Genomic DNA, 240864 nt, shown 5'->3' with positions numbered 1-240864 from the left:
CTCAACCATTGAATTTTAGTGAATCACTATTCTCTTTTCATTCAACAATTTCAATATAATCCACAGCATCCATATTAACTAATTCAATCAATTCAACTATTCCTTGATATTGGCAACCCTTGAGCAAGCAATTATAAAATGTAAATATCATGCGCACCGGCAAGCATCGCAAAAAGTTGTCTACGTGTAATGCACGAAGAAAAGTAAGAAGAGACACTTACCATGTCTTCGAAATCATCATATCGAATGGCATTTTGCTATTACAAACTAAAAATGACAAGCATGTCTTCGCAGTACGTACAGCAATAACCACAAGGATGAAGCTGAAAAACGAAGTGCATAAATGAATTAAATAAAAGCCGAAGGCAAAAACATTAATAACATGCTGCAAGCAGCGTATGAAGTTTACTGCGACATCAAGAGACACTTTGTGGTAAGTGAATGCATATTATTGTTATTATTATAGACTATACTGGAGAGAAGCTCTAGGAGAGTGATATTTATTGTTGCACTAATGTATTGTATATGTATATGTATATGTATATTCTTATATGAAAGTGTGTTTCTTAATACATATGGTTTTTTGTTGCGATGTTCATTCATTATGCTCGAAACTTTAAGTCAAGTCGGAGCTGTAGAGTTGGAGATTTAGAATTTCGAAAGACTTCCCAAGAAAAAAAGGCCATGTAATCAGGGTCAGTCAGGGTTGTGATCGTGGGATTATGGGATCGAGGTAACATAAGCGTTTTGACCATCAATTTAGAGCTGATTCTAGTCTTTTCAAGGTGTTCTTAAATGATGAACCGACAAACAGATTTGAAGAAAAATATGTTTTTTTTTACTTTAGTTATTGGATATAGGTTTAATAAAATACATTGTTCTGGGGTCTGAGACCAGGAAAGGTGGCTGGAGGCCAAATCTGGAGAACAGGTTGGGAGAAAACGGTTGACATCATTTTTTTTCAAAAATTATAGGTTGAAAATCACAATTTCTCCTTTTTTAAATATGGTACTGTTTCGTTCCAAGAATGTTTTATAATAGCTGACTCTTCAACCCTTTCAATTTGGTCTATATTTCTAAGTAAAATTTATTCTATAGGTGAAGTCTAAAATCTATTTTATGTATTTGTATTAAAAGATCTCGATAGATATGAAATATATTTTGAAGGAAAGCTAAGATTCAAATATCTAAGCTTTTCCCTCTCTATTGCTATCCAGCTTTCCTAATTTCTGTACGATTTGTTATGAGTCGTCATTCAACACCACTATACCCCATTGCTTTAGAGGACATGTTCATATTTCTTAGTTGTTCTAATACCTTACATTAAAACCAGTAATATTTACACTAATTAAATGCTTTACCTTTAGGGTTTTGATGTTGCCACAACATAACTTGCGTTGCTGTTTATGTGTAGTTCGTCTTATAGCCTCATATTTTCTTATTTTCATTCGATACGTTTAAGTTTTTTCTCTGAACTACTTTAAAAAGCAGCTGTTGCCACCGATCGGCTACAAATCCACTTCAAATAACACAAATCGAAGGAGGGCAGCGCGCTGAAACAATTATCACAATAGCAACACTGGTAAACAAAGAAAAAGTAATTCTCATAAGGCTGAATTTTTTATCGTAAGCAAGCCGTAAGTTCACTTGATCAACAGTAGAGAGAGATCCTAACGATAAATATATAGTGAAATCTCAACCATCCAATACTTGAATGACGTTTCTTCAGAAATGTTGACGTAATGTGTTCCAAATAATTTCGAAAGTGAAGGATGTGGGCCAATTAGGAATTTAAAATTTATGTATAAACTTAGAGCTAAATGATCCAAATTCTGTATCGTACAGAAATCGAAAGTTTTCATCTCATAATTTTTTGAGAGACAGGTTGCTCAGAGACAGAGGTCAAGGTTGGCTTTAAGCGACTTTTCTCATAACGCTTTCCTTGCAACAATATAGTCTATAGAAAATCTCTTCTCGTATAAGGCATACGTAATCTCAGGATCGATAAAGCAGTGTCTTCATATTCAGAGCGTATGATTAGATAAGTCCATACTATTTGGAGCGTGTCTAGACAACTTGATTTCTTTGTAATTTTTATACAATTTACACTGGACAAGAGTCTATAATAAGCAGAGTATAGAGAGAGACATGGAAATATGGTTATCATTTGTAGGATCTATTGAAAGAACTCACTTGTAGTAAAGTAAATAAAAGCGTCAAATTTATCCAAAAGCAAAATCATAACTTCCAAAGCTTTACTCATTCGAAAAAATCCAAAAATTTGCAAACTAGTGTAGTCGCAGAATGATCGCAACAGCCTGTCGCTTCAGATCAAGCGCAAGAAGTAAAATCAACCTGCAAGAGTTACAAATCACGCATACCCACAAAAGGCATGTCTTAGGAGACCGCCAGTGATCTCAGGCAGAGCAACAACAACAATAACGAACGACCATCAAAAGACGTATTGGAGTAGTAAGAGCAAATGAAGAAACAAGAATTATACAAGCCAAGAGGTTAAGAGCCAGCAGCAGCAACGCAAAGCTACAAAGGTGTACCACAACAAGTTGCGAAATCAGCAGCGCCAGCATCACTACCAACAACAACAACAGGCAAGAACAGTGCCACCAACTGTGCTGTCAGGCAATGTTATGCGCCAAAACGACGAAAACAAAATCGGAAAAGTCGCAAACGAGTTTTGTACCCCAAATGCGACGTAGCGCTCGCTGTTGCATGTTGGCGATCACACAAGAATATACGGAGGAGTGTGTTGCACGGCGCAGCTGCATTTGGCGTCACCCCTCTTGGACGTGTTTTGGCTCTGCTCCTTGGCGATGATAAGTGATTTCATTGCCGCAAATCTGGTTCGCTACGGTTTAGGCGCTTGATGCTGAAGCGCGGCTTTGGCTGGTTGTTGTTGTTGCCTTTCCATAGCATCAACACAGCATAAAGCTGCTGTTGTGCTACACTTTTAGTTCTTACTGTTGCTAAAGCTGGTTTTCTCCCTCATTGTTGTCGCCGTCGCTGTTGCTATGATTGTTGTTGCTATTGTTGTTGTTGGTCGGTGATGTTGACGATGATTGTATTTAATGGGCTTTGGAGAGCAGCTGCTTTGCAGATTTAATTCCTTTACGCTTTGGTTACATTTATATAAAAGTTTCATTGTTGTTGTAATTGTATAGTGTTTATTGTAAGTTTAGCTGTTGCACATGATGCTGCACAAAAGGGGCAACAATGATCACACCTGTGCCACAACTGACATTTTGAAATATAGCCTGTTGTTTTGTTCGGTGCGCTGTTTTGCACACGCCGCCTGTTGCATGCTGCCTGCATCACCACCAGGCAAAGATACATACCCACGTGTGTTGTTATATATTGCAGCATTTTGCCACAGTACTTAGTACCTACTCATATCTGTGCAGCAAATGAGCATTTTTGTGTATCATTAAGATTCTCCCCTTTTTATCCATTCATTATTATTATTTTCGGTTGCTCACCTGTATTTTATGAACTTTTTAATGTTGCAAAGTTTTAGTTCGAAAAGTGCTCCCCCATTTTGGTTTAGTGTTTTTACAACAATGTGTGGCATTAAGAATTATGGCTTGTAAATTTCGAAAATTCCAATATTTAATGCAAGTCAGTAGTGGCAGGTGGAACGCGGGCGAAAAAGTAACCCTGAATATACTTATATACATATGTACACATATGAATGTGCTTTATGCATTAATATAAACATTTGGTTATTCTCATTTTGGCAAAATGCTTTCGAATTCTCTCCGATTTAATTACTTTGGCAAGCAACATCACGAAGACAGCGCGTGGCGGTTAGCTGAAATAAAACATAAACTATATTGTAAGAATATAAATTTTAAATGATTAGTTCAAAATTTTCATTGAGAAACCAAGTTTTGCCTTTCACACTGCCGGCTACTCGATAATCGATCAGCTGTTATAAATTAATGTAGATGTCGATCTTAATCTGCGTTTTAATCGAGCAGAGGCCTGTTAATTGATCAATTAGCTCCTGTGTGAAAAGGCTATTCGACTGTTGCATTATACATTTTGTATTACATGATTATCCTCCTCGAAAAATTATCTAGTTGATCCGGTTATTAATATGGATGACATTTTATGGGCGAGAACGAGAGTTGGAAACTGTTATACGAGTTGGTGTTCTCAAACTGAATTAATTAATCACTTCTTTGTGATTATTTTAAATATGACCATTTGTTTTGTGTCTTATCATTCAAGCATTTTGTATGTTATCTGCCATCCAATCTTCTTCTGTTGTTTATAGTAAATCCTTTGGTTTTCCCAACTCCATTTTTTTGCTAATAAAGGGGGTTTCAATAAGAGCACTACAAAAGTCAATGAAATTCTTTATTCCTGTGCAAGTATATTCAATGCCATTCTGTATGGAATTCGATTTCTTTTGCATGACCACCATGGGCGCGCTTGCAGAAGTTCAGACGTAGAACCCAATTTTCGACGGTTTTCAAGCATATCAATCGCCCGATACTGCTGCAATTTCATGTTCGATATTCGTACGTAGTTCATCAATCGTTGCTGTCTTGTTAGCATAGGCCAAAGATTTGACGTAACCCCACAGTAAATAGTCTAACGGCCATTAGATCTACATATTGTCCAAATCTCATCACCCAATTCGGGCCAAAAATATTCGGTTATCATTGAGCGGTAGCGATTCCCATTCACAGTAACGGGACGGTCTTGATCATCACGGAAGCAGTACGGTCCAATGACGCCGTCGACCCATAAACTGCATCAAACCGTCATTTTTTCGGACTGGAATGGTGACTCATGGAGTACGCGTGAATTTCTGATTGACCAATAACGCATATTTTGCTTATTGACGAAGCCATTCGGACAGAAATGAGCCTAATCGCTGAAGATGATTTTTCGATGAAAATCCGGATAATTTCCAAGTTTTTGCTCAGCCCAATTCGCGAACATAGTCAAGCGGCTTCAGTTCTTGCGTCAATTTGACCTTAATAGGATGTCGGCCAATATCAACGCTTGAGAACGACGTGTGAGAGACATATTTAGGGCTTCTTCTATTGATGCGCAATCAATTGTTGATCTGTCAGGACGATTTTGATGACCATAAATTGGAAGAAGAGAAATGTCAAATGAGCGGGAAAATAATGCCGTCGTTTGCTGTCCCTATCGGTCTACTTTTGTAGCGCCCCTACTGGAAAACCCTTTATTAATCTAGACTTCCATTTAACTTATTTTGAAGAAGCACTTATTTTTCGGAATTAAACCGAGTAGCAATATTGTTTGGTTTGAACCTAAGTCTAGTAGTTTGGAATTTTATCGCGACTGTTGGTCGATTTATTATGGGACCTCAATGCTATGCGGTAATTTTACTCCAGCGTCGTTCACGTTAAATATAATATTTACTGAATATTGTCATTTTCCATGGTTAGAAAGTAAACGGGTATTATCGTCCGAAGGGTCTCACACTATCAAAGTTACCTTCGATATACCACGGACTAAGAACACGAAAATATGTTGCACAATCACGAAATGTAAATTAATAAAGCTTCGTGTTATAGTCTTTAATTTAAATGTTTAAACACAACCTTGAGATAAAAGCTGCGTAAAATTGTTTAATGGTGCGGCTATAAGAAAAGCGAGACATAAAATCGGGGCAAGCGAGAAATACAAATTTAAACAAAATCATTAAAAAAAACCCCTCTAATAATTGCTGTAATCCCTTGACTCTGAGGACTATCTTGAATAATTCTCTAATAAATATTTCATATAGATCTTACTTCTGGATTCTGTTGATGTTTGAGGTTTTGTCTGCATTATAATGTGATTGAGAATTCAAAATATTTTCCAAGATGATGCTTGTTTCAACTGGATTAAAGTAGACTTTAGATAATCAGTTCTCTATATCATATAGGTTAAGAATAAATTGCTCTGGTACAGAACAGCAGTAGTAAATCTGTCCATAATCTAGTTTAGCCAAATCTTGAACATTAACAAGATTTCGAAATATTTTTTGAATAAAAAAATCCCAAGGTTAAATTACTAACTTTCACCATTCATTTTTATATCTACATAAATTTGTACGAACTTTCAAGCCAAGAGTCGAGTTTCAAGTTGAAGTTGACAAAATTCACCCACCGATACATACATATCTGCAGCCTTTTCCTACCTTCTCTCATATTGTGATCAAATTTTACGATCAATTTGCTTGCTCATGCTTTTAACCTCTCAACAGCGTAGTTTAAATTTGGGCACAGATCTAGATAATATAGAAACTTTAAAATAAAAAAAATTTAACTCATGCAAATGTTTCTATTTTTTAATTAAAAGTTTTTAAAGCAAAGATAACGCCGGCTATAAAAAGGCACTAAAAACAAAAAACCGTCAAATATGACTACTGTCAATTAAATTTTAACGCCAATAAACACAACCTTGAGATAAAAGCTGCGTAAAATTGTTTAATGGTGCGGCTATAAGAAAAGCGAGACATAAAATCGAGGCAAGCAAGAAATACAAATTTAAACAAAATCATTAAAGCGAATTAGATCAGATTACATAAGTAAAATTTAATGAGACACCCATTATTGAAATAACATATTCGTTGACATCGATTGAGCAATAGATAAGATCAAAATGAGATTCACTTTAGTCGAGGTTCGAGTAAATATGTAGGTGTTTTCAGATGTATCATAAAAATACCCAACCTTGATCTCCTAGAAGGCTTGGAGTGGATTCTTTCGTAACTTTGATGTGCCGATCGTGGCCACAACAGTATGAAAGTCATATCAAACAGACCTTCCCATAACTGATCTTTGAAGTTCTGATTTCGGTTAGAGGGGGCCCATTTGTGAACTCCTGGATTAAGTATGAAAAAATAAATGAATACTAAATCGTGATATAACCAAAGCTTAATTCTTTCAAATCCTGTAAAAACACTTTAATTACGTTCTTCATTAACTTTGCTATTGTAGGGCAGTCAATAAAAATATTTATGTTCTGAGAATAATGTTGTTTTGACTAGAAATTTGCTTAAATTAATTTCCATGACTTTAACAAATATTTTTAAATTTCACGTTTCCATACAAATTTGTCATGATTTTCCTTTCAACCCATAACTTGACCCCCCAACGGTAGCGCAACCTGTTATTACGTACGTATAACCTGCAAAGGAGTTGTCCAACTGTCTGCATGTCCGTCTGAGGCATGCTTTGTAGACTACTTGATTACCAAGTCCTGCCCAACTACCCACTTCATTGTATTGTTTGTGATTGCACTTAACACTAAGATACAAGTTTACATATAGTACAATACATATGTGCATAAGTTAGTCCCGATATGTGAGTGTATGTATGTAGTATTCCAAGCTGTTGACCATCCTTTGTCAGCAAAACAACGTTGATGGCTACACATAGTGTTTAGCATGCAGTTGTGATGTTTATGAATAAAATTTGCATATGATTTAAACATGAGCAGCATTTTATGATGACAACAACAACAACACCAACAAGAGTATTCATATCAAAGGCAATAACTATATGGAGTTGACCCTGTGAGGAAAGCTTTTGAAATGGAGGGTGGAGCAGATTAGATTATGTTGAGGATAGGCTAGTAAGGACTAGTTGCAATTGCTTATGTTAGGCTAGATTCAGTAGGTAACCTCGTTTTAGAAAACTAATGGGAAGCCGACAAGATATTTGTAACACTCTATAGCTTTAATATCCAGCATATCATCATGGAATTTTATGGATCCCATATCAGTTGAGAATATTAAAGACGACGCATAAAGGATAGTCTGAAACTTTTTGGAACAACGTAGTCTATAAGGTTACCAAAAATCTTCAAGGCACATTTGAGACAAATGTAAAGCCGTTCTTCGTCCCAAGGCTCCCAAAAATTTTGTACGGTCAATATCCCTGGTGAGTATCTCTCAAAGTCTCTCCAATTATATCATAAATAGAAAATTTGTTGCTATGAAATTTAAGTTTTAGAAAAACCTTGGTCTCATTGAGTTCTTTAAGTTGTTTCAGGAGCTTTAGAAACCTCGAGAATATTATAGATCAGTCATAAAGGGTCTTTGGTCTCATATGAAGTGAGGTCTTCTAGTTGTTTCAGGATCTTTAGAAACCTCGAGAGTATTATAGATCAGTCATAAAGGGTCTTTGGTCTCATATGAAGTGAGGTCTTCAAGTCGTTTATGCAAATTTTAGAAACACAAAAAGAATATTAGAGATTAGTCATGAAGGGTTAACTAAAACATTCTGTGCAGGGAAGTCTAAACGGTTCTTTACATTTGTTAGTTGGAGGCAAATGTAAAGATGTCCGATTTGTATTTTTATTAGATTTTATTATCGGTCCCAAAGACTCTGCAACATTTTCATAAAGTTGAAATCTTGACCCTATGATATTATGAATGAAAGAATCTTTTAAGACTTTAAGGACCTAAAATATTCGAAATGAAGTACAGAACCCTGAGAAATATTATACTCCGAGTCACGGCTAATTTTTTTGATATATAGTATGGGTTACAGTTGATATCTCTCGGAGATACCTACAGGGTCTCCACACTAAAGTCAACCACAAAAGGTTGCCAACGGATTTCTTACTCATGATGTACCTGCTGTGAGTACATGAAAATTTGCCAAATGAGAGCACGTAGAGTGCTCATACAAAGTAAGGGACGGTAGCCGCCGAGGCCGAAGGAGTCATTCAAGGCGGGTTTTGCGGTCGAGTCAAGTTGCGCCCAATACAACAACAGCAACAACAACAAACATTAACTCTTGCAATAGTTGTGATGTCTTGTAATTACTAGGCTGGTTGTTGTGGTGGCGACGGTGGCGGCGGCTACGGCAACTGGTTGCTTTAGCCCAAGCAGTCGCGCAACTTGTGACATATGCACTTGCGAAACTATGAAGTCTGAACTTGCATATGCCTAGGCGAGTGTGTGTTGTCTACTGTTGGTACGGGAAAGTAAGTTTAAATGTTGGTCTGAAGTTGTTATTTGAGTTTGTTTTAAGATTTGTGTCTCAAACTCAGTGTTGCATACACACTTGTGTGTGTGTGTGTGCTTGCTGCACTAATTATAAAAACGTAATGCCATAAATAAATAAACTATCCACACTGTCTCCAGACATGCCGTGCCCGCATTTACAAACACACACACTCATACATGTGATTTTGTTAACTGCTTTCTTTCGGTTTTTAGCCTCTTCAGCCTGTGAGTTGCTGCGAAAAGGGTGTGATTTTCCATGTTTACACATGCAACTCGTGCAACAAGAAAATGTGTTGCAAGTGATAAACGTTCTAGCGATGACAGCTGCATTGCAATTAGGTTGGTATTTCAGTTTCAAGTAGATTTTCGCCATTAGCTCTTTAATTCATGACATTTAATTGTTATTCTGTTAATATGACAATTCCAATGAGAGTTGTAGAAAACAGGTGTGAGCTTTGTAAAGTTGCGATAGGTTGGTTTGTCTTCAAAGGAGTTCCCAATTTTATTGTTTAAAATTATATTTTTGTTTTTTAAATATTGTATTCACCTCTAAAGCTCCAAGTCCGAAAGATACTAGACTATTGAGAGGAATGATTTTAAAGAATGCTGCCGAACTGACAATTCTTGGTCAGATAAAAATCTGGGTCCGTTACGGTTACCCCGAACTGACTGACGTGGGGACCTTTACTATGTTATCTGTCTCTCCTCGGAACTCGATTTCTTTTTCCTGGTCACCACGGGCACGCACGAAGTTCATCAACCGCCGCTGCTTTGTTGGCATAGACCATAGACTTGACGTAGCCCCACAGGAAATAGTTTACCGGCGTCAAACCGCACTTCCGAGGTGGCCAATTGACTGGGCCAATTTGTGATATAACACGTTCACCAAACTTGGTTTTCAATAAATCGATTGTGACATTCGCCGTGTGGCTTGTGGCGCCATCCTGTTGGAACCACATATTGTCCCAGTCCATATCATCCAGTTTGGTCCAAAAATATTCGGTTATCATTGAACGGTAGCGATTCAGAGTAACGTGCCGATCTTGATCATCATGAAAGAAGTACGGCCCAATGACGCCGCCGGCCCATAAACCGTATTTTTTTCGGGATTTAATGGTGACTCATGGAGTATTCCGTAAGGCCTCCAATATATTCTCTTCGAACGGTCTTTGGTAATGTTGGAAACAGATACATATTGAAACATATATTTGGTGAATCAAGTATATTCCACACATCTCCAGTCCAATCAATCTAATTCTCCGTCGCAGAGTCAGATTCACATCGTAAAAAAGTGAAAATTCGTAGACCGACGTGAAGGCCTAATTAAATAAATTTCCAACTCCAAAGATCTTTCAAATGAATTTTGACTATTTTACTGCTGTCTAGAACATAGAACATTTAATTAAATAACAATAGAAACTACGCCCCTTCTTTTTTTGGAACGACGTGTCTAGTCCAGTTATTTTGTATTTTTTAGGACGCTATGAGTAAAACAAACTTCGTGACGTCATGGACGAAAGAAGTGGGAACCTTGGATTACAGTTACCATGAATTTCTGATAATTTGTGTTCTTTATGGTGTAGCCTGATGAATTCTTCACTTTACTTATCATACCTTTGGAAAGAATCAACTCTGCGTTTTAAGTTTGTTTTTTATAATATTTATACATTTATTAAATTTTAATCGCAAAAACTAAGAGTTTAATTTCCAAAATACATTCGCTTCACAAACTCTCTTTACCCATACTAATACTCTTAATCAGTCTGCACTCTCTTAAATAACAGAAATTCACCACACTTATTAAATACTCAAATACCGTAACAAACAAGCCACTCTCACTTTTTCTCTTTTCTTTCTTTGCTTTCTGAGCCCGTCAAACCAGTCCGCTTACCACCAATACCTTTGATTCCACCGTCCGCTTGCTGCATGCAATAAATCCAGTTTACCCTGCAACATACTGCGTCTGCACGGGTCGACTCGCTGTTGCTGCTGCTGTTGCGCTGTTGTGCCGAGCTCTTGTGCTTGGCGTGTACCCCACTGTTAGGCGTAGCGATTTTCCGCGCTCCCAAATCGTTTGCAGACTGTTTTCCACACAACACTCATCGCACATTTCGTTTCGTCGTGTGATTTTCCACGCCAGGCAGGTCGTTGGCGTTTCGGCGTTGGCTGTAAGCAGAGCAAGCGCTGCTGCTGAAGGTTGTTTCGAGTGGGTTACAGTGAAGGTAGCAGTGAGTTTTCGTTTCTTGCTTTTGGTTGTGTGTGTGTAGGCATAATTTTTCTTAAACGTGTAGGCAAAAAATGTAGACTGTAGTTCTATTGTGCCGCTGGCGATTTCCTCTGCTATTGCGCCTACTCAGTGAACAGGTGGGGGCGGCTTGTATGTTGGTGCTTTATGTGTGCATAGTTCGTGGGCGGTGAGTTGGTCGGTGCTCGCGTGGATGTTTAACGCAAATTTTTTTGCTGAAAAAGTTCTTAATTAGGCTTTCCTCGTTTTTGTCTATAGTTAGTTAATAATGGCGTGACCTTGTAAAAGTTTACATTAAGTAGACTAGGATACATTCAATGCGCTTAAAGGACACACTACTTCTTGTATAATACGCTGGCGGTTATCTTGGAAAATGCTTAATATCTTAGACTTTGGTGATTTCTGCTATCTTGCTCGATACTTTATTATAGTTCTTTACGAAAAATTCAAATTCCAAATTCTTTTTATACACGTATGCATTTGAGGAGAGTAAATAATATAAAATATAATCTCCTAACCTGTTATGTTAGTCAACTATCACTACCACGTTTCTCAAAAGAATTTCTCATACATGGTGTTCGCTTATCAGAGACTGTATTTAAGGGGTTATATACAGTTAGAATTTTCAAAAAAATCGATTTTTTTAATTTCATTTTCTTAATGTACAAATATTTAAGAATACACACAGAAAATTTCATATCGTTCCAGTGAATATTTTCAAAGTTACAAGCAAATGAAAAATTTGAAAAGGCGTTTCAGAGTGCTTGGAAGTACAAGGTCCAAACTTTAAACGCGTTTTTCTCAAAATGATGTTTTCAAAGTCGGTGACCAACATTACTCGAAAACGGCTAGACCGATTAGTCTCAAATTTTAACACGACCTTCTTAAATATATTTTTTAGTAATTAATCGAAGATTTTTTCTCTCCGATAAATATTTTTTTTTATAAACAATTTAAGGCCGAAATTTCGGTGAAGAATCGATTTTTTTTTTTGAGAAACCGCTATTTTGTCAAAAAATTTTATTTTGCTTATTCCTTCGATTAATTACTAGATTTACCATTATTTTAACGAAATCTGTTTGGTTTTTTAATTTCGGATGATCCAGTTCCGAGATATAGTGGTCACCGCAAAACGTCTTCCTGGAGATCAGCTGTAGCTCTTTTTCAAATAAATATTTTTACTAGTACTAAGTCTTAAAATACAGTTAAAAGATACGTATAATATGTGTATACATTTTTGGATCAATAAATTAAAAAGTTTTCTCAGAAAAAATTCTGGAAAATTCACTTTTTTTCGGCCGTCTAACTGTATATAACCCCTTAAGTTCCAGTTGCTTATTGCCAAAGGAAGTTAAACACCTCAGACATCTGGTGTTCGCTTGTCAGACTGTATTTAAGTTCCAGCTACTTACTAATTGGCAAAGGAAGTTAAAGGCCTCAGAGATCTGGTATTCGTTTATCAGAGACCGTATTTTATATCCAGATACTTATTGCCAAAGGAAGTTAAAGACCTTAGACATCTGGTGTTCACTTATTAGAGACCGTATTTAAGTTCCAGCTTCTTATTGCCAAAGAAAATTAAAGACATCAGATATCTGGTGTTTCCTTGTCAGACATCTACTTATTGCCAAAGAAAGTTAAAGACCTCAGACATCTGGTGTTCACTTATTAGAGACCGTATCTAAGATCCATCTACTTATTGCCAAAGAAAATTAAAGACCTCAGACATCTGGTGTTCACTTATTAGAGACCGTATTTAAGATCCAGCTTCTTATTGCCAAAGAAAGTTAAAGACATCAGATATCTGGTGTTCCCTTGTCAGACATCTACTTATTGCCAAAGAAAATTAAAGACATCAGATATCTGGTGTTCCCTTGTCAGACATCTACTTATTGCCAATGAAAGTTAAAGACCTCAGACATCTGGTATTCACTTATTAGAGACCGTATTTAAGATCCAGCTTCTTATTGCAAAAGAAAGTTAAAGACATCAGATATCTGGTGTTCCCTTGTCAGACATCTACTTATTGCCAATGAAAGTTAAAGACCTCAGACATCTGGTATTCACTTATTAGAGACCGTATCTAAGATCCAGCTACTTATTGATAAAGGAAGTTAAAGACCTCAGACATCTGGTATTCACTTAATAGAGACCGTATCTAAGATCCAGCTACTTATTGAAAAAGGAAGTTAAAGACCTCAGACATCTATATATATATATATATATTTGGCGTAGGAACCGCTTTAAGCGATTATAGCCGAATCCACCAGAGCGCGCCACTCATTCCTCCTTTTTGCTTTTTGGCGCCAACTGGAAACACCAAGTGAAGCCAGGTCACTTTGCACTTGGTCTTTCCACCGGAGTGGAGGTCGTCCTCTTCCGCGGCTTCCTCCAGCGGGTACTGCATCGAATACTTTCAGAGCTGGAGTGTTTTCTTCCATCCGTACAACATGACCTAGCCAGCGTAGCCGCTGTCTTTTTATTCGCTGAACTATGTCAATGTCGTCGTATAAATCGTACAGCTCATCGTTCCATCGTCTGCGGTATTCGCCGTTGCCAATGTTTAGAGGACCATAAATCTTGCGCAAAACCTTTCTTTCGAAAACCCCAAGAGTCGTCTCATCGGATGTTGTCATCGTCCACGCTTCAGCGCCATACATCAGGACGGGAATAATGAGCGACTTATAGAGTTTGATTTTGGTTCGTCGAGAGAGGACTTTACTTTTCAATTGCCTACTCAGTCCAAAGTAGCACCTGTTGGCAAGAGTGATTCTGCGTTGGATTTCAAGGCTGACATTGTTGGTGTTGTTAATGCTGGTTCCCAGATAAACGAAATTATCTACAACTTCAAAGTTATGACTGTCAACAGTGACGTGGGAGCCAAGACGCGAGTGCGCTGACTGTTTGTTTGATGACAGGAGATATTTCGTCTTGTCCTCATTCACCACCAGACCCATACGCTTCGCTTCTTTATCTAGTCTGGAAAACGCAGAACAAACGGCGCGGTTGTTGCTTCCGATGATATCAATATCATCGGCATACGCCAGGAGCTGTACACTCTTGTAGAAGATTGTACCCTCTCTATTTAGTTCTGCAGCTCGTATTATTTTTTCCAGCAATAGATTGAAGAAGTCGCACGATAGTGAGTCACCCTGTCTGAAGCCTCGTTTGGTATCGAACGGCTCGGAGAGCCAGACATCTGGTGTTCACTTATTAGAGACCGTATCTAAGATCCATCTACTTATTGCCAAAGAAAATTAAAGACCTCAGACATCTGGTGTTCACTTATTAGAGACCGTATCTAAAATCCAGCTACTTATTGATAAAGGAAGTTAAAGACCTCAGACATCTGGTGTTCGCTTATCAGACCGTATTTAAGATTTTCATTAATCAGCATCATCACTAGCAAAGTTTTTTCTTTCGAAAGCTCCTAATTTTCTACATATTTATTGAAAAAGATGCAGATTTTTTTGGTATCTGGCCTTTGCAACATAGCATGATCTGTTGTTTATATAAAGCCTGATATATTTATTAGTTCCGGAAGTTTTTCAACTTTTTTTCTTCCCACCTATCGACCAGAGAATAATTCTTCCTGAATTGTCGAATGATCTCAGCGAGATCTGAATAGCTGAATGCTGTGCAGTACATACTACGCTTTGAAGACTCACTATGAAAGGCATGAGATAATAATTTAAGCTCTTAATGCTTACGTTGAAACTGTTCCCATTCCTGAATACGGATTTCCAAATACTTAACTTCTCATTTTATAGTTCTTTGAGAGATAATACCGAGGTAACAAAGAGGTGCCTCACATATTTTGGAAGCCTGGGACTCAAAAAATGCGTGTAATGATTTCCTTCTGCTTTATTGAAACCACTTTTCTACCTCAATGATAACTACTTTGAGACTCTAAGTCGGTATGATCGCTTTATAATGCAAACAATTTCGCTTTTATGCCTAAAGTGCCATCAAAAACGCTCACAAGTGGGTTTTGGCCACAAAATCTAGCTGATGGATTCTTGTAAAAAAATATGAATTTTACTTTCCAAACTATGAATTTAACACTAAGCCATAAATACATTTTACTTTATTATTAAGCTCATGATTTTTCATTGTGGCAACAATATTTAATTTCGGCTAAGCCAACATGAGCATGCAACGCTTGCGCTTGTCGTTTGTTTATGAAGTCATAAATTAATAAACAAAACTACTCTTTTATTTTTTTGGCTGGTTGTTTGGTTACACCAATGTTTAATGCGACTAACACAAAGCGCCGGACATGCTGTTGCTGTTGTTGTTGTGGCCATCACAGCTACTGTTTGGTGGTTTCGTGCGCTTCGTTGAGCGGCTAGCATGTTGTGGCATAAATGTGGTAATTAAAAATTCATAAACAATTTAATAGCAATTAAACAAATAGCACTCTAATACATACAATAAAACACACACGCACTCACACTGTAGCCTTCACTTCAACAGCAGCGGCAGCAGCAGCAACGAGCGTTTTATGCTTGTGCAACCGTAAAGTAAATAAATACACTAACATACTACATACAAATGAAATAAAATGTTAATTTTGAAATTAGAAAATTGAAATATTTGACAGCTAACAACCGCAAATGAAAGCGTGTTGCGGCAACAAAGGGTGGTTCATATGGTGGCCTCTCAATCGACTGTGTGTATTGTGTGTGTGTGGCATGTGAGTATATTTGCGGCATGTTGTACACGCGCACATTTCACATTTTAATTGACATTCATTTAAAGGCGTTAGGCAAAAAGGCAACTTAACAATTAAATTGTTTTTAATTCAAGTCTCACTGTAAACTATATAGTTTTTTAATTTTTTCTGCTATAAATATAGCGCGTTATAAATTATTTTGCGCACTTTTCCACTATTCATAAGCGTGCCACTCTAGTGTATGTTTGTATGTACATAATTGTCTTTTGAGCGGCGCGTGCTCATTGTTTTTTCATTAAAGCCAATTTGCGCACTCGCCAACATTTAATTGACGGTTTTAATAAAAACCAACGGAAATATTCGGCATTTCAATAAATACATATTAAACGGTTTAATTATTTTGTTTGTATTTTGTGAAGCATGTTTGTGGTATTTTAGCAGCAATGTGTTAAAAATAGTATATGACATTGAGAGGGTTTAAATTATTAATATGTATGTATATACATATGTAGTTTAAGTGATAAACGAAAATTGTACCAACTAGCTCTTCCGAATTCCCAGAAAAATAGTGGAAGAGTATCGCGGTAAAAGTATTCTGTAAGGATTGTCAATAGTTCAATTCCTCAAGGTCGTTCATACCTTTAAGGGGGGGAGGGGGTAAGGTATGTTTCGTCGAAAAAAAGACCTTTTTTCATGATTTTTTTTTTCGAAAAAATTATTGCTGTAGGTTTATTTTACTTATTATTATATGAAAGAACAACATTTGAAGGATACTTAAAAAAAGTTATATCTAAAAATAGCGAGGAATAACGGATTTATCGTCGATCTCTGCAGGCACCTCGAAAAAAAGTGTTTGTGCGGCGATGCTGGATCATCCGAAACTAAAAAATCAAAATGCTTTCTTTAGTTTATTAGTTTATCTTTCAATTGACGTCGAGTTTTTTTTAATTTTTCAATTTTTCAATTTTTCAATTAAAAAAAAAAAAATCGACTTTTTTGTTATTGTAAAATTGTTAGTAATTAAAATTTTTTGTAAAAACTCGACGTCATTCGAAAGCTATATGTGTGTAGAATATTTGTTCAAAATTTCAAAAACGATCGATGCAATAGTTTTTTCTGTAGGCTGGTTACCGTCTTTAAAAATTACATATTTGGGAAAATCGATTCAAAGTTTTGTACACTAAGCGCTGGTAGCTGGAGGTATCGTTATTCAACCTGCTGTAACTTCGTTAGTTTTTCTCCGAATGCCCTAAAACTTGTAACACAATATTCTTGAGATGTTGATGGTTCAGAAAAAAAAAATGACAAAAAAGTTGTTAAACCTTACCCCCCCTTAATGGGTTACATGGGAAGAGACGTACTATTTTCAATAATTTATTAATATAAAAAATTAAATATTTTTTGCAAACTTTATATTTTTCATTTAATGAGGATTACTAAATTTTTTTTTAATATCCTCGGGAAAAAAGTGCATCAGCGTTGGCAGCATAACATCTAGTAGGATCATCTGAAGTGGAAATAAAAAAATCATATACAGTAGTTTTCCGAAATAACGGACACATTAATTGTCAGGCCTGTTCGTTAAATCGAATTTTTCGTTAATTCGAGTATTCAAAATTAGTTAAATATCTGTAAATTGCAGTTTAATAAATTGTTTTATTAATTATTTGTTAAATAATTAGAAACCATAACAAAACAATTCAAATCAGCTAAATTCTTCCAAAATGGACCAATTCTGAATCTTATTCTACTATTTGGTACTGATCAATAATTTTAAGCTTTTTTAAAAAATTCAAATATTTTTTGAAATCACGCATTTATTTTGATTTTTTTCTAGTTATATTTTTAATTCTGGTTCGATATTATTTGATTTTTTCTCTTTCTTCATTTGTCTTCTTCATGTTGTTCGTTAAACGTAGCACTTACAAATCTCCGATGTTTGTTATTTAAGGTACTCAATGTAACAAATTTGCTTGTTCGTTATAAGCGGTTTTCGTTAAAACGAATATTCGTTATTTCGGAAAAATACTGTATATCTAGTTGTAAAAGAAAAAATCCTACGTTTAATTTCTTGTAAGTTGTATCTCGAAGACCGGGCCAAAATTTGCTCAAGACCGGTTAAATAGTTCTTGAGAAATCTTGACAACCGACTATGAAAGTTTTGAGTCACAATAAAGCTAGATTGGAGAGGGAGATTTTTTTAGATTGTATCTTGAAATCTATTATTAAGATTGACTTGAATATTTGTAAAATTTATGAAGACAATATTAGAATATTGATGTTTTGAAGTTGTAGAACCCCTTAAATGAACTATAATTGTTAAAAAAAAAAACTTAGGGATAAGAAGTAAGGAAGGGCTAAGCTCGGGTGTCACCGAACATTTTTTACTCTCGCAATTTATTTATTTAATTTTATTAAGAGAACACACAATTTGACCTACACATTCGGCCCTAATACCTAACATATATAAATATGTGGGAGCTAGGGGAAGTTATGACCTGATTTCACAAATTTTCGGAACGGAGACATACAACTAGAAGAAAAATATTCTCGCTGAATTTCTTTAAAATAGAGAGACTTACCCATATTTTCGATTTAGAGGGTCTTGAAAACTTATGGATCGATTTTAAGAAGGGCTATAAACGCAAAATTTTTGCAAACTTCTGTTCCGATATCTTCACTATTGCTTACTTTAGATATTGTAAAGTTAACGATTCATAATATATCATTGGGAAGCCAGATATTAATCGATGTTTCTAAGATATGATTTTTTACTTATAAGAGGGCGGAGCCACGCCCATTTCAATTTGTGCATACTAATTTGAGTGCGCTCTTTCTGTACCATCTTTATAATGAAATTTAAGGTTTCTGGTGTTTTCTCTCACTGAATTAAAGCATTTTTAGTAGTTTTCAACATAACCTTTGTAAGTTTATTTATGGGTTAGATTTCAACTCTAGGTACTTGTCATTCTTATAAAAATATACTTTTGCATTAAAACACTTTTTCTTTTGTTCTTCATAAATTTAATGGAAATCTGAGTCGATAACATCGTGGATTTAGTGCATTCGAGGAAAAGTATAAAATTATAGAACGATTTTGTATAAAGGACCCTTCATAATGAATCGTCTAAACTCAACTAAACTAGGTTCTGCTCGTCTGAGCATCCAGCGATGATGAAAACATCAATTACATAGCCTATCTGTTGATGATGATCCCGAGTGAGCTTTGCGGTTAAGTTTCCTAATATCGCTTCGACAGAATTTCTTCAGAGTTTCAAAGGCTAAAGTAGATCCGATAATTAATTTTCGAGTTATTCGACAAATAACAAAGAGTGTTCAGGCAATCCAACACGCTAGTGCATTTCTCAAAACTATGTTTTTTGAACTGGTGACAACTGTAACTTGAAAACCGCTCAGTAGATTTTGATGGAAATTCCACAGCTTTTAGAATACATAATTATGCCGTACAATTACTTTTGTAAAATAACATGAATTAATTAGCAAAAAAAAATTACTGAAAATTGTCAATGTTTAAAACAACGATCTCTATGCACTAACTTATGCTGTCCTTTTCTTCAGAGAGTACGTTGGTTTCAATTTTTTTGTTTTCCTAAAATAATTATAAATTCTAGTAGTTCGTACACATTAAACTAGGGGTTCTTATCTTTCGTTACTATACTATTCTTGGCTTCTCTCCTCTTAAAGAAAAATTCCGTTAATGAGGTTTATTCCAAAAATATAATATTCTAGAGAATGACCCCAGATTGAGGGGTCAAACTCAAACTGTGAATGAAGTATATGTAAGCTCCTTAACTCAATCCAACAACAACTGAGTAAGTGAATAGTCAAACACGCATTTATCCGCATATTCGTTTATTTTCATTATGTTGGTTTTGAAGAAATTTATAGCTACTATAAGTATGTATTCCACCGTGTTCGCCACTAACACTCGAGTAACTGGCAAAGCTTAACCCCAAGAACACTTTTCTACACTCCACTCACCTTAAGTGCACTTCATTCACTTTCTTTACACAGCTCATTCATTGCAAACTGTCATCAACAAATCCCAGTGGTCAAATAGTCGTGCATAAGCAAAAAAAAAAAAAAAAACAAAAAAAATTGCATACATTTCTAATATATTACCTCGCATGTGCGTGTATTACATACTTACTCTCTTTCTTATTTTTTGTTATCCTTGTTATTTTCTTAGTTGTTGCTTGTTTTTCACTTATGGTTGAAAAGTTAGGTAAATTTTCGGACAAGGAAGTATGTCCAAGAAGATGAAGTGAAAGTGGACAAACTGAATAGTTGCTGGCCCCTTAAGTGTATTAAAATATTTGCAAGCATATTTTTGGTAAACGAAGAGAGGAGTGCGTTAATAGTGATGCTTGAGGTTGAAGATGTGGGTAAATATACAACAGACGAGGAAATATGTATGTGTTTGGGAGGAGGAAATAGTATTGCAATTCCTTACTGTAAAGTGCTTAAACAAATATTAGGTCAAATGACTTGGATGACGTGACGATGTGCGAATTTACAATGATATTTGAGTTTAACTCACAGGTAGAACTCACTTTATTCCACACTTGTTTGGAGCATCAGTGTTCTGAAAACATATTACTTCTTATAATACAGCTGGTTTTATGCTCTATTAAAGGGCTCAATGTTGTCGAAAGAAAAGATCATGTCCCGAAAATACGATGAATATGGATCAATCCGAAGGCCGATTCCAGTCCATGAACTTGATTTTTTAATGATTTTGTCCATAGCACCTCTTTTAAACCACCTGTGCTCATTACCTTCAGTATTCTAAACAGGGTACAGGGAAATCGTATTTGAGAGCCTAAGTCACCTATTAAATAGTTATATCGAGACTGGCATCTGATGGTTAAATTATGTCTAGATGGAGTATTCGATCAAATTTTATTTCAAGAGGTCAAAATAGGCACCTTCTCAAGAAAAGTATGACCCTTTCTTTCTTTTTTTATATAATCTTCTTTTAATTTGATTAAGTGAATTCCTCTTTCAAATCTATTAAGACTTCATTATGCAAATATTTTGAAATTTAATACAAACCAAATAATCCCTCAGTCTCGTTCGACTGTACTAAGTTGAATAAATCTCTCTTCAGCATTAAAGTATTAAATCTCCAAAAAATACTCAAACCAAAACATAGAAAGACCCAGTTAGTTCTACGCTTATTTAATTTATCCTGTAGGTCCGTCATGGCTAACGGCATAAATGACAGCGACTAATCCTAAAACTCATTTACTGGAACCCTCCGATAAAAGCTCACAACAACAATCTTCGCATTAGCTACACATGTAATGAAAACTTATTTAGCTGCGGCATATATTATGCAACTTTTAAATGCCACCCCCAAAGCAAACCATAATGTATTTTATTTAGTGTCTGTGTACTGCACACTGAATTCAATCCCAAGTTGACACTTAATATCATCCACCCCTCAGACGAACACAAGACAATGGATTTCTTTCTTTTTTCGCATTTGTATTTATGTATGTTTGTGTGGTTGTTGGTTGGTGTCTCATATTTATTTGAGACGTATGTGTAAGGCGCACAAATTGCCAGACATTTTAATTAACTTCTTCGAAGAAAGCGAATAGGATATTTTTAAAGCTATACAGAGGAATTGAAGTTAGCTCAAAATAATTACTGAATAAATAGAATTGGATTCTGAAAAGCTCTTCAAATAATATGTAGCTGATATGATGGTGAGCTGTAGCTTTCTACATCCTTTGGGACAATATTGTTTACTAGACGGCTTCAAAGTCTCTATAATTTGTATTTCGAACAATTTTTATATCTTTTACCTTCTTTAGATATTTGTTTCTTTTCACATCCATAATTTTGCAAAACAGCTTAATCCGGAACTAAGAGGTCGGAATATAGAAATATTATACTACCCAATCTTCTTTATTCAATGAATTAAGGTTTCATTAATTATAAAATAAAATTCAGGGTTCGAAAATTGTTCCAAGATTAATTTTAAGGTCACGACTTTACTCTGAAATGAGTTTCAAAGAAGGATCCGTTGAAACACTTTGGAAATAGTTTTTTCCATGAAACGGCATTTATTAAAATATTATAAGTCAAGTTGAACATTTTTTCACCTAACTAATTCAACAATTTAAAGACTTCGTTTTGAGAAAATAAAAACTTCTTTTAGGTTTTGTTTATATACAGTGGAACTTCCATAACTCAAACTCCTTAACTCAAAGTTCTCCATAACTCGATCTCTTGAAATGCCAAAAGAAACCAATTTTCATACAAATTTCTTTCCATAAATCAAACTTTTCGACTAGGGCATAATACAAAATTTAAAATTTTACTATCGCGATAGAATTTTAAAAGAGTCCCTCTATATCGGATGGAGGCGAACAAAAATATGATAACAGTTTTTTGAAAATTTGTATGTTTTAATGAAAATTCTATAACTCGAAATCTCTCTAACTCGAAGTTATTTTGTGGATTATGGTGATTCAAGTTAGAGAAGTTCCACTGTAACTCTATACGTTTGTACTTTACATTATCAATAATATCATTTAATTTACATAAAGTGCTTAAGTGCCCTTCTACATGACATGAAAAGTGTTTTACTTGACCCGAAGATTCACATAAACAAAAAATTCTAATCATGTCTTAGAGGACTATGCCTAAGGCTAGTTAGACTACAGAAAAAGCTGTATGACATTTCGTTTAATTGTTTTCAAGTTATTGCTCTCCAACTAAATCAAAAGTGAATTTAATGTTTCCTATTGGAAAATACTTATGGGGTTATACCAGTGAAACCTATCAAAAATTATGCGATTTTCGTTTTTTTCTTTCTAAAGAAAGTACTCGATTTAATGCTTCGAAGTTTTTTGGATATAATAAGGTATATTTCCTGCTATATTTTAAGATATTTTTTATTACAAAAATATTGAAAAATAACGGAGTTATGTCCTATCTTCAGAGGTACAAAAAAAATTAACAAAATGGCGTAGTTCTGCATAAAGAAAAATTGTAGTTTTTTTAACGCCAAATTGAAAATTTTCAACCAATCAAAAAGATCGGGAGTCATTGTATAGTAAATATATTCAAGAATACTCGATTTCAATTTGCAGTCGATCGGTCAATTTCTCGTTGAGTTTTGGTGTCAGAAATTTTGAAAAATGTGGTTTCGAGAAAAACGCTTTTAAAGTTTCAACTATAGCGGTTTATACTTGAGCGGTCGCTCTTTAGAACGCTGTCTTTCAAAAATTATTCAAGGCAATTGGCTACGACAATTTCGCAGGATATTTTTGAAAGTACCACACTGCTATACTATAGCCCCTTTAAGCATAGGCCTGATAAGTGTTACAAAAACTGGTCTCGGTATATTCAATGATCTTTCCATAATCGACCAAAAACACAGAAGTCGACCGGCAAGTATTAGTCGGAATTTGGGAGTAATATGAAATAATTTTTTTTCGAATACCGTCTAGATCGATGTTAGGCCAAAGACTTTTCAATCCGAATCAGAGAAATATTTTTGTTTTTGAAAGCTATGGTTCTCTCACTCATAACCCAATTCTTCCTCTTGTTCCACAAGGTTCGGGTCAATGATTAAAAAAATGTGTTTTTCTCAGTGTGTCGATTTCATATTGAAACAACTCAAACTAAAACTAACCTGAACCAGAGTTCAAATTGTAATCTCTCAAATCATCTATTGCCCACCTAAATTATTTAGCTTTTCGATAACTAATCAACAACGCCATCAATAAAGTGTGACTTTACGTTTCTCTTGTCATTAGAAATGAATTGAATATATTAACGCGCCGCAGGTCAAACGAACAGACGGAGCACAAACAGTTAACTTTTTGATATGAAAGATATCTGTTATATACTATGGATGCATGTGTTTAGGTGCACGCTCGTATTTATTATTTAGTGGCTTAAGAAATTTCTCGCAGCGCTTTAGAATTCAATTTTCCTCTACATAAATTTCAACCGCTCAATGCTCGTTTACAAAGCAGTTTAATTATAATTCGCCATTTTACAACCTTACTGTGGTGGCTATGCGACGCCAGCAGCAGACAGACCGCAAAGCTTAAATGTAACTTGATGGTTTTTTTATTACGATCGCTTCACACAAAGACAACATTTTTATATGACAAGCTGAGTCCAGTCAGCGTCGCAACTTGCAAGCGCACAAAGGCTGATTTAATACCTATATATGTGTGTATGTATGTTTTAAGGGCATTTCTTAATCTTTCCATCGAATATTTTTTACTTCATCAGCCAGCTAACGCGCACGTATCAATAAATCTTGCGAGCGGCGATAAATTTTCCAGTCAAATAAGTAAGTAACTTGAAATCGTAAAAATTCTAAATGTTACCAAAAGATTAATAAATATATAGAAGATTATATACATATGTAAGCTGTAAGTATATCTGTATGTGTAGCACTTTCTTTATTATTTTCGCTTGCTCTGGCAGCAAGTCACTAACGTCAAATTTTAAGCGCTAAGAAAGTGTTTTCAAGCAAATAAAGTCAACACGCTGAATTCTATACAAAGTAATGGCGTTGACGTCGCGCTCCTTCCTCCGCTCGCCTTCTCACTCTCAGTGCGTACGACGCGTTGCTAGCTAACTTGCAACACCATAAAAATAAAGTCATAAAATGAAAACGTTTGGCAGTGAATGGTACTTAATGTATTGCTTTTGAAATTGATATTAGGGGCGCAGTAGGTTCTCAAAAAATATATATATTGACAATACATCTTTATGTAAAAAAAACTTTCAGAAAAAAATTAAGAAATTAGTTGTTGAGCGATCCGTTGCAGATACATATGTAATTTTATAGTGTCAACGAAGTGTTTTCGTAAATTGCTTTACCGTTACAAATACTAACACTTTCGTAGACATTTCAATCAACAACAGACTGTCTACACTCCCTCCTCTCACTGTCTCTTTCAACAAAATGTTGTATTCTGAACAGTGGCATCGATTTCGTGATACGCATCTTCGAACAATGCACTGAAATTGTTGATTGCTTTTATTTTATCACATTGAATCGATGGCGTCTAAAATTAGGGCGCGATTTTAAATGACTTAATTAAAATATTTATAAGGTATTATCTATTCAAGTGTTTTGGATTATCTTATTAAATGTGGATAGAAAATGTATATATAAAGAGTCGTTAAACGAGACGGAAGACTTAAAGTTGCTTGAATTTGTCACTGATTCAGACAAAATCTTTCTGAACCATAGAGAAATTCACGTATGAAAGAAAGAAAATATTATTTAGAGACCAACAATTGATTGTAAAAATCCCTTCGTCCACATTACGAACTTAAATAGGCAACTTTGTGGATGGATATTCCGTCCTGTGTAGCGTCCTGTGTTTATCCGACTCGATAACTTAAGGCAGTAGTCTGCTTTAGAAGCCGAAAAAATGTTTTTTTTAGCAATTTTTTTGAAAGGGAAGGAAATGATTGCGGTAAACGGAATTTTAAGACGATAGTGTACTATATATAAGGCCTAAAAAACAATATTTATTATTAAAAAATATTGAAATTTTTTCAAAGTTGTAAGTATTTTTCTGGAGCGCCTGGAGTCTGCACTTGTAAATCGGTGCCGGTGATGGAGGTCGTGTGATGCATCTGAAACAGTCGAATCAAATTTTTTTTTTAATTTTTTTAAGTTTCTTTTCTTTATGAACTAAAAAGATACCGAAAAAGTTATAAAATTCCAAACTTTTTCGAAGTTTGAAAAAAAATTCAATTTTTTAAGAAAAAAAATTGACTTCAAGTTGCAAAACATGTAATTTAAATAATACTTTTGTCCAGTTAGTTTTAGTCCAAATATAAGATATTTTAATACTGAAGCTAGATCACTTTGGTTTTTTTCGATCGGACATATATTATTTTTGCTATCGCCGACACCGTTTTCTAACACTCAAGAAAACACGCTTTAAAGGTCTGCTTGAGCATTCGCACCTGCTCGACGGTCGGCCACTAAAACTGCTCAAGCTTCGAAAATATGTCGAATTGGCCTCTGGAATTTTAAAGACATATTCCTGGATAGTTTTGGAAGAGATTTAAAACAAAGCAAAAACATCGATTTTTTGAAGCCTGTAAAGCAGACTACTGCCTTAAGGTTATACAGAAAACACAATTTTTTATAATCATCAAGACCAAGTGTAGTCTTAAAATATTTTTTAGTACAATATTAACTTTTTTTTTATTCTTTAAAAAATGACATAATACTCGTATTCCGTTGGTTTCTACCCATTTGCGTTATTCTCTTATGCTTATTTAAAAGCTTCGTGCTTATCTGGTCGAAAATCCTTAAAAGGAAAGTCTGGCCTGGCTACGCCTTCATGTGCATTCAACAAAGATATGTCCGAGGAAAGATTTAGATAACTCACACATTCACCGATATATTTGGTATTAAAGTCGACTAGATTGACAAAAAAAATGCGGCGGATATATTGCTTCGAAGCGCAGTAACCTTTAGGAAGGTGACGATCCACTCCGATAGTAGAGTGTCGATAGTTCAGAGACTATGCGCTCAAATTTGGTTAAGGAGTGCGTATGTTCGCTATCAGTGGCAACGTTACACTTTTCGATTAGATTGGTCTGGGTTCCTGGCCACGGCGGAATCGCGAGAAATTGTAAGGCTGATGAGTTTGTAAGTTCAGGAACGTCAGTCTCACTCTTAGTTGCATGGATACATGTATTGCGGTACTATCTACTGCACAGATGGGCCTCGGTTGAGCTGGGCAGGCACTGATCCGTCACTAGCACTTGCGCAGTCAACAGATCCTTTTGGCCTAAGGTGAATCGCAGGCGTTCTACCGAATTCTTCACTCTCAGTAAAGTTTCCCTCGCCTTAGTCGTAGGGTCTCTCTGATCATTGTACCATCGGGACCCACGCTGTAAGGTTAAAAATCTTACTGGATGCTAGCTGTAGAAGCTGCTGATTTCTCGGACCTCATTTTTTTGAACAAGCTCGCGAAATAGCGAGTATAGAAGTATTTTAGGGTCTATGTGTGTTTCCCTTTGGGGCACAGCCTTACTACCTAACCTAACCTAATCCATAAACCGATTTAATTTACTTTCGATTCCAAGTTGCAGTAAATCGAAGATAATTCTTCAACTAAATTTAATTTAGATATATTATATACCTAATAATGAAAATCGGTTCATTAGATACAGGGAAATAAGTGCAAGGCCTCACCTAGTTTATCCATTTTTAGCAAAAGGTCATACGGGTCCGGCATACTCATGCAGACCTCCAAATCACACTTCATCTGGTTAATGCTTGCCTTTCTTTACTCATTTAAATAATTTACGTCGATATACACCTGACTAGGTAATCAACATGATACAGTTATTCCCTTTTTCTCTCAAATTATAATGTTAACCGTTATTCAAGAGAGTTGATATAGTATAGTTTATAAATTTTATTGAAAAATGGCAACTTCATTTCAATTATGGAATTAAAAATGTTTCCAGAATATGTTCATTTTGTATTTACTTTCTTCTTCTGAAAATTGAAAATTTGAAAATTTCATTTTCTGCACACCTTCCAAGAATGGAAACCAGTAGTATAGTTTATAAATTTTATTGAAAAATGGCAACTTCATTTCAATTATGGAATTAAAAATGTTTCCAGAATATGTTCATTTTGTATTTACTTTCTTCTTCTGAAAATTGAAAATTTGAAAATTTCATTTTCTGCACACCTTCCAAGAATGGAAACCAGTTGTAAAATGAATTCATCACATAATTACCTACACATAGTATATATATGTATAAAGGATACTCTAAAAATTCTGAATTTTTTTTACTCTGAAAATTCATACTGACTACATACAAAACTTAATATTTGTCATTTGCTGCTATTTTAAATTATTTGTGCAGCAATTTTTCTTAAATGCCAAACAACTAATTAAATTCCAACATACGAGTACGGGCATTCCGGAATTTCACGAAGATATATGCGGCTGAAGCTTTACTTGCTCCACAGAAAATGTCACCTCCACCACAATACCCCCCACACCACATTAATTCAAACCCTGCACGACACAGTCTATATGTACTTGAGTAAGAGCTCCAAGCGCAAGTTGCCGCCGGGTGGACATAGACAGAAATACTGAGTTGCACGGATGTTGAGTATAAGAAATGTAATGAGCTGCACAGTGGGTGGCAAATTAAGCAGAAAACGGTGGCACGACTGGATGTCTGAGTGAGCGAAGCATACATTTATATACATATATGCCTGTATATATAGTATATAGTATATATACAATATGTCATTATGTACAAACATTTTTATAAATGCCGGTATCGCGCTGCCTGCTCGTATTATATTACTATTATAGGGCTTGCGTTGACTCGAGTGCCATGCGGTACGTGCATGAGTGCCATCGCACAGGTGAGTATGTCATGTCGCAAAAGTTGAGTACTAAATACTTATTATATATACTTTTTCCGGTTGCTTTTGTCTGCGCGCTGTCTTAATTTCGTGTTTTTCTTACTTTCTTCCATTTTTTGCGTGTTTTTTCTTTTGTTATTGTTGTTGTTGTTGCTTTGGCCACAGGCACTAATCCATGCTCTTTGCCTTCATTTTGCTGCAACTGACCGACTCTGTTTTTGTCGCACATTACTTGCTTGCTTGTTGAGCTGCTTTCGTGTTTAAGCATATACCGGCTGGTACCCAAGAGCATATACTCCGCGCTTAATATGTGTACTTCTTAAACATACATATATACATATATATACATGTACACAATGCTTCCGCTATATCTTGGTATGTCGGCTTGCTTGTTTGTGTTTCACTGTCTTAATTCTTTTTCCTGTATTTTTCATTCACATTTCCTTTATCTTGTTTTTCATAGGCTTTACAGTTCTTTCGCCAAATTACACTACACACTTGTCTTGCTTATATGGAGACATGTACCTTTGTATATAAATAACACTACTCCAGCCACCGCTCTTGTCGCTTGAATGTATGTAAGTACGTGTAATTGTAGTAGGTGGCTACTTTTATACCACCTCTGAGATTAATGTTACTTATACGACATGTAGCACCACTACTTTTCTTACTCTCTACCCAACTAAGCTAGTGTACTCATACAAATACGAGGCTTGTTTGCTCATATACATAATTAAAATGAAGTATCTTGTAATTTGAGCTCAACACGAAGTGTTTCAATCCCTCAACTATGCACAACCTTATCAAAATAATTTGTAAAATGTTAATACTCACCTCATTTTCGTCATATAAAATATTATTAAATTTTGTGTTTCTTTGAAATTATTTATTGATATGTGAGTTATTCACGGTATAGTTAAACATGAATATAGTATAGTGAAACATGAGTTATAGACGGTGTTGTAAAGTAGAAATAGCTCTTGCGAAGTGCAATGTTATGAACTAAATATTGGCCTTTGATTGACTAAGGCTTTTTCTGGATTATGATCCTTCACCTCAAAGTACGCAGAGCCTCGTTTGAGGAATTTTGGTAGATGGCATAATACCGTTATATGATTAAATGATGTGGTTATTTCTCGAATTTCTTGATTTTCGTAATATATTATTCATAGTCGTTATATGACTCTCATGAGTTTTGCTGTGGCAGCTCAATATTCGTCTTAGAATGGTGAAATATCTGTATTTGCATGTAAATTCTAGCAAGAATATTTTTAAAGTTTTCTACTCTAAGTTGTAGAAGAATATCGTTTAGGTTGAAGTGATTTTGACCATAATTAGATCATCCTGGATACTAGGGTTAACATGGGCTATATACATATAGTACTAACCATTTCGCCAATGAACCTAAACCTGAAATGGTTTAGGTTTCCTGGCTATACAAATTTGCCTTGTTACTTCTGATGCTTGATATTCATTATTCTAAGATTTAATTCTGATTTAAGTTAGGAATAATCTGAATAAAGCAATAAATTAAGTAGTGCTTCATAGTGATATCATAGTAGCTGTATAGCTATATTCTACAATCTTGTACTCTATAGCGTCATTGAAAATCATGGATGCCGATTGCAATCTATTTTTATACTCTCGCAACAAAGTTGCTACGAGAGTATTATAGTTTTGTCCACATAACGGTTGGTTGTAAGTTCTGAAACTAAACGAGTTAGATATAGGCTTATTTATATCAAAATGATCAGGGTGACGAGAAAAGTTCAAATCCGGATGTCTGTCTGTCCATCAGTCTGTCCATCCGTCTGTCCGTCCGTGCAAGCTGTAACTAGAGTAAAAATTTAAATATCTTGATGAAACTTGGAAGACGTATTTCTTGGCACCATAAGAAGGTTAAGTTCGAAAATGGGCGTTATCGGACCACTGCCACGTCCACAAAATGTCGAAAACCGAAAAAACTTTAAGTGCCATAACTAAGCTAAGCTTTATAAATAAAGCTGTGGAAGTAAAATTTGGTATGAAGGATCGCACTATGAAGGGGCATATGTGGATGTAATTTTTTGGGGAAGTGGGCAAGGCCCAGCCCCCTACTAAGCTTTTTGTACATATCTCGCAAACTAATAAAGTTATATCAAGGAAACTTTCTAGAGTCGTTTTTATGAGGTACTACATTATACAGTTCAAAAATGGAGGAAATCGGATTACAACCACGCACACCTCCCATACAAAGGTTATGTTGAAAACTACTAAAAGTGGGTTAACTCACTAACGAAGAATGCCAGAAACACTAAATTTCACATAAGAAATGGCAGATGGAAGCTGCACTCAAATTTTTTTTACAAAATGCACTTATGGGTCTCAGGAACTATTCGACCGATTTCAATGAAACTTGGTTTGTAATAGTTTCCTTACATCCCAATGATATGTTGTGAAAATAGGCCAAATCGCTTCACAACCACGCTTACTTCCTATATACCAAAACTTTGAAGACGATCTGAATCGTTAACTTTACAATATATAAAGTAAGCACTAGTGAAGATATCGATGCAGAACTTTGCACAAATAGTACCTTTATAGTGTGGCAGCCCCATTATAAAAATCGCCGAAATCGGACCATAAGTTTTCAAGGCCCCATATATTGAACATGAGGACCTCGGTGCTTCTAATCTAATATTATGGTTTCCAACTTTCAATGGACTTTATACAATATATATGACGAATATGTGGGTCAAATTGTGTATTATATAATATTAGTAAAGTTAAATAAATAAATTGCGAGAGTATAAAATGTTCGTTTACACTCGAACTTAGCCCTTCCTTACTTGTTTTGGGATGTAATTCTTTTTTAATTAAGGAAGGATCTGAATAAAACTATAAATTTAGTTGAGAGTCATAGTGATATAATAGCTGTCATCGATTGGCTAACTGCTATAGACAAGCCAATCGAACAAACTTTCAAAAATTTCATAAGAACTGGCAGCACTGAAATCGAATTGTCTATATTTGATCGCACTGATCTCTTCTACCACCATACATGTCTCACGTTTTCTGCAACCAATTTTATTTTCATTAAAGTTTTTTATTCAATAAATTCAATACAAAAATACTTACGATTTATCTTCGCCCGCCATTTCATTTGTGTATGACATTTTTTATTATTTTGACAGTAATTTGTTCTTTGAGCCGTTCACAATAGTAAAATGGTTCTAAAATATGTAAAACAAAACTTGGTATCACTCAGCAAGCGGCGATAGAATTTTTAATGAGGTATTCGCATACTCTCCTGCACGAATTCTACTAGATAACTTTGTTGTTGCTTTAAAATGTAAAATTTTTGACTGGCGAGCAGCGCCCAAAGAGCGCAGAGCAGAGAAGGTAACTATCTATGGCAGCTAATAGTAACCGTATAGACAGCTATAATCCCTTATAGATAGAGTCGTTGAGCTCACATCATGAGTTCCGATTGCAATCTACATTTCTTTTTCATATTCTTTTGCAAAGGTGTATTTATAAAAGGACGTCAATTTTAATTAATCTATTAAACCAAAACTTATCTTGAATTCCTAACTGCTTACAGCCCTCTTTTTAATGTCAACCACATAATTTTGTTCTATATTAGATTAAGTTATGTCGACTTGAGCATATAAATCATCGTTTTCTTGTGATGCCATGAACTCCTAAATATATGTAGAGCGTCAAGACTCAAGCCAAGTCATACATTTATTTAATATATCTTTCCATGCAATTCATCTAGTTTGCCGAAGTTAGTGCTACCAAAATGTTTCAGCATCAGTCTAACAAAAGCTGAACAGTGAAGTTGAAAATGTCTAGATATTTCAATCCCGGCTTCCTCCACCTGCTTGTAATTCTTTTCCATTGGACAAGATCCAGTAAGTACTCCTACCATTGCTACAAGTTGAATCGTGTTGAGTGCCAGAAGTAGGGTGAGCCTGGTCCAAAATCTCGGAGTCACGTAAGTACTGGTCGTCAACCAGAGTCTGCTAACTCATGCGAAGACCACTGATCCAACGCTAGAACGCAGGGGGACAATGGACAGCAACTCATCTCCGATCTGCTAGTTTGGGGCAATGATTCCCTTATGTGCAAGCTCAACATCTCTGCAGATACTTTGCTGTGTTTCACTTTTCCATTAATACTCGAGATTGCCTGGTTTGAGAAGTATCTCCTAGAATTCTCTATCTGTTCCTAGCTTCTCCGTTCTCAATCGCTTTGTCAAGAATTTAATATTCTTTGCTCGTTGACTCAATTCAAAGAAATGACTCTGCTTCTCCTACTCCTTACACGTCCTTACATAATTTCCACTTGCTTTCACGTTAATTTCATTTCAAATCTGCGGCTAACGGCTAAATGTGTAACCAACAAACATATTCTTTTCATTTCGTTAAATTTTTCGCTTTTGTTGTGTTGTCCATATTTTTCAATGCATATTAAAAATACGCCACAGGCATTGTCATTGCGGTGCCGTCGTGCAGAGATAGTGAGAAAGACAGCAGGAGAAGGAAGAAAGCAGTGCTTTTACTCTGACTTTAGTGGAGTCTGTATAGCCGGGGTTAACGGCCAGCTACAGACGTGCCACAGAACTGCTGTGCCGACACGGGAACATAAGGAGTAAGTATTTTTTTTGTTTAAAGTACTCAGTGCGCTCTTTGATGCACGCCGCTGTCCTTCACTTGACACTTGGCTAGTAAGTTCAACTACTTTGTCGGCCAGCTGCGACTTTTGTGTAAAAGTTTTCCTGCTTTTCTAGAATTTTATTCCTTTTGCACTCATATTTCGCACTTTATACGAACATAATAAAAGTACTAAAGCACTGCGAATGAGAGATGGTAATGTAAGGCGCAGAAGAGAAAGAGCGGATATGCAGTGGCAGACACCCCGACAAGGCGACAACATAAAAGTGTTATTGGTCGTCCTTAGACTTGGACTTTGAATTGCTTTGTCAAGGTAGCGACAGTCGTTTATAAATTTTTAAATTCCATTCAGTGCTCGCACCTCTGTCTCCGTAGTCTACTCGGCAATTTGGTGTTGTGATCACAGACATTTGGTGCTCAAACTCAAACACAAACACCTTGCAGGCTAAAACAACAGACCAGCAAACAAGTGCCACGTAAATTAAAGAAGGGAAAATTGTTCTTCTACATTATTCATTCTTTTATTTCACTTACATTTTTCGCCACAAACACACACACAAATACACTTACAGCACACAACTGACCCGACCCAATACAATTCAAGGTGGCAGCGAAGACAAACAATGGCCAAAAGGCATAAATAAGCGGCAGGATGACCGAGCTTCGAGTCCACGGCCCACAAACAATGCAGACAACGAAGAGGCAGACAGTGAAATCACCATTGCGGCGTTGTGCACTCCTCTCCCCAACGGCGTATGTGAGTTATTGGCGAAATTGGTCACTACGACCCACTGCTGGTATGTTACAAAAACAAATCAGCGTCGTTTCTACTTATAGTTCAAGCTTTATGGAATGCTTTAAGCGTAGACAAACATTCCTACATACCTACATGGCATACCTATCTTGTGTTTTTGCTGTAATATTGATGTCACGTCCACTTGTATTGACAAGATTTCGATTTTCTTCTCCGCATACTTTAAATAGTTTTCTTATTTGCCAAAGTAGGCAAACTTTTCCAGAATCTTTTTCACCCACTGCGTTCTTTTACCACTTTATTGATTCTTTCTTGTGTTCTTTTTGCATTTCTTTGCGGTGAATTTTTTCACTTCAAACTTTTTCAAACTGAAATTGATTCAGCTGTAGAATTATTAATTGATTAGTTTGGTTTATTTCTGTAATTCGTACGAGGAACTTTGTTTTCTTGTTTGTAGAAATACTCAACCAGTTGTACACATTTCTCGAGTAATACATTATTCAAAGCCATGGCAAAGCAGTTTTTGTTACACTTTTTCTATTATTTTTAACCTGTGTTTTGGTCCTCAGGTTTTTGGTTTGGGATCACTGAAGAGTCTGTTGAAGTCAAGGATATCGACTCTGAAATTTTATTGAGCTTGTGTTCCTTACTTTTGTTGATGATATTTTCTTCCGAGGTAGTTCCGTGCTTTAGACTAGTTCCTATACTCAGTACTGTCGCGCTTCTCTTCTTGAAATGTGGGTTCCAGAAACTAAAAATGTGTTCGTTGCGCGCTAGACTAGAGTTACAGCCTCCTCACACTTCTGGAATCTCATCTTATTATTGATGAAATGGCTACAACATCCTCTTTTAGATTACTTTAAGTCCATTTTGATGGACTCAAGTCAAGGTACGGGCTCTTTTGCTGATTTTCTTTTGGTCCTCTACAAAATTAAACGCCGGAAACATTCTATGTTAGTCCTTACAGTCTATTTTAAAGGCGATGTTAGTCAAGGTACGGGACTCTCTTGTTGGTTCTGTTACCGAATCGTTGCAATCATTATCGAGAGAATTCGCTTTCTTGCCTTCTCATTAGCAAGGAGTAATTGTCTACAAAAGTGGAGATTCTGTCACTCAAACTCCTCAAACGGAGTAGATCACTAAAAGCCATTTCCCTGAAAAAAAATGCTGAGGTTAGTTAAAAAATGGTGCGGTGCCGAATATACTTAGATGTTTTTTTGAGAGACCTGTGACCGAAATAAAATCGATATCTTTGCAAAGTTATGGTAGATTACAACGTGATTTTAACAAATCAGGCAGACATATGAAATCTCATCGGATATAGTTTTATCCTATAAAGGGCTGAAGTGAGAGAGAGTGAAGTAATTATAAAGATCCTGTGTGATCTCTATATTTCAAGACATCGAGAAGAAATAATGGATGTCTTAGTCCATTGAAATAGCTTTTCTTTAAAATTGAAGGCTGGTAACCCAATTCGGGGTATTGAAGTATTATCTGGCCATCTTCATTATTGCACCATCTTCACATTTTTCAATCGGTTTTTTTTAGTTTTCTCGTGTACTTGCTGTGCAGACCTGGCTCTTTGCAAAAATCGGGGGGATTACAAACATACATATGTATATGTTGAATACCATGTTTTTAAACTACAAACACCCGTATGCATTCTCTCAATTGTGTTTACACTTATGCCACTTTACGATTGCATGAAGCTGTAAGTAGTTTTCCATGTCACATTCTTCTCCGCACATAGTTCAACTTACAACGGGATACACTTTGATAAACTCATACATACTCGTGGCATGTAAGCGTTCGATGATGCGGAAAACTGGAAAACCATGTCATAGTCAATGACAAAAATAAAGCGGAAGTGAAAGCGTCGACAAGTGAGCAGAATCAATGCAAGCGGAAATGAAAAATCTAAGGTTTATGTATGTAAGTGTTAGAAGTCTTTTTCATGGCACCTGTGAGGTTCACGCTATGCATTTATTAATAGTGGTAAAGAAGGAAATTAGAATTCAGCGAAAAGATGCATTGATAGTGTGCTTAGAAAAACATTCACATGGTTCGAAAATGTGGATATTGAAATTTTAATAGCTTAGCGAAATAGTTGAGAAGATGCAACTTATCTGTATCCGTTGCAAAAGTCCTCCTTCCAAGTCCTTATAAATGGTATCTCGAAGAACTGTCTAAATTTTCATCAAGATCGGTTGAGTGGTTCTCGAGATTTCTATCTTAAAAACTGTTTTAAAAACACAGTTTCTGTAACAGTTGGATTTACAACAAACTTATTCGATTGTAGAATTTCGAAAGACTGTTTACACCACACAAAAATAGTACGTTGTCTTCTTTCAAACTTAGAATTTTTTTTTTAAGTATAACCCGCCCTATCTCAAGAAACATTTTTCAATTATTCCGAGGAAAAAAATACAAAATCGCTTACAAAAATATACATAAAGTTGAAAAATGAAACGGCAAATTGCATTTACTATTTATGTACATTGTTGCCGAACGCCATCGCCACAGCTGTCTGCTTGCTTCTACAGCAGATAATCTGCAGTTTCTCACTACCGTTGGGACCACGTGTGTGGCATTGGCCACCAAATACACACAATCATAGAGTCAAAATGGAAAAAGTAGGCGATCACCACTAGTTAGCAAGCCATTGTGCGGGCTGCTGCAGCTAATATTGGCATAAACATAAAGTTTTAGCACCGCCATATCTCGTCGCAAGGTGGAGTCGTCGCCTTAATCTCTTGCAGCGTCAGCACTTTTTAAACCACTGCTTGTGCGTATACACATGTATAGACAGTCAGCCATACATTTGTGTGCTCATAAAGTACGAGCAATTAATTCGTGAAGAAATAAAAGCAACTTTTATCAAAGAAGAGACAAAATACATATACAAAGGGTACTTTTTTCTCTCCAGTTCGAGTTCGAGTTCAATTAATTATTGTTTTGATGCGCTTAGCCACCCAGTGAGAAGAATTGTATGTTTGTAAGTTTGTTGGTGGAGGTAGGGCTTTGAGACTTGTACAATATAGGAATCCTTGATTGTCTGGATTTGTTGTTGAGGGAAAAAGAACTACTTGAGAACGGCTGAAGTGAGTTTTATGGGATTTCCTTGAAGTATCTGAACAGTAGAACAGGAGATATGAACAAAAGTATGTGTAATATCATAAATTGAGTTATACTCAACATCTTCGATTCGCCAATCGTTAGAGGGTAGCTAATCGAACACAATATACCAGCTATTCAAACTGATAATAGAGTAACACCAAATAAAGCGAGCAGAGTAATGGCGAATCGAAGACGCTACTAACTAGCAATATAGTTACAGTGTGTTTGTTGTTTTTTCTTTATTAAAATTACGTTTATTCATACAAATAAACATATATACATGGATTTAGTATTATAAAATCCCGTTATTTGAACAAGTTCACACAGCGGGTATCTGGTTCTCTTATGAGAAATTCTTATTTTTCTCCAAGATTTTTTAACTTAATATACCCTGTTCAGGGTATAATAATTGTCACGAAGTTTGTAACACCCAGAAGGAAGCGTCGGAGGCCCTATAAAGTATATATATAAATGATCAGTATGTTGAACTGAGTCGATTTAGCCATGTCCGTCTGTCTGTCTGTATATATACGAACTAGTCCTTCAGTTATTAAGATATCGTTTTGAAATTTTGCACATGTTATTTTCTCTTCAAGAAGCTGCTCATTTGTCGGAACTGCCGATAGCGGTATCATATAGCTGCCATACAAACTGAACGATCGGAATCAAGGGCTTGTATGGAAAACTTCCGCATTTTACTACATATCTCAACGAAATTTGGTGTGACTTATTGCTCATAGAAATAATTTAATCTCCGAAAAAATTGTTCAGATCGGTTCACTATAGCATATAGCTGCCACACAAACCGAACGATCGGAATCAATGGCTTATATGGAAAATTTTCGCATTTGACGTGGTATCTTCACGAAATTTGACATGGATTACTGCTTAAGCTAAAAATATAATCTCCGAAGAAATTGTTCAGATCGGTTAACTATATAACCTTAATGTTTCTAGCAAACAACCCGGTTAAGAAGAATTAGCAAAATGTTTTATTTTTTTTTTACTTACTTTTTCTTACGTCTTGAGATTTGCTTAAACACATAGTTACTAAAAGAAATGCACCTGTTAAGGGTATATTAGCTTCGGTACAGCCGAAGTTAAAGTTTTTACTTGTTTTTGTGGTTCTCTCCTAGTCAATTGTATTTTCCTTATTGTATGCACAATCAGACAGTAAATATGAAATGGACAGACAACATCAGCAGGCCTGCTAGACAAAGAAGCAAATGTTTATTTTTCAGACAGCAATGTTTACAAAAAAGAATTATGAGAAACTAAAAAAATTAAATTTTTAAAGTCACAGGTGTGCAAGCGACAGCTGCAGTAAACATACTGTCAATTTGCATGCGTCTATTACTTAATAAAAATAATACACAGACACCGATCTACACACAAACACAATAGAAATACATACATACATTTCCAAATGTCATGTTCATTGTCTAAAATTGCGAAAATTACTTGTTTGTCAAATTTACGGCAAAATAAAATTTATTAATAATTTTGTAGGTACATATTTTTGTTTGCCACCTGCTGGTGCATTTTACAACAAACAAATTTTTAATTGATATGTATATAAAGTATTTTTTAGCTGTCAGTTAATTCTTATGTATAATATGTACATTATGTGCATATTGAGCACGCAATATTTTTAGTCACAATCCCCAGTTGGTATGAACTGTTATGGCCAACATTGTAAAGCTCTTCATAAGCGCTTGATTTGTGGCCAGTAGTAGAGCAAAATTCAACTGGGACTACTGGCGCCATAGAGAAAATGTCAAAAATTGCAACAAAATTTGTGTGCAACAATAACAACTACAATACTAGTGTATCAAAAGCAAGTAGTTCATATACTTGTGTGTAGTTTATATACAAGTACAGTCATAAATGTTGGCATACCAAATGTGTTTATCATATATTCCACTGCATTAGCCATTAAATCGCTTGGCTAATACAATCATTTGAATAATTTATGTCAGTTAAATGTTGTTGCTCTATGAGGACACACATATACAATTCGTACATATACATATATGTACACATGTATATATATATATTGTAAATATAATTTATTGACATAAAACTGGTATCATCAAAAAGTCAGTATCAAAACACGCTTACAATTAGTATTTCCTGAATAAAATTTAACTAGTCTGAAAAATATGAAAAATATGTTTTATAAAGTAAGCATATTTTTTTATAAAAAACATTTTTTTTTTCTAAATATTAAAAATTAAATGATCATGAAAAATATTTTGAGCTTATTAATGTATACTAAATCATATATTATTTTTCCAAAATTTTTATTTGTGAAAACTTATAATACAAATTCCATTTTTAAAAAAATCTTTCGATAAAATATAGTTCACTAACTAGTTGGATTTGAGTTCCATACTAGTTTTAATTTCAGGGATATGTCGCATATTTCTAGGCACACATGTAATGAAGTACATATGTCCATACGTATGTATGTACAATTTAAATAATATGCCCTTTCAAATTTATGTAAATGTTCCACATTGACAAGTAAATATAAAATATATATAAATATATAAATTGGTCATTAAATTTACTGCTGAATTATTAGTGGTCATATTTAGAAGTACATTATTTTTACAACTGTATATTTAATATAATATATGTAAGTTATTATCAGGCAATATGAATTTGTGTTACAATTTGACCAAAAATGCGTGAATTAAATTGAATGAAAATGTAAAATAAATATAGAGAATTTAAAGGGTAGAAAATTAATAAAGAAATTCATTATGTTAGAAAAATTTAGTTTGGAGGGCGACACACTGTTTGCTTTACAGTGAAATTTTATCAAAATATAATGAAATTAGTTTTGCTGTAGTCAAGATTCGTGCTCAGGAATCATTAAGTAGTAGTTCAATTTTTCGACAGTTCAATGTTCTGACTACTGAGCTTAGAGATCTCGAAATTGATACTAATCCCTAAAAGTATGCGATATGTTCAACATATATTTTTTCTCTATGTTAACAAAAAGCCAGTTTAAATCACCTGTTTTCTTTTTTGAAACATGTCAACTTAATCAAAGCTTGATAAAACATAAACTAAATAGCTAAGAAATATGTTGAAATGATTCCACATTCCAAAAATTCTTCGAAAAGGTAATTGAAGAGTGGTGCTTAATGACTTTTTATATCCTCAAATCCACATGTGAGCTTTTAAAACTTATAATCCAACCCTGTATTAATTAAAATATTTAATAATAATAATGTACGAGTAAGTTTGCATACGCATTAATATTTAAGAAAGCTAATTATATTATATTATAAGTAAAAAATTACTAATATAATTATTTAACCATTTAAATATCCATAATTTTCACATTACAGTAGTGTCCACGCTTCTTTTTAATTATAATTCTCTTCTTTTCAATGCAAATGAAAGAAAAATCAAGTTCACCACCTAATTGCTGCTAATTAGCAGTGCTCTATAGGTGATAACATTGCCAAATGCTGCAATCACACACTACAAACGCACAACAGCGTAATATTTGCTTTTTCGTTTTCTTTCATTGCATACACGAATATTCCACCTCGCAGTCATTAAGCATTTGCACACACAACAAACAATGCAGTTGTTGTTCGCTTGCATTAGAAACAAAGGTGAATTGCATTTTCATGCATGCTCATTCATATTCTCCTGGGCTCGTGGTCGTCGTTTATCGCGCGTCGGCCCATTGTCACGATTCACACCACAGCAGAGCAGCAAGGTGGTGTGGAGTTGCAGTCATTGTATTTGCGTGGGTGTCGGTAATTACGCGTCGGTTTGTTCGTGGTCGTGATAGAATTTTTTAGAAAGTGAAATAAAATAATATTTATTGAAGTTTATTCATTATAATTATATGAAAAAAGTGACACATGTGTATAGCTGTTTAATAAATATGAATGCCGTATTAATTAATTAAGATAAAAGTGTGTAAAAGTGTTTTGTGTGCAGCAGCAAACAATGTGCCGGTTTGGCAAACATGTTTTTGCATGCTAGTGAAAAAATGTGCTCTGCATCGTGTCATTTCAAGGTGATGCGTGTAATAAAGTGAATTAACAGAAATACAATTATTAAAGTTGGATAGTTTTTTCATTAAATTACAACAATTGATATTATAAATATGTATGCAGTGTTAATTAATTAAGGTAAAAGTGTGTAAATGTGTTCTATGTGCAGCAGCAAACAAAGTGCCGGTTTGGCAAACATGTTTCTGCATGTTAGTGAACAAATGTGCTCTGCTTCGTGTCGTATCAAGGTGATGGAAGTAATAAACTCAATTGAGCAGAAATAATGTCTGGAAGTTTTTTTCGTTAACTTACAAAAATTGCTAACGCGCGATCGTTTCGTTAAAAAAAATATGCGCCGTTCGATTAAAATTTTAAAATATAAGAAAATGAACTTTATAAAAATTGGTAAGTGCATTAATAAATCCAAACAAATTGTAATTTTACACTGGTGGCCAGAGAAATTTGTACATTTTTTTGTTTTGCATGCTCCGATCATTTAGTATGATTTTTTTTTGATATTTTAATGTGAAATATAGAAATAATTATAAATATTTCAGTAATTCAAACATTGCACAGGATTTATATTGATTCAAAAAAGTTCAAAATATGGTCCCGAAACTTTATAAATTTTTTATTTTTAAAATTATTGATTTTTGAGAATTATTTTTGTTAATTCTTATTATATTATAATTGAATGGTCTATAAAACTGCTTTGAATTTTATGACTTTCAGTGTTGTCTGAACTATAATTTCTTATATGGAAACTTACAAAACAAAAACGTGTATAATTTTCTGGCTACCTGTACCTTATTTAGATTTGAATTATTTGAATTGTTCTCATTTTTGACTTTTTTATATAAATTATTTTTAACCTTAAGAAAGATGACGAATTTTATTATTTCATTTATTATTATTTTTTATAATTAAAAGTATTAAAAGTTTGAATCCTCTTGAGTGTAGAATATTTTTCATCAATTTGGGTAGGTAAATTTGAATCATACAATAGCTGGTTTGGAGAAACTTAACCGTGGGTGAAGTTCATGAACTTTTTTTAGAGGATTTCTGATTTTACAATGATAAAAAAAAACACTGGCATTGAATAATCTAGAAAACGTTAGATTATAATATGATTTTCTCAGAACGGATACTTAATACATCGTTTTTTTTAGTATAAACGTTTTAACTAAGCCATATTTTAATAGTAAATTTCAAACCATTATTAAGTCCTGACTGTTTTCAATATTATGTAATTTGTTTTTGATGGCTTGTGTTGAGCTTTGGGCTTCCATTCCACTTTAAAGTATATTGAGGGAAGTAAGAAGTATTATAAAGTATAATGTGTGTCCTTTTCCTATTGATATTTTTAAATTGATATAAAAATTGGTTGTCAAAATATAATTTTTAAATTCTTTCTATTTCGGATACCGTTAAGAAAAGTGTATGTGGGCACTACGCTCCCATGTTCATATAGTTTCTGCGAGTGTAAAATCATAACACTTGATTTTCAATTTTACATTTTGCCTCTAGCTGCCAATCTTTTCACGTAACAAACACCTGTTCGGATTTTATTCGGTATAAGAATCATATACAAATTAAAAATAAAAATCCCATTGTAAAGAAATCGAAATACATTCCCGGTATCACAGTTTAGCTCGCCGCCAGTCGACATGCATATTTAAATGGAATGGAAAGAAAGAAAGAAAGTACACAAAAATTCTATGAAATTTTCATTAAACCCTTTTATGGCAAACTCTTGCGAAAATTTTATCGCTTTCATGTATTTTTAAGCTTAAACTAACAGTAGCTGTATTTTTTATGCCGCACTTAATTGTGCTTAAAAATGCGTAAAAAAGTGCTCACATCTCCGCACTCGCTACCATCTCCCCCCTCTTTTTTTTTGGTTTTTTGTACACTGGGCCACTTCATTTATGTTCATAGCTGCGAGCACTTGAAAAAATGTTGGCGCGGTTGGAGAGCAACAAAAAATGTTCGCACCAAAAAAAGGCATTAAATGTTTGATTTTTTTTTTAAAAAAAAGGCTACTGAATAGAATAATAGAAACTCCGCTGAAAATTTATGAGTTTTCGTTGTGTATTTTAAAGCTTTCATAGTAAAGTTCTAAGCAAAAAGTAAACTTCTAATACGAATGTTTGTATGTGTGTGTGTATGTGAGTAAGTGCGGGTTGTTGTTGACAGCGGTTCCGTTGATTTATAAGTACACACGTCTCTGAAAAGCGCCAAAAAGTTGCATGTACTCGTACCGCCGCTTAACGGTAATTCAAAGGGATTGCTAAGCCGCTCGTGTAGGAAGTGGCATACTGGGTAGAGGCAAAAAAAGTCTGCAGAAATAATTAAACGAAATGAAATGAAATTAAATTAAATGTAAATACTGATGATGACTACCACAATCGGCTATGACTACGAGTGGCTATTTAATGGCGCGAATGGGTGAATTCGCGTAGAAGCGTAATAAAAAGCGGCTTAGAAGGTATGGCTTGGTGCAGAAGACATAAAGCAAATCTTGATTTCAAAGAAACAACTGTACGGTGATTTGGTAAAGCGGCAAGTGAGTGTAGCTTGCACCGGCAGCTGCCGTCTTTGCCAGAGATTTATTTGGGAAACTTTTTTTGGGCGAATTGTATTTGTGTGTTGTCTTGAAATTGCTTAAGCTGAAATATAAATAAATTACAGTCACATTGTTTTGTCCATGGACCACCAAGCAGCACACATACATAGTATAAACATTCGACTTTTGTCTGCCTCCCGCTTCTCACTAAACAAAAAGCGCGCTCCTACTCATTTAGCAGCAGACGGTCACACGATGATTTATTTTGCCACATGCAAATCGCAGCCTTTCGAATTATTTTTTCTTTTTTAATTTTTTTTTTATTTAAATATTTATTAATTTCAATTTTAACTGTAGACAATACAACAATGTTATATAACGCTGCATAAATCATCGCACCAAATAGGCTTAAAATATTAATATAACACTTGAGTACAGACATATGAACGTTTATACAGGTGTATAACTCACATAATACCCTATATTTTATTCACATGCACCTGTCGCCTTTCAATTCACTTTGTTATGAGCGAGCTGCTGAAATTTTTTGACATCATTTGTATTTCAAAATAATAGCATCACATTAAATTTAACGCTTTCATACTATTTAAATGAAATTATTTAGCTTTTTGCACACAATAAAATTTTATTCTCAGCGATCGAGCAATAATTTTAAAATATTTTCGATTTATTAACAACAGTTTATTTAGAATTGAGAGAATATGATACAATATATTAAATATATACAATTTATTTATACTTTTAGCTTAATTAAACGAATATATATACTACATACTTATCGACTTACTATAAATATTCATATACTATTTGCTTCAAAAAGCAACTTTTCCAATTGAATTTACATAAACTCTTTTGACTTCACTTGCTTTGTGTTACATTTGCTTAATTTGTCGATATATTTTATTAGTAAAGCCACATACATACGTACAACCTTACAAGCTTTAGTAATATCATGGCACGAGCCAGTTTCTGATTTGCTTTGGTTTATTTGCGTTAATTCTTTTTGTTTTGTTCATTTTCACATAATTAATCTAAAACACTTCGTTCGGAGTCAACTGCTTTGCATATTTAAGCGATTAACGTTTTCGATTTTGAGTAAGTCGGCTAGTTAGTTGGACACATTTTTCTGATTGCCTCTAGCTCATTATAGGTTTAATTGGATTTGGTACATTTTACGTTGGAATGTAAAATATGACAAATTAAGTTATTAAATTTAAGATGATTTTGTAGGCTTAGCACTCTCAAGCATTAATTGATTTCTAAATACATAATATGTATGTAGGTTCTGTATATGGGTCTTCACTTTTCTGAACTTTTTATTCAAATCTTAAATGAATGAATCAAGTGTTATTTGAGTTTTATAGAATTATTTCATGTATTAACACCCTTAAAAATTAAAGAGAAATACAGAAGACAGTGACAAAGTTATTTTAATAGTATAACCCATTCATTTGACATACCCACTAAACTAGTTTCACGTAATTGAATCACATGACTTGGTGTGCAAGAGACAGATCCACTTCTTGGTTAGATTGGATCACCAAAATTGTTTCCCAATGAGGTCATGGTTACACATGATGTATATTTTGTTGTGAACTATTTGCTTCTATATCATACTATTGGTGGCAACGTCAACAGAAATCATAAATTGAAAGCATTAACTTCTTTTAAATTTGAACGTGCTACTCTTATTTAAATAGGATCTTAAAAGTAAAAATCCTTATTTCAAAGCTACTGAATTCTGAAGAAATCTTTATTTTGAACATATTCATTTTGTTAGGATAAAGTATACCACGGAATGTTTGTTCGGTAGTAAAGTGGTCGAGGTCAGGAGCCGAAAACTTTATTTCCTTATTATATAATATATATATCAGGAGAATTATATCAAGACCTTTAATATCGAAAAAGGTGGTAATGGGTCAGTTCTTCTGATGTTCTCATTGATTTTTATATGCATATCTCATAAAAAATTATTCAATGAATTCTAGAGGGTCGAACGCTTCAATTTCTGATTATAAGGGTGTTCCCACTTTCGGAGGAGAGTCCGCATTGTTCAGAAGTATACGCTTTACCTCGATATTTTCGGGATGATTAGTATTTTTAGGTAGGATTGATCGCGGCCAATACTAAATTGACTTTGCAATTACTTATTTAGGAAAAATTATGTGTTCCCTTGTTGTAATGATGCTACAATATATACAGATATTTTTCGACTTTTCGAAAAGGTGGAATATTATACAGAAAATGAATTGTAAAAAATTAAATGTAAATAATTGATTTTAAATGTCGAATGTATTTTACAAACCATACTCAGTTAAAATATAGTTTAAACGATTTCGATTCCAGATATTTAAATTTAATTTAACTAACCTAAAAATAGCGTTTCATTACTCTACAACCATATATAACTCGGCTATGACTAAGGAAAGCTATATCACAATCACGGTAACTTTAAGCAAATCTGACCACCATAGTAGTTCTGTTATCGTAGTTTTTTCCTAATCTTTAATCGAATACCTGTTTTGGCTGATTTTAATGAAGCTAAGTATTAATAATTCCTTTGTTTTGGCGATGTCGATATACAAACAAATATACTAAATGTAAATTTTGAATAATTTGGTGTTTAATGGCGCTAGTTGGCATTTATTAAGCTTTGTAGTCTTTTTTGTAGCTCGTTTGTTAATTTCATTAAAATTAGCGCGCATGTTTTTTAAAACATCGACATTTAATTGATTTAGAGTGGAAATTATATTGGCTGTTTTAAATGCCGAAACAACAGCGAGCAGACAAGGCAAGCGAGCCAGAAGCAAGCCTAAAGATCTGAGGCAATAACTTAAATGAGCTTAAATTCACTTAAGTTGAGATAGAGGTTTTAACTTCTAGTAAATAGCTACGTCTATTTTTAGCCACTATTTTCCACGAATTCGAAGTTTTTGGTTCTAAGCTATTGCTTAAATTAAGAAGCAGTTTGATATATTAAAAAATTTGGTCGGATTAACTCAAAATCACAATATTAACGAAAATCAACTTAAACGCTTTTAACGGATCACTGTAGATTTATTCACACATATTCAAAGAAATAATGAAATTTACATGACAATAAGAGCTCATCTTCAGGCAAACACGTGTGGTTGGTCATTTTGTTGTTGCAAGTTACGGTTGGAAGATTGTATAATGTTTGGTTCAAAAAGGGAGACGCTTTAACTCACTTTAGCTGAAGGTGTTATTTTATGTTTCCTTTGTCTTCAATTGGTCCATATTTATTTAACTTTTTAATTAATTTACGATTTTATATAGGCATAAAATCGTAATACGCCTCATATTTATCTTTTTTGTTTTTGTTGACTTTAAATTTGGTCATATTTTCCAGCGTTTAACTGTATTCGCATTTATTGCTTCGATTTAATTGCTCGCTACTCAGCTTTAATGTCTCACAGCTTCTACATTTCAGTGGCATAATTGTAACCCAATAAGCATAATTGGCAGATATTAACACAGTATGAACGAGCTACTGTAACAGTAGTAGGCTTTTGGGCGATGAAGTTGTAGATATCGCTGTTAGGACCTTGATTATCTGCTGTAGTTTTTCTGACTAATTGTTGGTTTTCTTAAATTTTTCGAATTATTTTTTACAGTATTCATTTTATCTTTTGAATAGTTGTATGAAGCTTAATTAAAATTGAATAATTAGCATGCCTCAAATTGAATTCTGTATCATTGAAATTGATCTTTATGAAAAAAATGCTTATAGGGTTGAGTTTCCTTAAAGAGCTGGGGGAGAATTTAATATTCATTTTTATTATCTTTTTCAATATCTGACAGATGCGCTTGCTGTTTTTGCTTGTATTGAATTTACGATCTCCCATGAAGCGCACACAAATATTAATTGCATCTTAATTGACCTCATTAAAGCAGCAAATAGTCGTTGGCAACTACTTGAAAGTGAAATTAAAGAGTTGAAGACATGAATTTTCACAATTCAAATTCTGTAGAAAGTTTGTGCTGGAGGGAAAACTACTCGTAAAGTAGAGAGTACCAAAGTGAGGCATTAAAATTCACGGAATTTGGAAGATTTTAGAAGAGGAGAAAACCTAATGATTTGCGTATTTCGCATAATTAGTGTCCGATACTTTGTAATGAACTATGTGCAAATTCTATGCTATTTATATAGCGGCACACTAAAATTGGGTGAAATTATGGAAAACATGACTAAGTCAGACTCATTAACGAGGCAAATAAATGTTTTTTTTTTGTATGAATTTCACGGTAGTTTATCTACTAGCCATCCCCCATTCAACTTTATTTTCTAAGAAGTGATAATTTTTCAATTGCGGCACTCTCTTGCAATTCGGTTGAATTTTTTCCTCCATAAAAATTCCATTCGTAGTGATAATTTCTTTCTTGAGTGCCAATTTAATGTGACGTCAGTATAGCAATTATCTGCTAGGAAGAAATTTAAAGTGCCGTCTGGTACTATGGATACCTATAAGCATGTTTGTCGGACATTTTTAAGTTATTAATTCCATTGAACATTATTTTTTTTTGTAAAGTTACTGTTTATGCAGCTCCTAATGTATCGGACTCATAAATTCCAGGTTCACTGAAGAAATTTGAAAGTCATATGTATGTATATGGACCTAGTTTTGTCTTAAATGGGCACGCTGAGGTCCACGCACTTCTTCAAAAGATTTGTCATACTTATTTTGAGACCGAGTACACTATACACTCACATACTTCATAACTACGCAATGCATTAAGCTTATAGTCGTAAATCTTAATTAATTAAATAGCCAATGAGTACCGTATGAAAAACCATGTTCTTTCTTTTTTACATACAAAAATGTTAAATTTTGCTTTTTCTCTTATCTGTTTACCGGCGGATGGCGAGGCTAGTGAACTTTTCGCAAGTGTGACTTTAATTAATCGCTACTCATACATTGTTGTATGTGGTTTCTTAGTAAAAACGTAAGAACAGAGTTGTGGTTTCTTTATATTCATTTGTATTTAGGACCTTACTGTGAATCACTGGATTAGCTTAGGTAATCTCTAAAACCTTTTATTTTCTACTGTGAATAAGAACGATTTGAATGAGGGGATATATTACTCTCTCTTTGTATTACTGGTGTTCTTTTGGGCGGAAAAGATCTGACTCTTCTTCTAAAAATCTTTAAACTACTCGTTTTCTCTTTTTCAAATTTTAATGATGTCTGCATTAACGATCGCTCGTTACGAACTATCGATGTTCTTTACGTTTTTACAATTGATCAAGCTTTCAGTGTCTGCTTCTGCTTAGACCCCTTTTTTGTAGACTTGTTTCTCTTTTTATTCTATTCCATTCTCTGTCTATAGTTATAAGTCGGTATTAGATTCTTACAACCCTAGGTCCCATAAAAGAATCCCTAAGGTTGTTTTAAGATAAGATCTGATTATTCATCTGAAAAAATCTTTAAAATACTGGTGTTACTACTTCAACTTTATCTTTGTCTGATTTATGCATAGATCAAGCTTTATATGTTCCATTTCTAGTATGACTTTTTTGTGAACCTTTGTAGCATCCCAAGACTATAGTTATATGTCCATGTTAGATGTTTATATTCAATAAATGGGTAGCGTAATCTATTTTTCTCCTTATTAGAAAAGAATCTCGGTTTTTCGTAATATATGTAAATTTTTCGTAATATATGTAATATACATATTCAAAATTGATCGACTGTTTTCTTTTCTTCACTTTTAGATTTAAATTTTTTTCGGATTGAACTTATATAAATCTGCATCTCTCTAGTCATTCAAAAGTAATTATTAGGTCTACAACTTTGCTTCCGCCATATTCCAAAAATGTCTCTAGGATCAAGCACTGGTCGATTAAATCATTTTATATCGATATTGGACATTTGTGTCAACATTAACCCAACAAAATATTTGTAGAGATCTGTTTGCATCCCAAACTTATTCTCAAAACTGAAAATGTCACTTTTTGAGCCAGAAAGATGGTCGAAAGTAGTATCTAGCGACGGCCAATATTTCGAATAACATTTTTGTAACCGTTTTTATACAAAAAAGTCTTAAATTTACGGCGGAAGCAAAGTTGAAGACGTAATAGTTCGTAGTCTTTTTCTTCACCAAGAATTTTTTTTTGAGAACCTTTACAAACCATACAATTTACCGATACAATCGGGGTTAGATCGTCGGGAAACATACCTTAGTCGAATACAATCAGGAATAATTCCGGTTGCGTAGAACCGGCTGTTGTGGGAACTCTCCGAAACAGAGTTTGGATTGTTAATCATAAAATCGGATGTTTGTCATATGGTGGATCATGTAGCTTTGTAGCCCTATTTGCTAAAAAAAATAGATTTTTCTGATTCTCTTTAGTTTTTGTTTTATATTGTGGGAATGCTTAGTATCTCTCTTACTGGTATCTGTAAGGCTTTGTGAGAATTAAGAAAAACTGAAATTTTCATTTGTTCTAATCAGAATTATTGTCTTAATTCAGATTAATTAAAAGCTGTATTCAGCGCTTTGTAGACCTCCATAGAGTAGCGAACGCACGCACTCATAAAAATCTGCGTATGTGAACACACAGAAGAAACATAAAAACAAGCCTTGATGACTCAAGACTCCAATAGAGTCTTACGACCGCCAAATTGCCTACATTGAAACCGCTAGTCTTCCATGTACGCAGCCAATGGAGTACTATTTAAGTTCAATTTTAATGCCTATTCTCCGTAATGTGACTTTGCTGTGTCTTTTCTTTTTGTGTTGTCCACGTTATGCTGCTACTCTTTCGATGAATTCAAATGTCTGTTGTTGGAAGCTGCATGTGAATCTTCAATTGTAATTTTACAGTTTTAAAGGTTTAGTACACACATAGCTCTTTGCGTTTCTTTACTTCGCTTGCTGCTCCTGTGTCTCTCTACTTGCTCCAACCCTATTAGTTTGCTCGGCAATTAATTGCCCTTTGGGGTCATTGTGGCAATGCTACTAGATGTTGCAATTACTTATTACATACATATGTACATATGTATGTTTGTTTTTTGTGGATGTGTATTTATAGTCATGCTCAATGGTTTGCTGCTGTACTTCGCTTCCCTTAGGGCATCCGAGTTATTTTCATTTTTTTTTTTTGCCTGCCTTAGAACCGGAAAGTCTCAATATAAATTAACCTCTAGAAATTAGGTCGAACTGACTAATTAATGTGTTTGCAACATATCTGTAATGTCTAATTTGTTGTTACTGGCGATAAAGCAAAGAGCAATTGATGAGTTCAAACATAGACCATTTGCTACAATTAACGATTGTAGGCAATATTCTCAAGGCATTATTTGTCAAGCAAAGAGCATTATTTTTTTCATTCCATTCTATCAAAGACATGCATTGTTTGTATGCCTTTTTGTGTTGTTAAATTGTGATTCGCTCTATGTAGCCCGTCCGGTTAGTATTCAATGCCGGTTTGTACGCTTAACAAACACTTTCTCCGCTGTCGAGCTGCAGGTTCTTTTTTACATAAATTCAAATTTAGTTATTAACCTTAACAAATTTATTTTATGTGACGCCCTAAAATGCTAAAGTTATGTGTATATAAGTATGCTCACACTCACTAAAAAGGTTTCGAAAGAATTTGCATTTGACCCAAAGCCACTTCGCAGCCAGCCGTAACCGCACAGCAGGTGACTAGGCTGTGTGAACTGCTTGATGCTGCTGTTGCTGTTGTTGTTGCTTGGGGGAGTCCATTCATTATTCTCCCAAATACTTTTGTTCACACCATTTCTCTGACTCGCTACAACAACAATTGCCAACAACAATATCCACTTCGTTCGTAATAGTTTCAAATTCATCTATGAACCTTATTGCACTTTCTTATTTCCTTGTATAGCTGTCGGTTTGAGGCCAAGAGCGCCACTGCGCTAAGCACTCTATCACCCTAACCACGTGCAGGTCACAATTTTCATTGTCTGCTAACTAATTCCAATTGATTGTGCAACAAATCGTATGCCGTTCATTGTAGTTGAGCCTATTCTATTGTTTCGTGGTTCACGTCCCTTCTTTTCTTTTAATCCGTCGTTGGTTTAAACTTTATTGCAGCTAATTTCTTAAGTATCGCTTTTAATTGGATGCGCTTAGTTTAGTATTTTTGTCTATTCTGTGTATTGAACTCAGAATGAAGGTTTAGTTTACAAATTACAACTGGATTTGGATTTACAAATTGGAGGCTGGAATATTGGAGTTCATCCTTTGAGAGTTTTATATGTAGAGCAAATAAGGACTGTTTTATAAACTCGTCTAAGGCTCAAATAGCGATTAAAACTACAATTCTTCTTTTCATTTCTTCAGTCTAGTCATAGATCGATCAAATCTATTCCGTTGAGAAGTAGGGAAGAACGTTTTTTTTTTTACTCAAAACACTTCACGACTTCGACACTATTACATTAATATTCTGATAAGGTTTCCATTTTGACAATTCTTAAATAGTATAGGGTCATCGATTTCACTCCCAAAAGCTAAATTTTTATTATAATTCAAGCTTTATCTTTAAACATTTACATTTAGGAGACCACAAATGAAAGGATCTAAATACTTCTGGATTATCAATATATGAGGCAGGCAAGGCAAAATGGTTTTGGCACACGTTTAGCGCCCGTACGGTAACACCCTGCTAATCGAAATCGTATTAATATTGCGTGTATAAAAATCGGCTATTTTCTCTTCATCGAGTTTTGCCATAATAGCTTTGGAAGTTACGATCAAATAAATTAAATGAACTCCTCGGATAAAACAACTCTCAATTCTAATTTATGATGGAAGATGAGCCAGCAGCTTCGACTTGATATTGTAAACCATGTAAAGATACTTATCTACAGTCCATTTCTCCTTATCTTTATGTTATAAGGTGTTTTGGCATATTTTCCCCATCAAAGTCTTTCTATCGGTTTTCAAGTTTTAGTTGTTTTTTGTCGGCGAAGTGTCTTCATACTGTCGGAAGGATGGGAATATAAAAACTGTTGTTGATTAAATTTTGTTATTGTGAAGGCAAGTCGGTATGATTTTTGTGTTGCGTCTTCGTTAAAAATCACTTCGGAGATGAAATGTCTTAAAAATGACTAATTTCAAAAGATGCTGAAGGAGTTCATAGGAGGGTGTCCAACTTTGAAGAGCTATACAATGAGGAAGAGAGAACACATTCTCATGTAAAATACGATGTGACTAACATAACGGCTTACCATTTACTTTTATTTACCAAAACATTAATCACATAACTTGGTAGCATTCCTTCAGTTCAGCCATATACATATGCGTCTGCACGCCTTTAGTTATGCTACATTAGATGTCAAAGTTGAGGTGTTTGAGGTTGATTACGATATTTTTCATATGAACACAAGTGTAAGGAATATTTATGTGTTTTATTTATTTGGCATTTTCTCATTCTCATTTTCTGCAGCCGCACAAAGTTTTACCACACTCGATATTTATTATTGGCTTATTGTTACAGCCTTGCCATTGCCCGCACGATGGTATGTCTCAACAAAAACAATTTGGCAGACATGAGAGGGTGAGTGAAAAGAAACTCCGAAGTTCATACCCTCGTTCACTCATTCGTTTCGTCTATAGGTCACCAGGCTATCTGTGCTTGTACGACTGGCAATCAGTCAATGGTGCATGCAGTCAGCCAGTCAGGTATTGTGTGAAGGCAGTCTGTCAGTTGGTGAATGATTGCTTGTGTCAAATATTTAGCTGCCAGTTGTGATTGAGAGAACAGTAACTGCTGGCTGGCTGGCTGGCAATTTGCTTGTGTTTTGACCGCCTCCTGTCCTCAACATTTATGTGCTCAAACGAAGAAATACACAAATATTATGTTTTTATAACTGTAACAAGAGGCTTAACCCGCTCTCTCCCCCTTTCTACCTCACCGGCTCTTGTAACCGCTCAATTTGGCTGTCTACAAATGTTGTTGCCACCGCCTCATCTGTTTTTCTCGAAAATAAACCAACTAAAAATGATTGATTAATTCGTGTTTGAATAGTCAAATCCATTTTATTTACGAGCCATTACAGACGTTGGCAATAACAAAACCGGTAAACTTGTGCTAACAACAATATGGGCAATTGTAGCGTGGAGATGATTCGGCCATGCCTCAATTGCTGCTTCATGCTCATCCAGTTATATGTATATCGCTGTTCTCCGTTATATTTGTTTGTTTTTTTCAGTTGACTCTCTTTTCCTTTTCTGGCGATCTATCACAGTTGCCAGGCAGCGCTACTCGCTCTGTTTATTAAACTAAATTAGTGGTTTTGAAAACAATTCACTTTTTTGTCTGCTCAACTTTGGCTTCTGTGTTTTTAGTTTTAGTGTTTTTTGTGTATTTTTCAACTTTTCGGCATTTCGTAACTCAAATTGATTAGCAGTCAGTCACCTGAATTACCACATTGGCAACAACAATGTTGTGTAAACTATTTGTTGTTGCACTTTTCCAGCGATTCGAACCGTATAAAAACCATAAATGTTCCAACAATTTTATTTGAAGCATTTAGAAGTTGTGTTAATGATGCGCGAGTTAAATGTAAAATGTGGTAATAGCAGTTGGCTAGTCTTGTTTGTTCTGCTAAGCTTCTTTTTCCTTAATTTGTTTCTCGTAAGCTTTTACCTTTTAATTGGAGTTTGAGTTTTTGCTACTGTTTTCAAGCTTGGTCCAAAATGTGATAATTGCTTAATTATCTTTCATCTGAACGATGGAAATTATCTATGAAGAGTAAAACTAATGAGTCTTTCCCTTGAACTGATTCTTTAGTATGGAGTGATCGGGAAATGTTATGACAGCTCTACGAAGCATTTTCGCTTCTTTAGAATTAAGCTATAGCGATCTCGATACAGAATCTAGCATATCGCTCAGGATCGTACTTTTATTGGAAAAACTAAATAAATCTTTTTTCTCTTTCGAGATTGGTTCTAAGATTGAATTGGACCATACAAAGATTGTTGTTGATGTTTTTGTAGCGGTAAAAACATTCTTCAAAACAGAATCTAGCACATCGCTCAGGATCGTACTTTTATTTGAAAAACTTAAATAGATTGAATCCGTTTTAAGTGTGTTCAGCTGTGGTAGCTTTCTTTCAAGATTGGATTGGATTGAATTGGACCATGCAAAGATTGTTGTTGATGTTTTTGTAGCGGTAAAGCATTCTTCAAAATTTTATTTTCGAAATGTTACGTAGTTGAGAGTGCCTGGTCGGATAAAAACTGGTCCCTTTCCGATTACATAGACCTAAAACGAGTTTGCATTATGCATAATCGGTTTCACGAAGAAGCAACGGGTTTAAAATTATTAAACGGCTTCGAAAAACGGATGTATTATAATCAGGAATATTTCCCAAAACAGGGATCTGAATTTGAATGCCAAATAGAGTCCTAACCCTGTCTTTACAAAACAAAACTTTATTATTTTTTGTCTGCATCGAAATTTGAATCCTACGAAATCAAGGCTACTGAAACTATTGTTATGTCAGTGACGAACTTCTGTTTTTCGGTTAACTAAATGGAATGAAATGAATCTTTTTCTGTATACCGTTTGCATCAGAGCTATGTACTTACTTTCCTTTCATTGCATAGAGCTGTTGATGACTGTTTTTGATCATTTTATCTATTTTCCTACATATTTCTACATTTTGCAATATATTTTTATCTTTTTTTTCACTTTACAAACCCGATAAGCGCCATTAAACTGTAAGTAAAAAAGTGTAACAGTTAGATTGTGGCATGTAAATAAATTTTTTCGACTATTTGTTTTTCACTATTTAATTTGCATGCTGGTTTGATGTTGGCACTCTTGCAACTTGCAACGGAAACAGCGACAGCGTTCTTCCGCTGAACAACTTTCGCTCCGTCTGGTGCGACCGTGTTGCACTTTTACGCCCCTTTGCATGTTGCAAGCTGAGCGCTTTATTGGCGCTAAAACACTGCCTTTTTGCAGCTTAAGCAAAAAAAAAAAAGCCCAACGTAAATGTTTCACATTGCACTCACTCGCCGTGAATGCTTTGCAGTTGCAGCGATTACATCAATTACGGTTGCACTCAATAAATTTTCAAAGGTTTTCATAGCATACGGCCGAGACTAGTAGCCCTGTAGGAAATGAAAATGATATTTTTATACACAAGTAACAGTGAGTTCAGGGAACGTTTCGTGGTCTATGTTTCAATGGGTGGGCCGCTCTGTAGGTCCAGAATTCATGAGTTACGAATTTCACGAATAGATGATAAAGCTTTTTCGTACAGTTTTTAGACTTCTAGGAGTCATTCATCATTGTCATATCTGAAATTGTTCGAACTTTGCTCTCATTGGGTTACAAGAAGTTCAAATTCAAAGAATAAAGCAGATGGAGTTCTCTTCTGTTTAAAAAAGTAATATTTTTGGAATACATCCATTTTATATTAACCTCTGTTCTTGTCTTACTTGTTCTACGTGGTTCCATCGATTCCACTGAGTTTTTAGCTCTACACCAGAGACAAACTTAGACTTAATTCGATGGCGTTGACATCTTACTTCTTTTATTAAAGCTCTTAATTGAAAGTGCATGCTTCTTAAATTACCAATTGCTTCCGTGTTTTTCCTACAGGGTCTTCCACTTGATTTGATAAGGCATCGTAACCATAGGTGAGCGTGTATTTGCTTATTGGAAAATTCTCTTTTATTTGCTTCATTTGCTTTTAACTTGGTTTTTTTATTTCCTGCAATTTTTATCTTAAAGTCTTTGAGCGGGTTTCACAGTGATGGTGGTGGTGTATTATATGGAGTGACGATAACGAAATATATAATTTGCATTATAAAATGTGGTAACTCTTAATGCTCCTGATACTTATGAATACTTTTCATACGATAAGTATAAGTACTTACATATATAAATGAATATATGATATTTGCCTGCGACATGTAACCAATTTGCGACACATGCCACTTGATGTCGATTAAGCCACTCGAAAATTGCGGCTGACTTCCTTCAATGGCTAATGAATTGTATTATTCATGCCGACAGCAGAGTGCAACTTTCGCAAATGCAATTGTAACTCGGCATTTCCCCCTGTACACCCCACGATTATTGCGCTGTTGCAAGTGGTTAAGTGATTGCGTTGTATTTTTTTATTTTATTGCTTTGCAACCGGATTTGCATGCGATCCACTGTGATATAAAACAGCACTCTATTTGTAATGCCTGTTGCTTACGGCGCGTTGCAACATCCACCACCCAGCGAACCGGCTGTGGCAATCCACCCACATGCGAAGCCCAGTTAACCGATACAAATTGCATTTATCACTTTCAATTGGTAAACACAGCTGCAAAGTATTTTTTACTCCCATCTCATGTGAATGTCGATGTTGCTGTGATTTGGTTGCCACAACAGGTCGCTGTGATGTTTTATCACTTTATGCACTTGCTTCTATAGAATCGAAGGATATTTTAATATCATATTTCTTGATTAATGTAAAATCAGTTTTTGGATTGTCTGGTTGAGATGTATATTAATGAGCTGTAAAATTGAAAAATGGGTAGCAACAGATGATAAATTTACAGGATGCCTTCCTCACTCTTCGTTAATGGAGTCACGAAGCAATATAATCTTCCTCCTCCACCGAAATATTAATTGCTGGATATATTTTAAGTCAATTCAGTCTTTTTCTGGACTTAAAGGCTAGTGCTGTTACCGAATATCCAAAAGTTGGTGGATCGGTTTGGATCGCGAGCACTAAATTTCGACTGTTGCCTCTATCCTCTCTTCGCTAGGTCTTGGTTTTCCATTGGATACCTGAGCCGTTCTTGCTTCTATAGTCCACCCATGGGTCTCTAAATCTTTTTTTTCTGCTGGAGCGTTGTCTTCTATGTGTACGATATGGCCTAACCAGCGCTTAATTATATCAATTTCGCCGTAGGGCTCATTGAGTTTATGGTTCAATTTTCTTCAGTACTTATCGCTCAAACGGACGGCTCCAAAGACTTTGCGGAGAACAGTGCTCTCGAATGTACCAAGTGTTTTCTTATATCAGTTCGTCATCATCCATGTTTGCGTCTGAAGTTAAGTTATCACTATGAATACTCACCCCTGTGGCAGGAACCGAGAGAATTGTTGACTGGCGTAGACATCGTTTACGAGGTTATAACTGAGTCACAACAGCGCGCCACACATCTCTCTTTTTGGCAGTTTGGCGCCAATTTGTAATACCAAGTGAAGACAGGTACTTCTCCACCTGGTCTTTCCATCGGAGTGGAGGCCTCTTCCTCGGCTTCCACCAGCGGGTACTGCATCGAACATTTTCAGAGCTGTAGCACTTTCGTCCACTTGAACAACATGCGTTGCGCTGTCTTTTTATTCGCTGGACTATGTCTATGTCGTCGAATAACATATACAGCTCATCATTCCATCTTCAGCGGTATTCGCTCGGTTCGGTAAGGTACCATAAATCTTCCGCAGAACCTTTCTCTCGAAAACTTCTAATGCCGTCTCATCGGATGTTGACAGCGTCCACGCTTCTGCACCATAAAGTGGCAATGATGGACTTGTAGAGTTTAGTTTTTGTTCGTCGAGAGAGGACTTTACTTTTCAATTGCCTACTCAGTCCATAGTAGCACCTGTTGGCAAGAGTGATTCTGCGTTGGATTTCAAGGCTGACATTATTATCGGTGCTGGTGCTTAGGTATTCGAAATTATCTACAACTTCAAAGTTATGACTGTCAACAGTGACGTGAGAGCCATGCGAATCCTCATTCACCACCAGACCCATACGCTTCGCTTCCTTATCCAGTCTGGAAAAAGCAGAACAAACGGCGCGGTTGTTGCTTTTCCAAGATTTGGCGCCTGGTGAATATCTGATCCATGGTGGATTTTCCAGGTCTAAAGCCACACTGATAAGTCCCAATCAGTTCGTTGACGGTGGGCTTAGGTAATATGTTGAGGAGGCTTATCCCACGGTAATTGGCGCAGATTGTGGGGTCTCCCTTTTTATGGATTGGGCAGAGCACACTGAGATTCCAATCGTCGGGCATGCTTTCTTCCGACCATCGGCCCCCGCCGCATTGTTGTTCTTCAAGCGGGTAATTTTAGTCAAATATAATTGGTTATAGATATATTTCTATTAAATCTGCTCCAAGGGACATTTGATAAAATGTTTAGTTACTTTTACAATTTGAATTTGTTAAAGATAGACTGGACTGGTATCGTGTGTACAATACCATCACATTTATGGAATTTTGTAAATATTAGTTATTTTTTACGAAGACATAAATCAGGGATATTAACGATTTTAAAAGACCCTCACTCCAGTTGTCTCAGATTCTATATATGTAAATTATTCAAGGTCTTTAGATTTTCAAGAGAAGTAGCTTCGGGTAAACTCATTGTGTTTTAAATAGATAAATGTTAAAGTGTAGGTGGTCTCATTTATGTTATTTATTATTGTTTGTAATTTTATAATCGCGTATCTCAATATTTACATTTTGCTCTATGCCTACCCCCTCGACTTGGCTTTGGGCAATCAAATAGAAGCTATAACAGTTATCATCTCTTCGATTACTATTATTATTCTACCAATACAAGACGTCACAGAAACTAGTTTTCACCATGAGCATATGTGTCTGTGTGTATATTTCTGTAGACACCATAAACTTTGAATATACAACATTTTATTTGTCTTGCTCAAAAACGCATGAATAATTCAAAAATAAATAAATAAAAAACTATAAATGTGGTTTGACTTGTAGGAACGCCCACGCGACAGCGAGTTGCAAAAGAAATATGAATAATAAAAGCCTTATGAAAATGTTTTAAGTTTTAAAAAATGCATGGCTTAAGTAAAAAAAGGCAATGGAGGAGATGTAGTAGTAGCAGCCTAAGCCAGCCAAAAGTGGCGACGTTTTTCGTGCCAAGTGCTCGAGCGCAGACACACAAGTGTTTGGATTGGAAGCTAGGAAATACATTCATATATGTATGAGGTTTATGTGATTGTGATCATATGTAAATATGTAAATTTAACTGTTTTGTTTATGTCTAAGCCAATTTCGAGTGTTGAGCTGTCAAAAGACAAAAACAGCAACTGGCAAACCAGCAATTACGCGACGGTTAGTAAATTATGGATTTACACATACATACACACATATATATGCCTTAGTTTCGCTTTGTTGACGAAAAAATTTCAAGAAACTTTGCATGTCATTATGTCTGTCCGACTGACTGACTCGCTCCAACTTGATGGCTGTCCAAATAAACGATAGACAAATTTTAACTGGCGACACAACGCCATTATTTCGACACATTTATTCTTGCGGCGCCATTAACAATGGCATTAATCAAAGCATTTAAGTGCATTTTTTCGCAGCAGTTTAATAAAAGTGCAACAATTAAAACTAAAGCCAACAACAAAAACTTGTATTTGAAAACTCAAAAAAAAGTCAAAATCCTTGTACAAATCCAAAAAGTGTTAAATGCAGTTTGGAATAGCCAAATTTTATTGAAGATGAAATAAAAAAGCTGCAACTAAAATGCGCTTGCAACATGCCAACACAACACGCTGTCGAAAAAATGCAAAATCATCATTAAATATCTACAACTATAAAATGATATATTGAACAGAGGCATACAAACACTTTAAAGCGAGACACAATTATACGAACAACAACAACATTTTGAATGTGCAACATCATTGCATTTGCATGCTGCATTAGCTGGCAAACTGGACAGGCTGTCAGACAGACTTTCGAATTCATAAACGAGTTGGAGTTGTGTATTTTTCATCCAGTTGTTAAGCTGCTGTAGAATTTTCAATTTTAACACGATTTTCATGGAAAATCATTTTGCTTTTTATGGAGGTTGTTGTGAAATAGGTCTCACTTATTTCACTTTACTTTACTTTTATTATAGTCACTAAATTCAGAAGGACATCGTATAGCTAAATTTTCCATTAACTGATAAGATCTCAAGTGGCCTGGAGGTGTTTTACAAATGTTTTTTTTATCAATGTGCCGGAATGAAGGCATCTTGTGTGATTTTGAATTGGATATTTTCGATGTAGCCAAGTTCGGACATAGATTAGAATAGAAACATTTAATTAAATCCTATAAGATCAACCATCTGCTGACAGATTTATTATCAAATATATTTTCCATTGCCGCAGCAGTCAGTCATAACATTCAGGTTACTTGGATTTATATAATTCAAGGACTGTTAATTCCGCAGCATTTTCCAAAATTTTTGATATAAGAGATATTTTATGCCGATGCAAGAACAATAACTTCGTTTCCTTCTTTGAAGTGGTGAGTCATTTTTCGAGTATCCATGATATTAGACATGGACAATCGTCAAAGAACTAATGCCAACTGCTAGTTCCAAAATATCATATCCAACGATTTTCTTCCACGTCAATGTTATTAAACAATTCATCAAAGATGGGCGCTTCAGATACAGTTCTTGACCGGATATAAAACCGTGTCCGTTCCAGTTACGTGGAATCAACTACCGTGGAAATTGTGTTCCATTTGATCTACAAAAAAGCTTCGAGACCTTCGTTGGAGGTTCTCATGGATCCACCTTATTGTCCGGACATGGACCAAACGGTTACTTACTGCCTGTTTCTGTCTATGGTGATTGATTTTGGTAGTGAAAATTTACCCAAAAGAAGCTTGCGAAGATCGACTGCTCCAGTTTTTATGCCAATAGGAAAGAGGGTTTCTCGGAGAGTGCAATTATGAAATTATCTTCAAAATGGCAACAATTTATTGTACAAAACGCTACGCTCGGATCACTCTAATTATTCTAAATAAAACCTTAAATTTTATGCAAAAATAATTTATTTTTACTATATTTAATATGTGCCACCTCGTACGAATATATTACGCAATCAAAAGCTTACCGTCATACGAACAGCTGAAATTTTATTACATAAGTGAATCTAAACTTGTAATTAGAAGCGCTTAAAGCTCAAAACACGACCATCATTTATTCTTCATAATGATACAATAAACTTCTACTTAATTACAATATATACTACTACTTGTTAAACACGCTGTATCAATATGCTTATAAGCTGTCAAATTGTTGGTAAATAATTTTTAATCATACATATCTCGAGCTCAGCACGAAATATGTTTAACAACATTTTGAAGATGCCTCAAGCAGCTTAGCAAACACACACCGCTCTGCACTAACGTTTTGATACTGTAAAATAAACCGACGTATACAGCCTGTAGGTATGGTAGTATCGGTATATAGCCTGTGTGTATGTGTGTCTGTCTAAATATTGTGAATTTATAAGTGCGTGTTTTACAGCTTGCTGGCTATTATTATGCTATTAATTCTGATAATTTGTTGTTGTTGTTGCTGTTGTTTGCTGATAAATGGATTTGTTGAGCATGATTTTAATTGATTTCGTTACCAATGAAGCGTTGTTGCATAGTTTGTGCATGTGTTGGCGTTTTGAAAACAATTTTCAGAATGTTGTACTTTTTTTTTTGTTTTTGTTCTTGATTTGGTTAACAATTTTAAAGTGGTTTGGAATTTATGTAATAATTGTTGGTACTTGATTACACAACTTACATTTGCAAGTCTATATGCATATGTAGATATGTATTTACAAAAATATTTCTCTATTTTTTTTTTTTTTTTTTGATAAAAGCGATTTTAATTGAAGCAGAATAATACGTTTGTTAAAGAATTTTTGTAGAGAAATTATGATGGTCATAATGAACCCATCCCTCCCTTTCCTATCAGCAACAAAATTTAGTACTAAATTATTAGGTCTAGTAAAAATAATTTCACTATTTTTTTTCATTCAAGTGAAGGTTTTATTTGGCGTAGTTAGAATTATGCTATATAATTTCATAATGTGATTCTCATAAAAGACGGGAGTATCGATTTTCACAAAAAATTTTCACCAGCAAAATACTTCGCCATAGATAGAATTACCTGGTGCCATATTTGGAATAACCAACCAAGCTTGCGGAACTTGTGATGAGTCACTATCGATGTCTATGGCCTGGCAATGTCCTGATGAACTATAATTCCTCTCTTTTTGGCCAAAGCTGGTCGGTTCTGGACGATTGCTTTCTTCAGACGGTCCAATTATTGACAGTATATAGCCGAATTCTGAGTTTGGTAGTAGGAGAGTAGCTCAGACAGTGACGGATCTACGAGGGGGATTAAAACACCCCCTAAATTCAGAGAAAAATATATGTTTGTTGATATGGGTTTGGAATGAGGTTATTGATAAAAAAATCACATCAAATTATAAGCAATTATAATAAGTTACAAGATTTTTGTTGTTATTCATATAATTCGAACTTTCTCTACATTTGTACAAGCAGTATCGCTGAAGCTCAGTGATTAATTGAGGATTATACGGGGTCTCACATTCCATGTTATATTTTCCACTCAATATCCCAGATCAATATCCCTATGAATATTCATTGATGCTAGACCATTAAGCCTATTTTGACCTGTCGTATTTCGTAAATAGGTTTTAATTCTCTTTAAACTTGAAAAACTTCTTTCCGATGATGCTATTGAAACAGGCAATAACGCCAATATGCGTAAAATCTTGAAAACATTCCCAAAAGGCGTTTTGTTCACTGCTTCTAAAGCTTCGAGAGCATTCCGAAAATGGTTGCCTGAAGTTCGCTGTTTCCACATTTTCACCTCAGCAAGAAAGTTTTGTTCTGAACAGTTGATCACCCTTTCATAAAAAGAAAATATTTCTCGAGCTTTTTTAGCGTCAAACTCGTACTTTGGGAAAAATACACAAAAAAAAAAACAAAATGTGTCCTATAATAACTGAATTTTCGCTAGGGAACTGCTATATTAAAAATACGTTGAGTAATATAACTTTTCGTAAACCCCCTCAAAAAAATTTTTTGGATCCGCCACTGGGCACAGACTTGATGATTCCCGACCAATCCTACATAGCAAAACCTTCCTGACCATCAATCCTGGCTTAGCCACCGATCGTTTGACGTTGTTGTTACTGATCCACCTTTTTATCAGCAGCATTTTCGAATTCACAGATGGAAATTCGGTCTAATGAACCGATGTATACTTATAAGGAGAGGTTTAAACAATAATACATAACCGTTGTGAGAAAATGTCTTTAATATAACCATATGTAGTGGACTGTGTTATAATTTTACCCACTTTAAATATATTATGCATGCAACATTTAACAATTTACAATTACAGTTATGCCAATTTCGGCTGAATTCAATCATTTCGGTTTACATCACATCAAAATAAAATAGCAAATAATTTGCACACAATTGACGCAAGCACAATTCAGTTGTCTACACTTTTATACAGAAATATATATGTGTAATTTGAATCATTCGAATACACCTCAAGAATTACGTAAATGTGCTATATTTGTGTCTTGCAACACAATATGTGGCAAATACAAAGCTTGCTACTAGTCGCAGCTGATTGCTACTTGCAACAACTTGAATGGTCATGGGCACACCTTTTTCGCTGCTCCATAATTGGTAGCGCTGAGTTGCATGGTGGGACGTTTTTAAAGTACTGGGTCGGTAAAATATACTCCAATAGAATCACCAAATTTACAGCAAAGTACAATTCAGTTAGTGAAATAAGTTTTATTGTGGGGATCTTATAGTTCTAGAAAGAGAGCTACTTATAAATAATAAGGATCATATCGATAGATTTATTATATCAGGTAGATGAATGAGGTCTAACGTCTAAAATATCTATTTATCGAGAGTAAATATTGAAATTTCACTTGGATTGAAAAAGTAAACGACGGTTTTAATCTGTGAAAGGAAGTCCAATTTATGAGGTCGATCCCTACTGTACATGATTATAAAAAAATCGTTCGAAAAAAGTTCCCACTTCATCGTGTTTAATGCTTTGATGCCTTCCTATGGATTTCCACTGAGTTATATTAAGCTCATTTTTCGAATAAATGAGTTATTGATCTTAAAAAACTTCTGGAAACTGAGATCTTTTGGACTCATCACTAGTCGAGGTACGAAGGAAAATATTATGGGTCTAAATATTCACTGTGAAAATTATTTGGAAAGAGTTACAACACAGTCCAAAACCGGCATACCTCTCGAAATAGTCAAACTCAGTTTCAGGTTCTCAGCCATTTTATACACCTATGTCCACTGTACATTTGCAGTAAGTCGTTAAGTAGAGCAGCTTCGAGAAAATTTCTGGTTGCCACAGTAGCACAGTAGGTTGCGTTGAAAACCAGCGATTTGGTGTGCTACAGCTTCCATTTTCAAAATTTTCGAATTTTTTGTAAACTCCTCACCCACTCGCCAGCCGCGTTGCATCCAAAATGTTGTTGCATCTTTTATATTTATTTCATTTTTATTTGCCTGGCGGTTTGCATTAAATTTAGCTGCTAGCGATTGCTCTACGTAGTGGACGCAAAGGTGAGGACAATACCAACGTATCAATCGTCTGCCGAGTTGCAACACCGCGTTGCGCATTGAGTTGAAAAGCCCACATTAAATCGAAGTCGTAACCGAAAACAAAAGCAGCGCGGCAAATGAAATGAAGTTGAACTGCAATGGCTTTTATTTTCATTTTCAATTTCCTTTTCATTTTCGCTGTTGCAAGTTTTGGTTTCGGCGGTTGCAGGTACCGTTGCTGTGGCAAAACCGTTGCCAAGTAGCGGTGAGAAATGATATTTACACATGTATATTTAAAAATTTTAGCATGACCAGACCCCTTTGGGAAAATTGAAACTGTTTATTACTTAAAGAGGGACTCCAGAAGTCAAAGTGGGTTCGAACAAGATTTTACAGCATTTGCTTGTGGAACTTGCCTTTCAATGCTCAATCATAATTGAATTGTCAAAAAGAGATTAATGTTGGGTTAGATTGGCAGCTTTTTCCATGGTCTTTCACTAGATATACTTTCGGCAACCTGAGTCTTGCCAAATTAATCTGCACAACTTTAGAACGAAAGGTCCGGCGATATTTTTATTTCATAATAGTTATAGGGCGACTTCTATATCATTTGAAACTTCGTTGGTTTTGTCTTTGGAGAATTCCTTTCAAAAGATCTATTATTAGCTGTGGGATTCTGTAACCGTTCCAACAGCTTTCGGTTTTGTCTTTAAAATATTCTTTCTAGAACAACTTTTATTAGCTCTGAGTAGTTATATCGTGACTTCTTTAACCTTTCCACTTCTTATGGTTTTTTAAAGGATTCCATCCAGAACAACTTTTAATAGCTCCGAGTTCGGACTTTTCATTTCTTCACCAATCTGTGAAAGTATACTTTAGGGAGACTAGAACCTGAACCTGTAATCCCGAAGCATACCACCACAAGAGAATTGGTTATTAGTTAGTAAAGTTCGGTATTTTTACGGATTTGAGCTCCGGGAATCGCTTTAATAGAAACGAATGTTTCCTGGAGATTGTAGAACCGCTTTCACTGAAATAGTTGTATTGCGATTCCCAACAATTATCTCGACTGGGCAGCTTAACTTTCCGTCAGTCAGTTGCATAAATGTACTTGTGGCAAGTGGCTTTGCCATTGCATCAAAATATTCATCCTGCCACACAGTTATTGCAGTCCGCGCTCCTGGCATTTCTGCTGCTGCTGCTGTCTTCAACTGACTCACATTTAACCTTTTCAACGGTAAAAACACGCTGTGGCAAGAGCGTTGCGGACTTTGCCTTTTGGGCGAACTGGTGCACTATGCAACACGCTTGCTGTCATTATTGTTATTGTTGTGGTGCTGTTGTGTTTGTGGCAACTAGCAACCAGCGAGATCGTTCCTCACCTGTGTGTCGTATTGGGTTGCCGCTGCACAATGCATACAGCTGCTGCAACACAAACTGGTTTATTGGCCAAAAATTGGTAAATTTCAGGTTTGTTAGCCACACTCACCAGGGGCATGAATAAAACGCAGACACGGGCATACACTCTCATGCATATATGTATTTTGATAAAGCGTATCAGCGTCGAGCGTGCGACATGCGATGAAGGGGCGACCAGGCGTTGACTTCACAGCGTCTAGTTGTTGTTGACGTTGTTGTTAATTGTGGCAACGCCATTGCTGGTATTGTATTCTGTTGTGTGTGTATGTTGTTGCGGTTGCTGCTGCAGTTGCACGCTTGTTGTCAGTTTTGTAGTTGTCATTGTTGTTTTTGTTGTTGTTTGTGCCAGTAGTGGTGGACACTTTTGTTCTTGTTGTTGTACAAATTTGGTGATTTTGTTCACTTCTGCTGTTGTTTTTGTTGTTATTTAGCTTTTTACTATAATAGCGCTTGTTGTTGTTGTAGCCCAACCTTAATATTTTTTACCATCACCCGACCCTACAGCGTTTCGCCGCCAAAATCGCCACTAATTTCGCCTCACCTTGCAACAAAGTTGTACGCGCATTTGTTGCTGCCGCCGTCGCCGTTGTTTTTGTCATTACTTAATGTGTTTTTTCTGTAGTTTTTTGTCATTGTTTTTGTTTTTTCCTTTTACTTTGATTTTTTTCTCTCCTTGTTGATGTTGGCGCATTGTCACTTTTGTTGTTGCTGTGTGGTGTGGCCTGCCAAATGCGTGGCTCCCTCAATTTATTTTAGTCTTTCGGCGAACTTTTGATATTTTTTTTGTACGCTGACAGCAAAACAAAAACAAAACACAAAGGCAACAAAAATAACAACACAATTAAGTGTTGTATGCATATATAGTAGAATAAGTACATACATATCGATTAAAGGTGCAGTTAAAATAATTCATTTCTCAGCAACAAACAGTTACAGTTATACTCAACGCAACAACCAACATACGCTCCTTATTTCAACAGCAATCTCCTATATACTATATATTTTCAAAATTATTACACCTTGTTTTATCGCCTTCGATAACAAATAGGCAAGTTCCATGTATTCAAGTGTTCATATTGCATACATACATACATTTCGCCTGGCCTCGCCTTATCAAAATTTACTCGCCACATTTTGGTGGCACTTTTATTGCGCAATATTATGTACGATATGTATCTTGTGGCAACGTTAATTTTTTATCGCATTTATACTTGTTGTCTTCAGACATAACAGACATATCGCAAGTAATCGGTTTCATGTGTGACAATTGGTTTTTTGAGCAGAGTATTAGCAAAAAATTTGTTATTAACAATTTTGCCTTTTTGGGTAGAACCCAAGTGCTTCAGTAAATTAGCAACGTAAACACACCTTAGCTATTTTTAGGCTAGCGCTTAACCTATAGCTTAGGATTATTCGAAAGGGGTTAGCTGGAACTCTGTCTTAAATCTCTATAAGCTATAAAAAGAGGTGTAATAACACTGTCTTTTTGATGTTGTTGTGGGTTATGACCCTTCGGCTGTCATATTGAGTAGTAACTTATGCTGCTTTTGCCAACTCGTCTGCCCTTTCGTTACCGAAGATGTTCCTATGACCGGGAACCCAGACTAAGTCTAATTGTACTTTGCCTTTCAGATTGCTCAATGCCTTCTTGCAGTTATGTCTCCATAGTGTTTTTTACTTTGATATTGGGGTGTCTGTCAACCACTCAAGTAGTTCGTAGGCAACCTTTTCAACGCTGGAGTATATCTGTATTTGGTATTGAATATGCTGCATTTGTTCAGAAATGATTTTTTTTTTCAATATTTCCTTATTTATTGAATCTGCTTGTTGTTAAGCCTAACAATAAGTTATAAAATCTTAAATCTATTTAAAAACTAGACCAGCTCAAACGAGTGATTGAGCTGTATTGTTGAAACGTTGCTCTTTAGTACGCAGGCATATCCCTTCTTTTGAGGCGTGTTTGATCGCAGGAATGTACTAAAGCATTAGCCAATGGATTTGGGTGATCACGGAGTTTAGATATATATTTCAATCTGCTGTCCTCTACTGCTTTCTTTACCATAGGGATACCAAGATCTTTATGGATATTTTCATTGCGAATGTACCATGGTGAGCACGTGATTGTTCTAAGCATTTTCGATTGGAACCTTTGTATTATATCAATATTAGTTGCACAGGTCGTACCCCACAGTTGAATGCCATACATCCTAATCGGCTTTATGACCGCATTGTATAAAAGTACTTTGTTGTCTAGGCTAAGTTTAGAGTTTTTATTTAAAAGCCAATTTAAATTTGCAGCTCTTGCACGTTATTTTACTAGATATATGTTTTCTCCACGTAAGCCTTCTATCTAGGTGAATACCAAGATAGGTAACTTCATTCGCTTGAGGCACTAGAATATTGTTCAAATTTACTGCCGGCCACATTTTTGGTCTTAGGGAAAATGTAACATGCTTGCACTTTTGTTCATTTACATTTATACGCCAGTTTGCTAGCCATTCTTCGACAGAACTTAAGTGCTTCGCTAATATTCTTGATGCTATAATGGGGCATTTGTTACGACTCACTAAAGCTGTGTCATCCGCAAAAGTTGATGTCATGACATTATTAACAGTTGGAAGATCAGCTGTATATATAATGTATAGAGTTGGGCCTAAAACACTGCCCTGTGGTACTCCAGCCCTTATTTGTCGTTCATCAGATATGAAATCTCCTACTTTAACCATAAATTGTCTATTTTTTAGATAAGACTCCAATATTTTATACAATTCTAAAGGTAGAATCTTTTTAATCTTATATAAAAGGCCTTCATGCCACACTTTATCAAACGCCTGAGCCACGTCTAGAAATATAGCTGAACTGTACTCTCTGTGCTCGAATGCTTTTCTTATTTCGTTAGTTATTCTATTTACTTGTTCTATTGTACTATGTTTTTCACGAAACCCGAATTGGTGCGTTGGTATTACATTATTTTCGTGGAGGAAAGGAGACATCTTTGATAGGAGCACCTTTTCAAATATTTTAGAAAGGCAGGGTAGAAGACTGATTGGTTTGTATGAAGACGGCTGTGTCAAGTCTTTCCCAGGTTTATCTATCAGGATAATCTGCGACCACGAAATTGGAGAGTATCCAAAACTTAGAATTGCATTGAAGAGCAAAGAGAGCACCTCTACAGCAATATTTGGTAACTCAATTAGCAATTTTGGAGTGATATTATCATGTCCTGGCGACTTTTTTGGATTAAGTTCTTTTATGATGCTAATAATTTCAGAAGGTGAAGTCTTAAAGGACTCGGGCGACTCATTTGCTGTGTTAGGTAAGATTGACAACTTAAAGTTATTCTTTGGGCAATTTGGTTGAAATACCTTTTCTAGGTGATTTGCAAAACAAGTAGCCTTTTCCTCATCACTTCGAGCCCAATTTCCACTCAAGTCTCGTATAGGCATGTTGGAGTCGACTGGTCGCTTCATGGACTTTTGGGCTTTCCATAGTGAATTTTGCTTGCTTGAGTTTGGACACAGCTTCTTTATATATATTTCATTGTTGAATTCTTCCTCGCGTTTAAGCGCTTTTTTTAATTTGCGTACAGCAGATTTCAACTGCAGCTGAGTGGAAGGGGAGCGATTTTATCTGCCATTCTCGTCTAGCACGTCTTTTTTCTAAGACTGGCATAATATTTTTTTTAATCTTTTGAATAATCATAAAAGCCGTACTATCCTAAAACTCAAAGAAGGAGGAACTGGGTTCTCAACAATGTAGTGATAGAAGACTTCGTGATGATCTACATATAATTTTTTTTATTTTCCTGATTGGGCATCGTAAATTACAAAGTGTCAAAACTCTCCTCGGGACAAAGACAAGCATCTTCATATATGTGTCTTGATCGTTTAAGGAGCTAATCTCTAAAAGGATGACGTTAACTTCATTTCATTCTATATTTGTTTTAAGGAAAGTGTTTACATGCATTTTTTCCCTGAGACTGTCGTTGGGTCTCATGGTTGTTCAATGAGGAATATATTTTACCACCTTGTCTCTCTGCACCGATATGGGCGTAATTGAAGAAGTCGTTTTAGTCCTGGAGTTAGCACAATTGGTTGCCTAAGCGGTTCTTGCATAATTGATAAGGAGTTCTTGTAGACCAGATAGATTAGTTTTCCTTTTAAGGATGTGGTTGTCTACTGTTTGGAAACTACAAGCCTGGGTGACGGAGGTTCGTTTGTCTGTTAACTAAGTTTCGTTTTGTTTATTTGTATACTGACTAGCAAAACTTTGGTTGAAACAGGGGTTCAGCTATGAAGAGCGATCGTGGTTGTAATATTATATTATATGTTCATCTTTCATTTGATTTTTTCTTATCTTAATATATTTTCATAAACATTTTTAATTACGACCATATATGACTGTGTAAAGCCAGTTGCATATATTTAACACTATATATCTGTTCACAGATTGATAAAAGTAGTACTATTAGGTATAGTTAATTGACTCTGACATTCAAAAATCAAATAACTGAAATGGTTTTTAATTACAATTTATGCATCTTGCATAGCTAAGTGCAGGTGCAATGTGTCAAGTAACTGACAAAAAGTAAAAAAAAAACTGTAAAGTGTAACCGTAAATTTTCTCTCCTTAATTTTTTAATGCATTGGTTTGACAGCATTTGCTATGAATTCTGCAAATTTATTGTGTGCAATGCATTGACTTTACGCAAAAATGAAATGGCGGCAAGCAAATCTGACCATTACTAACCACTGGAGACGGCCTGTGGTATGGCAAAAATATATGAAAATCAAAAGCAAAAAAAAGTGGGTCATACACATATCAAGTGTCATATTATTAATGAATTCCTTGTCATACCATGAAGTTTTAACTAATTTCATATTTGCACATGTTTCACGCAAATCTGAGCGTAGATATTTTATAGGTATTAATTCGTATGAGCATATCGGTTGGTCATTAGTCAGTGCGGCGTGTGTAAAAAATTTATAGCAAAAACTATGCGAACTTGTGTGAATCGAAAATAATTTTTGGCATTTTATTATTTTAACTTTTCCAACCAATGACGTTGATTTTAATGTGGTTTGGGGTTTTAATGCAATGAATAATTTTATGGAGTATATGTTTCGGTATATATTTATTTGATTGGTATTCCCAAAGCATTGTGTTTCGGAAATCATTTTGTTCGCGGCCAAATGTCCACCAAATGTTTGTTATTCACACATTTAAATGCTCGTAAATATATAAAATGGGTAAGGTAGTGTCAAATTTGGTTACAACCGAATATTAGATACTCGCTTCAATTGCTTGAATTAGAGGTATGGGATTTTCGTTTATAAAAAGTAGAACAGAATACCTTTCATTGGGAAAGGTAACGACCAGTTTCACAAATATAGCAAATGAAAACAAATAAGGAAAGGCAGAGTTCGGGTGCAATCGAACATTTTATACCCTCGCAATTTATTGAATAACGAAAATCGTCATATAAAGATATGAGGGCTGAGAGACTATACGCTCACTTAATTATGCTAAAATATCTTAAGGCGGAATAAAGCCTACAGTATTTTTGAAAAACCAATAATTAGGTATATGGGAGCTAAGTGATGTTAGGACCCGATTTTAATAATTTTTGGAACAGAGACACACTATTAGAAGAAAAAAAATTCCTCTGAATTACGTTATATTATCTAAGAGATTTACCCATGTTTTCGGTTAAAATTTACCCTTAGGCGCTGAGTTCGACATGTTCGATATCAGGGCTTTGAAAAGTTATAGTCCGTTTTCGACAATTTTTTCACAAGTGAAGCTATTTGTGTAAAATTTATTCCGCTACTTCATTGGTTCCAATTCCAATCAGATGGAATTCAAAATTGAGTTATAAAGAAAGTAGTTGTAGTTGTGAACCGACTTTGCCCATTTTTTATCCGTGTTATCAGGGTGTCTAGAAAATATTGTATACCGAATTTCATGGAAATCTGTCGAGTAGTTCCTGAGATATGGTTTTTGACCCATAAGTGGGCGATGCCACGCCCATTTTTCATATTGTAAAAAAAGTCTAAATGCAGTTTCTTCCTGCTATTTCTTCTGTAAAATTTAGTGTTTCTGATGTTTTTCGTTAGTGAGTTAACCCACTTTCAGTAATTTTCAACCTAACCTTTGTAAGGGAGGTCCGATTTTTTTTCTTCGAAAGCAACCTTCTTAGGGTGCCAAGGAATACTTGTTCCAAGTTTCGTTAAGATATCTCAATTTTTACTCAAGCTATCCGTTGCACGGACAGACGGACGGACAGACACACATCCGGATTTCTACTCGTCTCGTCATCCTAATCATTTTGATATATCAACAAACGTTATGCGAGAGTGTAAAAAAGAAAGAAATGTTAATTCAATTTCGGTCTCTTCGACCCCACCTGCACCTACTAGAGTTAAATGGCACCTCATTATTTTTTGCTTGCCATTTTTAAATTTTATTGTGAAGTCAAGTGTGAATAAACAAGAACAAGCAGCAGCAGCAGAAAAAATATGTTTAAAGTTTAAACCAAGACTACAGCAACAACAACAAACAAAGCTGATCGATGACATTTTTTTAGCGACAGTTGGGCGCCATGCATTAATTAGTTCATAAAAGACGGTGAAAAAAAGTGAAACTGAGTCGAATGTTTTGTGGCGATGAGCCGCAGCTGAACGTTAGTGATCGCATTTAGCCAAGATTGTTGTCAGAAAACAGCATTTAAAATGACATTAGACGTAAGCGGCGTAGCTGCTGAATTTATTTAACCAACTTTGGTCGGGTATGGTTTTGAAAAAATGTGTTTTGTTTTGGTCTACTAATTATGCCTTTGTTTTTACTATTCGCCAAACTAGTTTCATTAATTGGTGTAGTTGAATAAATTGTTTAAAATCGTGGCGCCATTTATGGTTTATTACTCGTTAATTATAGAAGAAAAAAATATTAATAATATAAAAAAAAGTTGGATTGTCATAAATTCATGGTACAACAACAATACTATCGTTATAATTTTAGTAATTTAAATTTTATATTAAGAAAAATATTTGTTCCTTTATTTAATACAAAATATTTCCCTTTAACAAATCAATTTTGACTATATTATACTTAAGCGTATATGTCAATTACAGTCGCGCGCATACCGCAAGCCCCCACACGTCATTATATTGGCGCCACATTTGGCCAAACTTCACGTAGGTGTCTTTGAGAGCGTGTCAAACGCCATCAGGCCATTGTGACGCCAGGTCATTAATGTTTGCCTCAATTTATGTCTTAAATATTTCAATTTAACGATTTCATTCTTGGCATGTTGGCTTATTTGGTGCTAGGTATTCGTCGAAATTCGTGGGCTTTCCGTCAGCTCAGCTCAACTGCTGGTTAAGCATTATTTTTACATAAATTACATTCCGGAACTGTAGCAGCTCCACTAATTGACAAGCGATTAAAAAAGTTTTTATTTCATTATGTCAAAGTTGCAAATAAGACGGCTGATAGTTAAAAAACCCATAACAAATGTGTGTGTCAACAAGACCATAATTGAAATGCAATTTTAAGACTATAGACCTCAATACCTTGAATTTAGAATATCTAGCCGCACTTGGAATATAATATATTTAATAAAATTCTGCCTTGGTGACAGTCTTCAGCACAACATTATTCTGTATCTTGCTATAGAACCGTCATCTGAATTCAACTTGTGTTCCTTATATTAGTACCTATTGTACGAGGGCTGCTATATATATTTCTGGCCTAATAATGAAAATAGGAATATTTAACAACGAAAATGGTTCTATTGTTTTTCAAAATATTCTCCATCAAGATTTATACACTTTGGCATGCGCTCAAACCAATTTTCGAAGCACTTTTTTTGAGCCTTTTTTTTGAGCGATTGTCAAATTGTGCGGGATCCAACGAGAACAAACTTTTTTTACGGCCAGGAGTTCATGCAATATCGAATGTATGCTGGTGGGAGAAATGCATAGGCATGCCTCTATCTGCAGGTATGTTACATGACGGTCTTGCATTATCAGTTCACGTACGGCAGTTCACGTACGTTTGGACGACCTTCACAGAATTCGTCTTTGAGTGAGCGTCGGCCACGATTGAATTCGTTGTACCAGTTTTTCACAGTGCTATTGGATGGTGCTTCATAGCCATACAAAGATTTTAGTTCATCGATGCACTCTTGTCGCGATAATCCTCGTCGAAAGTTGTGAAAAATGATCGCACGAAAATGTTCACGAGTTAATTCCATTTTTTGGCCGAGATGAATTTTTTAATTCCCTGTAAATAAAACAATTCACGATTAAATGACAAAACGTTCTGAGTGATGTTATGCTAAAAAATGTCAAACTTTCCAATGGAAATGCCAGATTGCACCTGGCAATACTTAGTGTTGCCTAGGACAGAAATATATATAGCAGCCCTCGTATATAAAAAAGAGTCCAAATGAGTTTTGAGTGAAAACAGCTTCTACGATGTCTCTGCTTTTTCCTCTCTAATATATCCTCCTCTATTCTTCTATCTTCTCCACTATGTGTTCAGCCTCGGTAGTGATTATTATTCTAAGTTTTTCAAGCCAAGACTGTGCGTATTTATATGTGATTTAAGAAAATTTAGAAATTGAGAACTATGTGGATCCTAAAGATCGATCTATAGGAATTTAGTTTTGAGTATGTGTAAATACTTCCCTAACTCGAATCACCATAATCCACAAAAAACTTTGAGTTAGAGAGACTTCGAGTTATGGAAGGAAATTTGTGTAAAATTTTACTTCTATTGCCAATTCAAGAACTTGAGTTATGGAGAACTTTGAGTTATAGAAGTTCGAATTATGGAAGTTCAACTGTAGTTTGTAATATGTGGGGGTCATGAAGATAGTATTGGTTCATATATCCATGAATATCCGTATTCGTATAGGGTTTCATCACTGAAGTTTTTCATGTATAGATTTCAAGCGTTCCCTGAAGGAGGAAAGATATATAAAAAATCTATTTTGCGATACAAAAAAAAAAGACACCGACTAAAGATACATCAATCTCTACGTTAGCAAGGGCTAGTTGATGAACCTAATTGTACTGAAGTATTTTCTTCCAATTTAAGCCACATACTATCTAATATACTATTTTATTAGTTTAGGAGAAAGTGTCGCCACATATATTTTCTCAAATTAATTCTGTAACTTCCTGTAATATAATATGAATTGAGTTGAGAATATCTTCAAATTAAAATAGTCACCTATTTCCCATGCTTTTCATTAAACCACTTTCAAACGCTGGCTGCCTGCTCAATACTTAATGACACTTCTTATAAATGAAAGATGAAGTGACAATTCTCACAAAAGAAATATCGCAAACGTTAATAAAGAAAGCACGTACAATACATTTATGAATAAAATGCGCAATTTCGGTTGAAAATGTGTCAAAACAGATGATATAAAAGCTCTGAGAAAAAAATGTGTCTGTAAACATTTATGAAATTCGCCTAATATGAACACATTGAATTACAAATGTGTGACAAAAGCCAAATTACATAGCGTCATACATAAATTATAAGATCTGACCAGCACTGACACGACTCACGTCTCGAGTTATAAGCAAGCGCTTACCAAGAAGCAGTTATTATTAGCAGCAATTTGTGGCGCACAAATTAATGTCTTTTTGTTGTTCAAACAACACGTCTGCAGAGTTCTCAGAGTTGTAAGATCATTTGTACTGATCGACGCTCATATCCGCAGATTCGCTTGGCCAGCTCAACTTGTTGCTTTCATTACATTAACTTTCTGTATTTGTTAATCGCGCGATCAGATTTAGCAATCTGAAGTTGTGGAAAAGCTAACAATACAACAGCAGCATTGCTAGAAGCTTACGTGAATTCTGTACTCGGTGAAAAAAAGCTAACGGTGCGGCAAGCGATCACAGCGCCACTAAGTGGTCAATACTATTTCGCGCGCGATTAACCAAGTTGGGTAATCAGGCGGCGCCGGCGTATATGTGAAACTATGCATTTTGTTGCCAACGGTAATTTCATTGTTGTTGTTGTTGTTGTTAAGCCTGCTGTGCCGATCGTTATTAACTTTATTATGATTAGAGCAAAAATCGACTATGGCGTATAGTTGAGTGCGCGTTTATATCTCTGTGTCTGATAAATTAACAGTTCATACGATTTTATGGTCCAATTTTAAATACATATTGCAGCAGCTGATCGACATCATTGATCACTATACAACTGATCTTGCTTTGTCGCAGGCGCTTGCGGGGTTACAGTAGCTGCGCATGCGCTTTGCAAGTGAGTGAGTGAGCGAATGCGCGAGGCGCGCTTAGCGAGTGTGTTGCAAGCGTGTGGCTGCTCATAAACGCTTTCCGTTCTGATTTTTTATGCGCTGTCAGCAATAAAATTATTACAGCGCGTCCATTCGATTAACTTCGTTTTTACAACAACGGCGGCGGCGCGGAGTCCATAAAAGGTTGGCGGACTGGACTACTCGTTCGATTAGCTTGTTGTTGTTATTGTTTTATTTTTTTTTTATCTACACGAATTCTCTTTTACTTGCATCTCTTGCGCCAACAACATTCATTATCCAGCCGCCACGTTCAATTTCTTATTTGTTGTGCAAACAGGTTGATTGGAAGGTGCTGCACTTGGTTCCCACCGTTAACTGTAACTCTGTAACTGTCGCGTCGCCGCCATTTGGCAGTGGTGCGCAGTCAACGAGTCTCCTGTTTGTCAGCCCCATAATCGTGCCGCCGCCTGTCATCTTGCGCGCACCAATTGCAAGCATGACAAGTTAACGTTTATGAAAGATGTATGTGTTGTTGTTGTTGTTGCTGTTGAGGTCTGTGTGTGTGACTTTAATTTGTTGCTGCCAAACACAATTCGCCAAACCGCCAGCGGTTGTCCAACAGCAGCAGCAGCAACAACGATCGATCGATCAGTGCCGCCGCGTACGCTCGTCTAAGTAACGCCAGTCACGTCGTCTATTTACCACATTTTCTGATCGCTTGTCGGCTTCATTGCCTGCCAAGGTGTGCTCGCCTTGGTCGCTGCCGTTAGCCTAGAAACCATATTTGGTGTGGTGACATATGAGTATCTATCTCTGTGACACAGCGCGTTAAGCTTTGCCAACACCAAACAGGTGTTGGCTAAGAAAATGCAAAGAATCACAGCAGCCGCACAGTTGCATCCATTTGCTATTGCAGCAAATTGGTGTGGGAAAATCGCAAACAATGTACATAAAACATACTTATGCATTAGAGTTGTATTCCACTTTATCTTGTTAGAATATTTTAGTTTTAAAAGTGGTTAGCGGTTTTCATGTTTATTTCTTTTTTTATGATTCTTTTTCTTGTAAGCTTCGAATAATTTATGCGTCTCATTGCCGTTGTGTAGTCAATAATTTGTTAATTGTTAACTAATACGATGTGGTGTAATTTATAATAAATCTTTAGTCGAACGTTGTTGGAACATTTTTTATAGTTTCAGCTTTTCGAATATTGACCAGTAAGAATTGAGTTTAATATTATAGTTCAACCTGTTCCTCATCTTATCCACAAATAACATTTAAAATTTAACATTTGTTATATACATTTTTTTTTTTTCAAATATGATTTTACTATAGTGCCGAAGAGCACTCGGTTCCCTGAAGTTGTCCTGAGACACTTATTTAAGTTAGACGTAGGATATCACATATCTGGCAGGCTTATCGAGAGTTCGTATCGTTTCCATAAAAAGATGGAACTTGAAGAAATTAGGGTATGTGAAAGCTCTATGAAAAGTTTGTTTCTCATGAAGATGACAAAAAATGATAAGAAATTTATTTCAAATTTGCTCCGCTTCTAATGTTCGACCTTTTCTTTGTTGCAAAACTGAGTAGAAAGAAGAGATCCATCCCCTTTATATCAAATTGCGTTTTCTATAGGAAATCTGTCGAATTTTCTATGTTCTTCACAATTTCGATTGCTTTACATTTCTTATTATAAAACTAAACGAATTGACAAATATCCTTTCCGCTTTTTTGCTCTTTCTTCAATGATTTATTAAAAGTGTTACGGTAATCGAATTTAGTTCAAATATGTGCCATTTCGTTCGATAATCTGTTTCCATCTAGACGTGAACTTCATAATACCCCCCTCGAAGAAGCTCACCTCCTTATTGACCAAGGGCGGTCGCCATAGACGGGAACAGGTGGTAATCACTTGGCGCTATGTCCGGGCTATATGGTGGATGTGATAAAATCTCCCATCCGAGCTCCTGTAGCTTCTGACGAGTCATCAATGAAGTGTGTGGTCTGGCTATGTCCTGGTGGAACACTACACCCTTCCTGTTGACCAATTCTGGACACTTCTGGTCGATCGCCTGTTTCAAGCGGTCCAGTTGTTCGCAGTAGATGGTATAATTATGCGTCTGGTGGATGACTCCCTTCCAATCTCACCAAACACACAGCTAAACCTTCCTGTCAGTCAATCCCGGCTTGGCTACTCTTTGGGACGATTCACCGGCCTTCGACACCACCGTTTACGCTTGACATTGAAAATGGGTCGAGTTCGCAGCAGCATATCGCAGGCGTTGATTCGGTCCAGAAGGTTTTTTTGGGTCAAATCATGCGGCATTCAAACTTCAAGCTTTGTTGTATATCCAGCCTTCTGCAGATGGTTTCAAATGGTTTGATGGCTAACTTCCATCTCCTGGTCGATGTCACGTGATGTCATATGCCGGTCTAACTCGATGTTTTCCATGATTTGATCGGTATATGTCGTCACAGGTCTTCTGCCGGCTGGCTTATCCATGGTGTCGTTTTCACCCGCTCTGAATCGTCAAAAGCGATAGAGTACCATCCCCCAAAATACCATTAATCTCACGGAACGTTTCTCTAGCGGATTTGTCTTTAACGAAGGAGAACTTTAAAATACCGCGAATATTATACATAGCCCCGAAATTCAAAAGACAAAAAAGCGGAAGGGATATTTGGCAAGCTAATATCATCTGAAATTTATCTCATAAATTCCTGCGATAATTTCATAAGATTTTGTTAAAATTTTGTCTTTAACCATCAGATTTTCTTCGCTACTCAGTCAATCTGATGTTCTATAATAGGTTTGGTAAGGTTTGGCATATCTCTGCATTTGCAGGAAGAATTCACTAGGACAGTTTGGAGTTGTACTGACTGAGAATTTCAGAGTGCCCCTTGTTAGGACCCTTCACATACCCAGCGTCATTGAGTCTGATATCGACCTTTGCCGCAATATACCTGCCGCCAATATCCACAAGTGCGACGTGTAAGATGGCATTTTCGAAAATGTTAGTGATCCTCAACTTAGTTGGCAACCCTAGTATTTGAAAGGAGTAATAAAAATCGTAACACAACAAAGTGCTGTTAGTCAAAACGATAACGAAAACACGCCGGTAATCAATTCCGCGAATTTCCAAGCTACATTCAACCAGTTACTGAACCTGAAGCTTCTTCCTCAATTTCTTGTGCTTTTTACGCATTGTCATTGCTGCTGGCTAACATTTACGCTTCATTTATTAAATGGCATGTACATAAGTTTGTACATAAATGTTGGCGGCGAATGTAAAATGAAAGGGGAAATGTTTCGATAACCCTTAGCACTAATATGCTTCTCCGATGTTTTTGGTTGGTTCATTTTTCGACTTCTCTTCTCTGCTGATTTGCACGCAAATTAATTTTGCCACTGTTGCTGTTGCTCCGACTCTTCCTCCACGCTTCATGTGTCGCTACACGCTCGTACGCTTCACTCACCGCTGGTTATTGCTGGTTGAAATGCGTGAATTCGGCCGGTTTATTGATGCCTTATTAGCACGCCAGGAGGTGTTGAGCGTTGTGTCCCAGTTACGGTTGCCGGTAGTGCTGCGGTATCTGATGCCGTTATTTCATTTTCTTTATTGATTGTTTTTGTGTCTTTTTAATATGCGCTTGTTTTTGTTGTTTTTCGTTTTTGTTTTTTTGTTTTCTTTTTTTTCGCAAAGAGGAAAATGAAGAAATGAAAAATTTTTGATTGCCCATCATTTAGGTTAATATTTCCGATTATAGCGGTACGCCTGACCTGCTGTCATTGAACGTTGATAGCTCGTAAATGGGAGTTGCCGTAAGAAATTGTTTTATGTAATGAGACTGATTTTGCACATTATAAAAGCAATAAAAATAAACTAAATTGTTTTTCGTGCGTTAAAGATGACGAAGGCGGCATGAGTGGAACTTGTAAAAATAATGCGAAATATATTTTTTTTGTATTGACTGAAATTTCAATCAAATAAATTTCTTGTAAAAAGAACTTCGAAATTTGAGTTAAAAAGTCATCATTGCATATTAAATAATTGCAGTAAAGCAAACTTTTGCCTCCTTCTTCTTCACACACTCACACATACACTCTCCATGCCGATAATATCCTAGCAAACTTATTGAGGAGCATAGCTGCTCTCGGTAATACGCTACCCTGCTGCACAAAAATGTTCTTATTTCAATCTGCCAAACCACAAGACCACAAACTTTATGCTGAAGAATTTCTATCTGCTGCTGCTGCTTTAACCGCATTCGCCCGCTGCAGCAAGCCATGCAGTATCCATAACCCGACACGGACACCGACACCGTACAGCGGCGCAGTGGATTGACGTATGAGGCTCGTACTCTAACAGAGTGCAGCCAACGAACGAAGACTTGATAAGCTCGAATCGGAGACGAGCGACCTGAAGTACATATGTTGGTGTCACCGCATATGCATAGCAGCTTCTTTATTCATATCCGCATTAAATGGATAAACAGCACGAGCTCCTTAATATATTCTACAGTCTCGTATTTTGCCATCGCTTCGTTTTATTTCATTTTTGTCTGGACAACCATTAGGTGAAGTCTTTAGTTGGATATAGACTACAAGCTTTTAACGTACACTCGCTTGTGGTATATCCATGAGTGTACTGTTGGTGTGACTTCTTCTAATGAAAATATGCACAGCAAATAGTTATGAATATTTAGTTGCATTTTACACTGAAGAAACTGTGTTGTAACTTTCAGTATTTTTTTTTCAGTTTGTTTGAACTCAACTGTCCTCCTGTAAAACTTTATGTTACGTCATAAAATCGTTATGGTTCAATTATTTTCAAAAGCACCTTCGATCTAAGCTTTCTAGATTAATCGTTTTTAGTTTGGTTGAGTTCATTTGGTACTACTTTCCTTCTTCAAAATCCTTCGGTCTTACTATATTAAATTTATGAAATTTCTTCTTTAGCAAAGCATTATTGGATGGATCACTGTTCCCGAAACTATATTCCTCTGGATTTCTCGATCCCTCATAAGGTCCACCAGATCGTTTATCTCTATGAGATCGTCGATCCCTACATCTATCTAACCATCTTCTCTTTGCTCTGCCCTTAGTTCGATTCCCATATGACTGTTTCTTGAGGGTATTTCTCGGTACTTTTTGATATACCATACTTTCTACTGGCGTCTCTTTCGCTGGGGTTGTAATTCATTAATGAGGTGTTCAAGCTCGAAGTTGTATCAATATCTTGTCATCGATTTTTTAATGAAACTCAACATCTTAATTGATCTTTCATAAAATAAGCCGGAGGCTACTCAAAGAAAACAAGTACCGTTATTTTACCATAATTTTGTTAGACGTTCCAATTATAGTCCCGACAATTATTTTTGAAGAGATCTAGACCCTGTGGGTATATGGTTTTGAAGAATAGGTTGACACAACCCTTGTAGGTTATATAAAATCATGATATAGAATTGCTTGAAGTTGTAAGTTAAACCTAGAACAAAGCTATCCGTCGATAAATCGATTCGATTCGAGAATGGAGTTCAAGAAAGTTCACAGATGGAAAAGTTTGGATTAGGAAGTTACGAAATTCATATATTCGGTTGTCAAATATCTCCCTTCCGCCTTACGCTTAATGTTTGGGTGCCGCATGATTTGACGCAAAAAAACCTTCTGGGCCGAATGAACGCCTGCGATGTGCTGCCTAAACGGAACGAACTCGACCCATTTTTGAAGCGGATGGTGACTGGCGACGAAAAATGGATCACATACGACAATATCAAGCGAAACGGTCGTAGTCGAAGGCCGGTGAGTCGTGCCAAACAGTGGCCAAGCCGGGATTGACGGCCAGGTGGGATTGGAACCCCTATGAGCTGCTCCCATATGGCCAGACGCTTAATTCTACCATCTACTGCGAACAGCTGCACCGCTTGAAACAGGCGATCGACAAGAAGCGTCCAGAATTGGGCAACAGGAAAGGTGTAGGTGTGTCCACCAGGACAACGCCAGACAACACACTTCGTTGATGACTCGTCAGAAGATACGGGAGCTCGGATGGGAGGTTTTATCGCATCCACCCTATAGCCCGGACTTAGCGCCAAGTGATTACCACCACCAACAGGCTTGTTAAAAGTGGCTGTCCAAGTTCTTCGCTAACAAGGAGGGGTGCTTCTACGAGGGAGGTATTATGAAGTTGCCGTGTAGATGGAAACAGGCAAATTTTTTCACAGTGTATTAGAAAATACATGTTTTTATGAACGAGTTAGGAAGCCAAAGAAGTGGTGGCGCTACATCTGTATAGATGAGCTTAGACACTGACATCCATTCATGGACTCGTACATTTATGCATATCCAAGTAGACCACTAAAAGCAAAGGCTTTAGGGTGCCAAGTGATGTCAGAATGCCACCGCAATCGCCACTTGCAAGCATCACTAAGTAATCAAGCAGGGATCACTACTACAACTACTCTACACACCAAAACGCCACCGTTACCACGAACAACAGCAACCCACAAATAAATGAGAATAGAAAGCATTGCAACGCTACTGATATGTATGTACATACATACGGACCCCTACTGGCCACATATGACATACTGAAGAGATCCTTGAGTTAAGGCTGTGGCAGGCTCTTGAGCACGACAACTCGGTGGTAGAAATAATAAAGAAATAAGTGCAATAAACCCAAAAGTATGCGAAACTAATGAATGTATATAGACTGTACATACAAGCAGACATTTTCTTCTTATGCAACATAATTCCACTTGCTTGTCATAGCTTTATACTGCTTTGAACTACATATGTATGTATATGTGTGCTTGTGTGGCTCGGAAAAATTTCTGCTGATGTTAGCTTTATTCATGATATACTAAATGAAGTATTTAGTTGAATTGCGATCTATTGCACGTTCTGCGGTTACTGGTCGCTTAGACAGGCAGCGGCTATTGCTATCGCAACGTGATATGGCAGCAGCAGCAGCAGTTGTTGTTGGTGTTGTTGCATGCAATGTGATGTGATTGTGTGGCAAGCAAGGCGACCAATCGCCAAAGATGCAGCTAAGAAGCTGTGATGAAGCACAACGCTGTGTGGCAAGCAAATTTAAATGAATGACTTTTGTAGCGAGCACAAAGCTCGTGGCATGCGGCAACTGCAGTAGTGGCTGCATCTGTAGCTTCATTGCTGGCCGCAGCAATAGATCTTGCAGATATGTACGCCCGATGGCATCAAATTGAAGTAATTTGTGGTGAAAGATGAGTGACTGATGGTTGGATGCGTTGTGAATATGGTGCAAAAGCAGCCAACAGCCGCAGTGGTGTCAGACGACAATGACGCGTGGCATGTGGAGACAAAGTGTGGCAGACTCTGCGCTGAGCGCTGATGGCGTACAACTGTTGCCCCGGAACATGTGGTTGGTTAATTTTGTTGCTTTTGTTTTTTAAAATGAATACCATGCAAGCCATAAATGAACTTATATAGTACTTTGTTGGTTGAGAATTTTTATGGTAAGAATCCATTAGGAGTTGTCGTAGCAATTCCATGGCTTCCAAACTTACTTTCTAAAATAGAAAGAATTCAAGAGATGCCTATATGTGTGGAATGCTCTTTTTTAAAGCAATAAATGAAAGTTCGTGCAACAAAAAATTGTCTGAAAATTAAAAAGAAAATATTATATTAGTGCTAACTTTCATCGTCTTGTGAAACCCAATAAGTTTTTGCTTTAGCGACACACAGCGCTCCCAAATAACTAACCAACCGCATATGTGATGAAGTACTTATACCAAAACCAGCTTCATCGGCCCACTCTACCTCACTTTTCTCTTCACACCACACCTTTGGTGTGTTCAGGAAATTAAAATTTCTCATTTTTTGCCCCGAAGCAGCATAAGAATAGTGGCATTTTATGCAAAGTTGCTTTCTACATCATAATCATACCACATTATCCATCATCACTATCACTCTAGCTGAAATATTTGCAGCCTAGTAATTAATTAAATCTAGCACCATCAGGCATTCTATATGCGAAACTATGCATAACACATTGGATTACAGATCCCTATCGCCCTATGGGCTTACTGCGAAAAGAATGTCATCCATTAACCAAAAATGTTAAAAAAATCCATTTTTGCATGCCCTAAGAACTCAAAGAAACCCGTTTGTGACAGCTAGCAATACTATGAGTTGATAAATATCTGAAACCTGTCGCTCAACTTTTACAACCAAACATTGTCTGGAATGCCGATGGGTGATAAACCTACATATATAAATAAAGGGGTTTTCAATATGAGCGCTACAAAAACGGTTTGGGATATCAATGGAATTCTTTATTCTTGTGAAAATACATTCGATTCGATTATGTGTGGAACTAGATTTCTTTCGAACCCAATTTTCGACGGTTTTCAAGCATAAATCGGCCGATACTGCTACAATTTCAAGTTCAATATTCGTACGAAGTTCATCAAACGGCCCTGGCTTGTTGCCATAGACCGTAGTCTTGCCGTAGTCCACATGAAATAGTCTGACGGCGTCAAATCGCATGACCTAGGCGAGGAGGTGACCAATTGACTGGGCCATTTCGTGAGATAAAACGTTCACCAAACTTGGTTTGCAATAAATCGATTGTGACATTCGCTGTGTGGCTTGTGGCACCGTCCAGTTGGAACAACATATTGTCCAAGTAATATGTATCATCCAATTCGGTCCAAAAACTTTCGGTTATCATTGAGCGGTAGCGGTTCCCATTTACAGTAACGTGCCGGTTTTGATCATCACGGTATCATTCGATAAATATACGATATTCATGACTTTGTTAATCCTTATGAAAACTCATCGGTCTTTCGGCGTTTGTGCGAAGATCGTGGAACACACTATATCCGTATGGTTTGGTTTAAAACCAGAACATATCTCGAACCATATTTTATCTAACTATTGGTATATTTGTTGCTTTACAAAATGATTGAATATAGATTTTGATGTGGAAAAAACAATATTTTTAATTAATAAAGCATAGCATGTCTTCTAAGGATCACATCGCTTTAAATAAAAGGCATTTGAACCCATTTTCTAAAAATTTTATTTTATCCTGTATTCTCTAATACTTATTTTATGTTTGTGGAACAAACGATTTCTTTGGTAAAATTAATAAAAATTGATAGAAAACAGAATGTCGAGCTTCACAACATTATTATTATTAATATTTATTAAAGCTTTAGTAATGCGAAAACCCTAGTCAACTATTAAAGCTCATTATACCTCAGTGCGTTCGTGTACTTGAGTGTTGATGAGACGGCGACATAATAATTGCTGATACGCAACAGTTGGTCCGCATACTCGGTTTGTAAATGAGCGCTGCTAAAACGATCAATATAAAGGGGAGCACAAGCAAACTATAAATTGCAACAATAACAACAACCATCAATACAAATGCCAGCAAATCGAAGCAGTAAATTGTGAGCGACAAACTAGTTGCTTGGTTGAACAATTATGATGAGCTGACAACGCTTGTGGCCAGGCGCAAGGAGCTATCATATTTAGAGCGAGTACCATACATACATACATACATATATGCATATTGTTGTATAAACATATGTATGTGTGTATGTATGTGTGTTTATTATTGTGCTCAAGCTCTGCTGTTGATCAATTCTGGTTGTGGCTGCTGCCACTTTTATTGCAAGCATATCGAATTAAATTGTTGTCCTCGCCGCTACAAGCCCTTAAGGTGCCACAAAATTTTACCACACAGATGCCAACATAACTGCCGGTATTCTAATAAACAATTAAGCGTTATCTACACACACACACACATATTGATGCATGGCTGCATGTGTGGAGTTCAATCAAGCGCAAAATGCTGCAACATGACTATGAAGCTTTGTATGCTTGTGCATATGTGTTTGCGTTTATGTAAATAGCTATGCTGACATACGAGATGATTACAAAATTATGACAACAAATGCCGCTGACTGATGACATTAGAACGCTGGTCGCTGCAGCCGTTGTTGCTACTATCTTCTAATGAACACACCTAAGTGACTAGTCAGTCGATGGATGGTGACACCGCAATCTCAGATTCAGTAGCTGATGAAGTGAGTTGTTTTTGTGTGTAGTGAAGTGCTTGTATTTGAGTGCGAAAATTGCTGTAGGCGATGATGTTGCTGTTTGTGCACTCACTCACTCACTTTACCAATTCATGCAACAAATGACAGATGACAGTTTCGTTTATTGATAGAAGCAAGCAAAAGAACATGCAGTATATACGCGTATATATAAATTTACAATAACAACAACAAATAATCACTAAAGTGAAGTTTAAACTGACCAACAGTCAGCGTAGTTTTGAGAGGGGGGTCCACAGGTTGTCCAAGCCGCGCTGTGGCAGCAACACCGCCCCGTGTCGCTTCAGTCAGCGTGACGTTTGCTTAAATGAGACGTAACAGTGGCAGGTAATAAAATGACAATAAAAGGTAAACAGGGGAAAAAACATGTGTCATTAGTAAAGTGATAATAAAGCGACAGTTGTGTGCAAATATATAGACACACATACACACATCAATATTTATGTACAAGTATTTGTTGTTTTTATTTAGCAAATTAACAGCTGTAGAAAAAGTCTAGCTGCCGTTTTATGTCCATTTGCTTTAACATTTATTTGCCAACACCAACCGTATAGTTGTTTTTGCCTACGCGTTAGGTGTCTAGTAATTACACACCGCAGTGCTCAGCATCTACTAATGTTTGTTGTTTTAAAATTTAATTTGCAGTTTTTTTCACATTTTATCACTTTAGTGATTTGTTGTTTGTACGCCTATAAGCATGCTATGTGGCATAGCGATGTATGCAAAGCATTTACCATAGCACAATATAAAAACCTCAACAGCTACTCAGTAGAATCGGCTAATAATTTGCTAAAGAGAAGCTGCAAATCATGCGATTTATGTTTCGCACACCTTGCAGTTTTTCATTTCCTCAGCAGCCCTTTCTTCAGGCCTCTTTTTTAGTTGGGACAATGCGTCTGTTGTTGACGTCTTTCTATAGACTGCTTCTATAGCTAGATGCCGTACCTCACAGGCGGCGTATTGTAATGTAATTAGCCAGCATTACTTGCAGAAAATTATTATAAGCACTTGGTTGGTGGGTATTGAGGGAAATCTTTAGTAGATATCATACAGTTGAGTTCTCTCTTCCGCATCTTTGTGTGCTTATGTACAGTGGTGGTCATATAATTAGAAATGATAACAATATTCTTTTTGGCGGACTTTCAAATAAATTTTGACCTGTTTGCTTTAATATAATCCACTTTGTTGCACCAATTGATCAGTTCTAAATAGTTGTAGACTTGATGTGTGCTTCGAGTCAATATCGTCTGAAAACTAGACCACATGTGGACTTGTATATTCACATCTTTGTTTTTGAATTCAACTATTATTGCTTGTATTGAATACTATTAGACCCTCCTTTCTCCTAGTAAATGCACTCTAAACCATAACAGATTCGCCGTTTTCACTGTTTTCAAGGAAGCCATAAGTTGTTTCATAATCTGAGACAAATTATGTTTATACTCGTCACTACTGTAAATTCTATTCATGTAATGTTGACTTTTTCAAAACCCTAATCACTTCTTAATGCTGTTTTGTCTTATTATATCATCGGAGATCACCTGTCCAAGATTTCATATAATTTGAAAACTATAATGTATTTTTCCAGCCAGTTCTTGTAGTCCTCTTTCTTTTCTGGATCATCTGGATGCGGTTTTAAAATTAAAAACACTCATTTCGAATAAGCCAAAATTTGGTTACATTTTGATCCGCTTATAGTTAGTCCAATCAGTGTTGGAGACTTTCTTTGAAACAAAAATATTAGAACTTAGTCCAGCTTCTTTTAAAATATTTTTAAATGTCTTGCCACCACGTTTTTGTCTGGAAAATTGTTTTTAGTGAAGGCTGTAAAACAAGATGAGTACTGATTTTGATTTCTTGGTAAATCGTTTCTAATTTCTAGATCACCATTGTATATGTGTTCAGACAAAGAACGATTCGTAGATATACTCGACTTTTGTGGAGCCGTAACCTATGCCATACTAACTAATTGATTTTAACCAGAGATCTTATAAGTGCTTTATTTTAACCACTAAAAAATAAATTTACTTTGTTCAGGTTTTTTTACCTTTGTCTCAGATGATTTCAAAGTTGAGTCCAATTCGTTTTCAAAACTTAATTCACTTTCCAGATAATAATATATCTCTTTTTACTCTCGCTACAAAGTTGCTAAAGAGAGTATAATAGTTTTGTTCACCACACACCATGAAAATAGTTGAAATCGGATAATAACCATGCCCACCTCCCATAAAAAGGTTAGGTTAAAGATTACTAAAAGTGCGTTAACTCTTAAATTTTACAGAAGAAATGGCAGAAAGAAGTGGCACTCATATTTTTTTTCCAAAATGGAAAATGGGCGTGGCGTCGCCAACTTATGGGTCAAAAACCATATCTTCGGAACTACTCGACAGATTTCGGTATATAATATTTTCTTGACATCCTGATAATGCATATTAAAAGCGGGAAAATAATTGCCGAAATCGGACTATAACTTTTCAAGGCCCCGGATATTGAACATTAAGAACTCAGTGGCTAAGATAATTGTTCAGCGCAAATATCGGTAAATCCCTCAGATATCTTAATTTAATTCAGAGGGAATCTTTTTCTTCTTACGGTACGTCTTTGTTCCAAAAATTATTAAAATCGGGTTTATAAGTTCCCCTAGCTCCCATATACCTAGTTATAGGTTTTCCAAAAATACGGTGGACTTTACTCCGTATATATCGGATAATATGTGAAATATCTGCGCCAAATTATGTGAGCATATAATTTTGGATATAATGTACATATGTTGGTGCTGAAAATGAGTGAAATTACTTCAGGAATTACCTCAGCCCTCATAAACCTTGAATGATAGTTTTCGTTTTTCTGTTAGACTTTATGCCGAATATATGGGTCAAATTGTGTGATATCTTAATAAAACTATAGCAATAAATTGCGAGAATATAAAAACTTAGCCTTTCCTTACATGTTTCTTGATTTATTTACGGACAACATTAAAGATGTGTATAAAACAAAACAAAGATCGATGTTCCAGATAGATTGATAGTTCCAGATTAGGTTTGTACAGCGATTGTTATATGGACGCACTTAGGGTTGATTCGAATTTTGCAGTGGATCATGCATGATTAATGATTTTCAAAATACTCTGAAATTAAATGATCATTTAACCTTTGTGGCACCAGTCTCTACGAGACCAGAAAAAATTCCTTAATAACAAAGCTGAAGTTCTTGGCATCAAGATTTTGGCTTTAAAATATTTTAAAATTTTAAATATTTTACTTTAAATATTTTAATACAAAAAAAACGGATTTCTGTCGTTGAAAAAATATTCAAATTAGGGAACTTTTTTCGATTGCCTGTTAACCAACTGTGGTAATATTTGCAAATTTACCCCTTAATATGCATTTTATAGCGAAGTTCGTATGAATATTAATTAAAGCTGCTGATGCGTATGACTTACATGCAAATATTCACTCATATATATGTACATACATGCATACATATTATTTACGCAAATATTCCATACAAATATTCCATCAAAGTTATTGCACGTGCGCACTTGTCGTGACAAGGTTCCGTTTTTTTTGCCACACTCTTATTTATGTTGCCGCTTGCAAAAATAGTTTTCATAATAATTGCAAGAAGGATATTCGAGCATTCGAAAGAAAAAAAAACAACAACAACAAAAGCAGTCATATCACTTCAGAAGCTTTTTAGCCCAACCCTGCGATGCGATGCAAAGAAGCCTGTTAGCGATGCTTTTTCATGTCACTCACAAAAAAGCGGCGACGACCAGCCCCAGCCCCAGACCAAGCGCAAACTCAAGCCGTTGCGGCCAGCCTGGTGTCCTTCGTTGCGTTCCTTTTTATAATTCTTCTTTTTTTATTTTTTATTTTTTTTCCTGTTAACAGTCAACAATCCATGCAAACCCTTGCATTTACTATATGCAAAAATGGGGGGAATAAAGATACGATAATAACTGTTACAAAAAAGGATGATAGTGGACGGATTCCTTACACTGACCCTCGCATGCATGCGGCACAGATGAAGGATTTTCTGATATGAAGGCAACAAAAAAACAGCGAAAGAAAAGAAGCAATGTAATGATTTTTCCATAAAAGGGCAAAGGGCGAGGTGAAGTGGTAATTAAGGGTCTCACACACAAATGAGTATATTTATTGCGTGCGAGAGTGTATGACAGCAATTTCCTTGTACCATGCAACTCTGTGTATATAATATATATATAAGTATGACGTCGGTAAACCGCAAGGAATTCCAACAAGTAAACCTGATCAGGCGACAGCAGCAGCAGCAGCAATCAATACTTATACTTATGAGTATATCTTTAATATTACTCCTCACATGTTCCACAAGTTCATATTCGTACTATGTGTATGTGATGCTCAGTGTATGTTGCAAGTGCTCGGCAAACTCATTGCTTGGCTGGATAGCTGGCTGGCTGGTTGGCATTCGGACAGGTAGGCAAATAAGCCTTACAAATTTAAGCCGCAGATATACATCTGTAAGAATATATGTATGTATGTAAGTATGCCACTCTCTGACTGGGTTGCCCTGCAGGGCGAGCTGTCAACCTGGCCTGGCATTGTTTGAATACTCTTCACAGCCGACCACAATGGCAGACACCCAAAACTCTACTCAGCACACACACACACTGCCACACATGCGGTGTGTCAATGAGTAAAAAATTTCAGTTTTAAGCACACATACATACAACAACAATGTAGTAGCAGTGTTGCAAAAATCCAATGTTGCAACTTTATCCTTTTGTATTGTGTCGTCTCTCTAGCAATCACTTTTGCTTCACCTTCTTATATGTACCTCCATACCATTTTTTGTGGTTCCTTGAGTCGAGTTTTAAATTTCACAATTTTGATACTTTAATCCAGGCGAGGGCTTCTGGCGTGGTACGTACATCTCATGCACAGGTTACAAATTACTCGCATGAAGAAAGGAATTTTTGGGTTTTAGAGAATATAATGGTATTCTATAAAAAATAAAAATATGTAATTTCATAGTAATTATGTTATCAAATTTCCATCACACCAGAAATTAGGAGGAGCTTAGATGACTTGCAGTTGATCGACTCATGTGCTATCTAAAACTTTAGATGTTGTACTTTTATAGTTAGATATTGAGTTGACACTCTCAAAATCAATTGCACTTAATTGCAGAAAATTTTACATCATTTTAGAGCAAAGCACATTTATTGGTAAATTAGATTTCAGCACTCCAGTGACTCTACCTTTCCTCTTACCTTCCCTCAACCAGTTTTGTAGTCCGATAGGTCTTTTTCTACAACATTAGCCTAATTTTTTTCCAGAGATCATTCTCTTGGGAGGTGTGATTAGAGGAAACAGGACAGATCGCTGAGGACCTCTCACAGAAAGTATGGTGGATGCGTGAGGAATTCGAAGCGAATTATGAACTTCGGCATCGTTTTAATTAATTTCTCTTCGGAATCGTTTCTTTCGAATACTGAAATGTTCATGAATGATTCAATCGTTCATACGTTTCTTTGGTATCTTTACAGACTCAGCTACCCCGGTCAACTTCATCTTGAGAGGATATTTTATTATTATTTTTAGTGTCTTATATACTCATAAAGGTTAATTAAATTTAGTACATCTCTTACAAAAGTTTGCTTCGTCTGGAGCAGAACCCGTATAACCCTCATATAACTTGTTAGCATAACTTTTTTTTTTTTATTTCACACGATTAATTTTTATACCCTCGCAAAAATAGTTGCTAAGAGAGTATAATAGTTTTGTTCACATAACGGTTGATTGTAAGTCATAAAACTAAACGAGTTAGATATGGGGATATATATATATATATATATATATATATATATCAGGGTGACGAGACGAGCCAAATCCGAATGTATGTCTGTATATGATCTGTGGCTTCACTTGTGGAAAAATTGTTGAAGTCAGAGTATAACTTTCCAAGGCCTCGGATATCGAACATGAAGAACTCGGTGCCTTATGGTAATTTTGCACCGAAAATATCTGTAAATCTCTCAGATATCTCAATTTAATTCAGAGGAAATCTTTTTCTTCTAATAGTGTTTCTCTGTACCAGAAATGGTTAATATCGGGTCATAACTTCCCCTAGCTCTTATATACCAAATTATAGGATTTTCAAAAATAAGATAGGCTTAATAGCTTATAAATCGGTTAATATGTGAGTTATCTTAACAAAATTAAGAGAGCATATGTCGTGGGATATAGTGTATCTTGAATGAAAATGAGTTGAGTTGGTGAAAATGAGTGAAATCGGTTCAGGAATTACCTCACCCGTATATATCTATAAAAATATAGCAATAAATTGCGAGAGTATAAAATGCTCGGTTGCATCCGAACTTAGCCCTTCCTTACTTGCTATGAATATTTTTTTTAAATACCGAAATTCTTTACTCAAAATGATATAACTTATGGAACAATTGCCGACAGCTGCTTTTGAAGTTAAGGTTCATAGTTAGACCTTATATGGTTCTAGTCCCGCTTTGTTAAGGGGTTACATGGATTTCGTCCGGAAAAAAATTTTTAATTCGCGGTTCCTTCCACTTTGTAATAAAAATATCAACTTTATTTATCCTTGAATCTATCACTATCAGTGTGTTTAAAGAGTAGAGACCAAAGAGGAAGAGGAGATTCGATTTGGCTATGTTTATTTTTTCACCCATTCAGAAAGCGATTAAGTATTGATTATTATATAATTAAGTTTTTTGGACAACAGTCGGAATGTAAAATTGTATTATATGAAGCATGTGATGCGCAATACCGTCCTGTATAGTGCTAGTGGTGGTTCGGTTCTCGATGTATGTTCCAACGTACATCAAAACGTTTTTTTATTGGCCTTAGTAGTTTTGAATTGGTTTTAGGTTCCTCCATTTTGTGGATAACTAAAATATGCAACAAATCATAAGAGTAGTTTGGCTAGTAATACTTTTTTTTGAAATAGTAAATTTAATAACGCCATTTTTCGGTTCATTTAATCAGCAGTTGCATTATCAATTAAAAGGCATAACCGTATATACATTTAGCTAATGTACTTATAAATGTAAATATATTATTTTATATATTTATATTTTATGTGTGAATACGGGCTTGTGGCATTTTGGCAGAAATATTTAATGAACTAATGAATTCCACAGCATATCTAATACAAAAACAAGCACACCTGTATTTCATATTAATAGCTACATAAGTTATATTAGTAATTTGCAGTTAAGCACACGCTAATTGGTTATCTGTAATTGATATTTGCAAATTGTTATAAGCTCTACTATAAATGATTGCAATTCGGGCATTTTTCAATAGATTTAATATCATATTGGTACTTATTTGCTTTTTATTACTAATTTTCAAGCGGATTATTGTGTTATTAATCTGCGGCATGAAGCCATACAATGAGCGCAGCGCTAAATAAAATTTTAAATACTATATAACTGTAATTAATACTACTGCAGCTATGTGCATTGTGCGCTTTTATTTGATATTCGCATGATAATTATTTCTTTTTTATTACTAATAATGGCTAAATGAATTTTTCTGTTTATACTATTTAAGGCTTATCTCAATTGCATTCAATTACTGAGATATTTTGTTTTCTTCTAATAATTTAGTTAATTAATTAAGCGCGAAATTTAATATGGTATGTAAAAGCGTCGAAATGAGTTTAAAAATATTTTTTCTTTGTTTTTATTTTAAGCTTTATTAATTCATGTAGAGGTGGATACCTAAGTAGGTATGAATGAATCAATATGTACTTTTGAATCGGGTTCATAAAATGTCGCTGATTTCACTATTTTGGAAGAGGTCTTTGTTAAATAACAGGTCAATGAGCCACACATAGACCACTTTTGGTCCTTTGCGATACCATATGGAGTGCCATCACGTCGTCAATGAGAAGTAGTCATCCTTTAGGATGCCTGCACTTGACGCGAATTTCAAAAGGTGATGTGGTTTCAGTAACGATTTTTCTTACCGATTATCGTACTGTGAAGCCTCAAGTACCTGCAGGACAAGCACACAAGAGATTTTCCATTGTTTCTCATTGTTACCTTGCTCTTGACATTTTCTGCATTCTTCGCTTTCTGTCAGCCCCATTTTGTAGGCGTGCGCTGCCACCAGATTGTGACCAGTGAGTATGCCGACCATGTTCCTACTTTTCCTTCTATCGAGCGTCAGTAAGAACTTCGTTTATTTCTGATCTACCGCTTTACACATAACTTTTGCGGTTTTGACCCTTTAACTTTCTTACCAAGTTTCTGTCTAGATCATCATATAGGCAGTGGGTTTACCTCCGTCGATCACGCTTTCAGATCGGATCGGATCAATAGATCACATTGTTGTTATTCACCGAAAACGGCGGCGATTACCTTTCCAGCCTATAACACAGCCTTCCTTGAAACAGGTTCGTTGGGTGAGATCCACTGTTTCGGCTGTTTCTGGACCTCTGGTGTGTACAAATGGATCCTAGCCTTTACCTTGTTTGGAGTAGGTTTGTCGGATAAAGCCATTGTTTTCACTGCTCCATGATCCTTGGTGTGTATCAATATTTGGTCGCCTTTGCTGTTCGGAGTACTGAATGACTGCTCCTTTTTGCTCAATATTTCAGGTATTATAAGACTCATGCGGTTGTTATTGTGACAGCAAAAAACATTGTTACGTAACCCTACTGTCATGGGAACTGTCTTTTGATATGACTACTGCCTCAGCTATCTTTGGCATATTGAATCCGATCTGATATCTATGAGAACGTGACTGAAAACCGACATATAGCTGTATTTGAACTTGTAGAATCATTTCTTAATGGTCGCCTCCGAGAGAAAAGAGTAGCGATATTTAACATACTTTCAATTTTTCTGGTCAAAAATCTATCGCCTCAGCAATTGAAGGCCAACTATGTATATTTACATTGCACCTCACACATAAATATTTCAAATCTCCAATCAACACATTCTTCTACCAACGGATTGTGATCAATTTTATAATCTCTTCTTAGCTTACGTAATAGCAAACGCAAGTGTAGGCTATTGTATTAAAGTCCCCATTTTTGTTCGCCATACAATTTGTGGACTTTTAACTGATTTTGCAAATTTTGCGTTATGAATATCGCAAACAGCGATCGCCTATTTGTTTGGGCAAATACTATCAACGTCTAGCCGTCAACATCTAGTCAAGTACTTATATACGTACTTACATACCAACATACATACGTAGGAACGTAAGTAATTGCGTCATTTTCATTATGTTGCCTCTGTCGCGCCAAATTGTCGTTGGCATATTGTTGTTGTTGCATACATATTGTTGGAGCGACACAATGGAGAGAACAATGCATTGTTGCTTTGGCAGCTGGCTATTGGTGATTGCGATGGCAATTGTTGTTGTTGTTGTCATTGTTGCGCCAAAACGACATATTGTTCACCTTTTGTTCACAAATCAACAACATGCAGGTTTTTTGTTGTTGTTGTTGCTCTTGTAATTATGATGTGGACCAAGCATTGTTTACATTCACCATATTTGTGGTTGTTGTTTTTGCAATTTTTGTACGGCTGTCATTTGTCTGATTGCAGTAATTGACGCAATGTTGGCAATGACGTCCTTCAAAATTTCATTTTGGCATTTGTCTGGTAGGCCGGCTTGGACTGTTATAATAACTCGGATAGGCATACATACTCCCATATGCCGTTATGCTAGTGTTGTCTTGTATTTGTGTTGTATATAAGATATGAACTTCACTCATTATGTTTTTTTCCACAGCCTGTCTTGTTGCCAACTGTCAGTTTTTTACTGATTGTTGATTGATGTTGTTGCGGCTGTTTGTTCGCATTTTGGATTATATTTTGTTGACATTTTTGTTGTAAGTTAACCTATGTCCTAGTTTTGTATTTTATTTTACAGTTATTGTTATTCTATTTAATTATCCCCAAAATAATACTAAAAGCTCCAGTTTTGCCATAAAGGCATAACTAACAGTTCTTGATTTAATTCTATAAATTATCATTCTTATTGAGTTCTAGTTCCTAAGGAATTTCTCTATTACGTCGATTGCATGATCCCTTACCCACTTGAAAAAGTATTCTTCGTCAAAGTCCTTGTCTAAAATTTAAATTTTTCAAAGATCGACTTAGTAGTTCTCGAGTAATCATGACAACAGACTTTCAAAACACAGTTTGGAGAAAAACTCATTAATAGTAGCTTTGAGTGACAATAAAAGCAGTCCTGCAGCGCGAAAATTATTCCGACTGTATCTCCAGAACTTGGATAATACTACAGAGATATATAATATACTAGCTGACTCCGCAGTCGTTGCACTGCGCGAAATATTTTATTATTTCAAAGTTGAATTTGTATAGTGTTGGAAAACATTTATTTGCGATTTTTCTAAATTTTTTTTTTTCAATGTAACGCAGCTTAATAAACAAAATTTTTTGTTTTCTGTTCCGGTGCGTAAATGTACAGAGACGATGATTTTTCAACTCGTGAATGAAATTTATGCCACACACCTCCAGCGACTGTCTTTGAGACCTGTTGATTGTCATCCCAAATGCAAGTCTCATTGGAAACTGAATACCTTTGAACTAAAATGGCAAATCGTTGGAACTCAAAGAAATTCGTAGAATCAAGAATTCTGCCCCCTTGTAAGTCCCTTTAAAAAATCCTTGCAACTATTACATTTTTCGATAGCTGCTTGAAGATTGCGAAGCATAATAAATGACAAAGCATTATAATGACAAAGCATTTAGAAATTTCACTGGGTAATTCACAGCTTCGTCTTCCTTTTCAACATGGTCGATCGATGTGTATGAACACAAATATCCCGGAAGTTGACTTTAAGTCGTATAGATTAAGTCATCGACATCGGTATTTTTGACAGTTAAAAATCTGCGTGCACTCAACCAATCGTAGTTACGATAAATTTGGCTAATGTTCGGATTGATATCAAACCATGAGAAGTATTAACCGGAATGTGCCCAGTTCTTTGCAGATCTTCTGCGGTGCTATCCTGTTGCAGGAACACACGCATATTCATGGTCAATCATACGCTGACTTGAAACATGCGTTCAATTCCTCCGCCGCTGTTGATTTCGAAATAACAGAATGTGTTTGTCAATAACAGTATCATTACGCCACCAAAGCGATGATTATTATTCCACAGATCTTTCATTGTTCTGTCAAGTGCTTCTAGAAAATTGCGCTCATCCCATATATGTTTCATAGATTTGCATGTTTAACTGAAGCTACAGTGTCGCATGTGCCGTTCTTCCAACTTCAAGTAGCGTTGCTGCAATTCCAGTAGATGAGAGAGCAAACGTAATGCCATTTTGAGATCGAATTGTTGCCAAAATCACGTTTTTACACATTTACCACCGCTTCTTCGCTCCTATTGGTCGTGATACTATATAGCCTATAGCCTTCCTCGATAAATGAACTACCCAACACAAAAAGAATTATTCAATTCGAACCAGTAGTTTCGGAGATTAGCGCGTTCAAACAAACAAACAAACAAACTCTTCAGCTTTATAATATTAGTATAGATATAAGGTATATTTTCAGCAATATTTTAAAATTTTTTTTACAAAAATATTGAAAAAAACGGAGTTATATGCTGTCTTCAGAGGTGCCAAAAAAAAGTTCCCCAATTACTGACAGGATCCCAGCCAAATCCTGAATAGCTGAAAAAAAATCATAAAGGTTATTAAAGCTTTGACAAATATCAAAAATTGAAAAAATTGCGTAGTTCTGAAAAAAAATTCAAAAAGATCGTAGATCATTGTACAGTAAACTTAGTCAAGAATACTCAGTTTAAATTGGAAGTCGATCGGTCAATGTATCGTTGAGTTATGAAGTCAGCAGTTTAGAGACTATAGCTGCTTATACCTGCGGGCGGTTTCTCTTAACAACGATACCATTCAAAAACTATTCAAGATACGATCTTGCCGCTTTCACAGGATATTTTTGAAAGTATTAACTATCGAATAAGCAAAAAATAAAAAAACATCGATTTTTTGAAAATGTCACATTGGTATAGCCCCTTAAAACGACAATAAAAAATCAATAATTTGTCTTATCGAGTAAGATGTAGACTACCCTGAAATGACTATTTTTACTTCCTCAAATTAGCCAATTTATTGCTGAGTTTTTTTACTTGAAATAAACGCCAGTTCCACATGTTCAAAGTGTAACCTAGCCGTAGCCCTATCGAAACTCGTAAGTAAATATGAGGTGTGTTTATCTTAAGCATAAGCAATGTAAATAAGATGTCTTCGACGAAAACCCCAGTTCTGACATTGCCCTCAGTATCAAAATCGATATATTTCCTTTACTAAACACAATTTTTGTTAGTTCTTGAAGAAGAGAGTCTTAGTCAAGATCTCTAAATTTTTCTTGTTCAATTATTACACCATTTACTTTTTTAGCAGTCTTTACATATGTAGGCCGATCATATACATATAACTTGGTTATATAATAAATATTTAGACCTATAACTTTTCGGTGTTGACTTCGGAATTTAAGCCAACAATAACCCAAATTAAGGTGGTTGTTTTTGTTTTTTTTTCGAAATCAGTTCCGCTGATTTATTTTCTGATGGCAGTTAAATGCTTTTACGCAGTGGCTTGTGGTCCCCAACATGCTCCACTGATTCGCAAATATTTTTGGACACGGTTTTAGTGGTTCGGCCTGCTGTTGGAATTTTCACATTTTTGCCGTTACACCTGTGCGGCAAGTGTGGCGAGCGACTGACGGAGGGCACGAAAACACGAAAAGTTGGTGAAAAAAGTAATGAAAATAAGTGTAAACTTTGGGAAAAAAGTAACACACACACACACATACAAAAAGCCATTTTGGACGTTGCTGTCACTGCCTGCGGTGCATTGCCGTTTGCCAATTTCACGCTCTATTTGGTTTGTTTGCAATAACTTTGTTATTGTTGTTTGCTCTTTGGCATCAGCCAAAGGCCATTGGTAGATTGGTTCATACTGCTCTCTATATAATGCTATTGTTATTCCTGTCCTGTATATATATGTATGTATGTATTTATAATATTTGGCTTTAAGGACATGCATTCACTTGTGTCTGCGTGTGTTTTATAAAATTCTCTTTACACGCAAGTTGATTTTGTGACCAAATTTGTTTTGTTTTGTTTTCTCCATTTTCATCCACCTGTATGTGGTTGCTTTACAGAGTTTTCTTTTCTGTTTTCTGTTGTCAAATAAAAATAATAAAACCAAATAAACTATTTGTGAAAAAGCAAAAAAATAAAAAAAAAAATGTGGCTAAACTTTCTTGGAGCGTAGCGTTTGGCTAAAATACCTGACAATTATTCCTTGTTTGCGCAACCACAATGATTGGCAGCCTCGAATATGCAGCTAATTGAGTTTTTAATTGTTTTCTAAAGTAAGGCAAACACACAATAAACAAATAAAACCATAAATAAAAATAAAATTCCAAATAAAAGTTTGAGCATTCAAGGAATTTTGTATACATTTATACATACCTACATAGTTTAATTAAATTAAAACTTTTGATAAAAGCTCATTTTAATAACAGCTTTCATTCAAATGAATTTTAGCTGGAATATGACTTATTTTTTATTTGTCGACGAATTTTTAAAATTTCAGTATGAATTTTACTTTGGCAATTTCAATAAATTAATTCTGCAGAATTTTATTTATAAAATTATTTCATTTCTGAGCATTTTAAAGTACAAACTTTGCACTTGGAATACAATTTAATCTATGTGTCATGGACCACATCGATTGGCTCCCTGCATTAGCTTTCACAGAAAACTCCTCCACAGTTCAAAATCTATGCCAAACTATACTCTTTGGAGATGAATTGTCTCTGGCACGATCATGTGATTTCTGATCGCCTATGTTTACAGTCCGAATCAACCTGTTGTTTTGTGAAAAGAGCTTTCAAGATTCCACATGAGCCAATATTCTGTCTGTTGCCTTTGCTGTATGTATCAATTTTGTCTCGATTTATAAAAGGGTTTTTCAAAAGAGACGCTACAAAAGTATACTGATAGGCACAACACACGGCGCCATATTTTTTACCACTCTTTTAACATTTATCTTAAGTAAGGTTTGCTATTTGATCATGAAAAGAAATACAATCCAAAAACACGTCGAAATTATTAAAACTTACTATCGAAATTGGGAGTCAGTGGGCTCAACTTTAAGAGCGCTACGTTCAATTTATAGTCGTCATAATCGTTCTGTCAGATCAACAATTGAGCGTCTAGTGGAAAAATTTGAATCCACAGGCACGAGCCGGCCGCGTCATTGGTCCGTACTTCTTCCGTGATTATCAAGACCGACACGTTACAGTTAATGGGAATCGCTACCGCTCAATGATAACCGAATATTTTTGGCCCGAATTGAATGATATGGACTATATCGAATGTCACAATCGATTTATTGAAAACCAAGTTTGGTGAACGTTTTATCTCACGAAATGTCCAGTCAATTGGCGGCCTCCTCACCTCTTTTGTGCGATTGATGACGTTGGACTATTTCCTGTGGGGCTACATCAAGTCTATGGTCTATGTCAAGAAGACTGCGAAGATTGATTGACTTCGAATATCGAACTTGAAATTGAAGGAGTATCGACCGATTTATGCTTGAAAATCGTTCATTACTTTTGTTCACAAGAATTTTCGGGATATTTCTGAGTTTTGGGTGAACCTCGTTCGTTCTTCTGGTAACCAAAAAAGAACCTATAAAGGGCCAAAAACAATGTTTTTAAAAAATTAGCTTTATTATGAATTTGGGAGGTTTTTCAGAGGAACTTATAATTTAAATTTTGATGGACTATGTGGGATCCTGTTGGAACACTAGATCATACCCAAAATGTTAGAGAAATGTTTGGAAAACTATAAATCTCACAAATATTAGAAAGCCTATGCTTAATGAAAGAGTGGTGTAAGAAATCTAAAATTTAGTGAGATCGGTCCTCTCGACTTTTCTTCTAAGAGCAGAAAACTTAACTCTAATTAGTGAGTGCTTATTCATATAAGTAGAAATATGTGTTTAAGCAGGGTGTAATTCATGCAAATCTTTGACGGCGTCTTGACTGTTGTTGGCTTCCTGAATAGCTAAGCGCTGACAATGTGCGCCGAAATGAATTGCTATTATATGTATGTACGTCTCTATATCTGTATAGTTTCGCTCATACCACATGTGCACCTTTGCACATGTCTAGGTAAATATTTGCACAGTGGAATAGTACACTCAACCACTTCCCTTCTATAACTGTTTCCAGCGCTCACAAAAACCAGCAATTTTTTCTGCCTTGGCACTATTTACTGTTGCTGTTGCTTTGACAAAAGCTCTACTGCTTCTCTCGCTCACTTGCCTTCTTTGCTGTTGGTAGCAAAAACTGTATTGCCAACTTACCTTTGTGCATGCCGAGTTGACACAGCAGGTCATTCATATACTCATACTAGTTACCTTTCTAGGCGTATTCAAAGTGTGTTTCATTCAGCGATATTAGTTTCAAACAATTTGTTGTTGCTGGTAAGGTATGGTATATGAGTATATACAACTCTGGCAGCAATGGATTACCGTCTCGTCGCTTCGTCATAAAGGTATAAACTGTATAAGAAAAAAACATCAGAGGTTTATTGTCATTGTGGCATCTATCGCTATCGTTGACTCCACAACAAAACAGTTAAGTTGCGCGGAACAACAAAGCTTTCGAAAAACGATTCACAAGTGAATATTCTAAGCCAAGCCCCTGCTGCTGTTGCAAGCATTTTTCTCTCGCCATGTAGCACAAAAAAGGCAAATAATTAGACGGATACGGAAATGATGTGCCGTTGCAAGTTACGTTGCAAACTGCAAGTTGTAAAAGTTCATGAAGAAAAATAATTTTTAAGTAGCAAATTCATTGATGCCATCCGGTTATGATGTTCGTTCGGAACACATGCGAGTTGCTTGTGTTAGTAAGGCAGGGAGAAAGGTTGTTGGTTAAAAAAGTGAGGCGAAGTGCGAACTCTCTGACGGCCGATAGAAGGATTTGACTAATATTTCAACGAGTGGGATATTGTATAGTTTTCATAAGGTTTACTTTCGTTAAAATCGCACGATTTCCTAACCCTGGACTAGACTAGAATTTCTTAAGATATGGAGTCTTGTTTTGAGGACAGGTTTCTCCACCCTGACAATTGTCATAAAAGGGTAGCTCCAATAAATCCTTGATTCGATCAAACTTCATACCTCAAGAAAGATTCAGTTTTGTCAAGCTCAAGTTCTTGTTGGGTACCTTTTATTTCCAGGGTGTAACTTGTATGAACTTTCCTGATGTGGAGACAGGCATCCGTATTCTTCTTTTTATTGTCTCTAAATATCATAATAATCTGAATAGGTGATATTTTTTATTCGGTGAGATGAGTGCTTCGGAGTCTTTTGGAGACTTCGGAGTCTTGAGACAGGCATCCGTATTCTTCTTTTTATTGTCTCTAAATATCATAATAATCTGAATAGGTGATATTTTTTATTCGGTGAGATGTGTGCTTCGGAGTCTTTTGGAGAATTGTATACTATTCTATATATGTGTTGTTCCGAACCCAAATGAAAACATTTTCATAGGTTATATTATCAAATAATAGATCTGACTGTAATCAGAGCTGGTGTCATCCGAACCTTTGCAAACCTTTTAGAGGAGATTAATGGATTCAGCGTGAACTTACATAGATCATCGAAGATTATTTTATATCTTAAAGCAACCCTGACCTTCTTTGAATAACTACTCTCAAGTTTATTCCTTTTTTTTATTGTTTTCTACTAGAAATTGTTTATTGAATCTATTGCACCATATTACCTTCAACATTTAACTACATTTATGCTGCATTAACTTTAATAAATATAACTGACTACATTACCATATAATAAAATGCATTATCAATAAAATAAATGACAGCAACCATAGTAAAGGTAGATAATATAATCAACTGTAAATGGCAAGCGATTGCCCTTCAATGAAGCAGCTACGTTGTATTTCCATTTAAATGCGCCTCTCTTCTACGCCACTCTTACGTAATAGAATGTCGTACCGAACTATTACCTCTAATATATTTATTCTTATTTACTTTCGCTGACGGAAGAAACGTTTTCCGATACGCTGCTGTCACTGCTATTATTCCGCCGTTGACTTCTATTATTGTCAGACAACAATAGCAATGACACACGGCAAAAAGATAACAAAAATTCAAGTGGTATTTACAACAAAAACATATTTAGATGGGTATCTTTGTATGAAAGTAGAATAAATGAAATGAAATAAAACAGTTAGCGATGAGAGAGCATCATTTATTGATTTCTTCGCAAATAATTTATGCCGTTAAGTAGGAGGCATCATAATTGGTAACTGTTGAATATTGGAAGGTTTGAAATATTCTGTTACGCGCAGATATTGGAAGTGCTGATGTTCACGGAATAACGGAACATTCTTGAAAACTCTTTCAAGGATTAAAATAAATTCGGTTGCCCGGTTGTTTGACCCAGAACTAAAATGATCCTATGGTCTCGGAATCCAGACATTCTGCTACAGCAAATTTTAATTAATGCTATGTCTACAGAGACTTGATAAAATTAGGACTTTTCCCTTTATCAAGTACCGGTAGACATAGCATCAATTGTAAATTAAGTTCCATTGACTAATGGGACCTAGTCTTATTATACACTGTATTTTCAAGACCTCAGCCTTAAGCAAAATATGTTAGACTTATCATAGGAGCTTATTCAACTTTCTCTAGTCTAGTCTAGTCGAGGCTTCTTCAGCAATACTTCTCTAGTTTGAACTATTGATGCGCAATTCTTTATATTTGGATGGGAAGTGAATGGTAACGTTTGTTAGTTTCGCCTTCGTACCGACGAGAAGTTTTGTTGCCCTTAAACTCAAGAACCATTTTAACCTCTGATTCCTTTGGAACAAAAAACTTTGCCTTTGTTAGCTTTGCTCTCTTTATGTTTCAAAGCTTCTCAAATCCTTCAATACCATCAGCGGGGAATATACCGTCCGATTGTGGCAGAACATAAGAAAGAAATATGAGATGACCCCCATACAGAATCAACTTTTTGCTATTTATAACCTATCATTGCAATGAAAAATAGAGTTCCAGCCCCTTATAATATTAAAATTATGATAAAGAGTGCAGCAAACCAGTACTGTTAGCCAGAATGCCATATTTTAAATATCAAAATAATATCCGCATTTCTATCCAATTGTATTCCTTATTTAGAGTTTCTACCCTCGCTTTCGCTATTTTACTTTCTACAGTAGAATGCCTACACACAATTATGGTGTTTTACTCCCACAAAAGCTCTTCCTACACATAAACATAACGTCTGCCTACAGAGTAACATCTTTTCTCGATGCAGACAGGTATTTCATGAGAGTTAATTGTGCGAAAATTTAATGGCATGAAAGAGAATTGCTTATGAACCTTTGAATACGTCATAAGTGTGGGAGCTTGTGCAATTCTTTGAATAACCTGCAAAAGTGTTCCAGTTATTTTTATGTTGTTCCGCTATCTGCCACACATATTCTATCGACATTAACTTTGTTAGTGTGACACCTACATATGTAGGTAGCGTCGTTGACAGTTTGTTGACATTCAATGTCAATAATGTTTTCTCATTTGTGTGACAAAGAAAAGTCATGAAGTGAATGTTTACGAATAAAAAAAAAACAGTAACAGTGGATAGTGAGGGAAGAAAATGGAATAATATGTGGTAGTAGAAGACTAAAATATGTTATTTTACCTTAAATGTTATGAGTGACATTTAAAGATGCATTTTGCTCTGGTACCCCATTATATCGGTAATAATTCTTTGAATATTGGTTTACCGATTGGTTAGTCGTAGCTGGTTTAATGGTGAAATATATGACTTACGTTTACCGCGCTGAATGGCTGGTATCAATGTCTTTCTGGAACTATTGAGTACTTCCTCAGATGAAAGTATGAACCAACAATGTTTTTAGCACACAAACCGTCCATATTAATAGTCTGGATCTGGATGCGACTTTTAGAAAATTTGAATTTATCTCCTAGTAATTTTTCTATTAAAGGTGTGATATGTCTTACTGTTTCCAAATTAGCCATCGTTCATTGTTTAATGATCTAATGGTTATCATGTGCCAGTTTACCTTATAGCCAGTTTATTCTCCTTGGGTCTATCCAACCTCACTCTTCCGTACATTTGAGTCGCTCTACTCTCATCGGAGTTTTTTGGAGGGTTGCAAATACATATTTCTCGAAAACAGAGGAAAGTATCTGAAACCTTGAGAACTCAATTTGTATGCCGTGGTTTGAGAATGACGAAATAATGTGATTCTATCAAATAAATATAAATCTCGTTTTAGGAGTGCCCGAGTGTCTCCACTGACAGACTTAAAGAAAATTCGAATGATTACTATCTTTGCAGAGATGGTGAAGAACTTGAACATCTCTCTTTTGAACTTCGGAAACTATATTCGAGGTCTTAAAATTAGACTTAGAAAAATGTTCTTTCTTATTCATTTTTTTTAAGAAAAAAAAGAAAATTCTATTAATTCACTGTTGTTTTGAATTATTGCTACATTTTGCAACACTTGAAATGCAATTGTTCCGATTTTCCCTCAGCGCTCTGGGAATAAAACATCAATTGCAGCACTGCCGCTTTTCAATTTGACTCGCATACATCAATGTTGTTGCGACAATTGACGAACTGCAGCAGGAAAGCATTCATTCTAGTGCAATGACTTGATCTGCATGCCACAATAGAGCCAGAGGTACGTACATAGTGACACAAACGTCTGTTGCAAGAAACAAATCATTTCACTTGATGAAGTATGGTGAAGGGACCGGGGGTTCAATAGAGGAAAAATTCTTGATCATGTTGTTTTACTTGTTGTTGTTGTTGTTGTTGTTGTTGTTATGATTGTCATTCGTATTTTGTTTACAAGTTTGCCTCTTTAGTGTATCGCGTGCGTCTACTGTGTGCTGTGTGCAAGTGATTGAGTGTACTTGCAACATAAAATAGCGTAAATTGAAGTGCGTGGCAAGTGGGCATCTCGAGCTGTCGACCATACACGCTTACAAACATACATACCAGTGTATATATGAATAGTCAGCGCTGCATGTTACTCTGGAATGTTGCCGAATGGCTGCTGTTGAAGTGGCTGTGGCAAGTTTTGCTACTGTTGTTGTTGTTGTTGCTTTATTCACAGCTACTGTTGCTACTGTCAATATATTTGCAAATGATTGTCCGCCTCTTTATGTGACGAGTCTGGTCGGATGAATGTGTAGATGTGTGTAAAAATGGTTGATACTAGCGTCACTCCAGTACTTTTGTCTCTTGTAATTCTTGTCTCTGGAATTCCGAGTGTTGCCTGTCTAGTCTCAGTTTCGTCGGTGCTTTACCTCCGCCCGCCGTCAATGTTGCTGCTCATCACGCAGCATTCGGAGCTGTTTGCTTGCTCCCATAATTCTGTCTCTTCACGGTCTTGCTACTTAGCTAATTTAGTAGTTCCTTCAATTCACTTCATTGCGTCAGTTACAGCTTACATACATACATACATATACTTCAGTTAGGGTCTAGTCTCCGAACCTGCTTGTTGCGATGCGTAATTTTCGCGTTGACCAAGTCATTTCTGCTATTTTTCCACAGCCGTTTGGTTTGCCTGTCGCCTGCTTTGGCACTTGTTTGTCTCTCTACAAGATATATATCTACGCATAATATTTATAATAAATATACATATATATAATTTAAATGGCATTTACGTTTTTAAGCATCAAGTTTAGGGGACACTCACTGCCTGAGTGACTATAGATTCCTCCAGTTGCAGCTGCCACATACCGATGGGCGGGTAGGCAAAGTAATTGGCGAAGTCGTCACCCTCCTTGGATCGCTTAAGTAAGCAATGCTAGTCAGTTTCTGTACGCAATGTTTATGCCTTCATTATAATATACGAAAAATTTATTTGTCTTTTGTTTTGACAAACTGTAGTGCTATTGTTGTAATTTATCTCCGTCAGATTGTTGGTTTTACTTTGCTATTTTCTTACGCCTTTTCTTCGAGGAAGAAATAATCATGTAAAGAACACCCTGGCCAGATATCGGAACGCTTAACATTAGATTACTAAAAGTATAAGTGTCAGATCTTTCTAAAGTCTTGACGTACTCTTAAAAAAAAAATAATCTTAAGCATATTTCTAGAAGGAACTAAAAGTATTAGAGCAGCCCTGATACAGAAGAGATATTTACAAAGAGTTCTTTAAAATCAAATGTATTTTCCAATAAGATTAATAACTCCATAACGTGGGAACCGCTTTAAGGATACTGCATCGAACATTTTCAATGCTGGAGTGTTTTCATTCATTCGTATAACATGGCCGATCCAGTGTAGCACATCGTTCCATCGTCTGTGGTATTCGCTGTTGCCAATGTTCAGAGGACCATAAATCTTGCGCAAAAGCTTTCTCTCGAAACCCCAAAGAGTCGTCTCATCGAAGGTTGTCATCGTCCACGCATCTGCGCCATACATCCGGACGGAAATAATGAGCGACTAGTAGAGTTTGATTTTGGTTCGCCGAGACAGGATTTTGCTTTTCAATTACCTACTCAGTCCAAAGTAGCACCTGTTGGCAAGAGTGATTTTGCGTTGGATTTCGAGGCTGACATTATTGGTGTTTTTGATGCTGGTAACTTCAAAGTTATGACTGTCAACGGTGTGTGGGAGTCAAGATGCGAATGCGCTGACTGTTTGTTTTATGTCAGGAGATATAGCAATAGATTAAAGAAGTCGCACGATAGAGATTCACCCGGTCTGAAGCCTCGTTTGGTATCGAACTGTTCGGAGAGGTCCTTCCCGATCCTGACGGAGCTTTTGGTGTTGCTCAACATCAGTGTTTACATAGCCGTATTAGTTTTGCAGGGATACCAAATTCAGACATCGCGGCATAGAGGCAGCTCCTTTTCGTGCTATCGAAGGCAGCTTAAAATCGATGAAAAGGTGATGTGTGTCGATCCTCTTTCCACGGGTCATCTCCAAGATTTGGCGCATGGTGAATATCTGGTCAGTTGTGGATTTTCCAGGTCTAAAGCCATACTGATAAGGTCCAATCAGTTTGTTGACGGTGGGCTTTAGTCTTTCACACAGTACGCTCGATAGAACCTTATAGGCGATATTGAGGAGACTTATACCACGGTACTTGGCGCAGATTGTGGGGTCTCCCTTTTTGTGTATTGGGCAGAGATTACAATCGTCAGGCATGCTTTCTTCCGACCATACAAAAAAGCTGATGCATGCACTTTATTAGTTCTTCGCCGCCGTATTTGAATAGTTCGGCCGGTAATCCATCGGCCCCCGCCGTTTTGTTGTTCTTCACGCGGGTAATTGCTATTCGAATTTTTTTATGGTCGGGTAATGAAACATCAATTTCACTGTTATCGATTGGGGAATCGGGTTCGGCTTTTCCTGGTGTTGTACTTTTACTGCCATTTAGCAGGCCGGAGGAATGTTCCCTCCATAATCCCAGTATGTTCTGGACATCAGTTACCAGATTGCCTCCTCGGTCCTAACATGATATAGCTCCGGTCTTGAAACTCAAATCAATCAATCATCCTTAAAAGCTTTCGCAGAACCAAGTTGGTATTTCACAAACAAAAAATCTTTAGATATCTTATTATTTCCATATTTTGTGAAAGCAATTATGTTTAGATGTTTTGGTTGTTTTCTTTTACTAGAAGGTCGAGAGATTTATAGCCTTTTTCTTATTAGGAGCGATGGAGATGAAACATTGAATTTATAAGATCTTTATGAAGAGATTGGTATAATTATAGTTGTGTACATTAATATCTAGAGGTTCTTATTCTTCTCGTTTATGTTTCCAAGACAAAGCGAATAATAATCTCGATCCACTTGTGCTTAAGACATTTTCCTGAGAACCTTATTAAGGATAAAACATATTGTTGAATCATATTCCTCATTCAAACCAATCATTATCGATATCGTTACATTTGGTGTAATCGTTCTCTAGTCACAATTCCATCCACTGTGTTTCCTGATAGCTATTCTTAGACAACTGACAATTCTTCAAGAAACAGCATATGCTTATAAATATATTTAGTTGTTGGTTTGTAAATATGTTAATAACTTGTTGGAATCACCTATCTGAATGTCAAATCTTGTCAGTTGCTGAAAGCTTCAAACAAAACAAAGAAAGAGCCAAAGATATGATAATCCATAAAATATTGGATTATTTATCATCATCCAAGAATTGATTTTATTGATATTACACTGCTTGATAGTTAACTGTCTATAAACTTTAATGTCATTCTTTATTCAAACTTCAGTCATAACATATATGTATTATTTAATGTTTTCTCTTTGCCTTGGCCACACATATACATACAAACATACATACTAGTACATATATATTCTTTGTTCCACCTTCAGCATGTGCAGATTATTTATTAAAATACAGACAGACAGACACACACACACACACACACACATATGCATAATTCAATCGTCGGACAGTTCATTTAATATTCAACATTCGATTTGTTGTGACTTAATGGTAATCGTAATCGATATAAGACGAGACGTCTTTTTGTATATATACTATGTATGTATATATGTAAATGTGTCAGTGTATCAGTGTTGGATATGCATGTATAAAACAGGGGGATATCACCAACACATGCTGTATGGTAAATATTATTATGGTGGATGTAGAGAAATATGCATATTTAATAAAAAATTGATTTAGCATTAAATTGCTATCTGTCGAACGAGGCAACTGTAGTTATTCGGAACTGCTGGGGATTTCGCAGAGCTTTGGCTTAACTTACACTGTGGATCATTTGGTATGCGTATGGATTTGGCAAGCTTGCAGTAGATAGCTTTAGTTTCGAAATATTTACGTATTTATGTATTTAAATTGAATTGTTGTAAGTTTCGTATAAATATATATTTTGTCTAAGAATAAATCTTTAATTCTCCATTCGATTCAAAATCTACTTTTTCAACGTAAAGTTGTGTGCTTTTAGAAAGTTTTGTGTCATATTTGTCGTTGTTCTTTAAAGCAGAATTGTATTGTATTGTTATATATTACCTCATTTCAATATTTTGATAAATGTACTAAAAATATTCTAACAGTTCTGATTTATTTTGTATTATTCAAATGAGATATGATATATATGAGGTGATATCGTCATTATATAAATTTTTTTGTATGAGAATTTCTAGAGCGACTTTAGATTGTTAATAAACGTGAATAATGTTTTGAATCTTCCACCGACCTTCGCGACTTACAGAACTTTGCATAATTTTTGTTAGATTAGATTAAGGGGTAGATCTACGCAACTGCAGAGAATCTCACTTAGACAGCTTCGACTGTCCTTTGTAATACCCGGATACTCCTCACGGATCTCTAAACCCTTATGTTACGACAAAGCGCTATAAAGTTCTTAAGTAGGCTATTGTCAATTCTAGTTATTTCACTGGGTTCGCCGAAGATGTGCCGAACGAGGTCTGGCGAACGCTGGACATTGGAGGAGGAAGTGCTTGGAAGATTCCTATTCGCCTTCCTCCAAACAGCTTTGGCAACTAGAGTCTGATTTGATTCCAAACCTCACCGCGTGTGTATCTATTAGACAACGACCAGTAAGAACATCAATGAGAGAGCCTTACTTAGTAACAGCAACTGGAAGGACCGTTTTCGATCCACTGCGGGCTAGAAAGATCTCTCTACTGCACAGATGCTGGTTTGTTTCCAACATTTGGCGAGTTCAATGGAGTCAGTGTATCCAACGATCTAGCACAAGTGGACCGATGACTACCCATACGCTTCCACTCCCGAGTCAATGTTGCTAGAGCTCCCTTCCTTGCAAGCTGATCCGCTGTACAGTTTCCAGCGATTCCGCGGTGTCCGCGTACCCACACAAGTCGGTTTACAAAGTAGTTCGAATCTAACGATGTTACTAGCTTAGAGCGTCATCTAATCCAAATCTAGCTGTCATCGAATCCAAGGACAGTATTGCCGCTCTGCTATCGGAGTGAATACGGATGCTTCTCTAAATTTAAACAATTTATTTCAATCTAAAGGTTCGAACTAAAAATTTCGAAGGCATAAAAGGAAATATGTGATATGACCGATGCGAGAATTGAGAGAAACTTTGTAGATGGAATAATGTTATTCTCGATCCATTAAGAATTCAAATCATAAGAACAGCTCTTTGTAAGATGAGGAATTTTTAAAATATAACGAGATATTTTTATGAAAATAGTATCGGAGTAAAATAAAAAAAAACTGTGTAAACACCGTCCGATGATCAGATATGTATGTACATATGTAGTTATATTGAATCAAGACCTCTAACAGAACTTTCCTTTGAACTTCAGAAGATCACTGTTATGGAATTGAACTAGGTACTGCCAGTGGACTTTTATATGAAAATAGTCACAATGTATTAAAAAAACTCGAATTTGAATCCTACTGTGCAACAACTCATAAAATCGAATCGTTTAAACAAAAATACATCTACATTCATAATTTCTATGGAATTTTTATGGAGCACTAAACGGGAAAGCTATTGAATCTATTTATCACGTTATGTGGAGTTAATATATTTATTATGTGTTCTATTCTAATAGTTTATTTATGAATAGAAATCGGTTGATTTGTATGCATAACATATTCAGTATGCCAGTTTTATTCCCTTCTTTTACAATTGTCTTTCCTTTATTGTTAACGCTGTCAAAACGCTCTCACGCCTTTCGAAATATTTATATCAATAGAATCAGAAAGAACTGTTTTATTTTTCGTGCTTCTTCCGCCTAGTGCTCAATTCAATTACAATTTCTTCTTCTTTATTTAACGAAAATGAAAATAAAAAAAGAAAATTAGTCTAAAATTTACGATCTTCCCTACACATTTAGAATTCGTGCAAACACACAAATACAAACAAAAGAGAGATAAGAGAAATTCTACCAGTTTTATGTGATTTTATTTAACCGAGTTCGCTTTGATGGAGCTCATGTTTTGACTTGTTAATGTGTCTAACATGACAGTCGAACATGACGGCTGGAGTAGCCATCGCCGCCGCAGCCGCCTTTGTCGCCGTAGACGCAGTTGTTGCTGTCTGTCTCTTGAACCTTTGCTTGAGCTTCAGAGTACTTGTCTGTAGGTTCTCATACATGTGTACATTAATATTTGTAAAACAGTTCCATACGCCGAATTCTAAAGGTCCAGACGGGCACCTAGCACACGCATGGAATACTAAAACTGTAAACGCTTTGAAGTGAAAAGAGTAAGAACGAAAAACAAAAAAAAAAAAAAACATTAAAATATAATATAACTTAACAAATTTATACCGGCTTTTGAGCGTCATCGGTAGGCCGTTCTGTGTTGCCAGCATTTGCCCAGTTCACCACTTCTCTCTCTCTTTGACTTTGACAACCAAATTGTGCAGTATTTGGTGGTAGCAGGATCAGCAGTGTCTCGTATCGCTGCCACATATATTTGGGCACAGTAAGATTGTCTGTGTCTGTGTGTGTGTGTGTGATATCTAAATCTGAGCGACTACTGTTTGTTACCCAACGGTCGGCCGGCCGGCTGGCTGTGCATTGCACCTGACACATTCACTCGGAACAGCCGCTTGATTGGGGTGCTTTGTGCGTACCTCCTGTGTGCCACGGCCAGCAGCGCAGTTTTAAGTTGCCGCACACGTTGCTCAGCCGCATTTACATATCTGTATATACTCTTGTAGGGGTTATTACTTTAAAATCAAATTATATAAAAGCCATGAAAATAAACATTTAGTTGTCTCGCTTACAGTTATTATTCTCCATTTAAGTATTGTTTTTATTGCATTTTTCGTTTTTTTTTTCATGTGTATTTTTGGTTTCTTCCAGCTTGACGTGCCTCCTGTGTTGCTGTTTTACGCTTAATTGATGCCACTAATTTACATAATCATATCATTACGCTTCAATTGGATTATAAGATGTTATCGTCAAGTGGTAGCGATCCATAATAAGGTAATTTAGATTTTAGAAAATATTTTTGACCAACAAAAAAATGGAAATTTCAATTTGTTTGTATTTTTATATGTCGCTATTCTTTATATTATTCTTTTATTTATTTATATTATTCAGAATTATTCTTTGGTGTGCCCTTCACGTCATAAAATTTAACGTTTTCAAAAATGTATAATTATTGTGTGCTCAGTTGTAATATCTATAGGCATTTTCTTGAAGCGCGTGTCTATAAGACATGAAGAGGGTCTGGAGTTTTAGGTTGTTTCAACTTGGTGTCCCTACTTGTGTTTTGTTGAGCTCTATAATCAATTCCCTAAAACCATCCGATTGCTCTTCGTCATTATAGTTCATGTATTCTTCTATGGTTAGTCTCGGCTTCTCTCTTCTCTATACCGATTGCTCGAATTGCAATAGTGCCCATATTAGTCAGGTCTAAGTGAACGGCGTGAATCTGCAATTAAAATAGATGTCTCTAGGGCCAAGCACTGGTCGATTAAATCGATTTTACCATAGACCATATTATAATTTAATAATTATAAAGCACAGAGCTGTCTTTCCCAAATCGTTTTCCGAAATTGAATTTCTCACAAAAACAACAACACTGCGGTACATTTTCTATGGAAGTCTTTTCTATAACGCTCCACAATAGCTAATACGTCTATTCTTTTATAAAAGTGTGTATTTTTACCATTTTTCCAAGTTATATGCTCGAAGGGCTTACTTTATGTAGGGTCTTTTATCTAATTTCGTGAAATTCTGGTACTCGATACTCATTTAAAAACTAATAGAAACTGGAAATATCAGGTCTTAGAATTAAATAACTCAAATTGGTTAATTGATATTTTTATAACGACCATAATGAATAATTCGTGGTAAAACAAAGAGTTGGGTTTTAATCTGTTCTAGCTTCAGTAATTACGGTAGTTGATCACCTTTATTGAGGAGAAATATTTTCGTACCAAAGTGCTCTTGAGATTTCTCTCTCCTTCTCTGTAATATTTGATCAAAGATCACTTGAAAGGAGTCTAATGACCTTATGTTTTACAATGTTGACATGGTATTGCCCGCCTTTCGCAAATATCTTAACGATATTAGTAGAGAGTCTTCATAGATCATTTCGCTTCTTAACAGATTTGTCATCTTACCGAACCGATTGATGAGACGATATTAAGAAATATTAATTTTACGATTCCACAGATTCCCTTAAAATAGCAATAAAATATAATTATTTCCTATCTTAACTCATAATATAATCAATGGTTTGAACTTGCCTCAAGTAGATTTGCAGATTTTGCCTCAGAACGGAATTAATTGTAGATTATTAGCTTCGGCTATTATAAAATGGAAGGTGCTGGCATAATCTACCATTTAGACTACGGTGGTCGTCAGAACATGCTATCTATCTACAAATACATATGTACATATTTCTATAGATATATATATGTATATACTACCTTTACATAGAAATATGTATGCATACACGTATGTGGACTAAAAACTTCTACCCAACAAGTGTATTGGATTCATTACTGTTACTGAGCCAGGTCTTGCCGGCATTTAGGCGTAATAAAATTTTAGACACACAAGCATTTCGGAGGCTTATTTGTTATTCTCGTTTAATAGTCGCACTTTAATTGTATCTTTTACTTTGATGGTATCATTTAGAGCTTGAACATAAACTGGGTTTACATTATATACATATATGTATACATACATATCCACATATGTATGTGCATACTGTTCATCTAAGTGTGTATATAAAAGTAGTTGACTTTGCTTCGGCGGCTTTCTGTTCTAGACATTTTGAAACATTTACTGTCATTTAAAGCATCCTTGCTTCTTTGCGTGTGTGTGTGTGTATTTGGCCGACGACACAAATTTCGAATCAGAAATCCTTAAATCATGTCACTCGGCCAACTTTAGTACCACACTCCCTGACACTTATGTACCGTCATCAGTTGTCTTTATGTCTGTTCTGGTAGACATCATATGTTTCGTATTTACATACATACATATTAATTTTGTCTCGCACATGCGTTTGTATGAGCGTGGAAAATTGGGTATGCATTCAAAATCGTTGTTGGTATGGTTGGAAAATGTAAATTTTATTTAACCATTCCTGCTTTCAAATGAGCTTACTCTTGCACGTAAGAAAAAATAAAAATGTGAGAAGTGAAAAAAAAAACATAGAAAGCATATATATTGGATATATAACCCATGTCGTTTATGCATTGCAACTTGAACTTGAACCCTAGTATTAAGTACATTTTCATGGGTCTAAAGTTAGAAGGTAGCACAAATAAAGTAAACTGGCGCATTCTAAATAAAGTTTACATGTCTTTTCTGAAGCTGTTTCCACTTACTGGTTTAATTGTATGTCACTAATTAGACATTTCTGCCTTCAGAAGAGATTCGTGGTTACATAAAAGATCCTTTCGTCAAGATTTCTATTATGTGTTTGCTTGCTATTTTGTCACTGAAATAAATTAAAGTAACCATACATATTCGGTCTTTATTTTATATATTTAGGCTTAGCCCGTCCTACGGACTTTTAGCCATGTTCTCAACACAACCGACTACTTGTATGGTATCTGATAAGGCCAAACTTTCGTAATGATCTTAAAACAGCTCTTAGACCTTTTTCTGACGTTATCTCCCGAAGATTTACATTTAAAACTGTTTAAAAGAAAAAAATCATGAAATCTAGTTTTCTTTGAGGTTTTGTCTCGAAAAAATTAGTGCTGAGAACTCAGATAGTCCGCCTAGGGTTGGTAGATTTGTTCACTGACATTAACAGAGGAAGTGGAAGAATTTCTTTGGGTTAAAAAATGTCCACACTGATGAAAACTGGAGAGGATAGAGAAAATACTTGTATATAAAGAAGAATACAAGTCATCTTAACTAAATAATAGTTCTGGAATAATAGTGAACTGGATCTAAAAAAGTTCTATACCAAGTTAACTCTTCAGTTTTGATAAAATTTACGGTTTTTAGGTTATATCATTTTTGAAACAATTCATATTTTTACATCTGGACTGATCTGTCGACATATTTGACATTTTGTGAGTATATGTCAGTAGCATTTTCTCCCACCACTCTTCACTTTTCACATACATATGTATTTGTAAATATTACATATCAACTCCACATATCACCTACTACAACCCGAAAAGACCAAATGTGTGCGGGCTTGATTTGTTTGTTTGGCTTGTGGTCATGCTTGCTACCCACAAGTAGTACGTAACAACATACTCTACTTCATGGCAGCGTTTTCCAACTCTTTCACCACCAACTACTGCTGTTCCGCTGGCTGTGCGTGTGGCTTGCTACTCTGTCCATCCTATGCCTTTTTTGTCAACCAAAATTTATGCAGTTTGACATACATTCAAATGCATTTTGTTGTTGTTGTTGTTGTCATTATGCATATTACTTAACCATGTGTTTTTTTTTGGTTTGCGCTGCGTTTATCCAAATCATAATACATGATCCGTGTCGCATGCGTAACTTTGGTAGCCTTTGCCCAAGCTACGCATCAAGCCGTCAAGCTTTTGTTGTTTTCATGTTTTTCTTCTATGCATATTACTGTTAATTTATATTCACGATTTCACTATTAAATGTGTAATTTAGTAGTTTCGGTATCTGAAAAATTTGTCTTTATTGTCATTTAGCCAAACGCGAATGTAACTTTATGTCGCCTACAAGCTTATCTCGCATGCTTTGTCGCTCCATCTCGTTGCGGACTCACTTGTCGAGTTTTTCTTAATGTGTTCGCTCTTGTTTTTTATGCCGTGCTTGGTAATTTTGATTGACACTTCGTTTGTTTTGTCTTAACTAGGCTGGTTGTTGTTTGGATCTTGATGTGTTGTGTTGCCCTTTCTTTTAAAAGTTTTGGTTATAAATTAAGTTTTAAAACGTTTCTGATGTTTTCAGCGGCGGCGTGAGGTGTTCCATTAACAGTTAATTTATTAATTTGTTATGCAAATTAGCATAACTTACTTTTTTAATTACCTGTTGGGTTTAATTTTTTTTTTTTGCTTTGGAGCTAAGCTTCTCATTAGGAAATACAGTTATATAGGAGTTTCTATACATTGTGTCATAAGAACGTGGTGCTAATTAAGAGCATTTACGATTTTTTGGTTTAAATTAAATAGCTTTTCATTATTCTTCTTTGTTAGTTTAGGTCTCTAGTAGGATTAAAAAATGCAAATTTATACGAAATAGTCACAGTTATCGTCTCAATGTTTTTCTTAGACCTTTCAATACTAAAAGTCCTTTAGTGGGCTTAAGTTATACGAAATATACATGTATATGAATTACAGATAGAAAGTTCAGGATTCCATCTTTCTATAAAACATGTGGACCTTGTTTGATTTCCTAAGTTCAATATCACAGCCAGACAAAAAATTGTTTGTTATAACCTGGGGTCGTTGATTCCGACGAATTTTTCAAAAAAGCGTCCGCCATATTGGATCCGACATTTTGAATTTTGGAAAATTGTCACCAGATTCGAAATCAGCGACCTCGAATAATGAGTTTCAAGATAATCAGATGAATATTGATTTTCTAGGGTTATCTCAAAACACTGATCTGATGGGGTTAAATGGACCACGGATTCGGATTCAGCGACCCCAAATTCATCATCTACAAATAAGAGTATAATGGCATAACAAACATTTTTTTTTTGTTGTAGATGGCTATGTATTTAAGGGGTCATTAAATTGTACAAAAAATTTATTTTCATATGATTTTTCATACAGTTTGTAATCATTGCGTTAGGTTATAATGTTGCTTCTCCATTTAGCAAGTTGGTGCTAAGTTCAAACAATTAATAAAGCTATAACAGGTTTGATTTTATTTTTTAAACCGATTCAGACCTCTCTTTACTTCTGCTACTCTCTCTCTCAACACTTGTCGGAATCATTGTATTGATCTCACTAATTTAATCTCTTTGAATTCATTAATGCTTTTAGGCAGTGTCTCAAAATGTTAGATAGCTGGACCAATATTTCCCACCATAGACACGTCATTAAATTTGATTTATTACAAACCTAGGTTAATTCTTGACCAAAGTTAGGACCATCGATAATAGTGATGAAAAAATCACCATATTCTCTGATTGGTCCAAATAAGAGACTCGCAAAGCTGCAGCGATATTTTGTGTTGGTTTTAAAGAAATGATCCTATGTTTCTAGATGAGATCGTGGACATAACAAAAAGTCCCAAATTAAGTCAGGTTTTTAAGTTCATGGTTAAGCGGGAAATTAAGCGACCAGTTGTGTCAGCAAAAGGCCTCATTTCATAAGAAAATGTAAAAAGCCGAGAATAGACGTGAATAGAACTTCTGTATAGAACATAGTGAAAATTATTTGTGTCTCTGAGTCCTGAAACCTAAAACTCAAAGTGAATCGCGTGCCATATTCAGGTAGTATTAAGTACATTTGACGTATAAGATCAGAACTTTTTTTGAAATGGCGACAGCATCAAACATAAATATTAGTTGACACAAGGTGTTGAATTTAATTATTAGTTCAATAAAAAATTACGGAAATTCACGCATCATAAGATTAATTTCTGAGGTGTAAAAAAATACTAAATCGCAAAAGCAACAACAGCACCCAACACCACCGACAAACGAAATGAACCCTTGCGTCAATCAAGCCATGAAAATTAACAGAATGGCTCGAGATGCAATGATAAAGTCGGCATTATGAAAAACCATAAGCGCATAAAAAAGTTTATGTTCTGCAGCAAAAACGCTAACAAATTAGTATGAATATGCAAAATTGGAAAACAACAACGACAAAACATTACGTTACACACACGTGTAGTGTACGAAACCCTTTGCCATTGGAGACAAGTTTTTTTCCTTTGCCGCTTGATTACTGCATAAGCTACCTGAAGTGGTAAATGCTCGTAAAAAAACTGTTGTTGTCATAGTTACAGCCAAAGCATCAAGTACAACAACGACCATGACAAGCTTCAACATAAACACTTGAGCGCACATACAAAAAAAAAAACAACTAGCGAAAAGTCAGTTACAAAAATAACAAAAACAAAAAAACCAAACAACGATAATGTTGAACGCATCAAAAGCGAAGCGTCAGCCAGCAACCGGTAGCGGTGGCGGTGGCTGTGGCGATGGCTCCAACGGCGACAGCAGCGGCAACTTATATCACAACAGTCAACAGCAATCAACGTGTGTCAGCAACGTCATCATCGATCGGCGGTCGGGCTCAAATTACATGGCACACACATAGCATAGAGAGAGAGAGAGATATAATGCCAACAACAACTACAATCAAGCGAAACACTAATCGCAAAAAAATATTATAACGACAAAAACAACAATTGATAACTAAAATAAAATACGCGGCGGGGAATGATGCTATAAACCAACAACAACACTGAGGTTATGCTGCAACAGTTCTTGCCACCAACCAACTTTGTTGTTGTTGGTATTAGTATTGCTGTTGTCATTATTATTGCTGTTGTTGTTGTTGTCATCATCGTTTTTGCCCACATCATTCTTGTCGTCGTCATCGTCATCATCATAGTCGCTGGCCCCACTCAATGTAATCAAGCGTTAAGTGATTCTACGAAAGTTGCAACGCTAGTGGTTGCCTGGTAACTCGCTCTTATTGTTGTTGCTGCTGTTGTTCTTTTGTGGTTGCTTTCGTGTCATTGCTGTGCTGTTGCCTGCAGGCTGCAGCCAACTGTGTGCTGGTATATTTAGCTTTGCTGCGTTTACTCTCTGCTGCTGTTGCTCCTTTCATATTTTGCGCCAAAATGCAAAAGAACAACAACAACATGCAAAAACGAGCAGACGAAAATGTTTTTAATCACAACAATAACATAGTGTTGGCAACTAAGTGACTGCGCAAAGGTTAACTGCAGTCAAGCTTGACTTGTGACTTATTTGCGCACAGCTCGATGAAAGCAGAAATCGAGCGACTAGAGTGCTGATAGCATATAATGATCAAATGCTGTTGATAACAGGTGAAATTATAAATTTAAAATTAATGTGGACTGCGATTTTCATATATTATATGGCAGATTTGACGTTTGCTTTCTTCATAATACTGAGAGTAGTCGTGGTGCTCCCAACAATTGCTGGAGCTGATATAAAAATTAAAATTTCTGTAAAGGAGATTTAGACCCTTTCCGTCAAATATGTCTAATATATCGTACAATAAAGGAATTGTCTTTCTATTCAGTATATTGCTCTAAGACATCACTAACTATCTCACCTGAATCCACGCCTCTTTTCGATAATTTAGAAAAAAGTCAGTATAGTATTCTATGGTACGAAGAAGCCAATTCGGACACGTCTCTTAGCATCCTTAATTCGCGTTTTTGGAAGAAATAGATTTTGATAATCTGTAATACCTATTCATAAAACACGTTCCAAGTTTTATCTACAAATCACGGATAGATGAACGGATGAACCACCAGATGAATTAATACCTGGTCGGACAGGAACCCTCAATTTCGTTCGTGAATACCGTATCAGGTTAAACACGTTATTATCCAGACCAGATCCTGATATCACATGTTGTACATGCAATGAGTCCCCGCATGGCTCTTATATTCTATTTGTATGTCCAATCAAAACCACACATCTGACATCCCTCTTCATTTGGTCCGAACCCGGCGAAACAGCTCGTTTCTTCGAAGTATCGTTAGATGATCTCGTTGACAATTAAGTTGCACTTTCTCTGCAAGCAGAGTCTAGTTAACCTTTACAATAACAACAGACAGACGGACAGAGAGATAGAAATTTAGAAATCTCTTTGCCTTCTCAGCTTTTTCATTGGGTCACATACCTTTTATACTCTAAGCAGAGAAATCTGGAAAATACTACTAACGAACCACATTTGTCAAAATGCTCATTTTTAGATGGAATTATATCTTATTAGTTTATTCTTTGAGTCGATGAAAACAATAATTTTTTAATTTTTATATTAGCTAGATCTCGATATTAGGGTACATGTAAGGGGTTACATGAGTTCCGTGATTTCAAGAAATCGATGTTTTGTTTTTTGGCTTATTAATTTCTAATCTCAAGAATTTTAACCTAAATTTTTAAGTCGATCCGAAAAATAGTTTCTGAGACACAGTCTTTGGAAGGTGTGCGCTCCAAATCGCGTATTTTTGTTACTCAAAACTTTAAACGCGTTTTTCTCGAAACCGTGTTTTCAAAGTCGGTTGTCAAATATTCTCGAAAATTACGCAACCGACCTTGATGAAATTTTGCACAGGTGTTCGGGATATAATTTACTCGTGCTTGAACGAAGTATTTTTTTTTTCAATTACAACTATTAAAAATATACATCAAACCGAAATTGTTATTTTTTTGGAAAAATGTCAATTTTTACTTTTTGGGTCTTTACTTCGTTGAAGCACGTGTTTATGGTCTTACCTAAAACACTTATTTATGTTTTTTTCATTTTGGATAATCATGTCAGGAGTTATGCTGACAACGCGGACGCACTTTTTTTCTGAGGAGTCACCGGCAATGACGTCACAATGGAGTAGTTTTATTTCATTTTTTTTTTTTTTGAAAATTTTAGAATTTTTTTTAATATACATCTATAAGACAGAAAATAAAAGAAAAAATATGTAAAATATGCCTTTTTACCCCATCACCCCTTAAATATCAACCTCTCAATAATTTAAACATAATCCATATTATGGAAATCATTACCTTATCTTATTAATGTACTGGGGTGTGTATCTTTACTCTAATTAGATAACTGGAACTGCAACTAATTAGACGCGTCTTCGATTGGGTACTTTAAAAGATTATATTTAAAATGTGCTTTTCATTAAAAAAATTGCGAAATTTCTAACCAATAATAATGGTTTGCCTAATACGAAATCGCCATTAGAACATATACATATATATATTTATTAGAGAATATTATTGCCACACATTCCATACCATACCATTTGGCCCATAGCAGAAATCTTGAGTAGAAGTAACTTTAATATCGCAGCTGCCATTCAATCTTTTTGCAGTACTAAATTCTTCCACTAATGCTATTAAATATATGTATCTACTTGCAACGCTGCTTCCCGCTGAAGCCAACAACAACCGCACTACAAGAAGTCAACGACAACGTGAACTCGTAACAATCCTAGACGCTTACAGTCGCAACCATTTGCTGCTGCCACGCTGCGATAATGATGCCCCTCACATCATATACCTACATATGTGGATATATTAGTAGCTGCGTGTGTTTGTTGCTGCGTTTATGCTGTTTTCATAAATTTTATTCAATTTGACAATTACTGCGCTACACTCAAAAAAAAGTAGTGGCAACGGTGGCATCATCTGCGATACGATACAAAAAAGCTAAGCGATCGGACCAAGCGCCGACTACAATCGCGCTCATAAATATGGAATATTAATGTGGACTAACGCATAAAATTGACGCTCGCAAAAAATGCCACATTGCCACACATTCATACATACTGCACATGCAACTAGCAACTTGCAACATACGCACGCAAGCACCGATTGGCGGCCATAATCAATAGTCGCGCGGCAGCAATGGTGTGCCATCAAGTATTGTTGTTGTTGCAAAAAAGATTTGAGTTATAATTTGTTCTGCTTTGCTCTGATTGGCTATCGCCGGCCAGGTGGTCGGTTGTTTTGCTGCTTACCTTTGCCTCCGCTTAGCGTTCTTCTTGCATTACATGCATTTCTTTCGGCTGGTTCTTTTTTTGTTGCCAACATCGCTTTTATGACTTGTTTACGTTTGCGTTTGTCTGTGCACCGCCACTACCTGCGTAATCGTCGTGCCAATATTATTCCAGCGATTTCTTCCTTATTCCTTTCAACTCCGCTGATTTTCGATTGCGTTTTTTTGTTGTTGTTGTTGTTGTCTCTTGCTGTTGTTGGTTCAATTTATTTAGAAGTATTCTTTTTACACTGATTGCATACTAAAAATACGCTGCGCGCTTAGTGTCTGTTAATCACCACTTGCGTTTCGCGACCTCATCGCGTCCGCAACCTGTATTTCGACTTGACTTATTCCTTCTTAACTTCGCAACGCGTTGTCTGCTTCATTGCATAGCATCTTCTTTGTCTTTGTTTTGCTGAGAGCGTTTAACCCTTGTGTGGACAAGTGGAACACTTGATAAATAGTGCAAGTTAAAAACGTTTGATATCGGAAAGATATATCTTTTAGTATATAGGGCGAGAACGAGTTATTGGAGGCCCTAAATACCGGACACCCTAAAGTCAAAGAGAACGAATTCTCTCTGGAAGGACTTTCGTAGCAGCGACCATTTGACCGAATAGTTTAAAATCTCTGACAAGAAGCCTTCAATGAGCGCACAACTAGATTCTTCTCTATAGATCTATAAAACCATGAAAGACTGCTTTTGTAGTCTTTAGGGTACAGTTAGTCTCTTCAAAGGACAGGTTCGTAATCGGTTCGATCCGTCATAAAGATTAAATGTTCTTTTGAGACTCATCTCGGACTAGGCTCAGTTATTGCAGAGTGACTACTAGGACCTAACCGAGTGGTGATAGACGCTATCCAGTAACATTGTATGAAACAAGAACTAATTTTTGAATAAGAGTCCCTATTTATTTGTGGACGTTTCGGACGACTGGTGAAACCCTATACGCAATTGGCCCCCGCTTGAAGTAGCAATCTCTTTGTATACCCATAAAATTCATACATCTAAAACCCCTCTTCCTTTGGTCCGACCGCGTCGAAACATAAAGTTTGCTGGACCTGCCGGACTTTTGGACTTGGTTGATAATTAATTTACACTTTCTGCTGAAATAGCGTGAGACGATTTCTTCCATCTCTGGATATAAATCAGTCATCCATTAGTCTATTAATCACGGCTTACCTATCGTATTTGTGCAATTATACCTCCTCCTTAAGGGTTAATCATTCCACTCTGGTAGTCTGAAGTAATCTCAACTGACGCGCAAGCGCCTCGAGGCAACCAGCAACAACAGCATCAGTCACTTGGCTTTTCTGCTCCACTTGGCGGCTTTTCGCAATATTATTTTTATGCAGCTGGACAGCTCTGATATCCGCTTGTGTTCGTCGTACCTTCGGTCAGGACTGCAAATACTATTTTTATAGTAAAGCTAAGGCAAAAGCGACGAGCACGCAATGCCATCGAAACTTGTTCTTTAATTTTTGTGGTTCAATGCGACGGAGAGTCAGCACAACTGTTATAATGCATACTATTAAGATTTATTTGAAATATATATAGATATATTTAAGTGCTTTCAAACACATGTGTGTATGTGGAAATGTGGGTCCTGCGAGCGTTCACCGCGTACAGGTGGCTGACCAAAATCTAATGAGTTGCGCCAGCGGCGGGAGCATAGAAGTTTGCGCATTTTATAAAACCTCATATTTTATAAGTGTCTTACACACAGCTACATATATGTACATAGGTATATTGTCATATAAATGGGATTTTTATATAGTGAAGAGATTGACTCCATAGAGACTCAGTCGCAGCTGAACAGTTTAAAGGCTCTTTCTTTATATGAAGTCTTTTATATTTCTTCTTCTACCTCAGCCCTTTATGGTGGTAATCACGCCGTCTTTCCCATGTTGCAACATACAATTTCTATTTGAGAGACAAACAATACGCTGAGACTTTCAAATAGGTGGCAACTCCTTTTGCGCTACACTAAACAAAGGGTGCAACGTCGCCTTTATTTTGCAGACATATTTCCCTGCCAGGTGCTTTTCGCGCCATTTCGTCGGCGGTTGCATGGTTGCAATGTGCGGAATATGCGTTTAGCAGGCAATGTATCAGTTCAACAACAACAACAATGCATGTTGTAGATGCCTTTGCGTTGGCCACAGCTTCGCGTATAACCGCACTGCAACTAGTGCGCAGCCATTTGTTGCATATTCAGTATGTTGCAAGCAGCTGTTTTCTTCTGCTGTATTCTTACATGTATAATTCTCTCCTTGCAAGGCGTTGTTGTTGTTGTGCTGGTTGTGGCATCACTCCCATTTGTTCATTTACAGGCAGATTAATCAATTTGATTTCTTATATTGTTGTGTTGCAAGTCCGTTCCGTTTATGCCAGGAGGTCCATTATATAGTGTCTGCGACCGCTGCCGTGTAGCATGCCCTGGACCTTGGAAGCGTATGCAATATATTACTAGCTGCATCGGAATGCAACAAGTTGGTTGTTTTTGTAGTGAAGCAGCTACTGCGCGATAGCGTTGCATAAATAAATCTCTTGTTTTTATGTGTTGTTGTAATGTTTTTGTTGCTGTAATCGCTTCATAATTTTACGCTTATCAGCCGATAACCTTGATAAAATAAGCAATGATAGAATGTTGGAAAGTGTGCAGCATTTAAAAATGGCGCACATATGCGAGTACTTGCCACATGCCGTGCCGCATGCGCAATCTGACACGTTGTAAATGTGAAATACACGCGTTAATTGAAATGCCACTCAAGTGTATTTACCATAAAAATTGTGTTTTACTACTATTTTGGACCTAAACTGAATACCACGCGTCGGTGCAATATGTGATTTACCGACATGTGGCAAGTATGCCACCTTATAAAGAACTAGCAAATATGTAAGCTGTGGCGCGTAAATATTGCACTAAGCCAGTGTCAAAGCTTGCGGCAAGTAAAGTGTGAAATGTTGCAAGTGTATGTTGTTGTAGTAGCCATCATGGTGTATCCACTTGCAACCGATATGATTGCGTGTCAAATTAGTTGCGCAACCGCAGCGTGCAATGCAGCAGCAACACTGTAGCAGCTGTTGCAGGAATGCACCTGTTGCAACAAATGGTATGTGCAACAAGCGGTTAGACTGGTAAATTGTGGAATAAGAGTAACAAATTAGAAGGAGTAGAGATGCGGCTGAATGCCATGTTGCACATACTGAATACTTGTGTGTTGCACGTATGCGTGTGGACCACATTGCTGCCACTTAGCGGCCTTATGAGTATTGCTTGTGTGTGTATATATGAATAAGTAATGGGTTTCATAATCAATTGTGACAGTACATAATGTTGCAATACCACTGCCACACATCTGCTTATTGTTGCATAATTTTCACTAACATATTGTCCGTTAAACTAAGTACAACAAAATGTTGCAAGTTTGCTCAGTTTCTAATTAAACTGAGACATAACTTTTTTTTGCCATGTCTTCTTCTTCTTCTCCTTTCAATCTCGTATTTTCCGCATGCCACCGTGTCTTCTGCTGCATGCCACGCCAACATTAATCGTATACAAAAACGTTTGTGTCAACTGATTATTATGTGGCATATAAGTAAGCAATGGTGCTGGTGGTGGTGGTGGCACGCACTTGCTGAGTTGCAGCTCGAAGTCTCTGACATGCCTCATACATACATATTTATAAAATATTAAAACATTGCTTGTCTCGCTGTTGCAGCTGTATTTTGTCTGCTGCTGCAACATCTACTGTCCGTTGTGTTTAGCATGCATGCAACATTTGTTGCTCGGCGCAATTGTCATTCAGCCATTGACAGCTGGCTGGAAAGTGCCTGCCGTACGTGTGAAGAAAGGTGCAGTGATTTCCGCGAACCAGCTGCGGGAGTTTCTTTTTCCGCATTGTTCGAGCTATAAATGTTGGCGGGAATGAGTGATTGAATAAATGAATAAAATTGAAGTAAATATTGCCATTTATACCCATATTTGTTGAGGTGTTAAATGAATTATTAAAAACTAGTGGACCGCTCCGGCTTCGCACGGGTTTAAACAAACATTTCAAAAGTTATAAGTTTTTACAACCATACACTTCACACATTCCCGTTTCTTGCGTGGGTTCATTTTAAAAAAACATAGTTCATTGGCCACTTAGGACCATTTTCATCCATTGTTAAATATATTATCTCTTTATTAGTAAATTCCTACGTGAAAAACTATAAAAATGCCCAATATTTTGTCTATCACGTTAGGTAGTGTATGAGCTATACATTTCAAAGTAAACCGAACAGACAGAAACTGTGATATTTTTAAAGTGGAAACTATGGGAAGATGTGGGTGATTTCTAAAATTTGAAAAATATCGGAATGGGGTTGAAGAACTTGGTGGGATCACTCGTTTCCTTATTAGTTTTTATTCGCAATATTAGAGGGAAAATAGAGTGTAATACAATCCTTGGATTGCAGAGTATGAAAGTGGAAGCACGATATTTGGCCGTTGGTTAAGAGTTCATACGCTTTTTTTCTTTTCTTTCTCATTTCTGAGCCATAATCCTATACAAAGTTGCGCTATCTCACCTTAATCAGGGCTGTGGTCCTTACGCCTTCCTATAATCCATATATATAATCCATATTATTTGGGCTTGTCACGACTTAGTTACGGATTCCAGTCCAGCGACATGCTCGTAATGCTGTCTGAACTTGAGTACGAGTTCCTTCTTTATTAAACTCCAAAGCTCCTGGTCGCTTATAGTTTTGGACCAGAATATTCTGCAGCTAATTCATGGTCAATTGTTGCGGTGTAATGAAGTCTCTGAGTGAAAACCAGCCATATTTCGAAACCATATAACATCGACGACTTTCCACATGTGGGAAATATTCTGAGCTTTGTTCCTCTGGAGTTTTGTGAGATTATCATCTTTGAGTTGGCGAATTTTTAAAATGTGTCCACCATATTGGATCGCCATTTTGTATTTTTAAAAAATAATATCAATTCATCAGCAGCAACCCGGAGAACCCCTGAGTAACGTGATTCAAGCGATTCCGATGCATTTTTCAGAAAAGCGTCTGCCATGTTGGAAACCCGAAAACCTTTGAGTAACGAGTTTCAAACAATTCGGATGAATTTTAAAAATTGCGTTTCAAATTTTCATACTCTTGACTATAAAATTTTCTGAGCGCAAACATATTTTTTTTTTTATTTATTTTCTAACGAATGATGATTCAACTTATTTTATATTAGCAAAAATTCAACTTCACTTTGATATAAAAATTGCGATCTCCTTGAAATTAGTAACATAATGAAATAGTTACTCATACGACATGTGCCAACTTGAATCAAATATGAGATTTTCTCATACCAACCTATATGTATGTTATGCATATGTATCTACACTATACCCTTAAAAAACCTTAATTACATTTAAGTTATACATATTTTCGAGCGTTTCTCTTTTCACTTTTCGCTAACTGAAATCTGCGTGGAAAACTTTGGCTTATCTAACACACCCGCTACTTTTCAGTCTCACACACACTAATTCATGCTTAACAAAAACTACTGCCACAGTAAGACTCTGCGTTGCTTCGCATTCACCTGTTTGCATTAAATGCGTGGAATATACGCAGTACGTGCAACAACGGGCAAATACTTATTCAGCAGCAACTCGTAAGTCAGACAATATGAACGGGATTGCGTTGCCAATTAAAATGCCTCCGCAGGCAACGTAGCTCCTTCAAAGCTGCTGCTGCTGCATTTCCTGTTGCTTAGCAAAAGGGGCAATTTCTTGCGTATTTCAACAAGGTTGTTGTTGTTGCTGTACAACTCTGGCGTTGTCATTGAGTTAGACAAATATCTGTGTGTGAGTGCAGCGTTTTTCTGCATCATTCATAAAATCTTAGCTCCTTTACACACTTTTCCAACGCCATTTCCATTTCATTCGCTGTCATACGCACGTTCTGCAGCAGGTGAGGTAAGGTAAGGCAGGCAGGCGGGTGAGAGGGTAAGGTGAGGCAACTAACATACAATTGTCGCCAATTTAAAATGGCAATTGGCATTACTGGCATTGTTCGCATGTTTTCCCTTTTCACATTCCTGCTTTCTTTCTTTTGCTGCTGCCTTTTCTTTGCTATGGCTTCGCTTTGTCACCGTGACTGCCTAATGATGGTAAATCAAGCGCGTAAAGCTATGCAAGGTATTTAGTGGAGATGTTAAAGCGCGACTGAGCTACCCCATTCGCTTGTATTTTCTGCGCCCTAATGACATTTGTGTGGCAAAAATGAAAACAAAAAAACCTTCGCTTTAGTATAACTCCTTTTTTCCTTTTCGTCCGACATACTCTTTGAAGACGACTTCCTCTGCTTTGACTCACTCGCTTTGAATCCGCTTCTCGATTCAGCTCGCAACATGCGTCAGCGCCCTGTCTTAGTGTCAGTGCCCATACTCTTCCGGCTGATTTCACTGGGTGATTATGTTGAATTACTGCATGAAACGTGTCCTTTTCGCTTTGATTATACCAAGTCTGTCTCGTGTCTCTGGCGCGAGCTTAAACAAGTCAATATTGTATCTGCTTTTTGTAGAAAATGTCCCTGATGCTGTGCGTCTCTGAAAAGCGTCTCAGTACAGCACAGGACTACTTCGTGTTCATTGTGGGTGTTTTGTTGCTTCCGCAAAGCAGACGGAATGAAATGTGTATGAATTGAAGTTTAATGGTAATGGAACGGATAAAAATTGTTTAAGTCGTATTTATATATGTTGTATTTGCGGTCTCAGAAGGGAAGTGCAGCAGATTAGTTGATTTAGAAAAACAAAATGTGAATAAAACAGTCTAGGGCATTATTTTCGACGCATTCATAGATTTACATTGTTTTAGATTCTAATTATGCTACATATATTATGCTGCGTCTTCTGTATCGCAGAGTAACTGGGATAGGTTTCAGAACTTATTCTGACCTGGTATAATAAAACACAAGCTCATGACCTTTTGTGCTCTTTAACAATGCGTATTAGTAATTATTTAGTAATATATCAGAGAGAGATAAAAATTTATAGTCCTGAATTATGGAATTTTTAACCAAATTCTGCCGAGGATAAGACCAAATTCACATAACAAATTTCTTCGAAATATCTGAGAGACTTACCTATATTTTCGAAAAAAAAATATTAGAAGCACTGAGGGACCTCATGTTCGATATATGGGACTTTGAAAAACTGAGTTCCGATTTCGGCGATTTTTAGAAAGGGGCTGCCACGCTATAAATGCGGTATTTATGCAAAGTTCTGTTCCGATATCTTCACTAGTGCTTACTTTATAAATTTAACCTATTCAAAGTTCTGGTGTATAGGAAGTAAGCGTGGTTGTGAACCGATTTGGCCTATTTTCACAATATATTATTGGGATGCAAGGAAAATATTACAAACTCAATTTCGAGTAGTTTCGGAGTTATGGTTTTTGACCCATAAGTGGGCCGAGCCACACCCATTTACAATTTTGTATACCAATTTGAGTGCAGCTCTTCTGTACTTTCTTTATAAGGTATCTAGTGTTTTCCCCTTACTGAATTGAAGCATTTTTAGGGGTCCAGGCCTCGCCCACTTTTCCAAAAAAATTACATTCAAATATGACCCTTCATAGTGCGATCCTTTGTGTCAAATTTTACGTATGGCACTTTATGTGTTTTCGGTTTTCGCCATTTTGTGGGCGTGGCAGTGGTCCGATTTTGCCCTTCCTATGGTCTCAAGAAACATGTGTACCAAGTTTCATCAAGATATCTTAATTTTGACTCAAGTTACAGCTTACACAGACAGACGGATAGACAGGCATTCGGATTTTGACTCGTCTCTTCACCCTGATCACTTTGGTATATATAACACTATATCTAACTCGTTTAGTTTTGGATGCTAGAAACAACCGTTATGTGAGAAAAACTATAATACTCTCTTAGCAACATTGTTTGTTAGCAACTTTGTTGCGAGAGTATAAAAAGAGAAAATCTAAATGAATGTCTAAAGGTAGCCATATCTCGATAGGCCATGTTAATACTCCAAGAGTTTTCTTTTACTGAATGACGTGAATAAGAAGAAACTGGACCTCAGATCTACACAATTTAGAACTAAACAGAAGTAAAAGCTACATCATACCTTAGTATGGGTCGACCTTAACAGCTTTGCCATACTGTCATCCTTATCAAGTCATGAAAGTTCAAAAAGAAAATAACATATTCATGGGATTCTAGATTATAGATCTAAAGATTATTTTCAATAACTCCGAATAATTTAGTGAAGTAACCCTTTAATAATCGAAACTTTTTGGAATAATTCTCGGTATTATAATTTACAAATGCATGCACTTACTTCCGAAGCACCCATTACAACTGATTTCTCATTATTATCCATTCTTTACAATGACAATCGAGTTCTGGCGAAATAAAATGAGTCACGTTTTGAGGGCAATACATAGGCACGTAAAGTGTGCACATAAGTGTACGAAACATATGAAATAAAGCACACGTAAGGAAATTCAAATGGGCGCAATATGGGGGCTTAAGATTTGACAGTTATATAAGGATATATGCGAACATATTTATTTATTTTATTTGCTTCCTCTTTTGTAATATTTACACTCCCACTTTTTAACACAAATAAAGAAGGAAGTGTGCAGGAAACATTTGTATGTATATATATATTAATATAACTTTTCTGTATAGGAAGTGATTGCACAATACATATACAAATAATACTTTAGAGAAGTATGTGTGCAAATACTTACCGACTCATTGCCCCGTTCAATGTGGCTTTGTAAAGACAGCAATGACACATTATACGAAAAAATCCCCCAGGAACATAGACATGAAATACAATAATAAAAATAAAATGTATACAGCCGCAAAGTAGGGTTAAACGCTAACAAGTCAATGAAGTAAAGAGTTAGAGTAGTTAAAATGGGCTGACTAAGCCTCGATGGTGGTGGGGGTTTAAAAGGCACTCTGTTCCTTTTGTGCTTCGTAGTAACAAGTGGGTGGAAACTGAATCACCACTGATTACAGGGGAGTAAGCGCAGCAGTAATTTCTATGGAAATTTTTACAGATTATTATAATAAGAATCCATGTACTGCTCCAGTATTGGAGGTTGTCGGCAAATTCAGTGTAAAATATGTACGGGAAATATACCATTACAATTCATATGCTGGTTCTGTGGGTCATCTTATATAGTTCAACTTTATTTTTTTGATATTTCATATGTTTCTATTTTTACAGTTTTCCTCATTACAGTTATAACTTTATCCATGAAGATAATAATAGTATCAGTTCCAAATATTTAGTCTTCACTTCTCATCGTTCATATTTCAATAGTTTTATGGTATTGCTTGGATACTTCGAGCTCAATTGTTCGTCTGAGTAAAACCTAAGATGATTAGAACGATGTATATAATCTCAAACTTTCTCGTATATCTAGAGTTATTAAAATATTGTTTATTGTTTATCATGTCACAGTAATTTCATTTTTTCTCTGGTTCTTCTTCTTTTCGGTTTTTCGAAACATCATGGCCAAATCCAGAACCAGACCCCATAGAATATACCAAGCTGGTATTCGCTTAATTTAAAGCTGCTAACGGTATTTCAAATTTCTACTAGACCTTTTTTCATAAAAATTTAAAGTGAGGTGGGTTTCACTGATAGGGTTAGGTGGTGGTGAGGGTGACTTCACAGAGACCCGTGTTTCAACTTCGAAATCTAGCTTAGGCTAACTTATATGTGGATTCTCTCCTGACTATAGGCTATTGATGAGGAGTTAGTGAATACACGATGGGTTACCACAAGTAAGTCTTTGTTTTCGTTGGGTAGTTGTAGGTTAAGTTGGGTTAAGTTTTTTTTCTAATGGTTAGTTTGCTCAGAACGTTGTTTTTGCTTAAGTTTCTTACAATTACAAGATGTCACTTAATGTGTAAGTATCAAAGGGTAAAAACATTTAAAAAAATGGATTAAATTTCAATTTTTTCGACATATTGGCTATATGGACACAAAAAACATTGATTTTGGGGTTTACAGTCATCTAAGAACTTAAAGACGGACTTATTCTGAGAAGCTTTGCCAAAGAAAGTTTACCAAAAATGTCAACATTAAAAAAGTTAGAGACCGAAGAAAAATGTACCTTTCTCTTACAATGGACCACTTTGATGAAAAACTTGAAAAAAAAAAATTTTGTATGAAACCATGATTGTAACTCAAAAAAGTAATGATGCAGTTCGATTCGTAGGACCCGAAATAGGGGGCAACCGTCGAATTTGGTCTTGTCTTTTTTTTTTTTTCAAAAAAACTATCACAGTGTTATTATCGACTTCATGGTCTACATCAATTTCGATATTTCAAGTTGAGTTTATTTGTCTTTTGTGCTATATGATAATGATTCTTTCTGAGCTCAGTCTATTTTACTTGAGATCTAAGTAGACGCAATATGTGTAAATATGTGTCCCTAATTCATGTTTTCTCTATTAAGGTGGCTCATATATTCGAAGACTTATCCTGAGCTAATATTGACATAGCATATTTAATATATGTTTATGCAGATATATCATTTCTTTTCTTCCAATTGTTTACCACAGTATTAGCGCCGTTGACAGTGTCAGCGAATTCCTCATAAGTATACAAAGTGGGTTCAAAGTTGATGCATCACAGGCCATCTTTCTTTTACTTATTTCCACACATATTGTATAAACCGCAAGTCCCAAAGACAAGTCAGCCCCCCTCGAGTGCAGAGAAAAATTGTAAATTGCGGATGTAACAGACAGCAACATTAAAAACGCTAAGAAAACTGAAATGAGCGCAAATATTTGTCGGAGAAAAAGGTGTTTGATTTCACCGCGCTTTATTGACTGCGCCTGTCAAATTATGCATTGTACGATGTTAGCATATTGTACGGCTCGTCACAGCGCGTCATGCACAGTCAAACATAATCCTGAATATTATGACGGCTTGCTCTTTGTTGTTAGAATTTTATTAAATACGAGAAATGAAAATAAAAATAAAAATCAGAAACGCTAAGTACAATGCAAATGAATGCAGATGAAATCTCTTCCGCCCCCCTACAATTCTTTGCAGAACAATATACACATGTAGTACATGTACGTTGCGAACCCCCCCTTGAGAGTTGTTATGTTGCTAAATTGAAGTAGCGTAATCTGCAATAACTTTTGGGGTTATCTGCGTTTGCTAAAATATACAATACAACGCTGAGTGTGCGCGTGCACTAAATTAGCGATTTATTTGCATAAATTGTAGATAAGTCATGATTTCCTAGTCTATTATGTAAGCCGTTACATGACCACCCGGTAATGCCAAAGAATCACTTATGCAAAATAGTATCGTAGTACTCAAAAGAGGGGCAAATCTAAATTTACTGGAGAGATTTGATAACATTAGATGTTGGTTGTTGTTTAAAGATGTTGCTTAAAGAAATATGCAGAAGACGACTCTTAATGACCCCTTGTTAAATTCCAGAATATTATAACTGTTTTAAAAAAAACTTCTACCAAGCATTGACTCCTCTTGAGGCCTTTATGAAGCCCTGACTCATTAGATTGTCCTTAGAAGCTACAATTAAAGATTAAAATTAAACAAACTAAGAAGGATGTCTTATGTAGAGTATTTAGAATATATGTGAGAGGCTATATGCCTTGCCCAAGTGCTCATCTATTCTTATGAAACACGTAGCCGCTTCCTTGAAACCTTCGGGAGAGTAGAATAGACCATAAATTGAATAAAATTTGGTAGGCTACTGAGAAAAAGGTTCTCTAACAGAATTCTTGGACATCTTGCTCTGATTATTATGTCATAAAAAATATTTGTTATATAATAATGAAGTAATCTATTACTTGTTTGCAAGAATGTCAACTTGTACTACGGTTTTTAGAATACGATTCTATAAATTTGTGGATTTCATTCTCTATCCATTTTATGTAACAAACTTGGGAACACTGATTTAAGGAACTTCATAAACTAAATCCGGGCATGATTTTGAGCCATTTAAAAGATTGGTTTCAAATGGCTACTTGGATTCCTAATGAAGATCTGAAGGCGGGATTTTTAAGTAGTTATACAAGTAATGGGGTTTTGGAACTGTAAATCCTCTTGTTATTTAATCCAAGTCAAATTTTTGAAGTGAAATTAAGGGTATCTCGGAATTTTATCAGCAATATGAGAACTTTGGATCTAAAAATTCGCCGACAGCGAGTATTATTGTACTGACTAATGAAATTTCCCTTATTAGTTTCGACATCGTAGCTCCGAACTTCAATCGGTGTGATAGTTTGGGTGTAGAAATCCATTGACTCACACGGGTTTTCTATGACTTACGGTGACTAATGCTAATTGTATCCGTTGCTACGGTAGATCCTTCAACATAACCTCCTATTTCTCAAAGCTCATATCGTTGACCGATTAGAATGTGCATTAATGAATTATTCGACTCTCTGAATGGTATACCCAGATATACACAGATACACACATACAAGTTGTACGTCAACGGCATGCTCGACTGCATTCAGTTCCGTTTTGAGGGAATTTGTAAGCCCACAGTTTGTCGACCACAATTTCCGGCGACGCATTTAAAGAGCTGACAAGAAGGGAAACGTCAGCGAAAGCATAACAACTAGACGAGGTAGAAAAAACAGAAAATATGGCAAAATCCCCTCGTAACGTTTAGCATACACAATTTTATTTATGCAAAATACCAAAAAGGGGTTGTCGCGCTGTGTGTGGGTGTTGCACGTACTATACAAATTCATTTGTATATATGTAAGTAGAAGACGACGACAAGGGTGATGTTAAGGGCAGAGTATTTAAAGTCAAAAATATGCTTTTATGACTGAAAACAAACAGCACTGTAAAGACGGTAGAGATTTACACATTTTTGTTTTCTTTTACTTGCTTAAGTAAAGCGAAATAAAATGCAAAAAAAAATAGAAAACCAAACGAAGAGCGCGCGCTGAAGGCGTATAAGGGTACCACGTATGTCTCGCTGAATGGCGAATTCTTGGAATACACATTGTAGCGGGGGCCTAAGCAAGTGAACAAAGGAAAAGTGCAAAAAAATGGAATAGAAAAAACTTGCGACCAAGGCGACAGCAAGTGCATGCCGAAGGGTGACTGATGAATGGGTTAATATATAGCCAGTGCCTCCGGTAGTCGGCCAGATGGTAGAACTCCCCTCATTTTGCAAACATTTCGCACACACACACCAACACAAATCGCAATCCAATGTTGTTAAGTGTAAATGTAGTGCTTGTATGAAACCATGAGCGCCCGGCTGCAGATGGCCGCAGAGGAAATTGTTGCGTCGCCGCCTGTTTGTTTGCGTCGTGTCTGCGGCGGCGGTGGCGGCGTGCGTAAGTGTATGTTTTGGTCTTGTTGTTTTTTTTTTTTTAATTTTTGTGTGGGTGGCAGGCACATGCGGCAAGTGCGGTCGCTGAGCAGCGACGCTGTGGCGGATGAGGCAGTCGGCACTTGAGCGCGTAGCAGCACTTGTAAGCGCGTGCACCTACTCATAAATGGATATCGTACAGATATACTAACAAATGTACATATTTACTGCTGAGTATACAAAATAAAGTCTATACTATAGCTCAGTCTTTATGTGTCCATGTAGTTTCCAGTACATTTTTCCAAGGCCTATTAGTGTGAATGATGTCTGTCTGTATGCGTAAGCTTACGTCCTCATCTGTTCTCCGGTTTACATGAATGAATGAAATCAGCAGCTCGCTGTTAAAATACGCATCCGAGCTTTGGTTAGTCGCTTGGCGACAAAATATTTTATGAATGAATTCCGCATATCCGTGGAACAACATGAATGAGTGTATTATGAAATTTAAAGAATGGCTCCTATTAGCGTGCAACATAAATTGCTGCTAGTAGCGACTGTCACGGCAATCTGTCGTGCTGCGTCCTCTACACCTGCGCCAGTACAGCTGTCTGACAAATAAGTAAACAGTATAAGCTTGACATGAGAGAACAATACTCGTAACTCATTTTTATCTCTCATATGAAGTCTTTATTTGAAGAACTTGGAGTATTATATAGCTAAGTAGGGTATATTTATAATAAAATGGACCCATTTGGAATTTGCTGAGATCATACTTCATTTTCGGAACTTTCAATGGAAATGTATGAGACAGTGTTAGAACTATATTTTTTGTTTTAGGGGTATTTTCAGATAAAAAATCAGGGAGAAATGTTATTAGAATTACGCTACTCATGACAATCTTCATACGAACTGACGGAAACTCTAAAATGGTATCGTTTTGATATATGTACTATCTACATATGTGGGAAGTTAACTGGTGTATTGTTGAAAAGGAAAGTGTTATTGCCTTAAAGTTGTTCTACTTAGGACTTCGAAGGCAATATACCAATTATACCGATCTTTCAACATTTCTATATCCTTTTTACGATTGGTTTTTGCATTCAAAATAGGTCTCAGTAACTGCTCTTCATTCCTATGGTAATTTTTATGAGGTCTCGGGGACCAGATGCGTAGAATACGGTAGATGAAGAAGATAATATGAACAAGTAAGGAAAGGCTAAGTTGGGGTGCAACCGAACATTTTATACTATCTCAATTTATTGATGTAATTTTATAACAATTCGACCCATATATTCGGCATAAAGTCCAATGGAATAACGAAAATCATCATATATAGTATATGAGGTATTGTATTTTTGAGAAACCTATAATGAGGTATGTGAGAGTTAAGGGAAGTTATGACCCGATTTTAACCATTTTTGGTGCAGAGACAAGCTATTATAAGAAAAAGATATCCTCTGAATTACATTAAAATATCTGAGATATTTACCTATATTTTTGGTGAAAATTACCCGGAGCCTTGAAAAGTTATAGTCCGACAATTCCACAAGTTAAGCCACATATTATATACAGTATTTGTGTAATGTTTTTTCCCCTATCTTCATTGGTTCCTAATGCATATATTATAAAGTGAACGAATCAGATAAAAAAACAGAGATATGTGGGAAGTAGGTGATTGTAAACCGATTTCGCCCATTTTTCGTCCGTGTTGTCAGGGTGTCAAGAAAATATTATATACCGAATTTCATTGAAATTGGTCGAGTAGTTCCTGAGATATGATTTTCGACTGATAAGTGGACGACGCCACGCCCTGTAAAATTTAGTGTTTCTGACGTTTTTCGTTAGTGAGTGAACACGTGTACCAACTTGCATCAAGATATTTCAATTTTTACTCAAGTTACAGCTTGCACAGACAGACGGACATCCGGATTTCGAATCTACCCGTCATTTGATCACTTTGGTATACATATATGACACTATATCTAACTCTTATAGTTTTAGGTGTTACAAACAACCGATGAACAAAACTATTATACTCTCTTTGAAACTTTGTTACGAGAGTATAAAAAATATTCATTCCAATCACACTCGCTTATAGCGATCCAAACTGTATCGTTTCCTACAGGGTATGGCATTCTAAGTGCCATTATTCTCTCAGGCAAAAGCAACAACTTACTAATCCACTCGAAAGGATAATGACGTTGCTATATAATCTCAAATAGAGTGGTTGTCTCACCTGCAGCATAATCCTCAGAAAAACTAAAATTATAAATACACACAATATATGTATACATATGGTTTAGAAAAATCTGGATGAATATATAGCAGCATGGAATATTCTATAATATTATATAAATTGCATATCGCTACAATAATTATACACATATAGTATACATACATACATATGTGTTGCAAATTGTGTTAGTGTGCATTTCTTACTGCCACTGCACACACTTGACTTCTTCTGAGTGAGTGAATAAGTCACAAAAGATAAGTTGCTGTTTAATTTGCTTCTATGTGGAGTAACTTGTGTACTATATACTCATATATATACATATTAAATATCTCTTTCTTTTTTTTTGCTTTCCCACCTACCAATGCAGTGCTTGAAATTGTTAGTATGTTCACCTTATTATAGACAGACACACACACACTCACACCCGTCTTCATGTACAATATACTCAACACAAAAATGCCTATGCCTATATGTGGCTATGTATTTTCTATATTTGTATGTGTATTTTTATACCGTTAAAATGGGCATTAATTAGACGCTCGCCATTAAATTGCTTTTGTGTTGTCCAATTAGGCATTTTTCACCTCCGACTAATTGAAGTAAATATTTTATGGATAAATGAAACCGTAAACAAATGGCTACATGCGCATACATAATTATTCATGGCAAAATGTGGCAAATTACTCACCGGCTGCAGCAGAAATGAAAAGTAGTCATACAATTAAGAATTATGTACGAACAACTAACAGCCACCGATAGGAACTAGAAAATGGTGCAGAAAAGTGAAAAAATATTATTTAAAGTACCAGGGGAAATATTAAGAACTTTGTAATCACTCAGAATGAAGTTGAAGTCAATAATAAGTGGTGTAATGAGGAATAGGTGAAGGAAGGTCGGTGTATAGTTCGTTACGATTTTAAATCTATATCTATAGAGTAATATAAAATGAGTTATACATAACTCTTGTCAACAATTTCTTGTATTCTCGATAAGTGCTATAAAGGCGAGTTTGTTGATGAACTGATACTGATACAATTTTCGTATCTCAGATTATCATATAGTCTTCCTTTGCGAAACGAGCCTCCATATCAGTTATACGCATTCTCTACTTTCTGTGCTATGTTCTGTCTTTTTCTCTCGATTTTATAAAATTCTCTTGTTTGGGAATCTGGATGTGCTTAAGAAATCTCCTCGAAATTGCTAGTTTCACCAAAAATGACACTTTCATTTTATATATTTATATAGACCTGATATATTCTTATATGTAATATCTAAAACGTATTGGATCATTTTGTATGAAATATTCTGAATGTCTTTCAAACATTAAATTTAAAATTTTATTTAAAGAAATATTTCAAATATTCAATAAAATTTCCTAAAAAAACCCGAAGTTTTGTTTAATTAAAAGCCCTGGCATATTATTAGATTAACAAAAGGCGAAAGAACGTGTCATTTACAAGTAACTGCATTGACTCTTATAAACCTATGACCGCCTATTCTTTATCTTAATTTGAACTAATTTATTTATGAAGAGTAATGTATTTGCTTCCATTTCAATGACATTCGCTCTTAAGTAATTTTTTTATTTTTTTTTGCGAATTCAAGTAATTATTGACTGCGTATTCATGCCTTTATTGCTTATTCAATTGTCCACTTAAACACACATAGAGTAAATATATATATGAGTACTTATGCGTAAGTAATTTCATTCACAATTCCTTTGTTAATGCAATGAGCGCGAAGAGGGTGAGATGCATTGTTTAATGGCTTGCAAAAGTAGGCATGAACTCTTTTTTTTCTTGTGTTTTTGTGAGTAAATATGTGACTTTGGTTAATAGGTACATATGTATATATAATATGATTTGGACCATAGTAAAATTAAGTGGAATTAATTAATATTCAAAGTGATAGAATGAGAAAGGATAAGAGATATTATGAAAAGGAGATCTCGAAGTATAAGGAAGAATTCAAAGTCTGAGGTAGCCCATTTCTTTAATAAGCGACTTGTATGATATCCGCTAGGGTCGTAAAGTCGATAGCTGTAGTGATGAATTTTTCATGCTAAAATCCAGTTCCTTAAGCGTCCGAGATACATACCAGAGGATTTATATGTTATTAAGAAATTGTTATCCAACAAAAATATTTTACTAGTACGTTTAGCTATGACTCATAATGTAACTCTCTATAATATACTATATCTTATGTCTTTTTTTACTGATCCAAGATAATGTTTGAAAACCTAAAATACATATAACATGTTTCTAACGCCTACATCGAAGCGATTAAATGTCTTATTCGCGAAATTTACAAACAATTTTGCATATTTGTCCATTAATATTAACATTTGGTAATATTGTATATCAATGAAGGGCATTGTAACAGTAGGAGAGGGAGCCGGTAATCTTTCCCTACAATCTCAGCTTCGTAATAAATCTAACTTTTAACGAACTAAGCACTGTAGATTTCGCAAACTGATGTGTGTCACTAGAGTTGTTTCCATATTTGTAGTTACAATTATTGTAAAATATATTCAAGTATAGATCACATTTTTGGTACATATGTATTTGAATATTTGGATAAAAAATTTGCAAAAAAAAAATTATTTCACAGATATTCCCCTGAATCGGTACTTTGTTTTTACGTATAGTACTATACACACACACATACATACAAACATACTGATATGCTAGTGGGCTATAGTATTTAAAATTTATAGCAAAAGCAATATGCACAATTTGTTGAAATAAATAATGAAATCGGGTAGATTGTATGCATGGTAATTTGGAACACAAATGTTTGTATTTGGGTGTAAAAGCTCTGCAAAAGTGGCGAGTACACTATGTATGGGTGTAAAACAAAAGAATTAAATGGTAAACTACGATGAATCAGTATTCCCAATTGCAAGGTTTTGAAAGCCAATCTCACTCATGCCGGTTTTGCAAATTTCTTACATACGCATATATTGTGGTGTTTTCTTTTATTTTTGTAGTTCGTGTTTTAGAGGTTATTTTTATGAATTAAATTTCAAGTACAGGGTGCACCAAATATTATGTGGGTATATCAAAATCGAAGAACTTAGACTGAAGAAATTAGATGATTAGACATGTTTTTGGAACATCACAATTCTGACCCATGGGCTGCTTTATGTCGAAATTCCACTCGAAACTCGAGATATTTTATACGGAAAATGGAAATTCAACTCTATTTCACAGTGCCTGGGAACATTAATGGGAAAATTGTTTTATTTAGGGAACATGAAATTTATTCGAGATCATTGAAATTGTAACAGGCATATTTTCTCAACTAAAATAAGGCAATCGATAAGAATATATATCGATGAATATTGACTCATTATGTCTGCTCGCTAATGTATAAAAACGGTCTTGTTGATTATTTATTTCAAAACGACAGCTCTATTAGACTACGGGAAGAAAATATTTATTTCGGATGTCTAAAACAAAATACACATGTTTCGAAATCTTTGGACGAGTATACTCTTCTTAAGAAAGGTATAATATTCAAAGATTCAAGAGTTAATTAGATATTCGTCAAGAAAAAATTCATTTGACTTATCATTCAAATATTGTGGGCCAAAGTTGTATATAATTGTAACCATGGCTTTCAACAAACACCCGGATAAAATAATTTGTATTATAATGCATGCACATATACTTCTATATCCGGTACCTATGTGTCGATTTCCGCTAAGTTCTCACAGTTGTATAGTGCTGCTTTCACTTGCTATGCTAGTATGAATACATATTTGTGATTAGAAGCAGAGAATGTACAATAAATTAAATAAAATTTATTAAAATGACATTTATAATGTTGTAACTAACATACATACATACCGTACATACCATACCGTACATATGCCATACAAGCGATAGAAACGACATGGCGGCAAAACGACAAATTCAAAATCTTGTTTATGAATAAAATTACAATAAAATAAATTGTAACGCCTTGCATAAGCGCAAGCTAGTATATGCATAGCTTTGTATTTATACACAGTGGATGTATATATTTATTTAGATATGTATGTTTGTATGTATGTAACGAATATGTGGTAGAGCTTTTTGCCGCCCATGTAGAACCAGTAGTGCAAAATGCAATATATTTATATAATATATTGAGGCTAGCAGCCTTTCATCCTTTGTAAAAGCATATTTGTAGGCATATACACTGGTATCCTGTAGGAAAACTGCGAAGAAATATACTTTTTTTTAATGCCTAGAAGTTGAATGACCAGTGACTTGCAACATATTTTAGAATATTTGCGAATGAAAATTCGATAGAAAAATCATTTTTGGTTAAAGAAAATGTTTAGAGCTGGCTTTCTTATTAAGAAGTCACTGATAAATGATCACTCTCATAGCAGAGCAACAGAGAAATTATTTGAGAGAGTAGGTATTGCTCAAGACATTTCTTTACTGATTTTCTAGTATGTTAATCTATTAAAAGAGGAACCTCGTTCGCAACTATAGTGTTACCCTGCAGGGTAAGCATCCATATACAGTATGTAACACTTGTATGCGGCAGTAGCTCATGCAAATTTGCCATTTTTCTAGCGAAATACAAATTATACAAACATATCTATTTCTGTACGTTACATGAATTTGCTTTAGCTTTCAAACGAAAAAAAAAAATCAACATAGAATATTGCATAACAAATAAATATGAATAACAAACACATTTCGGCCATAACCAATAAATTGTCAATACTATCGTCTGCAATCTCTGCATTGCCATGCGTCTTTTGTGATAACACACAACAAATTGCAAACATTTGTATGTATGTATGCAGTTAAGAAATTTTATTTATTGCAAAATTCTAATACCTACATTAAGTTTAAGCTTAGAATTCGTGCACAACTTACTCGTAATTCATTGCCGATTTGCTATTTGTTATGCATTGATTAGTTACGTACAAGTATTTGAATTTATGTACAGGTATCTAAATGCAATGCTATATTTTATAGGCAATTTGGTCATACAGAATGAAACTGTAAAAATGAGATATGCATATCTGTCAGAAGAAACATATTTTTTCTAAATTTATGGAAATTTCAATGGAGATAGATGAAATGTGTTCGGTTCTGGCAGGAGTTACATATGTGAAATGTTATCAAGGAAGTTGCACAGAGAAGGAAGTTTTTTTACCGTTTTACGACTATTAGAATCCACAAAGCTGACTGACTAGTTAAGTGGACTGTCTTTTTCCAAACTCAAGTAAGTGACGTGTTTAGGAGTTGATATCTATTACGATTACGATCAGAAGGTTAACAGTCTAAAAAAAAAATCAATAATCCACGGAGCAAATTAACTAGTCAAATAAAATATGTCAAAAGAATATCGTTCGCTATTTGGTTTTGTTGGTGATTGGCGTGGAAATCGTTTAGCCACACCTCTCTTTCCTTCGCATTTCGGCGACAGTTGGAGATTCCAAGTGTAACCAGGTCGCTCTCCACCTGGTCTCTCCAACGGAGTTCAGGCTTTCCCCTTCCTCGGCTTCCTCCGGCGGGTACTGCATCGAACATTTTAAGAGCCGGAGTGTTTTCGTCCATTCGGACAACATGACCTAGCCAGCGTAGTCGCTGTCTTTTTATTCGCTGGACTATGTCTATGTCGTCGTACAACGCATACAGCTCATCGTTCCATCGTCTGCGGTATTCACCGTGTTCTGAGGACCATAAATCTTGCGCAAAATTTTCTTCTCGAAAACTGCTAGTATCGTTTCATCTGATGTTGACATCGTCATCACCTTCTGCACCATAAAGCAGGACGGGAATGATATGCGCGTTATATAGTTTGATTTTGGTTCGTCGATGAGAACTTTACTTTTCAATTACTACTCAGCCCATAGTAGCACCTGTTGTCAAGAGTGATTCTGCGCTAGATTTCGAGGCTGACATTGTTAGTGTTGTTGATGCTGGTTCCCAGGTATACGAAATTATCTACGATTGCGAAGTTATGACTGTCAACAGTGACGTGTGAGCCAAGACACGAGTGCGCTGACTGGAGATATTTCGTCTTGTCCTCATTCACCTCCAGACCCATTCGCTACGCTTCCTTATCCAGGCGGAAAGAAGCAGAACAAACTTTATTTGGTATAAGTCTGATAACTTTCTTCAGATTGTCGTAATTCCTAACTAGTTTAATGCTTCACTACAGGGATTGTGTGAGATTTGAATATGGAATTATTCTCTGAGATCTCAGCCATGAATGAAGAAAATTATTTTAAATTCTAGTAAGCATAATTTTAAATCATGGAGTCATTCCAGACATATGATGAATCGGATGCCGTTCGTATTTGAAACAGCGATGATAATGCATGACTGTCGATCATGAAGTTTTGCAAATATTTGAATACGTAAATGTTAAGAATCTTTGTTCTTCCCATTATGTTTGAAAACTTTCTCTTACAGATGACATTTCTTATGTGTTAGGTTTAAGTTTAAAGTTAAAAGTTTAGTGATTTTAAATTTAGAGAAAGAGGGTTTGTTAATTACGAATTGAATTACTGTTTCAATGTTGGAGGACTAGTTGCAAGTAAGTTTTTCGAAATCAATTTTATGAAGTGATCCATACATCTCTCTAAGGTAGACAACATAGTGGAAGTTTTATGCGTGAGAATTGTCGTTTTGCCCATGGAAGAATAACATAATCTATTATAGATGGACACATAAAATTATGATTAATGATTTAAGAAATACATATGTATATGTATCTAATAGCATCGATCGTCCTTACATAACGGATTATATACTGTCCATGGTAATCGTTCCATCATATGTTTGAAATGAGCTTGTAGGACCAACCACATCTAACGACGGTTTGTGCTCTCTTTTTCTAATGGATTCTGATAAATTTTTTTTTGTTTATTGAATCTGCTTTGTTTGAATCCTAACAATAAGAATTGAAATCTTAAATGTATTTACAACAAAAGAAGCTCAAGAACGTGGTTGAGCGGTTTTGGTAGAACGTTGCTCTTTAATAGACTGGTAGATCAATTCTTTTTAAACGTGTTTGATTACAGGAGTGTACCAAGACATTTGCCAATGGGTGTGGATGTTCACGAAGTTTAGAAATATATTTCTTTCTGCTGTTTTCTATCTCCTTCTTTACCATAGGAATATCAAGACCCGTGATTGTTCTAAGCAGTTCAGATTGGAATCTCTGAATTATATCAATGTTGGTTGCACAGGTCGTACCCCACAGTTGAATACCATACATCCAAATTGGTTTTATGATTGCATTGTATAACAGGACATTGTTGTCCTGATTAGATTTTTAACCTTCCAAAGCTGTCATTACAAACTTTTTTATTTTCTTTCCTGATTTAACATATTTTAAAGCTATTTCTTTGTAACTTATGTAATAACTTAAACTAAAAAATATTGACATTTCAAGTCTATTAAATATTTTGTAAAATCCCATAATTGTGTTAAATCATTGAACTGAAAACCATTGCATTATTATTAATACTATTTCTTTACTTTTATGTACGAGGATATCCTGCGGATTGTAAAAAAATTACCGGTTAAAATCAAATATATTTACACAACAAAGTCAAAAGTAATGGAACGAAAAAAATGCGAATTTGGAGAGCAAATAAATGGCGGAAGCAAAGTGAGTAGCAAAATTATATATTTTAAATATACTATTTTTTATAAACTACACATACATATAGAAATATATAAAAATACCAATGCTCATTTGGACTCAGGTTCATGAAATCAGCAGACTTGCAACAAACAGAATTTCCATAAAAAATCAAGTGCACAATTTCACTAGTGCCATTATGCTATTTATATTATATATTAATGCCGAAAATGGCAAGGGCGCTGAAATCCAGACTGGATTTGTTAAATAATATTTCGAGAAAAAATATTTAACAATATTGAAAACAATAATTTTTTACCTTAAAACAAATGATAATATTTACAAATGCATACGAGTATCGCATTTAGCTCTAGGGACAGCCAGCCATAACAGTAGTAATAAAAATTTAAAATACAGCAAAATAATAACAAAAATCAAAAAAAAAAGTGAAAAAAAACTAAACTCACAGTCGGTATCAATTTGTTTGCGGATTTTAAAACAATCATAAACTAACGAGCACGTGTTGCTGCAAAAACGAAAAAGGATGCGCAATTTTTAAATACATGCGACACATTCGGAATTATTACGCAAGCTTTTAAAATGGATTTTTTCAGCCAATGTCATATATAGTACCGTGCTATAAATAGTTTTGTTTGTTGTTGCCTTGCCAGTCGGCGCAGGCTTTAAGCCAAACAAAGGCATTTTTAATTGAAATGTAATCACCGTGTGAATAAATATTGTTATGGCATTCACTCATATAACACCGCCTGCTGCGCGATATTAACACACCCCCGATATGATATCCCATTTACATATAGCTGCAATATACCTACATACATATACCATATATAATATACCGTTGTGCATTTGCAAGTATTTCCGACGCATTAATTTTTAAATTAAATATTGTAAAAGTTCGTTGTTGATTCGTTTTTTTTTTTCAATATTTGCCAGAACTTTTGATCGCAAATGTCAACATGGTATTTTTTGTTGTTGTTGCTCGTGCCACCGAACATGTTGCAGCAGCTGTTTATGTCAATAATTACAATTGTGCCATGAATGCGAACAGCATTCGTTTTGTATGTCGTCAAATTGTGTACTGATGTTTACCTATTTTGCATATAAATGTATATGTATATCGTATATGCCTTTTACATATGTAGGTGCTTATAAAAATTTTGAAGAATTAAATTATAATTGTAATGTGTTGCAGAAATTTTGCTTGAAATGAGCATTCCAAATCGTATGTACTCATATCTTCCGTCCAGTACATGGAACAGAACTCAGTTGCAATACTTTCGTCCGCTCGTTTATATTCCACTTCTTAATAATCATAATCAGTATTCTAATATTGTTTAAAACGTATATTAAGAATATATTCACCTGAACTTGATTGATCATACTAGTGATATAGTCGGATCGGATCTATTATTAGATCAGTATTGAAACTATAGGTTGTCTTTTCTTAACTCTAACCAAAGGTAAGATTTTGTGAAAGCATAGAACAGTTTGATCTTATACGTTATGTTGTTTTAATAGAACAAATCTAGTTTCAATCGGTAATCCAGTATCGATTCTACTTTCTGTACAACTCTTTTTATCACATTAGCTTCTTTCACATTACTTATGCATCATTGAAAATGAAAATGGTCGAAATCTGTCGAGGATTTTTCCAAACCCACACTAACAACCAAATACTATTTTAGCCCTACTATTATAATGTATTATTTGTGGGGTTGTTCTTGACAATCGGTCAAGATCTATGCTGATTATAGTGATTTCAATACCTATCGCTGATATTATATCGTACATATGTTTTTAAAGGTTGATGTGCTAGATTTCTAAACCAAATTAGGTAGGAGAGTTTCCTGGAACATATTGAGGTAGGCTACCTTGGTTCCCTATATGAATATATATTAGTATTTGTTAGCCAGGTTTACTTTAGATAAGTTATTTCAAATATTAAGCAAGTAACCAGATTAGCAAAATCTGTTCTCAATTTCACTGAGACTGTGCCCGGAATTAAACTCATTTCCATAGGTAAATTTCTTGCAAGCTTTCATTTTCATTCTGTATGATTCAAGGAGTATGATTCCAGTCTACAACTAAATGCATTATATCTCGAGAAAGCTAGTTCTCATATTTATATAATTTTATCGTTCACTTTTTTCGTCCTATGGACTAGTTCCTTTGAATATTTTTTTCTGTGTACTCTGATGTGTTCCAACAGGTTTAATATCGCGTTAGATACATAGTTACGTGTGTATTTTATGTAAAAATTTCTGAAAATACTTCCATGAAACAATTGGAACATTACTCTCTCTTTCTGTTATTTTTTTTAACTAAAAATAAAAATAGTTTGAGGAATATGCGCATTTATAAGTGGTCTATGAACTTTCTTGAAACACTATCAGCGAGAAGCGAAATTTTTTTGTAAGATTTTCATGTTGTTTAACATGAAAAGTAATTTGAAAACCTTGGCACCGTTCCAACACTTTGTAGGTCTTCCACTTCACCGTTTTATTTTCATTATCGTTACTACTGTGCTTTTTCAATAAGAGCCATACATCACAGACTTAACGTAGCCCCACAGAAAATAGTCTAACAGCGTCTAATCGGACGACTGAGGCGGCCAATTGACTCGACCATTTCGTGAGATAACACGTTCTCCAAACTTGGTTAACAATAAATCGATTGTGACATTCGCTGAGTCCATGTCATCCAATTCGGGCCAAAATATTTGGTTATCATTGAGCGGCAATGGTAGCGATTCCCTTTCACAGTAACGAGTCGGTCTTGATCATCACAGAATAAGTACTACCCAATGACATCGTCGACCCATAAACCGCACCAAACTGTAATTTTTTCGGGATTCAATGGTGACTCATGGAATACGTGTGGATTGCTGATTAACCAATAAAGCATATTTTGCTTATTGACGAAGTCTTTCTATCAGAATTGAGCCGACTATAAATTGGACGTAGAACCCTTAAAGTTTAGGCCACTGACTCCGAATTTCGGTAGTAAATTTTAATAATTTCGACTTGCTGTTGGATCGTATATCTTCCCATGATGAAATAGCAAACCTTACTGAAGAGAAATGTCAAATGGTGTTGTTTGCTGTCCCTATCGGCCTACTTTCGTAGGGTCCCTTTTGAAACCCCTTTATATTGACAACGTGCAACGAGCATAGTTGCTCTTGTTTTTTTACTGCTGTGATACATGTTTTCTACGCGTCTTCTGTGCTGGAAATTTAGTTGACATTTTTAAAATCCAAGAACTTTGAATTTAAATTTAAATCAATTCAAATTCCCTCAAGTTCTCAATTAGTGCTTTTGTATTGTATTTTTAAATGCAGCAAAACTCGAAAGCCTCTGGGTCGCATGCAACGCAGCACTGTCAGCTGTCTGGTATGCGACGGCGCAAAAATGCAGTCGACATCCTGTCCGAGTTCAAACGCTGACACACACAAGGTCACACCAGCCCCAGCATGGATGTATGTGTTTTTGCACACATTTGCACTTGCGCGACTAGACGCTGAAATGTAGACTATTTTTAGTTTGCCTTTTGGTAGAAACCGAAAAAAACGCGGTACTTTGTACTGTTACGTCTTTTTTAAATACTTGCGGGAATACATCTTTTTTTTTATTTTTCACTTTTCATTGAAACATACTCGTATGTACATATGTATGTAGTGTGCAACGGTAAACTATGCATCTGCTGCAACTTCACGGTCACACATGTGCGCCACATATGGACCGTATTGGTGGCAATATTCTCTCTGGTGAATGTGTGTTTGTGTGCATTGAGCGGCAGACAAAGACTAAAATAAAATAAAAATTCATGAAAAGTGCAAGAAAATCAATAACAACGACAGTGAGGCTACGTAATGGCAAAGGAATGTCGCGAGTTTACACACAAAAAACCGTTTTATACTAAAAATGAATGAAACCAACTGCAGCGCTGTTGCTTTTAAATAAATAAAACTAAAGTATTTCTTTCATTGCGCTCGAATTTCAGTTTCAAGCGAAAACTCTTCTTTCTTTAATTTAATTTGCTGCGGCTGGGAAAATACTCTGTTACTACCATGCATGCAGGGCAACGGTGGAGTGTAGAAAGAATGATAGTGTTTGGAAGAAAAACCTGCATGTGGCATGCTTGTCAACTCGCAAACGAGACGCGACAATTTGTTAAGCGATTATGTTTCTTTGGTTTGGACTCACATATGTAGTTATCTCTCCAAGCAAGTGATTATTGATGGTACTTAGTTCTTAATGTTGCTTTGAATTTCTGATATTTGCTAGCGTTGTTGTTGCTGTTGCAGTTCATCTTAAACTGCTTGTAAATTATCCACTTGACGAAGTTTTTCCCAACTTGATGTCTTTCCAATTTTTTCTCACTCAAAACTCATCTTTCGCCATTGGCATTTAAATGTTTGCACTTGCTGCATTGTCAGTGTTGCATGCCACATGCAATTACAGTGCTTAGAATTGCATCAGAAGCAGCAGCTTCAAGAAGGTAACAGAGCAATAAGAAAGAAAAAAATTACCGAGAAAATGTCAATCATGTCAAAAGTGAGTGAGTGCTACAAAGTATAATAGCCTGGTGATTACCACGGTGTTTAGGTATGCATCTTTAATACTCATACCGAGGAGTCAACATCAGAAACAAATGAGTGATTAGAGTCATTGGTTATTGTGTCTTTGGTGTGATTTTAGAATAATGAAGGTAGCTGACAATATCTACAGACCCGATCTAGACATCAGTTGATTTCAGTTTTAAGGTGCGGATACCTTTTCAGCATATCAGGCACCAGTATATTAGTCTCTGTACAGTTTTCAGTTATGTAGTGAGCAACTGGGTTATTAAGCTTTGAATCATCGCTAGTCGGTGTTAAAGGCAAGCGACAGTTCTATTCGATACGACATCACCGAAATCGACCCGGTGAACCATACCAAAAAGTAGTTCCCAACAAAGTGTGTATAATCATGTTATTCTCTCTACATTTTTCGGTTATATAGAGGGCAACTGAGTCGAGGTCTTTAAACTTTGAATCAGCGGAGGCTGGCGATAAAGGCAAGGAACAGTACTATTCGAGACTAAATCATGGAAATCAATATTTGATCCTCCTGCTAACCATACCAAAAAGTAGTTCCCAACAAAGTCTATATAATCAAAGCGAATCCTTATTTATATCTGCTCAAGGATTACGAACTCCTCAGAATTTCTTAAAACTATTTTGGGATCATTTTATGCCAATAAAAACAAAACAAACAATTTTACAAAAAATTTCTTCCATAGTCTTTAAGACAACCCCCAATTTCGAGTAAAATAATTAAATTCTCTTATATGCTAACAGTGTCTTGACTTTATGCTTGTCATCTTACCATAATGCAAACTTCAAAATATGGTACTAAGAAAGTCTTTAAGTATAGTAAGTTTTAATTTATTTTTTTTGACCTTTCGAACGATACATGCTTAGACCCTAATATTGATAGTCTAAAATCAAAACAAAGTCTGTTCCTCTACTTCGTTTTTTTCCGTAGCCTTTCCAAAACACCCTTGTGTTAATTTTCATGCGAAGTTTTAGAACCCTTTTCTATTTTGTTTACGTCCTTTCCGAAAAAAAATGTCTATTGCATGCAACCGCCACAGCAGCCTCAACTACTTGCAGCCGGAATCTGCTCGTCGACACAGTTTTTCTCAGCTCCTTATAAACAATTTTACTGTCTTACAAATTGAATGATATGAATGTAATCACAATCGAATTGCCGCTTAATTATAGTTTAGACTTTAAAAAATATTTTTACACACGCACACATACAAACATACACAGATATATACTTCAATGCACACATGCATGATTAGACGGATTTTATTTATTTATTTCTCATATAATTACTACTTTAACTGCTGCACTGCGCTGCTCTATTTTTTTCCTCTTTTCTGCTTGTTTTTCTATATTTGTTTTTCTGTCACAAGTTAATGACGAGAATGCCGACATTTAGTATGCCATGCATTTCCGGTAGCTGACACACGGTTTCTGTTATTGTTTCTAGCAGCATTTATGGCCTTTTCCTCTTCTTAAGAAATAGCAGCGGCAGCGGCAGCAACAACTTGCGCTTGCGTGCAGCATCCAGACATATACATATATGTATGTACATATCTATGTATGTATGTGTTCTATATGCACCTTTTATTGCCGCGTCGATTCTTAGGCCTGCACCGCTTGAACCCTTGTTTACTTTAGAGATGCGCAGGCGTTGCTGATGCACTTGGGATACGAATACATGTGAAGACTGATATTCTTTGAGATGTACATATATAGGTATATAGACATAGATATATGATTATATAGAGAGGCTATAGAGCTTAACTATCTCAGCTCAAGTACAAGCTAAGTACATAACACCTGCAACACTTGCTCAAATTGTTGTTTTTGTTGTTTTTCGCTTATATAAAAGCCATTTAAATACCTTTCTCATACTCTCAAATATGTATGTACATATATAAAACTCTGCAATGCGGCAGCAACTTGCCAATTTGTGATTATCCTGTGAGAAACTGTGAAAATTATAAAAATTTCTAGCCGTGATTAAAGATCATCTAGACGATTTAAGTATGTACATGTGTACCGGTGCCTAGACTTGAGCGTAATTATTAGGGGATGAGCACAGTGGTTAACTAATAGTTATTCGCCAACACTTGAGGTGCCTTGAACTGCCGCTTCGCATGTGTGCCTGTCTACCTCAGCGTTGATTAGAAAATTCCCACACGTCGAAACAGGAAAAATCATAATTTGTGCGGCTTGTTACATAAACAGTGTCTACTTTTCACTTTGAAACCTGTCCATCAATTTGGAACACATACAGAGGCAGCTAGAAGCACACATAGCTGGTGGTTTGTTCTAGACACATATGTGTATGTGTGTGTCTACATGCCACGACCTTGTTGCAATTATATTTCCTTACTTTGTGTTTTCTTTACTTTATTATTATTGTTATTAGTATTTTTTGTTGTAGTTGACTGCGGCAAATCAAAGGCAAGAATGCCGACAATTAGTGTTTCATTTTTGTCACACATACATACATACATGCATTAATAAATATACTTGTTATATACCATATGTGCAGTTAAAGCCTACCTCATTCTCGTAAAATATGAAAATTACTTAAAGTAGAAGTACTAAATTTTCGTGTTAATTATATACTACTTGTTAGTTAGATATATGGGTGCAGGAAGTGCTAGAAATCTTGTATCCAAAAATGCACCCTAAATCCAATAAATTTTTTATATAACATTAACAGGTTCAAACGAGCAACTACTTGTTAACTGGAATAAAAAATATAAATTTCTATATGAAAGTCTTGTTGGAAGACCACACAATTGGAAAGGGACTTCTGAAATATGCATATACTTTCCCCTTCGCAATTATTCTACCTAACTTTACCTTAACTACGTAATATATAACACCCTCATTCATCCTTTTTGATAAGATTCTGTTTGATTTTTCCGTCACAGACCTCTTATTACCGACGTTCGTGACAATTTAGTAAATAAAATAAAACTCGAATCTCTTTCTCAAGGGTGTATTTGAGTTCAGACCATTTTATCTCATTCTAAGTATCATTTCGAGTGTTCTAGTAGTTGTTCCTTGTTTGATTGCGTAGAATATTTCGTCTCTATTCCCAATAACTGCTACTGCTTTAAGAAATTTGGTCATAATTCATCATTATTATTTTATATTTTGAAAACAGAACTTCTCTTCGAAATCCTTGGATATATAATTTAATGTGTAGCCAATCCCAAACAATTTGATGTGCCAAGTATCGTCTTCTTCTGGAACACTGAATCGGAAACGATAAACTTCAATCACTTCTCAAAGCAAATTTTACTTAATGAACAAGAAAGGTTGAATGATTGAAGAATTGATCTTTTACTAAAGACTATGAGACTTTTAGATCATTTCAATCTAACAAAGGTTCTTTAGAAAGTATTTTTTTAATAGTATATTCAAAGGGCAACCGCATGGAGTATTCGATATTCTTGGGTACAGTATGTTGGATGTTCAAAGTATCGTATTCTTATGAAACGCTCAATCGGATATTTCAGAAATGCATCGGTTATTTCAAGTATTCACCATTTGGTGTAAAAACATTTAGATGTTCCAAGTTTAGTCTTGTTATGGAAGACAAAATTGGATAATTTTAACACTCCAAAAGGTTTCGCTTTTTGCTGTAAGAAAGTTCCTGCTTACTGACGGTACAGAAAGAAATCTTGGATCACTTCTGAAAGCAAATTTTATTGAAAAAAAAAAGCTTGAATGGATTGATCTTCTAATGAGAACTATTAGACTATTAGATTTATTAAAACTTAGCAAATGTTATTTAAAAAGTTCTGTTACAATCTAGAAACTTCTATCCAACAAAAAACCCAATCTCATGTCTCCTTAAGGATAATATGTACTCTCTTAACCATCTAAGCTACCTCTCGACAAAAAAATGTTTTTCAAAGTGATTTTCATAACTTTTAGTGAAAGTTGTTGTTTAAAAGTACTCACGCTGCTGCAAGTGCGCCAGTTCTCATGACATTCTAGCATAAATATAGAGTTCCGACCTTTGTTTAAATGAAACTGGTGAAAGCAGTATTTTATGGATTTAAAAATGTTCTCTTTTCTTCACTTATTTATCGGTTCGAAATAACTACCGTTTTATTCATAACTTTTAAGCGTGAAATAGACTATGTACTTTTTCCACTAAACAAAAGTAAACAATTCGTCTGAAACTAAAATAATAAACTTGCAAACATGACAATTATTTTGTAATTTACATGATTGCGGTGCGCGCTTGGGGCAACCCATAGACTCAGTGGCTCCCGACATGAACTAATTCACACACCTGAGTGTGAGTGTTGTTGCGTTGAAATTGATTTCCCGCAAAGAAAGTTGAGCGCGTTACCAGGCAGTGAGTGAGCTTAAATATGCGCTTACCAGCATTTGCACCACATATTCATAACTAAAAACAAGAGTTAAAGGCGCTCTAAGTTAACTATAAGTCATGTTGCAACAATAAGTGGCATAAATAAGTGGAACGAAGTGCTGGCAAGCGCAGAAACAGGTTGCTGTGTCAGGCGAATGAGAGGGCACTTACAGATTTACAAGGCACAAATAGCTAAGCAAATTTGTAAGTTTATTTGAAAGAAGAAAAACACAAAAAAGAAATAATAATAAAATGTATAATCACAGCATAATTGTTGGCAACTATTTTAATGAGTTGTGAAAATGTAATCTCTACCACCAACATTGACGCAAACAACAACAACAACAACAGCAACAACAAAGCATGAATGAAGCGTGTTTTGATTGTTGGTCTTCCAAGATGAAATTGCTTTGAAACGCAAAGAGGAAGCACTTTTCACGACGGAAGCTGAAATCGCTATGAAAATGCATGCAACACCAACAAAGCGAAATAACGCATAATAGCAATAACAATAACAACAACAACAATAACGGCAGCAGCAAATGATAATTTTGTAACAAAAGCAACCAGTAATTTGTTGAAAACTCAACGTAATGCGAGCGCAACAGAAAATAATAAACAAAATTTTGGTGTAAAAGACAACAGAAAAAAATAACAAAAATGTTATGAGAGATGGCAAGGAATGAAGTTGAAAGAAAAACACGGCTAAATAATAAGAAAAATACACCAATAAAAACACAATTTCCTGTGCAGGGGTGTCGCATTTCTAAAAGTCACACCATCCCAGGTATTCGTTGTAAAAATTATATTTATGTGTAATTTTTCGACACTTTTGGTGATATTCATAAATATTTCCTGTGCGCGCGCTCTTCTTGAGTTATTGTGTCGCGCTCTCCTAGATAATGGTCTATGAGAGACGGTGGTACTATAAGTGTAATGTAGTAGAGGAGATCATTTGACGTGTGTAGTTCATTCTTCTGTGTGATGTTTCCGCTGTGGCTTCGGAACTTACCTCAATTACAAAGAATAAAGAACGGAAATGTATTTAGTAATGGGACTAAGAACTAGTAAATCCTAAGAATATTATAGTAATTTTGAAAATACTAGATAGGAAAAATAACGCTAAATTTATTTATCTTTTGTAAAAAGAAATGAGAGAATTGTTTCTGTTTTCGTCTTTAAACGACATATGAAGAGATCTTCTAAAATTTCTCGAAAAAGTTTGGTTAGTTGAAGTAAGGTGTACGTGCGGTTTTTGAGATACTGATAGATTGAGTTTTAGACTGCCAAAAATACTTATAAATCCGTCAACAAACTACTTGTGTTTTTCAATAATCCCAACTAGACGCTTATATCCATTCCCAAATATTGATATAATAAATAAAAATGATCTTCTTCAGATCAAGCACGATATACATATCTATTAATATAATTATTCAGTATTTTATTCCTCATGTGCGGAAACGTAAAAAGAACAAGAGCTAGATTCTATTAGATTGGTATCTCTCTCCTTTTTGTCTTTTGAATTTCGGGGCTATGTATAAAGCGCTAGAGAGCTCGTTTCTGGCAAACTGCGGAGCGGGTGAAAACGACACCATGGATAAGCCAGCCGGCGAAAGACCTGTGACGACGAGTTAGACCGGCATGTGGCATCTCATGACATCGCCCAGGAAATGGAAGTTAGTCACCCAACCATTTTAAACCATTTGTAGAAGGCTGGATACAAAAAAAAGCTTGAGTCGTGGTCGAAGGATTGACGTCCAGGAATGTTCTGCGGTGTGTTTGGTGGAATTGGAAGGGAATCATCCAGTATGAGCTGCTCCCATATGGCCAGACGATAATTCTACCATCTACTGCGAACAACTGGACCGCTTGAAGCAGGCGATCGACCAGAAGTGTCTAGAATTGGTCAACAGGAAGGGTGTAGTGTTCCACCAGAACAACGCCAGACCACACACTTCGTTGATGACTCGTCAGAAGCTACGGGAGCTCGGATAGGGGGTTTTATCGCATCCACCATATGGCCCGGACATAGCGCCATATGATTACCATCGGTTCCTGTCCATGGCAAACGCACTTGGTGGTGTAAAGTTGAACTTAAAAGAGGCTTGTGAAATGTGGCTGTCCGAGTTCTTCGCAAATAAGCAGGGGAGCTTCCATGAGGTGTATTATGAAGTTGCCGTCTAGATAGATACATATTATCGAACGAAACGGCGGAAGGTCTATGATACACAAATTATGCTAGTGCCTTTTTGTGAGAGATCTTGTTTTATTGAGGTATGTTGATTGATCTCTTCTTGTTCTAGTTACATATTCCATCAAAAATTTTGGTAAGAAATGGAACTGTGACATTTTTCTGTTTAGTTGGACTCACATAAAACATAATACCAAAAACAGAGACTATTCTAGAATTCTTCCTACCTTTTATCTCATAGGTGTCTTTCACCTGATCAAGAGATATTCTTTTCTGATACGTTTTCAGCTGCGCTCAAGTAATAAATGTTGGCATCAAAGAATGCCATATTTTCATTGTACATATATCAATATACAGATTTCACAAGAGAGCATATACATATGTATGAGATAAAACATTGACGAAGAAATAAAAAAAGACGCGGCTCATTTAAACTCATAGTTTATCTAATACTAGTAAAATGTATCAATATTATTTCATTTACTACTTCCCCCTACCCCTTACACAACTAGCTGAACAGGCTAACTCCATTGCACTTGAAAAAGTAATATCTCAAGGGAGCACTTGATGGGGAAAAAATGAACAATAAAACAACTGCAAAGTGGCTAAAAACATAATAAAGATAGTGCACGCATTTATCTTACAACAATAACTTGCAAAACTGTGCAAAAATGTATAAAAAATGTAGAGATAGAGAAGAAAAAAAGAAAGAAAGAAAGAGAGAAAGAAAAAAAGTAATAGAAAAACGCGTGAAAGAAAAAAAAGCGGACTTCATAAAAAACTACGTTATCTCGGCCAATGTCAAAATGCTGTAAGAAAATCGCATGATGTGTCAAAGGAAAGTGAGTAAAGTACAATAAAAATGAATAAACGCGCTCTTTAACTCGCCGATAAGCAGTAAATGGGCGAGAAATGAGTTTGGAAGCATAAAACGGAAGATGAGAGAAAAGCTGAAAGAATAAAGGGCAAAAAAACTGTGAGTCGGTGTTATCTGCGAAATAAAAACCGAAGCAAAAAACTGTTAACTACCACTGTCTCAAAGGAAAACTACCAGTTAGCGGCCGACAACGAGGCAGTCAACGGAAAGCCTTTCGATGAGCGAAGAGACGTCGAGTCAACAGATGAATTACCAAATGACCCACAGGCAGCCACAGCAGACGACTTAAGTACCTAAACACATTATTTAAGGCGTCAAAAGGAGTATGAACATACACATCTGAGATTTTGGCCAAAAGGAAATCGACAAATGAGACAGTAGTCAGTGTTACTTTCGATAAGATGTGTGTAGTACGCTGTGAAAGTATGTCTGAGCCACACTTCACGCTCCAATTTCCCTAATGATACTTATTAGTGCCCTCATTAGCGGCGAAACAACCTCGTTAGGCGTCGCTCATTCGATATCCGCCGATTTTGTTGCGCTTTCGTAACGCCCACTGCAATTGAGAACATTGGCGGACGAGCGTTGACGAACACTTGCTTAATATCTTGAGGGTTTAAATTCGGAGATTGTTGAAGGAATTGTGTTACATAAGAAGAATAAAGCTTAAAATATGTGATTTCGAAAGCATCATGGCGGAATATTTGATACGTATTATTGTCTTTTATTTGGTTTTATTGCTTCCTTTGGGATGATTTATTTTATTTGCTACGTTTAATCCTCGATTCGTCTACGGTTTTTATTGATAGCGCCCATTTTATACACTATTTCTTTACTTCAAAAGCTTCGGATGTGTATTTTTCAATCTTCTTCATCTCGGTGAATACTGTCTCTGAAAGTTGTACCGCAAAGGTCTCTGCTGCTTCCATGACCTTCTTAAATTTGTCCAGCTTTGGTAAGACGCCCTCAATGTGTCCTTTTATGTGTCCCGGTTTGACTTCTTTCGCCCATCCGCGTAGACCAAGAACATTTACTTGGGTTTCCAGAAATTTGTTAATGGCCTCTTTTGGAAATTGACCTTTAAGATCGAAATCGAATGCAAATAATTCTTCTTTAGACATAACTGTAAATTTTGTGCTTTATTTTTTTGCCAAAACAATGAAAATACTGAAATTGTTTTGACTGAATCGAATTGAAGTGTGATGCCTCGAATTTTTTTGAATTTCATTGTTTAACTTTGTACTTTGAGGAGAAACCTGCGTTTTAATATCCTCGTCAACTTAAAAATATCCTCGTCGCTTCATAAAATAGTATATAGTATAGTGGTACTCATGTAATAAAAGAAACTCATATGAGTTCATGAGTTCATAAAATATTCAACACATTTTCGTCAGGAGACAAATTCGAAATAACTCCTTCGAGAGAAGCTTGACCGGCCATATCTTTTTTATATACAGTAAATACGCGAGATTTGGTTTTACATTTTTTTATTTCTATGGATAATTTGGTTATTGGCAAAAACAGTTCTACACTTCGTGCTCTATTTCGACATCAACAATGAATGATCGCGTTATATAGATTATTTGCGAATAGCGATCGAAAATGTTGGTATCGCAGCAGAGCGCGAAGCATTCAAGGTGACATATATGTACTATATACATTCAAAAACACATTCATGATTACTAATATTTCTTATTTCGATTTACATATGTGTTTTCAAACGATCAGCAGATGACCTCGAATTTTACAGCCGTGTATTTGTTGATCCTTCTCAATTCACCGAAAACCGTACCGATAATTTTTGCACCAAATTGCGGAGAACTTCTCAAAATAACTTTGAGTTGATCCAATTTGTTGATCTCTCCCTCAAGTCGACCTTTGATACATCCATCTTCGACCTCTTGAGCCCAACCTCGGATACCGAGCTGATTGATTTCCTTTTCCAGATATTGGTTGAAGAGCTCGCGTGGCACTCTGGCGCTAATTTCGAATTCGCATGCGTAGAGCTCGGTTTTCCTAACACGTAGTTTGGGTAATTCGATGGACATGACGATAAATTTCGAATATCAATGCCAACCGAATTGAGACTGTTACATTTAATTTGAATATTCATATACATTTTTTATGATTTTTGTTTTCCAAGTTTTTGACAAATTTACAAAATTCAAAGTTGTCAGTTTTCAGGTGTTGTAAAGTTTACCAAATTTTTGCTAACTTTACCTTTTGTTTCTGAATTTGTTTTTTTGTTGTAATTTTTAAGTAATTGTATAGAAATTTGTTTAGTTATTCTAATTTTGAGAAATGATTTTCAAATGACAAAGAAAACTTTTTTTAGTATAATTGGTTTTATAAATTAGTTGCAAGTCAAAAATCTGTTCTTTGTGTAGTAGAAGAGGATAATGTTAGACTTTTGGTGAACCGACTCTGTCCTAATGTCATCATGAGTTTCTATAGAGTTTCCCCGATATTTTTTGTAATCAACTTACTAGATTGTGTAAATTTTTGGGATTTATAAATCCAATAACGGACTCTGAGATTTGGTCTTAAGAAATTCGGACCATCATATTTTATATTTTTACATCGGAAAGTGGACCTACCATAGCAGTTATAAAATATATATATTTCTCTATAGTTTCTACTAAGGACCCTACTGCTTTCAAGAAGATGTTAAACCCGGTAAAACGAATCTATTGCTCTTTTCAAAAATCCATAAGAACGACTGGGTTCATACGGATTGATGTCACAACCAAAAAATTGTTCTGCAAAGACAAATTGTTTCTCCAGAATGAAACTAGCTTAGCTAAAAATATTCGAAAGAAAAATTTCGCTTTACCTATCCAAAAGATTAAATCTTTAGTTCCACATAGGTTCCAACAACCGTTCTGTCATGAATACACAAACTTCTCTTAAACGGTCTCTATATATTTTACTAATAATTTATTTTTCGGCTCTTCTTTTCCACGAATCAGTGAGCAAATTGATTGGTGGCGGCGGCATGACTTTTTGGTAATATTTTTTATTTATATTCCTCTTTCGATGACTTATCAGCGTTTCTAATGCCCAAAAGCAATATTTTGATTATAATTACCATGAGAGCATTTTAAGGCGACAATTACAAGTCCTCTATGGGGTGCTTAGAAGCGTTTTTAGATAAATATGCGAGTGCTTACCCAGAAATGGGCAACACAAATTACACACAAGTACGGGAACATCTGAAAGCGATTAATATGAGTAGTTTTCGGTTTCAAAGCGCACGCATTTATATTCATATTTATGTATGTAATACATGCGTATCACTCACATAAATACATATCTATTTGTATGTACTCTCAAGTATGCCTCATATACATATGTACATACACTTATTGGTTATCGTTAATGGTTGTTTTGGATTTTTTTTTGTTCTTGCTTCAATTTTGGTTGCATCCATAAAGATGTTGTTGTGTCGCTTTGAATTATCGTCATGTCGGTGATGCTTTAGAAGTGACTTCAATAAATATTCACAGTCGCAGCTTTGGTAACTTAGACATACATAAATTCGATATTTTTGGGAAATCTTATGGGCGCTACACGTGTGTGTCTCCAGCTTTTACACGCATAATTGGATTATGTGGCCCAGCAACATGTGACGTCGCATCATTACGGCTGCCAAAGTGTGCTCGTAAATTTGAAGTCTTCACAAACAAAAACAACAAAAATAGTAAGGCGCAGCAAGCAAGATTGGCGCTTGTTGGCGTGAAAGGGGTCTTCGAAACGCTTGGCAGCTTCGTGTCGTTGCTGTGTCCATGCTTGTCAAGCGCCCGTCCGTTGTGATTGCTTGGCATCTCGTGACTTCTTTTTTGGACTTTTTTTACTGTTTCTTCTCTATCGTTGTCATCTCGGCGCGCTGACTGACATTGTGCAGCGTGTTGATAATGAACTTGAAAATAAGCGCACTTCAAACGAGTCTTTAATTCAATTTAATTGTGGTTCGTGTGTAATCTCTTTCGAGTGATCGTTAATTTGATTTCATGTAATTTCGATATTTGCAGCGTCCAGCAGCTGCGCTTCAAATAGTTGTTTACTTTAAAATATTTGTTTTCGCTTTCTTTCGTTTTAAATTTCGCCTGATCAACTGCAGCGCCACAGGGTGTCCGTCAAGGTGCGATTTTCTGTGAAGTGGCAAAAAAGTGATTCATTCGTTTACTTTCTATTTTGGCATGCCATAGCAAATATTTGGATAAAATATGTGGCGTGTGGCGTCAAACCCGCTTGGTGCTTATTTTTTATGGCTTCCAAGTTTTCGTTTGTGTCAATGCCAATTCCATGGGCGTCTGCTATTTTATAGCGGCGCATTTTAATAACTGACGTAAAAAATTGCTATTAAAAGTATACTTTCACCGGAGTTGAAATTTTAAGTGCGGTGGCTTTAAAGTTTGATTTATATACATACTTGTGCTCTTAGTATTCGACTAATCGACTAAGCGAATTAACCGAATAGGGCATTATTCGAATAATAATATTCGGTTTGCAGTGTCCGGATAATCGTAAGTTGTCGACTATCCAGTTAACCGTTCGTTGTCGACTATTCGAATAGTGCGAGTTCATTAAGTGATTAGTAAAGAACGAAAAAGGTTCATTTCTTCAGTATATCTTAAGCTTTAGTTCAAGATGAGTTCAAAAAAGAGATGAAAACGTAATGTAGTTTTGGTGCAATTGATTCGATCATCCAAATCGATCGAAAAATATGTATATTTCGAGGAAACTTTGGGGTTATAAAAATGTTGGTCCTTTGAGAAAGGTAAATCGATCTCAAATAAGTTGTCTTTGACAATTATTTTACTCGAATCCATCGGTGATTTATGACTAGAGTAATAATTTGTGTAGTTTAATCTTGGACTAGAGTGATCTATGTTGCGTAATGAAATAATATCTCAAGTTTTATACTACATGTTTTTTTTTAATTTTAATAAAGGCAAAATGGATATGAACACTCAGATTGATGAAAAATTATAGAATACAAATAACTATGGTTAAAAAGTCAAGCTTAACTAAGATCACTCTGACCCAAAGTAGATCGCGAAAGGTCAAGGGAACTCGCTCTCAGCAAGGTCAATCGTTCCCTAGTCATAGGAGTTTTAACTGGCCGTTGTCCCGTCTGGATTCACTCGATAAAACTAAATTTATTACCGGATGGTTGGGGCAGAGGATGTGGTCGAATCTTCCCAACATTTCCTTTTGGAATGACCCACCTTTGCGAGATCTAGGCAAAAGTTTCTCGGATCTCACTTTTTTGGGCATCCTCGCGATATACATATATATATATATAAAGATATAAAAAACCTCTGCAGATTTGTGATAGGTTCTAGGCGCTTTGTCGATTCGTAAATTTAAGTGGGAGGGTTTAATTTTGTGGCATCACAAAGGACTGTACTTAATAGTCTAAGTATGTTTCCTTTCTAAAGGAACAGCCTTCGTACCTAAGCTAACGTAAGCTAAGTTATATCATATAATTAATTTGTGTAAGTATTGTTTCGACAGATCGCAATATGACATATAAAGGGTTTAAGGCAATGCATATAATATAAAGATTTGTTTCAATGTTAAAAAATGAGGTTAGATTTTATTGCTCATTGAGCAAAGAACTGGAACATGAAATAGGTTATAAAGCAGTCATCGAGATTGTTATTTTGAGTTTCTTAATCTCGTTTCCCGTATTTTGAAGTTGAACACTTTTGCACTTTTGCACTTTTGATGAACAAAATATATTTTTTTTAAATAAATAATTAATCTTTATTATAACCTTGGCTCAATTATTATATTATTATTCTGCAGCACATTTTGATGTCCTTATTGTCGCATTAATTAATTGGCATAACCACGGCATTGTTGACATTTCCAATTAAATAAATTTTAAATAAAATACATTTAAATGCATGGTAAATTTTTTTTTTACAATTGCCTTTCAGTACCGCTTGCAGCACAATGAAGGCGACAAAGCATAAGTTATTTATAAGCAAAACTACATTATTGGAAGAGATAATTCAAAGCGCTTTCTTTTTTATTGATTGAATATAAAAAAAAATATTCACACAATTAAACATGAAAATAATTATGTCGAGCATTTCAACCATGCCGTGGGTTAAACCTGTAAAAAGTGCGCGCCTAGAAACCTAACATATCCACAAAAATAATATTTAATTTAATCAAATAAGGATGAATACTAATGTCACCGGTAATAAGTAGCAGGAAGTAGTTGATTATACGTAAATATTATGCAAATGCTGTGATTTTTATTTTATTTTTTTTCGGTTGGTTTTTTTTTTTTTAATGTGAGAGTGATGGACAATTGCACATTCATGGATGTTACTGAAAATGGCAGCGCAAAAAATTTTAATTCAATGTGGTAATGTCAAATGAGGCGGAATAATTTGCTTTTATATTAAAATTAAGAATATGATTTATGAAAATCACTAACGCATGTTTTTTTTATGTCAACTCGTTCAACCATAAAATTTGTGGAATTTATAAATATTTCAATTTATATATATATGCAAATCTCTATTTGTTTTTTCAATTTTTTCGCATATTTTTTCCAAATTATATGCGCTCTTTCATTACACAGCGTTAAATTGATATATTATATATTGATATATATAGGTAAATTAAATAAAAATGTAAATATTGTTTGTCAACTTATGCATAATTTAATACGTTGAATTAGTGGCAAACCTTTGACAGCAGCATGTCAATATTAAATATGAAACAAGTAAAGAGGGGCTAAATTCGGCATTCAAATATTATAGACAGTTGAAACTTTAAAAATATTTTAATATATCTAAAGTTATAATTGGCCTCAAGTGACTTTTTAATGTATGAACCAATCTGCCCTCGCCTGAACCCTAACTATGTGAAAAAGCCGTATACCACATGACCCCTCATGATGTAAAATAACTTAACTTCCGTGACCTCAAAATATATAAACCAACTTAAACGAGGACACGGGTCATAAAACATATTATGACCCTTAAAAATGTAGAAAATTTTATCTTACGTGATCTTTCAATACATTAAATACCACACTTGTCCCTACAAAAGGTATATAAATCCCACAAGACCCCTCAATAAGTAAACAAACCCCGAATAAAGGTCATTGACCTCTTCCAAAATATAAACAAGCCTCGGTTCAAGGCTAATGACCTTCGGCTAGGGTCTTTTCAAATTTTGACAGGTCACCTGAGGTCCGGTTAGTTTACATTTTAAGATCAAGTCACATTTTGAGTGGTACGTTAGTAAGTTAGCGGTCCCATTAAGACAATTTGGGCTTAAGGGCACACCCCCCCCCCCCCCCCCTATTTCTCGATTTCAAATTTTGTCGATTTTCAATGGGCTGGTAAATGAACATAAATTATTTTTTATGGTTGTAACTTTGCATACATTTATGCATGTTTGGCTCTGGTATGAACTAGAATTATTTATTTCGCACAAAAATTAACAAAATGGCGGACCTTTAATTTTTTTTTTTTGAAAATCGACTTTTTTCAAACACAAATCAAGTTGAAAAGTAAAGAAGATTTTCACCGATTTGATTTATCCTAGTTCATATCATAGCTATATATGTATAGAATAACGTATTCAAATTTGGAACCGATTGGATTAATAGGTTTTGAGTAACCTCATGCGCCAGTCGTGAAACATTGTTTCCAGAAAAACGCGTTTAAAGTTTTGAGAAGCAAATTCTTGGGTATAAAACCTATCTACGTTCAATCTTCAATCGGCTATATCTTCAAGAGTTTTTGAAATTTGACAATCTTGAATAGTTATAGGTTCGAATTAAATTTACAAAAAATTGATTTTTTGAAACGGAGAATGGAGGTCCCCTTAAGGGAGACGGTATCATATTTACTTGTACTATTAGCCATAGGCTGATTTGGTTTTGATATCAAAATATATCTAACTAACACAAATTACTAAATAATGAATGTTAAAATAACATACCAATAGGCATAGTTTTTGTTCCCAGATGGCATAATGCGAAATATTCTCATTTAATTATACCGTGGATCTTCTCTAACTCGAATCACCATAATCCACAAAAAACCTTCGAGTTAGAGAGACTTCGAGTTATAGAATTTTCATTAAAACTTACAATTTTTCAAAAAACTGTAAAATATAAATTTTTACACAGTTTTATTTATTTATTGTACTTCGCATAAAGTTTTATGTACATAATCTTAAAACATAAAATATGTAATTTTGATTGTTGCAGTTTACTATTGTTTGTTTCTTGACATCTGTACACCATGCCTTTGTTATATGAATTAGAGTAATATCATGTTTTTTTTATTCGCATCCATACGATATTGAGAGACTATTTTAAGATTCTGTCTCTATAGTACAATTTTAAATTTTATGTCCTGGTCGAAAAGTTCGATTTATAGAAGGAAATTTCCCATTCAAAAGTTCGAGTTATGGAGAACTTCGAGTTAAAGAAGTTCGAGTTATGGAAGTTCCACTGTATCACGGAATTTTGGGAGCTATAATGTATTTACTTTCCATGTCGAATTTAAAAAAAAAAAAAAACTTATTTTGTAATAAACTCAACAGTGAACCATCTTGTAATATAAGACTTACAATCCAACATATGTTCTTAACAGGATAACATACCTAAATACACCCACGACACAAGAGATAATACTTGCTCGTGTATGTGTACCCACTATATAAGAAATGCTTAATACAACCAAATTGCAATTGATCCACTTGCCGATGTATTCGATTTCTGGAGCTTAACGTTAAAGCAGGAATTTGTAATTAAGCTCACAAACTAAATGGCAGCTGAACGCCTAAGCCAGTCAACCCCCAAATTACGCTGTTATACTCGTAACTATAACCTTGAAATCCCAATATAGAATATCCTGCAGTTGACTTCCTTATTGCCTTGTCGCCATGGCTTACAACCCGCTAGTATTGGCATTACATAAATGTCAATATTAAGTTCACAACCCCACCTAACGCATACTTCCTTTAGCAACTCACAGCTGATTAACCTTTTCATTGCCATTTGAATGCTCAACAAAAGCCTCTGGGGGGAGGTGGACAAGTGAGACCGAACTTAAGCGAATATTATTAGCCCGTTAATGTAGGAAATGTCTGCGCTAGTCAATGGCAAAAATGTTGAACTCAAGGAAGAAATTTCCTGGTTTGGCGCATGCACACTCGTTTGCCGGCGATAATTAGGTGTCTTGTAGTCTTATTAGGCTGACAAGCAGACAAAAAGGAGCAAACACATACATTTATGCCCAGACAGTTAAGCAGGCGAGAGGAAGCAGCGTGCTACCAACTACTTATTAAGTAAGTTGTCTCGAAGCGTCCGCACGCGTCCTCTCTTCCTCTCTTTCTCTCTCCCCAAATCAATTGGGGATTAAGAAGTGAAGTACAAAGTCCGAAAAAGTCGGCGCCCAGCATGCTTCACTGCACACAACTGCTGTGAGCGAAAAATAAAAAGTCCCTCTTGCTGCTGGAGGTGCCGGCAAACGCAGACACGTAGACACAGCTAGTAGTGTCTAATGTATAACGAAGTGCAGCACAGCATGAAAAGCGTAAAGATGTCTCCTTGATTTTTGTGTGGAAAGTAGTGGAAAACTCTTATCCCGTTGTAGCAACCGAGCAAACGTAGCTGATTGTGCAGATTTCCTGAAATTTGCGCTCGACTTGTTGTCATCTTTTTTGCTTCTTTCTACTGCTTGCTGTGAATGCAATTATTTAGCTTTGTTATGTGTGTTTTGTTATGCGCTTAAGAATTGAAAAGAACCTAGTTGGAAAGTGATGTGCTCAATGAAGAGCAAGAGTGCAAGCAGTCAGGGGTGAATACCCGGTTTTTAAAATGTACTATGGTTGTACTTTAATTAGAAACCCCGTTTCATTTTACTTGTTGGATGTAAACGAGTTAGAATTACATTTATAATAGTCCATTTAGTCCAATAGTCCAATTTAGTCCAATAGTACATTTATAATAGTCCATTAAGCATCTGAAAGATCGAGTCGAGATTGAGTAGCATAACCGTAGTCGAAAAACTAAAAATTTTTTTTGACTCTCCATCAGCTAGCTTTCGAAGATTCTAAACCCTATGCTTCGATTTCTTATCACTTCCATCTCAAATTCCACTTGATATTTATTTTGGAATACAGTAAGATCTTTTGGAACTGGTCTGCCGAAGACGGAGTTCGGTTGACCGACCCGAGAGGCCTCTAATTCCACCATGAGTCCCAACATACTTATCTAAATTTCCTCGATTTTAGATACTTAACACTGGTGGATCGTCCTTTCGATAGAATATTATTTTCTCCAATATCTCCACTCTCACTGAATAATTTGTGCAATTCAAGGACTTAAGTTCTCAATAGATTAGTTCTTGGAAGTTAACATTCGACATATGTAGGTTTCTTACTTTTGTATCGGCATAATAAGAATTTCTTCTGTAACGCGAGATCATTTTAAATCTCTTGTCACATTCATTCCCTTAAGGGAACTCGTTACATACGGTTTGGAAATTATTCTTGACTTTTTGGAACCTACTTGGTCGCCTATCTTGAGCACCTCGAACATATATTTAATTTTAAATATTTATTCGAAATCCCGTTACTAATACACTTTCCGAACCACTTTCCGCCAAGGCGATTTAAAAGTTACGATGTCAGCGCGCGCGTGTCAGCCAACAGCGTCGGGATCGCGTTAATTTAGTGAGTAAAGCGCGTCTAAAATTTGTACTTTTTTATAATTTCTTTTCCAATATAAATTTCGCTGAAATGCAGTGAACAGGCGTGCACAACGATTGCGGCGCATGAAAAAAGGCCAGCGCGGAGAAGCGAGTGAGAGACAGATTGCAACAACGAAAGTAGCACGCAATGTCGCGGCTAGAAATAAACGGTACTCTGCGAAGGGGACTGTGCCGCAGATAAAGGCGAAAGTCAGCTCAAATGCGACGTCGGCCCACCGGTCCGACACAGCGCCGCCTGCTGGATGCCTGGAAAATGCACTGAGCCGCAGCAAATTATTTGTTTTGGTTGTTTGTACTCTTTTCGCTCATTAAATCTTGTTGTTGTTGCTTTTTTGTTGTTGTTGCGGTGCCAGTTTTAAGTATTTCTTTCTTCTTTTTTTCGGGTGACTTTGAGCTGCGTATGCAAAAATGCAACATGCCACAGTACGTAGACGGCGACGGTGACTCCAAAGTGCAGCATCAGCCGCTGACAGTAGCACTTGGGAGAGTGTGTGCGTGTGTGTGGAGAGAGATGTGCAACAGCAACTGTGGCATTACAGTTTATTCTTTGCATTTTGCATTTTTTTATTTATTTCACATGTGGCATTTGCATTGCGCCGGCAAATGGTCGTGCAACACTAATGGGCGGAATGTCAGTGGATTACGCCTGTCAAAAGCGTGGCAAGCGGCTGAGCTGAAAGGCTTCGCTGTGCTGCTGTGCGCATTTGTTGCCAGGCCGCCGCGTGCCAAATACTCAGACTGTCGTAGTGGCGTTGCCAAGCTACGGGAATTACGTTTATTTTTGGGTGGCAACTGCAAATTACCACACACTGCCACATCAATGCTCCACTCTCTGCAACCGAAGCACATGCCACATCAGCAATGTGAGGGCTGAGTGATCTGATTACTGTTATTTTTTGACTTTTTTGTTGTGTTCGTTTTTTTATTTTTATACACATTTTCAAATGAGTTTTCGCATGTGTGCTCCCTGAGGATTGCGAAAGGGTTATGTGTGTGTGTGTGTGTGTGCGGTATACTAGAGAGTTGTACGTGGTTTATTAATAGTTTTCTTGACTTTTCACTTTCTTGTCTTGTGTTGCGGCAAAGAAAAAAAAACATACTTTGGCGCTTGTTGCTCATTTTGTCCTTGAAATTCTTCCCTCTTTAACAATTACGGTCTGCCGCTGCCGCATTCGCATTATTTATACTGAATTGTTTTTTGTATATCTCGCAGTTGTTTGTGTGTAATGAAGCTTATTTGCATTAGTTCGTAAGGAATCTTTAAAGTTTTATATGTTGTTGTTGTTGTTGTGGCGGCATATGGTAAATAGTTTTGCGAAATTCTTGTGTGATGGCAGCACTTAGATGAATCTGAAACACAGTTCATTGCGGATATGTTGATCTAACTGGTTTGAGAACACTCGAGACAGCGGTGGCGGACCGATTTAGCGGAATTTATTATGTCATATTATTCTAGAGTTGTGAATGGAGATCTCGGATTTTTTTTTTTAATCGTTGGAACAAATCTCTCCTTATAACGCTCGCGACTCATATAAAGTAAAACATGCGAGTGTAGACTCTTAGACACAGTTTTCATTAAAACTAAAGAACGTACCATTTTTCCAACTTTCAAATGTTGTTCGCGGCTAGGTCTCACATGGTCAATCCGTTCAGTCAACTTTTCGATGATTCATTCGACTGGTAACTGGCGAATGATACGCGGGACTTTTTATATAATATATATGGTATTTATATAAGTAATTGCGGACAAATAGGTGGTTCTTCTGCGATATCTAGCATAATTTAAAATCATATTTTAATTACAAAAATCTGCAAACCTAAATTGAAGGAAAGATCTTTCTACTTCAGACTGTTCGTATAAATGCCCTTATTGAAATGGTAATGCAGTTTTGTTTAAAGTTGTAACTTATTTTTCTAATATTTTGTTCTTCAAGCCGCTGCACACTCTCCATACTCGACTCTCAAACACATACTTGGGAGGTTTTTGTTCAGTAATCAGCGTCTAACTCTCGTTACTTAACTCTGTGGCATGCGATTGCGATGCGAAGAGTCTTTTTAATACCCTCACCTGGGAAATATTTCCAGAAATTTGATATTCTAGCAATAAATATAGCCTATGTTACTCGGGGTGAATGTTGCTTTCCAATGGTGAAAGAGTTCTTGAATTCGGAACAGTAGTTTTTGAGGTTATTCATTACAAATATACATACAAATCTTTCCTCTTTATAATAGTAGTCTTGATAACAAGACATCTAATGAAAAAATAATGGAATCAATTGCTATTCAAATTCAAGTTTTCGAAACTCTATTCAAGTTCAAGTGTTCGAAACTCGGAACATTTTGTAATAAATTTAGAAGCAACCTAATAGATATTAGTCACATGGAGCCAGATGAAGAATGTTCGGGAACATTTTTTAATCTTTCGTATATACGAGATCATACAGGATTTCAACCAAGAGAATTTTGTAAAGAAATGAAGTGATAAACAATTGGAACGACATCTTCGTCTGGACTGGATTAATCCATTTTTCAATTTAGGCAAAGATCATATCACACTGATCATAGCAGACCATGAACTATTCATCAAGCTTTAAACATTTCAAGCATTACATTTTCTAAAGATGAATGATGATCATTATAAGTTCATACCCTACTCGTGACGCTTTGGTTTACAAATTCACTTCTGTACTGGCTCGTCTTATGCGCAAGAAAATAAAAAAAAAAAAAACGAAAATAAGGATTTTTCCACAGCGCTCCATTAAAATCGTAATCCGAATCTCAAACAAAACTACGAAACACCGAAGACTATATGGATTCCAAGACTTGCATTAGGTTGGCATTATAATTAAAAGTCTGAAGTAAAAATAACAGCACACATTAACTTCGCTCTGTTGATGAGGAAAGTACACATAGACACAAATATAAAATCAACAGCCGCAAAGAAATGGAAAATCCAAAGAAAAAGGAGCAGCCAAGCAAGCCTGGTAACGTGAAGAAATGCCAGCAATCAAAGCAGCAGAAGCTGAAGCAACACATCCGGTGGAGCAGAAGCACACCCATACAAATAAATATTTATACCTTGTATAAGCGTATAGAGATTGTCTGCTATAGCAGGAGGGTGTGAGGCTAGCTGTGCAGTTGGGGTTAGCAGTCGACTGTCGTCTGAATGGAAAATTGATGCAGACAGTTGCTGAAAATCTGAGATATACCGAAGAAGGAAAAAGAAATTGAATTTTCTGTAAAGGTATTTGTAGATGCACACACACATATATATACTAAGGAAGGATGTTTGTATGTGTGTATGTGCTCATATACATGCCGACGGCCGCATGCAACGTGCAACGTGAGTGAAGTCAAGCCTGCAATAATGCAGACAATCGAGGCAATGTACTCGAGTGTGGCTGTGAAGTTCAAGGCTCAATGGGAGCAATGTCTCAGGGAAAATTGATTTTTATTTATTTTTGACTTTTTAATTTTTCACACACACACACACACATATTTTCTCATATTTGTGAGTGTGAGTGTATTCCTCCCTTGCTGCGAATAATTTATGAATTTGTTTTGACGTGGCTGCTAGATAAGCAATTGTGCGCCTGTATGTATGCATCTCTGCAGTATGTGTGTGCGCATTATTGGTGTTAGAACCGTACTCTCCCCAACTTGCAATGCAGCTCAGTGTCTTATTTATAGTTTTGAGTTTCGTCGGTGTTTATGCTACGGTGTCAATGCTTGTTTTTACGCCTCACTTACATTTACAATTTTTTTTGTTATTATTTTTGTAACACCAATAATTAGAATTCATGCTTGTACTTGAACCCAAAGCTATATGTATGTGTGTAAAGGTATTTTTGGTCACCCCATTTCGAAAGTGCACTTTTAGCAATTGGGTGGAATTGTATATAATTTGTTGCTACTTGAGTTGCACGCATACACCCACACACTCACACCTATATACTCTAATAGCACGTCACATTTTTCAATTTCTAATCTTGTGCTCGAGTTGCTGAATTTATGTTGAAAACCCGCCATGCGTGTATGCGTCTATGAAATGATCTCAGAATCTCAACCAACATACAACGCCCTCACAGCGCGCCGCAAACTACAGTTAGCTCGCTACTTTCTCGCCTTCTCCTCCTACTCTGCCTATGTATGTATCTCGCCTCGATGACTTTCTTTCTTCTTCCGCCAGCAATTTGTATACCATGCGTGTGCGGTGAGTAATCGCCGGCGTCGGAGATAGTGAAAGTGAAAGTTATTGCGTTAAGGCGTTGACAATTCTGGTTCGTTGTGATTTTAAGTCCCCGCCGCGTGTGTGGAGGCTGGAATCACCACCGAATGTAGCAATATACATATGTATATGAGAAATTTTTAGTTTGTTGCCCTTTTTGTTAGGCAGCGAAATAGCCACATTTGGTGGCAATAAATTACTAAAAAAGTAGCAGCCGCACAGCTTTACATATATCTCTATATATAAGTAAAAGCATCCCCCTTTTTCTGTTAATATAGAACTTTCGTTGAATTTTTCACAACAATTGCTATGGAGTATATGTCAAAGATAATTGAAAAAGTATTACTTTGCCTACTGTGTGGTAAAAAAAAGTTGCGTTGGGTAAAAAAATATTTCAAAGTTTTCCTTCGTTAAAGGCAAATCCGCTTGAGAAACGTTCCGCGAGATTGATGGTGATTTGGGGGATGGTACTCTATTACTTCGAACTGCGAAGGAATTTTTTCGAGGATTTAGAGCGGGTTAAAACGACACCATGGATAAGCCAGCCGGCGGAAGACCTGTGAAGACGAAAACCGATCAAGTCATGGAAAACATCGAGTTAGACAGGCATGGTGCATCTCGTTACATCGCTCAGGAGATGGGGATTAGTCACCAAACTATTTTAAGCCATCTGCAGAAGGCTGGATACACAAAAAAACGAGATATTTGGGTGCCGCATGATTTGACGCAAAAAAAAACCTTCTGGACCGAATCAACGCCTGCGATATGCTGGTGAAACGGATTGATCTCGACCTATTTTTGAAGCGGATGGTGACTGGCGACGAAAAATGGATCACATACGATAATATCAAGCGAAAACGGTCGTGGTCGAAGGCCGGTGAATCGTCCCAAAGAGTGGCCAAACCTGAATTGACCAGGAAGGTTTTGCTGTGTGTTTGGTGGGGATGGAAGGGAATCATCCACTTTGAGCTGCTCTCATATGGCCAGACGCTTAATTCTACCATCTACTGCGAACAACTGGACCGCTTGCCCAACAGGAAGGGTGTAGTGTTCCACCAGGACAACGCCAGACCACACAGTTCGTTGATGACTCGTTAGAAGCTACGAAGACTCGAATGGAAGGTTTTATCGCCCATATAGATCGGACAAGGGTTATCACCCGTTTCTGTTCATAGCGAACGCCCTTGGTGGTGTAAAGTTGAACTCAAAAGAGGCTTGTGAAAAGTGGCTGTCCGAGGTCTTCCCAAAGGAGGGGAGGGTTTTTATGAAGTTGCCGTCTAGATGGAAACATATGATAGATAATATATTATATTTTTGGTAAAATTCGCTAGTACATTCCGAATGATAAAACAACCCATCCATCCATTATTGGAATCTCCCAACTTTTCGATACAACTTTCGTCACAACTATTGGTATTTGAACCTGAAAGTAGACCTCAATCTTAGCGACTTCTTTAATGCGATAATTTTTTTGGTATTCAAGAACAAGTTAATATTACTGAGGGTAGAAGTAGAAGCTGGTTGCTTAAAAAACTCTAAGATCATTTCTTGCAACTTTGAAATCGTTGTCATTGATTTGTGACCCGATGGATCTGTTGATTGTGAGCAAGCGCGTTACGTCCCTCTCGTTATTTGACAACTTTAGCGAGTCTGTTATGTCGATCAATTTCACTTTAGGATCATCCAAAATTAATTTGTTGATTTTTAGATGTTATTGTTTCTTCTGGGCATCCAATGAGTTGAACGTTTTTGAGGTCGTATGGCTTATATGGAGTTTTCAAACTCTTTCATGTTTAGTTCCTTTACCTTTCGTAGATTTTTTCCACCAAAAATAGTGTTTCATTAGTGTTATCTTTCATATTTTGCTTTTAAAACACAAAATTTGTGTTGGTAAAAATCATTACTCAATAACCAATTCTTTGATAGTTGCAATTTTTTTTTACTTGGCTTTTGAAGATTAGATTGATCTATAAATAATATGCAATCAATTCTGGTATATTTTCGGAAGTGAAATTACTTAAATTGTTCTTCAAGAGCGTGCTGTAGAATGTAATGAAGATATTGTTAGCTGATATTAAAAGTAATGAATACAATTTATTATACTTCATACTCATTAAATAATGTAATGTTTAGCATATTATTAATTCGAAGAAAATTTGAGTTTATATTATATAATAGATTCATATTTAGTTACATTTGTATAACATTGTATTTGTATATTATTTTTATCAGCACTTTGTTGCTAACTAATGCCAGAGGAGGGAACTCGGGATTAGTTTTGCTCCTCCAATTCAGCATCTCAGCTTTTTACATTATTTATTGGAGAAAATCCACACGCCTGTCGGTTAAATTGATAAGATTTAAATTATTTATGGCTTTTATAGTCATAGGCCATAGCAATTCCTTTCACTTTTATTTATAGATTTTCGACTTAGTTCAAAAAGTTCAAATCCCAAATTTCTGCCGAATTTTTATTTTTTATATATTATTTTGTTAATATAATATCTTTGTAGGCAATTTTACGCGCATTTTAAATACACTGAGTACCCTATTAGCATTTGTATGCTACAATGTCCTTGAGAACTTAGCAGTAATACAACAACCATTCAAGAGAAATTAGAGGTTTCAGCCACTTCAATATACAAAATGTAAATATTTGCAAGGCAAACAGACTTTATATACTACTTATACTCATCATCTCACATTTATATGTATGAGTATGTATATGTGCATAACTGTGAAATGAGAAAAAATCTATAAAATCCGTTAAGCCGCCACAATTTTGTGCGCCTCTTTACCTCAACACCCCCGTCTTGCATTATGAACAAACGCCTACACAACAACAAGAATTTGCCTAGCGAGCAGCATACACACTTGACGCTCTAACCCCATCTTAAACGCTTACATGTATACTTGTGTTTGCGTGCAGCTATCTCGCTGTGGTATCATTAACGCCAGCGTGTTCATCCTTTCGCCTTGTTTATCCGTGTGGATTTAAATGTTGAAGTGTTGAAGTGCAGGCGCGCAATCGTATTGGAAATTAACATTCACAAACTGTTGCATTAGCACTTTGAGAACAGTTGATTTTACAGTCAACGCACCTTTTAAACACATTCACACACACACACACACACACACACTGATACAATTATGGTTGTGCAGTATATGGAAAGTGTGAATATTATGAAAATGCTTTGTGGTATGGGGAATTTCAATATCTGCTCTGGTGTTTACTGCCATGTTCTATGTTGCTAAATAAATATTTTCAATGAAAATGTGAGTACATGTGGCATGCCCCAATATTTATGGAGCAAATAGCAGCGAAAATGTTCTTCTGAATGCATGTACGCATGTTTAACAATGTATACACATGTGTGTGTGTGTGTGTGTGTTTGCGTATCTATTGAGTTGATTGCTGTGCGTCGAAATGTTGAAATTCCTGATAAACAAATGACACGCTTCGAGTCGTTGGCACTTTAAGTGCACACTCTCCAACTCATTGGGGGCATGAACTATTTATAGTATTTACATATGTATGTACATATACTTATATACATTTAAATATGTGTGCGGTAGATTCAAAAACACGAGTATTCTACAATTCTAATGTAAATATGTATTTCTCTTATATGCATAAACACATTAACGCTTCTTTGCATAGCACCATATACCCAAAATATTTATTTAAGCATTTCTTTGGGGCATTAAAAAATTTTGGATTTATCGGTAGGTTTCTATATTTGCTAGTAATAAATGACCTTGAAGAATTGACAATACAGTAGTACATCCGCCAAATTTAACATTAAACAAGTAAGGAAGGGCTAAGTTCGGGGGTAACCAAAAATATTTACTCTCGCAATTCATTTATTTAATTTTATTAAGAGAACACACAATTTGACCCATACATTCAGCAAAATTACCTGAGAGATTTCCGATATTTTCAATAAAGAATTTCGATATCTGGACCTTGAAAAGTTAGAGTCCGATTTCGGTGATTTTTATACGAGCTATGCCACACTAGAAAAAAAAATATGTGTATCAAATACTTGTGCTAAAGTTATATATTGTAAGGTGAACCAATCAGATGGGCTTCAAAATTGTGGTATATGGGAAGTAGGCGTGGTTGTCAACCGATTTTGCCCATTTTCAAATGATAACATTGGAATGCCCAAAAAATGGTTCGGACCGAATTTCGTTGCAATCGGTCGAGTAGTTTCTGAGATATGTTTTTTGACCATATGTGGGTGGAGCCACGCCCATTTCATTTTTGTATAGAAATTTGAGTACAGCACGTCTTCACCATTTTTAGTAGTTTTCAACATAATCTTTGTATGTGAAGTAGGCGTTGTTATACCAAAAAAACTTGTTAGGGGCGGGCAACGCCCACTATACCAAACAAAAGTTTCCTCCAAATATGTCACTTCCTAGTGTTATAATTTGTACCAAATTTTTCTTTTATAACTTTATTTATAGCTTAGTTATGGCCCTTTATATGCTTTCCGTTTTCACCATTTTATGGGCGTGGCTGGGGTCCAATTTCCCCCATTTACGAAAGCAAGGTTCTTATGGTTCCAAGCTTCATCAAGATATCTCAATTTCTACATATTTATTTAGTAAAAAAATTAGAGCTCCAGCCCAGATATATTCTGGCTATGTATTCGAAAATAGGAATAAGTTTATATACATTTTGTATTTTTAACGTACGATATTTTTAAATCTATCCTCAATAAAACTCATATTTTATAATTCATACTCATATTATCCACATTCCACTTCCGTGTCGTATACTTCTTCTTTCTCCTATCTCTATTTAGTATTGTTAGTATTTTCATTAAAATATGCCACTATGGTCCGTAAATTCAGACAAAAGTTCCAAAGAAGATTTTTTAAGAAATCGTCCATATATAAAAGGTAGGATTGATTGTAATTGAGTATGTTTTCAAATGTTCATAGAGGATATAATATACATATTCCAAGAGCTGGAGTAAATCGTGTTCACTATAAAAATCACCTATTTCATTAAACACCACAAAACAGTCGAACCCGAAGCTATCAAAATATGGTAATATATCTTTAAATTCACCACGCAGTATCAACCGCTACCGAAGTGAGGAACCGCAATTAAGTCACATTATATATAATTTCAATAGCGTAATTACTATTCGGTTGCCGCAATTTAAGCATATACCGTTTCCCGATAGTCTTCACACCAAGTCGCTTTTATGTCGTTCCCATGATAATAAGTATCAGCCACAATCAGCGGTGCGACACAAAGTCTTCAGTGTGCATACTCATTCATTTCTGATTCGTTTCAAGTAGTTGCTACGCCAAAGGCGTGATTTCACCTTAACTGCGCTCACGACAGGCTGTGTGATAAGTAATATTGATAGCTGGCACTGGGATGTAGGAATTCATATTTTATATAGAAATCAGAGTAGAACATGGAATCGTTTTTATTTACAATCGACATAAATGAGGTGATCTCTCTAGAGAACTTTTTTCGTTTTTTGATAAAAAAAAACTGGCATGAAATTAGTTTCCAGTTTTTTCCTTTGGATTAAAAACCCTAAAATTATTTAATATTCAAAAAACGCAGGCAGTTTTATAATTCTTTCGAATATCATGCAAATTATTGTTTTTTTATTATATGCCTCAGATTAATATTTATCATATCGAAAATCGATTCTGTAAACTATTCAAGTAATTTAAGTAATGCACCAGTAACATGCCACATGACGGATGCTTTGACAGCCCGCCGGCTGCGTGCCACTAAAATCTCACAAAAAGAAATAAAATCGCATGCTACAAAAGCTGCAATGGCGAGTGCCAACAAAGAAATCTGGTGAGAGAAGAAATGTGTCTGAAGAAAACTCTAAAAAAATTGCATTACACTCTTTCTACTTGAAAAAAAAAAATCCCTCGAACTTTGATTTCGTACCATTTGGGATGACATTTGGCGCAATGCGCTGGCCAATGCTTGGCTGACTGGGCACAGACCAACAGTGAAATGCAGCAGAAAAAAAACTTACAAGAGACGACAGCTGTTGTTGTTGTGGCACATGCAAATGTATCATGCAGCAAATTGGGTCTGTCAAAGCGACTGCTTACTTGCTGACTTGTAATGTTGCTTCGCCAACTTTGCGGTTGCTCCGGGCGCATGCTTTGTCTGTGTCGAAAATGACCTCAGCTTCAGCCTCAGCTCAATTTCATTGCACGGCATGCTGACAATGTTGTTGTTACCGTTTCGTTTCGTTTTGTTCGTTACTTTGGCTGAAGAAGACACATTTTCTTTGGGATGCTGCAAGCAACTGTTGCTGAAATTATATGCTCACAGCACAGCAGCTGTAGCATGCCAAAAAGCTCGGCTTGATGAGCATAATTACAAGTTGGTAGTAAACTGTGGCAAGACTTGAAAATGTGTTGATACATTACCGGGCAATTGGTGTACATATTAGCAACTTTGCGGCAACTTCAGTTCAAGGAAATTCAAAAAATTTCAAAACTATCGAGAATGAGTGTATGTAACGCATGGTCCTCAACTGTTCGTTGGTGGTCCTCCTCCGATATTAATATTAATCGTTGTAGCTGCTAATATGGCAAGTGTCTCAATCAAATGAAGTGAATGAAGTGTGAAGGCATTGGGGGAAGTTGCGTTAATAATTCGATTTGGAAATATAGAGAAGAGAAAAATTCTAACAAACACTTTTACATAAACAAATAAATACATATTTGTTTCTTGTCTCGCATATAAATTTTTAGACTTCGAACGAATGCATAGACGCCTAACGTCTTCATTTGTGGTGACAGCCGGCTGAACAAGTGCAGAGGCTTGATGCTGCACTGTGGTTCAATTTCAGAAAATATTGCATGAAAAATGGATTTTAGTATTTTAGAAAGAATCTTCCATTCTACTGCGAGATTGATGGAAGAATTAATGATATTCCTATTTGGCGTAGGAACCGCTTTAAGCGATTATAGCCATTATAAGATTAGGCTCTGTTTGGTCTTTCACTGGGAAGGTTTTTTTTTATGTGGTGGGTTTTTTTTACTTTAGCTCGCCTCCAAACGGATGTTTGTTGGCTACCCAGGGGATACTTGTTCTAAAACCGGAAATCGTGAGCTGCTTGAGTCATATGCTAAATAATCGTTTTTGGCCACTCCCAAGTGAATGGCTATCAAAAACATTCCTCACTTGCATGAACTTCTACATATGACCCTGTCACTCCAACCATGAAGAATTAATTATTGGGTTCAATTACTTGGTGTTCTTTCTTGTTAATGGATTTCTGATGATAATATCACCTGATTGGTTTTTGAATCATGGAAATCACTTGAAAAATATAACCGATGTTGTTGTTGTCGTAACGGTAAACGGAGAAAGTACAATTTATTTGTTATCTAGGTCATCTAGGACACGCAGAAATGGAAGGTCCCGGAAAATACCTGTTTCAACGGGGGTCAGACCGAAGGGTGAGGGTTTCAAGATGTATGTGGTTGTTTGAGACTGTAAAGTTGTAGTTAGGATTATCCCGGGACTCATTGCATGTTGATAAGCTTGATCGCTTTCCTCCTCGACATATGAAAAGATATGCATATATCACGTGATAACTCTTGATGTGATATAGGATCATATGATTGATATTTGTGACATTGCATAGTTTAGCAGATGAAGATAGTATTCAATAGAATTTCGGTAGTAGTCGAATAATTGGATGAAGCCATGCCGAACTAACTCTAGAATTTTTTTCTTCTAAGATTCGGCGATTTTTGTAGGTAAAATTTTTTTCCGAAGATCCCTCGGTAATTTAGGGACAGTTAAAAGATATTTGTAAGCTCATCTACTTCATGAAAATCATATAATATTAGTAACTATAATGAAAAGATAACTGATGAAATATTTATAGTAACTAACTTTTTAAGTCAAATCATTATAATTCTTTAGAAACAAATTTTCCTTATTTTGTTCTAAATTCCTTTGCAACTGAAACACTGTTCCTCTACCGCAGTGGTCACCGTGCCAGTTGCGGGAAATCTACCATAAAGTCGCCCAGCGAGTCACATTAATAGAATTCGTCGCGCTCATCAAGAAACCAAGCGCCTAAAAAACAACAACCAACAAAAGTGAAGGATAAAAGAAGTTAAGAATAGAGAAAATGCATAATTTAAGTGGAAGCTTAACTAAAAATTTAAATACACTAGCGTTGAAGCTCAACAAACCCGTAAAAAAAGAGTCGCCAAAAGAACACCAACGCGCAATATGACGCAGTGTTGCATGCCACCACCAACACAGGCGCAGCAAAAACCAACAAGTCCACGTAACGCACTGCAACAAGGCATATGGTGCGGCGTAAAGCAGTTAATTTGTTATTATTGTTGTTGTTCTTTTCTTTGTTTTTGCTTTGTTCCATTATAAACAGAGAATACATGAGAGCCACTGAAATGCATTTGGTGGTGAATAAGCCAGCAAACCAGTTTCATTCAAAGCCAAAAAATTAACAAACAACCGACCGCTGTTTGTGATTGTGACTTGTGGGCGCTTCTCTTTTCATACAATATGCGCGCTCTTAACACTAGCGCTTGGCGCTCTTTAAAAATTGTCTTTGTGCTCTTATGAAAAAATCTTGAAAAATGCATGTTCAAACATTATTAACTGCATGAGCACGAGTTTTTGTTTGTGAGCCTCTTTCAAAGCCGCTCCTAAGTCACTAACTCGCTTGCATTTCATTTTATTATTGTTGTTGTTTTTTCTTTTTCATTTGCATTGCACTCTTTGGCTTTGTTGTGGCATATTTTGTCATTGATGGTGAGCTGTCGCCGTCGAATTGACTCAGCTCAGCTCACGTGTGGTGTATTTTTCCATATATTTACCATATTTGGGTGAATTTCCGTTGGTAGTTGGAAGCCTGAGTGCTTGGCCTCTGGCGCCTCTCGGTGGGTTGCAGTACCAGCACACACACACACACATCCATTCGGCACGCACACCATCGTGCATGTGGGTTTACTTCGTGCGCGTGTGTGTTGTGTGTTGGCGGCGATGTCTTGTTTGCTCGTACGCTCGTTGTTGTTTTCGTTTGTTGGGTGGATGGATGGATGGATGGCTTATTGTTGCTCGTATGTGCTATGCCCAGCCGCTGTTGTTGTGGCTGCTTCGATTGCCTTCTGCCTGTTCGGCGCTGTTGCCGCTGCTGCTTTGGCTCCAGTTGTATCCATCGTTTGGGTTGTTGTGCTCACACGTCTGGAGTGAGCGCTCATTACGTGTTTGACTCTGGTGGTGTACGTTTCGTTTTTACATGTTCAGGCGCGCGTTAGCTGCGATACGACTCGATACGTTCACTCGTCGTCAATTGATTGAATCCAATGCATAACAAAGCATTTTGTGCGGTAATTTTTGTGTGGAGTTTGAATTAAAAAAGTGCAGAAAAATTTGATTCTGTGTACTTTATGTTAAAAATTTTGCAATTAAAAGGAGAAATGAAGATTGTTTTTTTTGAGAAAAACATATTAAATGTGAATTTTGAAGCGCTGGCTAAAAGTGTTGAAGTGCCAGTAGACAAATAGACTGCAGATTTTTAAGAAAAAAGTGGAAAACTGTGTATGTGTGACTAATACGAATATTTAAAATAATATTATTAAAATATTATAATTATTCCGTGTTTTAAGAAAAAATTGAAAAAAAGTATTCAAGTTTAAATAAATAACGTGTATATTTTTGACGCTGATTCATAAATAAATTGGCTGGGAACTGCAGTAAACAGTGAATAAAATAGCCAATATTACTCAGCCAGTTAAACCATTTGAAAACTAACGACACAGCTGTGGCATTGAGCAGTGATTACAAGCCACTCAAAGTGAAGATTAAACAAAAAAGTTATTTATTTTTATAAAACAAAAACAACAACACAACAATTTAAATAAATATTGTGCAAAATATAATCCGTAACTAAGAAATTAAAAAGTGAAGAAAACAACAACAAATACAAAATTTATTTAAAAATAATGAAAACAAATATGTTGCAAAAGCACAAACGAGAGTGAAGTTCAATCTATCAATACAACAATATAAAATTATTTAAATGAAATACAACAATATAAAATTATTTAAAACAAATTTAACTCAATTTGAGAGTCAACTTCAATACAAAAATTGATATTAACAAAAGTACATACATATAAAGTGAAGTGTTTACTAAGAGTGCCGTGTAAATAAAGTTGCTAACTGTGCTTTAATTTCTTTAAAAATATTATAAATAAATTTTAAAAATATTGTGGCAAGTGAGAAAATTTAAATACGGATATTTTACACAATGGAGTACTATGCAGAGCACACATAAGCAGCGTTGAATCGATATGCTTCCTTATAACGGATAGCCTAGCATTAAGTTTCAGTAAGTAAAAAAGTATTACAATTAATACAAAAGAAACATCTTACAACTAGTTAGAGAAAAAAAATAATAACTCAACCTTTCAAAAAACAAAAACAAAAATATTAAATTTTTCTAAAGAAAAAAATATAAAAAAATCCATACAAGCACTACAAACCTGAAACACTAAAAACTTTTAAGTGGGCGCCGGCCCTCGTCCAATAACAATGTATGTATGTAGATTTGCGTTTTTAGGGTGCCTAAAACAGCATTTTAGTGTAGAGTAGAGCAGATTTTTCGTGTGGCAAGCACTTATATATGTAGAGTCTTGCAACATGAGTACATGGTACTTCAGAAAACTACATAGTATCATAAGTATGCAACAAGAGCCGCTGAAAGTGGCGAGTGAAGCACAACAACAAAAACAACATATATCTGTACAACAACAACAAGCACTTGTAATTAAATACGCACACCACGCATATCCATATCCAGGTCCAAATTGTTGCTGCGCTGATAAATACGCCGGGTCAGCGTGCATAGCTGACCTGCATTAATACGCGAGTGCAAGCAATGTGGCAACATACATACATATAGACACACATGCAACATATGTACATATGTATATAAATACCGTATGCAGGAGGCAGAAAGGCATGTCTTGTCTGTCCGCATAACAGTTGTTGTATGCTATAGCAACAACAAAAATTCGAAAGTAATCGAATTTTATCATGCTGCGTTTAATAAGAAAGCGCAGCAATTAATTTTTTGTTTGCGTGTAAAATGTGTCCACCTGCAATACAAAGTAGGGAAAACTGGAAATTAATTTTTTAAGTAAAAAATTAAAAATCTATGCGTTCAATATAACTGTAAATACGCAGTCATTAAAGTGTCTGCAACACTTTATCCATCTGCCAGACAAAAACCGTGCCAACGCTTGTGGCAGTAAACAGCTTCTTTCTACATTTGTAAATAACTATTTGAAAAAAAGTGAATAAACAATTTTATGCCAAAAATTGCATGCCACAAATTGGCCCTTAACGCTGTCAATTCACAAAATACAAAATGCAGTAAACACGTTGGCCTGTATTTGCCGTTATTCTTTGCAAACTTGCTGATTTTTTTTGTTCTTATTTGACTGTTTGCTTGCGAATCTACTTGCAACATATGCTGTGAGCATATAAAAAACAAACTACCGATGTATGCAATTATATCGGTATGTTGTTGTTGTCGCCACTGTTGTCAATGACTATCGTTTAAGCCTTTACCGCCTATGCCATGCTACATTATTGCTTTTTTGTTTTTTTTTTTTGTTTTTATTTATTTTTTTTTAGTTTTCTTGTCAGTTTATTTGCGTCAACACTACTGCGTCCTTTCATTGATTTTTGCTGTCAGTCTTCGTTTTTTGTGCTTTGCATTTTTGCACGTCTCCAATTTTTCGTTCATCTTTTAACCACATTTTCTCACTTTTTCTTCGCAACATTTGCTTGTTGCTATTGTCAGCAATCAGCAGCAGTCAACATTTGTCGCATTGTTTGTTGTAATTTTTGCATTTTTGTTGTGCTCCTCTCTCACTATTGTTATCATTATTTCTTGTTATTTACATTTTGTTCAGGCTCGAGTTGTGCTTTAACTTGTGTCTCAAACTTTCGTTATTTGCGTGTCTTCAGCATTCATCACATAATTTTGATTCAGAGCAACGAGTTTATTAAATACTGGGTTCAATATTTTTTTCAAAATTTCCGGTTTCTTGCGTGGGTTCATTTTAAAAAAGTACAATGAGGAAAATTCGAGCATGAAACTATATTTTATTTATAATGAGATTAAACTTGATTACAACCTCTAGTCTTTGGTGTTCGTTGTGTTTCTCTCTGATTATGAAGGCGTTGGGAACACTCAGAGTTCGACTCCCTTGTATATTTCTAATATTCTGTTCTTCAAGCCGCTGTACACGCTTCATACTCGACTCTCAATCGCGTACATGGGAGATTTGAAATTTTATTCAGCCAGCAGCTGTGAGCGCTCGTTACTCGACTCTCTGGCATGCGATTGTGACGCGAAGAGAATGACTTGCAAGAAACACACAGTTTCAGATTAAGATTCTCCACCACGGAGTCTTTTTGATACCCTCACCTGGGAACTACTTGAAGAAAGTTGAGATTCTAGCAATAAATATAGCCTATGTTACTAGTGGTAAATGTAGCTTTCCAATGGTGACAGAATTTTTGAAATCGGCACAGTAGTTTTTGTGTTTATTCATTACAAACATTCATACAAATCTTTCCTCTTTAGAATAGTAGTACAGATTACTTCATTTCAAGAAACAAGAGAGTCTAAAATTGATATCTATCACAATTACATCAATTCATCAGATCGTTCCGTCGCCAAATCAGTTATGAGAATTTCCCATTAAAGTGTTCTTGATATTCATTATTCAAATATTGTCATATTTGTGATCGGAAATCATTTTAATCTATGCTCCAGCACTCTCAAGATACATGATTAATGATAATTATGTGTTTTGAAAACATTGCTAGACACATTCTTTTTTAGAGACAATAGATCATAGTTTAAGAAGGTTGAAGTCCTTTTCATGCTTAAGAGCTAGTTGGTTGGTCTCTAGTTTGTTTCCAATCTACACTAAAATTGTTTTAAACTTTTCTGAAGAGGGATATTATATGAATATTTATACATTTCTACATATATATGTAAATTTAGACTTTTCTTTTACTGCATATGCTATATATTTCGTATCTTGACAGATTTGATGGATTATTTGGTAATCGTGCCCTCTGTAATAGATAAATTAAAGGATTAAATTTAAAAACGTCTGACTATTATCAATATTTTTAACACAAGCATGCAATATTTAAAGTGAAAACTCTAAAATCAGTAAAACAAAATATCGAATAAAACTTAAACCATCAAGATATGTTAAAAAAAATTATTTTTAATATATTTTTAAGTTCAGAAAAATGGAAAAAATAAAAATTTTATTTGTCATCTCTACCCAACACTTTTGTGCAGCGAAAAAAGAAACATATTTGATTATTTAAGTTTCTTTAATGAAGCTTTAGCAAATATGGATGCTCTATATGTAAATCACATTCGTACATATTAAGAAATGCAGACTATAAAGTGTGAACCTCTCAGAAGTAGACATAGTACTTACTTTTAATGTTGAGTTATAAAATTTTATAACCAAAATATTCTACAGAAATCAATAAAAATGTGTATTTCATGCTGTTTGAGCTACTGTTGCAACATGCTTACTACATACATACATATATGTACCAATGGAGATCGTATGCTTTGCTTATAACTGTAATAATACTTTTATATACATACATACATGCATAAGTTAATAAGTGTGTATGAGCTCATTGGTTTAAGACTTAAATTGATGGTCACATGCCAACTATTGAACACTGGACAATTATTACCAAAGCCCAACAAATGTTAATCTACATTAAATTGGCACAAGTCACTGGCATAATTAATTTTTATCTTTTGCTGGCAAACAAACAAAAGAAACTGAAGCGCCTGGCTGGCTGCCTGTCAGACGATGCGCAAATAGCGTGTAAGTCAAACGAGATCGGCTAAACGCCAGCGACAATTAATTGATATGCGTAGCAATGGGCTGTGTGCGAGTGAAATGGGCCAACTGCCACAATAAATTCAAATGAATTGGAATGATGCTACACAAATACCAAATTGGAATTGTGTGAATTAACGGCAGTAGTTTTGAGAATATATTTTTCTTTTCTTTCTAATAATTTTTTTTTTGTTTTATTTCGTGTTGTTATTGCCCTTGGTGCTGTACTGCTGTGGCGTTGGAATGGGTATTTTGTATCTAAATATATGCATAAATTAAAATGAAAATGGATTGCAGCACTTAATAGAGAATGGAGCTATATATCACATATTTATATACAAGCTCATATATACTAACATATATACATACAAACACACATATACATATGTATGTATATATGTATGCTAATGCCTCTAACAACACAAACGCTGTACCATTTGTGTTCGATTGCCGTAATGTTGCTTTTGTTGTTATTGTTGCTTTTATTTTGTGCTGCCTTTTAATGAATTTGACTTTCAACGCCATCGACCGTTACATTAAAAAGTCAAATTTGATGTCTACGATATGGTATTTGTATGTAAATATTGACTGAATTAACTGTATTGTATTTGTTGCTTTAATTGGTTTTCTTGCTGTCACAACTGACAGTTGTTTAAACAAATTGCGTATCATCAATAGTAAATAATATATGTATTCACGATTATAAGCATATATTTTGTTGTTGTTGTTGTTTTGGTACAGTTTAAGGCAGTTATCATCAACATTGACAATTGCCGTTGAACTTTACTTGCTGCTTGTCTGTAAGTAAATTGAAATTTTCTACTTCTTCCTCATTATTGATTTTATTTTACGAACGTGTAATAAGCACTTAACCACTGAGCACTGTTATCCTTTCACACTCCTTTACTTCGCTCACTGCCGCCAACACTACAGTTACTTGCCGTCAACTGTCATAATCAGTTGTGATCTGCTCATTTCCACTTTTGATTGCTTTGTTTATGCTCACTAAAATTAATGCGGAAAATGTTTATGACTGCGCCAATACCAACCGACACAACATTTTACATACTCATGTCACCAAGCACATTACACATACATACATATATGCAACCATATGCGGCATGCCTCTTTTCATAGTCTGTCATTCGGCGCTGTTTTTGTGACATTTTATAATCCTCTAGCACAAGAACAGGCGTTATTGCTCCTCATATGTATAGCTGTATATACTTTTATATGCGATATACTTAACATAAACCATGTGTATGTATGTCTTTATGCATATAAGTACTATAAGTATATGCTTGGCATCCTGTGTCTGCGGTGTGGTTGCCCTGTTGACAGCGGTAGCATTTTGATGCTGGTTTTGCAAAATGTCATTTCATGGCATTACGGCAGTTCAACTTTCCAACAATAAAAACAGCAACAGTACCAACATTCCATGCTATTATAATTATTCATTAACTACTTCGCTGCTGGCCCTGGCCTTCGTATATCACTTGGCACTTTTAAGGGACACAACATTATCGTAGTGGTACTTTGGGAGAGCAATTCACCGTATCCTTTCTGAATCCATGTATAGCTGGTACTATTTCAAAATTTAAATCTCATTGATTTTGTGAGTTGGAAGGCAGGAGTTTAAAAAAATATTTTTTAATTTTTCGAAATTTTTCCAAAATTTTATTTTTTCGAATTGACTGAATTAACACGCTTACATTTTTGAAAATTTATTCTTTTTTTAACTTTTTTTTTTTAATTTTTATTTTTTTAAATTTTGTTTAATTATAATTTTTCAAATATTTTCATATACATATTTATTTATCAAAAAATTAACGGTACTCATTTCTATAAAGATATGCAATCCACAATGGTTATGCGAGCGAAAAGGTCCATTCCATAAAAATATATATTTCACTTGAAATCTTCTCTAATGAGTTATAAATCATTAATATTTTTTACAAAACCGAAATTCTACCACAGACTGAACTGAAGTGGTAAGCAACAAAGATAAATACACTCAGATATTATTACTAAAGTTTTTGTCAGTCATCATATAAACACCAACTCGTAAAATTCGGAAAACCGAAACAAATCGAAATTTCACTTCCGATAACATATCCGATACATGAGCTGCGGGCCACTTTAACAATGCAAGTGCATACTAATAAATGCACACACATATAAAAACACTCATATGTGTGAGTATGCAGACAAGTGAAGCGCAAAATTTGTTTGCTTTATTTGTACATATGTATAGCTCGCCTCAAGACCGGATATTATATGCTGCGCGACATTAGTGTTTATCTTGACTTTCTTAAGGCAGCTGCGCGGCGCTAGTCCTATTCCTATTGCTGGTGGTGGTTTTCTTTGTAGATTGCTGTTGACACTCCACTCCGCACACTTGTTGTAAACGTCCGTCGCCCATTGTCGTTTGCCTGCAGACATTTAGCCACAAAGCATCTTCCGCGGTGACTCACCCACACCACCATACACCATAAGCGGCCGTCGAAAAGCTGACAGCGTTCAGCAGACCTGAAGGGTTGGTCGCTCAAAGTCTCGCTTTGTGGCGTAACTGCTGTGTGAGTTTGCCTTCATCACTTGGCGTGTGCAATTGTGTCATCATGGCACCAACACTAACTAGAGTTATGTAAGCGCCTGCCTGGTTCATGCTGCAGTGTCTTTGTGTAAAAAGCTCAGTGTCGCCGCCTGGTCTCCTTGTCGCCCAGACATCTTTTGACAAAGCTGGCGACAAGCCCAAGACAGTCAGCAGCACCACCACAGTCATGTATCTACTTGGGTAATAACATAAAAAGGATATTGTAGAACATTTTCATAAGCAAGTGGCAAGTGTTGGGCTGTCATGTCAGCGGTTCGTCGCGTTAGAGGGTGCGAAATTGCTGGCAGATATTTTGTCCGGAAGATGCATGCATTTATTATTTATGTAGTGCAGATATATTACTACATATGAGTATTTATATACACCTACGTACAAAAATATGTACATACTAGTTAGTTGATTGCCAATTGCTTTTATTTCTTTAAGAAAATTTGAAATTGTTTAAATTTTTCATTAGGGTTGTTGCATTATGTGACGAAACTGCTATAATTTTGAACTTCTTTTGACAACAAATTTTTTTAGAGGTGCTGTCAAATGTTTTTTTTAAGTTGTAATTAAAATTTTTAAGCGTTTTGAAATTAAAAAAAAAATAAAAAAATTTTAGATTTAAAAAAAATTTGAAATTTTTTAAAATTTTCAAAAACTTTAAAACTCATTTTAAAAGGAACTAAACTAGAACTTTGTTTATTTTTTCACTTCAAATCCTTTATATTTGAAAATAATTAAAATGTTTGAACGTTCCAAAAAAATTTAAAAATTTACAACTGTGATTAAAAATTCTCTCTGAAGCTTTGAAAAAAATATCAATAGTATCTCTCAAACAAAACAATATTTTTTTAGAAAATAAAATTCTTCTGACTCCCTTTTCCTTTTTCTCCGTACTTTTTTTGACGCTTTCAGCTATTATAAATATATTGAAACGCGCATGTGCTGCATTGCAAGTTGCACAACCAACCAACCAACAACTTACTAATCCGCTCTAAATTTTGTTACATCACTTTGCTTATTTAATTTCCATTGCATTTGCTGTGAACACATATTTATCCTATCAACTTTATTTTTAATTTACCTAAAATCGTTTTAATATAACAAATTGAACGCAGCTGACAGCCGAATGCGGCACTTCCACACACACCCCCTCCCTGCCGCTACCAAAACATAATCTAATTCCTAAAACATTTGCCTACACGCAATGGCATTATATATTTATTGGGTTGTATGTACAGTTCCCAGGAACCACCACCACCCACTAACCTCCGTGGCTTTAAAGCAATATGCAACCCTCATCACAGCACTCGCTTAACTAAAATTTGTAACATTTTGAACACTGCCGTTAGAGACTCACACTCCTTTTATTTTCCATTTCACTTCTTCGGTATGCTGAATTATTTTCGTATTTTTCGTTTATCCATTTCCTCGGCGACCACTTGAGCAATGTCCTTGCAGCCCTTTTCGTGTGCGCAACACACTCCAACTACAACAACTGTGTACTCATACATTTTGTGCGTTTATCCCGGCAGCTTTGTGCGGTGCTGTGTTTTACTTTGCACCACCCTCTCCGACTCGGCTAAGTCCGTTTGTCCGTGCACTTGTATTTTATATCCACAAAATGAGTCATGCAAAGTATCGCAACAATGTTGCCGACGTTAAGCTTTACACTTGCACACACACACACGCACACATACATATAACTTATAGCCTCACACCCTGTCATGCGTGTTGCTGTTGTTGTCGGCATTTTTGTTTATTCCCTTTTAGTTTATTTGTTTTGTTATTTCGTGTCATTCGAAAGCTTAGCGTGTAAACACCCAACGCAAAGCGTTCTTCCTTACTCGTTCACCAGCTGCTAACTCCCTGAGCGTGCACCTTGTGTGGGTGTTGGGGGTGCGACGGTTGTGTACTTCTTAGCCGGTCTCGTGCATTTATGCTAACCATTTTTGTGGCAAGTGAGTTGGCGAGTTGGAAGTAGTTGCTTATCGTCTTTTACTACTTTTCCATGCAATTTCGTTTGCGTTTGCGTTTGCTCAGTGTTTCTTTATTCAATAAAATACGAAATCAATAAAGTAACGCGAGCACTCACTGTTGTTTATTTGAATTTGTTAATATGTATATTTTAGTTTATGTCATGCCAGTAAGGAGAGGTATAAGTCATTAGAAAGCGTTGCTTACTTTACTTTGTATTTAGTTGAATGTATTTAGCTGATGGTTTAGCGTGACGCTATTCATGATGTACATACAATAAATTGTAATTAAGTTGTAAAACTAGATAGCAAGTAGCCTGGAGTGTTAAGTAAATAGTCATTTTCTATACTCTACTAATTCGTTTTGCATAGTTCTTTAAGCCCAAATCGATTTGGAGTTGCTTAGTACTCAAGTTGAATGAAGGAATTAAACAAAACCGAAGTCTAAACTTGTATAAGCGGTCATCGATTCGCCATTTTTCGACTCGATATCGTTGCACGCTACTCTCTTATCAAGAAACTTGCATGTGAAAGCAACAATAAAATTAACGAGTTGAATACAATGCAATAGAGAGAGAGGAGAGAGAGAGTAAAGTAAACAAGGTGCCAGTGTTGCCAGTCTATACAGCCAGTAACAGCTGTTACAAAGTGTTCGATTCGCTACTCTTTAACGCTCGGCGAACAGAATACACATATAATATTTTTTTTTATGTAGCATACGCAACTCAGTCAATATTTTACAATTTCGATTCGTAGTTCGATGAAGTAGCTTCTAGTATATATTTTTCAGACACTTAGAGGTTGTTTACGAGTGCAGTAGCCTTCGGTTTGTCGGGTAGTGTTAATATATAGAGTAATAGTAAAGTTCGTTAAAAATTTGCGCGAGTAAATTTCGAAGTATTTTATTCCATATTTTCTTTAAATATATTTTTCTCATAATTATTTTTGAAACTTTTAGATCAATATTGAATATCTAATGAATTCCATTTCGTTTCTTTTTTCAGTACTTCATCCTTGTATACCATTATGTGGCAATTAATTTAAGTTGTTCTTAATAAGGTGAGTCTTGAAAGTGAATATTATGCTATATTTTCTCTTAAAAAATGAAAATAAATTATACATACAGTGGAGCTTCTCTAACTCGAATGATTGATTTATGAACTCCATAAGTGTAAGTCCATATTTTTTGTTCGCCTCCATACGATATAGAAAGACTCTTTTAAAATTCTACCTCGATAGTAAAATTTTAAATTTTGTATTATTCCCTGATCGAAAAGTTCGATTTATGGAAGGACATTTGTATGAAATTTGACTTCTATTGCCATTTCAAGAGTTCGAGTTATGGTGAACTTCGTGTTAAGGAAGTTCGAGTTATGGAAGTTCCACTATATTTAAATATAGAAAATATTTGTGGTAATGAAGAACGACATAAGTCGAGTTAGGATAGAAATTTTATAGCCGGTTTTTTATTACGCCAATATGCTCTATATTTCAAATAAAATTTTTTGCATGTTAATTCTAAAGTCTCTATTCTACAATTTTTATTGAACAAAATTTTAAAATTTTAGACAAAATTGTTTATTAGTTCAAATTAGACAAATCACTCTTCCATGTAAGATAAATTTGACTTAAGTTAAACTTTTCATAATAACTCTATTGATACTTACATAAACAGTTATGAAGCTGATAACCTTCTACTTACTCTTGCTATCCTTTTAGTTAAATATTTTGTGTTCTAGTCACAGTCACCTTGCATTTTAACCCATTCTCACAGTAATATGTCGCATATATACACACATGTATGTTTGTATATTTCAATTGCTTGTGAAGCCATAATAATTAGTTATAATCGGCTTTTGTATATTCCAATTCCCTTTCAGCCATTGAGATACTTATGTAATAGAATCACTTAACAAACTATAAATTACATTCGAGTAATGCACTCTAATGCAAATGAATGTATGTATATATGCATATATGTTGTACATATGTATGTGTTTAATACATTTATGAATATTTAAATACCACTCGGGAAGCTTACACACACACACACTAGGACTACTTAACTTCAATTGTTACAGTGGCAAGTTTAAATGCATTTTGTTGCACATAAGTGCACCATAAATACAAAATTTGAGTGCGAGACACAAATGCAAGTAGTACACATATACAGTTATAAACTTGATACTTGAATGGAAGGATGTGTAGAGTTGTTAGTGTTAGTGGGTGGCAGTTTTTTTTGTATATACACTCCTTCTAATATTGACTATACATATAGCGGTATTCTATATAGTGCCACAAAATGTTGCATACAACTGTCATAAGTGGTTTAAGTGAAACTGTCGACCCGTCAACGAGACACACACCTTCCCACTGGAGCTGTACTCCTGACCCCACATATAGACATAAATGCTGCATTGTCAATGGTGAAATTCCCGGTTGATCTCTAACCGAATATTTGTGTATTTGACTGTCACTTTGCCAGACAGACAGACAGACAAAAGTGCAGTACAAAACTGTCATACGTTACTATTTTTTTGTTGTTGTTGTTGTTGTTGCAACTGCCTGTTACTGTGTTGTGGCTGTTAGTGTTACAGCTGCTACGGGTACTGCTGCCACTGCCACTGTTGCTGTTGTCACAGCTGATGTTGACAGTTATAAGGCAATGGTAACAATATTGGTTTTGTGTCAACTCGCATACTAGTCTATTTGAGTGTTTTGCATTCCCTAGTCGGCTTGGCAGCCGCCTCGCCGCGCGCACCACTTCGACTACTGACTTGTTGTCTATGTCATTGTATGACTTGTGTTTCGCTCTGCAGCGTTCATAGTACCATATGTATCTCTCTAATCGGATCACGCTGGCTCACATTTTTTTTGTTGTACCAACCAGTGTACTGCCAGAAAGGGTTGAACAACCCACATTGAGGTTGGTAACATAGAACAACAACAATAACAAAATAGCAAAAAAAATAAAAGAAAAATCACAAAAGCAACAAAAACAACAAAAAAAAACAGTAAACAGTAAAACAGTAAAACAATAGAAAAAGACGCTAAAAATGACTTATATTGTCCTACACAACAGCAGTTGGTAAAGCAAATTGACATGTGTTTGCATAACTGAATGCTGCTTCTTCTCTATTTGAGTGTCGGAGTGTGTGTGTGTGATTGCAGTGGAAATGCTCGTAAATAAATTAGTAAAGTTGTCGAATATAACTTTTCTAAAATATGCATGCCACATGCCACACATGAATTTTGTTGTTGCTGATTCGTTGGATTATTTGCTTTGGAAACTAGTTTCCGAGTGTTTTGTCCAAATTTGCTGAAAACTTTTAATAAATATAAATGATAACAGTATTATTTGAAAAAAAAAAGGAATATACATATATATATATATATGACGTATTAAAGCTTATGAAAATTTGCTGCCAATAATATGATTTTTTCATAATTTAAATTTTTTTTTTTTGGATTCTTGGATATTATTCTTTTTTTTATATTAATCTGAAAAATATCAATTTTATTTAAATTATTTTCCTAAATAACAAAAAAAAATTAATGCAAACCTAATACCTTATTTAGATGTATGTTTGCTTGCCACAACTAAATCCCTTGACCCACTTCTGGATTATAGTTTATTAGAACATATTTTCACATTAGCTATTATTCACTTTTTTTTGGCCAAAAGTTCAGCCTTCCTATTTATTACTAATACCAGTCAACCAAATATGTCTGTGTATTTGTGCAGCAATAAATTCGTTACAATCAATTTGCCAACAGTTGCCAGAGCTTTTGTCCTCCATTGCTCGATTCCAACACAGACTACACTAACAAAAGTCAAATCAAATAATATTTGCCGAGTATCAGCTGCAAAACGCTGACGCCACATGCTGTGACGAATTGAATTGAACTACTTTATGACACACGAACAAAGAAACAAACAAATAAGTGCATAAATAAAAGTTCAACTCATAAAGTGACGTCAGCTTTGCAGCAGTCCGCCTGGCCGTGCTATCTAGCATGATTGCTTTGCTGCCCATGGCGTAGGCGTAGAGAAAGATTTGTTTTCAGCCAGTTAGGCGCCCCCACCGGGCAGTCAGCAGCAACAGCAGCAGCAGCGACAACAGCAGCTGAGGCCAGAGGCGGCCCTGACACTGCCACTTATGTACTTGCTTCTAATAACTGTTTCTGCTGTCTTGTTACAGTTGTTGTTGTTGTTATCCAATCGTCCGCCCTTAGCATCAGCTTATTGCTGATTAAATGTCAAAATGTGATAAGCGCCAGCGCGGCGCCGCTGATTTTACAGCCTCAATTGTCGTTAACTCAGTTGTTGGGAGGTGCTGAGCGGGCCACCCCCTATGGTGACAGTGCTGAATGAGCTTGGCCTCAACATCCTTTCGTGCCATGTCAGCGGTGTCATATTCTTGCGCTAGTAGCTTATTTTGCTGCTTCTTAGCCTGACATTTGCCTTTTAAATTTGTGCCCTCTTAAGTTTTATTGTGTCTTTATATTAAATTTTTATTTGTAATTCTATCAAGTTTTAAAGGGCAGTTATTTAATTCTGGATCCGTGAAAATATCAAAATTTCATTTACATAAATTTGTTTTGGGGGTTCTTTCAGTCGGCTAATTTTCTGTAAGAGTATTTTATTCTTAATTTTTTTTCTGGAATCCATGCTGTAAGGTTAAAAATCTTATCGAACGCTAGCTGTAGAAGCTGCATGGAGGAGGATGAGGTGGAATCGTCTCATCACTTTCTTCTAGAATATCCCGCCTTTGCTGTTCAGGGCGCTTTGTCGACTCCTAAGTGTTAATCTAGGGGGATCCAGGCTCTACATGTGTTTCTCTTTGGAAAACAGCCTTACAACCTAACCTAACCTTATGTCAATTCTAGCTAATTCGATTAGTTCACTCTGGGATGATTAACAGTCTTCAACCTTTATGAAACTAAACCTAGATAGGCGAAGAGAGTGCTGGGATGTTTCCATCTCTCCTTTGTCCATACGACTTTGACAATTTTCTCCATGCTTTGAGAAATATGTTAGCGAACTCTAAAATGTCAAAATACATTCAGTTGGTAAACTGAAGACGGCTAAATAAATTAAAAAAAAATATAAAAAATAATTTTGATCACAAATAAATTATAGAATTAGGTCAATATGGCGCCAATAACTGCTTAAATTCTAAACTGATTCTAGATATGCATTTGTGAGCATTACCAGAGGCCAATGAACTACTTCTTACCGCACAAGCTTCTTAATCCACCCATAATATTTCATTTCACTGTATTATATAAGTATACAGCCCGATTTACGTAACACTACTTTCTTAAAGCAGTCTAGAGTTCATTGTGCGATTAGAACACACACAGTGATCGCTTAATATTAATAATCAACACCTACTTCCTTTTTTACCGAAAAAAAAATAATAATTGCATATTTTCTCACAGCTCTCTATAAATGTTCTAGTATCTAGTATAAAGTGAGCTTGTTCAACGCCAAAAGATTACTTCAGCTAATAATAGGTATTAAAGCTGCTAAAGCGCATGAAACGTCAAAGCAGCTTAAAAATCACCCACACACGCTTACACATACAGATGTATATATAATTTCGAAGCGGCCGCACATAGTTGCCAGTTGCCAGTTGCCTCTGTAGAAAGAAGGCATAACTCAAAATAGATGGCTGAAAAGGCAGACAGTGATTTTTCAGGTTCGTTAGCATTTCCTGCTGCCACACAGGCGCGAGTAGGCAAATAGTGTCATACAAATAGCGACTTAAGCTGCCTACATACATATATGGACATATTTACATACATAAGTATGTGATTGATAATAATAAAGAGTTAGACATATATCAAAGTCTGTAATATATACTTTTTTTCTGACTTTAGTAGAGTCTACTACTAAAGCCTGCGAGAAAGCGGCAAAAGAAGCACGCCTCCTTAAGTGAGTGAGAAATGTTTGAGTTTGTATAGACTAAGCAGAGATTGAAGGAAATCGAAAGAAAATAAATGTGTGGAAAACACAGGAGGGCACTCACTCACTCACTTGTTGCAAGTGGACTTAGCGTAGGCTTGAGAGTATAAGTAATATATAGATTTGTATTTGTATGTGTGTGGCGCTGTGTCTCACTAAATTAAAATGTTGCCTATTATCATAATTCAACGATTTATTGCTGCTACCTTCCGGTTTTCTACGGGGTTTTGTTTTTTTTTCTTCCACTTTTTTGTCTTTTGGCTGCTCAAACTGATCACTTCCTTCTCTAGTGATTGTAGTCGTATTAGCATTTTGGTGTTGGAATGTCGTTGGTTGTTCATATACACATACATATCTTATATCTTGTATATATACATCTATATATATGTAAAAAGTTGGGGAATATCTGTAAGCATTTGCATGCATTGCTTTGTTGTTTCAACTTCGCGACTTGTTAACTCGTTATTGGTAATCAAGTAGGCCGTTTTCTTTACAGCGTCGTCTTTTTCTGCAGTCTTCTTCATAATTTCTTGTTCATCTCTTCGAACACAAATTTGTTTACTTTCCACTTTAACTGACAGCTTGTAGGGAACTTGCTGTTTTCAGGGGCGACAAAGGTAAAAAAAGTGAAGATAGTAGTTGAAACAAAAAAATTGGGAAAAAAATACTATTAAGTCTCGACTCGCTTCATCGGTTGCACAAATCGAACACCTGAGCATTAAAAATGCGCATTTTATAAATAGTATTTTCAATTTTGCGCATTTTTATTGCACTTCTCTGCTTTTTGCTGAGTTGCCTCTGTGGCGATCTCTCTGCCCAGTACGGGCGACATCGTAATATGATTACGATTTCTGCGAGGGGAGAAAATCAGCACAAAGCAAAATGGTTAAAACAGATTTGAGCGCATGATCTGCGCGATCGTCAGCTTGAAACGCCTCTTTTAGTCAGCAATCCTCGGCTTCCAATGCCTCAACTTATATGTGTATATCAAGCAACGAGCGCCAACCCTTTGATGACAGCTTTTGTTTTTCGAACAGGCGGGCGGGCGGCAACTTGCTGCTTCACTTGATTGCTTACAAATTACAGTCAAATGCCGTATAACTAAAATTCCGTGTAAGTAAGCGGCCGTTTGCTCCCTTTTGTCATTGTTGACTCGCCGTTCGAAACCTTAACTAAAGAGTCCTGTTAAAGCAAAGCTTTTACTCAGCCGCCTTTAATACATATACATACATACATATATGCAACGGTAAAGGCTGTGCTTAACTGCTGCTTTTCTCTGTGATTGTTAATACTGCTACGGCTTAGTTTGGTTTATCCTGCTTCAGTGGCCGGTGTTTCACAGTCACGCAAGTCAACTTATATAAGTCCAGTCTACACACACACACACACACACATGGTGCATGCCTGACTGCTTTATTATCCCTCGATATTTTCTCGCATTTCATTAAGTCCAAGCCAGCGAGCCTTTTGTATTTGTATGTATGCACTCACATGTGTATATGTGTGTGTGTTTGCTCTGGCTTTTGTTGTAGGGTTCACGGTTTTTAATAATAGTCCTTGCAGCTGTGCCTCATTTATGGAGATTTCTCTGGTTATTGGACAGCAAGCAATTTCTCTTTTTTGGCGCTGCCACTCGTTGTGATTAAGCGCCAGTTTTGCAGACGAAACGTTTATTATTTACTGTGCAGCAGCAGTGGTGGGTTGAATGTGATTCGTAGGATTATATATATACTATATGAAGTGGCATATATATTTTCTGGCAAGCGCCCAAGAGATTTTGATTTTTCCTTACATTAAATATATAAAATTGAGAGATTTTTCTTGAATACTTAATAACGTAAAATAATAATTGCGGATAGTTCAAGAAATTATATTTTATAAATTTCACTATAATATTGTAGAAACTTAAATATTATCGAAGTTTTACTGTAAGGAAGAGTTCTTCAATATATATGTACATATGTCGAGCCGAGATATTGAGTTTATCTATACATTTTCTTGAAGAGAACTTGAGCTTTAGATGGAAATAAGAGCTTTTGTTAATTTATGCCATATGCTATTAGGTCTACAACTTTGCTTCCGACGTTTTCCAATAGAGGTCTCTAGGGTCAAGAACAGGTCGATTAAATCGTTTTATATCGATCTTGGACATTTGCATCCCAAACTTATTCGCAACTGAAAATGTCACCTTTTGAGCCGAATTCTCGACATTTGCACGGAATACGCATGCTGCCAGAAATATGGCCAAAAGTAGTAGCTAGCGACGGCCCATATTTTGAATAACATTTTTGTAACCATTTTTTTAGAAATGCAGCTTTTGCGGATTTTGACGATTGCAAAAATTTCTAAAAACTATCGAACTGAATATTTTCTGTAAATTTATTTTAACTTCTCTTCTAAATTCATTACATTTCAACAGAATCCAGAGCTTTTCAATAAAAAATATTTAAAAATGTTAGCTATCTTCAAAAATATTTATTTTATAGACAATTTAAATATTGTCTCTTAATATGTCAATTAGGTAAATTATTCCATAAAAACTCAGCATTTAAACTTTTTCAGACTTTCCGCGTTCTTCTCTGTTAGTACTTCATTTATAAAAACTTATATTTTTATTGCAATTGTGTTTGGTAGAACTTGAGTGTTAATTTTTCGTTTTTATATTTAGACTTCTCTACTTTTGTATCATGGATTCACATTGATAAATATCAGTTTGGGTTTTTTGCTCAAATAATTCATACAATCGCTAAATATTTTTTGTCTATATACTAAAACAATACTTCACTTGTTTGCTTGTATTTTTTTCTGGTTATGTTAATATTCCGGGATGCTGCTTAGTCATTTTTCGGTTTTTTCCATATTCCATCATTTCCGCGCCAACTTTCATATTTTGTATTTGAAGCCAAAAGCTACAATGAGAGCTTCAACTATCGGCGCTTCGATTAAACGAATATTTTGACATGAGCAACACCTTATAATTTCGTTGGCTGCTCGGTAATTAATCAAAGAGATACAGAAAACTGTGTCGTCTCGGATATTAAAGCAAGTTTATATACATATAGTATGTATGTACAACTAAAAAGTTATATATATGTATGTCTGTATATATCAAAGCTTAAACCATATTGCTCTAACCAAAAATTTTTCATAACACCAAGAAACGAAGTTGACAGGTTTTGGCTCTGCATTTTTTTCAAGTCCAACATTTTATGCTTAGTTTTTATTTTTTATTTTTTTTTTTTTATAACTCTTTTTTGTTGTTAATCTCGATTTCTTTCTTCGCATGCTTTGTTCAAACATATTAACATACAAAATGCGTTCAATACAACAATACTACTCGGTATAAGAAATACACTATATAAAGCACATATTTATGCAGAGATTTAATAAAACATTAAATTACTAAAAAATTAAGGTGGATCCGACAACTAACTGGTTCGCTGGCACATCATCATCGATATGCTTGGCAGCAACATTAACAATTTGGCGCCCACACACGCCTCGCAAGACAACCTTTGGCTATTTGACAATACAATGAAATATTTACACAACCAAAAAACAAAAAAAAATGGAAACAAACAAAAAAGTAATAATATTTATAAAAAAACGAAAACAGAAAACAAAAGCAACAACAAGGCCTAAACGTTGACTTTAGGTCGCTACTTGAGGCAACGCAGTGATGAAGCTGCTGAGTTTGCTCATTCAGTTTACAAGCTGCAAGCACCAAAAAAGCAAATATAATTTACAAAAAACAACAACAACAAATATTAAAGAAAAAAATAAACTTAAAAAAATGTGTCATTTTGGGTTTCATATACATATACAGGGTGCTGATGTTGCTGCGTAACAATCAACTTTATGATTTTTCTGCAATACTAACAAATTATAAAAACGCTTGTCAAAAACTAAACGTCAAAGACACGCAGCCCACCTAAAAATGGTAGTGCCACAAAAGATAAGCCAAAACAAAAACTCATAAGAGCTGCTATGCCACTGAAAAGAGCCGCTCAAGTCATATGTAGTTTCGACCAAAATTTTACAAAATAAATTTAGATTAATTTTTGCCAAATTTGGTCGGACTAGCTGACGCCTAAAATGCAATAACACCAAAAAATATGAAAAAAAAATAAATAAATAACAATAACATAAAAGTCATAAACATTTATCAGCTGCCATTCGGTAAGCAGCATTTGTATTTGTATTTTATTCTATTTGGCAGTCGAGTTGATTTCTGTGAGCAGCTTTAGGCAGCCATGGACCAAGAAGCTGTCGTGTTGTTAACAACTTCATTATGTGCCGTTTGGTGATAAATCAGCCACGCACAAAAAAAAAATAAAAATAAATTTGAACAAACAACAACAAACTTTTTTTTTTACGCTGAAAAGCACATTCCAGCGCCACATTTTGGCCATTACACACGCCCTACTGGTGGAAAATGCCAAAAGCAGAAAATAATAAATAAAATTTAATGATTTTTAACCGAAAAGCCTAAAAAGTGAAAAACAAGACGCCAAGTGAAATATTGCTGTGTGTGGGCAGCAATTTGCATGAAATGTAAATTTATTTTATTAGCATGCTTGCTGGCGTAAGTTATTAACTTTTAATTAAACCAAAAAAAAAACAACACAAAAAGCGAATGAAGTGACTAATATTCCAGCTAATATATGCTTTTATAACACTTTTTTGTTTTTGGTTTTCTCTTTTGTTAATGCTAAGCTAACTATAGTCTATCATAAAGCTTAAATATTTGATTGAACAAAGCACTTTTCAATATAGACAATACTAAAACAGAATTGGCCTAAAAAAAAAACTAATTAAAACTGATATGATTATAATAAACACTCACAGTTTTGGTTCGAAACATAAACTGTTGAATCTATTAATGCATATTTGAATAAAAAATTGACAAATAATACATATGAAATACACAGTGTAGTGATATGGATTAATTGGAAGCAGTCTACAATATATTTTTGGAACAAAAAATATTTTTCGTCGAGATATTTTTTGTATAACATATATTTATTTCATATGAGTAATATATGTTGTTGTTGTAGGTCTCAAATTTATTATAAATGAGTATATAAATTTTTGTTGTAGCTCTGAAAATTATTAACAGTACCTCTCCTTTTTAGAACAAAAAACTCCCTTTAACTTTCTTAATAGTTTGACTTAGGCCTTACAGTTTTGGAAGGCCTCGAAATTCGACTGATTGTGTTGTAAAGAGCACAGTGTGATAGAGAAGAATATTCAAAATGCAACATTTTCATATCTTCAAAAGTAGATATGATTTCTTCTTCTTCTTGACTGGCGTAAAGACCGCTTATACGGTTATAACCGAGTCCACAACAGCGCGCCACGCATCTCTCCTTTAGGCAGTTTGGCGCCAATTGGTAACAGCAAGTGAAGCCAGGTCGCTCTCCGCCTGGTCCTTCCATTGGAGTGGAAGTCTCCCTCTTCCACGGCTTCCTCCGGCGGTTACTGCATCGAAAACTTTCAGAGCTGGCGCATTTTCGTCCATTCCAATTTGACCTAGTCAGCCACTGCCTTTTTATTCGCTGAACTCTGTCAATGTCGTCGAATTACACATACAGCTCATCGTTCCATCGTCTGCGGTATTCGCCATTGCCAATGTTCAGAGGACCATAAATCTTGCGCAAAACCTTTCTCTAGAAAACTCCTAGTGTCGCCTCATCGGATGTTGACATCGTCCACGCTTCTGCACCATAAAGTAGGACGGGAATGATAAGGGACTTGTAGAGTTTGGTTTTTGTTCGTCGAGAGAGGACTTTACTTTTCAATTGTCTACTCAGTCCAAAGTAGCACCTGTTGGCAAGAGTGATTCTTCGTTAGATTTCCATGTCAGCCTGGACATCCAAGGTCTCACTTAGATAGCTTATATTTGTTGACAAAAATTGTGTTGCTTTCTGTCTTAAAACTGCAAAACTTAATGACATCCTTAAAGACAGTGAGCTATTTTCATTAAATCTCACAAAAATTAGATCAAAGAAGAGAGAATTGCTTACTAGAGTATATTTGGATTTCCTTGAGGGGTTTTATACGACAATTGTTAGCAAAATTGCATCTGTTAGTGCTCAGGAAGCTCAGAAACCTCCCCTTCCACCAATTATGCAACATCTCGAAGTCGTGGTTTAAAAACAAACCAAATCTCTTAATCTTGCTTCTTAACTATAAAATCTAAAGTGCCACTTACTGCAAATCATAAAAAATTCTAACGAAAAGTGCCATTTCCAGCTGTCAACGTTAAAATAAACGAGTAAAACTGCGCTTATTCTAAATTACCTTTTTTTATATGAGCTCAATACACTTTACCGTTAGTACAGTTATCTGAAAACAAAAAACCAAATCCAAGCAATTGTATCCCCTAAAGTGCACTACTTTGCATGCACAGATTCAATAATTCAGTTCCCTGGTCGCGTTTTTACTTCTGTGGCAGCAACTTAAAAACAAATCTACTCCACAAGATGTATCATTTTCTACACGCAGGCCAGTTGTATGTGTATATGAATTGAGTATGCGTGCAGCACAGCCACCAACTGAGTATTAACTAGAATCTCAGCTTCTACAAGAAGTTGCACCTGTTCATGCATTTGCCAATCAGCGTCGTGCGCATGTTGCCACAGCGCCCCACAGTGCGTGCGCAGGACAATCACAGAGGTACATTATAGCGAAGGCGAAGTAGAGGAGAAGAGACAAGTGGCGCAGAAGAAAAGTAAAATCTTGCTTGCCTACGCGCTCAAATTATGCGAGATATTCCCGACTGACTGGTTGTTGCATGTTGCATGTGGCATGTACAAACATACATATTTACCAACACTATAAACAAGCTATTGCGTGTGTATGTTTGTGTATGTGTTGCAACAGCATTATCGCCTTCATCATCGCAATCAATGCAAAGGCGGCAGCGGCATCCTCATAATCTTCATCTTCATGAACCAACAACCACTATGTGCCCGCAAGGCTTGCTGTTGCAATGCGCAGCTTCTTAACTGATAAATGTGTGTGTGTGTGTTGTTGCTGCGGGTTTCTACCTTTCTTATAAACCTGGTTTATTGTTTTTTCCCCTCTTCTTAGTTTTGCTATCGACATTTCTACAGTTGCTACACTTGTTCGGTCCGCAGTATCGCTGTAGACTCGTATTTACAAAACAATGAATAATTCGTCCCCGAATGCATGACAACCACACAACATGCCGGTAAGTGGATGCAAAGGCATCTTCTGACACAGACACGCACTGCAAAGGGTTCTGTGCGCAGCCACTTGACTATTTATCTTGTTCGATGCGACTTTTCAATAAGTGTCGTCTAGGAAAAAATGAAGAAAAAGGAGAAAAAATTAAAATAAAAAAACTGGAAATAAATGAACTCATACATACTTGCGGAGTAGCGCAACGAAGCAGCCATTACGTCGCAGGTAATCGCGCATAATATGGCTGAAATGTGGTAAAGTAGTTGGGGATAAGTGCAATGCACGCATAAAAAGGAGCATCCGTTGCGTAGTTGTAGGGGATCCTGTTGCTACTAGAGGAGTGGAGATTTGTGTTTTTGTGTTGCGGCATTTCAATAAGAATGGACCGCAAGGCATATATTATATTATACACAACACGTTAGTGCTAACCGGCCTGGACGAGCTGACGGACGAGATGAATTTATTGTTTCTGTGATAAATAGTAGATGTACTAGATGATTGGTAGTGGTTACAAGGGTTGCGGAATTTTGTATTGCAGATTATCAAGATTTTTTTTACGTACTCAAAATGTAAAATGCTCAAGGTTTGAGGTCAGTTCATAGGTTAGCAAGATCGACGAGATCGTTTTATAGATCAACTTATTTAAAGTGATATTTTCAAATACACTGGACTTCTGCATGTAGGCTTTCTACTATATTTTATGAAAGCTCATTTTTTAGTAACTCATACACAAGCACTTCTAGAATCGTTGATAAAGATTTATTATTTTTTAATTATAATATTCAACGCCAACATTTTACACAACTCAGTTATGTCAACCGGCTTGCTTTCTTTTAACGCTTCTTCTCAACTCAATACATATTCTTACTTACGACTTGCTTACACCTAAAAACCAGTTTGTAACTAACTACATGCAAAAGACTCTCCACAGCTGAAATACCTGTTGTTGTCTGCTCCAACAATTTCAGCGCCTTCCGCAATCACAAGAGCACACACACGCCATACTGCAGCTTCGATAGATTTTAGTGATAAGGCACAGTCAAATAATTATTTTTCTTACTTACTCCTTTTGAACATGTATGAACGCTTGTGCGAAGACACCAATTTCGAAACACGCATTTCACTGGCGCTGCCGGTTGGAAATAACAAAAAAAAAAAAATCACTGTGTATGGGATGTGAATCGCCGGTGGCACCAAACTAACTAATGACTAACAGTCACATATGTTGACTAACATGACAACGCTTGAAGATTTATGCGAGTGTGAAGATGTATCGGTATTTGCTTGTTAGTTGCAACCATGGCGACGCAAATATATATTTTTTTATTCATTGCCCTTTGCATATCTAGCAATATCTGTACTTACGTAAGACCGTAGCGCCAGCAGCTGCCAATAGTGTGTTGATTATGGAAAAAAATGCTAATCAAATCGATAAGAGTTTGCATTGAATGAGAGATCACAGCAGTGGCACTAACAACACACACCTACTTTCTTCTTTCGGACAATTCTTTGAACACATATATTCATGCGTAAAGATTGCATACTTAGATAACTTTAGAAATACTTAAATAACTATTGGTGTCGGGTGTAGTGGGGAATTGTGAGTTGAAGAGTCAGAGCACTCACTTTTAAATATATTCATATTATGTAATAAAACATAGAAATAGTGGAAGGTTGAATGAAAAATATAATTATAATTCTCAGAAAGAGTAATGGTTTTAAAGGTTATATAAAAGACGGTAATATTTGTGTATACTCATATTAGATGTCTATGTATGAACTTTTAACATCTATTTGCCATAGAACCCATTGGCTTTTTTATAAATTATTTGACATTTCTGGTTCGCAACATCTTAAAATCCATCCACATAATTGATGACCCAACTTTTTCAAGCAACTTACGTTACATTTATGCAAAAGCTTGGTTATACCAATTGGTCCTTCTCCAACTGGTCCTTTCAACGGAGTGGAGGTCTCCCTCTTCCTCGGCTTTCACCAGCAGGTACTGCATCAAACACTTTAGAGCTGGAGCACTTTCGTTCATTCGAACAACATAGCCAGCGTAGCGAATCGCTGACTGTTTCTTTGATGTCAGGAGATATTTCATCTTGTCCTCGTTCACCACCAGACTCATACGCTTCACTTCATTATCCAACATCAGGTTAAAGAAGTCACACGATAGTGATGATTACCCTGTCTGAAATCTCGTTTGGTATCGAATGGCTCGGAGAGGTCCTTCCCTATCCTGCCGGACGTTTTGGTGTTGCTCAAGTTCTAAGGTTAATAATTTAATAAAACTTTAGAATAACCAGTCCATTGTGTGACCTATCTATGAAAATTGAACTACATATCTTCCTTGCAGTATCGAAAAATAGGTATTTATTTGTAGCAGCTTTAACATATTATCACACATACTTAACAATACTTTCAAACAAATTAAACTAAATTGGAAGTTTCAACGAAGGCCACTGATTGACACGGCAAACGCCTCTGCATAAGAATTTGACGCGGCAACAAGTAGTACAACCCGGTGCAAGATAAAAACCACACGCAACAACAACAACTGTGTGTGTGTGTGTGTGTGTGTAAAAGAACAGTAAACTGCAAGAAATCTGCAACACTATGCCAATCAAGCTGCCACAAGTCGCTGATGATGACAGAGTTGCTGACGGCCCGAACGGATGCCGCAACGGATGTGGTTTTCCTTTGCAGCTTGGAGCCTGTGCGTTGGCTGCGTCTGCAAGACATAGCCTGCTGCCAAAAGACAGCGTTTTAGCTTTAGCGCTTTGTTTTAAGATGCTCGCTGCCGCTGTCTTGTTGTTATTTTGCTTGCTCGTTTGTTTCTTTGTTTGTGTCTTCTTGTTTTCTCGTAGGCAATCAACAAAGTCTTTGACTGCGGTCTTATCCCTTTTTGCTTTGGTGGCAAATTGTTTGCTGCTTACCGCAGACAAGTTCATCTTTACTTAGCGTCTCAACATGTGCAACTACTACTTTACACAAGATGCACCACTAACGCTCCCTAGCAAATTTTCATTTGCTACCAGTGCATGTGTTATTTCATTCACTCACTCACTCTTGCATTTCTTCTGCCCTGTCTTCGGGCTGCGCGTGCAATAGCCAACGCTATAAATCAATAAAACCCACCTGGTGCGAATAATTTTGTGATTTTTTTCTGTTCGCTACTCTGCTTTGAACATTGCTTTGCTGCAAAAAACATATTGTTAAATGTGTGTTTTTGTTTTGTGCTGTTTTTTGTTGCCTTCATGACTCTAAAGCGTAACGTATCGGGGAGACTTATTATTGAACACCGCTTCGACAGCTTAAACTTGCAGAACAGATTGCCAACTAAGAGCGAGAGAGAGAGAGAGGAGAGACCGAAAAGCGTAGCTGTTCGTTTGCCAAGCGCCTTGGGGCGACATGCAATAAACTATCAGCATATTGCAGTAAATCCTGCAAGTGGCAGTAAGAAGTTGTGGCAACTTTACTCCAACGGAGTTAGTGTCATTTAACAACAAACTTCTGGCGAAGTCGGGGAGTTGGCAGTAGGCCGAGGGAAGCGGTGTGCATGTGCATGCTTGTTGGAAGAAAAAATCCTCTCAGCTCTATATGTCATGTGTGTAAATGTTTTGATATACTCGTACGTACTTATGTATGTGTGCGTGGCAGACAGCTTTGAAAGTTGTGAGCTCGAAAAATTGATTTATAATCGATGTAAGGATTTCTAGTGTCATTCGAAGCAACAACTCATGTGTGGCAGGAGTGTGTTGAAAAATATTGAAGAAGAAATTTTTTTCTCTGCATAGAGAATTTATTTAAACAAAAATTAAGCATTTGGAGTATTCGCCGAAAATTACATAATACCTATAAGGCATGCAAGATATTTAAGAGGAAAGTAAAATGTCTAGAGTCTTACACTTTGTAATATCAATAGTATAACCTTGATCTGTATACCAGAACATAAAGTTATACAATGTAATGAACTTGAGGACCAACTGGCAGAAAAGGCCGCGGCTATCAGGCCGGTTGGGTCAGAGCCCTTCATTGCAGTTGATCGACATGTTCCTAGAAGCCGTCTGCAAGAAGAGGAATGAGCAAGTAGGAACCGCTGCTGGCTACATTTGCAGGGACTTCGCCACTTCAAACTGTTTCTCGGATGGTATAACCTCTAAAGATTCAAACAATTAATTGCGCTGAGACAACTAGTGGCACTTTACACTGGCCACAGTAGACTAAGGTGCCAACTGCACAAATCTCTAGATCTTTAGATCTATTTGATCTAGTAGCGTAGACACCTGAGCACTTACTCCTTGACTGCCTGGCGATTGCGAAGAAAAGGAATTAGGTAATTGGGACTATGTATCACCAAAGAGCTAGCATCGCGTCTATCAGCCCTGGAACACTATTAAGGTTACTTAACGTGACGGGGTTAGATGGTATACTGTGATAATTGCAGAGGGCACAATAGATCTTAGGTCGCAGTGCAATCCTCAAATTCAATTATTATAGATGCGAGTCTCTGATAGCACAGATTTACTGCGGACACATACCTAACAAAATATCCATATTTATTCAAGTTTTATGATTATTACAAGGAATACAGCTTATTAGGTGTTATTTATTTAGACAGTTTCGCTTTTCACATTAAACATTTAAGATTTTTTTTTAATTTTCAGAAATTTTAGCTTTTTCATTTTATTAATTTGATATACAATTTTCTGCCTTTTCTTCTTTTTGTCGAAAAAAAAATTGAAATTCAACTCACTCTTCTGAGTTTGGAAAAAAAGCGCTCTGACTAATTTACGGTTTGTTCTAACAGTTATTCGAATATAATTACCGCAAAAAACATCAAATAATTTGGCGAAAACAAAGAATAAAATAAATAAATCATAATCCAATTAGCACAAATCAAGCCAAAACCACAATTTATGTCACAATAAATTTGCTGAAATTAAAAAAAATATATATACATATATATTAATAGTAAACCAGTAGTTGAAGTAAAGAAATTGTCGGAAAACATGAACAAGGCGCAACGCAAGGCAAGTGAAATGTCAACAGATTACGCATATCCGTTCAATTTACTTTATAACTGCAAATTCGTACGAATTAAGATTAACATAAAATTATAATTGCCTTTTATTGCTGTGAGCACGAAACTAAGGAAAAACTCGATTATATATATTTTTTTCTGTATGTTTGTATGTAAAAGCGTAAAAGTGTGTGAAGTCAGAGCTTCGGAAGCGCAGGCAGCAAAAACATCATGCCTTGGTCATCTTTAGTAGGCTGGCGAATTACAAGAGTTACGCAAGTTTCGAATAAAACCCAAAACAGAAGTGTAAAAAGTATAAAAAATGTATAATGAAATGTTAAAAAAATCTTCAAACACACACCAATACATATATTTGTATATGTGAGAAGTTAAAACAAAGTATTAGCCATTGTAAAATAAGTGCAATTAAATTTAATTGTACGCGCAATAAACTAAAAGAAGACAACAAAAATTATAAGAAATGACCAAATGAAGTGCCAACCGACGGCAAACACAAAAGCAAAGCAATTTTCTAATTTGCTGGCAAATAAAGGTGACCAAGGGAAATACGAACAATTTGTTAAAAAAAAAAATAGTGTGGCATCCATAGAAAAAAAATTCGAATAAAATGTATTTCGTAAAAAAACAAATAAAATTACGAAAAAATCGACAGCCTACTAAATAATAGTAGTAACAGTGAAGGTCAATGTCATTGCGTTGTAGTAGTGTGGGCACTATTTTTTTGTTATATGCCGCTTTGTAAATTACTCAATGTGTCTATTAAGACCATTACGATTGCATGTAAAGAATTGAACATAACATACATACATACATAAAAATGTGCGTGTACTTACAAATATAGCCACGAACATGGTTATTCTTTTAGAGTCGTTGAAGCAATATTTGTTTCCCTTTTTTATTATTTTGGTTTTGTATCTTCACTTGATTGTCGGAAGCAGCGTTGCTTTTTAGTATTTCAAAAACTTTGAGAGAGTTCTTACGCAGCAACCAACATTTTTGTCTTCCGAAAAAGCTTGCAGTGCTGTCATTCTCACAATCTATTGCACCGGATGCAGTTGGCTGCAGGTGCCTCGAACTTCATTAAGAAACACTTTGTGAGAAGACTTTCTACGAAGCAGAGCAGCATTGTGTGGAAATAGATTTCCATGTAAGCGCCAAACAAATATGTAATAAATCTGCGTGGCGAAGGTCATTAAAAGTAGATTTTTTTCTGTTATTAGTCCATTGCCGCACACTACACTGCTCACGCAAACATACAGACATACATGCATACATAGATGCGTATGTATTTGTGTACGTAAGAATGCCGGGCGACTTAGCGTGAGAACAATGCCAAAGGAAACACACCTGCACGTCTAAATTACTCTGTAAACCCTTTACTTGTCTAGTTGCATACATTGTTGGATACATAGGTACATATATACATATATACATATATATATATATATATGGAGTATGCGTTGCACTCTTAGTCACTTGTGGCCCATTTGCTGCACACAACAACCAGTAGAAGAGCTTTTTTTATTTGCATTACACCACTGTGGCATTTGGTTTGCGGTATGCTAGGCTTTTGAAGGCCCTGCAAACCGCAGTATGCGTACCTTGAACGTTGCAAGGTGTCGTCGAAATAATTACTTTGTATAAAACTAATTAATTTTGTTGCATTTAATATTTAAAAATTCTCAATTAAAAAAAAAATAATAAAAAAAAAATAAAAATTAAAAAATAAAATATTTTTTATATATCAAATATAAATAAGTAAACATATAAAATAATTAATATAAAATAATTTAATTGAAATTCACTGAGAAATAAAAAGTGCAAAAATCTTTGCGCAAAATAAAAGTTATCCTATTTGTGACGTAGGAAACATTTTATTGTAATAACTTGTAATAACATTTTACAAAAAAAAAATAAAATTTAAATAATTAAATTATAAGAAATTTAATTAATTAAAAATATTTACTTAAAAAATTAGTAATTTTTTGTCGCAAGTTTAACAAATTTTGCATATTTTCTCTCGTTTTCCGCCGTTCGAACTGTAATACTGTCTCCACCTGCCAGTAATTTCCGCTTAATTCCGACTAATGGCATACCAACTAATTAATAGCACGCTTTGACATACTACAATGACATAGTTTTCCGCATTTACACTTACTTTTTTCTCTTTATTTTATAACTTTTTCACTTTAATTATTATTTTAAACCGAAATGCATTTATTGTCGCATTTTTTTTAAGTGTTCACTTTTTATTGCACTTGGCCGCTTTTGTGCTTGATTTTCGCGTTGTTTTTGTTCTTTTTGTTGGTTTTCGTTATTATTGGTTTCATTAGTCGGCACTTAACATTATTAGATTGCTTGCGTGTGGTTAATATTGTTGAAAATAAATTATAAACACGTGAGGTGTTATTAATTAAGTTTTCTTGAATAGTTGATGTGGTGTGGTCTGGTTTTTTAGGCTTTATGTAGGATATATTGTTGGGTATTTGCTTCCTTATATTATATATTTGGGTACCAATTTTGAACATGGTTCCTGAAAGAGAAGCTAGTTTGTGGAACTTTTCGTTTCATACATATGATTTCGTTAGACGATTTCAAATGGTCCATATCTCATGGTCTCACATCTCATCTCATAAATATATCAAACAGCGTAGGTTGACGATCTAATAAAATAATTCTTAAATATCTTGGATAAATTTTCAATTTTTTTCGAAATGTAGGATCTCAACCTTTGTATAATCTAGATACAAATATCATTAGAAAATTTCATTTGGATATACTCTAAGCTTCAGGATCAGAACTAACCTAAAAAATCCGATACGTTAGTTCTATCGTTATACGGCATTTTTTCATGAAGCAATTGCAATTACTGAGGAAATCTACAAACAAGAGTAATAGAAAATAGCGAGAGAGAGAGAAAGAAAGGGAGAGAACTCATTGTATAAACTTCATATAGCTTAGTTTAAATCTGATTTCAATATTTGATCAACAACTGGAATCACTTCTCCATAAATACACACATAACAATGTATTATAGATATTATTGAACTCAAAAATCAAAATGAAAATCCACAAAATATCGATAAAAATGTAAATAACTGCAATCAATAATAATAATAATGACAAAGCACAGCAAAATCATATTTCGATTTCGAGTGAAACGTACTCAAATTATTGGCTAAATGTGTATGCCCCAACGAGGCAAAATTGCCAACAATGCTCAAACGCAGTTAACACCGCCGGCAGCTGAAAATTGCCAATACTCATCAGCGTAATGATTATGATTATAGCCAGATTATATGATGAAGGCGTTCCATTAACCTAACGACTATTGAATTTGGTGCGGGCAAAATGCGTTGTGACAATATGCAATATGATACGCAACTGGATATTAACGGCGGTAGTGTTGTTGTTAAACCCGTAGAACGTTGGGGTTTAATACACGTTGCAGAGGCTATTCCACACGATTAGGATGTGCTACTAAAAGCTGCTATTAAGCACGAATTTGCTGAAATTATATAAAAAATAATTTATATATATGTGTATACCTCTCGTAGGACACTCCGACCACCACGTCTTGGCGCTCTTTCTTACGTGCAAACCATCATATTTCCCGAGCAAGTAGGTCATGTTAGCTGTCAACAGCTATTAATTGTTATGCGGTTAACCACACACGAAGTTATCAATCGACACCGCCGACCCACTCGTTCGCATGAATACACACACACACACCCTTGCAACTACGTACATGTTGCAAGTATTTTCCAAGACGTTTGAGCATTTAATAATAACTTTTCCACCAAGAAATTAGGTCAATACTAGGGAAAATATTTTGAGTTTGCACAGCTGCATATTCCTAGCACGAATTACACATAAATACTTTTATGAGCGTTCAAATACACACTGCAACAACAACAACAACAGCATTTGGCATTGCTAAACGTCTGTCTGTTTGTTAGTCGGTTTTTGTTAGAATTTGCCGATGATTTATAATGTTTGCATTCGTTGAAGGCTTTTTGGGGTGTTGAGTAAGCCGCCACATTGGGTCGAAGGATGAGTTGGTTCATGGCTTAAATATGTATATTCATGTATTTATAAATGTGTAACAGAAAGAGTTAACTGTATTTCTATGTAATACTAGGTGGCACGTAACGCCAATAAATGGGTGTGTATAAAGTGGGCCGGCCGAGTTGTTTAAATTTATTAGTTATTCAAAATGTGCATGAAATTCATGAAAGGTAACGGCTCTTGGCTTTCGTGTTTAGCTTAGGATCGTAAATAATTTAATACTGTGTATTCAAATTGTTACTATTGATTTATATGCTAGAAATTTCACTTGAAATGTATTTTATACGCAGTCCTTACGTGTTCAAGGTCATTAAGGAAGTCGCTTTGAGGCTGTATTTTTAGGTTCATATACATATATATATATACATAAAAAAGTGGCTATTTTCAGGCATATGGCAACTCTTTGGTTTTTAAATAAAAATAATTGTTCACTTGTTTAGAAATAGCTATGATGGCATTTTGTTAACATATTTTAAGAGGTTAGGGGTAGTCAGGATTTTCAAAAAATCTAATTTTTTTTTGCATTTTTGTTAAGTGTTATCTTAAAAATATTCTCTAAAAATTTGAAGTTGATCCCAAAATTACTTTTCGAGTTGTTCAACAAATAACAAAGAGCGCTCGGGCACTCCAAAACGCTCGGGAGCATGTAGCTAGCTAATCTAGTGTGAAACTTTAAATGCGTTTTTATTTTCAAATCTATATTTTTTGAACTGGTGACAACTGTAACTCGAAAACCGCCCAGTAGATTTTAATGAAATTTATGCAGCTTTTCGAATACATAATAAACTCGGGCCAGATCGTACAATTTTTTTTTCGCAAAATTTCGATTTTTTAAGACTGTTAAACCATCTTGACTGTTGGCCGTTGAACGGTTAAAACTGTTGATTTTTCCCCGAAAATCTAGAAAAAAATTCTTAGACCGCCATTTTGTTAATAAAAAAAATTAAAAAAATAAAGGAAGGATTGTCTATTGATAAAACTATTTTTTTTCATCCGATTGAATTTAAAGTAATATTCAAGGACCTACGTTAATCACCGCAAGGACCTATTTTGTACTTGGAACAACACAATTGGAAATTATATTTTTCCCCCCAATTTTTGTGACTTCAAGCCAAAACATTGTCTAATAATGCCATATTATTACTTTTGTAAAATAGCATGATTTAAAAGCAAAAAAAAAATTGCTCAAAATTCTAATTTTTACGTGTCTTGACTACCCTAACCCTTTCAATAAAAATTTAAAAGTAAATTTTGATTTTTTTTTAATTACTGCTTTTGGGTTAAATAAAGTATTTTTTTATATATTTTTTACATTTTTCCAGTATAATTTTTTTAGTATTTTTTAACAAAATTGTAACTTTTATAAAACTCATATCAGTGTTTTCATCTTATACTGGACATTATCATGTATCAAACATCGAATTAATTAATATATAATAATGCATTGTCTGTTTATTTGTTGTTGTTATTATAGCAATTACCTAGACCCGTTTGTTATTCAAGACTTGACAAAAGTCAGTTTCTCAACATAATTTAATCTTCCTTTACCAACGTTAAATGTTTCTTCCATTTATATTGTGCATATATCCTTTACCTTAAGCACCACCTCACTGCATTAAAAATTATATTTTGATGAAAACATTTTTCCACAGCATAAATTATTGCTGAAATAATCAATATTTTGCAAAGAAAATCACTTTAAATATATAAATATGTACTGTATAATTCTTTTTCCAGTGCGCTCTTAATTTATACAATAATTTACAATTTCATAGCAACTTAAACAAAATTATTACACGCTTATTAAATTATTAAAATTATGTCAACAGCATTTACAGTTTACTGCAGCACGAACGCACGCAATGACACACGCATACATGCTTGCTTAAATATATATACTAACATATATGTGTGTGTGCATAAATTATGCAGAAAATACGAAAAAAGCTATAATTTTCTGTTGCAACCGACACACGGCGGCGATAACCGCAGCAAAGGTATCATTTTACTGGTGGTGTAACTACACCTTTACACACAAATACATACACATACATACAGTAGTAAGTTGTGTAAGTGCACAACGGACGCGTTGAAAGCCAACGCCGCAACCCCTCATTGCAATACAACACACCACAGACACACACATAGACAGCCACGTAGCCACGACAACAACTAGCTGGGTGGCCTGAAGCTCGGAAACGCGACAAATTTTAAATTTGCAACGTCAACAAAAGTAGCAACAGCGGCCCAGAGCCCCGACAACACCGAAGTGGCGGGGTGAAGCGTCAATTTTTGTGTGTTCTTTGATTTTCCACCGCTTTTTTGTTGTTTTTTTTTCGGGTTATTTTTTGGCAGCATCATGGCTTGGCTATAGTAATTGTTGGTGTTGCTGTTGTTGGTGGTGTTGTTGCTGCTGACTGCAACAGCCATGGGCTTTGCGTAATTCGAATTTAATGCCGACTTTTTTTGTTTTTGTTTGTTGCATATAAAAAGCCGCACGTCGCTGCACTTGCCAAAGCGGCTAGACGTCAGCCGCCGAAAGTGCTATAAATATGCATGCAAATGTCTTTGTGTGTGTGTGTGTGTATATATATGTATGTTTGAACTGTATGCAGTGGCTTGTAGTACTACGATTTTAAATATTCATATTTGTCGCAACAGCGCGAGAGCGTCGTCGCGGTGCTGCTGACCATTACAGCAGCACAATGACGCTCGATACACATCCCAAAAAAGTCTATGGTCTGTACACGAGTAGTTGCATAATCACCATGAAATACTGGAAGATTGAAAGTGTGTGCAGTGTGGGTTATATCCAGTAGACTGCCCTTAGCAGCTGCAGCAACAAACCATCCATTGGCTCTGCTCTCTGTTATCGCATGCGGCGGGTGTGTGAGAGGTGTGATTGCAGCGTGAGTCTTTAACATTTGATTTTAGTTCTGTTGAATGTTGTTTCTCCTCGGTGCGCTGTGATTAAAGCAAATTTGTATGCAAATTTTTTAAATTTTCAATGCATTCACTGGTTGCTGTAGTCTGCTTTTAGGCGCTTGTGCGCTGTTGAGGCTTTTAAGCTTGTGTGTGTAGTGCGGGCGTGTTTTGATTATGCTTAAATCGATAGATTTTCATGTTTTGCATTAATATGCATGCTTTTCTTTGTCTTTTAAAGCTGATAAGTAATCTTTTTCTTTGTTTTTTTCTTATAATAACGTAATATGGAAATTATAAGCAATTTTGTTAGAAGCCACTTTTGAGTGGAAATGTTGATGAGTTTTCGCTAGTTAGAATGCATGTATGTGAAATATTTGGATAGTAAATAATTTCACTATAATCAGTGACTAGATTAATGCTTGCAAAAGACAAAAAAAATATAATAAAAATAAAAATAAAAATCAAGGATCTTCTCTATAAGAATCCTGCAGCAAATTAAAAGCTAAAAAAGTTCAAATTAAAATGTTTAATCTCATAAAAATAATTTATTTGTTTAAATGTATTAAATTTATTTTAATTTAATTTTTTTATTATTTATTTTTTTATTATTTTTATTTATTTTTTTCTTCAAATTTTAATTTTTTAATTTTTTTTTATTAGTTTTTTAAATTAATTTTTTTATTATTCCTTGCTTACTAAGTATATAGTTCACTAATTTTTATAGTAAACAACTTTTTTTAAATCTCTTATAAAAAGCTGTGTTTTTTTTCAAAATCTAAAGTCAAAACGTGTCTAGCATTACATTGAGTTAATAATCAACTCACAAAAACAAGATTGTAGCACGTAATTTATATTACTCATACACAAACGAAATAATAATAATAAAAAATCGTTTCCTATCTACCAGCGCTTTCACAAATTTAATTTCCGATTTTCTAATAATTTCCTTTCACATTTCTTTTCACATTTTCATTGCAGCATTACACAAATAATAACAAATCGATACGCAATACGTGCGACGCATCAATCATATAATTTACGTTACGTTACGTTACAACAACAATAGCAAACAGCTTTACACTACGCGCGACACTAGACTACCACACACACTTGGCAGCAGTCATGTCGTACGCACTTACTTCAACCACAACTACCAGCGCACGAGCGCCAACACACTCACACTCACCTGCAGCGCGAATGCCGTTACTCAACGTGTTACGCAGCTTACAGCAATTGCTGCTGCCATTCAAATTCATCGCCATCATCAGCATTGTGACGTCCGCATCGTCGTTGATCAGCGTGACGCAGGCTAAACACCTGTCAGGCGATGCCAGTCTTGGTGTTGGTATTGGTGGCGATGTAGCGGCGCTTGACGACGACGCTTATTCCGCTTCAGTGCCGTCTGTCTCGTCCGCCGCCTCTTCATCCTATTATGGCGCTTATCAGTTTCAACGTTTCGCAATGGAGCCGCAAGATCAAACGGCTGTGGTGGGTGCACGCGTAACGCTACCGTGTCGCGTCATCAACAAGCAGGGCGTGCTGCAGTGGACCAAAGATGATTTTGGTTTGGGCACATCACGCGATTTGGGCGGTTTTGAGCGTTACTCAATGATTGGTAGCGACGAGGAGGGCGATTACTCATTGGATATCTATCCGGTGATGTTGGATGACGATGCACGCTATCAGTGCCAAGTGAGTCCCGGTCCGGAGGGCCAACCGCCTATACGGTCGACATTTGCAACGATAACGGTGTTGGTGCCACCGGAAGCGCCAAAAATCACACAAGGTGAAGTGATTTACACGACAGAGGATCGCAAAGTGGACATTGAGTGCGTGTCGGTCGGAGGCAAACCGGCGTCGGAGGTAAGTCAAAATACTCTTTGCTTATGTGTATGCTAAGTAATACTTTGTGAGCAAGCGAAATCCAATCAATATGAAACAATTGGAGCCCAACTTGTCTTATATTCAGAAGAAAATTTAATTCTCCTCTACATTTCGTAACTGATTCGGTACAAAAACTTGAACATAAGTTTTCGCTGACTAGCAAAATAGTTGTGGATAATTCTAGGGTTCCAAAACCCATGTTGCATTTTTCTGAGGAATAATTTCCCGACATTTCTTAAGATTCTCCAACATTTTCACAAGTTCAACTTTCGAATGTGAATTTTTTAATAAAAGGTGATTTTAACTTTCGTCGTTTGTTACGAGATTTTTAGGGAAGTTGTTAGAAAAGGTACAAAAAGATCGGAAAAACTATTCCTTAGGTATTTTTTATATAAAAATATATACATATACGAAAGCCAAAGCATTCTTCCTTCAAGCTTTCCACCTGAGCTTTCATTTTAAGCTCAAATTTCATACAGATTGTGAAACTTTAAAAGCTTTCTTTTCAAATATGTTCAGGTTACCCTCCAAATTATATGCTAAACTATGTAAATTGAATCTGTTGTAAAACGGTGATTTAAATTTGTTAGTAAATTTCTTTCGCAATTGGAATTCAACCTAAACTTTTCGCACCCCAACATGCGTTTAGTATTGAATATCCCACCATTTTGTATGCCTAACAATTTCATTCCCGCTAACTTGTAATATACTGTGAAAGCTATGAAAGCATACGGAATCCATTTACTACACTCATATTTACTAGCGACAACAACAACAACAACAAAAATGTATTGAAACCCAAATTGAAATGTGCCTATAACGAGAGGTCTAGTCCCCCACTCCTACTTTCATATGGTAAACGCATTTGCTTTCATACATTCAGGCAGCTGGCAGGGGTGTGCAAACAAAGGACTACCAAAAAAATATTAAAAAAAAAAATATAAACCATCGAATTTTAACGGTATCAGTGTAAAAACAGCGTACTCATCACGCCCCTCTCTCGCTTCCGCTTTTCAGACACATACATACATGCTATGAAAGCAATTGAAAGCGTATTCATATTTGCGTATCAGCATACACCTGTCAGCCAGATATCCAGCCATTTTGCACCTCAACGACATATTTATGCAATTTATGTTTTAATTTGTTATCCTTTTTGCCGTTAGCTCGCGCAATTCGGGAAAAATTGTAATCTCCAACCACCACAATCTGCGCAGCTGTCATCGGCATAAAGCTAACCACACATCATCACGCTTTTACAATTTGATCCTCACACGCTTATCCTTTATCCCCTGCCATTGCTGCTGCCATTCCTGCTGCTGTTTTGTATTTCCGTTCATTTATTCACTCGTTCACTTACTGTTTGTTTATTTTTGTTTATTTTACAAATATGTTTATATATATATATGTTGTATGTTAATGGTGTGCGCTTTTTATTTGCAGATAACGTGGATTGATGGACTTGGCAATGTTATAACGAGTGACATTGACTACACCACGCTGCCGATGCCGGATGAGCGTCGCTTCACCGCCCAATCGACATTGCGGTTGACACCGAAAAAGGAGCATCACAATACGACATTCACTTGTCAGGCGCAAAATACCGCAGATCGTACATATCGTTCGGCGCGAATTCGTGTAGAGGTGAGTTTCGAGTTGAAATTGACGTAGCCATAGACGTAGAAACGACATGTGACGGAAGTTGATTGTACTTATGTATATTACATATGTATATCTATATGTGCAAATAGCTATATGTAAATACAAGTGTCGAAGTAGTTCTATTTATTCAGAGCACTGAGGAATTTCATATGTTTCTGGATGTAATATATTACTCATTCCAACTGACAGTAGTCCTAAGTTTAAAGTTTTTAGCATGAGTACTGGTTCACGTTTCCGTCTAAATGACTCTTAATTCTAGAAATATTCTGAAATACACCGGAATACCGAACGAAATTATTTCCTCTCTATCATGAGTCCTTCCTTTCTATAATCAGTTCCTAAATATGTTACTATTATTGTCTCCATAACGAAGTTCTAACCCCATGTAGGTGCGAGTATGTTAGATTCTGCCTTAGTTCTAGAAAAATAGCGTATGTCAGGTTGGAGTTCAGATAGGTAATAGTATTTTTAATTTCTTCAAGAACCAATAGAATATATTTGTGCTAATATGGCCTTGGTTTCACAAGGCAAATAGGTTATTTCAATTACAACGGCTGGCCATTTTACTTGGACAACATTTACAATATGAAAATGTATATAAAAATAAGTTGACACAGCATGGGCGATGAAAATAGTACTCAATGGGGATTGATAAGCATTGGAGTCCAAGACCACAATGTTAAGTTATTCGGAATCGACTTAAAAGTAGAAACCTATACATATACTTCCAGTAGTTCAATTAGTTTAGTAAATAAGAACGATAAAAAAAGCAAAATCGGTTTGGGATATCAATGAAATTATTTATTCCTGTGAAAGTACATTCATTCGATGCCATTATGTATTTAACTCGTTTCCTTTTGCATGGCCAACACGGACACACTTGCAGAAGTCCAGACGCTGAATCAAATTTTCGACGGTTTTCAAGCATAAATCGGCCGATACTACTGTAATTTCACGTTCGATATTCGTACAAAGAAAAAAGACCTAATGACGTCAAATCGCACGACCGAGGCGGCTAATTGAATGGACCATTTCATAAGACAACACGTTAACCAAACTTGGTTCTCAATAAATCGATTGTGACATATTGTCCAAGTCCATATCATCCAAATCGGGCCAAAAGTTTTCGGTTATCATTCAGTGGTAGCGATTACCATTCACAGTAACGTGTCAGTCTTGAGCTTTGGCCAATCAAAACAAAAAACTAATAGCTATATCTTAAATGATGGAAGAGTTATATATTGATAATGAAAAATATATTCTCATGCCAAGAGCTTTTCAGCAGCATTACATTAATCTCAGGACACTCCCCACATAAATATATATATGTAAATCATAAACACAGTTTATACTACTATATAGTCGATTAGCCCCCCAACAAAGCCTGAAACATATCCACCTATTACAAATTTACAAATTACAGTTATATGCTATAACAAAAACCAGTTCAAATTACAGCTTTCCGCTACTGTCACAACACAGCAGCTTACAATTCATAGTAATTTTCTAAATGCTGCATCCAAGCGATTTATCTTGATTTTTATTTATTTATTTTGATTTTTTTCTTCCTCTTTTCAGGTAAAATACGCACCAAAAGTTAAGGTGAGCATAATAGGCGGTGCGTTGGAGGATGGACGTATACCGGAGTTTGCACAGGTGCGTTTGGAGTGCAAAGCGGATGCCAATCCCAGTGATCTGCGTTATCGCTGGTTCATCAACGATGAACCAATTGTTGGTGGACAAAAAACCGAAATGGTGAGTTACAACAAACAACAGTAACAACAACAATAACAACAAAAGCCATGTATATCTATAGATTTAGGTTTCTCTTGCTAATTGTTGTTAGTGTTATTGTTGCCAAGAAATAGCGCATAGCAAATGCATTGAAGCGTTTGAGATTTGAGTGAACAGCGTCAATGCGCGTAGCATAGATTGGGAGTGGAGTGCATAGTTGAATGGTTAGTTGTTAGTATTATGATGCAGTGTTGAATGGGAGTGCACTCGTTTGGGTTTGGGGTTAATGTGGAGTGGCAGTTGCTGTTGCACCACCTTAAATGTTAGAATTGTTATTGTAGTTCGCTGTGCCCGATAATTCGCGTAACACAAGCCAATCAATTGTGGCTGCGCTGCAACAACAACACCAATATATGAGCATATGCATTTGTAGAGCACACATTATACCTGTTTTTTGCTTCTTTTTTTCTTTTTTTTTTGTTTGCTTGCTGCCACACCGATTACGCGATCGCTGATTGTTACGTGTTGCAAGCATAATGTTGCAACGCAAATGTGTAGAATTAAAGACACTACCGTACAGTTAGAAAGCAACAACCAGTTTGGCAATTGCAGCTGCTTTCATATTGCCCAGCGGCTGATTTGTCCCCCGCTCTGTGGGCGGGTGGTGTGTGTGGCAAAAGAGGAGAGTTGCCCGCCGGTTGCCGCGCTACGATCATAATCATTTGATGTGATAACAAATGGAATCGCTGCAATTTGGCGACGCTTAATACCAACGGTTTTTCTGTTTTTGTTGTAGAAAGTCATATTTTTGTTGTTGCTTTTAGCGTGCATGCATTCACTTAGCTTATTGCCGTTAATTTCGCCAGTGTCCAAATGGTAATTAACTATGTATGTATATGCAACGCGTCAGCACACACTGCCACAACCATATATTAATTGTGGCATACAACAACAATTGTGGCAACAACAAGTAGTTGATTGACAAGAACAGTCGCAACAGCGCCATCACAAGTCTATAGTGGCTATGACTCTTTGAGGAGCTTAGTGCTGTGGTACATTTGGTGTATCGCTGCTTTAATTGCGCCTGTAAATGATATATACATATATATGTATTGTGAAGTATATGTATGTAAATATGTGTATATACTTGCAACACAAACAAGTTCTACGCCATGAAAACTAAACTACTCAAGACTACTAGATTGCAGTTAGAACCACCCAAAACATGCTGCTCACTTCAGCGCTCCCTCAGTACACCAGTAGTAGTAGTAGAACGCCAATTATTCGATAAACTCCCAAGCAGTCACTATATGCTACTTGCCACTTGCAACTAGTTGAGTAGCAGCTGCCTTCAAATGCAATTTTCACAACAATTACAACCGTGTGCCACTTCCACTTTGCATTGCAACCATATGTATCTCTAAATATATTTCTTCATATATGTATATGCGTGTGTGCTTCCGTGTGTGGCCAAAACCGGGCGGCTGTTGGCTCTCATAATTTGTTATGGCTCATATGCTGAACTCAACGCAGCCGATTGTGCGGCAGTAAATCGACGCTAAATTATGTGGCGCGTCTTAAACAAAAAGTGGCGTTAAAAAACGTTTTCATATCAATTTCAAACTGGTTAGATAATGCCACTAATGTCTCAAGTCTGTGTAGCAATCTTTTTGCTGCCGTTGTACATTTAAGTCTTTAAGTTGACCGTGATTGGTTGGTCGCCTTTTTTTTCTATTCTTCTTTGTATTTAGGCGCTCACATTTGTGTATTTTTAATAACCTGCACGGACGTGCAACGCATACACTATGTTGGGTGTATATGATATGAAGCGCGTCTAACTGGACTTGAGAACTGGTAACTGATCGGTAAAGTGGATGATTGTTATTAGCAGCCATTTTGCATTAGTACATTGCCATCTGCAATTGTCTGGTGACAGGCAGTAACGATGTACAATAATACGCTTGTATTTCAAAGGCAGTGCTGATAAGCATAATTAGCGGTTACTCATACGCCCCGTACGACAGCAATTTTATAATCACAAATTTCTCTCGAGTTTATGCAGTAATTATTGGAATTAAATAGTAAATTGTTGACATTTAACAATGAAGTAATGCACCTCCTTAATTAACATGCTGTTATTTATTTAATTATATTAAGAATTTACAATAGATTTTTATGCAAAAATATGAAAATTTTTTATGAAAAAATATTTTATTATAAAAAATTATAAATTATTATAGACAAATTTTTTTTTATTATATAACTTATATTTCAATTAAATTTCAATTCCTTCCTCTCTTCAATTTGTGTAGGTCATTCGCAATGTCACACGAAAATTCCATGATGCCATTGTCAAGTGTGAAGTACAGAACTCAGTTGGCAGGAGTGAAGACAGTGAGACACTGGATATCAGCTGTAAGTAAAAAATAATACTTTTAAAAAACTAATATTTTTTTATTAAAAAATTATATATAATATTAAAAATTTAACTCAGAATTCATAAGTGTAAAATAAAAATTTATAGTAGTAGTTCAGATCAGTATCAAATATAAATACGAATCTGTTAGGGGTTCAAAAATTCCTTTATTTCAATAAATTAAAATTATAATTCATTTAAAAGATTATAAATAATTAGGAAAAATTTTAAATTATTAAAAAAAAAATATAATTATTTAAAAATTTTCAAAATTATTTTAAATATTTTATGCAATTTTTTTTGGATTTTCTCAGATGCACCCAGCTTTCGTCAGCGCCCACAATCGATCGAAGCAGACATTGGCACTTTGGTGTCTCTGGGCTGTGAAGTGGACGGCAATCCGACGCCAGATATTGTATGGATACAGCATCCAAGTGATAGGGTAAGTAAAACTATAAATAATTTATATTTTTTTTTATTATTTTATTATCAATTTTATTTAACAAAAAATATTAAATTTTTAAATATACTAAATAACAAAAAAAATTATGAAAAATTTTATATTACTTAATTTATATTATTATTAACAAATTTATATAAACAAAAATTCTATTCTATTAATTTTTTTGCACAGCACTCTCTTTTGCAAATATAATAAATTAATAACAATTTCTCCCACCACTTCCCTTCCAGGTCGTTGGCATCAATTCCAATCTCACCTTTACCGTTAGCAACGAAACCGCCGGCCGTTACTATTGCAAAGCCAACGTGCCCGGCTACAAAGAAATCAGCACCGATGCGTTTGTTTACCTGAAAGGTTCCCCCACCATTTACTCGCCAACCTATCAATTTGGGTGGGTGGGCGACACGGCGCGCATTGAGTGTTCGGCGACATCGGTGCCACGTGCGCGTCACGTCTCGTGGACATTTAATGGACGTGAAATCAGTGCTGAATACGGACACGACTATTCGATACTGGTGGATCCGGTGCCGGGTGGCGTCAAATCAACGCTGATCATTCGTGACAGTCAGGCGTATCATTATGGCAAATACAATTGCACGGTGGTGAACGATTACGGCAACGATGTGTTGGAAATCAATTTGCAGGCACAAAGTGAGTACAATTTCACAATTGCTTTTCAACCATATATACCATATACCAGATGAGTGTGTGTGTGAATGGGTGTGTAATTGCGTGCATAAACGTTGCCAAGTGGGTGCTGCACTGCTGTTTGAGGTGTGCGTGTGAAATTGGTTGTGGATTGCTTGGTATATTAGAGTATGGTGTCCGCAATACTCACCTGCTATAGTTATATTAGGAATTTGATTAACCTGTTGACGTAGGTGTCTCCAATTAATAGTCCTTTATTTAGAAATAATAACAACAAATAATTCTAACTGTGGAGACCATAATAACATAAAACTAAATTAATCCAAGCGACAGATTTTCACTAAACTGCCGGAAGGACGTAGATCCTTATATTCAGTGTATAGGGGCTATACTAAATATAATGATATACGTCCTTCCGATAGGAAACCATGAACCAAATCAAAATATTGCCGCACAAATCATCCCAAGCTTTCTTTGAAAACCTACTCCAGATATTGATAGATATCTGCACCATAAATAAGACCGATGGGTGGATAGAATAGCATTTAATATATATTTGGGATGTGGGAAGATTGACCAATGCCACAGTTTCTTTGTTGACAAATCACATTATATAAATTGCAACATTCTCAGCTAATTTTAGTAATATATTCAATACACCCTAATACATGCGGTATAAAAACAATCGCAAGGTTGGTGGAAAGCCTCGACCGTAGCCACCCATTTATTATATAATCGGTTGCGCCTGAATTTATATGCACTAAATATCACGAATATATAAAACAATACCATTTATTTATTATTATGTGCCTTTTTTACAGTGTTTTTCTTTATCATATGTATATTTATATATAGAAATTTTATAAATAAATTTTAACTTTCTTCCATTCCCATATACAGCATGTCTCTCCACATATCTATGTGTACATTTTCTATTTTCGAACCACATTAGACAGTAATATGGAATTTTCGCAACCATTAAGGAATTCTAGATTTCCTGAAAGTTGAGTTAATTTTATATTTCTATCTTTCGTGGTTGTAGGTGTGGAGAAAATAATCGCTCCATATCACAAAAGCTATCTGAGCATACCTAAACCGAGCTTCTTCCCTTTTCCTTTCCCTGCAACGCATATTAATTTGGTTCATTCCTTTTAGTGTAGTAATATATAATAATATCTGTGTAGAGATATATCAATATGGCGTTAATCACCGCGACCTTTAGTCTATCGCGTCTTTTAATGCCGCGTTACAATCCGATAAGTGCACTAGGGGCAAGAGGGGACAAGAGCAAGAAGTGCCATTTATTCTCAAGCGTTCCAAATCGACTGTATCATCCGCCCGCTTAGCATTGGCATCGGATTCCATTACCCTAGTATGACAAGAGAGCTAACCCTATAGCCTCCCGTCTGCCTAATACCCGTTTTGTTCATGCACGTATAACACATAAAACTGCAGGGAGGTAAACCGTCTGCCAGAAAAAATTGCACCGTCCCAGTAATATTTTTTCTTGACGCAGAGCAGGGATTTATTAGCAATGCTCTCCCCCTTGCGCTCTTTCCCTAGTAATTATTACCGAGCGAAAATATCGCTCTGGCCATTTTGACCCATTTAAACCACTAGTTCCTTATCTTCCAGAATATGTACAGATTTTACACCACCGACAATATTTTCTCTTGGGGAAGGGCACGGATTTTTCTATTCGTCTGTATCTCTGTCCCGTAGCTCTTCTTTACTGGTATACCACCACGGAAAATACGGGCTCTGGGGCCTATGGGGCTCCTATTTTCCTAGCTGTTTTGCAATAGAACAGCCCCACACAGGGCTTGAAAACCCACCTACATGAAGATTCTGGGGTCCAATACTGCGAGCCTTCAGGGTAACGTTATACGGTGCTTGCTTTGGAGTGCTATTTGTTGTGGGGCCATCCAAATTGCACCCTCCCTTTTTAATATCGCTCCTAGGCAATAATTTTAACGGTACCTTTTAACCCTATTAACCCTATTAACCCTTGCTTGTGTTACCCCCTCATTGCCATAATCTGCCAGCGCCATGCATAGGATAGTCGACATCGTCTATAGGGGTATGAATTCCTTCCAATACAGCCTTTTGGACGTGCGCATGCCTCCTGTAGCGCACCCATGCCATTTTTGCAGGTTGGTAGGTTGCTGTCCTGTCATTCTTAGGGACACACTTGAGGTCCAACCTAATACAGCTATCCATCGTACTCCTTCCTCTACTGCCCAGGCATTCTAGCTGTACCCTAGCAGCCAACCGCATTAGCGATTTTTGGCAGGCTAGCGTCGATTTGCTCATTCAATCGTAGTATTGTAATGTGTCGCCCTTGAGCCCCTGTGCCTTGAGGTTCTCAAGGCTCGTAGGGGTTTTCTTTCGGTAATATCGATGGCGGACGTATTTCGGGGGATGCTATTTAGAGCACTGCATATACACCTTCCCTTTGCTATGCTCCCGCCTTTTTTACCCCATAAACCTCCTGCTTTTATTACTATATTATCCGTTTATTCTTAATAGCGAACCCCATTCTCCATTTCCGGTGGTTGTAGACGCGTAGATGCTCGTCTACATACTACAGGCACCGCAGTAGCGGGGTAGCTGGGATAAAAATCCCACCTTTTGGGGGGTTCCGTGCTATATTCTGCTGTAGCCGGGCGTGGTTTGGTGCAGCTATATTGCTTTCTTTTAGCCAGTGGCTAACGCTTACATGTAAACCAGTACCAAAAGCGCGTAGAATCACCGCTTCTCTGTGGAAAGCATCCTGCATTCTCGGGTTAATCGATACCCTGCTTTATTAGCTGACCCCTCAAACCCTATATGCATTCTGGAATGCACGCCTAGGTTTTCATTCTAGAGCAGGGGTCCCGATTTTATTACCTACGCTTATGCAGGGCTTTAGAGAATCGTTTCTTCTCCCTGCTTTCGGTTTGGGTACCTGTGGAATACTCCATTTCTCCATAATATATGCGTTTTTAGATTTGTGCCTGGTTGAACTAGCTAGGTGAAGCAGTAGGTGCTCATTCCTGTGCTGGAATAGGGCTGGCATTGTATCCTCCTATTCAGGATTGATTCCATTCGAAAGCTTCTGGTTCGATACCCCCGCTCTATATTGAGTGGTTGGCCTATTCGATCTGCCACGACGGCTAGTAGAAAGCGGCTACCATTCCAATCCTGCAACCTACGTGAGTAGATTTAATGCAGGAGCGTGCAGCTAGGTTATATTTACAGGGTGGAAGTGGTTGGGACATTTTTGGCAGTATATCTGCTTGCTATTCTTTGTGCTTTTGATTATTTAGTGGTCGATATCTAGCGGATTATGTATACGATCCAGTCCTGAAAGCCTGCAATCCAAAACGGAATAGCATTGCATGCACTGTGGGATCTAGGTTGTGTATAAATTAGGTGCAGATATGCGCATATAGGAATAATAATATCTGCACCTAATTTATACACAGCCTGGAGCCCACAATGCATGCAATCTATTCCTTTTTGGAAAGCCTACAGGAAAGAACTGAATCGTATACATAATCCGCTAGATATCGACCACTAAATAATGAAAAGCACAAAAAATAGCACGCAGCTATGCTGCCAAAAATGTCCCAACCACTGCTACCCTGTAAATATAACCCAGCTGCACGCTCCTGCATTAAATCTACTCACGTAGGTTGCAAAATTGGAATGGTAGCCGCTTTCTACTAGCCGTCGTGGCAGATCGAATAGGCCAACCGCGCAATATCGAGCGCGGCTATCGAACCAGAAGCTTTCGAATGGAATCAATCCGTAATGGGAGGATAGAATGCCAGCCCTATTCCAGCACAGGAATGAGCACCTACTGCTTCACCTAGCTAGATCAACCAGGCACAAATCTAAAAGCGGATATATTATGGAAAAATGGAGGATTCTACAGGTACCCAAACCGAAAGCAAGGAGAAAAAACGAATCTCAAATAAGCCCTGTACAAGCGTAGGTAAGAAAATCAGGACCCTGCTCTAGAATGAAAACCTAGGTGTGCATTACAGAATGCATATAGGGTTTGAGGGGTCAGCTAATAAAGCACGGTATCGATTAACCCGAGAATACCGGATGCTTCCTACAGAAAAGCGGTGATTCTACGCGCTTTTGGTACTGGTTTACATGTAAGCGTTAGCCACTGGCTAAAAGAAAGCAATATAGCTGCACCAAACCACGCCAGGCTACAGCAGAATATAGCACGAAACCCCCCAAAAGGTGGGATTTTTATCCCAGCTACCCCGCTACTGCGGTGCGTGTAGTATGTAGACGAGCATCTACGCATCTACAACCTCCGAAAATGGAGAATGGGGTCCGCTATTAAGAATAAGCAGATAATATAGTAATAAAATAAGGAGGTTTATGGGGTAAAAAAGGCGGGGGCATAGCAAAGGAAAGGTGTATATGCAGTGCTCTAAATAGCATCCCCCAAAAACGTCCTGCATCGATATTACCGAAAGAAAATCCCTACGACCCTTGAGAAGCTCAAGCACAGGGGCTCAAAGGCTACGCATTAGAAATGGTAGGCAGTATTAAATACCCAGGCCTGCCATTGGCTACAATAGTACGATAGGCTGAGCAAATCGACGCTAGCATGCCAAAAATCGCGAATGCGGTTGGCTGCTAGGGTACAGCTAGAATGCCTGGGCAGTAGAGGAAGGAGTACGATGGATAGCTGTATTAGATTGGACCTCAAGTGTGTCCCTAAGAATGGCAGGACAGCAACCTACCAACCTGCAAAAATGGCATGGGTGCTATATACGGGAGGCATGCGCGCGTCCAAAAGGCTGTATTGGAAGGGATTCATGCCCCTATAGACGATGTAGACTATCCTATGCATGGCGCTGGCAGATTATGGCAATGAGGGGGTAACACCAGCAAGGATTAAGCGGGTAAAAAGGTATCGCTGATATTATTGCCTAGGTGCGATATTCAAAAGGGAGGGAGGGTGCAATTAAGATGGCCCCGCAAAAAATAGCGCCCCAGAGCAAGCACCGTATAAGGTTACACTGAAGTCTCGCAGTATTGGGCCCCAGAATCTTCATGTAGGTGGGTTTTCAAGCCCTGTGTGGGGCTGTTCTATTGCAAAACAGCTAGGAAAACAGGAGCCATAGGCCCCAGAGCCCGTATTTTCCGTGGTGGTATCCCAGAAAAGAAGAACTTCGGGACAGATATATGGGCGAATAGAAAAATCCGTGCCCTTCCCCAAGAGAAAATATTGTCGGTGGGGTAAAATCTGTACATATTCTGGAAGAGAAGGAACTAGTGGGGAAAATAGGAGCCACAGTCAAAATGGCCAGAGCGATATTTTCGCTCGGTAATAGTTACTAGGGAAAGAGCGCAAAGGGAAGAGCATTGCTAATAAATCTCTGCTCTGCGTCAAGAAAACATATTGCTGGGACGGTGCAATTTTTTCTGGCAGACGGTTAACCTCCCTGCGGATAAAACTGGACTAATCGTAGTGGTTTATATAGGTCCATGCAGTTTTAGGTGTAATACGTGCATGAACAAAACGGGTATAGGGTAGCTCTCTTGTCATAGAGAGACTAGGGTATTGGAATCCGCTCCGAATGCTAAGCGGGCGGATGATACAGTCAATTTTGAACGCATGGGGCATTGTGAGAAGAAAGTACAAGTGCACTTATCGGATTCGAACGCGGCATTAAAAGACGCGATAGACTAAAGGTCGCGGTGATTAACGCCATATTGATATATCTTTACACAGATATTATTATATATTACTACACTAAAGGGAATGAACCAAATTAATATGCGTTGCAGGGAAAGGAAAAGGGAAGAAGCTCGGTTTAGGTATGCTCAGATAGCTTTTGTGATATGGAGCGATTATTTTCTCCACACCTACAACCACGAAAGATAGAAATATGAAATTAACCCAACTTTCAGGAAATCTAGAATACCTTAATGGTTGCGAAAATTCCATATTACTGTCTAATGTGGTTCGAAAATAGAAGATGTACACATAGATATGTGGAGAGACATGCTGTATATGGGAATGGAAGAAAGTTAAAATTTATTTATAATATTTACAAATATACATATGATAAAGAAAAACACTGTAAAAAAGGCATATAATAATAAATAAATAATATTGTTTTATATTCGAAATAATTATATAAATTCAGGCGCAACCGATTATATAATAAATGGGTGGCTACGGTCGAGGCTTTCCACCAACCTTGCGATTGATTTTATACCGCACGCATCGGTTTGTATATAATATATTACTAAAATTAGCTGAGAATGTTGCAATTTATATAATGTGATTTTGTAACAAAGCATTGGTCAATCTTCCCACATCCCAAATATATATTAAATGCTATTATATCCACCCATCGGTCTTATTTATGGTGCAGATATCTATCAATATCTGGAGTAGGTTTTTAAAGAAAGCTTGGGATATTTTTTTCGACAATGTTATAACTTAACACTATAAACGGATGAAACGGGTTCATGGATTTCTATCGGAAAGAAGCAGAACCTTATATGCAGCATAAATAGGGGCTACACTGAATATAAGGGTCTGCATCCTTTCGATTAAATACACTGATTTAACACTAATTCTAAATTTATGGTTTTGGATAAGGTTTCACCTATTTTCTTCTTTCTTTTACAGAAACCATTTCGCCCATGATGATCATCATCGGTGGCAGTTCCGTCGTCGGTTGTGCCATGGTACTCATTATTATCATTATCGTCTACTTCAAGTGTAAGAAGCGCACCAAACTACCACCAGCCGACGTGATCAGCGAGCATCAGATTAGTAAAAATGGCGGTGTGGCATGTAAAATGGAGGCCGGCGATCGCACCTCCAACTACAGTGATCTGAAAGTGGACATATCCGGCGGATATGTACCATATGGTGATTATTCAACACACTACAGCCCACCACCACAATATCTCACCACTTGCTCCACCAAATCGAATGGCAGTTCAACGATATTGCAAAATAATCATCACAATCATTTGCAACAACAACATATGCAACAAACACTACAACATCATCAACAAACTCTACCACCACAAACTGTGCCAATGACCTACCTCTCGAATGGCAGCGCGAGCGGCAGCCTCACGAGTAGTATTGTCGGTTCGCGCGAAATACGACAGGACAATGGTCTGCCGAGTTTACAATCCACCACAGCGTCTGTGGTGAGCTCATCGCCGAATGGCAGCTGCAGTAATCAGAGTACGGCGACGCATGTCATCTCCAGTTCGGTGGCGATGAGTGTGGATCCACGCTACAGCGCCATCTATGGTAATCCCTATTTGAGATCGTCCAATTCATCGCTGCTGCCGCCACCAACTGCGGTTTAAAGCGTTCGCATTAGCATCTTAGAAAGTCAATATAAGCTGTGTAGGTATAATGATGTGAGCATATTGTTTCATAAATAGTCGCATTAGAAATGAAAGACTGATCTCAAAATCATTAAAAAATCGTTTGAATATGGCTAGCAAAGTGGACATAGGGTAAGTGGGGTTCATGTTTCTACACAGTCTAGGCTGTTGTCTTAAATTGGATTATTTTTTAAAATATTTGCAAATTATTTGGATTTGTCGGTGAAATGTTCCGAGTTTCGATTATTCATTTACACAAAGCTTCTTAATTTTCTGGTTTTGAAGCGTGAATTTCACCGCTTGTCACACACACACAATTTCACAAGTAAAAGCATTTTACGCCATTTAAGCTTTTTTGAAAATATATTTCCACAATACACACGTTGCAATTTCTTTGTTTGTGGCATAAATTATGAATGTAAAAGAGAGCGAATCGCATGAATGTGAGAAGTAGCGCCGAAAATTAAATGTATTTTCAAGTTTAAGGTAAAGGTTGCGAAAATCAAAAGAGTGTGTAGCACTGAAATGTATAATGTGTATGGTTTTGTAGCATGGGTTAGATCGAACGTAAGAAGTCTTTTATGCCAACAAAACTTTTCTGCTTACGAAAGCAGTTAGCAAAGTACATTGAAAGTAATAACACAAGTTTTTGCAATGTTAGCAACTGTAATGAGTGTAGACTGTGCTCGTAATTTTTTTTTCTCAAAACCTTAAGGGAGGAGTATGTAAGAAATATTAAAAAAATTCAAAAGAATTCAATATTTCTAGCATAATTAAATAAAATTATTTAAATATACGTTATATAGGAAAAAATACATCAGTAATTTTGATGTGATTTTTCAAGCAAATTTTTCTCACAAAAAATATGAAACCTCCATAAAATCATTCAAAACTATTAAGGAAAATTAATTTTACACTAAAGCGATCAGCAAAGAAACAAAGCAAACCAGTTCTTTCTGAAACCAGAGAAATTCGTAGTAATTATTTCTGATAAATTATTCGAATAATTTTGAAATAAAATTAATAATCTATACTACTATTATAAAGAGGAAAGATTTGTAGGTATCCGAAAGGAAAAAACTCAAAAACGACTGTGCCGATTTCAAAAATTCTTTCACCATTGGAAAGCTACATTCTCCCCGAGTAACAAAGGCTACATTGATTGCTAGAATCTCAACTTTCTGGAAATAGTTCCCAGTTGAGGGTATCAAAAAGACTCCGTGATGCAGCATCTTAATCTGAAACTGAAAATCGTCTTGCAAGTAATTCTCTTCGCATCGCAATCGCGTTCCAGAAAGTCGAGGAACAAGCGCTCGCAGCTGCTTGCTGAACAAAATTTCAAAACCTATTACATATAACTTTTGAAATATTTCTTGAAACCCTAGTTAATTATAATTCAATAATTGAAATTTATCAATAAGCAACAACTTACAAGTTGAATTCAAATCAGTTCTTAAGCATCTCTACCTGTCTTGCCTATAGCTATATGGTCCCTCAGAATAGCTACATATAATGAAAAAGTATTCTACATTTACGATATGCAATATAAAATCATGACGTTCCCAAACACAACTAGAAGTTAGTGAAAGCTGGGTTCAATGCTACTTGTCCATTATTCCATCATATTATATCCCATCTATATAGGTTAAAATATGAGAATTGCAAAAACAGATTTTTTCAGATTAGAACTCACCCAAAATATTAGCAAACCATATGAAATTTATACAGAAACTTGAAAGCGCACCTTAACCCATTGAGAACATATTATATTTTGGGATGCTACAAAAGAAATCTATTCCTTACTTATGTGTATACTGACATTCATTCTTCCATTGAGTTAACGAACAAATCACCGATTTTTCACATACATAAGCATGTGTATGTACATATGTAGCTGATTGCAGCAAAGTTTACAATTTTTATTACATTCTTTTATATTATATTTGTTCACAAGAAAATTCAAGTGGAAAAATCCACAAACCTTATTTATTTTATTTTTTTTTTTGCAAAAATTGTGTTATGAAATTTTGATGCTTTTCGGCTTGGTTGAATGCATTTTGCAGGTAAATGAATATGAAATTAATTTCCTTTTAACTCGAGTATTTTGCAATATTTATTGTGAAATGAGAAAAAGAAGAAACATACTGACTACATAAATAATATTTTTATAATATTTTGAAATGTACCAAAAGACTCAGCAGCTTAGCTGTGTAGTTACAAGACACATAGACACATGCATATGCAAGTATTTAGAAATGATTAATATTTATTGAAATTCGCAAAATATAAAACCAAAAAGTCCACAAGACAAACACTAAACTGAACACAGATGCAAACATGCTTATGTAACTGCATTCGATCTAAAGCGCATTTCTTACTAAAAAGTAAATTAAAAAAAAATTAAAAAAAAAATATTGAAAAAATTCTAAAAAAAAAATTTTAAAATTTAACAAAATATTGAAACCATATTTCAAACGCTTTACTTTATAAAAACAAAAAAAAAAACAGCAAGAAAAAGCCTAAACATAGCACTGACTAAAGCTATTTAATACAACAACAACAGCTGTAGTGAGCGTCCTACTATGTAAATATTTATGCTACTACTGCAGTTGCGTATACCTAAAAGCCTACAAAATAGCATTTATTAAAACCGATTGATAGGAAATTACAACAAAAAAATATTAAATAAATAAATAAAATTTCTACTAGTTGAAAAAACGGAAGTATCCAAATATACAGTTATACACTAGTATAATATGTACTACTTCAAATTGTCCAAATTTTTGCTGATAAACTACAAACTCAGTACTCCACATACATAGCATAAGGCGAATTATTTATATAAAATAATACAACAACAACAACCAGCAAGAAAATTAAAAATCTATATATTCATCAACTATTTTTTGCTTAAATAATACATACATACAGACAGACATGCGTACGAGCGTTAGCTGCTAGAGTTTATGTTAAGCATTTGCATTACAATGCCAAAGTACCTGATAGTTTTAAGCTTAAGCTAAGTGTTAAGTAAAGTAGATGTATGCATATGCTCGTGCGTATGTTGTTGTAAGTGAAGTAATCAAGCTTTGTTTAGGGAGCCGTTCAAATGAGAGAACTTAGTAGTTTAGAAAGTAAATTTGGTTGCGTTTTCGTTATGCATGTACATAGCTATGTGTGGTTTAAAAAAATTCAGAAAATATTTTGTTTTATTCTTTTTTTTATACTCAAATGAAGCTTTTATACTTATACTTAAAGCAAAGAATTTTATTTTTCTTGTCGAAAATTATGAAATTTTTTTTCAATATTAATCTATAGCCAAAACCAATTTTGAATGTGAATGAAGAACAATAGGCATTATAAAATTTGAATCAATTTTATTAGTTGTTTAAATTGGCCTTTGCAAAATCGAAATAAGTCAACCTATTGTTTTGCCAATAACTGTATATACAGAAGCGGACAATGTAATACCGACAACTAAAAAATTATAATTTTTTTTTTTGGCTTTTTGGCGGCGTTCAAATTAACATCTTGAAGCCTTCAACGATTGTTTCTTGCGCTCACTTCGGTACCGACATCTTTCAAATAACTCCACTTTATATAAAATTTAGTATATTTTGAGAAATAATAATTTTTGAAAAGAGAAATTAAAAATTATTTTTGTATTTTTGAAAAAAAAAATTAAAAATTGTTGCCAATAAAAAAATTAAAAATTATTTACGAAAAAAAAATTAAAAATTATTTTTTTTTTAAATAACTTTTTGAAAAGAGAAATTAAAAATTATTTTTGAAAAAAAAAAAATAAAATTTATTTTAGAAAAAAAAAGTTTTTGAAAAAAAAAATTAATAATAAAATAAAAAATAATTTTTGAAAAAAAAAATAATTTCTAAATTTTGAAAAAAAAATTGAAATAATTTATAAATTTTCAAAAAAAATATTAAAAATTATTTTGAAAAATAAATAATTTATAACTTTTGAAAAAAAAAAATTTGAAATAATAATTTATAAATTTTGAAAAAAAAAAATTGAAAATAGTAATTTATAAATTTTGAAAAAAAAAATTAAAAATTATTTTTGAAAAAAAAAAAATTTTAAATAATAATTTATTAATTTTGAAAACAAAATGTTTGAAAAAAAACTAAATGATTTTCGAAAAAAAATTATTTTTGAAAATAATAATTTACTTATTTAGAAAAAAAAATGTAAATAATAATTTATTAATTTTGAAAAAAAAACTGCAAAATAATATTTTGTTTATTTTTTTTTTAATATACACAAAATACTCTCCCGAAAATTTGTTTTTTCAAAATCTCCGCTTGTTTGAATATAGCTGTATTTCTTGTGCTATGCTTTAAAATTTACCAAAAAATTATGAAACTGTAAAATAATTATATTTCAATAAAGAAAAAAGATTTTAAACTCCTACACAGCCACTTGTTATATGAATAACGCTATTCTTACTATACTTAAACATATGCTCCAAATATTACCTAAACGAAAAGCGCTTCGTCATATTAGTGTCTTAAAAGAATTATTTCAAAAACGAAAAAATATTGAAATTAAACAAAAAATTGCTGAAAACAAGTTAATAGCTATATATATAAAAAAAATAAAAAAATATCTGTATGTAAAAAAGTGTATTAAACATGCTGCTGGCAAACGCAGTACCAGTGAATAATTTAAATGTTGCTTGTATGCTAAAGAAAACTGCTGACTTCAGTGCATAAATAATGCATGCCACACAGCGACAAGTTAATTTAACTATTTAACGAATTTAGTTGTTAACATTTCAATTAGTAAGTCAAATCAATATATATTGTATAGTAATTAGAATTAAGGATTTTTGTAATTAAATTAATATTAAATTAAATTATGAATTATTTTGACGCTTTAAATTAGAATATATTTATCTACATATATATGTATCTACACATATGCTAAGTAATCGTTTAAGTGACTATGTTGTAAATTTAGCGTATATTTTTTGTTTGTTTGTTTGTTGTTTGTATGTAAAGCGTAAATGAACTGCGAGTGTTTGATGAATTTCCGCTTTATTTTCTCGAACTATTCAAGCATTAAGTCATTCATTCACATTGTAAATCATTCATTAATATTATTGTGCATTCATTCATTCATGCAGATAATTTGTAAAATTCAGAAACACACACACACTCACACACACATATATATACATACAAACATACACACACATGCATTAATGTAAGCCTGTATATTCCTAATTTGCATTGATTGATGATTATAGTATTATTACTTAGCTTTAGGTTTTTATATGAGCTTAATAAAATTAAAAAAATAAAAAATAAATTAAAATAAAATAGATTACAAATTAATTAATGAAAAGTGTATATGTTAGTGCAGACATTGCCGATAACGGTAATATAAGTAAGTGCATACAAACATATGTATTTTTATAGTATTTTAATAGCAATTTAAGTGTTTTCGTGCAACAACAAAAAATGCCAATAGATTTAGCTATGATTTGAGTGTACTATATAATGTGCGTAAAGAAATATTGATAATTGAAAATAATTTAATGCATTGCAACGACTTTATACTTACATAGTACATATACTACACTTGTATACAAAACACGATTGCTTATAGGCCTAATTCTAAATATAAGTACTTGTATACTCATTGTGTATTGAACTGCATACTCACACATAAACATATGTAAACATACACACAAGCATACACGCCTAATCAACTCAACACAACACACACATTTATAAATACATACATACATACATACTATACAGTTACATAACAAATGAGTTTACTGCTAAGCAAAAATTGTATGAAAAAAATGAAATTAATAAAATTGAGAAATTAAAAATCATTTGACTGATATTATCTTATTCTAATTAAAGTTGATTGGAAGCACTGCAGGTAAGCATAAAGAATTCTATACATACTGACATACATAAAATAACCATTTGAGCAGAAATATTGGCAACGAACTTCATCCCGAAAGATACTGAAGAATCAGCTCATGTGCTGCCTCTTTGCATATTCAACGCTATAAAAATTATTGGTTGTAAGATCGACGATCACAATTTAGGTGGGTTTCAAAATTTGAAAAAAAAAATAATTTATTCTTATTAAGGGTCTATACCAGTGTGACATGTTCAAAAAGTCGGTTTTTTTTATTTTTTACTTATTCGTTAGTTTATACTTTCATAAATATCCTGTGAAAGCGGTAAGGTCGTATCTTGAATAGTTTTTGAATGACAGCGTTCTAAAGAACGTTACAGTTATGATTTGTTGAAAATTGTCAATTTGGCATTTAAAAAACGACCATTTTTTTACCCAAAAAATTCGATTTTTTCTTTTACCTAAAAATTCGATTTTTTTTCAGAACCACGCTATTTTTTTAATTTTTGATATTTTTCAATAATCGTAGATCATTGTATAGGGCATATATTTAACTTTAATAACGTTTTTCAATTTTTGTGTTTCAGTTACTCATTCGGTCTTTTTTCACCTCCCAAGACAGCCCATAACTCCGTTAATTTTCAATATTTTTGTAAAAAAAAATCTTAAATTATAGTTGAAAGTACACCTTATTATCTCCAAAAAACTTCGAAACATTAGATCAAATACTTTCTCTAAAAAAAATCACGAAAATCGCCTAATTTTTCATGGGTTACACTGGTATAGCCCCTTATGTATGTTTAAAATATTATAGAAAAATATTAAATCAAATCGAGTAATATTTTAAGAGATATACCCTTTGGAAGTTCCGTCCCACAGACCAACAGATCAGTACGAATGTAAGACTTTAAACGCATTTATCTCAAAAATCCACGGTGGGCACGATAACTCAAAAAGTTATGAAGCGATTTTGCTCAAATTTTGAACACATCTATGGAATAACATTATCCAGTTAATGAATGGAGGATTTTCTTATACATATTGCTATTTCTTTCAAACCAATATTTGAACAAAAAAGTGAGTTTTTGTTATGCCAAAAATTCAAATTTCAATTTTTTCTTTCTTCTCTAGTTCATTAACTAGATTTAACCATCTGCTATCGATATATTTTTGGTTTATTGTTTTTAGATGAACCAATCATCAGTTATGATGTTCACCGCAAGACCTGATTTTTGGACACATCATGGGAGAAGAGGTGCCAACGGCTGAGTTTTCGGAAAATTGAAATAAAAATTTCACAAAATACTGTTTAAACATGTATTTTTGATACGCTGAATTGTTTAAATGAAATATATGATTGTATATATTTAAAAAAAA

General features: G+C 35.6%; 3 protein-coding genes across 7 annotated transcripts; 1 reads left to right on the top strand and 2 right to left on the bottom strand.

Moving 5' to 3' along the window:
- The first annotated feature begins 241 nt into the window (after nucleotides 1–241).
- Nucleotides 242–236449, top strand: LOC105214684 (irregular chiasm C-roughest protein). Of its 5 annotated transcripts, none has more exons than XM_054231878.1 (11): nucleotides 242–433; nucleotides 113614–113736; nucleotides 146524–146643; nucleotides 193189–193243; nucleotides 218386–219270; nucleotides 220735–220935; nucleotides 222532–222708; nucleotides 225000–225102; nucleotides 225418–225545; nucleotides 225797–226217; nucleotides 232870–236449. In XM_054231878.1, exons 5-11 carry the CDS (start codon nucleotides 218530–218532, stop codon nucleotides 233568–233570), a joined length of 2472 nt encoding a protein of 823 aa, XP_054087853.1. In that variant the 5' UTR covers nucleotides 242–433; nucleotides 113614–113736; nucleotides 146524–146643; nucleotides 193189–193243; nucleotides 218386–218529; the 3' UTR covers nucleotides 233571–236449. The 5 variants fall into 5 exon arrangements, with proteins under 5 accessions (XP_054087853.1, XP_054087854.1, XP_054087852.1 ...); XM_054231879.1 differs by lacking the exon at nucleotides 242–433 and adding an exon at nucleotides 40583–41307 and having other exon boundaries at nucleotides 146584–146643; XM_054231877.1 differs by lacking the exon at nucleotides 242–433 and adding an exon at nucleotides 40583–41307.
- LOC105214654 (acylphosphatase-2-like) lies at nucleotides 159369–159877 on the bottom strand. The gene has a single exon (XM_011188203.3). The coding sequence runs from the start codon at nucleotides 159784–159786 to the stop codon at nucleotides 159490–159492; it is 297 nt and encodes a 98-aa protein (XP_011186505.1). The 5' UTR covers nucleotides 159787–159877; the 3' UTR covers nucleotides 159369–159489.
- LOC105214655 (acylphosphatase-2) lies at nucleotides 160136–161040 on the bottom strand. Its single transcript, XM_054231890.1, has 2 exons — nucleotides 160886–161040; nucleotides 160136–160752 (listed from the first exon to the last, which is right to left on the bottom strand). Exon 2 carries the CDS (start codon nucleotides 160711–160713, stop codon nucleotides 160390–160392), a length of 324 nt encoding a protein of 107 aa, XP_054087865.1. The 5' UTR covers nucleotides 160714–160752; nucleotides 160886–161040; the 3' UTR covers nucleotides 160136–160389.
- Nucleotides 236450–240864: the final 4415 nt, after the last annotated feature.

The sequence above is a fragment of the Zeugodacus cucurbitae genome, chromosome 5, assembly GCF_028554725.1.
Source record: "Zeugodacus cucurbitae isolate PBARC_wt_2022May chromosome 5, idZeuCucr1.2, whole genome shotgun sequence".
Taxonomy (NCBI): Eukaryota; Metazoa; Arthropoda; class Insecta; order Diptera; family Tephritidae; genus Zeugodacus; species Zeugodacus cucurbitae.
Note: the sequence above shows the minus strand (reverse complement) of the source record. Positions and strands in the feature narration are given on the sequence as shown.

What these genes read in the sequence shown, in the direction of transcription:
- LOC105214654 (XM_011188203.3), bottom strand. Translation starts at nt 159,786, where the DNA reads ATGTCTAAAGAAGAATTATTTGCATTCGATTTCGATCTTAAAGGTCAA.
- LOC105214684 (XM_054231878.1), top strand. Translation starts at nt 218,530, where the DNA reads ATGTCGTACGCACTTACTTCAACCACAACTACCAGCGCACGAGCGCCA. An exon ending in CGGCGCGAATTCGTGTAGAG is followed by an intron (nt 220,936 to 222,531) that starts GTGAGTTTCGAG and finishes TCCTCTTTTCAG; the next exon opens with GTAAAATACGCACCAAAAGT. An exon ending in GTGGACAAAAAACCGAAATG is followed by an intron (nt 222,709 to 224,999) that starts GTGAGTTACAAC and finishes CAATTTGTGTAG; the next exon opens with GTCATTCGCAATGTCACACG.
- LOC105214655 (XM_054231890.1), bottom strand. Translation starts at nt 160,713, where the DNA reads ATGTCCATCGAATTACCCAAACTACGTGTTAGGAAAACCGAGCTCTAC.